The sequence below is a fragment of the Channa argus genome, chromosome 7 (assembly GCF_033026475.1).
Source record: "Channa argus isolate prfri chromosome 7, Channa argus male v1.0, whole genome shotgun sequence".
Classification (NCBI taxonomy): domain Eukaryota; kingdom Metazoa; phylum Chordata; class Actinopteri; order Anabantiformes; family Channidae; genus Channa; species Channa argus.
In genome coordinates this window covers 24,021,071-24,309,428 of record NC_090203.1, presented here as the reverse complement: position 1 = coordinate 24,309,428, position 288,358 = coordinate 24,021,071, and the positions used below count along the sequence as shown (strand labels likewise).

Here is a 288,358-nt window from a genome sequence, read left to right as displayed (position 1 = left end):
AATGTTTTTTATTCAAAAACCAATTTGCAAATGAGAGACTAACACTGGCTCTGGCAGACTTACTAACTCAGCCTATGTGGACTTCTACCAGGCTTTAGAAATGTTTGCGTACAGTGTATTTACTGTATTTCATTTATCGCAGTAATCCCACATTTGCATGTGTGCAGCTTTTTATGATCCATACCCTGAGACCCCTCAGGAGATCTCCTGAGGCTTTCTAACATTAAGCATTATGCAGTGTTACTTTGTGTTTCTCCTGATGTGGAAAAAAAATGTTTGTAATAGCTAGAAGTGTATTATTATTAAGATAGGATAGTTTACATCCTCGACATGTCATTACACTGAATGTCAGTGAGCTCATTCATCCTTTCGCACCTTTAGAGACTGTGTGCACAGGGACATTTTCTGGTGGTATAACTGGCTGCTTGGACACTGTCACATTCCATCTGGCTGTATCCTGACTCGATGAATTTGTGGTCACTAATGGAAACAGACAAGGTTTTGACTGCATGGACACACATGGCATTGAAGCCAGTAGTCCTGCTCTGCCCCGTCCACATGTGTCAGAGTACAGCACCACATGCTCAGTGCCTGAAAGACAGGACAGATACTGAAATATGCATGAGATGATTTCTTATGAGCCATGACCCTTTCACCTTTATGCCACGTGGAACAGTGTGCTTCTCAAATGCCTAACTCAAAGATTAATGTTAGATAGCCTTTTTTCCCTTTTGTCCTGGTAAATGATTTATTTTTCAATTATCAACGTTGCCCTTTTTCGCACACCTTACACTTATCAGGGTCTCTCTTTTCCTTCCTTTTGGCTGGATCTCACAAGTGCTCTCTACAGTGCACACTGACTCGTCCTTTAGGATTCCGGTGCATTTTTTGTTTCTTCATTTGTTCCCGGTTTTGCTTCCGTGTATCATCTGTGTCCTGATCCTGCTACCCTGCATTTTCTGTATCCTGTCTCCAGTCACTCCCACTGCTAGTGATAGACTGTCCATCCTCTGCGTTCTCTCTATTGCAGCTGAACAGTAACTTAGGGACTACATTTAAAAACTAGAGTATTACAAAGTGTTATCTGTTAGCAACTTAATGCATTTCCTTTATCTAAAGTGGTTCACTTGTTCTTCATAATGACGATGATGATGATGATCGAGAAGCACTCCAATCACAGCAGGTCTATTGTACAACAGCAGAACCAGAAATATTCCAGCCTACACCATGCATGTCTCTTCAGTACCTGAGCTCACATCAACAAAGGAGGATAGATACAGATAGAGGTGGCTGGTGAAGCATCTTTCTCTGAAAGCAAACTAATAAACGAAAAAAAGTACAAAACAAGCTGGAACAAAGAACATAAATGATTTGGTGGTAAGTCTCATTAGATAAGCAACTGTGTGTAATCAGCTTATTGTACTATCAGGTCTATTTTAGCAAGATGTAGATATAGAACTATAGTCAACATTGTTTATTAAGCATGACCTTATGGTTGACGTCCATTAAAGGGCTACAGAAACCTCAAGTTTCAGAATCATGTACACTACAAAAAGACCTGACCCTGACCTTAGCATATGAAGTCTGTCCATCATTCAGAGAATGATGGACCACAGTACAGCCCATTTGCAGTCAAGCGTTCCTGATATCAGGAACCGGCCATATCTGTAATCAAAGTGTGACTCCCTGCAGCCATTTTAAGAAGGGCACATAGGATGTAATTCCATTTTGAAAAGCTCTGAATTACTGTACGTATACCGCAGTTTACAAAGTGTAGCTACAGTTTTAAATTCCAACCTCTTACAAATGAATGCATTATTAATTGTTGGAGCATTCACATATGAAATATGGCTTGAAAATAGTGCTAGCGTTCTTTTAGTCGTGACAGTGCCTCTTTTAACAGAACACATAATTATGTGGGTTTCATTTCTAGTGCATCGAATTTGGCAGCTCGCCAGCTCATTGTTAGGAGGGTGTTCGTCAGTCTCTCATGTCGATGAGGTGGAATTTAAAACTTTTTAAAATCTACCTCTGGGCTGGGTGATAAGGACAAGGAGAGGCACGAGTGCTATTTGTCTATTATGAAGGTTGTAAATTGCATTCGTGACATCCCAGTATGGAAGGTGCTACATGTATTTGAAGAATAACTAATAGGCAGATTCAATATATTTGCTAAACACACTTTTACTGTTCTCTTTTCTACAGTCAAACATCTGTAACTTACTTTTTGTTGGTAATGTTTTTTTCCTATCTTGCCAGTATTTACTGTTTCTGTGAAACACGTTAAGCAATTGTGACTCAGATTCCTAACGTGGTGGTAGAACCTCCCTGATGATGTGCTGACTGCAATAATACCTGACAGCACAGATCTGTACCTGTTTGTTTCCACTGCCCTCACAGTCACACTGAAGCTTATGTGACAATCACAGTGTGACAGCGATGGCAATTTTTTTTCTGTCGTCAGTGCCGACTCGTTCACTGTGCCATTGAATGCAGTGAACCACAGGACACCACACAAAGCAATGTACACAAACCACACACAACGGAGTACAAAACAAAAAGTTACACCACAGACACACACACTGAATACTATTACTAACCATTTTAAACCACCCAAACAGCTAAACAACCTACTTAAATGCCTAATACTTGTATCCGAAATTGAAGATACTTTAAGTTTCAGTCTTCATAGTCTCAAATCAAGGCTGAGTTCCAGTCAGAAAGGAGGAACACCTTTTCTTTCTGTCCTCTTTTGTGGCAAACATGGGATACGTTGTTTTGTCAGCCACATGGGAAGGTATTAAATTTCCCGTTTGTCCGTCTTCCTCTCATGGACCATTTCAGAGAATCTCCTCAAATTAGTCACAAAAACGCACTTTAATTCAAGGATGAACTGATTAGATTTCTTTTGTCAAAGGCCAAGGACGCTACCATACATCTATCTGTCCATCCTCAGAGACGTGACTTAAGGGAATTTCTTCAAACTTGGCACAAACATCCACATGGATCTGAAGATGACCTGATTAAATTTTTACCGTCAATGATCTGGGGCTGTCCCATCCTCGTCAACACACAATCTCAGAATGTCTGGAAAGGAATTGCGCTACATCAGGCACAAATGTCTACTGGAACTCAAGAACTCAAGAATGAACTTATTAGATTTTGGTGGACAAGCATTGATAAGGATATAAATCTTGGTTGCTAGGGATTTACTTAGTCAACATTTTGTTGAAGAGCGGAGCTTCATGTGAGAACGTACCTTTACCAACTGTCCCTGCCAACAGTTTTTAAATCCCAGTTATCAAATGGATGGATTTACACAGATTATACTGCAATTAAATGATGCACAAGTGTGGGTTCTGTTACATACAAACTCATATAGCGCTTTTCTACCTATTGGCACTCAAAGCGCCGGAGGAGCCAGGGATTGAACCAACACTCATTTCAGCCCCACTGAAATACTTGTTCAGTGTTACGCAAATATTATAGAGCAATTAATCGGGGTATCAAGAGTGCTTTCAAAAGTTATTGGCAATTAATCTTTCTAGTTGTCCTTGCCTCACTGAAGCGACCAGTCATAATGGGCTCATAATTACAGCCTAATAATACTAATATTAGTAAAAGTAATAGCAAATATTGGCACAAAGCCTCATCCACTGACATGTTTAGGACAAGATTTCAGTATCTGGATTAGTCTTGCAATCCTCTCATCAGTTTACGTCCTCACTACAGTGCAGCAGGACATGCTTGCTCAGTTTTTTCATGGCAGCCCCAAAAACAATTCAGGGGTGACCTTTACTGCTGCTTCTCTCCTCAGCACCAAAACACCCCCAGCCCATCCCAACCGTTCCAGCACTGGGCAGCTCTGCTCATTAGAGGTGCTTTTTACCTCTCAAACACCTGCCACCATTCACAGGGAAGCAACAACAACAACAACAAAAAAAACCCTCGGCTTCAACCTCCACACCTCTGTCAATACACTTCCTGCTCGCCTGACACACAGCCCCACTCACACACACACACACACACACAAACACACAGCAGTAATGCTAGTATTTTTACTGCCGTGTGTGCTTGCATGTTTGTGTGGAGAAGGTGAGAATGACAGCTCCATTTGGTTGCATATTACGAATGCATTACTCAGTGAATAGACAGATGGTCAGTGGGGGAAGAAAGGTGGGGCTGTGCTGGGGTTGTAGAGGAGGAGGATGTATGATGGAGGTTTTCTGTTGTCGGTAATTAAACAGGAAAGCTGCCCTTTGGTCTCTAAGCCCTATCACAGATGCTGATAAGCCACATTGCGATCAGAAAATCATCATGTTTGGCGTTACATCTCGTCACATGGACACCTTAAAGTCATGGACTAAAGTCATTCTCTCGGAGAATGGCTCTTTATTCTGCTCAAATACAAAGCATAGCTGCGTGTATGACACACTGGGATTGGTGCGCTTATGCAACACAACATCTGACAGTAATTATAGCTATACATTAGCATAAAACATACAAAAAAAATCTGCAATTAGTTAGAGTACAAAAAGTCAGTGGGTGCTTCTCTGCTCTTTTTCTCTTAGCATCTGACACGGACTGAATAACTGTCTCCTAAAGTTTCTGTTTGGGTACAAATCATTTCAATGAGACAATATGTTTTGTTAGAAACAGGCTTGTTAGAAAACCGTTCCTCTTCACTTTTTTTGCAGACTTTATTGTGTTATAAGTTTGCAAAATTGCAATTTTTATTCTATTTCTTTCTCCATCAGCTGCTTAGTCCGGGCAGCATTGAAAACACTAACATTACACCAAACACGGCAGTTTGTGTCAGGATTAGTTTTCTGCAAAATATTAACATCGCTGCTCCTTCCTTATACTCCGTTTTCTACATACATTGATGTATGTAACGAATCACTTATGTGTGCAGTCTTTGTGCTGCAACATGGATAATGACTCTATGATGGTGGTGATGACTGATTCAAGTTTTTAGTGACTCTCAGTGTCTTTGCAAACAGCAACAATAAAATGATGGCACGATGCACATGACAATATATGACTAATATGTGCAAACAATTATACTTATTTAGAGTTATATAAAAGAATCCTGAAAAGTTACACAATGAGTAACTTTGTCTTAAAAACAGTGTATTTTTAAGGAAAATATATTCAGAGATTGTTTAATTGTACATGACTGTTCATCGGAGTAATTATTTGGGGGAAGACACTGTTTATGTGTTTGCTGCCTGGTGGTTCAGCGGGTATAACATCAGGTTGGGATCTAGAACCCTCCTGGTACAAATCTCCACCTCACCAGGGGGCTTTGACTGAGACACAGCACTAGGGCCCCGGGCACCACCTGTGGCTGTCCATAGGGGAATGTGTTAAATGGAGAGAATGAATTTCATTGCTACATGTATATGTATTCAATGACTATAAAAGGAGCTGCTTCTTTGCTTGGCGTGGCCTTTATATATTTTTGTTGGTGTTTAAAATGATATGATCTTCAAATCTGCTTTACCCTAATGAGCTCAAACATGATGTTCTGGGGCACAGGACACAAACTTGAAACTCTTGTGTAAACGTGCCAGGTCATCTCGAGCCCACACGATTGGCACTGGGCTGTGAAGACATTTTGCGATACTGCAACTTGTATGTTGTTGGGCCTGTAGAGCATTTTTCTCTGGGATTCCCTCCATTGCAAACGAAGCAGCTATGAAATGATGAAAGCATTTTTCACTGAGCATCATACACTCTGTTAAATAGGTGTTTTTATAAGTTGAATTTAATCCACTTGGTCCACTAATTGTCAGTAATGCACATCATGTTCTACGGGCATAAAAGCACACAAGTGTTGGGATCATCCGGGTCATTTTTTTTAGGAAGAAAGATTTTCTATCCCCCTATTATGCAAAACTAATAACATTCATGGAACTAAATTGCTGCTATTGTCATAATACATGAATGGGCCCACTTCTCTGTGACCTTGGTATAGTTTAAGAGCAATGTAGCACCTGTCTCACATGTCCTGTCTCACAGCTAACAGCAACCCATGCAACTTGAAGAGCACTTTATATCCTGCCAAATCTGGCTTAAATAAAAGTTGACAGCTTATCTGATGGCTGTATTTCCAAATGGTAAAAGTATGTGGAAAATGCAGTGCTCACTACTACACTGCTCAGTGTATATATAGTGTGCAATATCTGTCGAGCTCAGTGTTCTCGTTATCAGCTCAGCTCAAGGTGAGTGTGTTCTTGGTTGTCCATATGTAAGAGGCATAATTAGGTATCCCACATGCTGTTTAACAGCACACATCAGCCTCATGAAGCTACAGCATTACTTCTAGAATACCAATGGCCATCTGCATTAACACCCAGCACCTGTTTTCAGAGGACTATAGTAGTTGGCTGTAATAATTCTAAATTGCGTCAGTGTCTTTTTAATAGCTACAAACCACATCACAGATGGATTGAGACCAAGATAAGATAAATATCCTTTGTGTGACATAGTCAAACCTGTGTCTTCTAATCTCAAAATGTGAGCTAATGCAAGAACTTGAATAAAAACTTAAAACAGAATGAGAGATGGAAAAAGTACTGTATAATAGATGCATCACTGGCCCCACTGTCTCTCGTGGTTGTTTCTCTCAGTCCCATTAGATCCTGTTAAATTCATTTTTGTCTGGCCACACACTGTGTCTACCTGCCCTGAGGCCTAGATGGAACCCATTTTGCATATCATTCAGTACCTATGAGCTACGTCTACAGAGTGCACACAGGCCACTCATTACAGCCCTTTGTATTACAGGGCACAACCTCTGGCAGACTGTCACAGCAATCGGACCAGTACCGCCATAAATCAACTCCGGCTATGCCCCCGCCATTAGCTTCTATCAATGAGAAAAGATGAGACTATAATATAACTACACCTTTAATGCACATCAGATTCATTAGCGATGGGAGGCCAAATGGTGGGGGCGGTGGTCGACTGGATCCCAGACTCTGTTGCTCTCAGCCCAGAGATAATTGACTTAATATGCATTATTCTTTCTTATTTCCATCAGCTTTCTCACCCTTGTCAGTTTGGCCTAGTTCAACTGCAGCAGCAACATTGTTAACCTCTCCATCCCTGTCCATTCCTTCCACTGTGTTGGACCTCGGGGCTACAGAAATAGGTCAAGCAGTTCATTCTGTATCAAATTGAAGAAAGATGAGGCTGAAGTATCACAGTACTGGGTACAATCACTCCAGCATCCTTCAAAGAGGTATTTATGGCAGAGCCCTGTTTACAGAGTGAACCATTTTTAGACTATTGTGCCTTTGCCAAGGCACAGCTATATTTTCTTTTAGTCATTGCTTTTGTTGCTCCAGGCTAGTCCAACTTTCTTGGCTTTCTGTTGGAATGGCACTGCTGAGTGGTTGATTAATGACATGTCATCTCTTATCTTTATGGTTCAGTCACATCCGGGCGACGCAAAATCCGAAAACATCTTCTCGAATTAGCTGCATGCAACTAACACTAAAAGTCGTCGTTAGGGGCCACAGCCCATCCAGTCAGCATCGACCGGCATCATTGGTCATCGCCGTGTTGCATCACTGGAACTCATCCAAGCAGGTGTCAGGCCGGCCTATAGGGGAACTCCATTCACGGTCCAGCAGTGCCGATCCATCTGCTGCAAATTGACAGGCCATCAGAGTTATGTTTGGGTGTCTGCATAAATCCCTATTAGGCTTGGATGCTACCTGTCCGTCTTATTGACCCCTTATTAAGAGCTGGCTCCCAAACAGTATCAATCTAATTTGGGATTATGAGGACTAATATTCACTGCAAGTTTCTAAATATGCCAGTGCCATCTGCATCTAGGAGGCCCAGCTTTCTGATATCGAATGCTCCCCTGTGTCATTAGTAGTTGGAGAGTTTCTCTGTTATACACCAAGCTGCCAGAGAGGAACTGAATCTATTTCAGCCACCATCTATCCACTTATTACACTCATTACTATAAGTAGTACCCACTCCATTTCTAAAGCTCTGAAATAACACTTACTACAAGCAAATTACAGATTAACAAAACGTTATGGCCAATTAGTCTCCCATTACATTGAACATAACCTTATTTTTAGGAGTTGGCAAGAGTCAGTAAGTATTGATGGGGAAACCTGTATAGTTCGGTTTAATATAACTTTCTATATCCATTATTTTCCTTCTTTGAATACTCTCTGATGTCTTTATGTGCTCTCCTGTATCTCTTTTGCATATACCACAGCCATTGTGAAATCACAATATAAAGAGTTAATAAAAAGTGCAAGTCAAGATTATAAACTTTCTGGACTTAAAACTCCAATATCGCTGCCTATCCAACAAAAACAATGGCCCTCTCTCATTGGTTGGGTGCAACCCTTGTTAAATTTAGAAGTAAATATCCCCACACTACTGCCAGTACTGTTCAGTCACTGTGGGTCTAAGGAGGCCAATTAAAATTGTGTACATTAGGTCTGATTAAGATTAATATCATACTAATAATTGGGTTTCATATAAAATTATTTCAAATAGAAAAGGTCCTTTTGTGTTCAGCTGAAATGTAACATTTTTGCGTCTGGCTTTTCAAAATGACAGTATCACAATTTAGATGAACAGAAGTGGGTTCTCTGAACAACATAGATATTTAATTTGTTTTCTATTCCCTTTTTTATTAGGGTCTACTCAAAACTAAGTTTAGTAATATAAGAACTAAAATTGATCTGGTGAAAATGAATGTTGCACAATGTACAATTACGGAGTTGGTTGTTTCCTTAAAAGTTTTTAAATTTGCCAGTTATTTGCAGAAAGCCTGGAGAAGAGCAAAAAAGCTTTTTATTATAAGAATCTGTCAATAAATAGTATGTAGAATGTGGTATTTTATCTTTCTTGTTTTATTTACATATTCTCTGTTCTGTTGTGGGTGATTCAGAAGCTGCTTCACTTATATATTGTTTAGTATATCGTTCACTGGGTCCAGTTTGAGAGGCAAAGATAAATTGTTTGATAACAAAAAAAAATAAATATATATTTTATCTTACCTTTTCATGTTTGCGTGCTGCTACATTTTCATAGCAATTTCATTTTTAAACTCAATAACATCAGGTGACTGAAAATTCCTGAATGTAAGAGGCTTCACATTAACTCTGGTGCAACAGGCAACAAGTGGCTAAATACACCTTTGAACCAGAGATGTTGTGGGAGGTGGAGGAAACAGTTTGTGTTTCCACAAATGCTGCGAAGAGACTTCAATCAATCAATCAAAACACTTGCAAAGATTAATGCAATTCAAAGTGGTTTACAGATGATTGACAGTTGATAAAAAGATGTACTAAACAAAGACAATAAAATATAAAAATAGTCAAACTGTGACAATAACGCCCACCAAGCAAGAATATTAAAAATAAAAATTGAATTCATAAAACAGAGAGTATAATATAATAATAATAATAATAAGTTGACAACAAAGCATAAAAGTGTGAGACTATGGAACAGTGAGACCAATGCAAACAAATACATGATTAAGGAAAAAAATAAATACAAATTATAATGAATGAAAAATTACCAACTATAAAATACATTTAGATACCAATATTGATAAAAGTATTTAATAAATGACATTAAAAGAGAGTAAAAGAGAAAATGAATTATATTTAAATGAATGGAGTAAATGAATAGCACTTGAGATATATTGATGAAAACCAGCCTAAAAAGGTGGGTTTTAAAGTTGCTTTATAATATTCATACCAAAAGACAAAACAGCCATCAAGAAAATGTAAACCTGTGTAATACGAAAATACTTCTAAGCTCTTTAAACAAAGATTTTGAACTGAATTGGGACACACTAAAACTTTAAGCCAATTAAGAAAAATTGACAGAAATTGTTGAGGTGTTGTAATGGGTAGGGCTCTCCAGTTTGTTAGTGGGCCTGTGAAATGTCAGATACTGACATTCAAAGGTCATCTGAGCATGTCAGCACATTTGATTTGAGATTAAGATACTGCACAGTCTCTGGTTGATGTGGAGCTAGAGCTGGATAACACCATCAATCAAACATCTGCTCTAATGGCTGTTTGTCTAAGACACTAATCTAATAATGCTCCTCGTATATGGAACCTGAAGTGAGGAGCGTAAGAAGAGAGAGAAGAGCATACTTTTCTTTCGTACCCAGTATATTTGATTGATGGAAAGGAATATGGAGTCAAGCTGTGTGGGAATGCAAAGTCCCTGTGGTGCTGAGTTTGAGCAGCTTTCTGCGGCAGATTTGCCTGAGCTTCTTGAACACTATCCCGCCTCACCGGGGAGTGTCGGCCTTCCCTACAGGAGTTACTGGCTTTCAAATGCGATGCCAGAATCATCACCTTAGTCCAGCACAAATATTAAAAGTAGAGCACTCATATGTTTTGGGAATTTCCCAATGGGATGAATAAAAAGAAATCGGTGATCACCTTTATATCAATTTCAGTGAATTTCACCATGCTGTATATTCCAAGTCTTCACTATCCAGGTGTATGATGAAACACACAGATTTGCACCAAAACAAATTAATGATTCCTATTGACTTTTATTTGTTGATGTTGAAAATCTGTTTCGAGCTCACTCATTTAAAATGGACTTTTGCTCTCCACATGCACACTTGGATTTTTTACTACAACCTAGCCGAGACAGATTAGTTCCATAAAATGCTCTAAGTCAGGTGTGTCTGCACTCAATTACTGTACATGTGCAGAGCACAACTCCCGTCCTATGCTGAGCATATAATTGGATACTGGAAACTTGCATTATACGGCATGAGAAACAAGCTTTTAAAACAGAACTGGGTGAAGTAACCAGAAAAGCTTGTATGTGTCTAGAGTTGGGATCTTAGCGAGAAAAAAGAGCCTCGGAGTGCTTGGCTGGAAAATATGGCCCTCAGCATCTGCCTGGAAGTTTCCCTCGACAAACCTATACAACACAAATAAAATATCCAATAATATCTAAAAATGATTATGTATTACTGTGGATAAACTACTTGACTATAAATCTCTATAGTTAAAACAGATCATTGGCATATTTTTCTTATAAATAACTAAAGGTTTTCTTTGTTATAATATTCAGAATTGAAAGTTTCTGGACTAGATTTGTACATTGATGCCTTAATTGAAATGTAAAAGTTTAAACTAAAGCTCCCATAATTAACTCTGTCTATAATTTTTGACACAGATAAACAAGCTGAAAGTTTGAAAGTAGCAGTTCATGTCATCACACATGTGAGTTTAATCATATTATATTAGATACAAGCTACTGCTGCTGTTGTCATGTACAACTGTCTCCCCATCACCGGGGCCAGGGAGGGACACCCACATGTCCTCGGTAATGGGTTAACGTTAGACAAGCTTTCAGACATGGTTCATCCCTTTACTTCAGTAGTTTCCTTCATATCCTTCAACTTTATGCAGAGTTGATTTCCCAGTGTTGGGATCCTTTCAAATAAAATGCAGCTACATTTTAGCCCATTTAGTTTCAAGTATTTTAATAGTATAACTTCTACCTAGCAGCCATCTGATCAAGTTAATGCTAATTAGCACTAGCATGTGACATGCAGTGATGAATCTGTTTCAGCGCACAACAATCTGTGGTCACAGCTGATGCTGTAGTGTGATACTGACTGTGTTGGCACCGGTGCCATGTTTGCACTGGGTTTCAGTTCTCATCCCCACCTGTATGCGGATGGAAAATGTTAGCAAAAACCTACCCAACTTTGTTTGCCCCCTGGATGAAGATCATTAATCAAGAGAGAAACGGGTGCAGCAACACTCAGAAATAATGCACTCAATAATAAACCCACAGTTGTGAAATATTAGGTTACATTTCTGAAGAAAATGCCTGAAGAAAGTGTAGAATCTCGCCAGTAGCTCTCGAAGCAAATTTGTGTGCCGGACAGATCGTTTCTACTGCTAAAAATCCTGCATAAAATGACTGCATTGTCATTCACAGTAAAATTATATTTACTGTATAATTCCCCCACCAACACAATTTGACCATGATGCATTGCAGATTGACAGCAAAATGCTGTATACAGGTTCTACAGTAAGCATTCGGTCATAATAACGCTGCAAGATGCGTACGTGTCAAAATGCTCGTCAGAGAGCCTCCAAACTAATGGATTTCTACAGAAAGTAGAGAAATGCAATAAGTGAAAACGGCGGAAATAAAATAAAACCAACTTCTCCTACATTTGTGCTACAACTGAACAGAGCCTACAATATTTTTAGAGAGAGTTTGTGTGTGTTCAGCGTTTTTAAACGTCTTCCACAATCAAGCAGATAGAAAGAAAATTATAACATATGTATTTTTAACAGTATTGTTGGGGTTTTGAACAGTAGTTTTCTCCTATCCAGTGTATTGCTGTAGATTCCACCGTACTCTTCTCTATGTAAACAAAAACGCTTCTCGAACGCTTGTTCGAACCAGTGAACACAAAAAAAACTGTCAGACCACGGCTCCATTCATCTTACCCAACGCCCTAAGTTGCGTATTGTAGCTTTAATTGGACAAACCCTAATTTTTGGTGGCTCCTTGGCTCAAATATTTCAGGTTCTGGAAAACAACTATTACATTTTAAGCTTATCGTGATAATGGAAAAAGAAAACCGACTTTTAAAGTACAGATGTATGACTCTGTATGTATGTGTGAATTCAGCAATCAGGTCTTACGAGGAACCATCTTCTCTTCGTCTCTGTACAGAATAGGTACATTAAGTTACACAGAGAATTTTAATGTTAGCGACAGCTGAAAAGACCTGCCATTATCAACATTTATCATTTTAACCAGTAAATGCAGAGGTCAGCACTGAAAACGAGAAGCTTTTAGCTGCACGCTGATTTTTTTTTTTCCCCCAATCCTAATAGGGGGAGAGGTTAACACTTTTTACCCATCTCAATGTGCCCAAATTAGATTTGCTTTTCAAAAACTCTAAATCTCACTCTACTGTGCAGCAGAATACTATGTCTATAGTCACATAACCATTCACACATTTCCACACGTTCATACCTGGACCTTCACTGGAGCCAAGGGACCTTTCTCAAAGGTGGTGCCTTTGAGATGAATGGCCACGGATTGCTTTATCACATGCATCAACCATCCAAACCAGCTTTCCTCTTAAATGATTACACAGTTTATGCATTTTTCTAGAAACAAATTTGAGCACAATGAGACAAACAGCGGGTGGCAAACTGATGCAATTAAAATTGTTCCAGACAAATGGTGGAACATAAATGGAAACATGAAATTTTTGTTTTAGTGGTTTAATGTGATGAAGTTTAAAATATCTCCTTTAAAATATCAAGCCTTAGTTGATCTTCTTGTGTGTTTTTTTAGTGTATTTTTAGCCTCTTCAGTGAAGTGAAAGCTTTAGTGGGCGTTTAAGTCACATGCTTCATGTGTGTCATGTATTTGACATTACAGTTGGTAGTTATCTAATAAAGTCTTCAAATTGAAGTCTGAAGACCTGATTTTGTTTACTTCTGACAGAAGACATTCATCAAAAACTGAATATTTCCTGTGACCGAGCAGCGTAGCAGCTGAGTGCCAAATGTCATCTCCAGAATTATTAGTGTTTCGAGTTATTGGGTGTGAGCCTTTGAACGTGTGTCGCTGTTGTGTGGTAACCTTTGCTACCAGTTTGCCTGAGCGGGCTGCAAGAAGAACTACAGCCACAGCATTGAAAGAATCAATTATCACATGGCAATCTGCACACTAAATTACATTATGAGATGTCTATGGTATGAATGAGAGCATAAAGCTGCTGGTGGTACTAAGAGAAAAGCCAAATGACCAAATTAACCACCTGACGAACTTGATTATTCACATCCATTTCATGGATATCATGGTTTCGAGGAAACAAGATATCGAATAAATCGATTTGATGGAAAATGGGTCCAATAAAAATGTTCAGCTGCTCTGTGGATTCCTAAGTGCTGCAAATTAACTTGTACGTAAGTGCAATACTTATTCAAATACTTACTTAAGTTAAGTTTTGAAGTATTTCTACTTTACTTAATGTTTGGATTTATTGCTACTTTGTACTTCAATTTTACTACATTTCAGAGTAAAAATGGTACTTTTACTACAAAATTTCAGTGATGAGTGTCTAAATGTTTGGAATCTGATAAATATAACCAAAAACAAAAACAAAAAAAAACGAATATAATGATTTACAATGTTAACTTCCTACGCTACCCAGAAATACAAGTGATTCTAACTTTAGATTAGATTCAAAAAATATGATCAAAACAGCATACAAGGATGCTTTTTGTACTTTTTAGCTCCAACTTTTGTACTTTTACCAAAGTAACACTTTGTATGCAGGACGTGTAACACAGTGTTTCTCCAGGGTGGTATTTCTACTTTTACTTAAGTGAATGATCAAAGTGCTTTTCAACCTGGTTTGCCAATTCAATTTTTCAATGGCATCAGAATATTCACAATATCCTAAAACCCCGAGGACATGACAGCAAAGTTATCTGAACGGTTTTTCATTTGGTACATCCATTGTTTATACACAGGCATCTTAAATCTCAAATCTCAAATCTCTAATCAGCTTAACTGTTACTCCTGAAAACAGGCAGATTGTAAATTTGTATAACATGAAAACATCCTGGAAGTGGTGGGAACACTTTTAAAGACTCTTGGAAAATAGAGTAGAACAACTTAAACATGTGGAATAGTGATAATTAGTAAAACTGCTGAGGATGATCTTGTGGTTACTGCAGCTTTCAGGCAGAGCACTAACTTAGGTCCACGGTGATTCTTAAGAGGTTGCAAACAGCAGATTGCACATTTAAAGCAGTAATAAACCAACACCTACATGCGTTGAGCCTCTTTAAAATCTTCCATTTGTGACAAAAGACATGATTTTATAAGGGCGAGCTTTACTGAAACAATTAATTTGGAGGTCACAATAAAGCCACACTGTCAGTTGGCGATTAACTCATCTGCAGACCATTTGAGGTAAACAGCAGAAATAGAGGATGTAAAACCTTTCTTGGGCTTGATTTATGCTTCTCTGTCTCTCCCTGGGAACTGATATGTAGGATTATATAAGATTTCCACGTACAAAGCACCACTGCTAAACTATAAACTATAGGTAAAAAAAAAAAAATATGGTGATATTCAGCCCCCCTTCACTAGTCCTGGAAGCATCGAGTCCACCTAAGCCTGACATCTAAATGATTTCTGGTCCCGATTTCAGGCCAGAAAGTGTCAACTGTTGGCTCTTCCAATACAAACTAAGAGTGTGTAATGGCTCCAAACAGCCTGTGAGGCCCCATGACCACTGTGAAGTCGGATGGCTGTAGCCTGTAAAAGACAGAAATGACTGCTTTTAGAGCCAGTCATTATCCTTCAGACAAAGACAGTCTTTATCTCAACCACACACACCTCACTGAAGAGAATCTATAGTTATCGTTTGTCTCAGCATCCCATGGCTTCTATTATCATTACATGCACATATTAATTGTTTAGCCTGAAATCAATATTATCAATTTAACCTGGAGTGAGTGTTTGGACTGCAGATTATCTTTTACAGACTGATGTGTGTTACTGTAACAACTTTATACAAACCTGGAAGAAAAAAAAAGAAAGAAAAAGTTTGGCTGCTTTGCAAAATGTAATTAAAAAATTTTTTCAAAGACGACATATCAAATGAGAAATTTGATTATGTTTGTTTTGTTTTTTTTAATCTGCTCAAAAAATACTAGCAAAATGTCTCAAAAACATTGGGACAGGAACATGTTTACTATTCTCTTCAATCCCCTATTTTTACTGTAACTGTAAAACAAAAGAAAAAAATATTTTGACTGCAAAACCTTTTCCCATTCTTGCTTGATATACAGTAGGATTAAAGCCGCTCAACATCATGGGGGCTCCTCCTTGAATTTCTATACCCAATACATCAAAAGTTTTCAGTAAGGTAAAAGCTCTGGATTGGAGGTAGCTCAGTTAAGCACCTGGACTCTTTTACTGCTGAGCCATGCTGTTGTAATAAGTGCAATATATGTTTAATATATGTGCAGAAATACACAAGGCCTCCCATGTATTTATCATTCAGCATTAATAGTAAATGGTAAATGGTAAATGGTCTGCACTTATATAGCGCTTTTCTACCTATTGGCACTCAAAGCGCTTTACACTGCTTCTTATTTACCCATTCACACTCACAATCACACACATTCATACACCGATGGGGGAGCTGCTATGCAGCTGGCCAACACTCACCGGGAGCAACTAAGTTGGGGTTCAGTGTCTTGCTCAAGGACACTTCGACATGTGACTGGAGGAGCCGGGGATTGAACCAACAACTGTGAGATTGGTGGACAACCACTCTACCTTCCTGCGCCACAGTCGCGTAGTGTATACACAGATTTGCAAGTTGCTCATGCTGGGTTCACCCAACAACAAGTCAGATGCTCCCTCTCTCTACTCTCCACTTTAGCATGGATGATGTGGCATCCATGATTTCCAAAAAGGAATTTTGGTTTTTAGGTGTCTTATGCTTCTCTGTCTTTCACTACAGAATCATGTCACACGATGTTTTCAATGCAGTGCTGTCTGTGGGATCTGAAGTGTTGCTTTCTGGTCTTGTCCATTCCATATACAGATTTCTTAAACCCCCATTCCCAACAATGATACCGACTTATTGAAATGTATAACTAGGTATGCGTGTGTGTAAATGTTTATCGTTATTTTTATTAGAACTGCTGCTCATTCTGATTAAAAACTTTACAGTAGTTTGAAAAAAACTCACATTTTTGTATATAGAACATATGATTGATTTGTATCAGTTTACATTTTGACTTCCCATAGTGCAGATACTACAGATGTGGCATTATTTGTCTTATTAATACACCAGCAAAGCAGCTCGGTGACAGAACTCAGAGCACAGTCATCACCCATCAGCTCTGTTGTGAAGAAGTAAGGATGTTAAAATATAAGAAACATTTACAGCACATGACACGACTGACAGTGTTATTGCTCACGTTCTATTTGTGCTGCATGTTCATGCACATTCCCTTTATCTCCTGGCGGCTTCCATCCATTAACACCTATGCAAGTGCTCAGCAGCTCAATGCTGTGTGCCAATAAAGTGTGCAGTTCCTTTAAGCATTTATGTGATCTTTTATATCGGTCCATTTGTCCCCCACAGCTTCTGATACGAGCCCTGTTGTTTTGAAACGACCCCAAGGTCCTCTCTGTAAATGAATGTACCAATAGGTTTGATTGGAACTATTGATTGGATTCTTATTGTTGCATGAGGTTGTAATGGTGCTGCATCCAGCGGGGCCAGAATGGCAGTAATGTGGCAGCCTTATCGGCCTGAACAGAAGTCAAGCTGCTGCAAAATCCATAAGCAGATCTTCTGAACAAGTGCGGAAAATGAGTAAGCAACATTTATATTCAGATTGATTTTGATTCAGTGTTGATCTTCTCATCTCTCTCAGGTGTTTGTCTTTGTCAGTTTCTCAGGCCAGTGAAGAAATTTTCCATCCAGTGGAAGCAGCTGATGAAGCTGATTCAGGACTAAAGATTCAATGCAGATTGAATGTAAGTGGACTGTCTCATTGATTGAGAAATCCGATGAGGGACACACCCAATTTGGACAATTCAGTGGCTCAGAATTGCTGCGCCCAGTAAGTTTTCAGCTGCCTCTTCTCCTGTTGCCCACTAAGGACTGTCGAAATTTCCCTCGAAGCATGTCCAGATCAGCAAGCATCTGATTAGGAAGTCACCAGTTTGTTCCATTTATTGCTATGATAACTACTTATGTAGTTTTACAATTACATAACCAAAACCAACATGTGGATTGTTAACTTGAGTGTGATAACAGCTGTGCTGGGGCCACTAGTAGATTTCCAGGTTGCAATCCATATTTATTTCTAGGTCTCTTTAATGAGATACAAGAGGAAAATACAGTAAATCTGTACACGCTTTGCAATCATCACATGTTCAATTATTTTAGGGGGGACTATCTTGATTTTATTAACTGATCTTCTCATATGAAATACCAGTTTTCCTTCAGACCTTGTCCAAGTGATCCAAAACCACCTCTGTGATATTCAACCCTGGACTCTGTGGAGGCCAGTTCCTGATCGCCAGGGTATTTTACTGCATTCTTGGGATCTTTGTCATGCCGGAAAAAAGAAAACTGCTTATATTCAGATGCTTTTCAACAGTATCATCAGCACCACTTGCAGAAATGCAGCCCCAAACCCATCGTCCTTCACTGAAGGCTGCAAACACTTGCTGTTCCACCTCTCTCCAACACATATTGTAGGTGATTAAACCCAAATATTTCAAACTTGAATTCATCACTCCATAATCTTCATGAGCCCAGACTTTTCGCCTAGTTCCGTTCTGAAAAAGAGTCATTCCTGATCAAGCTTCTGCAGGGGGAGGTCACAGTAAATACTCTTCACTTTAGCCTATAGAATCTGATTTCTCTTAACATTTTTTGTGCTATTAATACTGTGAAACTGTAAAACTAAAGATGCCAAAAGTGCTAGAGATATTAATTCAATAATTTATTAATATTAAAGCTATGTTTTTTGTTTGCTTTGCTTGTTTTTTGACGATGACTGAATCCAGTAGCACTCGCTGCTCCTCTGTATTAACCCTTTCTGCATTTTGTACCTAAATATCTTAATACAGTGACATTTTGCTGAAACTAACACGACACAGAAAGAAATGCTGCTGTAAGAAGCAGCCTGGATTATCTTGTCTGTGCCATAGACCTTTGTTTTTGTCCAAAAACTATTAAAAGCATATCAGTCAGACACAGTGCTCCAGTGGGTGACATTTCCCTTCATTCCAAAAGGCTCACTCAAGGAAATGTAACAAATGTTGCCTGAAATGCTCCAAATCACCATAACTTTGTTCAGAAATCTGAAGTAAAAAACAGATGTTTCAGCTTAGAAATATTTACATTTTTTTCAACAATTCCTCACCTTAACAAACCAAATTTTATGACTTTTTTTTTTATTTTCATTTTACTTCTTTGACTTATTTTTTGAACGTTTTTCAAATATGTGGAGGAGAAACTGGTGGTTTCAAAAAGAGGACGACTCCTCTGGGAGAGTGAGGCGAATTAACTAACACCACCTGTTAAAACACAAATTACAATGAAAAGCAAAAAGCTCAATACTTAAAGCCTGTTTTCTCGTTTCATAACATTTTTAGGGAAACAGTAAATTAGGAGACAGGCTCCTTTGAACCTTTTTCATTTTTATACATTTTTTTTAACACGACCCCAAAAGGAAAAGCGAAAATTAAATGCTATATAAATCCAGGATAAGAAGAACAATTAAGATTTTTATGCTGCTCTGCCAAAAAACCGGAGAAGACGGCAGAAGACACCACTAGCCTCTGTTCTACTACACTGATGCAGCCAGACTCACATTATAGTTTCTCATAGCCTATTTTATAGCCACTCAAACATCAAAATATCAGTTCAAAAGTTGCTGTGCAACAAGCTATCAAACCTCCATTGGGTCTCACTGTGCAGTCAGCTATAGTCCATGGTTATACAGCTAAATTCACTATAATTGATTGAGTGTCAGACATCAGTGTGATGAAGCAATACACAGACATGCTGTACAGATTTGTCCTTAGCATCCTGTTGGTAACAAGAAGTAAGTTTACTCGATGATGAAATGTACAGTCTAAGTCGGCATGAATACATGTTCCATGTCACATAGTAGGTCAAATTAAATGCCACAGCTGTTATACTCGGAAACCAGCAGCCGTGTAAAAAGAAAATGTCTATTGAGGGGATTTAGTGTTGATATTCATAAAGAATTGTCATCATATTAGTGGTATACTAGGATCCCTGTGTGAAAATGCCTATAGTCTGTGGTGTTAGCTTTATAGAGCAATAATTTAATCGCAGTTCTACTGATATGGTTGCTGGATGACTGATGCTTCAAAGTGGTTCGGTGTGTACCTAAAAAATGTGGTGCAGTAATGAAGAGAGCTGGAAACCATAAGGTCCACAGTGCTCCGTGTGGATGTTATGACAGATTACTGTGCCTCGTTTTGGTGCCACCCTGGAGCTGTTGATTTGAAGTCTTTTCTCTCTGGCGCTCTAAAAAGCACACAACAGGCAACAGAAGCATCACTGTGCTAGTGCAATGTGAGTGTCCCTGGTACCGGTGGTAGGGAGGCAGTTGTGGATGAGTACAGCAGTTTTCCTCAGGTTGATAATGTTGGTTTATAAAGTAGCTTGTGTCAAGTATATTGGGATGAAAAACAAACATGTTTGACATCAGCTCCTATGTCCACACATGGACCTTGTGTGTCATTCTGTGTCAAGGAGCTTTAGGTTAAACTTTTAAGTTTAATTTAAAGTTAGAATTTTGGCACAAACGTACAAGTCCAGTCCAGAAACAACAAAAGTGTCAAATATTGTAAAAGAAAAGTTGGAGTAACTAATAACTGTGGATCAAGATGTTTGCATCGCAACAGCATTGTTCAATATACAGGTTAAATTTACCTGCAAATGAAAAATCGTTCAGCAGGCTGACCGCAGTGGGGAAGATGCTTTTCTTGTGGTGTGAGGTCTGGATCCTGATGGACCAAATCCTCTTGCCAGAGGGGAGTGGCTGAAGTTCACGTCAAGCCCGTCTTTGGATTCTGCAGCTGATCACCTTCTCAAGGGAGTGGATGACGCTCTGCAGCTTGGCCTTTTCCCTGGCTGTGGCCGCAGTAAACCAGACTGTGATGGAGGATGTGAGAATGGATTTGATGACGGCAGTGTAGAAGTTCATCAACATCTTCATAGGGAGGTAAAACTACTTTAACAGCCGCAAGAAGTGCAGCCTCTGCCGAGCCTTCTAATATTATTTATATAATAATTATAGCCTTATACAATTGTGTTGAAGGTGGAACTGTAGTCAACAAAGAGCATCCTAACATGATGCCTCTGCTGCTCCAGATGGGCCAGGGCTGTGTTGGGCAATGCTGATGGCGTCCTCTGACCTGTTCGCTCTATTTGCGAACTGGTCGGGGTCAAACATGGGTGGGAGGAGGTCTTTGATGTGAGCCACAAGTCTTTCATTGCACTTAATGCAGAAGCAGCTCAACTTCCTTTATCTTACTGACAATGGATCTGGCATCATTAAGGAATAAACTCAGGGGCTACTGTGGTTGTTTTCTTAGCCTGGCTAGCTTTTCCCGCTGCTTCTGTTTGCCCTTGCAACGCCACCTATGCCTCCTCCTGGACCCCACAACAATCCAGAGGGATCCCGGTGTTTTTGGCATGTCCTCCAGCATGTTGTAAGTCCTCAATATGAGACTGGTGTCTAATTTTTAACAAATCTATCCGATTATAAAGATGTGAGCCTGCTAGTATGGGAAGCAGGTGTTTACTACCTGTATTTATGGTGGTAAGAACACAAAGGCCACTGAATGCTGTAATAACTTGGCATTTTAAATTGGAACGTTTTTTGAGTCTCTTTCTACTCTCCACCCTATGAGGAAACATTTATTTTATTGTACTGAACCCTTTATTACTAAACCCTCATTTACAGTGTGACGTCTCATCTTTTCCACAATTCCATCTACACCGGAGACATGTTTGTCTCTACCATGCATGTTGATCTGCGCTCTCACTCTTCCCGCAGCCATTAGATTAAGCTCTGTGGCATCATTTTCTGCTTGACGAGTAACAATCCTCTGATTGGTTTGAATTAACAGGCAAACTTCTTGTCCCTGTGGAGTTTCTTGTTTCACATCTGGCATCCATGGCACCTACTCTCTCATCCCTGCAGTACATCAGTGCAAGCAATTCAGTCATCCATGGTTTAAAATGTTGCACTTTCTTTACATTGTTGTGAACAATGTACTGTATTTGTCAAAAATTTCTCATGAAATATATATCAACCAATCTGTTTTAACTAACTAAATATAGACACAATTGTCTAAAACACTCACGTACACTGCCTCTATCCTGCTTAATGCTTATGTTACAGACAAAGTGTATTCTATTTCCCATTTTGGTAAATTCCTACACTTAAAGTAACATTTTAAAGGCTTCTGTATCTCTTTTGGCATATTTTAAAATTATTATTTTTAAATATTTTATTAATTGTACTTTTTAATATTTTTTTTTTTTTTTACTATAAGTGTTTTAACAGCTGTTATGCAAATGTACAATCTGTGTGGATGCACCTATCTGAAGCATTATTTTAGTCATCTTTATTGTGAAACAATCAAGTGCAACATATGAAAGTCATATAGTTGACGCAAATAACATAGTCAACTGGACACATATATAACAATCAGAACAGTGTTATTTTTCAAGTGCAATATTCAATTGTAACTTTTCATGCATACATCATGATGAATAACTAATAATAATAACCAAATAAGTTCCATGTCCCCTTTTAAAGCCACGTTTCATCAGCTCTGTGCTGAACAGGAACAAGTTTCCTTCCTGTCTATACTGTGTGCATGGTCCATCACTGAAGAAATGCAGTCTCAGTGGAAGGGTAGGAGACAGGTGCGCCCATATTGCAGGTGGGCCTTTGTCCTTTGATGCTGAAATTGTACCGAAGCACATGTGCTCTGTTGTGGCACCAATAGAAATGTATCACTTTAAATTATTATTGTGTGTAGTAGGGTTTGCTTCTGGTTTCGTGTGAAGTGCATTGCCTGGATTTCTGCAGAATGTTTGCATGAGTAGTTCATAAAGGTCCACATAAAGCAAGCATTCTTGATTAGTCACGCTTCTTTTTAGCTCACGGTAGTGGAGGAACTGGCTTTTGATGTTATATACATGCCGTTTGAAATGTCTCCATTGGCTTTGAAACATCTCCATCAGATCTGACATCACTATGTCCATATTCTTCACAGTGATTTTCGAGGGGACCTTTTCCTTGTTGCCATCCTTGTTTTCTTTTCTCTTCTGACTGTTTCAGTTGACCGTTGAGTGATTTGGACACTTGCCTGCAGGTAACCTTCAGTTGCTATGGCAAACATAGGACACGTGTTGTATATGCAGTTCTTTGAAGTTGGATCCACCCTCCTAATTAACTTGACAGAATGTAACTTTTCAGCCAGAAAGGAAAAGTTCTCATGAAACTTACAAAGGTATGTTTCCCTGCCAGTGTTGGATTAACAAGCCAGAATGGCCCAATCCAACAAAACAAGGAGTAGGAGAGATTGGATTTAGGATGTTCAATGAAACATTTCCTGTGAAGGTTTCTTAGGGTATCACTGACAAACCCCTTCTGTTTTTAATCTTCCCTTCCGTTATTGTTTGGGATTTACCTGCCGTTAACCAGCTGTTCTCATCCCTCGTCAGAAAGGCAATGGCACTGTCCTGCAGTATGAAGCTTAGGTTTATCTACTTCATCTTCCCTTCCCCAGGGCTCTTCCTCCGCTTTCTGGAGAGGTGTAGTGTCCGTGATATTGGACATGAGGACATGGTGAACCAACAATGATCTCCACACGTCGCCAAAACAGGGACTTTTTGGCACTTTTTTTTTTGTTAGGGGGGAATCTGAGACTGCAGGGCTTCCTTTAAGCCTCTGTTGCTCAGTTTTCTTCTAGCTTTTTTTCTGTCTGAAACTCACAATGTACCTGTGTATATGAAAGGAAACTTCTTTGGTACAATCTTTTAAGCCTGCACTTTCTTTCCCTGCTTCTCTGCTGTGGTTTCCTCCAATAGGCGTCATTTTTCTCTCTCTCACTCATCTCTGTCACTGTTTTCACCTTTCCTTGTGCTGTGACCTGTGCCATGCCTCTTTCTGTATCTCCTCTGTTTTTCAACTGTTGACATCAACTTAAAATTATAGCCATACTATAAATGTGTTGATGAGGGGACAAAAAGAACCCTGTATGTTCATTATACTGTATGTGTGAACGTGTGTTTTGACATATGTAAACTGATCTGAGCAAGTGCAGCGGCGACTGCTGACACGGCATTGTCATGTGGTCAAAGAAATATTACAAAATATCATGCCTCGCAAATGGTTTGTCTGAATAGTTCTGGAAAGTTTCAACCTGCAAAAATCTTATATAATTAATAGTTAGTATCACAACATATTTGAAATATCAATTTATCATAATTCCTTATGATTATTTCACATGCACACAATGGTCCCTCAGTAAGTGCACATCGACTATGTTAGGAGTTTGCCGTACTGACTAATTAATTACCCATAACTTAAAAGATGGGCCTTTCCTCACTAGCCAAATGTTATTTTTTTAATAGGTTGACCTCAGAGTTGAACGTAAATTTGAATAGAAATATAATAGCCACTGTAAATCACAAACATGTAAGCAACATTGTTGACCGTCAATCAATATGCTCCTTGACAATGCACTATTTTGGGTAAAATAATTAACTCCTCAGTGTGTTCAAAATGTCTGCCACAGAGGAAAATGGATGATGGTCATATGGCTTTGGGACAAACCATTTTTTTTGTTGCGGGGGGAATCATGTTGGTAACATAATTGACAGAATTTTTGTGGACATGAATGAATTAAGATTTAAATTGTTTATTTAAATTTGAAATGCACCTTGAAAAAACAATATTTTAATTACTATTTAAAATGTAGAACTGTATAAAAAATTAAGTTGTTTACTTTAATAGTATTTATTCCTCATTTTGAAATTCAGAGGCGCTAACCTGAAAAACGAACCCAGCGAAAACTGTCAGTTTAGGAACATCATGGCAATTTCAAGATAAACAAAGCATAATTTGTATGGGATATCATAGCACGCTTTCTGTTGATCTGTAAAATGTGATATTTTTGAAGAAAATAGTTATCTCAAATGTTTCTTACAAGCAGACATGGAACGTACCCTAAAATGACTCAGGTATCTTCAAATACCAGGTCTAATCCTGCACTCGCACGTAAAGTTTTTGATTTGATAAACTGTACATTGCACACTGAATCAACGGCTTGAGCCTTATAAGTTTGATACACATTTTTCTAAGCTTTTAAAATAGCATATTTAGACCTGATGGTGCTGGTTGGACACAGCTCAATTTTCATTGTGCTTTTTGTTTCCATTGGGCAATAGAGGTGAATAGTACCTGCTTTATTTTAGTTTGTTATTTGTCCTTTGGGCTTATCCTGTGAGCTCAGGGTCACCACGGCAGACCACTTCAACATGTGGTCGGGAAGAGCGGAGCGCGAAACCTCCAGCCCAATGGTCGGTAGGTGGCCACTTTACCAACTGAGCCACTGATGCCCAGTGAATAGTACCCGCTATGGTATCACCCTTTTATTGTTTTTTAAGCAGTCTTTGCTCTTACTGCCTTCAGTCTCTTTTGTTCCTTTTTGTCTTCTTGCAAGTCATATAGCCAGACAAAGACAAAACGAACCCCTTGACATAACAGAAAAAGTTGAACATTTTTTGCAAGATTGGTTAAAGCCAATCAGGAGCGCTTTGATTCCAGCAGGAACTGATACGAAGAGTGACATGATTTTTTTAAACGAACAGAGGAAAAGCTGATTATTTATCACTTGTTTTTATGAGATTGTGGACCTTACTAGATCAGAAAACCTGACTGGTAAAACAAATCAACGATTTTGTTAGTGCAACCATCCAGTCAGAGCATAACACACACCCCAGAGCTACAGCTTCACCAAAGCCCCACGATTTGTCATCAGAAGTGCGAATGTGGCATAAGGATCAGCTTGGGACATCTGTTGTGTGCTGTATTTCTACAGAGTCAGCTTGTAAAATCAAAAATGTATTATTTGGGCCTTCATTCCCTCATTATTCAACCGCTTTAAACATGCCAATTTCCTCTGAAAGTCTTCAGTATGATCATGTAGTGATGCAATGCCCCTGCCTCCCGGAGGCAGCACCCAGCAGGTGTGACTTAATTCTTACTGGTGTGTCTACAAATAGGAATGAAATGAATATAGAATTTAGTGTGAAGGTAAAAGTGGGACACTTGTGCAGGTCCTTGTGAAAATCAATTTGTTCACAGTCAGCCCTGTCATAGCCTGCTGATCACTTCAGATTTCCTCCCAGGACCATTAGTGATGAGTGGGTATGGAAGAGATAAAAAAAAATGTCTCTCATTTTGCTCATCTTACTTTCTTTTACACTTTTGATCTATTTCAGTCTTTACAGTTCTACCTTTTACTGAACCGCTACCTCACATTATTGTTAGTAAGCCTGTACACTGTTTCTCCTTTTTAGATCTGAAATTGGTAACTTGCATAGTTAGAGAATAGGTTTTCAATTTTTTTTGTGGAAATCAAGGTTTGCATTGGGTGGGGTGGGGTGGGTGGTGGTGGTGGGGGGAGGGTCGCAGTGACACCATTTATGACACACACCATTAAGCTTGTCAATGAGGCAGAAGATCTCAGGCTTTTGGGATTCTCTCCCCAGACTCATCTCTTTTTCTTCCACACATTCCCCTGACTCCTCAGTCCAGTCTCTTTCTTTGGTTTCCCCCCACAGCGTTGCCATTAAAGCAGGTTTTTGCTGCGTAGTACCTGGCAACACATTCCAGCGTGTCTGTCTCTTCTCCTCTATTGCCGTCTAATTAATCAAACACAGGAGGTGCACATTTCTGGACATCCACATTATCAACCGACAGCCGCTGATCAGCTGTGGGGGAGTAGTATTATGAAATGTCCAACATGATTAAAAACAATAGGAGTGAACATGTTTTTGTTTTTTTTTTAACTCAGCTTGTGTTAAGATGATCTTTCTGCATTTATTCGTATCTTACCTCATCACTGATGTTATGAGATGATACTTTGTTGAAATTATTTTTGTGTGTCAATAATTGTTTCATGTAAGACAATCATGACCTTAGTTGCATTTGTTTTGTAGTAGGACTACAGCTCAGATGATCAAGCTGAACCACTCTGCATATCGATAATGTAAATAGGGGCGATTCAGTGTTGGCCCTTATCTTCAGATAACAAGATGAATAGTTTTAGAAGCTGCAACAGGAGAAAACTGTTTGCTTGCTTTAGACAGCATGGTAATTAACACACAGTCACAACAAGCATCTTTGTTGTCCAGACATAACTTGATAGTTGTGATTTTAAGGTAAGAGGGTACTGCAAGCCCTTTTTTAATAACCTGTTGCTAAAGCATAATTTCAATGATATTCTGAATTAACTTTATTGTACAAAATCCCAAAAGCCAACACCGAATCTCCCCTTTTTACATTATCAATATGGAGCCTGGGACAGCTTGATCATCTGTGCTGTAGTCCTCAGTTGTTGTCCACAAATGCAGCCCGTGTAGAATATGACTAAATGAAAAAAAAAATCCTTTAACCAAATTAACCAAAATTATTCTTTAAGAAATGAAATCTTTATTGCTTCCATTAAAGGCAGGTCAATTTCTATATTATGCATTTTTCAGTCCCACGCAGACACTTTGTTCACTGCACAGCAGCCATTTGGTACCGACACTTATTTGTCATGTTTCCAGTCTATCACGAGACAGAACAGCCAATTTAGAATCACCAACTAACCTAACCTTAAATACCTGGAAGGAAATAGGAAAAAGCTATGGAAACTGACACAGCAATACCTTTCACTCTAAACAAAGACGTGCTTTTATGTAGAGAATGATCAATAAATCAGTATTTGAATTCAAAGAAGGCTAATGTGTTTTGAATGTGTCCTTAGTGGGTCACATAATGTGTATGACTTGGTCTTGGTGGAACCTTTTAGCGATATACCCTGCAAATGTCAAGATCTTTGTCACAAAGGGCTTCAGAACTTTACGCCCCAGCCTTTAAATAATTATCATTGAAAATGAATAATAACAAAAAAAAAAACAAAAAAAACTGGGATTACATGTTGTGAAAAAAAGCTTGACCTTTGCTCTACAGTACCTCTATCAGGCCAGTCAGTGTGATTTTTAAATGCCATATTCTGTATGCCAAATATTTCATCTCCAGTGTCATCTGTGCCAACATGTTTGGCATTCAGAATTTGCCCTTTAAATGTTCCGGAGCCTATGTATCAGTGTAACTAAGTCTGAACTCAGTACACTATCTCACCAATAACTAGGGTAGAGTCAGGTAGCACCAGCAGTATCGCATTTGGCAGACGGCCGTGTGGTTTTATTGTTGCCGATGATCGATGGATACTGTAGTTTCATATAATTTGCTATTAGAGAAGAAAAGAAGGTAACCGTACAGGGACTAATAATGAAGATAAATGACAGTTTTGGAATTGTATTAATTATATTAGATTATACCAGGATATCAGCAGAAGAACTCAAACTTTGCATGGAAGTTTCAGAAAAGAACAGATAACTGATACATTAGGTCCTGTTTTTTTTTTTTTCAGGTTGTACTGATCTGCCTTTAGGTAGATGAGAATAGGTCTTGGTCACTATAATGTCTCTCTTCGTGCTGTCCTCACCAGTCCTTAAGCGTTCAACCGGAGCACAACTATAGTGGACAAATCCACTCCAAAGTTCATCTGAGGCTCATATTGAAACTCCAGCAGTCCCACTAAGATAAACCACGCTCATATCTTTCTTTTACTTATGTTTGGCATTTTGCCTTTATTACAATGTCCATTGCAAAGATATAGATAAAAACATGGAAAGGGAATTCAAATGTCACATGTGCTATAACCACTGAGCAGCCAGTGTATGCACCTGAAGACAACTTTCCCACTGTATTGTAATCTATTATTTTTTTCACTAAGTGTAAGGTACTACATTTCTGGGGAAAGACATTTGGGATACTTTCTAGTATTTGTATAGATGCAAATTTATGTTTAATCATAGTTTATTTCTGTGCTGATTTTTTGTTAACTCATTTGGTTTTTCATAATGATGCTAACTCTGCCTTTTCGCGTATGTATGAGATGCCAAACGTTTTCAGTTGAATGCAATATTTACACAACTTCCAATATTTAACAACTAGGAACTAAAAGGTTATCACATCAAACTAAGCCACGTGGATAACAGGACAAACCAACATTTTTTGATTTCAATATTTCATTGAGCCTGGGACATCATGTTTTGACTCAACCTAACTTGTTTTGCACCTAAATGTAACCCAATTGTCCTTGTGCCTAAACCCAACTAAACAACGATTTTTTTTCACAATTGTAACAAAGCATTATGACTGTTGCCATGACAGTCTGGAGGGTGGGATTCAGACAGAAAATTAGAAATCAACTTTGGGTAGTGTTCAGTAGGCCTGATGGCATTTTGTGCCATTGTATTTATGTTTTCAATAGCTTGGCCTGGACTACTTTAACCAATTATCATACATCTGGAGGACATTTGAGTCAAGCAAAAGGGCTTCAATATTCAAGTCAATTACGTAAAATAGTGAAACAGTCTCAACAAGACACAGTGCAGGAGACCGGGGTTTGACGCTAGTTTGCTATAGTGACAAAGCAGTGTGTCATTGTCACTGTTGGTTGTGTTTTTATGGAATTTTTCTTCTACCAACTTTACCCTAAAGTTTTTGTACCTAACCCTAACTCTTGTTTTTTTCTTAATGCAACAAAGTTGTTTTCCCTAAACCTAATGCAGTTTTGTTGTGTATATAAACTACTGATGCCAAAGTGCACCTGCAGCACCAATACTGGATGCAGTTGTTCCCAGGGCATCAAATAGTGGCGCTTCTGGAGAGTCCAATAGCGGCACCAAAGGGTACTTGTGGCATCAATATGATACGCTAAAGGAAGTAAAACAACACAATTTGATGGATAAGAAGCGTCCTTATCTGACTCTGTGGGATGAGAATGTAGAAAAAACTGTTGTCAGGTAGTTCATGGTTGTCAGGTTTGGCTACTGAAACACAAAAAATACAGTACGCAGCCCGATTGTCACATTGAAAATCTCAGTTCTTACATTACAACGTTTACCAAAGGGGAGGGGGGGGGAGGGGTCTTCTATCACTGCTAGTAATGCATACAATTAAACCATTCATTGTCTTGTACACTGAACATTTCTGAATATGTATTTTAATGAAAGTACAATGTGTAAAAGTCAGCTTTATTTGTCACTAATCTTTTCTCTCAAGATGAATAAAAAGACAACGAGGGGAGACTGGAGGCATTCTGTGTAAAAACAAAGGCTGTTGCCTAATACTAAAATTCCCTCTCACGCAGTCCACACATACAGTACAAATGCAAATCTTCATGTCTATTTTTACTGCATGGTTCAAGTAGTCAAACTGTACGGCACATTCTTCAGTCAGCTTTTGCAGTGTTGTTTTTCCTCCCTCTGTTCTTTTGTCCCTGTCTCCATCTCTGTCCTTTGCTGAGCCAGTCCTTTTGGAAGCGTAAAATCCCTGATAAAGACAGCTGTAAAAAGCCTCGCTTGCTTCTGGTAAGAGCACTAGAAAAAATGTGCTTGCTCCGCTGGGTTTAGCTCCTCAGAGTTCCCTCTCCCGTTTATTACATTGTTAATTTGATCATCTTAGTACAGTTTAAACTGGATATGTACTTTACCAAGCTGTTTTCTTTTATTATTATTTAGCAAAGCGCATTTCTCATTTTACATAATTTAATGGTGTTTTCTGTTTGTCTGATCTCATTCTTTGAATGCGGCCCGGTAGCTCAGTGTGTAGAGCAGCAGGATGACATGCACAAGTCAGGAGGATCATATCCCAGCCCCCCCCCACCAGGTGTGGCTCCCTGACTACACACCAGAGAAAAATGCAGAGAATTTAATTGAATTTCACTGTAACATGCATGTGCAATATGTATATGTGCTCAGTGACAATGAAGGTTGTTCTGTCTGTTCTTCACCCACTGGCCTCATCTCTTCTGCCCCAACGGCTTAGTTAATCAGGGATTCCTGTCTCTTGAACTCTGCCACTTTGACACCTTTTGTCAATCTGTCACCATGCTCTGTGCTTTGCCTCCCCCTCCATCTAATTTATTCTGTGATGGCCGTCTTCCAATGGACCAACATTCAACCTATTCACTTCTGTATGACTCTCTTTCTCTCCAGCTTTCCCATCAAATCAGACAAATGTCCTTAAAACATGTACTTGTTTTCATGCTGAGGGAGGTGGTGCACTCATGCACAGCGTTGCTCAGAGTAAGAGATGGGACATGCTTTTGCTCTTACAACCACATCTGTATGTAGATACACAGACAAAGCCCTTTGTTGCTGTTTTTTTTCCTGCTCCTTCATCTCCTGCCAGCTCATTTAATGCTCCCAAATCTGCAAACAAGAATTGCATTTGTGGGAAGGCAAAGCTCTTTTTTGAAAGACACTGCAGTGAATACTGCAGATGTCTTTACCACACTCTGGGGCCTTTCAGAGGTTTGACTAGATTTAACCTTTATTTACCTCTGCTCTGTCTATCAGATCTACCTCACTTTCCTTAGTGTTTTGCTTACCACTACTATGATTTATACATCAAAGCAACATTGATACTGCTTTTTAACTGATAGAAGATATATAGATAGAGACTTTATTAATCCCCAAAGGGACATTTTTGTGTTGCAGTAGCTGTTGTACACAATAATACAGCATACATGCAAAGTAATATATAAATATTGTTAAAAACAAATACAATAATAAAACTATTATTACACTGTATATTGTTCATTTTAGTGAGGTGAACTGTCCTTAAACGCCCGACATATGTTCCTCTATTGTCTATTGAAAGCGTCTTAGTCCATGCTATAAACTGTTTGTCCTCATGTGCTTATGCAGAAACAGTGGATGTATGTTAAAGTTGTTGTAGTTATGTTGTAAATAAATTCCACACCAGGGACATATTATGTCCTGACATGAACTGAGTTGATTGTGGACTAAAGTCTTCAACCAAATATTTCATTATTGCTATTAGGTTAAGCTAAGCACCATTTTCAAAGTAGTAGACAGCCTGGACTGTCCTAATGAGGTTTTCACTATTGGCACTAAGTCAAGTGAACTTTGTTTTGGCCACTGTGTTGGACAACTCATTGACTGGGCTGCAGTTCTGTGATACCGTACTGCTCAATTATGTGGCCTGTGGTTATTGTCTCCAAATGCATTTCCTGTGGCGTCAGAGAAGCAAAGAAGAAGTCCAATAAGCAAACATGGCTGCTAAGCGGTAGGGTTTTTCTTACCAGTGTCAAAGTCTGTTCCACTGTCTCCTCTTAACATTATGTAGCCGAGAGCCAAGATACCTTTGAGTTTATGGTGTTGCTTGTAATAATAATAATAATCTGGAGAGTGAAATCAGCCGTTTGCAGTACTGGTCCATTTGGGCAAACGTATATGGGTCACCAGTCCCCAACTAACCTATTTCCTGACGTTCTGAAATATGATCTGACAGATTCAGCAGCTTTTCTAAAGCTGATCTAAATTATATTGTAAAATTAATCTCTATACATAAGTCAGGAATTAATATCCTGCTAGAGCCAGTTAAACTGTTCAAACTGCAGAATGTTGGGCTACAGACTGCAATGTTGGGTGTGTCACTAATGTCTGTCTGGTCAGAGCAAATGAAGTGTCATGTGACCCGATGACATCGCATGACAACCTCTGTACAAAAAATATTTTAAACGGGAATTTTGCTTTTATACAATTTATTTATTTTTTTTGTTTTGCTCAATTGAGGAGACAGGATTTGGACTAATTAACCAAGTTTAAATTTTTCTAGAAAAGTTACGAGGCACATCCACAACAAATCTCCACCAGACTTATGAACTGTGTGAAATTCAGTAGTTTAGAATAATTTCTATTTTATTAAATGATCAGCAATTCTACAGAATAAAGCCGGGGTTGTAAACAGAAATTGCCTTAAACATTTAAATTCCACTGAAAAAAAATCTGAAATACAAGACACACAAGACTGTTAGCTCAAACCACAGCATCCCAGTGGTGCTAACATGCTGATAGCAAGAACTTAAAATGCTGCTATGTTTACTATCTTAATGTAGATATAGGTGTGCAGCATGTTTGCAATCAGACAATGTTACAATTGTAAAATCGTATGCAATTATGATACAAATATGTGCAGCTAGTGTAATCATAAAATGCCAATTAACAAGATTTTATATCCTCCAAAAACACTGAGAGTATATTTATTCATTTATTTATTTATTTATATACAGTCATCTTATCATTCAATTTGAAAATATGAAAAATGTACAGACCATATGTTTGCAAGTTGATTTTTCATTTAATGGGCACATGGTGTTTCCTCTACCACCCATGAACATACTTAACAGCCCTAGGCCAACTATGAAAACCACTGAGAAAAAAGACATATTTGTATGATAGATACAATGAATATTATTTAAATGAAGCCATTTCATGGACATTAATGTTATGTTAATGTTAGTTATCAGTCTGAGACCTTGTGGTATTCACAGTATGGTTTTGAGACCTTGATATACCAGAGGACTCTGGAGATAATGCAGAGAGAAAGGTGAATATGCAGCATAATGCAAAAAATATACTATGCAATACAGCTCCCTGATGAGATTTTGGCTTAGCTTGTTTGGCAATGCAAAGCGTTTTTATTGACTCATCAAAGACATATCCTAGGCCCTTTGAAGGCTATTAAGCTGGTCAACAATTGCAGCCTGTACTGAAAGCTGGGGGATGAATAAGAATGAGAGCAAGGCTGTCTGACTGCCAGCTGAAAGGCTGAGAAGCTACAACCTCATTTGGAAAATACAAACTGTTGAATGGCCCGTGGCTGTCAGCATTCACCACTTGTGTGAAGCAGCGTCGACTACTAGCCCATCACAGCCACCAGCCCCTCAACCCCAAAGGCACGGACCTAGTACCAACAGAAAAGATGACTTTGGCCTTTGAGCAAACACACAGCCCTCTGGACACTCAAAGGAATACAATAACCTCCGAAAAGACTTATAGGAGAAGCAGAGATGGAACAGAAGGAAATGGCAGAAAGTGGGGGATTAACAGAATCCGTTCTACTTCAAACATGTAAAACTATAACACAAACTCCAAGTCAAAATCAGGGAAATCAACCAAAAAGGTACAGACAGAATATCATCATAAAAAGCACATACATGTTACTCTCCACCTACAGGTTTAATTTACAAATATACAACACCCAAAATATGAATATACATCACATTAAACATGGTGTTAATGGTGGAATGAACACATAGCCACAGCAAAATACAAAATCAATGGCTTTCAGCTTGACCCTTCAGGGGTCCACACAACAGACCATGTTCCGCACATTGATTTGCCATGAGTTTTTAGGCCAGATGCCCTTCCTGCAGCAAGTAGGTGGCTCCTGGTGGCTGCCAAGGGACTTCTGCGTCCCAGCCACCAGGGCCTCCTGTTACAGCAATATACACCATTTAAAATAGTGTGTGAAGCGTAGTTGATAAAAACGGGCAATTTCTGGTGGAAGTTAAACTACTGCATTTCATAAAAGGCACATAACATACAGTAAAGACAATCCCAGAGAGCATGGGGATGAATTCATTTCTATAAGAGCAGAGGTCCGAGTCCCTGTAGGACACTCTGCTTTACAGAGGCTAGTTCAGTGATTGAGTCAGCTCTGTTCAAGGACACATAGAAGTCAGCATCCAGGTTCCCCACTGCATTTCACCTCCCACTTGGTTTCCTGATGGGACTTAAGAAGTCATTTCAGCGCACAATTCATGTTTGATGACTTTATTGATTTTCCTTTCCCCTCTCCTCTCTGCCTCTCTTTCCATCCCTCTATTTTCATCTCCCTCACCTCCTTTTCTCCTCTCCAGTCTGCCATTCCCTATTGACCCGAGTACACATACAGTTGCACACTCCCTCTACAACCCCTCCCTTTTTGCCCGTTGCTATTGACGACCATATTTCAATGCTGCAAATAAAAGCGTGGAGAATTGGAGACCTTTTCTTTCCATTACTATTTATCACAAAATTGCTGTTTTTATATGACCAGCAAAAAAAAAAAAAAAAGTGCCTCCACAGTGTTGGGGGCAAGGTCATAAAATGCTGTCGGACTTCCACTTAGTTGAAGTCACTGCATCAGTTCATCTTGTGTTCTGCCTGCAGAAAAAGGTTGTGGAACATGACATTATATAACTCAAAATCACGTTCATCTATGCTTAATAGCATTTGTTAAAAAAAAAAAACCCTGTCCTTCAACCTAAATGACCATGCTATATACACACGGTTTGTCTCTATCCTGTCATATGACTCATAGAAGCAATCGTTGAAAGGGCGCCCAATGGCAGAAGGTTGATATTGCACGTTTGTTTTTGTCAGGCACCAAAGTAGCACCTGCCATTTTTTATATCGGCACCAAAATACAATGGCATGTCGTGCATCCAGACCCAGTCTGCTGCTAATGTTACACTCACTTGCCAGCAGTCAAGATACATGCATTGCGTTAATATTTGGAACATACGTTTTTTTTTTCAGTCAGCTTATCCTGACATTTGGCAAAGGTTTTAAATCCAAAATGCTCTTTCTGATGCAACCCTCCGCAATGTTACTGTGTTGGGACCAACACTCACATATATATGGTTTTCTGCCACTTCAACAGCTGGGGTTGGGCAGTTAAGGGGTTCAGTGTCTTGCCCAGAGACACTGCAACATGTGGCCAGGGGGGAGTCAGGACATGGCCATTCTACCGACCAAACCACTGCCACCCAGTGGAACACAATAGAACACAATGCTCTATAACTGAAAACTTTGTCCTTTCAGTATCTTTAGCAACCTAAACATACCCTGTCAATACACAAAAGAAAAACATAACCTAACAAATGTTAGTGCTAACCTAAAATAATTTAATTTGTCTAATAGATTATTTGATCATTTAGTCTTTACAATGTAAAAAAAAACGGAAGTTTCTATTTTCCAGGACTGAAGAGGACTGTTGAAGGTTTACTTTTGTAAATCTGAACTCTGTGGTTGCCTGAAAATTATTGAAGACATGACAAGAGAATTCAAAAAGTGTCTAAGGCTTTGGTGGTGTTTGTAATAAGTTGCTGTACCAAGATACAATTCAGCGAGCAATGTTGTTATGCAATTTATCTTCGAACTTAACATTACTCTAAAGATTTTGTGCCTAAACTCTACCATTGTTGTTTCTTAACTTAACCGGAAGTTGATTTCCGTAACCATAAAGTACTTTTTGTGTGTATATAAATACACACCCCAAAGTATACCTGTAGCATACTTACCGGACATTGTTGTTCCCAGGGAGTCAAATAGTGCTGCTCCTGGAACATCCAATAGTAGCACCAAAGGACACCTGTAGTGTCTATATGATATGATATGAACGGATGTACAAAGCGGCACAAAGTCTCAGGAAGGGTCATTATTTAACGCTGTGGGATGAGAATGTCTACTCACCGCATATGTCATAAATTCAGGTGTTTGTCATCACAATCAGGGAGGGGCCAGAGGATTCACCTGGACTAAAGCGAACTGACAAAAAACTGCTCCCCCCCCAAAAAAATCAGTTATCAATATGAATTTTGCTGGGCAAATTGTATTAATTGTACATGTGATGTGTACAGTGCCAAATAAAACAATTTAAGGTGTGGTGGCATTTTAAGATTCCATTTGTTACAGCGATCATACATTCGCAGGAAAAGCCTCTGTTTAGCTTAATTGAAGTTACCCTGAGTTGGATAACCTGTCTGAAAAACTTTCAAGTAGTATGAAATACTGGAAGTGATGAGCAGACATTTCTAACACAAACCCTGCACTCTGGGCTTCATGTTGTATTAAACCACACGGATAATGAGCTTCCCTGAATCTAATTGCAGTTGTGATACTGTTGTTGAAATATTCTTTGAACAAATCATCTATTTGCATCTGAAAAGAGGTTGCTGAAAGCATGGCGTGCCAAAGTTATGAGTGTGTGTGAATCATGTTTTTTTTTTTTTTTTCCTTTTTTTTCTTCCTTTATCTGAGTGGGACAGAAAAAGCTAGTGCTGATGACAGTGAATGTGTTTTAGTGTGAGTCATACCACCTACCGCTGGTTGATGATGAAGAGACAAAGGAGCAGACAAGTGTCCTGACCCTGGAGAGCCAACAAAAGACTGAAATACACTGAGCTTACACTCTTTGAATTGAAGTCGAGGACACTTTGAACCACAGCCAGAGGCAACCGTTACACCCTGAGCTAGTGATAAGATAAGGACCGACGGACAAAGATCTTCAGTTTGGTGCTTAGAGTTACAATAAGCAGGTGTAAATAACAGGCAAAGTTCGCAAATGATTAGTTTTAGACTCCAACCTGGTGGACACTTTAACAGTTTGTGAGCTTTCCGTTTTCTGTAACCCCTTTTCTGGGTGGTGGTGCAATGGTGACAGTTGTCACCTCACAGCAACAAGGTCTGAACGTCCTTGCGGCATTAACACATTTTCCCTGTGTGGGTTTCTTTTGTGAACTCTAGTGTCCTCCCAGTTTTATTGGTGACTCAAAATTACCAATAGACAACCACTAATGCTCACATTCACACCAAACTATATTTGTCAACCCTATCATGAACTGGTAACCTGTCCACTGTGCTGTGTATCCTACCTGATGCCCAATGTCATTTAATCCAATACATTTTTTGAAGTTCTGCTCGCGCCATTCCCCCCTGACAGTCTGAGGATTTAGGGAACCGGTTTATTTACTGACAATTATAAAGTAAAGACAAACCAATGAATAAGTCTTTTTTTTTTATTAATTATTTTATTGATTTTAGCTAATTAGAATCTAGATGGTACAATCCATCTCGGTTTTTATGGCAGAGGTTAGTGTTTGTGAGTGTGACTTCACAATGAGGAGGAAAGGTGAGGACTTTTTAAGTGGTGATCTCTTACCTAAAGCTTTGATGGTAAAAAGTTAGTAGAAAGCTACAGAGGCTACGTTAATGTTAATGTTACCTACCACATAAGTTAAATAGGTGTGTGATAAGCAGCATGGTCAGTAACAACACAGCAGACTTACTAAACTACAGTTTTGAGTTAGACTACTAGTACTTATTTCATGTTAGATTCACTCCACTACATTTGTGTTACAGTTTTAGTTACGAGTCACCTTTTGTAAATCAAGGATGGCCAACTTCGTTCCACCAAAGCAACAGCCCTGCATGTTTTCCAACTATCCCTGCACAACTGTTATTTTCCAGCCTCTGACTGACTGAAAACACCTGATCCTGGTTATCAGTAGGGTAGAATAGTTAGAAAACAAGCAGAGCAGGGGTCCTTGATGACCAGCATCCATGAAAAAGTATCCTTTACCACTTCTGGAGATGAAAAGTGATTTGGAGGCAATTTTAGCACGGAAATGAATCCAGGTGTGCCTTGAGATTCTAGACCCCAAAACCACTGTGCTATTCAATCCCCTCAAGATTTCATCAACATGATTTTGATTGAAACAGCATTGTTAATACCTTGTGATGCATCCTGCAATGTCATTATGTTTTAAATTTGGGAGGCTTCAAAAAACTTAGCGAGATTGGTTGAATTAATCATTGCAATTCCAACATTACAAATTCCTGGAGGGACTGGGTAATGGATGAAGGGATGGATGCCAAGACCATATCCGCTCCACGAGAGGGAAATGGTTTGCAGATGATTATGAGACAAGACTCAGTGTTTGTACATAATGACATAAGGTTGCATGCTTTTAAAGAGGAACCTCTGGTAATGTGTGTACAATTCAAATGTGTAAATTCAATATAAAATACAAGACTTTACAAACAGTAAAGTTAAATAAATTAGGTAACGGACATCCTCATATTTAACCCCCCTCAAACTGTCTCGGATATCTGTTCTCTAATACTTGAGCCAGAAATCGTTCATCATTTCTAGTAGAATTTGAGCAGCACAAGATTTTACTTTGTACAAACAGTTTTTTTTTTTTTCTGCAGCAAACATTTCTCTCCTGTTGTGCACCAGTCTGCTAATCTGTGGTCAAACAAGGTGGGTCTTACTGCATTGTTACATTACTTGGAATTGGACTGAGCAGTTACTCTGGGAATTTGGAATGGGATTGCTTTCACCTGTCCAACTTCAGCAAACTCAAGAACTAGACAAACAAACCTGTTTCAGAATAAAACAGGCCAAGTCCATAGCAATCTTTGGACGGAATTACTTTAGAATTGTCACTTGAAATACCTCTTACTACGGTACCGTCTATTTTGTCAATGACAGCTTAAACATCGAGTCGAAGCATGTAGCTGATGCATGCTTCAATAAAAAACTCTTGGTCAGTGTCAATCATTTACTGAAAATTTCTTCATGGTAAAAATGCACAGTACATAAGCACATTCAGAATGAATTTGCTCTCTAGGTTCCAAAGCTCTAAAAATAGATCAGCTTGTCCCATCAGGGTGGTGCCACAGCAGAACATGTTTGACCCATCCCATCCCAGTTTATCCAGGATTGGAACCAGCACCAGGGTGGCCCTTGGTGGCTGGGAGGGGCCACAACAGCCTTCTGCATCCCAACACAATGCTTTACCCCCTGCTTCATAGCTCAAAAAATAAAAGACAAAATTAACTTGACAGGCCCAAGCCACTTGTTAACATTTTCAGCCAATGAGAGGCCAGAGCTGGTCAGCATCCAACATGACATTGATGAGCTTCATTTGATGAGCTTAAAGTCGAACACAGCACAGAAAAGCAAAGATCACAAGAATTTATCTATCCTCCTGTATAACTGGCTCCACGGCCCTTTAGGAAGCTGTGCTTATCAAATTACAATAAATAAAAGTGCTGCAAAACTTATTAATCAAGATAAAATCATTCCTCCTCTCTAACTGGTGAGAAGTTTGCGCCTCGATCAAACACTTTAAGAAGTGTTTATCTAAATACTATTCAGTGATCCTGTGTCACAGGAGTCTTCAGCTGCACTGCTCCACGGTAAGATAATGTTGGACCAGGTTTCAGCAAACACATATATTCAAGAGACAAAATGTTAATTAAATCTTTTATCAGATTCTCTTAGTGTTGCGTCACGTGTAAAATACAATGGGCATAGGAAACACTGCAGAGATACTGTGTACAGTACATTCTCTGTAGGCAGAAGGAAAAGTCATAAAATGCTGAGACACGGAATAGTACAATTTTGGTTTTGGCCTCTTCTTTGTTAACAGGAACATTCAGATATGTTACCTGGACAGATCATCCATCTGAGAACATTGTCAGAGTGCAGCTTTTTACTTCTACTGTACTGACATTGTGAGTCTCTTGCTAAGAGTAGTATTGTTTAAAGGCAAATCTCTGCTCAATCTGGTTGAAATGTAGTACAGACATGGGTATTTAATTATGAGGCATTCGAAACACATGTCACATTCATCTTTCCAGACCACATGTACTGCGCTGTAGCAAAATCCAGCTATTTCCAGCGTCTCTGTGGGAGTGTAAAGGTTTAACTTTTATCATCTTCTTTTCTCTCTGTCGCTGTGTTCATGTTCTTTGATGCATGCAGGCCTTTTTTTTTCTTCTTCTTCCCATTCGAGCTTCATCCTCAGCTTAGAGAAACAAGCAGGCTGTCGAGAGTGGAATCTTCACCCCTAATACATGTGATCAAAGCAGCGTGTGCTTTAGGGAGCTGAGATCAGGCAGTCAGAGGTTTAGGCAGACAGACAGGTACGTCACACATACAGACAGCAGAGCAGTGTCATCAGGAAGGAGAGCAGGGAACAGATTATGATGCTTACAGGTGCATGCAAACCACTGCAAAGTATGCTTCATACTTTTTACTTTTATACCAAGAGGGTGGCAAAAAGATATACTGTTCCTCCTGTAGAGTATTGTCGTATTAAACTAATAAGAGGGCTTTGCTGCTGTGGGAACAAGTTGCTGTTCTGTGGGGTTTTTTTTTTATAGTTTCTAATTATATCAGTTAGCAAGGAAAAAAGAGCGAGATAAAACAAAAATGAATGTTCTGATAAATTCTGATATGTCACTATATTTAGTTTTGGTTTTATATGTCAATGCTTTGACATCTGGCTCAGTGTTTGTGCTGCAAACATGTAGCACAAACAGACAATCAACACACTTTCTTATCATTAGGTACACATGTACAATCTAATGCTAATTAATACAGCAGCTCTGCCGTGAATTCTTATTTTTATCGGCCATAATTCTACAATGTGTTTATCATGGAGGTCAGAGTGGGTAAGGGAGTCACACTGGAGTGCATCAAATTGATCGGCCATTCTTAACCAGCCTTTTCTGTGAACGTCTTCCTGCCAGGGAAGAAGTTAGAACTGTAGCACATAAGTCAAACTGTGGGACGTGTCAAATTTATCACAATACAACACAGACTGCAGTTATTGCCTACTTAAAATGTAGAGCTCAGACATTTATCAGTGTAAAGTAACTGCAGTGCTTCACACTGTGTGCTCCTCAAACCACTAGAGAAAAATGTTTTGTCTTGCTTTTGTTGAGTACTTTAGTAATAAAACCATTTAAACTGCTGAAAGTTGAATTCTTATAATGTAATGCAACTTTTATTAAGATGTAACTAAAACGGAAGAAAACACATAAAGGTAAAGCAACAATTTCTTCATGAAACACATTGTGCAGTAGAGGTGAAACCACATACAACTGCATAATACAACGTAGGTCATTTTCACGCCTGCCTTGTTTAGTCTCTGTCAATATAACTCTAGTTTGTTTTGGGCCTTGGTACATTTCACTTTGGCGGGTTTTTGAACGCAGAAATCACCCAGGTGTGGACTAAAACAGTGGAAACTTTACAGGATACAGTCAGTCTGGTTTCCAAGCAAACTCTGTGGTGGTTCATTTGTGGTGAGAATGTGACGCGACCTTGATCTGTCCCAGAACAGCAGATTTTTGGCTAAATGGCTGTGGCCGTCCTCTTTGCAAAGTGTGAAGCAGAGTTGTATTTCGAGGCTTTGTCGAAGTGGATTCAGCTTCTGCTAAGATTTTCTTGGTGTATTGCCCAGAGAAATTACCACAGCTTTGAACTAAAGCCAATTGAGAAGTTATTCCATGTTGCATTGCAATTTCCTCACATGGGGATGTTCACAAGCTTAAATTTCATTTGGTGATCTCACTTGGCTGCTTTAGCATTTTGGGCCCATTGAGCATGTGTACTAGCGACTGTACCTCTTGGGTCCCCCCGCACCCTAAATGCAGATACATTACATTAATTCTACAGCTCTTCTAAATGTTTCAAATGATATTGAATTAAATTAAACTGGTAATAAAGATTCAATTCGTTAAGTTTGCAAAGGACATTTTTTTTTCATCATTTTATAGCCACTCCTTGTATAATGTGTGCTAATGGAAAAGTGTTTCAGGGCCAGGGTTTCTTGTAATCAACATGGAAAGTGCAATACTTTTATGGGCCACTACACAAACGTTGCTCCACTGCCACATCGCTGATTATGGAGGATTTTGCACAATGGGATCATCTTCCTGTTCTTTCGTGTTCCTACACCAGATCCATTTAACCAATGAAGGGACTTTTGGTCCACTTTTTTACTTTTAAATGTTTAAAAGAAAACCAGACCAAATAAATAAAATAAAACTTAGTATTCATAGCCTCCTTTTGTGTGAACAGCTTTCTGCCTCACCAGTAAACAGAACTGAATCCAAAAGGTCTGACATATTGCTCCCAAATGTGCCAATGACTTAAGACAGGTGTTGTGGTAAATGGTAAGGATTTTGTAATTCCAGGTTATGTAATCACTGCAGACCAGCATGTAGTCTACAATACGTCTTTACACTCGTTCTGCAAACAGGAAACAGTCACTTACAGGGAGGCAGCCCTCTCTGTTTAATGCCTCTGTAGGATGAACGCTGCAGTTTCTCTGTAGTAGCAGCACACTGACAACTGGTGTCAGTCATGTGCTTCTGGAGCTGTGTGAGCAGGCTCGTTTAATATGCAACAATAAAGCCTCCTACAGCTGTACATAGACTTATATACATGCACATACATTCAGGGAATCCTACACTCATACACACATAAACACACATGCATACATACATATGCATATACCAATGCACACGCCCACATACAGCGACTGAGCTGAAGTGAGATTGAGACTCTAATACAGTTCGTCCTGTGGAATAGTTGCGTCTTATTAACCCTTTCCTGGTCCTTGTCTCTGCCAAATCCTCCGCCTTTCCAGCTGGCTTCCTCCAAGCCGCCATTACACTGCAAAAGCAATGGACACAAGGCTCATTGAAGGAGGAAGATTGATTCCAACTGGAAGGAGGAGGAGATCTGAGGTATCCTTTCTAAAGCCCCCACGTTCCAATTTCAACCCTGCAAACACTTGAACGGTCCGTTCAAGTGTTTGCAAGTGTTTACCAAAAGAAATCCTCAAAATCTGCTTTTGCCATTGTTTCTTTATGTCCTGTCTGCTCCTGTAGAGAAAATATGTGTTAATGTCTCACAAACAGCTGTAAAAAAATGGAAATGTCAATATGCAGGATAATGAAGACGTGAAGGGCAGACGCATCTCTATATTGGCAGTGTTTACCCTGTTTATAGGCAGAGATAATTCTTCAACATTTTACAACAGGTCCTTTGTATCTATTATATTAGGATCTATTTATCCCCAGAAGAACTGCCCCTGGAATTCAATCATTTACAGTAGATCACCCGATTGAAAGGCAGCTCTTAAATCGTATGTGCTACTGGTCCTTAGGGGATTCGTGCCCCCTGTGACTGAGTTTTTGAAAATTCTCCTGTTCCCCCTGCAATTAAAATTAAAAATAGATTGTTTCAAATCAGCAAAATTACACACATGTTGTTATTTTATTCAAGTTTCCTCTAATCAGAAACCGATAGCTGGTGGTGCTTGCTGACCACGAACAGTCCGGATTCTGCCAGTTTCATATTCTCAGTATTTGATTCACTGGCTCTTTGTTCCTCCTGACCTGTCCTCTTGTTTCAGACCTTGCCCCTTCCTCCCTGTTGTGCCTGTGCCGCCCCCTGACTCTGCTCCACTCATCTGCTCCCCTGTTTCCCATAATGCCCATCATGCCTCATAGTATATACACAGGTCCTCTCACCTTCATTCTTCACTACATCATCTGTTGTACTTTTGATTTCCACAACTGTCAAGCCTTTTTTTTTCTCTGTCTGTCTTTTAATCCCCTGCTCTGACTTTGTAAAATTTTGCTCTGTCCTCTTCACATCTCTTCTTTAGTTGCTAGTTGGCCTGCTTGTATTTGAACAGTTTTTCCTTATCCTCACCTGTACAAGATTACAAACACTGCAAGAAAATGTCAATTGCGTTTGAACTGTATCTGATTCTTCACAGTGAAGCCCAATATCAAATAAGAAAACAATAATGCCCCAAGAGTGAGTTTTTTTTTAATTCAGTTATAGTCGTGACACAAGACCATAAAGTTTTCTGAATTGTGACCTTTTTTGCACAAACGTGCAGTCTGTTAAATCAATGAGTTCACTGTTGAGGAGTCTGGTGGACCTGGCACCGGGTGTGGGGCACTGTTTCACAATCCTCATCAGAATCCTACAGAGTCAAAATTGCTGTAAATACTTGCTTTTATTTGCTGGTCTGTTTGACAGAGTACAAATCAGTGTTCCATTCACTTACTAGTAAAATTACAAACGGAACCCAAACAACATCCTTCTTAAACTTTTCACCTACAGTCAGATGCATTGTAGGTTACATATCAGATAGTCATGACGTTTGTTAGGATCCTTTTCAATTACCATCTCAAATGATGGCAGCATGGTGTTAAGGTGGGTAATGCTGCTGCCTCACATGTAGACAATCCCTGATTCAAATCCCCTGGTCAGATGTGTCCTTTCTGTGTAGAGTTTGGACTATAGGAGGAAAACTGGACTATCTCACACAAGCAAGGGGAAAACATGCAAAGATGTGCATGTTCGGTTAATTGGTGACTGTAAAATGCCTGTAGAGTGTGAATGGTTGTCTGTGCTTTCTCAAGCAATTGGGCAACAGTGTTTACATGCACTTAACGCATCACAGGAACTGTCTGAATATAACACATCTGTGGGGAAAGTGAATTATTTAGCCTTCTACAGGGCACTTTGTGTTAGTTTTACTTTCTGTGGGACTTTGTTTTGAAAATCCCCCCGTTGATGATCTCTCCTTTCTTTCAACCATTCACTCAGTTGCGTGTTCCTGTCTGCGGCCTCATGTTAAACACATGCGCGGATGGAGAAAGCTGATTAGAATCCTGGTTACAAATGGATAAAAACTTGTCATTCTCCAAAAGAAATCGACCTTGGGAAGACAGACTAGAGATCTATTCAACGTGTACCCTGGCTCTCACCCAATGACAGCTGGAAAAAGTTTCAGCCCCCTGCAACCCTGAACAGAATAAGCAGGTACAGATGGATGGGCAACAAATGATACATTCAAATCACTAAACCTTTTTTAAAAAGTAAACGTACTAATAGCCATGTGATGGGGAAATAATTCGATTTTGGAAATATAAAATAAATTAGACAACACTGGTTCTTTGCATATCAGGTGGGAGTAAACCAAGATAATCTTTCAAATGTAATTACAATGAGGTTTCCAGGGATAAAACACCAAAAAAGACAGAATACAACGGAAATATTAAGACATTCTAAAACATAAAACCAAGCTTCCATGTTTCTTATCTAGATACAGTCTTGCCTCACTTTTTTAACCTTTCTGTTCAAATCATACACATGTAGAATCAATCATCAATCCAGGAGGGGAAGGAATGTTAGCACACTGCATGCAGTAGTTAAGTTAAAAAACAATGGTTCATACTCCTGCATGGTTCAGTGTTTAGACCTCCACACTTCCACATACATAATGGATTAAGATTAATTATAGATTAAAGATTATCTGTTAAAATAATCTTAAAATCTCATAAGGTTTTCTTGCCTAACCATCACAGGCAAGAAAGCTCACTCCTTGGTGGAACTTTATTATTATTACTATTAATATTGACTTGAAAGTGATTATTTAATATATGGTGCTTATTTTATCTGAATACATTCACTAGAAATATGTCAAATGGGAAAAAGAAAGTAATGTTTACATACTAAAAACTTTTACGTCAAGTTAATTTCTGAACCTACTGTATGTTTTTGGTGTACATTGGATTTACTGAATGACGTGTTTTCCCCCACTTCATAAGTGTCATCTCCTGCTATGACCTGTGAGCTCAGAGTCAATATTCACATCATCAAACATAAGATTAATGTGTTGTTATTCAAATGTTCCCAGCTACCTGACGTTGAGTTGCTATGTGGGTGGAGTTATTTTGGCATCCATGACATTTTCTCCAAAGACGCTGTAATGTAGCAGATGGAGCTTGTCAACGCTTGGATAGAACAGTTGAATCATCGGTACAAAAGAAAAACAAGGAGAGTGTCTCCGCTGTAAACGTCCTGGTACTTTCTTTTCTAGAAACAAGAGGTAAAAGTCCACAGCAGGGCCAATGCACCAGGAACATTAAGCAAATTAGTCTCCGGATGTATCAACAATGTAAAGGTCTGTGGCTTTTTCCATACCTGAAAGTACTTCAACAAATAAACAAAGGAAACATCTCCCGTGTGCGGTGGGTTTTCATGGTTGGCAGGTTTGTAAAATTCTGCCTGGTGTTTAACCAAACCAACAAAGATCATCACTGCCCAGAAAGTTCCTCGACCTTCAGAAAGCACTACCCTGACCAAGGACTTTTTGGTGGGAGTAGAATTACAGCTCTACACCATGGTTCCTCATTTAGAAACACTTAGTACCTCTTGATGTTCCTGGTCCCCATGAAAGGGTCCTGCAGTGAAAACTGGCATTTTAAAGGAAACTTTTTTAGCCTATATACTATATATATATATATATATATATATATATATATATATATATATATATATATATATATATATATATAAAAAACATTTGCCTTTAGACATGTTTGGCTGCTACGTGACTGGAATTACTGTGTCAAAAACCCAACAGCATTATTTGTAACTTTTGTAACTTTATTGCTGATAGTGATTATCTCTTATCTGTGAATGTGGCTGAAAGGATCCACATTATGCCACATAACCATTGAAAAAACAGTTTGCAACAAGCTGGTCTCCAGCAACAGTGGCCAGACTTATGGAGAGTTTAGGAACCAAAAGACAGAGAAATCGCTCCAATTTAAGCTTTGTTACAGCACGACACTGCCTTAAAAGCCTCTTGGCCTCCTTATTTAAAGTCTCCACTCACCACTAAGGTGCCCACTTCCCACTGCGTATATGCCACTAATGTATGTATAAATGATCATCAAAGTCAAGACAAGGTAGCGGGCAACAGAGATTTCATTTCATATTTCTGAGCTGTGGGCATGTTCGAGTGCTAATCCACAGTCGGGGTAATGCTGAATAACCATGTCTCTCTTTTATCTCACAAGATTAGAGGTTTTATAGTCATATATATATTGAACTACATGCTTAAAGTAAAATTTGAAGGTCCAAGTTTACCAAAGCTAAAAGAAATCATTAGAAGAATCCATGAGTTGGGGGCTGTTTGTATTGCCAAAAGTCTGTGAGGTGTGAAACAGCTGAAGGACTGCGCTGGACTGCAATGTCCATATGCTGGTTTTATGGACATTGTGCTCACATCACAAAGTGAAGATGTTTTTACATTTCCTCAGTAAGATGTTAGTCTACATGTTAGAGTGACTAGATAATTATTTTTATTGCTTTATCGACTGTGCTGTTTTACGGTGAAACATCTTAGCCACTCTGTAGGTACCTTTGGGACGGCGTGTGTTTAGTTGTATAATGACATGTTTCTTATGCCTCCAGTAGCTGTTACATGAAGAACATGACGAACTGCCTTCATCAGATCTAATTACCGGCCAAGGACAATACCAGAGAAAGTTATTACTTTCTCTGATATCGAGGGCACGGGGGGACAGTTGGTGCAAACCCTTAGGCTGCCAGTGTGCTGCAGCATGAAAAGGAACAGGGAATCATATTGCTGTGCAGTTGCTATTGATCAGGTCAGCAATAAATATGCAGTATGACAAAAAAAAATAAGCCAAAGTCTACAAACTGGCTCTTTCCAGAGCTCCTTACTGTGACATTTTTCACTTTCATCGAACAGTTTTACATTAGGCCAGCAACTCTGTATTTATTCATATGTGTTCCTGAAACGCTCTCCAGTCACTCATTTGTAGTAGCTACTTCGAGGGAGATTAAATGTTGATGCTGCTCTTTTAGCTAAATTAGCCCTTAATCAGAAAAAAAAACAAAAAACTTTTCTTTTGATGGAGGCTGAGAACTTTACTTCACCGCTTGTTGATCCTGATGCAGAAACGTTTACTGTCCTAGGTTAATACGTCAGAAATCAATTTCAGGGCTGGTGGATTTATTTAATAATAGGAATTTAAAAATGGCAAACCACTGAATTACTTGTTTCTTGAATTTATTCGATTAACCTTGTTAACACTAGGTCCAGTCCTTTTTTTTATGCTGAAAATATCCACTCCACTGCAGTCCCTGTGATGTGTCCATGCCCTGTCCATGTTGGCCCCCTGTGCCACAAAATGTCACCACAGCACATAATGTTGCATTTATGAGGCACAATTGCTAAAGAATTTAAAACACCACCAAAAACTCTTTCTAAGGAGGAAATGGTGTTTTACTTTTGCTGTCCATGGACCACAGGGTCAGTGGTTCTATCTCTGGGCAAGACACTGAACCCCTAACAGTGCTTTCCCATCCCCAGCCATGCAGTGCCGGTCCAAACCCAGTATGAATTGGGGAGGGTTGCGTCAGGAAGGGGATCCGGCATAAAAACTGTGCCAAATCCACATGCGGACCCACTTAACAATGATCCGCTGTGGCGACCCTAAAGTCACAGGATATTCCAAAAGAAAAAAAAATAAAATAAAATCTACCTTATATTAAGAAAGGTGGGGTACACCCCGGACAGGTCTCTACTCTAATTTTTTATTTATGTTTTTTGTCCGTTCGGCTTATCCCGTGAGCTCGGGGTCGCCACAGCAGATCATTGTCCACATGTTGATTTGGCACAGTTTTTACGCCGGATGCCCTTCCTGATGCAACCCTCCCCAATTTCTACCAGGCTTGGACCAGCACTGCACAGCTGGGGAGGGGAATGGGCTGTTAGGGGTTCAGTGTCTTGCCCAGGGACACTTCAACATATAGCCAGGGCCGGGGATCGAACCACTCACCTTGTGGTCCGTGGACAATTGCCCTTACCAACTGAGCAACTACAGCTGCCCCTACAGGTCTCCACTCTTATTATTTTGCTAAAACTGGGTTTTTTCAATCACAGTAAATTCTCCTTTACATATAAAAAATACTCCTTTTTATTATATAGTAGAGAAGCAAAAAGAACCCATTTTGATGATGTAGCTTCAATTTGTGGCTGTCTTGAGTGCAATATGTGCATTTCTATGCATTTTGTTTCCTAATCTTTACCAGTTTTATGAAAAGACCAAAACCAGTGCGTTACTTTCTGACTTCTTATACCTGCGTGTGCATTTGTTAGGGAACTATTTGCAGATTAATCCACAATTAGTGCACTAGTAAGTATCATTGGTTTCTTCTTATGAAGGCTGAAACATTAGTGTTTGCAACATGAAAGAAGTTTTTGATGTGTTGGGAAATGTTAGCAATGCTGCCAGATGGATTGGTATAGTATGTAGTCTCTTTCAAACCACAATGGCTTCATGTACATCAACGCTCAAACAAACTGCTTACATTTGTACAAACAAGCAGTCCCCCCTCTGGCCCTAAATCCTATTATGAAGAAAGGAAGTGAGAAGGGGGCGTTGAATATGGAGGATTGTTAGGTGGGAGCAGCTGTTTGCTTCCCTGCTCAAGAAGACTTGGAGACAGAAGGGGGAGAGAAAGATCAAGTGCGACACAGAGAGTCAGACAAAGGAGGGACGTTGTGGGGGATGAAGGGGAGAAGGTTACATGGGTGGGAGACGATTAGCATATTGCTACAGGGACTGAGATGCTTTCCTTGCCGTGGTTAGACTTTTTAAAGATCATGTATGCTTTGTTATTCATAAGTTTTGTTCTGGGAAACACACTTTTATGTGAAGTTTTAAAAACTAAATATATAAATATGACACAGTACGGTCAGGGTAATGTGCTCACGGTTATGTTCTGCATGAAAAAGGCTTTTAGAAAACACCAGCAGTCCGGGGCCCACAGTTTAAATCAGTTAATGCGCTCAACTCTAGGACATGGTTTTATTGATGAAAATCAATATTTCTTGCAGCTTATTTATACCGGGATCAGCCACAACCTTAGTAACACCAGATGGTTTCAGCATCGTGGGGTAAAGGGTGAGCCCATGCCGACCCACGTCCACCACAACCCACCACAAATTCCCAGAGTGGTGTTAATGCTGTGGCTGACGGATTGATTGTTATAACCAGTGTGGGTTAGAGCACATCATGAATAAACAATGTACACAAAGGCAAAACTGGAGATACTGTTAAACCCCGTTTTGAAGTGCAGAAGTGCAAGTGCAGGCATTTTAATTGTCTGGTAACAGTGACGTGTAATTTTTTTTTTGTTTGTTTTGTTTTTTTGAGCTGATAAAAAACGAGACGTGCAGCAGCGTTTTGGATCATCCAGAGCATCATCCGTGTGCATGCTTAACAGCATAGGATCCCCCAATCCAGTTATGTTTGAAGTGTAAAAATATGCCATGGGCTGTGGACCCACGCATAAAGTGTAAGTAACAAAGCGTGGCAGCACACAGGCTGTGTTGTCACCTGGAGAGATTACTATCGGACACAAGTGAGATGGACAACAGAAAGACACACTGCTGAAATCCGCTCTGTGTAGACACAACATAGTGTGAGACTTGCCACACTACCAGCTGTGTGGTGTTTAAAGGCCATGACACACCAAGCCAACAAAGAACTAGCGCCCACAAAGACCAACTGCTGCGTCTGTTCAATCACCTTTGTCTGGGCTGAAAAGTGGTACTCGAACACAGCGCAAAGACGAATGTGGACGGGCCTGTAGTGCTGCACAGTCTGTGCTTGTGTGAGAGGCAGTGAAAGTGGAAAACCTGGAGCTGCGTATGTGCAAACAGTAAACAAACCAGTGTTAGCGTACTGTACCATTTCCACGCCGCTCTCGCTCACCACAGATGGTTTATAATTACTTCCAATTAAGGACGTGTCGGAAAATAAGTTTTGCTAAGCTGAACAATCCTAAAGCCAGTCCAGCACGTTCTCATCCCAAAGTGGCAGATAATGACGCTTCCCGAGGCTTCGAACTGCGCCACTTTTTGTTGTATGTTCTTTCACACCAACTGGCCGATGCAGACCAATGGCAGCTTAACACGACGGGGGGGTCTTGCCCAGCACATATACTGGGGGACACCCCACAAATTCTAGGCAGGCGGAGGTCCTCATCAGCTGACTATTGGCTTGGTGTTTCACAGCCTACTGGAGGTGTACATGGGAATAATGGTGCATTGAGGCAATGACATGCTCGCAGTTTAATCGCTACAAACTCTGAGGAAGGACAGAAAGCAATCAGCATCGCTCTAACAATAAAGCTGTTTGATAATCTGCAATTGTTGCTGGTGGTGTGATCTTTGGCATAAATAGCATGATCATTTTTAAAAGATGTTTACTGTGTTTCGTGTGAATCACTAATGTTTGGTAAGTAACAATGGACACTAACATCTTACTGTAATATTAGTTCCTGTCTCCAGAGCCTGTGTTCATGGCCATTTGTGGGGAAACCTTGTTCACATCCCTTCTGGTTCTTAAAGAAACTCATTGTGTTTTTATCGTGTTGATGGTAGAAGACACAGAGCAGTGATCGGCTTTAGCTGAGATTCCAACACGGCAAGAAACGATTCACTCATGTGGAGAAATACAGCAATCCCACTGATTTCATTTCAACAAAAGCAGATCACATTTTGGTGGGAAAATGGATATTCCCTGTTGCCTGGTGCTCTTGCATAATGTGCTCCTCGTCTTGTTCGGTGTGAGAGGGAGCCTTTAGACAAACCCTGTTGCCGAACGAGCCGCTGGAGATCATTTTCCCCAGCTAATACCAGCACTGCTCTATCACGTTTTCAGGCCACAGTTGACTGACCGCATTTGTCAATATGTGCACAGAAGGACGATGCGGTGTTTCTCGAATGACATTTTGATAGACTAGTGTTATTCGCTCGCCAAGCCCTTTTGATCAGCAGTGACTCACCTCCTCCAGCAGCTGATCCCTTCAGCTACCGTTGGGTCAAGGGTCAAAGAGAACAGCGCTATTATCAGTCTGTATGATGTAGTTGCTCACAGTTGATAGGAGACTGCTATTAAGTGTAAATGGTGTGTGTGTGTGTGTGTGTCCGTGCGTATGTGTGCTTGAGGTCTTTGCTGGCTGTCATGCTTCTGTCTGTGATTGGCAGTTTAATAAACTTTTTATATGCTTCTCTCTACACAAAAGGATGTAACAGAGGGAGATGTTATTGACACAACTAAATGAAGACTTCCTGAACCTGTTTTTCTTTAATGTACAAATGTGAGGCCATGATGATTAAGTGTCAGCATTTAACTTCAGTGCTGAGCTGTGGGTTTTGCAGCTGATTACAATCAATGTTCTATCATCTAAATTTTATGATGGTTTTAAAAATATAAATGCAGGACATTACTTAGTTATAGTAATTTTCTACGGCTACAAGCAGTAGAGTAGGGATGTCCTTATACAATACCGGTATCTGGTATTGGCTCCAGTGCTGGTGTACTTGTAGGTCCAGTTACTAACGTTCATTCTCTTACAGCTTTACCTGAACTTTTTTACCTGAAGTGATTTTATCTCCATATTCCTCTACAGACTGAACAGTATGTGTTGTCTGCTTTTCGCAATCCAGGATCCACCCACCGTAAATCTGTGCTTTGCTCATCTTTTCTTTTTGTTCTTTAGAAAGTCGGTCTGTTCATGAAATGTTGGTCAGTGCCACGTCTTTTGTAACAGAAAAACACATGAGAATTTATGAAATCCCTTTGTGGGGTTGTCCACCTCAGAACGTCCAGTCAACAGGTTTGTGCTCCTTCCAGAATGTGAGAAACAAGGAATCTGTCTAAAATTCTTACTAGAAGCACAACGGTTTAGTGCTGGGTACTAAACTGTACTCGGTACTTGGTATTGGTGAGTACTCAAATGTAAGTACTTCTACACTGTCTGTGTACACCCCTACAGTAGACCAAACCCGATGATCAATGAATTGCACCTAAATCTGGATGAACATTTATTAAAAAGGTTATTATTGTGACAAAAGACAATGTCTTATTGAAAAACTCCTAACTAAAGCTTTTTTAACCACATGCATACTAATACATGCATACAAATTAAAATTAAAAATTAAAATTAAATAGTTATAGTTCCCTCTCCTATAATACCAACTCTTATCAACCAGAATTCCAGCAGAAGGAAAAAGACATTTCAGAGATCTTGATTTCAACATGCGATCCAGGACTTGAGAACAAGCTCAATTTTATTGCACAGTTAAAAAAATGTATCTATCTATCTGAGAAGCTGAATAATTGAATCAATGATTATTTCCACTATCAGAAAACATGCTCCAACCCCATCCATGCAGTTTGTCACCCACTTATAACTTTAATTCCTAATAAATAAATAAAAAAACATGTAGATGTTTAAACATCTGAACATAAGAGTTTACGACTCTGGAGCTGATATAAGACTGTGTGTGTGAGTTAAAGGTGCAGACAGGTTCAGTCAGGCTGTCATACACCTGCAGTTAACTGGCATCTTTTTTAATAAATGTTTAGACCACTTGGGATTGCATTTCTCACTCTTTCCAGAATTACTACACACCTATCATTTGATTAATGGAAAAATTAATTCCATAATAACAAAAATTATAGTTGCATTTGGATAAAAAAAATGGGAGGCTCCACCTTAGCCAAGTACAACAGTACAATCCTTGTTTTACATGAATGCACAAGTAAAAATAATCTAAAAAATATAATAACAATGTCCACTGTAGGAGACATTTTTCTCCATTGAGTACTTTTAGTTTATGTAGTTTGTTATGATACTTTTGTGACATTTGTACATGGTAAAACAGGTAATTCAGAACTTTTTTTTTTTATTATTGTCAAAAACAACTAATCAATGGTGATACTTTGTTTGTGATGATAATGCAGTAGATACTGTGTTCTGAGCAGTTCGGATGGCAGCAAATGAGAGACAACTCGTAACAACATGAGAGGCTTGACTTGGACTTGGAAATAGTCGGAGAGAAGCTAGTGAACATAGCTGAGCTTTTAGCAGCTGAAGAGACAGAGTCAGACTGTGTGGTGTCAGCAGGAGGTTATTTCGGAGGAGGAGGGCACAATAGGTAAAGGCCCCGCCGCCAGCTGACTTCTATTTAACTCTGTTGCAAACAGTAGCCCTGCATACTGAGCTGCTCACAGCCGAGAGAGGAGAACACAGGGTTGCAGACTGAAGTTTAAGGAGATCAGACACGTCTGCTCTTACACTTCTGACAAAAGAAGTATCAACTGAGTTGGCAGACATTGGTATGTTTTATCAAAGTAAAACATTTACACTCCCACACTTCCTGTCTGAGCTCCACCCACAGAATTAACATTCAATAAAAATGTGATGCCGTGACACTTCTATCAGCAGACCCCAGTTTTAATTGCATGACAACCAACAATCCCGTGCTTCGTTTTGAACACAGAGTACAATCAGTTCCCTTTTTATTTCAAGTTGAGGGTTAAGATTATAAGTGAAGCCAAAAGCCTGAATTTTTTCCCTTCTTTGCCGCTAACCTCATAGACATTGGTAATAACAGTGCTCATTCTTTAGTCAAAGACTCTGGCCAAGATCAATATGTCTTAGCATCATCATGAAATTACTTTACCTTATCAAGAATGAGAGACAGAGAGAGAGAGAGAAGAAAAATATCTGTAATTAAACTCCACTGGCTCTTAATTAAATATTGTGTGGTTTAATTAGGAAAATTCTCACTGAGGCTTAATCCATCTTCACAGATGCTCCTTCAGTGGCTTTGTGGAGGGTGGGCATTAACGGAGGGGGCTGTAGGGAGAAAAGGAAGGGCAGGGTGGTCATCCTTTGGCCTTGACAATGGGAAGAAATTACATACGAGCAGTCATTTTCACTGGGGACAATTGAAAATATCAGGCAATTATTGGAGTGACTGTTATTTAGGTTAGGGTGTAACATAAGGTGAGTGACATTAGGACGGTAAATAGGAAGGTAGGACCCCTGACCGTGGATAATTCATAATCAATCATTATCAATCAAATGGCAACAGGACAAAAACACAAGGGGACATGACAGACTGTCAATCTGCTGGTTTGTGTCCACTCAACCCTTTGTTTTGGGTAAATATTCTGCATGTGAATATGACAGCCAGATATCCAGGAAAATGCAGTATTGCAGTAGCGGAAAGTAGTGAATACACTTTACACATCATAAACCGCTTTTTCCATTTTTTTTATCAGAACTAATCACTAGGGGAGACAGACACAGTGTGAGTTTTAAAAGGTTATTTGACATATTAGTAGCACTCAAAGGAAGCTGGTATGTTGGTAAGAAAAAAAGCAGTAGATCATTCAACTCATAATTTAAGTCTATTACCATTTTCCCCCAAACACGAAGCTTGATGCCATATTTCCCAGGTTTACTTGGCATGTATTACTTTAATGGGCAGCAACTCTTTAAACCCTTGTCCTCTTCTTTCCTTGAGAGTTAATAGATCAAAGATCTCCTCAATAGCCAAAGACTTACGCTCTTACTTTCCATTTCTATTGGTGAGTCATAATGAACAAAGTGGTAAAAAGTATTAATTTTGTTTTCATCTACAACCCCAAACAGTCGAGGTGGATGGCCACCCACTCTGGGCCTGGTTCTTTGGGAGGTTTCTCCGTCAAAAGTCTGTTAAAGCTTTTCCTCTCCACCAGTTCCCAGATCTCAAAGGGGGGGTTTGTTGACTTTTCTCCATAAACCTTACGGTAAAAAGTGCTTTGATGTGATTTTTTTGTTGTGAATTAAAGTTATATTTTTAGCCAAAGCTCAGACAGAAAGAAGCAAATAAGAATGAAAAACAGAAATGACTAAATAAACTGTAAAGAGATGTTCATAACTCATCTTTGGCAATGAAAGAGCACCCTTCATTGTTATTATTATTATTATTATTATTATATTTTATCATCTATGACTAGAAAGACAACATCTGTGCACATCAGAGAGGTTTATTATTCCTCACAGATTCTTCTTTTGTTTTGTTTTTGTTTAGTTTTTTTCCAGCTGCGCTTTGTTAAATTATGTTTATTGCTCTATCTTTGGCTTATGTTGGGTAACCTCCACATAACATCATGGCCAAGTATCACCCCTCATATACCAGGAAGCTCCCATCTCTGTTTCATGATGTTCCTAGCACTGGTTCACAGCAAACATACTGAATATTTCCCATGTCCTTTTAGAAAAGCGTCATTTTGCAGTTTAGCTCTATATGGAAGTTTTCTTCTTTGGATGCTGTTATGCAAAGTCCTTCACACTCTATAAGTCAGAAGCACTTACTTGTCATTTTTTGAGGATGGCTACTGCACACAGGTTGACTTTAATTGCACTGATCACTGGTGTCTTGTTTTGGCTGTTACAGACCCTAAAGTAAAAATACCCAACATCAAAATGACAATCGTTTCAGATGATTTTGAATAATTTTGAATAATTTAACATTCTAGTAATTACATAGGGAATATATTTCCCGTTTTGTTTTACTCTGTACATCAAATTTGACAATTATACAAGTGGAGAGCAAAGCTAGCCCACTAACAATACCTCAGTGATATCATTCTATACATTATGATACCACTGCACTGTATGGTTTTAGAATTGACTAATGCCGCTATATGAGACTCAAAATAAATCTTCTACTCTCTACCAATTCCTCCATTTCTCAGCTTTTCTGATGCTGCACTCCACCATGCTCTGTGCAGCCTCTCAGGAATTAATCATTATCAAATTGAAATAAACAGGACTTCTGCACAACTTCATAATCAAGCAGAAATGTGAAATAGCAATTCAGATTGGTTTCAGAAGTTCAGAGTGTTCTATTCAGAACCTTCTGAACTTCTGAAAAAAAAATTATTAAAAAAATTCACCAAAGTTACATTTTTTGTTATGAAAGTGGTGGCAACAATCTTGTGACCAGAAAGCCGTCGGTTCAATCTCCAGACCGGCAGGACTAAATTTGGCACTGCGGTGCCCTTGAGTAAGGCTCTTAATGCCAACGGCAACAGTGGAGCTGCGCCGTTGCAACCGGGCCGACTGTGCGGCTTGTGTGACTATGTAAAATGTGATCTGCAAAGGAGAGAGGTGATACTTCCTCAAAAAAAATCAAAAATTACAATAACAATTTACAATAATGTGAACAATAAATGATTTAGAGCTTTCAATCAGTAGAGGGCACAACGTCAGTTTGTAAATGCATTGATGGCAACCTAGTTTTCCATTTTCACAGCAGCTAGAGAGTTGAATTATCATTTGAATTGTTTTTGTGACAGTCTGTTGAACATAAGTCAAATATTAACTCTTGTAACTCGATCAACAAACTGGAAGTATTTGAGTCTTCAGTTGTTGAATGTTCCCCTATGTTCACTAGCAAGTCTCTACCTGTGTTTGTCTGCTGCTGAGATGGTTGTGCATAAAATGGCCAGCATCAGAGAGAGGAGGCAATCAAAATACGGGATGTGCTATTCAACAGGGTACAATTGCTGGTGTGTTGCATCAACTAACACTTATATAAAGCACAAATAGTGTTTGCACCAACACAGGAAACTGTGGGTGTGAGTGTTTTGACATCGGCAATATGCCGCTCGTGTGTGTTGCTCTTTAATTTCAAGTGCACATGTGCAGAAGTAAGTAAGTAGACTGAGCTCAGCCTTTGTGTGTATAGCTACGTATTAAAGTGCCATTTCACAGTGCAACACAGTCAGTGGGTTGGGGTTATGTTTTATTAACAGACCCTGACCCATTATCTATTCCTCATCAAATAGTAAATTGACGGGAGCTAATTCAGCCCTAAATCAACCTGTCAGCTGTTACTTTGAAATAATTACATCACAGATATTCTGTCATCGCAGATACGTCATTTACATTCTCTGCTCTGACACTGTCATTGTCAGTCTGAGCAGTAATGCTGCTGATTCTGTGGCTCCATAGGTGTATGTGGTTTTTAGCTATGTATCAGGCTTTTACTTTAAACTACATGCTGGTTATAATTTTTTTCTAAATGTTTTTTTTTTTTTTGTATCTGTGCATGTCTGCTAATAACAAATGATTACCAGTAAAAAAAAAACCAGTATTTGATATATATTTGCTCATTTTGAATTTGAAGCCAGCAACATGTTAACCACTGTGCTGCATCACCACTTTGTTTAAGAACAGCCTATGAACGTTATATAGTTTAGTTTAATTACGTTTAATAAGAGTTATACTATGTTTAGTCAACTTCATATTATCCTTGTCCCTCTTTTTCGTTTTTTAAAGTTTCTTACAACTTGGTATTTTATCGTAAGCCCTTAGCTTGTGCCTATCATACATACATTAGCATCACAGAGCTGCCTTTCTAGATACCCCTTGCAGGGGTAGTCAGTTATGATTTAAGGAGGTCCAGATAGAAAAATGTCCTCGTACAGATCTGCAGCATCATTGTGTTTATGATAATTTATAATTTAGTTATACATTACAATTAATTTATGTATATTTTAGCATATAAGTAGTGAGTGTCAGTGAATCAACACCTGTGATTTTGTGATTTGTTTTGTAATGGCGTTTCACATTCCCACTTCTAACCAATGACACCTTCCCAGAGCAGATGGGAAGGATGAACATGTACGCCAGTCAATTCCAGATCAGGAGCCAATTTTTCTTGCTCAACTTTCGCCATTTAGCACAAGCCTTTAAACACTGACTTACAATTTTGCTGCTTTTCTTTCACTTGTCTTCCCACTTGTCACTGGCGCTGCTTTCACTCGGAGTGCAAGTTTTCCACGCCTCTATTCAGTGAAGGCCCACCCTACTCTGCCTTCGATTGCCTGGCAATCTCAGTCCTCATGCCTAAACAGGTGGCAACGAGTACTGACAAACCAGATGCAGGTCCCTGCTGCAGAGTAGCAGTGTAAAAATGACAAAAAAGAGTTGCCGGTGTTATGCTGAGCTTTGCATGTTTCCATTGACTTAACCTTGGGTTCTTGTAGTGCCCTCCCCTGGGTTAGGGCAAGGTCGGCTTTAGGTTAAGGTGAGGGGATATGCATGTAGGCATGCAGAGTAAGAGGGGAGATAAATAATAAAAGCATTTATTTAACAAAAAGCAAACAAACAAAAACACACACAAACACACACAGAGAGACTAACTAGCGAACACTAACACATGGAGAACAAATACTAAACAAGTTGGCCATGCTTAAGACCCGCAGCAATGACTGAACCCCTCCGGAGTGGAACAAACTGTAGGCCTGACTGGAGGCCAGCGGCTGCAGCTGAACACCTCTGGGGGCAAAACTGGGGGCTGAACTGGAGGCCCAGAATGGAAACCTCAGAGCCGGCTCAAGGGCAAAAGCGGTGTCGGCCGGACCAGGAACTGGCCAAGTGCCGGCCAACCGTGGGACACAAAGAGATACAGGAACTGGAAGAACAGGAACTGGCCGAGCGGCAGCCGACCTCTGCACCGGAACAGCCTGGCGCACCAACAAGAACAGGAACTGGAACCGGGTGGGCGTCGGCCGACCCAAGCATACAAACACCAACAGGAAATAAATGAGGAGTAGGGGTACTCAGAGCAGGGTCCCCAGTGGTGGCGTCAACCTGGGTGGGCCAGGTAATTTAATACTAAGCAAAAAAAATAACCGCGAAGGGAGGACAAGAACACACACACACACACTAACCAGAGGGAAAAACAAACTAACATTGAACTAACTTACTTTTATTTTGTTAGAAACAAAAACAGACAAAAATCCGGGATCATCACCACAAGATCTTGGAGAGTGAGAAGATGCCCGAGGACTGGAGGAGAAGTGTACTGGTGCCCATTTATAAGAACAAAGGAGATGTGCAGAGCTGTGGCAACTACAGAGAAACAAAGCAGATGAGCAAAACAATGAAGTTGTGGGAAAGCGTAGTGGAAGCTCGGCTAAGGGCAGAGGTGAACATTTGTGAGCAGCAATACGGTTTCATGCCTAGAAAGAGTCCAACAGATGCAGTATTTGCTGTGAGGATGCTGATGGAGAAGTACAGAGAAGGTCAGAGGGAGTTGCATTGTGTCTTCGTAGATTTATAGAAAGCGTATGACAGGGTGCAGAGAGAGGAGCTGTGGTATATATGATCCTATTGAAGAGGATGCAGAGGATAGGGTTTGACTGAGGCATATGATTTAGTGAAAGTGAACAGTTGAAAGGAAAAGAAGAAGATTATACTTTTACATTTTAAAAATTACCTCATAACAATAACTTTCCATAGGATGGTGAATTGGCAAGGGGTCTATTATAACACTAAGTGAGGTTGTTAGGACACAGAGTCATTATTAGATTTATTATGGATGTAAAACCTTGAAGCTCTCTCTTTCTCTCTCTCAGGTTTCTGTAACTGGCACACAAATATTTACCATCAGATTCCTTTTCCACATTAAACACAGTTGTTTTGTGTCTCATTTCGTTAGTTGGCTTCACATATTTTCAAGCACTATGGTATTGGTGAAAACAATACACATACTTCTTCTGTTAACACGGCATCTTTAATGTGTACTCAAAGAAAGTAAGATGAGCTTGACAAATTTTACTGAAGCATGTTCATAAAGACACTCATATTGTCTGATTTTGGAACATAAGCACTGCTGGGGGAAAAAAAAACAATAGCATAAGAGGATCTGCAGGTGAAAGAGCAACACAGGAAAAAAAAAACTGAAGCTGAACAATCAGACATTAGCAACTGGGGCATTTATAAAAATCTTTTACTTCTCATTCATAGGACCAATTCTTATTCACTAGGCAGCATTCACTAGTTTTAGTAATCACAATTCATGGTTATATTCGATCATGTTGCATCTCAGCGTATTCACATGACCACACAAAGTCGGTCTTGTAAGTTGAGTATTTAAAAGGGAAAAAGAAATAACTTATTCTAACACCAGCACACAAAGATCCGGTGTGAACCTTTAAAGTAGGTTTTATGGGCAAGTTGAGCCACCTCACTGACCAATCAGATGCAAGATAAGATATGTGATCTAATCCTTTGAAGTAACTTTTGCATCAACAGAAAATTAATCACATCCTGATTCACCATTTTCTAGCTTTTTTTTAAATCTAAAACTCTATAAAAAAAAACTGAAAAAGTCTAAAGTTTTAGTCCGTTTCATTGTCTAGACTTTCAACGGTGAGATAAATTAACGATTGTCCTTTGCATGAAGTCAAAATGACAACTTCATCTCTTGCTGTTCTCTCTTTGTATCAGCAGTAGAAAATGTATCCTGGCAACTCTAAACCTGTGCAACAAAAGGTCAGGCTGGGCACAGCAGTGACTCACTCTCAGGAAGTATAAATAAATCCTCCTCACATTATTCTACAGACTTACAGGATGCAGTAGACATTAGCTACCGGGCTCCATGTCATCTTAAACATATAGACTCAATAGCCACTTTATTAGGTACACCTGTGCAACCTATGGAATCCAACACAGAAGCTGAAGGTGTGACGGCCCTCTGGCCTGTTGAGTTGTTGTCTGTTCTACTTGCAGGTAGCTGAAGGCGGAGACAATTACGGTGGTAGAGGACACCTGAGCCCAGTGTCCGACTTCCTATAAAACCCTGGCCTCCCTTGGAGACAAGCGGCTGGTCTTTGTCGCTCAACTTTTGCTTGCGTTGTAGTTGTCTTGTTTTGTTACGTTACTTTATGTGCACTCATCCGTGCACGCACACATCACTGATGGAACCGACACGCACACACCACTGATGGGACTGATGAAGTTAGTTTAGGTTGTTTAGCCTTGTTTTTGCTGTAATAAATGTCCTATTTTGGCCTTTACATTGCAAGACAAAGGTTCAAATGTCTCTGTTTTTAAGTTGAAACTTTCAGAAAGGTGATACTTCTACTATGGGGTTTATTACTGAGGCCACAGTGGGTGAGGGAGTTTACCTAACAGAGCAGTGTACAAATTGTATTCTGTTAATTAGGACAACTTAGACAAGGTAGTTGGAGTAAAGAAGGAATCTGCTGGTCCCCTCTTTTTACATTAGCTGATGTGCAGTGAATGTCTCTAATCCTTGGGTGTATATGGCTGGTGTAGGGATTTAACAGTGGAAATAGAACACTTGTTATTTGAATGAAAATAGAAGCAAATTAATTCATTTCTTTAAGTAACTGCACGAAGATAGAAACTTCATATCAACCCCTATTATTAAAATTATCCATAGGAGCACGTTTTGTTATTCAAATTAAAAACATATTGTGAAAATACAGTCAGCATATACATGGTAAATTACTTTTTGATTGTCCAAGACAAATCCCTCAACAAATGGCCTCCTTTTTTGTACTTCCAAATTTTGAATAGTGAAGGTGCTCATTTATATTCTGATTGGGTGAAGGTTTGCTGCCCATCCTACACATGATGAGCAGTGTGAAGCAAATTGCAATGGATTCAATCTGCCTACTTTTATAGGCTGTAAATGTATGCAAATGAGATAATTATGGTCTAAAAGTTTTTGTAAAATGCTGCGAGAGCTCTGAGCAGTCTGATAAAGTACGCAGACACACCTGAATCAACGTAACCAACAATAAAAAGACATGTCGTCCGCTGTCCACAGTGTATTACACCATCATATAAATTTTATTAGAGGGATCTGTGAAAACTCATTTCAGCTTGAAACTGTTGTTCCCTTTTCAGCGTATTTATGAGGTGAAACATGTCCTGTTAAATAAAATGCCGTATATTACCCCCCACACACACTCCTGACTGAGATACACTACCCTGTGTTTGCTCTTAGTGCCTTCGCTTTCTGCAGCCCACCTGGAGTTCAACCACAGCAATCCTGATCATTTTAACAATGTGTGTCTAGACGCTGCGCTGTTCATCATCATGAAAGCCTCCGGACTGCGTGTCAATCGTAGTCTTTTCTTATCTAGGTGGAGATGGGGGGGCTGGCTTTGCTCACTGCAGTGCATCTGAAATCCCAATAGGTTGCCTCAGACAAGCTGACCCACCATGGATTTTCCTCAGTCCCCTGTTGGTAGCTTAAAAGCCACTCTTTCTCTTCCTCGCCATCAAAGATGAATCGCTGAGGAGAGGACAAAAGCCACGGCCGTCCTAACCTACCGTTCTCTCGCACAAAAATGGGTCTAACCTTACAAAATTTGCGATTTGTTTTCTCTATGACCGACATGACCTCTCAGGTTTCTCAGAGGTTTTGGTGAATGTTCTGTGCTCAAATTAATCAACAGGAGGGAACCAAGAACAGTGTGTGCAAACAGAAATGCTGATTAGCACAATTTCTACACCCCAGGCTTTTGATAGAAAACTGTGGTGTTGTCTGTAATTACTTTTTAATGATGTCATCTTCATTTGAATAGAAAAGTAAAAATTGGAGTTATTCCCACAGTTAACAGTGAAAATATCAAAATCAACACTAGCAACCTGTAAACATACCCCAATATGGCACAACCCAGACTTTCAATTCTACACTACCCCCATTCACTCTCCAGCATGGGGGCACAAAGGAATCACTCACCTTCACCACCCATTTGAGAACAACCAATTTCTATCATTTAAGACATTAGCGGGAAAGTTATTATTAAATCATAATTAAACTCGCAATTAAATCAAGAACGAATATAACTAGCAACCCACTACAGCCCCCTACACTAACTGACAAGATAATAAAAACCACTAAGTCAAAGAAACCGTTGTCTAAACTCTACATTCCCAATAGAAAAGGGGGAAAAAAGATCTTACTCTCTCCCCCAAATATGACTTTTGGATAGAAATCTGTAACAACACCTTCTCCATGACTAGCAACACAAATTTAGAACCGTTACAATACAAGACCATTCACAGAATCCACCTCAGTCAAAGCAAAATGTTTAAAATGGGCTTAACCAACACAGATACCTGCTCACAATGCACCTTAGGTAGCACAGACGATTACTTCCACGACACCTGGGCCTGCAACCCCGTGCTTTCTTTCTGGGTAGGGGTGACAGAGACACTGTCTGCTATCCTAAGCTGCAGAATCCCTATATCTCCGTCCCTCTGTTTACTTGGAAACATCTCAGAAGTTGATCATCTCCAAGTTAAATATAAAAACCCAGAACTCATGTCCTTAACAATCACCAAGGAAATTATTTTTCAAAACTGGAAACCTAATGCCTCACTTCATATCAGTCACTGGACAAATCTTCTCACAGAAAACATAACCATAGAGAAAACATCAGCTACATACAAAAACAACACAGCAAACTTCAATGAAGCTTGGAACCCATTTATAGAACATTTCAACTCAAACAAAATGCCTGGGACTGAAGCCACGCACATGTCCACACACACACACCCCCGCCACAAACAGCAAAATATTAGACCAGTCATGATCCTATTTTTATTTTTATTATTATTATTATTATTATTATTTATTTATCTATTTTTGAATAAATGAAACCATTCTTGGTAATATTTATCATTATTATTATTATTAGCAGTACTAATTGATTATGATCATAGTTATTATTATTATTATTATCAATATCATTCGTCTTCTTATTATTATTAAGTGGTAGTAGTAGCTTTCCTTTCCCCCAACCCCTATTTGTTGTGTGTGTTTATCATTATATCATCATCATCATTATTATTACTACTATTATCGTTAACATTATTAAGGACATATATTATTGTTTGCTATATATATTTTTATGTGTGGGTATGTGTGTGTATTTTTATTTATTTATTATCTCCCAGTTCTGTTTTAGCTAATTTATAGCTAAAAACTAGCTCAGTTTTCTCATTAATAAGTATTATACAATACATATGCTTAGAACATGTTTATATCCTTAATATGTTTACCCCTACCCTGTACTTTCCCATTTATCCCATTATGATTATACCCTTTCTGCTCATCCTCACTACCCCTCCTCACTTCTCCGACCCCGAAGCACATTCACAAGCAAACATACACTGTACATAGGTAACACGTCTTGTCTTTTTGCCGCATCCCACACTTTTGTTATGACGTTTTGTTTTGTATTGTGTGATTTGCACTGTTTGTTTGCTTGCTTTTTGGTAAATAAAAAAAAACAACTAAACAGTGCAAACATCAGAGAACATGACTGAAAACAACATAAACAGCATTGATCAGTCCAGGATATACAATCACCGATCACTATATTAGCTACACCTGCATCGTTAATATAAATATTTAATCAGCCAATGATATGGCAGCAATCCATTAGATAGACATTGTCAAGATAATCTGTTGAAGTTCAAAGTACTTGTAATCCCAGTCCCTGGCTTCACTTCCTGTTCCTGGCTTTTATTTTGTCGTCCCTTTACCTAATTTCCTGTTCCATAGTTCATTCCGGCAACTTCACAACTCATCACCCCTCCTGGTTGTTTTCTCCTGTTCCTCTGCCTATTTATACCCAGCTCTCACCACAGTGCTCTGCCAGATTGTCTCTCTGTGTGACCTCAGTGAGTTTCCAGCCATGAGCCACATGGTGTTTGGCTCTTTGTCTTTGTACTATCACCTGCCTGAAGCCTGTTGCTGTGTTTGTCTGCCTCTCACCTACCTGTTTAAATGGCTAACCTGCCTGCTACCTGTGTGATCTCTATATCTCCGTATCTCTAGACTCCACCCGGATTCCATCTCCATGCGTTCTGTGTCATAACTCCCCACTGTCATAAAGCCCCTGACGCAATTAATTGGAGATACCCAATGTCTTTGATGAAATTAAAATTGTATGACTCACTGCAACTTTTATTCAGGCTCATCTCAATAACCCTTTTGACTTTATACACTAAAATGTGAACTATTTACAAAAGCAGAATCAACAAACTAAAAGCCTTTTTTCACCACTCAGTAGAAAATGTTGCTGTTTAAGGACCAAAAAAAACTGTTCAACCATGGCACAGGTACGGATTCATTTTAGTTTATTTGGTCCAAAGTTCATCTGCATTTAAATCCCGTATCCCTTCTTGACTAGATTGTACTCAGTTAGGCTCTTTTATGATTCTCTTTAACAAGTAAGTCACATGTCCTCAAGTCGTCACTGAGCTTATTCTACTAATTTACTCCATTAATTGAAATATATCTCTTTTTAGCATTTGTTCTCTTGTATTTTTCGTCTCTCATTGTGAACAGCTTTTGAATGTTTTACTGTTAACAATGCTGTACACAATTTGTAGGTATGTTGAGTTTTTTTAATTCAAAAATGTTAGAGCAATTAACTTATTAAATAATTTCTTAGTTGGTGTCAGATAATCTGCCATAATAACTATTCTTGCAGCTGTCTCTTCCCTAAATCTCCAGATGCTGATGTACCAGTGAACAATACAATGTATGTAAACTGAGTCTGATCTAACAAATCCTTTACTACTATTAGAACTTTTGACATTCTTCACTTGATTTGAGTAATATGATTTTTCCCATTAAATTTATATTTAGTAATTCCCAAAAATGCATTTTCAACAGTGTTTAATTTTTTCGTGTCATTTACTATATGTCCACTATGCAAATCTTCTTTTCCTTTCAGCTGTTCCCTTTCAGTGGTCACCACAGCGAATCATGTGCCTCCATCTAACCCTGTCTTCTGCATCCTCTTCACTCAAACCAACTAACTTCATGTCCTATCTGACTACATCCATAAATCTCCTCTTTGGTCTTCATCTAGACCTCCTGCCTGGCAGCTCCAACCTCAGCATCCTTCTACCAGTATATTCACAGTTTCTTCTCTAAACATGTCCAAACCACCTCAATCTGGCCTCTCTGACTTTATCTCCAAAACATCTAACATGAGCTGTCCCTCTGATGTCCTCATTCCTGATCCTGTCCTGTCCTGTCCTCCTTACTCCCAAAGAGAACCTCAACATCTTAAGCTCTGCTACCTCCAGCTCTGCCTCCTGTCTTTTCTTCAGTGCCACTGTGTCTGAGCCGAACAACATCTCTGGTCTCACCACCGTCTTGAACACCTTTCCTTTCATTCTCGCTGATGCTCTTTTATCACACAACACACCTGACACTTTTCTCCACCCGTTCCAACCTGCCTGCACTCGCCTCTTCACCTCTTTTCCACAATCTCTGTTGCTCTGAACCGTTGACCCTAAGTACTTAAAGTCCTGCACCTTCTTCACCTCTGCTCCCTGTAACCTCACCGTTCCACCTGGGTCCCTCTCATTCATACACATGTATTCTGTCTTGCTGCGGCTAAGCTTCATTCCTCTGTTTTCCAGAGCAGACCTCCACCTCTACTAATCACAATGTCATCTGCAAACATCATAGTCCATGGAGATTCCTGTCTAACCTCATCTGTCAGCCTGCACATGACCAGAGCAAACAAGAAGGGGCTCAGAGCCGATGCTTGATGCAGACCCACCTCCACCTTGAACTCCTCTGTCACACCCACCGCATAATAATTGGTGTTCTGACTAAGTTTCATCAGGAGCCTGTGGCAATAGTGGCTGATGTGGAGGCTATGTTCCACCAGGTAAAGGTCTCGACAAATGACGCTGACGTACCTAAATTCTTATGGTGGCCAGATGGTGACGCTAGTCAGCCTATGGCAGAATACAGGATGGAGGTGCATCTGTTTGGAGCCACTTCATCGCCCAGTTGTGCTAGCTATGCACTCAGGTGATGCGCACAAGACAACACACATCTGTTTGATTCCCGCACAGTAAATACTGTGCTACAAAATGTTTATGTAGACGACTGTCTTAAAACGGTTGTGATTAATGAAAAGGCTGTGTTTGGTGCATTCAGTCAGATCAATTCAAGTTCAGGGTCGTTATACAAAGTAAGCCCCCCACCAGAGGGATTCCATGTATGATCCATTGGGAATGCTTGCACCTGGGAATTTATATGCTAGGAAAATAATGCAGGAGCTTTGCAGGATGAGAATAGGATGGGATGAGACAGTGCCTGAACACCTTGCCCAGATGTGGTCCCATTGGGTGCGAAGGCTACAGCAGCTAAACAACTTTGGAATTGAGAGATGTTTCAAACCAAAAAGCTTTGGTCAGACCGTGTCTGCTCGTGTGCATTTTTTTGCAGACGCTAGCGGGGATGGCTATGGGACAGTAACATACTTAGTCCCCCCCAAAGCCCATGACTATCCCTCGTTTGGAGCTTACTGCAGCAACCTTTCCACCTGGTCTCCTGGACACACAGTATGTCCACCTTCCTTCTCTGCATGATGTCAATCAACTCTCCAGCCTTCCATGTCATAGTACAAACATTCAAAGTCCCTATTGTCAGTCCTACATTCTTAGCCTTCCTGTTCTCCCTATGGATACGCCTTCCTCGTCTTCCTCCTTTGACCAACAGTAGCCCATTTTCCACCTGTGCCCTGTAGCTCAACAGCACCAGTGGCGTTCGCTGTCATGGTGTCTGCAAGTCATGGTCACCGTGACTTTGTGTCTGCTTATTTTTACGAATTTGATGTCAAATTGAATTAATTCAAATTGGGAACTTTAAGTATCTATCACGTTCAGTGCTTGAAGTGGACCAGTACACAATACTGGCACTTCTCAAATTTACAGCGTAGCGTACCCAGACTTTTTCTTGTTTATTGGTACTTCTCAAGGGCTGCCACCACCAAGTTAGATCTAGTTGTCTACATTCATCATGCAGGAGCACACAAAACTGTGGCAAAAATCCCCCCCAAAAATGAGTTACTTTCAACATACACCTGTTGGTTAAGGGTTTGTTTTTGTACATGACACTAAACTTCACATGTAATGTGAAGTGTAAACACTTTTGCTGTACAGCACGTCATCATGCTATTAACAGGTCCAAAGGAGAACAATACAAGGGCTATTTTATTATTTAGCATAAGTGCCAATATCAAACTTGAAGTGGTGTTTACTGTGTTTTTGGTTATTTTGCCATCGGCATATTTTCAGTGTGCAGCAATGAGAATCATGTTAGTTCATAATGCAAGTGTTTAACCTTTGTAAAAAAGGTAGCAATGTCCTATGCTGAATATAACCTAACCTTTAAAAGCTATTTCACTATCAGCTTTCTTTCACCTCAAGTTTCATCAACCATCACTATGACATTTTCAAGGAATAACTATGGTAATAATATGCTTTTGTATGTATTCCAAACTTGCAGCCCCTACTCGACACATTTCTCATTTTAGTTTTAGTGGCTCCATATTTTATTTATTTATTTTGCGTCAAGAGCTTTACAATTCATATTGTGTTTTTTCTTATGTATTACTTTGAAATGAATTGTGATTGCCGGTGGGGAAATGTTCCTGTCCCTGCGAGTTGCTTCCTGCATCTAGATCTCATTATTTCTCTTGGCTGCTTTTTCAGACGTGACGTACATGCATACTACTACTACTACTACTACTACTACTACTACTACTAACATAGGACTACTAATAACATAGAACCATAAGTAATAATTTCTTGCTTTCCCACGTTGTTTTTACATAAGTAACAACGCTTGGTAAATGTAGAGCAGTTGCAACCCACTGGAATTTGGCCATTAATGTCCAGTATGAGGATGCTTTCAGGAGCCATGTCGGGGGCCTCTAAGATAGTACACGGTGTCTTAACAGGTGGTGTAAAAGATTGGTACTTACAGCCTTTATAAAACAAATGGCTTCTGTCAGTGTTTAGTGAAAGCATAGTGGGGCCTCTGAGACAGCTGAGAGCTGTGCCTCTGCTGTCATGTTGCCAACTGACCTCCACCAGAGTGAACTCAACATAATACCAAGCTGGTGTAGGTGATGATTATGCTCTATTCTACTGCTCACATGTGTCTAGTGGCCACAGTGCTGCAGAAACCTGGAATTATATGGTTATTGTTAATTACTATAGATTAAAACAGCCATTTGGAAAGATGTAGTCTAAGCTAACCAACTATCTCAGTAAATCTGGTACAATGTTAAATTATGAATACAAATTTGCTATTGTTACAAGAAGCCCCAAAGAGTCTCTGCAATAGTAAAGATAAGGGAATTAAATGTAGAAACGTATTAGGTTTATTAGCTTCCATGATTGCAAGAGCTTCACATTTTTTATATATATACATTTACATAATATGTGCAAGGGGTGAGAAGAAAAAATGCTGATGTTCTGTTGTTTACAAAATGCATGTTTTTAGGTGGTGTTTGGGAGTAGCCAGATACTGTAATATTGAGGAAATATATATGTAAATGAATCGCTGTTACTAATTAAAATGGCATTCATCTGAAAAAAATATTTTTTGCAATATAATATTTAAAATGTAGCTTTGCATCTTTTCACCATCCTGAGAGGATTTTCTTTTAGTCTTTTGACATATTTCCAGTTTTGATTTCTTGTCTTGGTTAACTTAACTACCCGTTGTCTTGCAGTAAAATCGATTTAACCATGTCAAGGTAGGTGGCCAGGGCACTGTAGAATGTGGCCACGATTAGCTACAGTATGTCCATAGACACTGTTGGCTGTGACCACACACAGTGCAGGTGGCCATAGCTGTAAGCTATGGTATTTGGCCGTGGCTATTGTTGGAGCTTGGTCATATTATCCCAAGATTAAATTAATAACATGATTCTTTGAATGACTCCCAGTATACTTCAGACTACTGGGTAATAACACCTCCGTGGGTCATGTAACTTCACCATTGTTTGCAGTCCCCCCCACAGGGTCCTTGTGGTAGTACCCACTCTAGAAGCACAAGGTGGCCAATCAGAAAAGTGTGAATAGGTGGGGGACTTTAAAGAGACGGAAGACAAATGGTTTTAGACAGAACCAAGACTCAAATAAAGCAATTCTGGAATTGTAAATTACAAACAAACCATCCAATGGAGCCCCAGAAAAAAAAAAAAAAAACTAAGCAGCCCAAAATGGGACTAACAGGGCCTCGTTAGGTATTTTATCACTCCACAAGTGAGGAAACAACTGGTTTCACTCAGCCACTTCCTACACTGCTGAGTTTAATGATTGCCCCTACTCATTTTCTTTAGGTGTTTCTTTTGTAAATTAATTTCTTAATTGATTAGTATACCTGGATGTCTTCTGTTTGGTTCCAGTTTATGAGCTGGGCTTTGACAATCCCAATTACCTACAAGCATAACAGCAGCTATACTTCCTTTATGTAGTTACAAAACTGCTAGCAGAAATCAGTATATTGACTTTTTCAGATGGTGCCATATGATGTCATAACATTGCCTACACATTTCATTAGCATCGCGTCTGCAATGTCCAGGAAAAAAATTTGGTCAATGTCTGACACTTAAAAAATGTTAATGATGTCAGCCTTATTGTATTGTATTCTACATTAGCTGATATATGAGGAAAATTAATAAAACAATTTGATACATTATTTCAGTTTATTCAGAGACTTACTGCTGCTTTACTTACATAAATCCACAATGGCTCCCTACTGGACATTATGTGACAAAACTGTGTTTTTAGCTTAAATGTACATTAAACGCCTAATCTTTGCTCTACCAACTGAGATATTGATCAAACAAATAATGAAATCACCGGTGTGCAAGCTGCCTAGAGCAGGTCATCCTCAAAAACTGAGTGACTCTACAAGAAAGAAAGGAGCAAAGGAAGGGCCCCAAGACACTAGGATTCCTCTAAACAAATTACAAGCTTCAGTGGCTGAGATGGGGAAGAAGAGAAAGAAAATATTAAATATCAGTTTGTCTGAAGCCATAAGGGAAGCTCTAAACTAGAAGCAGTTTTTTTTTTTAGTTTGATGAGACTAAAAAACTGGAAGCAGTTTTTTGTCTGACTAGACCAAAATTTTCCTTTTTGGCCATGAGACCAGACTCCAGACGTAAACCAAGTACATACATCATCACAAACACACCACTGTGAAGCCTGGTGGTGGCAGAATCATGTGGTTGAGCTGCTTCTCTGCACCAGTATCTGTAAGACCTGTAAAAAAAGAGGGTAAAACCTGATGCAGTCTGGAAGAGAACTGCCACTTGGAGAAATGGTTTAAAAAACAAAGGCTTAATTGTTCTTAAATATCTGTAAGACTAGGAAGCTCACTTAAGAATGTATGGCTGTTTTCTCACTATCCATGTCCAAACTGACAGAGCTTTAGCATGTTCGAAAAGGAGAATGGTGGAAGAACTGCAGTGTTCAGATGCCTGTAGTTGATTGAGACCTTTTTACACGGGCTTTATGTTGGGACTGCTGCCAAAGATGCATCTATTAAATACTGACTTGAAGGGGGTAAATAGAGACAGAACTTAGTTCTAAAACCTGGAAATCAGTTAACATTTTTGCACCTCTGGTTCCCTTTTCCTGAACTTTGTGGGTTTTTGATTAAAATCCTGAAATAATGTCTCTGGTAACAAATAAAGTCTGACTCTTATTCTTCAAGCTTTTGTAGAAAACTCACTAAAATGTAGTGAACATCAGCTGTGATGAGGACACAGACTTACTGCTCTGTGGCTCAATGCTGCAGTCTCTACAACAATGAGCTCATTATATTTCTGCTCATGCCATGTGACAGCACTATATTTTCCTCTGCCCTTTACAGCATTGAGGAGAACGGAATTATTCTATGCACATGAATACAATTAGTTTAATTAGTTCACCCACATTTAACATTGCACTGCATCCCATTGTAGAAATCCCATTACAACTCTTGAATGCAGCATTCCTTTTTTTTTTTTTTTTAATCTTTCATTTTAGATGAGTCACTCTGATAATCACTAGGTGATAAAGAAGACACTGAGAGAAAAGAATAATATATACACAAGTGACACAAAAATGGAGCTTTGCCAGATAGGTGGCTCAGAGTGCTTCTTGTGCTGACAATTGAGTTGACACAAAATACACACGATAATAAATCTGTTAAGTGTGTTTTCAAATCGAACAAATGATATATTCAGTCTGATTTCTTGTGAGAAGTGGCTGGTGAATTAAATTACTATAACGGTTGAATTACTATTGTGAAAGATGTTCTTACTGTAAAATCTAATGAATATAATATTTATATCCTCAATTACAACATTATATTTCTTAGTAGATTTAGTTTGCTGGTTCTCATTCTTGTTAGGATGTTTGATCACAGTTCCGATGAAATTCTGTTCACATTGCTGATCTTGGATCATTTATGGTCTGTGGGAGTTAAATGGGAAATGTCCTCTTACGTTATGCAGCTCTTTACTATCTTATTAGTGCCCAAAGCACTTTACATTGAGTAGGTTTACATGTGGTATGTACGGACGTAGCAGCAGTACTCAGAATAATTGTCTTTCTTGGGTGTTTAACATTCACTGGTAATTAGGAATTTATTTGATTAAAAAGTTATCAGCCCTTCGCTCGTGCACGGATTGGCTAAACAGAACAGCCAATTACCCTGGTCCCTATCACATGCAACTGTGGGACACACTACAAAAAGTAAGCCAAAGGACGGTCATTGATGGCCTGACATCTGCTCCTCCTTCTCTATTAGACAGTTTGCTGCAATGTTACTTCTATATTTCGTTGTACATTTACACTTATGGTAATTTTTGAGTAGCTTTTATCCAAAGTGACTTATAAGTGAGATACAAAGCAAGCAAAAGACATTAAAGCAAGGTCCCTGAGAAGAAATGTTTAAGTTTCAGGAGATGCAAATGCAACATCCATTGTGTAGGGTAGATAAAGAAAAAAGTATTATTGTTGTTAATTATTATAGTTTAAGTGCATAGGAAATTGTGGACGAGCTCAGTCTCCAACAACCTTTGGAACATTTGTTGTGATAATGCTGAACATAGACTTGAGTAGTTGGAGATTCTAGAGGTTGTTCCTACCAACCTCTTCTTTTTATATTTCTCATATAATTTGCTGTAAAGCGGTAGGAGTCACCTAGTTATACATCTTATTTATGACCGCTGGATGACCCAGTTGACTGGGTGTTTACATGGCATGTGTGGGACAGTTTATCTCATCAAGCCTTGTTTTATTAATCTGCTAATATTTTGAGCTTGACTTCAAAATGAAGACCAATTTAACTGCCAACCTGTCAAAAATCTGTAGAATTAAATGAATATTTTGTTTTCTGTTATCATGGGAAACGTTCCCTCAACATTTCTCAGAGCCAGTGAGGAGAGAAATAGGTGCTTTGTGGTGCCCAAGCACAGCCTGCCATGCTCAAACAGGAGGTTAAAGGGTTTCCAAACAGCTCATCTGTGCTGTTCTTTTGACAATTCATTTGGCTTCATCTGACTCTCCTTGACTCATGCAGATGTTCTTCCCAACCTTTTAATCTGTGGTAATTAGTCAGGAAGAGGGGCTGTGCTAGGTGAAGTGGCTGCTAGGAAACCTCAATATTATACGAGGCTTTGTTCAGACGTAGATATGGAGAAATGGCAAGAGGACATGATTAAACAAGATTCTTTTTTTCCCATGATGCCAACATACTGGTGAAGTAGTTTGTGGACAGTATGTGTGTATGTATGTATGTATGGGTTACGTTGGATGGTGGGTGGTACAAATGCCACGTCTTTCCCACCACAGACTCCTGTAGCTCAGGAATGGCTTGTGAAAGATGAGAAGACAATTGAAAAGTGTTTTGTCCAGCAAGGCAGTTCAATACAATTGTGGTTCGTTTAAAGGTTAATAAACATGTTGGGTCTAAAGTCACGAATATGTTTTCTCTCTTTAACCAGACCACAATCTTTTCTTACCATTAACCAAGTGCTATTAGAGTCTAAACAATAGGAGAGTTTAGTAAAGCTGTAGTTACATCACACTGTGTGAGATCAGATAGTTTGATAGAAAAGAAATGTTGTGTTCAGTGCTGCCATTTATGTTAATTATCCACAGATCCTACAACTCATCCCCACTATGGTAATAGAATATGTAATCTGGTTGCACTTACGTCCTCAGCAAAACATGTTTGTGGTTGCATTTGACTTGCATACAAATGTCACTTTTATTAGACAGGGCCGTATTACAGCTAGTGATATTTTATGAATCATAGCTGTAACTTTCACATCACACATCAATATAGACATCAGTGTACTTGTGTTGTGTTTGTACTTGTCGTTCCTTTAGCCCTTCAGATGTTTACTGTTAGGCAGTGAACATAGTTACCCTCTGTGATTTGCATAAAATAAGTGAAGTCAACCTTATCGCCAATGCCGCACACGTTTCATTTGGTTCGCGTGAATCCAGACACCTTAAAGTTTAATTGGGAATTTTATGTCACCTGCAGGTGACAGGAGACATATTATCCCCCTCCAACACCTGTCGTCCACCAAGGTCATCCTCAATAAGGCCTTGCACATAGAACAAGAAGGCTGCCTGATTTGCATGCATAATACAGGATTTCTATGCTAAATGCCTTGTCAAAAAGAAACGCTTTCTTCAGGAAAAAAATGACTTCAGTTTCAATGTGCAGTGTACTGTAGTAGTATGCTAAGAGGTTTTTCACAGAGCGGCACCACCTGGTTTGTGTTTTTACTGTAGCACTAGCACTGACAACCTTTTTTCCCTGCAGTAAGGGATGGCTAGAAGCTGGAGTGTGAATATTAATGAAGTGCTAAGCTTTGAACAATATACTTCAGTTATTAAAAGTCCAATGTTCCAAGTATTAAATTGAAAGAGTTGGTTGCTCCAGGCAGCATATTTTCAGAAGGGAAATGAAGTTTGGTCACTGTGGTGGAGTAGTGCAGGGAATGAAATGCCATTTTAGCCCATTGAATGTGACATTTTTTCTTCCTCTACCTCCCTGTACCTCTCAGATAGGAAGTCAGAAGCATGACCTTTTCTAGTTTCCTTGAGGCTTTCCTCGAACAAAATGCCCTTCGATACTTTCCTGCGCATCTGAGCTAATTGAATCTAAAAGATTGCATGTGAACCCAGAGCTGTGGTAATGAGAGCAGAGCTGCCTGCACACAAAAGGTCTGTAAATTGATAGAAAAGGTGGGCGATCCCTCTAACAATTTGCCTCAGACAGTGCCTCCAAAGAGCAATCTCCCACCCCGACTGATCCTCTGCAGGAGCCAAAAGGGCACTGAGGGGGAAGAGTGAGTTATAGCCCCTAACCTAGCTGTCCGGCCATCTACTTCATGTGTCAGACATCATTCTGATGCTCAATAGCTCGCTCGCTAAAGTTGAAAGTACCGTTGAGTAGCAACCACAATTAAATTAAGGTATAATGTCAAATTACTGCTTTACTTTTTCAATGTTTTACAACAGTTTTGCTGGGTCAGTGTAAATGTGGTCATTGCATTTCCTTTCATTTTGGCAACTTGTGTTGATTAAATTTTAGTGCTGGACTGATTAAAGTAGACTAATGGGTAAAATGTCACTGAAAGTAATAACTATCTTTTTAATGGTTATGTCTTCTAAGCATTTTGAGGCAACAGCTGCCACCAAATCTGCTGTGTACAGCACAGTTGTCACAGAGGTGATCAAACTGAGGCCAGCAGTCAGAATTTAGCTTTGGGCTATTATTGTAAAAGAGCCTTGAGAACTATTTTACGGTGACATTAGTGCGGCTATGGTTTGGGAAGGAATAAGTCTCCTACACAAGAAATCCCATTTTGGAAACTTTTGTAAAGCAGGTTTATCACTGAGAGTAGAGGGAAGGGGCATCATGAACCTGTCATACATGGGCACGTATGGGGCACTTCCCACTACATCATTTATTAGGGTCTATCTGCGGAAATTGTTTCCTGTCTGCCATCATTAAAGAAGTCCCTTATTTCTGTTTGGAGAAGCAAGGAACCATAAGACTGCCTGAAGGAACCATGAATGAGGAAGCAAAGCACCAACCTTTGCAGAAGGCCTTTACCAGACTGTCACACCCCTTTATTGGAGATCTGTTGGTGGCTGGACTGTGAAGCTGATCGCTCTGCTGTCACACTGCAGTTTTGTACCGTGAACAATCCCATATTCATCTCAGCTATAATATCCAGCCATCCATCATCTTCAATTGCTTATCCTGCGTAGGGTCGCAGTGGGGCTGGAGGCTGTCCCAGCTGTCAATGGGTGAGAGGTGAGGTACACCCTGGACAGGCTTGCCAGTCTATCTCAGGGCCAACACGAAGAGACATACGCAGACCATCCGCACCTACGGACAATTTAAAATCCCCAATTAACCTAACGTGCATGTCTTTGGACAGCGGTAGGAAACCAGACTACCAGGAGGAAACCCACCCAAGCACAGGGAGAGGATGCACACCACGATCAGCCGGTGATGCAAACAAACAATCTTCAAGCTGTAAGGCGGCAGCACTGACCACTCCACCACTGTGCTGTAACATTCATAGTAATTTCCCCACCAGTGCTGGAAAATTATTTGCGTGATTCCCTGTTGGATTCATTTTGACCTAAGCTAAAATGTTTTCGATCCGAGAGAAATTAGTATTTGTCAGTTTTTAAGTCCATTTATCCATTAACCACTTGTTGTGGTCAAGGTCACGGGAAGCTGGATCGTATCCCAGCTTTTCTTTCTTTCCTTCCTTTCTTCTTTCCTCTCACTCTGTGGAATTTACCACAGTTTCCTCCAATATGGTATAATAACCTGTAAAACTGACCTCAATGAACTAGTCTGCCACAATAGACCGTTACCCAGCGCTGCTGATACTTTGCCTCAACTATTAAACTCCACTTTGACATTGAGATGACATACAGTTTTAAACACAAACTACAACAATTTTCCCCAAACTGTTTTTAATGGCAGAGAAGACAAGGTTATGATAGTGTATGGGAGAACATCTGTCCCTCTGGTAAAGTTGATGAGTAATAACAAACTGACTTTAGAGAAATACAGCCCACTCCTGAATAAAGACATAAAAATCCTATTAACAGCAGACTGCAAGCACATACAGTACAATAAGGCTTGTAATCAGGCAGAGGATCATTGACCTTCAGCTGACCTCCATCTACACGAACTAACTCCCTTATTCCTCTGCTGGGCCTTTACTGCGCACACTTCTTCATACAGTATACAAATCTATACTAATAAAGATGTAAACAACACTGAACAGAGATTTTCAACCCAAAGAAATATTATAAAGCCTTAAATTCAGAGGCTTGTTACCAGTTATCAACATGCTTTCTGAATCCGGATTATCTCATCACTGGCCTTTCTATTTAAAATTGATATTCAAAAGAATATCAATTGTTTTCTCCTTATGCAATCACAATGCAAGTAAAGTATGTCCCAGGTCAAGAAAAACAATGCTGCAATGCTTTTGTTTGTCGCCCTTTAACCAGGAAGTTGTCTTTAGCTTTTAGACAGGCTCAAAAGAGCAAAAATAGGCATATAAGTGAGCCCCTAAAGCCCCTTTCAGACATGCACTGCTTTCCATTAATGTGACATCATCTGAATGTGTCAACCATGTCTGAACGAGCACCCTGGTCACTCTCGGTAAAAGTTGTGACGGTAATGTTATTAGAGTAGGTCAGACCTAACAGTACACCACAGACACTGAAAGACGATAACAGAAAGGAAGAAAATGGAAAACTAAAATTAAATCTAGGTTCGACTGCATTGTCTGTTTGTCTCTCAAACTTTTCAAAATCGACAATTACCGTGGACCAAAATAGAAATCAAAGGAAAAAACTAATTCTAAAGTTCATTTTTAAAGCCAACGTCTAAGGAAACACCTAATGGACAGACATGCAGGGTAAAGTAGAAAGAAAGAAAATGTCAGCATCCAGAAGCAGAAAATCCTAATACCCTGAAAAGATTAGATGACCAGCTCCAGTTTAAAAAAAAACAATAAAAATGAAATGTAGAACACACATATCTACTCTGATAATGGTACAGTATGTTACCCAAGTTTTGTGAGTCTTAAAGGACGTAGTCACTGATTTTGAGTTTGTTTATTTGCTTCTAGTTTGCATAGTATATGTACATAAATGCCATTAAACTTCCCTCTGTCTACAATATATCAAAATCTCTCTTTACTTCTAGCTAAAAAAACCCACCTCCATGTGACATAACGTGGAGGAGCCTTAAGGTCAGAATATGTCATCTTGTTGCTCATATTGTAGAGTATATAATCATGGTCAACCTGCTTTTCCAGAGCTAATTATGAAAAATTCCTCCGGTTGATGTCATCTGGAGGACTTTTTCAGCTAGAAACAAATAAATATTTTATTATAGGGAATTCAGAGGGACGTTTAAAAGCATTAATGTACATTTACACACTAACCTAAAAACACAGAGAGCAAGTTGAAAATTGGTGACGTCACCCTTTAAGCTTTCAATGGATTTAATGCTGCATTAGATTTGAAATTTCAAACTCGTGGCTGCTCGCATTAGATTTTTATTGTGCTGTAAATGAAAACTTCTCACTAATTCCCTCTAGGATGTTTTTGTGGTTGTTGCAGCCTAAAATGCAGAATTCACAAGGGATTGGTTGAATATGTTTTTGTTATTGTAACGTCAAGAATTTCTGGGGGAATGACTCGGAGCATGAGCGTGTTATTAAAAAGCATTATTAACCCGTAATATTGTTGTCTGTACATAAATCAGTGGTTTAAATATTTAATTGCTTTCTTTTACAGTGTATATATAGTGCGGCTTTGTCTTAGACAAATGTATAGTTATTCATGAAGAAAACAATTATAGTGAAATTGTGAATCTTTATGATCAGCTGGTTATTTTTTTAAATCACATTTGTCCTTGCGGACGTTTTTGTTTTCCTAAACTAAGATTTTTAAAACTGAAACTAAAATAATGTCAGGCACAGAAATTACATCAATGAGATTATGGTTCTCACATAGTCACGAAGAAGCAAAATCCACTGCCCTTGGAAAATGGCAACATAGATATTATCATTGCCGAAAAAAACCTTTCTGATATTTACACTTTTAACCAAAAAGTGTACGCACTAAAACAAAGGAGCGGATGGTTCAGTATTTTCCCCGACTTATCTGGGTCTGGATAATGCTGAGAGCAAGCAAAGCAAAGTAGCCCATTAGCCCTTATCCTGAGCTACAGTATGTCCTCCAGCGATTCCTGGGGGAACCCCAAGTGATTTCTAACTGGACAAGATATGTTAGCCTTCCAGAATGTGATCCCATGCTTCCCAAGGGCATAGACATCCAAATCTGATAAGAGAGAGCAATGGTTCTACTTCAGTATTTTAAGTGATTTTAGAACTTCTCACTATAGGTCTAAGTCATCAATCTGAGTTTTATCAAGCTTTTGAATATACTGTATGTTATCAGTTGTTATTGTGTTTTTGAGAAAAGCTAATACCTACCAGTTGACTAGCAGGAAGTAATCATCAATAGTGGTAATGAGGAGAGATATGGAGGTCCTAGTAAATTTGAATGACATTTAAATGACATATTTGGGGTGAATGTGGTGTAAGAAGGTAGAGCAGCCGTCCACCAATCCCGCAGTTGTTGGTTCGATCCCCGGGTTTTTCCTGTCACACGTCGAAGTGTCGTTGAGCAAGACACTGAACCCCAACTTACTTGTTCCCGTTGAATGTTGGCCAGCTGCAGAGCAGCTCCCCCATTGGTGTGTAGAACTGTGCTATATAGGCACAGACCATTTACCATTTACCTCTAAGCTGCATCACCAACTGGTGTTTTTCTCAGGTGCTAATCACCCTCATCTATGGTAAATGGTAAATGGTCTGCACTTATATAGCGCTTTTCTACCTATTGGCACTCAAAGCGCTTTAAACTGCTTCTTATTTACCCATTCACACTCACAATCACACACACACTCATACACCGATGGGGGAGCTGCTATGCAGCTGGCCAACACTCACCGGGAGCAACTAAGTTGGGGTTCAGTGTCTTGCTCAAGGACACTTCGACATGTGACCGGAGGAGCCGGGGATTGAACCAACAACGCCTTACTGCGCCTTACTGTAGGTTTTAAATGACAAACTCCCAAGTGTTGTAACTTTATTTTTACCAAAGCTTCCTACACTTCATAAACCTAGCTGCATTGTTCAGACCAGAAAAAAAAACAGAAATTTGTTTGTTGTTGTTCTCTCAAAAGAACCTAGCAGGTGGAGTAGAGACCTACCAGAATAAATTAATATCCTGAAAATCACAATTTCGTGGACCTACTGTATCATTTGCCCTTGTGCACAGGTTTTGTTTTACGAAAATACATTTAATTTCAGTTTTCCTTCAAGTTTGTGAGCTGCCATCCAATTCGAATGCGAGCCAAACAACATCAGAGGAGGTCTGGCAGATCTGGTCATATCCTCTTTGCAACAGATTGCATGTTAATGGAATCATACTTCTTTTCTTTGAGGGATTTTTTTTTTTTCATGAGTGACAGTTAATTTGAAGCTGCATTGACTATAAATTCTAATCTTATAATAATTGATGCAATTAATGTATTCTTGGAAATGTTGCTACAAATCATGTCCACTTCACTGACATATAATAAATTTTCATACCACAGAGGAATAGCTGCCTGGTAGGACAATATGGGTGGCAGTGAGTCATTTAATTTAAATGGGCCAAAAAAAAATTGCTAAACAAAGATTCTTTATCCCTCTTTTCAATGCATACCTGCAACTGGCTCTGACAAGACAGAACTTCCTCACTTCACCCACACAGATGCAGCTGAGCACCCTGGAACAATAAAGGCAAACTGCTGTGGTCCCGCTGCTGTCTGGACCATCCCAGAGAAAGACATTTCAGGGCTACTCAGGGCTCATAACAGGGAGCTATGTGAGCAGGAAGCAGTGATTAAAATGACATCAGCACCATGGAAACAGTGCATCGTGCCATTCCCTGAAGGAAAATCACAGGCCTATTTCCAGCTGTATTTCACTCCAGATAATTCAGTATGAATTTTACTGCCATAATTAAGACCTGAAATGTGTTCTCCATAAGAGCAAAGGAGAGGGAAACTGTCCAGCTTTGAGAAAAAAAAGTTTCACGGAATAGGAAATGACCATCTTTAGTCTGCTTTAGTCATCATGATAAGTACCAAATAGAAAACCATAAGTAAAGTAACAACAAATAAAAAAAGGCATCAAAGGTGGCAGAATAATGGGGTCTTTTGTTGCATGTTATACCTTATGTCTTACCATGTTTAATGTCAAGTATGCAGAAATGGGCCACCTGAGTATCACTGACCAGCTGGCTTTCTAACTATCCCCACCCTACCTACTGCTGAGTACCAGGATCAACTGTGTTCAATCAGAAGGTAGAACATAGAACAGAGTTGAGCCTAGGATGCAGAGATCCAGTCCTACACGCCTCTCTGCAGTGTCCTTACAACCGTTACCCCCCCACAACTCCCACATACCTATAGAGACTGTGTCTGTTCCCCGACCTAAATTACATAAAGTAAATATGACAACAAGAGGAGTTAATCATAATAACCTAATAAAAGTTAAGACTACTCCTCTTACAGAACAAAACCCCAAAACTATTAAATGTGGATTATTAAATATCAGATCTCTCTCTTCTAAATCTCTGTTAGTAAATGACTTAATAAGCGATCATCAATTCGATTTATTTTGTCTCACTGAAACTTGGTTGCAGCAGGAAGAATATGTCAGTCTAAATGAGTCAACCCCCCCAAGTCATATTAATTATCATGTTCCTAGAAGCACAGGCCGAGGTGGAGGAGTTGCAGCAATCTTCCATTGTAGCTTATCAATAAACCCTAGACTTAAACAGAGTTATAACTCATTTGAGAGCCTTACTCTTAGCCTTTCACACCCAAACTGGAAAACTCAAAAACCGCTATTATTTGTTATCGTGTACCGTCCTCCAGTCCCTTATTCAGAGTTTTTGATTGAATTTTCTGATTTTCTAGCTGATTTAGTGCTTAGTACAGATAAAGTCATTATAGTGGGTGACTTTAACATTCATGTAGATGCTGACAGTAACTGCCTGAGCACTGCGTTTAATTCATTATTAGATTCAATTGGTTTTTCCCAAAATGTAAATAAACCCACTCACTGTTTTAGTCACACGTTAGACCTTGTCCTTACGTATGGAATTGAAACGGATAATTTAACAATATGTCCTCACAACTCTCTTCTGTCTGACCATTTTTTAATAACATTTGAATTTACAATAACGGACTATATAGCAGTTAGGGAAAAATTCCACTATAGCAGATGCTTAAGTGAAAAAGCTGTCAACAAATTTAAAGAAATTATTTCTTCATCATTTGCTTCACCATATGTTAATACAATGGGAAGTAGTCTCCTTAATGTTACTCCTGCACAAGTAGATTATCTTGTTGACAATTCTGCAGCCTCACTACGTACAATACTCGATAGTGTTGCCCCTCTAAAAAAGAAGGCAGTAAATCAGCAGAGGCGATCTCCATGGTATAGTTCACAAACACGCACCTTAAAACAGGAAACACGAAAGTTAGAAAGGAAGTGGCGTTCCAGAAAGTTAGAAGAATCTCATTTAGCCTGGAAAAATAGTTTAAAAACGTACAAAAAAGCTCTCAGTGATGCCAGAACAGCATATTATTCATCATTAATAGAAGAAAACAAGAACAACCCCCGGTTTCTGTTCAGCACTGTAGCCAGGCTGACTAAGAGCCATAGTTCTGTTGAGCCTACTATTCCCTTAATTTTGAGCAGCAATGACTTCATGACCTTCTTTATGAATAAAATTGTAGCTATTAGAGAAAGTATTCACCAGATCCTCCCCCCAAAAATTACAGATAGATCTTCATGTACAGCAGTGCTAGAATCATGGATAAGGCCCCACTCCCTGTTAGACTGCTTTTTACCCATAGATCTCTCTGAGCTAACTTCAATTATTACCTCGTCTAAACCAACAACCTGTCTGCTAGACCCTATTCCAACTAAGCTGCTCAAGGAAGCTTTACCCTTAATAGATACGTTCATATTAGATATCATCAATCTATTTTTAGAAACAGGCTATGTACCACAGGCCTATAAGGTAGCTGTAATTAAACCATTACTTAAAAAACCCTGTCTTGACCCAGGTGTTTTAGCCAATTACAGACCAATATCTAATCTCCCCTTTATTTCTAAAATAATTGAAAAAGTAGTCGCAAAACAATTATGTGATCACCTCCATAGGAATAATTTGTATGAAGAGTTTCAGTCAGGATTTAGAGTTCATCATAGTACAGAAACAGCACTGGTAAAAGTCACCAACGATCTTCTCATGGCCTCAGATAATGGACTCATCTCTATACTTGTTCTGTTAGATCTTAGTGCTGCATTTGATACCATTGATCATAACATTTTATTACAGAGACTGGAACATGAAATTGGAATTACAGGAACTGCACTAGGTTGGTTTAAATCCTATCTGTCTGATAGATTTCAATTTGTTCATGTTAATGATGAATCCTCCATGCACACAAAGGTTAGCTATGGAGTTCCACAAGGCTCTGTGTTAGGACCAATACTTTTTACTTTATATATGTCTCCTTTAGGCAACATTATTAGAAAACACTCCATAAATTTCCACTGTTATGCTGATGATACCCAGCTATATTTATCTATGGAACCAGATGAAAATAATCAGTTAATAAAGCTTCAAGCATGCCTACAAGACATAAAGGCCTGGATGTCCCACAATTTTTTACTTTTAAACTCAGACAAAACTGAAGTCATAGTATTTGGGCCCAAAAATATCAGAGATATGATGTCCAACCATATTGTTACCCTAGATGGCATAAGTCTGGCCTCCAGTACTACTGCAAGGAACCTTGGAGTTATTTTTGATCAGGATCTGTCCTTTATCTCACATATAAAACAAATCTCTAGAACAGCCTTCTTCCACCTACGGAACATTGCCAAAATTAGGAGCATACTGTCTCAAAGTGATGCCGAAAAACTGGTCCATGCATTTGTTACTTCTAGGTTGGACTACTGTAATTCCCTACTTTCAGGATGCCCCAGTAATTCCCTAAAGAGCCTGCAATTAATCCAAAATGCTGCAGCAAGAGTGCTGACTGGAACTAGCAAGAGAGATCATATTTCACCTTCACTAGCTTCTCTCCATTGGCTTCCCATTAAATTTAGAATAGAATTTAAAACCCTGCTTCTTACATATAAAGCTCTGAATGGTCAGGCTCCATCATATATAGAAGACCTCATAGCACCATATCATCCCAGTAGACCACTTCGCTCTCAGAATGCAGGCCTACTTGTGGTTCCCAGAATTTCCAAAAGTAGAATGGGAGGTAGAGCCTTTAGCTATCAAGCTCCTCTCTTGTGGAACCAGCTCCCAGTTCAGATTCGGGAAGCAGACACCCTCTCTACTTTTAAGTCTAAGCTTAAAACCTTCCTCTTTAATAAAGCATATAGTTAGTTATAGTTATGCTGACATAGGCTTAGACTGCTGGGGGACCCACCCCCCAATGCACTGAGCTCCTTTCCTCCTCTTGACCATCTCTCCTCTCCTCTCACCCCGCAATTCTCACCACTGTATGTCATTAACTCTGTGTGTTCTCTCCCGTAGTTGTCTTTGTCCTCCTCTGTCCCCCTCTCTCTGTCCCTTTCTGCAGGTGTCCCCCGGCTTTGAAGCTGTGTGTCTTCCAGCGTGCAGCTACTGGTCCTACCAATCTGCCCGATGTTTTGTTATTGCTTTTTGTTGCTCTGTTCTTTTCTCTCTCCCCTTTCCACTCACCCCAACCGGTCGAGGCAGATGGCCGTCCACCCTGAGCCTGGTTCTGCTGGAGGTTTCTTCCGTTAAAGGGAGTTTTTCCTCTCCACTGTTGCCTATGGCTTGCTCCAGGGGGAATTGTTGGGTTCTCTTTATATATCTTTATAATCTTGACTTTATTCTGTAAAGTGCCCTGAGATGACTTTGTTGTGAATTGGCGCTATATAAATAAAGTTGAATTGAATTGAATTGAACATACCACTTAGTTTGGTCCTGGTAGAAGTCAGGGGGGTATACGAAGCTGAGTGACTGTACAAGAAGGAGACGGGTGGAGAAGGCCACCAAGACACCTATGACTCCTGAGAGATTGACCCATCTCACCTGCTGAAGCTTGTGTACATCTGTACATTTACATTTAGTGTGTATCTGTTTACCATACCTGCTATCACAGGTGCATTTACTAAATACAATATGAAAATGACTTGAAGGGCTAAAAACAACATAATCACTTGTTTCACATTGTGTTTTTATGTTGATTCACTAATCAAAGGTTAAATTAAACTTAGAGCATAATCACTTTTGTGAGGAAAAAAGCTTTTTATTAGATTTAATACAAATGTTTTGTCCATTTATCTCTGTAAGGGCATTTAGTTTAAAATGCAACAAAGGATAACTCATAAAAAGACAATGTAGGAGATGTACTGTAACCCTGTATCTGTGCTTGAAGGAGTGTTCAACAAATGGTCATCACCAGGTGCCCACCCAGGCTTTACACCCCTTGTTTACTGTAGGGTCACTCTTCCTTTTAGCCTATTCCACAGCAAGTGAAATGCATGTTCATTCGAATTCATATCAAGTGATTAACTCATCCAATCAACGATATTCCAGCTCTTAACCCTAAAAATTCCTTAGCTTTTAGATTGTTTTCCTGCTGCCTGATGCAGTAAATATGCAGAACATTTTGATGCATTTGTCTGAATCTGAGACCACAGAATGCACCTGTATACCTTTGCATTTATTTTGATGTTTCCATTAGCAATACGATCAATAATTGTCAGTGTGTTATTTCCATTGATACATGTCCGAGCTAGAGGAGAACCACCACTAAGCACAAAACGAGGCGGTATGCTTCATCATTTTGACAGAGGTTGACATTTGTTTTATCCATCCATGAAGCCAGTTACTTTTTAATGGTTTTTGTTTGTGAAATAAGACTTGACCTTTTTGTTTGTAGGACTTATTATAGGTTTGTAGCTTCTTGTAAATCACCTAAAGGCAGTGGCAAACTCAGACTTTAAGGGGATCTAAACAATGAAGCCCACAGCTGGTACAACTGATACTTTTCAACCGTTGACTCTGACAATTTTTCTACACCGCTACTCAGCAACAGGGACATTCTACCTGTCTCTGATTGGCCAGAACTTGTTTTTTTTTTATATATATAAAAAAAATTGCCTACAAAATTTTTATTTCACATGTTAAAAGTTTGTGTTATTATTATTTATTTATTTATATCATCATCAACATTATCATCATCAAAGTATCAATTTATGATTATCAGTTGAATGTAAAAATTGCTCATTGCTCATGTTTATTTATTATTGTATTTATCATAAATTATTGTTGACAACAAATAGTGTTTCTTGTCAATAGGCTTCATTGTAAAGATTGTTGACAACAAAACCTGTACACCTACATCCTTCACACTTGCTGTGGGGTGAAACACTCAGGGGGCTGTTCCTTTATATTGAATTATGATCTATAATTATAGTCTATAATCAGAATCAGAAATATCAGAATCAGAAATACTTTATTGATCCTGAAATTGCTTTCGTCCCAGATGCTCCATGCCAGAGTAGGAAATTGTGCATAAGAACATAACATATAAACATTGAAAGAGAATAAAATAAAAATAATATAAAGTTAAAAATCAGAGTATCTGACCTCAGAAGGAGGAGTTCTAAAGATTGATGGCCACAGTTTTGTGGCAGTATTCCACTTCTGTAGTGTGACTCTTGCACTAAAGATGCTCCTATGCTTCACCAGTGTTTCATGCAGAGGATGGGAGCCATTCTCCAATATCCCTTGCAGCTTGGACATTGTCTTTCTGCTTGACACTGCTGTTAAAGTGTCCAGCTCCATCCCTATTATGTCAAGGGCCCTTATGATCAGTTTATTGAGTCTGTTGGTGTCTGCAGCTCTCAGTCCACTGCCCCAGCACACAACAGAATCACATCGGCAACCACAGGCTCATAAAACATCCTCAGCAGGGTTTGACAGATGTTAAAGGACCTGAACCTCCTCAAAAAATAGAGGCGGCTCTGGCCATTCTCGCAGAGACGTCTTTAGTCTTCTTACCCCAGTCCAGTTTGTGGTCAATAAACAGTATTTATAGTCATCCACAAGTTCCACACTGTGAGCCTGAATAGAAACTGGAGCCACTAGTGCCTTAGCCCTCCTTGGTGTTTCTCCATGGCGGAACGTGTTCAAGGCATAGCCTTTACTATACTATCATGTAATAAGGGTTAGTGGAGACGAAGCATGAAGTTCGATGACATATGTTACTGTGAGAGCAGCTAAAAAACAACCCCTTGTTTTTTCTTGAGAATCTCTCCCTCTTACACTGGAGAATTTATAACATGATTCAGTCCTGAACAAAGTTCTCATGTGTACGTGTACAACATATCTGTGATTAAAGTCAGATTTGGATTTGTTTGAGTGCTGTGTTTGAGAGAGAAGTTTCGGTTTGGTCAGTTTAACATAACGTAGACCAACTTATTGTTGTGTTTTACTCAACATGCACTTTCCTGTTTGAGCCTGAATCAAGCTGTGGCTTAACCATCATTATTAGTTAGAAAGCAATCAAAAGTGCATGTTATATGCATGTACTTCCCAGGTCTACATTTAAGTATCGGCAGACTGATGTTTGCATGTTGTGTGTCACACTGAAGTCTTTGTACAACAGTAGCAGTTTCACCAGGTTTTTAACTCACTTAGTCTGCAAAGAATATCTTGTTGACACTGAAAGTTCCACTGAATTAAAGTCAAATCTCTTGTGAAAACCCTACAGTGTACTCACTCAAGTTCAGAGGCAGTCAGGGATAAAAGTGAAATGAGGCCTCTTTTGAAGACAGGTTACAATATCACAGTTGGCGCCTCTTTCAGGCCACTGATGTCTTTGCGCTGACTTTACAGTATATGCTTTCATGCTGCTTCTCAAATTTGCCGCATATTCAGTCTGAACACAATTTGCGAGCTCACCCTAGCATTGTGTCTGTTTTAAGGCCAATGTAACTCACTGCATATTGTGAAGCATCCAAGGAGAATCTGTCCTCAGGGGAACATATGGCATAGAGCTGTGGCTTTATCTTTCCTCTGAGGAAGACAGTGCTGTAGCCTCAGACTGACCAGGAGGCAGACAGACTCGTTGCCTTTTACGGTCCATCACAACACAGACAGTCCCAATGATGTTAATGTGCCAGACACATGAGCCTAGAAAGGGACACAGGTAAGTTGTTTCGTAAAAACTAGATTATAGCTGTCAGATTTTGTTTTGTATGGTGGTTCAATATCTATGTAGAAATGGTAATTACATTCACAGTTTGGGCACCTCATCACGGTGCAATTACAGACACTTCACCAAAGCTGTTACGAAAATAACACTGACCAGAGAGTAAAATGTGTTTAGCAGTTGTGTCACTGGCTGGATTGCTGTCTGATCTGCTGTGGCTGTTTGAAAAGCAGGGTGATTATTTTGGAGGAGAGAGGCATGAAAGTCAGACAAATACCAATTTGAAGGTCGCAACCTTTCGTTGATCTAAGCAGATGGACTGGTTTGTGATGTGAACCTTTTAGTTGGAGGGTCGATGCTGCCCTGGACACATGCAAGCGCATTCAAAGACACGAAATGTTCCTAATATGCACAAAATCAAATTATGCTATTACACAATATTTTAGTATTGGATATGTTTACAATGGCTGCTAGTGAGTTGTTAGATGTTTCATGTTGCTTCAACATGATTAAAATTAAGTATTTATCTATTGATAATATAATGTGTACCATGAATTAGTCTGGCACATAAAACAACATAGAGGATAAGGAGGACATGCAAATGTGTCTTCTGGTCTGTCCTGGATATCTGACCCCTGAAAAAAAATTGTAAAATAGTGTCAGTAGTGTTTCTCCACACAACTTACCCTTGCAAAGAGAGCTACAGTAAGTCAGGAGGTACAGAACGATGACTGATGCGAAAAGTATATTTCTGCACAAACAAATAATAAAAACATTATAAATGAATTGATTCTACAATAAGATAAAATACACAAGCAATAATGCATATGTACTAAATAGATAAAATCTACAAAACTACAACAAAAGAGTAAAATGCACCTTAATCAATAATATATTTTTGTTGAAGGGCACCAGAGAATTTCTAAGAGATAATAATTAATTAACCAGAACAAAAAAATAGTATTTTTCCAGGACTTTAACCACATGTTAAGGAAGTCACAGGGAAATACATTGTTGGTAGGATTCACCCCATTCACCCTTCTGCAGCAATATATGTGGGAGTTGAGCACATTTTGCATACTGCAGCTGTAAAAAACAAATTTAAATCAGTTGTCCACCCTTTGAGGTTTTTATGTCCTCCTTTACTCCTGCACTGACCGGTTCTATCTGTGCATCAGCTGAGAAAAAAGCCAGTCTGCAAGCAGACACTGGCTGAAATGCATTCGGCCAACACGTCTTTTTTCCCTATAATTTTTTTTCTCCCGCCAAGACCTCTTATTTGCTTTATGGAGCATTCATTATAGATGACCTCACGTGTCAATCGAGGACTGGGGATCGTTTGAAATCAACTGCACTTCCCATAAAAAAGTTGACGAAACGAGGTGTTCATAGCCAGGGGTGCTGTTTATTATATGAATAGACTTCGTTTGATCCGACAGGAAAACCTGCACATTTTCAGCTTCTTTGATAATTAACAGCATTGTTAACAGTATGAACCTTGATGGTGAAACATCAAATCATGTATCCTGTTAAGGATTGCGGGGGTCCTGAAGCCTATCCCAGCTGTTATTAGTAGTGCAGCAGGGTAAGATCTGTCTGTCTGTGTCAGCCATGAGAATCTCCACTTTGTTATGGAGTGTGGGAGCAAACCGGAGTAACTGGAGGAAACCCACACATGATCAGGAAGACCATGAAAAACTTTTTGAAAAGTTCAACAGTTAAACCAACCAGACAGATGTTTCCTATCAGGCCCTGAAAACTTCCAAACTGTGTTAGCATTCCGTCACATTAATAAGCTGTGATGGATTAAAGTCATCAGCTAATAATTTCAACAGATACTGTTTGTTCTGCTTATGGCGATCTGACTCATATGAGCACTCCTCCTGCTTTTTAACGTCGTTGTTTAGAGACAAAGTCACATTCAAGGTTGCAGTAGATAAAGGTCAGTAAACAGGGCAACAAAATGAAGCCAATAAAATCTTAAAACTGTCCCTCTTCACTGATGGAGTCAACCCAGTGTATCTCATTCCAGTTTCCGTACCATTACATGCTGTGACAGCGTTGATAACACTTTTAATTGCATCCCTCTGAGCCTTCCTCTGACGACTGAGACAAATTGACTTTGGGCTAAAAAGTCAGATGGTATCAGATTTTTACTGCAGTCTCCAGCAAATAATCCTTTGTAAATTTGATCTGCACCCCACAAATAGCAAGTGGCACACAGATTTACACTCCCAGCCACCAGCAGCACTTTATTTATACCTATTTATATGGTAGTGAGAGTGCTCAAAGCGCTCCAAAAAAAAATAAAAGATACATCACGCTTAGAAGATAGGTGCAAATAAATGAATGAAGCAAATTAGGGAAAAAACACTCAGCAAGTTGAAACAAATGCTTTTTAGAAATGTGTGGCGCAGGTAAAGAGAAAACACACTCCAAGTTGAACAAAACAAAAGGGAGCTATTCAAGATTAATGGGCATTCGAGTAATGAAAATATAATTTCCTGGAGATCAGTGATGTTGGTAAGTGAGTTAAGGAGCTGGGGATTGAACCAACAACTGTGGGATTGATTGACGACAGCTCAACCTCAACCTAAGATTGGTATTGCACAATTTGAATGGCTATGGTTATGGCTATTTACACCTAATGCATGAAGCTTTTACGAGTCACTTCTTATTTTGCTTTCAAAATATTTTTTAATCACTAGAGCTGTCTCTGCCATTTGAGCTGGGATCACACCTGACTCCGAGTCTGGGCATTTTGGGGTTTCGGCCAATGCCTCCCTACATCCTGTGTTCATGAACCCGCTCTTGGGTCAACCGCTATGGTCAACCTGCCTCCTGCCCCCCAGCTTCATTTGTTCTGTTCCCCTTTTGATGCCCCACCTACTGCAGTGCCTTCTCTGATCAGTGCCCGTTCCTGAGTGAAGTGCAGCATCTGCCCTGGTACAGTTTTTGAGACATTCCCGCATCTCCAGGTCTAAAAGCTGCTCTTGGGTTGGCTTTCCCAACTGTTTTCTGATGTGCTTGAGGGTCTGTGGTCCATTCAAGCACCTCCTGGTTGTCCTAATGTTACTGATTACACATTACACATAATGTCTTACATTAATGTCAAGGAATTCTGTACCTTTTCTTTCATCTCATAGTGGAAGAAAATGTAAAAACAAGCTTTGCAATTGTTTTACTCAGTTAACATATAATTCAGTTACAGACTTAAAAGCTCTTCATCGGCTCTGATCGTGTCACTTCACACCAAAGTCAGAACAGCAGTGAGCTTAAGGCACAGAATTTAGCAAGCAGTCAGGACATTCAGCTGTTACAGCTGCAGTAGGTTCCAAAAGTCTGAAGTCACATTGATAATCTGTGATATTTTTCTGTAAACCAAATCATAGTTACTGAGTTCAAGACAAATCCAAACTAATGGGGCAGTGGTGGAATCTGGCTCAGATGTAGCATGATCAGGGAGAACAAGTTTGCGCACCGTCAGAAGATCAATACATCAACCTTTGCTCAGACACAGAATTTGTTAAGTAAATGAGACTCTAATCAGCAAAAGTACTGTCCAAGGAAAGCTGTCTAATGGTGGTCTCCGAGATTTAAAAACCCACCAAGCATTTGACCTTGTGTCATCTGAATATGTGCTGTCATGCCTGTAGTTTTATTATGAGCGGGACATGTGTGAAATTGGTGCAGGAATGTTCATTAAAGCAGCTACATGTCATTGGAATTGGCATTTGGTGAGGTCGTTTAGAGTCAACAAAGGGCAAAAAGGACACCAAGGACTCCTTCGATAACATTAAGCGATGTTACTTTATCCCTTAACCCTCTTGTTGTAGCCCCTAAACCTGTGTACCTTGTGTATATTCTGACCTCTTTCTAAAAACAGATCTGTGTACAACACTGACCATAACACCAGGGGTAGTATATCCCAAATAGTATATTTGATGATTCAATGAACTTGATTCAGCTGCAAATGTCACAGGAGTATTGTTGCAAAACGTGATTATGAAACAAGGGCTGTTCCATTCCAGTTGTATGGAAATTCTGAATCTCAGAATTTTAAATAGGCTTATATTTAGCATAAAATATTAATTAATAAAAATGGGAAAAGAACTTGTTTCAATCTTTAGGCAAGGAAGTCAATGCACCCCCCTCCTCAGGTCCAAGCTGAGTTAGTGAGCTCTTATCACGACCCACTCCCCTTTCAGTAACTTTTATATTTGCAGCCTGAACGTATCTGCACTTTAAGGCTAAATACAGTAATGACGCTACTGCTCTTAGCACATTTTTTCCTATACAAGCATCATGAATCATGTGTAAAAATAGGTTATTAGTGTATGAATCATCACTAATTCACTAGTATGTAATTCACTAGTAAGATACTAGTATGAACCGTGGCACCGTGCAATCAACAGAAGGATTTGCATGAATTCCACACAGGATTAATGATCACTGATTTAAAGAGTGGGTCTCTCTCTCCTCCTTCTCACTGATGTCCACACCTCTATAGTGTTAATACCTGCATTCTTAAGAAGTCTTATATAAAATCATGAATGGTTTTAAATTTTTGCAGACTAATGACAAATTCAGTTGATTTAATGTTACATAATAAATGGGAACCCTGTTGATCTTTGTTGTGGCGGACTTTTATTTTTCTGTCCCCAGCTGTTTTCACAATTTCCATTAAAACAGGATAATTAAGCAATAATGCTAAGAGAAAGACAACAGCGGGAGTTTTTAAAGAATAAGCCATGTTGTACTTGTTTGATATTGGCTACAATATCATATGAATAGTACGACTCCGTTCTTTCACTGTAGTCCGTGGTGGTTAAATGTGGCACACGGCTGAGGAGCACGGCAGAGGCTGTGTTGATGCTAAATTAAATATATATATATATATATAAGAAATGTATTTATGTACCTTAATATAAAAATTCGAAGAAATGAAGGGAAAAACTTTGACTTGATGTAAAACTCTTATTCAAGGACACTCACACATAATAAATGGAATGTATGGGCTGATACTCTGAGCTCTCAATCAATTCAATTTAATCATGTAACATAATTGTGGAAACCATTGGAAACACTTTTGCTCTTGCAATTAATGGTGTAAGTGACTCCTTTTAGTCATGCAGCAAGGTCAAGGTTCATTTTGTTGTATCAGGGGCTTACTGCACCACCCTCATCACTAATAATCAGGATCACATGTACTGTACACAGGCCTCCAAAGGAAGCTTAAGGTGGTATTAAGACACTGTTTGGATTTTCTGGTGGTGTGAAACTTTCTAAGGCTACAATCTCAACTCAATTGGTGTTTAGTCATTTGTCTTTGCACATATCTTAAAGGTTTAGTGATGATCTAATATTACAAAGACATCTGAGAAGCACTTGGGTGAGTGGTGGAGCAGTGAATTTTAATCATAGATGGATCATATTGTTTCTGCAAAATTCACCGTACCCAGTTAAAAATAGAGCGATGTTCTAATTCCAAAGTGTCTGACAAGCTGTTGTGACAGTTTATGTCAAACTATGCTCTCAAATTACCACGTAGCATTGAACAAAGCTGTTCAATTAATCACTGAGCCGAGTGACTGTCATTAAACTGCCCCTAAATAGCGAGAGTCTGCTTTTTTTTTTGAATGCACACTGCTTATGTGAATATGAAATCTGACAACGTCACAGCTGAAACATTACTTAGCCATCTGTTTTTTATTAACTGTAAACTTGTGTACTTTAATTGTGATGTAACCATAATGGCACATTGTTTACATAATGCCATCCATCATGCATTCTGCAGAATTATAAAGACAGTCAGCTGCGGAGTTGTTGCTGGTTGTTTAATGTTAGGGTAGAGTAGGTGTTGGTTGGTAGAAGTGTGTTTCAGTCCTGAAAAATGCTCATATGTACTACGCCGCTTATTTTAATACACATGTAAAGTATTTATTTAAATATGTCAGTGCTGTGTATTCTCCTGTCAACACGTGAGATCCTGTCCGTGAGATGCAGAGGAGGGTTATTGGAGTAATAAGCTTCTCCTTTCATCTGCATCTTCTAATGTTTAACGGGGTAAAATACCTTTTTCTAAAGTGTTAATTTTGGAAAATAAAGTTCCCGTGATGAATAAACTTGCATGAATAAAGTTAGCACACTTCATAAATGCATGTATTAACCATAAAGTGGTGTCTGTGATTTACAAAACATTACATGGCCTTGCACTTCAAGACGTAAATGATTTAATCTATATGATACTTAGAACACACTCCATTTTAACAAGGAGGACGAATTCTGGGTTCAGAAAAAACAGCTTCCTGTCAGTGGAAATCACAAACCAACTGCTATGATTCTGCGTTAGAAATGCATTAGACAAATAATATATGACCACACTGCTAATGTAATATTTAGTAAAGCCGTTTGTGTTGTTTGCAGATTTATAGTTAGATTAAATTCTACACTGTACACACTGAAGGTAACTATAACTCCAACTTTGCGACTCACACCTGCCCCACACTTGCCAAGCATGATACTGGAGCTGACCCCTTATCCCCAACGTATACCCCTAAGTTAAACTGTCACTAAAAAAAGGAGGAAAACCAGAGTGTGCTTATGAAACCTGCACGTGCACTGAGTGAACATGCAAACTGGGAATTGTCACTCAATACACTATTGAGTGGAGTTGTCACGGCTGCTTTGCTGATGAACACAGATTGTTATGTGTTGGAGGTTACGTGGAAATTGTCTGCTGATGAGACTCATGTGGACGGTGGCAGTAATATGGGGAAAAACACATCATCCATCCTTTATCTGTAAACACATGTTTAGGTTCCCAGAGGGGCTGGTGCCCAACTGTTATAGGGCGAGAGGCAGGGTCCACCCTGGACAGGTCGCCAGTCCATCTCACAGCCAACACAGAGACACATACACAGACAGACAACCTTTCACACAATTTTGAATCGCCATTTCCTCTAACATGCATGTCTTTGCATGTTCTCCCTGTATTTGCATGAGTTTCCTCTCACATTCCGAACCCCATACAGCGTACAGATTTACATCAGCTTTTGCATGAATTTAACTATAATAACAATTTGATACTAGAAACAATTTATTTCGTTTTCTTGTTTTTTCAGAATTCCAACTGTGTCAGCAGTTCTGTGATGGAAAAAGAGGAAAAGAGCAAAAATATTTCAGAACCTAAATACAAATTTTACAGTGAATCTTGTCTATTACTGCAAACTAGAAAAAAACATAAGGAATCACAACAACCAGAAAAATAATTTGGATTAGAATAGATATGGGAAACGCTTTTCAATAACAATTTCCATGCATCTCCATTTTTCATTAAGAGGTGACCTTTACACCCTTTGCCCTTTCTGCCGATTTGCTCACAGTTCTGAGTCTGTCTTTCCATGTGAGATGGCAACGGGTTTAAAACAATATTAGGAATAACTCAAAGTAAATTGCCTGCTGTGCACTAAGATCAGTATCTCCTCCTCCAGCTGTTTGCTTCACAGATTGCATAGGTTCTGTTCTGTGTCCCTGATAACACAAATTGTTTCCTCTCTTCACATCCTGTGATCAGTGGCAATTTTGTGTCCTGGTCTCCGCACAGGCCCATTCCACTTTTACTGATACAACCCGTGTCTTTTACTACTCAGAGGCACAAGTAAACACTTAAATCCTGCATTCGCTTGCATTTTCAGTTGAGTGATTTTTTTTTTTTTTTTTGTCGTTTTCTTGAGCAATGTAAACTGACAGGGCTGAGGAGTTTGACTTTTAAAGATGCAACAAACTGCCACGCATGTGTAACTCATCCTAGTCACTCTCGCGAGCAGAGACGCTCCACTTTGTACTCCACATACTGCCGATGTATTATTCAGGAGTTCACAGTGAGTGGCTGCTCTCTGAATGGCACTGAGAGGTCACTGGCTCATGGAGCCCCATTAGCATCTTAACCCAGGACTGACTGTGTGTGCATATGTGAAATGGAGAGAGATGGCACAGACAAATGTAAACATTTTCCAGGCACTCCACTGGGAGATTTGTTCAATTCTTCAATTTCACCTTTATCTATAGAGGGACTTACTAGGGGACATATCCTTCCACACATGCACAAGTAAACACTAGACACAAGATACAGAAGAAATCCTTTAGTCTGCACAAATAGAAGGGTAACAAGAACCACTGGAGTCTGCAAAATTTGATGATGCATCTGTCCTGCACATTGAAATATTTTGAGTACGGGTTGATTATTTATGTATTTATAGCTTTTTTCTTGTGCTCCTTCCTTGTTCATATGTGGCTATAGTGACCCAGCTAGTGACCTCAGTAGACAAACTAAAACTGACTGCTGCTTTGTCTGCTGTTAGTGTGACTGTCTAAGCCACTGCTTCCCAACCTTAGGTTCTTACCCTCCACTACAGGTCCTCATAAGGCCTTCTTGATTTTCAGGGGTGTAAGAAAGCTTTATGAAACAGACAGCATGGCTATATTTTAGCATTTCCTTTATTTCCATAAAAATGAAAAAAAAAAGTTTAGAAATGTTATTTCGACGACTGTGGCGCAGGAAGGTGGAGCGGTTGTCCACCAATCTCACAGTTGTTGGTTCAATCCCCGGCTCCTGCGGTCACATGTCGAAGTGTCCTTGAGCAAGACACTGAACCCCAACTTAGTTGCTCCCGGTGAGTGTTGGCCAGCTGCATAGCAGCTCCCCCATCGGTGTATGAATGTGTGTGTGATTGTGAGTGTGAATGGGTGAATAAGAAGCAGTGTAAAGCGCCTTGAGTGCCAATAGGTAGAAAAGCGCTATATAAGTCCAGAACATTTACCATTTATTTTTAAAGTTCAGATTACTAATTAAGACAAACTGAGAAAACAATATCTCACAGAATAGGGGTATAGTGAGGACCTGAACACAAGCTATATTCACAGAGCTTTCACTCACTTATTAAACAGCCTCATCCAGCATTCAAAAGGTTCAAAAAGTACACGGTGCTAATGAGCGAAAACAACAATGGTCAAGTCTCAAGGAGTAGAAAACTGTAAATTTGTCAAAAAAGCCTTTTTCTTTCTTTTTTGTTTCCTTTTTCCTTTTTTCTATGCTCTATAACTTATCTGAGTGTAATATTAATAATAGAGATGGGCTGTTAAGGTTTCCAGCGACAGACTGAACAGACTCAGAACCAAAAGCACTGGCTGCGGTGCAGAAATTTTGTTTCTAAAGCTTTGTAAAGTTCAGCTTTGTACCAGAGAAGGTAAAATCCTTTGTGTGGCATGTTGATGTATCTATGAGACGCCACAGGCTTTGACACAGCATCAGCATATGACAGTGATCTCACTTCTTATACTGCAGCTAGGTTGATTCCTAAAGTTTGCATATTGTAGCTTTCAGCATGTTAATAGGACAGACTGTAAAATACTTTACTCGGACTGTAAAGTAAATTACTTGTCTACAGCTAAGTGCCTCTCAGTTGGGGTAAATAGGAAATGTTCACTTATATAGCACTTTTATCCAGATCGCTGTACAGTGTTGCTTCTCATTCACCCCCCCACACACACACACTCTGATCGCACTGGCTGCCATGCAAGGTGTCCAACTTGGGGTACAGTGTGTTGTCCAAGGACACTTCGACATGTAGCTGAGACTTGGGATCAAACCACTGACCCTGCGGTCTGTAGACAACTGCCTTACCAAGTGAGCCTCACTCACTGTGTGAGATAACTACAGTCAATAACACTACATGACTGTTATTGTCACATATCCATTAAATATGTTGCTTAATCAGAGGCCCCTTAAGGAAAAACGCTGGAAGCCAGAGAAGCCTCTCCATGTTACTAATGTTTAAATCTTTTTATGATAAAACCATTATTTTAAATCATTAATCACTGCATGGGTCCTTTGTCTGCCACTGTTCTGATTTGTCAGTCAAACCTGCGAGGCCTGGTGAGGCTGCCGGGCAGGTGTTCACAGAACTGGACCTTGCATTTGTGTTGCACTAGTCCAAAATAAAATGTCCAGTTTAATCACCAAGGAAAAAATAAAATACTGGACAATACCATAAAAAAAAATATTTTATTGTAACAGAACTTCGTCATGAAAGTTGAAGTTTTACATTAACATAAGTTTTAATCTTGGCAAACTAAGGTCCTAATGGAAGCTGGAGCCAAAACGAAGTCTCCATTTGTTTTATTGACAAAAAGGATTTTGGCTTCCCATCATGAACGAATCCTGTGCAGAGCAGAATTTATTCAAATGTGGCTACAGTAACTACAAGGACATGGATAAAGAGGAACAACTGAAAATGTCAAATGCTGAATCTGTGTTAAATTTTCAAATTCCGCTTTGAGCCTGCTAGCTACTGTAAACATGCTGCTCCAGCTCGTGCTTTGTCAGTAAATAGACATCATCTAACCAAGCAGAGCAGCTTAGATTTCGTTATATAAAAATTGGGATTCTCTAGCTTTAAAAGCTGAACATTTGGTGAGGAGGAGGTGTGAGCACATTTCTACACCTGAACACACAAGTACTACTGCAGATATACACCTAATGCTGGATCTAATGAATGTTGATCACCTCGTCTCCATCACCCAGACACAAGCTGCAGTATCACAGCCATGAGGAAAAACAACAGAGAAGCTTCTCAGTAACTATACAGCTACCCTGTAACTGACTGACTGAATCCCAACAGCCACTTACTGCACAAGCACATACACATAGAAACACGATGTGGGGAAAAGCGTGAGATTATCCTCTACCAACCAACCACATCGGTATTGACCCCCACAGATTTCCTGAGGCAGGGTTCTGCCACAGTTGTCATTGATCTTCCAACACACATTCTATGGGTTTGATGGTTGGGTCAGGGGAGGGAAGTCACGATCAATACAGTACAGTTATCTGCAGCGCACTGATATCAGAGGTAATAAGGTTTTGGGAATCACCAGAGTCAGGTTGAATTGTTTCAAGGTCTACAGAGCTACTGTGAAATCCAAATCTCACATGCACCATTCGAAATACTGCTGCCTAAAGTGGTTTCAACACGTTCTCATCCCACAGCATCAGATAATGAGGTTTCCGAGGCGTCAAATTGTGCAGCTTTTTAAGGCCTTTGACGTATTATATTGACGCCTCAGGTACACTTTGCCTTTACTACTGGATGCTCCATTAGCACCACTTTTTCACACCATATTGATGCTCCAGAAGACGCCACCAATTGACACCACGGGATACGTATACACACACAAGAACTGCGTAACGGTTAGGTGAAATAACTTTAGGGTGAGATTACGTTAAGAGACAACACCACTTAGGGTTAGGCACAAAAACTTGGGGTAATTCTAATAAAACCAAATGCTACGAACAGTGAGCTTTCAGTGTAGTTTATTAGAAACCTTGGTGCTTTAATATTTGACGCCTACATCAATGACATAAAATATGAAGAGAAAAAGTCTCTTAAGAAGATGAATGGGGTTCGACTCTAGTACGACATGTTTTGCACTTTATTGTTGATTGTTTTAGAATGTGACGTATGTGGTTACTGTAGTAAGAGGTATGTGTTTGCCGTCAATGTTTGTAGTGTTGTGTTTTAATGTAATTTTTATTCTAACTTAACCTCTTCCTGAAGTTTTTGTGCCAAACCCTAATCGAATGTAGTTTTCTTGTGGAGGCAAAAGGTGCTGCTCCTGGAGCGTCCAACAGTAACGCTAAAGGTTACCTGTGGCATCAGTATGATAAGCCAAACGATGTACACAGTTCGATGCCTTGGGAAGTGTCAATATCCGACGCTGTTGGATGAGAACATGTTGAAAAAGTCCTGTGTCTCGTACCATCCACGATTGCACTACACTGAAAGCTCCGAGCATCAACCACCGGCGCAAAGGGGTACCCTAAACGTCAGCATGTAGCGCAGTTCTCTTTGTAATGAGAACTGGCTGGTGGTCTAGGTCGGATCAAGCCCCCATCAGTCTTTGCGTTTTCTTCAGTCTAATTCCTTGTCTTTCAAGAGGTACCCTTGTATAAGCCTGTGCGGCTATTGATACAGTTAAACCCAGTCTGTCACCTTAACTGTCAATGTAAAGTAAACTTTAAATAAATACACCATGAAAAGTGTTTTGTTGATGTTGTCTCTACCATTTACATCTCTACATGTACGTGTCATGATTCATGTTTACTTCCTTATTCCTCACTGTGTTGCCTCTTTCTCATTACTGGCCCTGCACCTCCTCACCTTCATGTCTTTGTTTTTTTTTCCCCACCTTCAACACCCACTTTGCACACACTCATCTGTTTCCCATTTGCACCATTATCCAATCAGCAACCAGAACTCTTTTGCAACCAAGAAATCTCATTTGCCTGTTAGTTGCTCGCTCCATGTGGTTGACTTGTTTACGTTGCTTGTGCAGGATCATAAACTTGGGGACGCTGTCCAAATACCACCTCTTAACGTTTATTCGCCTCAGCTGCTCTAATCCAGTTACTTACATGAAAGTGCTGAAATCCTTGTTTGAAACTTGCTGATTGTCCTCTGTTCTATCTGGGAAGATTTGCCAGTACAAGTTTTGTGTGTACTGTTGCCATTAAAGCTTATTTTATTTTCATGATGTCATATTGTCTTTGTGTTATAAATACTGTTTATACTGGGTTTTTTTAAGCGTCAAAGGACTTGAATGTTCATTGAATGTCCCTACATTCTGAACTGTCATCCTACCTTAAATGTAAAGATGGTTTACAGTGTGTCAAGGTCAAGCACTTGCACTTGAGTTTTGTTCTGGCTTAATTCAAAGCTAGGTGTACTACAGCAAACGTGGGAGGATGACCACTGTTTCAAAGCATTAAACCAGCTTAAAAAAAATGTGTGGGAAAATGTAATGGGCACCACCTGTTCCTTCTACTACTGTCAAGGTGCCTTTGAACAACACATTGAACAACCTAATGCATGAATTATAGCTTTACTTCAAAATAAGAAGAACTCTATACTATGGGATGCAAGTAGGACCCCACTGAAAATGAAATGGTACATCTGAAAGGATTTATCCTGACATACAGTACAATAAATTACCTACAGTACCAATGTGTATATGTGAAACACCACCATGTTAAGAATGAAGTAAACACAGATGCAAAATTCTGAATTCTAATTTGAACTGCGTAAACAGTTTTATGTCCCGACAACACGAGTAATATAAGCAGGCCTCCTCTTTGTGTAACCTCCAAAGCTAGTGGACGGCAATTAAGACCTATGACTTTAATATGTCTCGGTTCAGGCCACATTTCTCATTTAGACATCTCTCCATCTGTCATATTTAGGTAAATATAAGCAATTAATATGATGGGGTTTTTCATAATTAATTTATATCAGCACTGAAAATTACCTTTCAGTTATTACATACAGACTAGTTCTTAGAACCTCCTGAGACTCATGAAGTCATTCAAGAGCATAAGGAGATTAAAAAGAGAAAAGGATGCAATTGAGGCATTATCATCCGTGTATCTTCCTCTGTCTTTTTTGGTTTGTATAACAAAATTACCATTTTCAAACCTCCTAGCAGACTTTCCAAGCATCAAATTCTCAACAATTAAATAAGACAAGACAAGTTCCATATTGATAACTAACATGTTGAGAAATGAAACTGATGAATAAATGTGACCAATAAATGTGGTTGCTATTGGTAACGTAACAATAAAAGATGGTGTTTTATTATTTGAACATTATCATCTTTATCAAGCCAAAATTAGTATTGCAGGAAAATTGAATTTGAATCCATATGTTGAGCTTGGTGCACTTAAATGGCCAATTAAGCATAAATTGCAGTAAATTTCCTACATTATCCGTAAATGTATTTCTAAGCAGCTAAACCACAACTCTAGTAAAAAAACATAATTACAACTGTATAATGTTCCCAGACTACATCAAAATATCTGATCTTTTTTTTTACTACAGTTTTTATGGCTGGGTTTAGCCACTCATTGCACTAGGTTAACGTTAAAGAAAAATATGAAACCAGCTTAATAAAAGACTTCACAGACAACTTGTTTATTAATTAAACTAAATAATAAAAAGGTGGTTGGACAGTCCTTTGCCTTGTATGCCCACCATTCACATGAACTACCTCTTTGTGACTCATTTTGCATCAATAAATGTAGTAATATGCAAACCATTGGAAAATTATTGCCCAAAACATATCATATTTGCAGTTTAGTTATGTTGTAATTTAATTAGTAGGAGACAGGGTTGGTGGATCTGATCTTCAACAGTTTGCCTGTCTTGTGGTGTTTCGATCCGACAAATGGTTAGACTGTAGACAGGAAATGATATATTTTTAAAAGCTCTGATGGATGAAAGAAAATGGAAAGATGAAAAGCATCATTACAGCCATGTTCCACATTACATAGCATTGGTAGAAACAACGCAGGTGAGAGAAGAGTAGAGCTCCACTCTGCCATTTGTTTCACATTATTAATTCATACGTACATGTACCGTGTGCGTGTGGCACAATTTCTAATTGCATTGTTGTAGGTAGGAGAAGAAGCTAAAAACATCACTGAAACATGAAATATGCTGCCATCATGAACTTGTTAGGGACAACTGGCTGGCAAACACCTCCCTGTTTTCACATCTCACAGACATAAAGCAACAATAGCGTAACTTTGAATAACTTTTGTTTCCACCTGGCCAATCAAATTGTTCACTCTCCTCTTAGATCTGTTCGGTGGGTTTGACTGTTACTGTTACCATGTTATTATCATGCCTATAACTATGGTTCAGTACAGCTCCTACTACCTATCAATAGACGGATACTGTGGGTTTAGTGTCATCAATATGTGTGGTATTTGGCAAAATGTAGCACCCACAGTACAAATGATAACAATAGGAGTTGTTTGTGTGATTTAATTGTGATAATGCCAATGTAAAGAGGTCAGGGTGGATGGATAGGAGGCAAAACACAGGTCTTTAAACATAAAGGCAACAGTTTTCAATCAAACAGTCAGTGTTTTAACTTTAGTCAATGTTACTTCACTTAATACTTAAAATGAACCTTCTGTCTAGTCACAGCAGTCAGGGCCTCTATTCAGTACTGCATAGCAGTGCTTCTCACACCTGGATTTGAGCAGTTTATCCTTTTTTCCCTGACAGATCCTCTCCGAGCTCCATCAGATTAGATGATATGGGTCTGAATACTTTTTGAAGCCACTCTATCTGCAGCTACTGGGAGAACAACACTGTCCATATCTCACAGACAGTGTGGACTGTTTTCCCTTCAGAAGTTTTTACTATTGCCACATTGAAGCTATAAAATATTTGTCAGACTGTGTACAATTTGTAATGCTGTATTTAAATACTGTGTGATATATATTGTGATTTCTGTAATAATGTTTCAGTGTGTAATATAAAAATGTCTTGTTTCAATTATTTATTAGTAGTGGGAAAAAGTTACTAGCGTAACACCATTTCATATTTTTACACCCAGGATCTTAATGAAGCATTTTGTTTGGCAAGATATGAGGATTTTTCATTTCCTGTTTAACAGTGTGGTGAAATTAAAATTTTATATAGTTCTATTTAAAGCTACATAAAATCTGCTATGCGACAGAACATAACATATTTCTCTAACGTTGTATTCTGCCTGTTGCTTACATGAAGCATGACGCTCGCCTGGTGATGGCTTCCTCCTCCTCCTCTTATCAGTCCGATTAGCTTTTAGGCGAACTTGTCAACCCAGGTTCTCAAGACCCCCTGCCCTGCTTATTTTCCACTATCCTCACTCTATTAATCAGAATATTGTTCCCCCACAGACTAATTACAGCTACACCCTCATCTAAGATGGTATCTTCCAGCTTCTGATTGAACACACATGATCCAGGTAATCAGCAGTGGGGATGGCAGGGATGGTTGGAAATCAAGCAGGGCAGGGAACCTTAAGGACACGGATTAAGAATGATGAGAATCATCTTCAGTATTTGTGGCGATGCAGTACCAGTATTACTTTACCAAACAATATTAGGCAGAAAACAAGATGATTTCAGATTCTACACCTCCCCCCAACTGCATGCCACACCTGTCTTTGTTCGCTTTGATGCCATTTGCTCCTGGCCACTCCTTTACACACCTGCTTCCAGTTGACTGCTGCCAAACAATCAGTCAAAATGCATGGGAACACGGGAGAAAACTAACATAAGACATAGTGTACCAGCTCGACCGTGTCATCTCAAACAACAACATTAAGAGCTTGAATGTTGTTAAACCTTGTTCTCATCTGGGCATCTACTCTTTGCTATGACCCAACATTGCATGTGTTGAATTGGGCTCCTGAGTCCGGCTCCGGAGTCCTGTGTCTGGTTAGGTTCAGACAAGAAAACCAAAGAGTTTATGGTTAGAGTAAGATGTGGATGTGTTCAAAAGTGATAGAACACGTTTTGGATCATTTAGATTTTCCTCTCTTAAACCAGCACGTGACAGCTGCTGTACCTGCCTAATCACAAACATAAAATGCTTTATTAACACTGTAGTCAAACAAACTGGACATTGTACTGTGGGATCACGTATTATGGCAGAATAGACAAATATCGAATATTTTGCAAACAGAAATATGTTGTCTGGTAACATTTCGTTGATATGTTCAGTATCAACGTATTTGCAACTCAACATTTTCGTTACATGACAACATATTGTCATGAAATCGTAATCTCGTTTGCATTTTTAGGAGGCAGGTTACATATCAAGCATGCTGCCGGAGCCACTGGACATTTTCCGACCTTGGTGAGCATTTCTTTTGGTTTTTTCCCCAACTTTGGATTTAGTCAGTCTGAAGTGTGGACCCTCCCCATTCCATTCTTCTAATAACCCAGCTATGTTAGACACATCCTGATTCCCAACTCTAAACCTGAAGCACAGGCATAAACTCACAACATAAACCACGTCTTGTATCATCGCACTTGAAATAAAGACATGCACTGTGTATTATATGTCTGTTACATAAAACAGTAATAGAGAGCAAACAATGCATGTTTTTAAACCATCCATTGATATGAAAAAAATCATAGTATTTCATAAACACAATGAACTTCAAAAGCTTGTAATCACAAATGTGAGACCTCAGACTGAGAAGAGCACAGTGCACTGGGAATAGCCAGGGGTCGTTTGGATCTCATTATGAGGAACAAGAGTCATCTTCACTCAGCCAGCACAGAAGCCCAGTGAATCATATCATTTCTGTGATTTCTAATCAGCATTATTACTATGAAAGCTTTTCTGGCACAGCTCATTCTCCAAGGCGAAACCCTCTTTTAAACTTCCCCTGGTGAAGACGCACATCAGTATGCGACACATCCAATATTGGCGTAGTGGACAGGTAATTAGTGAAAGGGTTTACATCTTGTTTTAAATGTGAGCCACTTGAGTGGCAATCTTCTGCCCTCTATAAAAAGCAATGACCGAAAAGCGAGTTTGAACGAATTCTAATTCATCTTTGATCGAAGCAATTGCAAACCAATTTGTGCAGGTTAAGGAAAACCAATGGTGGCTCGGAGTGCTTCTCAGGACGGGTAGTACAGTGTGGTCTGAATGCCAGCGCTTTAATGTAATTTCCTGAACATTCCCCACTGAAGACAGCTGCTCATTAGTCATGACTGTGACATGTGTTTTTTTTTTTTTTCTTGGTTAATTTTATGAGGAGGTTAGGTAAACTTTTCTATTTCTCTGCAGCCATCACGTCTTGAATGAACAGGCAGCTGACGGCTGAGCTATTATGACTGTAGAGCTAAGCACTATTGTTGATTTATTTTTAATGAGTTTTCCAATTATGCAAGCAATAATACCCATTAGAAGTTCTCCAAGAGAACCGGCTGTGGAGCAGGCCTGTGCTGTGCAACTTCTGCCTCAGCTGCAGCCTAGTGAGGCTCTTGGGCTGCACTGTGAAAAAAAAAAACGATTAAAAGAAGAAAGAAAAAACATGAGTTAGGGTGTGCGGACGACCATTTCGTTCTGCTATTAGCATATGTTTTCTTAGTTTTTTATTAAAAGACAAAGGGCCTGTTTTGCTCCCAGGGATGCAAGCAGTGATTTTACTATTTGGAAGGAAAGTTGTGGTTGAGTGTATGTTTGTGTGTATTTGTTTGTGTAAGTTGATTCCTGACAGGAACATTAATCATTGACTGTGGGCAGACACAGATCAATGTGGAAAGGTTTGCGTCCAGGCCCTGCTGGGAACATTTCTCAGTCAGAGCGCTGGAGTGACAGGTTGTAAATCAGAGTTTGTTTGTCGGATCAGTGGCAGGTTTTAGCAGCTGTTGGAGGCAGCTAACGTCAGAAACACTTTAATGTTTGGGGGAAAAAATACCCAAAACACCATTCCTCTCACAGCTGTCTTTTACTGCCACTAGTGTGCAGGGAACGTACAGAATGCTGGAAATCTTTAGGCCATTTTATATGCTCTATGCACTATGATAGTATTAGAATATTAATACATATTATATTAGCATCATATTATAATAGACATGTTGCTAAATGTCCTATTATTGCAAATAATGCCACGCGTTCCATTAGATTTGACTGCGTAAAGAAAGTATTCATGTTTCTAAAAAACAAATGAAAAAATAATATTTTTGAAAAAAACCTTCCACAACACTTTTAATTTAATGTATTTAACTTCAGACTGCTATTACGCTGTATCCAGAACAAACGGCACTTGATTCACAGAGCAATTAAAATACAAAATAAACGACCGCTTATGTTTGCTTATGTGCAGAACGATCTCAAAATATTGCCACTGCTGATTTTTACAGATTCCTGTCCTAGGAGCAGTGTCATTAAAAGATCAATATCCAAGCTCAAAACTAATGTGGGGTTAATGTGTATGTTATCAACAGTAAGTTAAATTCGGTCTCTGTCAACACGTCACCCACTGAGACCAGTGTTGACATTCTCCTCAAACACCTGAGTCTCCGTATCAATACAGAATGTGATAATGTTATGAAGCAACAGTCACAAGAGGTGGAGGAGGAAGAAAGATGCTGCTAAGGTGAGACAAACATTCATCAGTGAGTTGTTTGTGTACCTGGATAATGCTGCCACTTGCAAGTGTGTTGCTATGGTGACCCTTATTACTAACAACGGGAAAGGGATTCACATCCCCTTATGCTTAAATTTTCAAACAGGAGTCCCCCCCCACTTCTTACAGACCACACAAATATCATTTAAAATGACATAAATAAATATGCAAGCCATAAGCAATAAGCAACCCTGATGTGCGAGACCAAACACTTTTGGCCTCTGCCTGCCCCAAAAATGTATTTAAACATGGATGAACTAAATAAATAAGACTAAATGGGTGGAGTGGTTAGCGCTGCTGCCTCACACCTAGAAGGCTGCGGGCTCACGCCCTCGGTGACAGTGGCCTTTCTGTGTGGAGTTTGCATGGTCGTCCGTGTAATCCGCTTTTTTCCCACAGTCTAAAGACGTTAATTGGTGACTTCCCCATAGGTGTGTCTGTCTGTGTAAGTCTCTAAGTGTTGATTCTCTGATATAGACTAGTGACCTGTCCAGAGTGTACCCCACCTCTTGCCAAATGACAGCTGGGATAGGCTCCAGCCCCCCACAACCCCAATGGGATAAGCGGTTACAATGGATGGACAAAATTAAATGTGTGCCATCGTTGTGTAGCACAGACTACTGGTGTAACGTGATAGTCCACTATTGTAACATACAATATGATATTCAAATGTCTGGGGATTTAATCAGACATCAGACTGTGTGGCTGACTGTTAACAGCTTGTTAAAAAAAAATTCTAATTGTATTCTTATACTGTCTGTTGGAAAATAGAGCTATGCGGTAAGTTCGGGTTTCTGTCATAACCTTATCACTAGGTGCTGTCGACCACAGTGCCATTCGATTCATTAAGGTGGGCAAACACTGCAAACTTATCATTCTTGTCTGATGTGTTAAGTCACGCTGCACATTTTAATCAGACTTCCCTCTCGGCCAGAATCTCCAACTTCACTTTTCACACTAATCAGACAGTCACCCACAGTGAGGAGCTCACACTGAACTGCTCCCAGGTTTTGTGCAGTGACAATTAATATAATGTTTTATTCAAAAACAAAATGGCTGCATCAAAACGGTTGACATAAAGAGGGAAACATGGCTTTACTTCTGTATGACTCTTAAAAAAACGAACAACAAAAAGCCGAGGTGCCTGGAAGATTCACACATTATGCATCTGTTCTCCAGGGAAGTTCTGGAAATCACAGCCGTGTGTGTGGTCAGCCACACAGCCACCACATGATTTAGCCATAACTTGGAAAATATTAATGTTAATCTAATAATCTCACTCCCATTTATAACCTATTTAGTTAGAAGCCACGTGGGAAATCGGGCCATGAAACTGCGCACACGGCAAGACAGCCAACCAAAACATCTGACTACCCATAAATCCAACCGATCGATCCAGTCATTCAGATGATTAATCAGCATCAGGACCCTGATCCTACAGTGTCTCCCCAGCTTTACACACGACTGTCATCACAGTCCCCACTGTGTGTCACTGTGTGTTTTATGAAAAAGGTGTCATCACTGGCATCAGGAAAATGACCTCAGCATTGTGATGTTCTTATTTTGTATGCATGGTATAGACTGAATGAAAGGTGTTTTCAGTCAGGATCTCTGCCCTGCATTTATCTTTATGTCAGTGTTACGTTTTTACCCAAAATAATTGATTTAATTTATCTTGTGTCACACACGTGGTCATTTTTGGCTACCTGGATAGCACAATTCCAGAAACGTTTAAAAAGCTCACAGGAGTAAAATCTTCTATCCAGATGTATGAAAAAGTCTTGGGGGGCTTGTAGAATACCTTTTAGAATATTGGGAGAATACTGGAAGTACAGCAAGAAACTAGTTTTATGTGAATGACAAAGTCGTTTTAAACTTCGTGAAACACAGGGTTGTGCTATGCGAGTATTGCAGTTCCTCGATCTGTTCGACAGTGTTAAGGCCTTTGGGTTAACTGGAGACTGCAAGATGAGACACTGTTGAATCGAAAGCGAAAGGAACGATCCTACAGAGGTGAGTGGTGAGCTGGAGCTCCCAGTCCACGTTAGAACAACGAGGCAAAGACAAAGATGAATAAAGTAAATTCAATAAAGAACTGACTGCATTGTATATTCCACACTTCTAGTGGCATTTGTGGCTTTGACTATGTTTCAGTATCTATTACATGGACCACCGAGATATTTGGCTCAAACCTTCACGTCTCCCTCAGGATCAATTTTAACAACTTTAGTGACGCACTGACTTCATCCACAGCTACCAACAAGACTTTCATACATTTTGATATTCAAACCAATTATCTGCAAAACCAGTGGCATTATCATTAGCGTCATTAGCTTCACAGTGCCTCAGTGCATTGTCACAGAGATGGATCCCACAAACATTGGCAGGAAATTTTGAAGAAAGCTGAACTTTATATAAACATTCTGTGACAGAGTTCAGTGAAAACCAGATTATATCCAATGTGAATAGTCGTGGTTCCATTGGAAACCAAATCAGAGTGAGTTTACTGCCTCACATGAATGAATTGTACATGAAACAGTGTGCTGGTGGCGAAAAGGTTGAAAAAACAACTGTCCAATCGTATTATACCATTTAATTAAATGGTGGCAGAGGGGTTAGCACTGTCATCTCACAGCTAAAAGGTCACACGATAGAATTTTGGCCAGCCAGCGGGGGCTTCTCTGTGTGGACTTGGTATGTTTTTTCTGTGCTTCCCGTTAATTGGCGACTCTAGGGATGTGTGAATGTGCAATGTTGTCTGTCCCTCTGTGTCTTTCTGTGTCAGCCCTGAGACAGGTTGGCAACCTGTCCGTGGGCTGTTCCCTGCTGTTCGTCCAATTAGAGCTGGGATTGGCTCCAGCACCCCGTGTCCCTCAACCCCTTACAGTAAATACACGTCCTGGAAGAGGCAAGAGAGTGATCAAACATTTACCCGACTTTAGGTCCAGACATCAATAATATGACGAGGCTTTCAACATCCATCCTAAGTGAAAACGTTGACTGATCCTCTGAATCCTTCTTTGCATTTTTAGCACATTTAATTAATGTGAACTATTTTAACTGTTTGTTCTATCTATGTAATTTAAGAAATTAAAGTGATGGACAACTAGCAGAATTTGAGACTAGTGTGTCACTTTTAATAAACAGTTTGTTTCAAATCTGTTGTTCAACTAATGCACTGCAGCTCAAACACTCAACAAAACTCTAAACTGAACCGACTAACCTTTATAAATTTCAGTGTCAGAAACCGTAGAAACCGTACAGAGCTCACCCACGCAGCCTCTAATGCACTAGTGGAAATGGTCCTCAGGGCACCTGAGAAGACAAAATGTCCACCGCACAAAGAAAGGTAAATGTTCATGGTCACTCGCACGGAACAGTTTGACCAGACCACATCCATATCATTAACACGAACACTTGGACTCCTTCCATGATCGCTGCTGTAAACCATGTGCTCACTGTGTAAGACTGGACGAAGCTACAGATGTGGATGAGATACAGATGCAGCATCTGTATCTCATTAGCAGATACAGCTTCCCTATGTGATGCCTATTTAACAGCTCCACCCATGGCTCCACTCCCTACTTCCCATCCTCAATCTAAAACAACAGGGACCTATTGGGAAAGAGGGAAGATATTTAGAATTAGTTTTGATTTTTGATTTTTTTTTATATTCGGTCTGAACACACATGAAGGTCCTGCACAGGATTCTGCCTGAACAGATGATATATAGGAAGAAACAGAGCGAGAGATGAATGCATATGTACATGTCCATATATGTCAAACAGCATGGTACAAACACCGAGCCTTTATTTACCATGTAAATGGATATTAGGCTTCTCCTGCAGATGAGCTTTACAGTAATTAGTTTTCTCATGTGGAGTGAACACAGGCAGTGCCTCAGCATCACATTATTTAGCTTGCCCCTTATTAACAGTGCTGAACAAAAAGGAGAATCACAACTTACTCATCAACTCACATTCATCACACCACAACACTGCTTAGTATTACCAGGAAGAAGAGAGTCACAGCACGGTTATGAATATGGTGCGTTTAGGGACCAAGTGAAGTGTTGCAGTATTAACCTTGTGCCCACCCCCACTACATTATCTCCTCTGCTATGATGGACATGCATAACAATGTGTCAATATACTGTACGTGTGTGTGTGTGTGTGTGTGTGTGTGTGTGTGTGTGTGTGTGTGTGTGTGTGTGTGTGTGTGTGTGTGTGTGTGTGTGTGTGTGTGTGTGTGTGTGTGTGTGTGATCTCCATTGGACTGAAGCTGGATAACTTTAAACCTGTCTCCTAAAAGCTACATTTCTCTGTTATGAACGTGTAAGCGGTGAGTGGATTATGTTCCTAATCAACATCTTTTAAATGTGGTTGGGTTGGATGGTGGCTGTACAAAGTGCTTGGCCGTCATGCTAGACATCGGATATTGAAAGCACTTTGGTTTATGGTTTGCAACACTTTTCAAATATATATTTTGTCACAGAAATATAATCCCTAACTTATCTTAATGTGGAGAGGTGCTGTCAAAGCCTCCAGAGACAGACTGGCAGTAGTACAGAGACATTCAACTCAAGAAGTGTTGGAGTGAAGAGCCTCCTTTTTCTGACAAAGGAAGAGCAACAATTCCTGTTTGATTAGTAGGTTTTGCAGCTTCATATCTACTTTATATGACATTTACTGAAGGGCTGTGCAGAGTGTGGTGGAGTGTAAATAGAAAAAACAAAGCTGTTTTAACAGAAGTTAAAGTTCATCTTTCCCCAACTTACGTAATCGTGACCCACACTATGGGCTAATTCCTTACTACCATTGATTGTAAGGGCATTTCCAAAAAATCCTGATGGATTTTACAGACATGATCAACTTGAGTATAAATACAGTGCAAATTGATTGAGAGTCAATAGTATTATTTTTCCCTCATGAATATTTATTGTCAGTACAAAGTGCAAAGCAGAAAATCTGAATTAAAAGAATAAATAACAAAATACATGCAACATATTTTTTTTCCCACAATGTCATTCACAACTTGTGTTTTGCAGCCACGCCTTCAAAAGTAGCTGGCTCATTCTGAAATTTTTTTTTTCCTCCTACATCCCGTCGAGGCACCTTAATGCAGCCAACAAGTGCTGGACAAAAATTGTGTCAACGTCCCGCAGTGCAGGCTCAGTGCACTGTGCACTTAGGACAGATGCAGCTTTCACTTTCCCAACGAGAAAACGTTACTTGCTGTTGTCGGGACATCAACTGTTTTTTTACTGCCCCCTCAGTGTTTTCCACTGCTGTAGTCATTGTGCTTCGGATAAGGAAACAATCAAGCAGAGAGATGGTCATGCAAAAAGCGACATTTTCAACATGGGTGTCATGTTAATCTATAAGCATCACTCACACACACTGTTTTTAGAACAGTAGCTTAACAGAGCTGTGTTCTTTAATAATATCTGTGCAGCACGGAGTCACTCAGTGTATTTTCCAACAGCCACACTACGACGGCAGCAGTGACATTCAGGGAGGTGAAAGGACATATATTTGCAAATTAATTAATTTTATAGCTTATTTTATATTAACCAGGATAAAAAAAATGTGATCTTTGTCTTGCTTTTTCTTGTTTTATTTTCATGTAGTTTCCAAAGCAAACATTCAACCATTCACACACCGATGACAGCGGCTGCCATGCCAGGTGCTCACCTGACAGCAACTTAAGGTTCAATGTCTTTGCCCAAGGACACTCCGACATGTACCCGGGAAGGACCGGGACTCAAACTACTGACTAACCTGTGGTCTGTTGATGACTCACCAACTGAGCTACGGCTGCTCCTGGCTGCCTGCTTTTGAACTTCATCACACAGCTGGGCATCTGCCGCACCTGTATTTCACAGCGGGTGGCTTTTCTATTGACAAATAACGGGCGCCTCTCTCTGTAGCTATATGTGTGAACCCAGAGTCTCCCCAGTCTCTAATCCTGTGAAAAAATATGGAATATTGAACAGTAATTTACAGTAGGCAATGCGAACAAGCTGACAGGAAGGTGTCACCAGCCAGATGTTGCACCGGCCTCGTTATAGACTAATAATAACTTTATTTCCAACTGACTTTCACGTCATGCTGTAAAATGTATAAGCCATGCTGAATTATTCCTCACAGCCATCAGTCTATTTTTCTTGTGATGATGAGGATGAAGATGATCCGCCTCTGTGTTTGTTTTGCCCTGAAGTCCTGTTTGATCACGTGAGTTTCAGCGAGATGCCAAGTCCCTGGAATTGCCACCGTGTGTGAAGTGTGTAGCCCTGAATCTTGCCATGTTTTTAAAATTGGATATGATTTGAATATCCTCTAGTGTGCACCAAGCATTAGCCAAAGGCCGTGAGTGCCTAACCATAACCATTAGAACGTTTCATGCTGATATGTACAGTGTTAACATCAGAGGGGTCAAAAGAATACACTTGGTGGTTATGCTGCTTAAATAAATGGGAGAATTTGGAAATAATGGTGGGATTAGGTTTGGTGCACTGCACATACTCACGCATCTTGATTTTTATTGATTTTTTATAAATTCATCTAATTTAAAATGGTATCATCTTCGGGACCTATTCTTGATGCTTTGTGATGCTCTGGCAGAATCTGAATGTCGTTGCTTGTTAGAAAGATGCGTGTGGATTGTCGATGATGTCACTAATTCCAGCACAGGAGGCTTTTTGAAACTACTGTTTGACTGGTCGTGAAAAAGGCCAGTTATTGGCCATATTGATAAAAGCTTAGTGGGCATTTTTCTGTATTAAAATTTGAACACTTTCATGCCCTAAGTGGCAAATAAGTCGATTTTTTTTTTTTTTTTTTTTTTCAAGCTGTGACAACTACTCACGTGCCCCCCTCTCACACCTGCACTGGTGACCACGTCAGCAGACCCCAGCCTTACCTGTCGGACCTCTGGGACTCATCCGTCACCACTGAAATCTTCACTCACCCTCACATTCCGTCCTGTCGGCCTGATCGTCCTTCCTAACCTGTGCTTTCTGTACGTTTTCGAGATGGGGCTTCCCCACCGGCACAGAGATTCCCCTCGACCATTCCCTTCAGTCACCTCCGCACCTTCTCTAACTTCCTTTTGTAATAAAGTCCAGCCCCCACAGGGAATCATAGAATTCACTTTTTCCTTTAAATTCCTGCCAACTCAGGGTGTTCCAGCAAAAAAGGCTTTTGCTGCAATGCAATCTGAAGCCCTACAATCCTGATAGACTATTTGATTGGAGTATTTCCATTGTTTACCCCAAGATCACTGTAATGAAAGCTGAAACAGCAGAGTAAAGCTTTCTGTGCTTTTTATTCAATTTTTTATTTGTTAAAGGCAGGGCTGCTTTCAGCCGTGTTTTTAATTCTTTCTGTAACCCTCTTCATCTGTATCACCACCCTAAAGACTAATTTCTACTCTTTAGTCCCACTACTGGTAGAGTTGCAGTAACAGTGCAGCCATTAGTATGTTGTTCCTTGTACATTTTAATTAGTAGCTGAATGTGACAGCCTTGAGGGAACACAAGCTGGGCTTAAACTTAAGTTTTGCAATTTATAGTAACAGGGCAACATGTGCCAGCATGTGTCTGTGCTTTGTTGTGTTTGTGCTTGGAAGCTCCGATGGAAGCGGAGGAAAACTGTCTAATCAGTTTGCAGCTGGAGTCGCTCATAACTGCTGAACACGGAAGTCATAAAATGGAAGCTGCAAAAACAGATGTCCTTATGAATTAGTGAGGCACCCATAAAAAATTAACAGATGACCTAGGACATAAAGCCAGGGGGTTTATGCTCATTTAAGTCATCCTTCAACATGCAATAAACTGCCTCCAGTCATTGTTTTCACTGTCTGCCCCCCCCCCCCCCCCCCCCCCCAACGCTCAGCTGTAGTGAGCCTGTTTTTAGATGTGGCAAATTAATAGTGATGGAAATGTGCCTGGCAAATAAATAACAACACAGGCACTTTGGGTAACTCAGGTGGGAAAGGCATTCGTCCATGGACCACAGGGTCAGTGGTTCGATCCCAGGCCCTGGCTATATGTTGAAGTGTCTCTGAGCAAGACACTAAACCCCTAACAGCCCGTTCCCCTCCCCAGCTGTGCAGTGCCGGTCCAAGCCCGGTAGAAATTGGGGAGGGTTGCGTCAGGAAGGGCATCCGGCGTAATAACTGTGCCAAATCAACATGCGGACAATGTTCCACTGTGGCGACCCTGAACTCACGGGATAAGCCGAAAGGACAAAAAAAGGCACTTTGGGATAACTGGCTCCCTCATACTACATGGCCGAATGGGTTTTACAGATTTAGCGACATGATGTGTAAATTCCGTGACCTTGTGAGCTCCAGAAATGCCCCAACAGGTTACAGGTTATCTAGAGCAGAGCTTCTTGATTCAAGTACAAACCCACATTTCCAGAGAGATGCTGTTCTGTAAAATTCATCTAGGTAGATCTTTTGTACAAGCAGGGACTAAAACCCAGCATAAACCTATTTCTGTGAACAAAACAAGTACCTCCAACTGTACTATTTAGACACAGATGTTTGTTAGGAGAAGGCTGAGGTGGATGGTTGGTTCAAACAAAGTAGAAAGGAGAGTGAAGTTAAAAGATAACTAAGATCATTTTTAAATAATCATATTGTTTAAAATCACCACAGAGGTGCTGAAGCCATCATTAAATACTTTGATAGTTGTCAGCCTGCTGCCAAAAAACACCTGCCATACACAAGACACCACAAGCTGTGTTTCTACATTACAATATAAAACACTACGGTTGTGTGGGTGTGTGTGTGTGTCTGTATGTGTGTTGGTATTATTTCAAGGTTTAGATGAAAATATATAAGGTATATACATAACCATATATATATGGTTTCAGACTTGTGGAATTAGGATATGGAGGCAGAACTGGCCCCTGGCATAGACAAAATATGTGGCTGTCTCGAGCGATGTCAAGTAATAGTATTAATGTTGTTCTGGATTTTTTTTTTTTTTTTTCCATCCTGGATTCCTTTTAACAGCTGTACTACCTGTTAGATGGTCGTGATTGAAATATTAGAAAAAAAAAAATCAGTAAACATTTGAAAGCCCTTTTATGTGGCTGATGCACTTTCCCCTCAAGCTCCGGAGTTCACACTTTACAATACTAAGTCAAGAACCAAATTACGCTTGGTGTTTAAAGTTTCACAGTGGTGAGTTGAGGTAACTGGAATCTCATGGAAATTTAGGTGAGGAATCATGACTTCAAATAGAAAGAAAATTTAGAAGTGACCTGGTCAACTAGCGTGTCAACAAGTAGTGTGTGTGTGTGTCTGTGTGTGTGTGTGTGTGCTGTTTTTGTACTGAGAAACAAAAGCTGGGGGAAAAAAAACTGAGAATGAAGAAAAAACAGAATTAGAATTACTTATATTTTGCAGGGTGAGCTGTTGAGGAGTTTGAAGTAAAGTTTTAATGTTAGTCTAAATCTGCAGCTAGTTACAGCTACATGTAAACAACATCTGTTGGGTGACGCTTCTCAATCAGCCTTTTCTAATTAGCTATTACAGGTTCTGTAGCTGTTACTTTACTGTAACTGTTACTATAAAAGTCAAAAGTTTAATTAATGATTTGAGATCAGGGAAAGTCTGAGCCTGTCCAAAGCATTAAGATGATGTCTGTGACCCCCTCACACTACAGGGTCATTTAGGGGCAAAGAAGTAGCTTGAAATATATTTACTTTTTGCTGTTGTTGCGCCAAGTTGATCATTTCATGGAGTTTTGATGTTTTTGCTACTTACTGCACATACATGCAACAAAATTTACAGTGAGGCCATTTCTGGAAGCTTAAAGCTCATCTGAAGCCCTAATAGTACATCAATAAAACCATAAGGCACCAGATAGTGGGTATAGTAATGAAAATACTAGTTGTGGAGCACAAATGTGTTTTAATCGATTAAAAACAAATTGTCTTCCATTGGCAGTTTGTTTTTGTCTTCAGCCAAAAGGTAATTTCACCCAATTCACCAATAAATAAGTAAATAAATAAATGTCCATGTTTCTCTTTAGTGGTTTACTGTATGGCCACTTTTTAATACGTCTGTTTTTGAATCATGATATAACAGAAGCAAATGGGATTTGCCTTAAAATCAGTTTAGAAAACCACCAGCAGCTGCACTGGGTGATAACATAATGCAATATTTATTCATGGGCAGCATGGTGGAGGAGTGGTTGGTCCTGCAGCCTCACAGCTACTAGGTCTCCAGTTTGAATCCCTAGCTGGTCGTTCTGTGTGGAGTTTGCATGCTCTACCTCTGCTTGTGTGCGTTTCCCCCCACAGTCCAAAGACATGCGTGTTAGGTTAATTGGTGACTCTAAATTGTAGGTGTGACCGTGAGTGTGAATGCAGCCCCAGAAAGGCTAGGACTAGGAGGAACCGTATGGGTTGATGAAGACAAAGAGCATGTAATGACCCTTTGAACACCTCATTTGGCAGTGAGATGGTGGCAGCCTGTGCTGGAAGACTGTGCAGCTGTTGCTTGGTCATTAGCATCTTGCTTTTCCTCCTCCACAGCAGCAGAAACACAACGACCAGTTGAAGAGATCAGAGACGAGTGTCAGAAAATGTCATGAGTGTCTGGGCATTAATGGTCAGTGTCAGGCCTTTTGTAGGATGAGGCACAAGTGGAGGCTAATGCCTGTTGATGGTCTAATTAATGACGTGAGGTTAATGTGTCTGGACAGATACTAATGATGTTACAGGCCTCTCTTTCCTTGTGCTACATCGACACACTATTCAAGGCTGTGCAGACATAAAATGAGCCTCTGAAGTGATAAAAATCCACTGAAGTCATTGCAGTTCAACCAGTTATTACACCATGAGTCAGAAGTTCATGAGTGGTAAGAGGATACGGGGGTGTGTTTGACACCGCCGTGGTGACAGGCGTTACTATTCCAAACAAAGTGCTGCGAAATCTCCAAAGGTCAAACTGCCTTAATTTCCCAGCAGAGTTTCCCATGAATAGATGGTGATATGATGATTTAGAAGAAGTGTCAAATAAAAAAGTCCAGATGACATCATTAGTCATCCACAGCCACTTTTATGTCATTGATTTTCTGAAAGCTGCATGGGAGTGTTTTTCTAACATGGAGCTGTCTTAATTACATAATTGTGCATCATGGTACACAATTAAGCGCATTCAGAAGATCTGTCTCCACAATACTGCGTTGGACAAAAACACCTTGATAGGAACTGTTAATACTGATGGTTCTGCTGCTTCCTATTTTCAGAATTGGGTGATTGATAGTCATGCACACATATAGAAATAAGTTAAAAGGAATGGATATATAAGTAAAATAATGATAAAACGTTCTTTTGCCATTGCAATTATTACATTACTTCAGCCCACAAGTCCCCAAGTCATAATGGTGACATGAAACATCATCATCACCACTCTCATAGAAATCCTAACTCCTTATAATTGATTACCAGCTATTAGAATAATTACAACAGTCAAGACCTGCACTGACCACATGAGCCCATAGCTGTGTCCTAAAGACCAATTGGCCTTTTTGAATAGGACCGCCTTCAAATGCAGTCGAGAAATTAAGCCTATTTGCCGCGGAGAGGCAAGGAATTCTCCAACCAAGTCAAGCAAAGCTATTCTGGTGTAGTGACCAATGGCTCACCGGACTCAGTGGCCACATCCTTAATGCCAACCGGAAATGAGACACATTTCAGTCAAAAGTTTACTTTTATGATTTGCTAACACCTTTTAACAATATTGAAGCTATTACATGGTTTTGTGCCTAATTTATGCTTGTGCAGTGTTGCTCAGTCCAAACTGTGGCTCATTGCCACACAAACAAACACCATGTGTCAATAACACATTGCCAATAATGATTTAAACAGCCATACACTGTTAGCGGACTTCTACCGTGCTGCTGTCCAATTGGTTTTCAGCTGAGGGACATAAGTCATTCTCAGGACATTAGAAGCACACAATACAACTGTGTCCATGCAGTAAGGACAGGGCTTTAGCACGTTTGAAAGCTATTCAAATGTTGATTTATACGTAATTCACAACAATCAATGCAAAATGTCAAACTGGCCAATTATTGCAAACCAGCTGTATTTCAGCTGCAGTGTTACACCACAGGAGAAGCTCTGTGTGCTCTCCATCATATGGACAACTGACAACAAGCTCAATGTGTGTTGGGATGAGAGAGAGAGAGAGAGAGAGAGAGAGAGACATTTGAAATGAGCCATACCTTTTGCAAGATTTTCTCCAGCATAACATAGGACAACAGAAAAATAAATTGGTGACGCAGGAGAACAGAGTTCCAAAAAGCAACAACCAGATACAAACTGCCCCTGAAGACTCTGCTAGGGAATTGGTGGGGGGGAAAAAAAGAATTGGTTACAAACTAAACTTGTCACGTGTCACCCTCATCGGGTCAGCTAGTGCAAAAATTACCACCCAGTGGTCTCATAGAAGCAAACTGTGTTATGACTTTCTAATTTGGCCATTTTTGTATTGCAGTAATTTATCAATTTATCTTTTACCTTTAACCTTTACAACGTTACAATATGTGCTTGAAGCACTTAACTGAAAGTGCGGGATGATGGCACTACACATAAATGCATAATTGTAGGGTTTGGTACGAATGTCTCGGTATAAACTCAAGTGCTTCCCAGTGGGTCCTTTCAATAAATGTGTAACACAACATAATACATCATAAAAGAGCGAGACGATATAAATTTCAGTCCGTACTGAAGGAGAAAAAAAAATGTTCTACAAATGTTCCGAAATGTAGCTTTGTGGGGAGAGACTCACTACACTGGCAGCCGTGCAGAGATATTCCAAGAGAAGGTCAATTTGAAATGATTGATTAGTAAGTTTTGGAGCATAATATTAATTGCAATATGAAAAAGGATGATACAGGAAGGGCTGTACCAACTACATGTCGGTGTATTTTGTACAATTGTACATTAAGTAAAAAGTACTTGTGAGGAAAGACGAGGACTGGTGTTTTCTTATATAGATATGCTTTTATTAGAAAGAAGACACATTCATTTTGTGCTCTGAAAACTGTACATTAACAAAGAGGCGACCCCAGTAAAATAAAAAGGGGAGTGAGGGAAGATGGCAGGGAGGTGTGCAGACTAGGGGGTCAGAGGTTTGAGGTGAGTGGTTGGCGGTTAAGGTTTTGACAAATACAGATTTGAGGGAGTGACTGGTGGTGATATCAAAACACACACTGTTACATTGCGATACAGAACACTCGTATAGTCCAGTACCCTGATAGGACAGGGGGGTGGAATGGGAGGATCAGTATCAGAATAACCATGTTCATATTTATAATAATGATAACAACTATCCCCAAGCACAGTAAGAAAGATATTTAGAGGCTAAAATCCATTCTGTAGAACTCTGAAATAATTACAATGCTGTACATCAGGACTCCAAATGAGCCTTGTGCTTTCTGTGTGCATCCACCGTTCCTCACACTAACTCTGCCTTGAGTATATCACATCACCTTTAAATATATCAACCTTAATCTTATATTTAATCCTTGTATCATATAAATTTAAAGATCTAGTCATTTACTCATCTTCCATTTCTACTCAACACACATACGTATAGACACAAGTACCTTTTCCCATCATGTTTTGCATTGACTGTACTGTACCAAGCCTGCCCAAGCATCGAGGAAACTGACTCAAACATCGTGTGTTTGTTGAACGTGGCTCCTTCCGGACGCCTGATGTCCATGTTGTTTCCGTTTGTGCACGGCATTGAGGTTGAGGGGCCGATTTGGAGTGCAAAGCCCAACGGCCCGTTGTTGTATGTCTCTAAGTTGTCCATCGATGAGAAAGCAACCCGACATTTTGGCTCAGGGTGAGGGTTTTTTTTTTTAACCCCCCACCCCCACCCCCCCACTGACCTTGCTCCACTCGGATCAAGGAGGATAAATAGATGTGGGCAATTGCGGGTCAGTTGTGAGGGTAGACAACAGCATTGAGGGGGCTCGGGAGGTGCGTGTTTGTTTCGCAGTCTGCCTCCTCAAACATCTGTTGTTTCTTTCGAGATGTTGATAAAGAAAATAAATCCAGAAGCATCTCAACAGCATCAGCGTTTATCATGAGAAAGAGAGAGCGGAAGCAGCCCTACTTTCAGTGAAATAATAAAAAAAAAAAGACAGAATAATGATCATTACATTGTAACCATTTAATACAGGGGTAAATGTTGTATGATTACCTTTTGCTATGCTGTTTGTTAAACGATGCACATATAGTAGTTGATTCAGCTACCATGGCAACCTGTTTCTCATGGGAGACCATATACAACATGACCAGAAGTTTGCTGACAAAAAACACAGTCCAAACAGCAAATAAAACAACATAGAAAGACACCGTGTTCCCATTCTCTCTTTAATTGGTTATATTGATTTTCTGGTACTGTGACACTTCCTCGCCCTCCTTCTCACAGTGGGCTCCATCCAGTCTTTCAGTAGAAGCACATAGCAGGGCAGTGTGTGCGTGTGTGTGTGTGTGTGCGTGTGTGTCTGTAATGTGTCTACTTGTTTGTCTGGGAGAAAAAAAAAAAGCGCTGTGGATGTGAGGTCAGACAGACTCTAGATTACACTTCCGTCTGGAGGTCCATGATCTCCTGGCCTACCAGGGGGATAGTCGCACTGGTCTTCTCCCAGTCCACTGTCTGCAGCTCCAGAGGAGAGGCCGCTACTGTCTCCAGGTCCTTCCTCACCCAAGACGGTGGAGAGTGGGTCTTCCTGATGCCTTCCCATGCCCTCTTACTTGGGGTCTGCAGTTTGTCCTGGTTGGTAGGAGACAGAATGAAAAAGACTTGTTTGTCTGAAAAATAAAACATAAAATCTGAGACGTACTTCAATCTTGTCAGGTGGATCCTCTTTACCTCACTCTGCATTTTCATTTTCTTTAATGAATCATGCAACGTGCAAAAAAACAAAACCCTTACTTGGGGAAACCCTCTTTTGTGTTGTAGCTGAAGCTTAGCTTAGCATAAACAACAGGACTCAGTGAGGTGTGGTTCAGTTCCAAACACTTTAAAACAAATACCTCTACCAACACCTTGAAAGCTGATTTACAATTTCTATTTGAGTTTCATTTGTACACAAATAGAAATGTATAAACTAGAATTATTTCTTGGCAAACAAGCTGTGGTTTTAATGTTCTTCTCATCCAGCCTATATGGTAACCTATGATAAATGAACACATTCATACAGACATTAAAGCTCTTCAACAGAATGTCAACTTGTTGATTGAGTTTAAAGTATAGCACAGTATAAGCACGATGATCTAACTCTTTATACTAATAAAGATTGGGATGCAAGTATGATTGTGGCTGAGGCACATCCTCAAAACACATCTTGTACCCACAGTGGATAAAGTTGATCTCTCTGCCTCTTCCATTTGTATGTTCAATATATGTTCTTTACTCTGGATACAAGCTAATGCTGAGTGACTCTCACAAACTCTGCATCGAATTACAGTGTTGGGTTAAGTTAGGCCTAAGCCAGAGAAGCGCTCACTCCAAAGCTGTGAAACAAATGGAGCTCAGGGGGGGTTTTGTAACCAAAGGAAATGGGAATCAACTGCTGCCATTAAATGAGTGCAGCTACAAAGCCAACATGCAAATCCCTATTGTACCTTGTTTAGTCCCCAGCCAAGTGCCTTTCCAAGCTATATACAGTATGTATCTATAAGTATGAACGATCCTCCGGGTTGTATTCCAGGCATAAGATCACCCAGTCCGTTCCCATTTCTGAGGTGTCAAAAAGCGCCGCTTTGTCCAGTCCCTTCTGCGTTACATGCTGATGCAGTTTGACACTCTGTGATTGGGGCTCAGAGCTTTCAGTGTGGTACAATTGAATGAATAAAACCCCGACACTTCTATATTTGAAAGACACAGGCCTGGGGTTCGACTCTAGTGCTAGACATGATGGGCTTCATTGATGATCGTGACACATTGTGGCGCACATGTTTATTATAGTAAGGACGTATGTGTGTGACGTCTTTCTGTTCCTAACCCTAACCGTGTACCGGCAGCGTCAAAACCAGACGCTGTTCTTCCCAGGGCATCAAATAGTGACCCTCCTGCAGCATCCAATAGAAACACCAAAGGGTACCTATGGCATCACTATGAAACACAAAAGGATGTACAAAGCGGCAACAAATTTGAAGCTGTGGGATGAGGACATGTTGGATCACCTCATTCATAATGCCACTGAGTTAACAATCCAGCTTTGCAATGCAGGACTTTCCAAGTTTGATTTATGAGCCACTTGATTTTGTTTACATCAGTGGTTCTCACTCCTGGTGTGCAGGGTTAGTTAGAAAACAAGCAGATCAGAGCCCACTGAGGACTAAGAAACCCAGGAGGAAGCACTTGGTCTGTCACAAGAAGGCTAACCTAGACATAAGGTAATGAGTACAATTTAGCTGCACTTCAGCCATTGCTGACTGTTTATTTATATATACATGTATATACATATGTATATACATGTATATATTTTATAATTGAACAGGCAACTACATTCAAGGAGGCTGATTTGAACTTATTAAGGGGAGAAGGAGAACAACATTAGATATCAGGGGGGGGGGGGGCAGAACATAATAAAGTTAAACTCTTTACACTCATATTGGTCTTGTCGCTGCTGGCAGAGGACACACTCCATCTTTTGGCAGCTTTGGCGTCAACAGGTGGAGATTCTCTATCCTTGTCTGCACTGTGAATCTTCCTGTTCAGGTCCTGAAACATGTCCTGGTGGCGTTTCCGGGTGTGCATTATCTTCTACACAGGAACATTTACGTTACGTACAAGGTAAACAGCACAGGCTACCATCAATCCTACTTAACCCCCTTAATCTTGCTAGTTTCAACACTAATGTATGCAAACATCCAGAGATCTAAATAGCTAAAAGACATACCATCGATTTGCTTAAAAGCTCAGTAGGAATCAAAGAGACTAAAATTACCTCAAAGTCAAGTTCTGCATAGCGTGATTTTCGTCTCTGGGGGGGAGATGAGACAGAGAGATTAAAGATGTGTCTTGATATTCTGTGCCTTATGAGCAGACAAATGCCCGAGTGTTTCGTTGCGTTTCTCCACCATCTTCAGCCAGTCAAGAGTGTGTGTTTTTCTGAGAGTCATAGCTTCCAATGGGAAACAACTTTTTTTTTGTGCTGGTCATTCTGACCCTGTTGGCACAAGTTTGCAGTTAACAGCTTGTGACCGATTGACCTTTTAAGTCCTCCATTCCAGAGTGGTGAAGGAAAACCTGACCTTCAGGCTGTTCTGTGGCTGTGGCAGCTGCCGCCTCATACGCCATTATGGAAGTATGTTTTGCCCTGAAGTGAAAAGTGCGCAGGCAGATGTCCAGGCCGCTGTGTGCTAATCACTATGTCGTCTTAGCTCCTTATGCAGACAGCAGCGGTAGTATGATGGAAAACAAAACTTTTTTAAAGGCGCTGTCCCTACAAAGGGTATGAAAAGGCTGGGTTAATTCCTGTGAAGATGTCTCTATGATTGACATAAGGGAGCTTGTGTCCTTTTTGTTTAACATCAGAGAGGATATGACCTCACAGTACAAAAAAATGTAGGACAATGCTGCCCTGCGGAGGCCTCATTAATGGTCCTTTTTATTATTTTTAAGAATTGATATTCAGTTTATTGATGTATAGCTCCCGAGTTGATCGTCTCTGTTAATTATTTCTGTACCTAAGGATAATTCGCTGATGCTGAGCTGGTCAAACATATCTTGTGGCACAACACTTGCCACATAGTCACAATCTAAAACAATGCGATTTTTCTTAATATAGTTTACTACAGTGTGTGAGTGGCTGCTGTGCATGCAAAGGGATAGATGAACAGAAAAGATAATGGCCCTGTATTGAGAAAGTGATAATAAAGAGGAGATGAGAAGAAAGTGATGTTTACCACAATGATACTACCGTAAATTCTCCAACAAAACTCTCTGACAATGGGAGTGTTAATAACTCAAATAAACCATTTCTCATGAAGTAAATGTAACATAATTTACATTCTCCGTGCAAACTGTTTACTCTTGTGTTCTCAACAGATCTACTTTTTCCTAAGTTCCTGTCTTTTTGACCATTGCTCAGTTATTTGAAACACATTTCTTACATAGAAAACCTTCCGAAAAAGAACGATTGTTCCTTTTAACTAAACTTAGCTGAAGGGATCTAGGAAAGAAAAGCTAAATTATTTGATGCTAGAAGTGAATAAAAATGGTTATGTTTAAAAAAGGTTGTGAAAGTTATGCTTAAAAAGCTAGAGGCTGTGGCTTGATAGTTGTTTGACTAATGGGATTGGTGCTGTGAACAACAAGTAAATATGGTTAAATTGACCAAATAAAAAGTGGAGCAGCTGTCTTATTAAAATACACATATAAAACATGGGAAATGACATATTCCGAGTGTATATTTAAATAAAGGCCTTATACCTTCTGCAGATGACGTAAAAAAAAAAGTTTGTGAGAATTTATGGTGAGCAGCAGCAGTACAAAACACTTTACATGCATGTCTTAATTTAAATATGAGGCATGAGGTTAACAGTGTGCTAGTAAGACAGAAATGTGCTAATTGGTTCAGCAGTCTTACCTCCAGTGAGCTCATGGACAGAGTGGAGACAGTTTCACTCTTGGACATCACACCGGAGTTTCCGGAGTCTCCGCCGTCACACATGCTGTTAACCACCTGGGAGTCTCTGGGCATGTTCTGCAGATTGTGTGCAGGTGAGTCTCTGTCAGAGCATGACACACTGACCTGCTCAGCAGGCAGGGTTTTCAGCCCAAAGCCAGGCACCGGCTCTCCGCTAGCAGGGTTAGCCAGGTGGATGAGCCTTGTCTGAGGCAGCTGCTCAATGTTGATGTTGTACTTGGCTGTCTGCTCGTCTTTCCCTTTGGCTGGCTTCAGGGTGCCTGTGCTGTTGGCTGGTAAAATTACGTACCCGGGGCCTTTGCCAGCGCCCTCAGAGCTGCTACCCTCGCCGTTCCCTCGAGGCAGCTCTCCGTCCAGCTGCTTGAAGAGCTCGCCCTCGCAGATGTAAATGGATTTGGCACCTGGTAGCTCAGTGCTGATTCCCTTAGTGGCACCTTTCTCCCTGCGCAGTGTCAGAGTGTGACTGCTGTAATCAGCCACGTTCTGGAGGTGTACTTTAGCCATGCTAGCCGGCATAGTGTTAAAGTTAGAACCCTTCTGGAGGGTGATGGTCCCAGAGGAGGCCTTTTCTTCCCCTTGGAGAGAGGAGCGCTTCATAGTGCCTGGAGGCAAAAGAAGAACACAGAACCCATATGAGGTGAACAGTTGAGATGTGGTTGAATGACAGGGGCCCTGGGGCAAAAACAAACTGTGGGTCCCTATTGACGCCATTCTGTATGTGCCTTTAAAACATATAGTGTGGTGTTCAGTAAAGCCAATGTGTTACTTACACTATGTAAAGCTAAAGTTTGAATATTTATATATATAATATGAATAAAATTATTTTAGAAAATGTATTTTAGTTTATACAAATAATTTTGTGGTGCATATTTTCAAGCCAACTGACCCACCAAGAAGCTTTGTTTGCCCATCTAGGGAAGAGGGGAGCGCCAAGATTTGCCATATCAATAACCGTAAATAAACATATTCATTTAGTTCACTTAGTTCATATGTGTACTAATAAAAATTACAAATTTTCTGCTTTTAATGTTAAATCCTGAAAATGCCATATTTGTATAAAACAGTTGTGTTTCTGCTCCTATTCGAATGCTTGTTTCTACCAAACAAGAATGAAGGTGTTTGCCATCAACTGTTGTTTCTCTTTACAGCTCCCACAATGCTCCTGTAATCAGTTGTTGTTTATTTCCTTAGCCGACCTTTTCTTTGTAACTTATGTTGCTCAGTACATCAGTGGTTTCTTTTTTTGGGGGGGGGTAATCAAAATGTCTTCCTTTTCTTCCACAGACAAATCTCCTTTTGTGTTTGTTGGAAAAAAGATTTCTCAACATGAAAACCAGTTTTCACAGGTGAAACCCAATGTTAAAGCAAGAGTGCTAATTAACTGTTAAACAATAAATAGCTCTTATTCGCACAGGGAACATGGGTCACAGGAAACACCCGTCAGTCAATACTAAAATTATGGGACATCTGACTGACAAGGTTCTATCTAGGATGTATTTGGGTGTAAATACCATTCAATATAAACACAAATTCTAAACTTTCATTTGGTATCCATCTTTTGATTCTAAACCCAAATGTCTGTCAAAAATGAGTTGTATTGTACTGCATTGGCTTAATGTAAGGCTCCAAATGCAACTTTAAAGGCTGAATATGCTTGTGTATGTACACTGTTGGCAGAAAATATCAGCTGTGACTGACATTTAACCGCAGATCTTACTGAGGAAAGAAAGTGAATGATTTTGCTTTTGTAAAGCATAGTAACTGAAAGTACGATGCCACCATCATGCCTGACTTGACCTTGTGACCCAACCTCATTTCACTACAACAAATGTCAGCTTATGGCAGCATGCATGTCCCAGACCACTTCCAGACTGATAGCCAACATCAGACAATGTACTATCCACAATGCTGAAAATCATACTTTATCATACAGTCGATGCCTGTGCTTCTCTGGTTTTTCGTGAAGCCTGTCTGTGTCTCAATAGCTTTTCTGCTCCAGATGCCTTTGCTTGATATCCGGACTCAAGAGATAATCAGATTTTCACTCCCAGCAGATATCAGAGCAGAACCAGTATCTGATGTGGCTCTGTTGGGAGGGACTTAATTATACAGCGACAGTGTAGGAGAGAATCCGACAGGCCTATTTATCTGCATATAACTGCTCAACACACGTTCATCGCAATCCCATCAGCCTAAACAGCCTTATGCAGCGGTAATGTGCTGTATCTCTTGTCAAAACAGCTTCTCGGTAAAGGGAGGCTGCTTTGTGATGTTGACTGTAAGACACAACTGCAGAACTGAGAAGGACTGTGCCTCACATCGGTTGTCTCCGACAAAGCTGAGGAATTTGAAGCAGTCAAACTACAGAGGCGCTAACACACACCGGTAGCTTTTTGAACAGCAGTCTCCCAATGTCAAATGAAATGCACAAGCACACAAGGAGCTTACCTGATCGGCAAGCCATATCAACGTCTTTTTCAAAGTCAGTCTGAGGGCAGAAAGCAATAAATATTGGAAAAATGTGCTAATAAAATGTAAAAATATATCTTAAGAAGTTGAAAGCAACATCAAATGTGTATTCATACCATGAGCTGAGCATGGCCATTCTGGAAAGACCCTCCCGAATCTCCGTTACCGTCCTCCTGCCTGTCGACCACACGACACTTCACTGCCTCTTGGACCTGAAGCAAACAAACAGGTTGGACATAGACATACTGTACACCAGTTTGGCCCTTTATAAACCCCAATAAAAGCCAGGTAGCTCTTGTAGTTAACCTAACAACTAAAGCCTAAAATTTCTCGTGATGGGTCATGGGAGCGTTTAATATAAATGTTATGGCCGGATTAATCCCTCTATACCACAGCTAAGACAATATTGCAAGTGGAACTTAGCAGCTTTTATTGTGACAATTTTTGCTGGAGTTTTAAGGACAGTAAACACCTCGATTTCTATATATTTTTTGTACTGTCAATACTCTGGCCTAATGTGAATATGCCCTTAGTCTATGATTTGTTAACTAGTGTGAGGATTTTTTTAACACCTTGTTTTGTGCTCAGGCGCAGTTCAGCATACTGTACCATGGCCTGCTCTGCTTAAAAGAGCGAGCTTGGGCACAGTACAGTTGGACTTGACACACATCTGGTGTGTTTGCTATTCATACCTGTCCTCAGAGCTCCAGCACTAGGTCAATGTGAGAGAACTTCACTTTGACACAAAGTAGCACATTGCGGTAAAGGTAAAAAACTTTGGGTCTGGTTCACGAGTAATATAACACTATGTTTGACCTAAAACCAACAATTTGGTTCTTCTCACATTAATGTCTTTAATTTAGAAACTGATCCTTCTGTGCCAAAGACAACATGGACCATGGGGGTCATCAAAATCTACTCTATTTAAAATAATTTTCACATCAATGTGGCCACTATGTATCATATTATCTCGCTCAGTAAAGCGTTGATTAATGGGTAGATAGACTTGTTAACAGAGCATAGCTTTTCATATGCTGCGAGAAAAAAAAAGGGTTGCAAATGTCCAACGCTGCACTAGTTTTATGGAAAAATCCTTAACTGACTTGTATGTTATTGTATAAAACCATATTAACCTTGTCAAACAAAGGGACTATATATAAAAACTGGTCACTCAAAGTACCTCCCTACGCAGGATGCAGTGCACCATGACAATGACAAAGCCTTCCAGTGAATCGAAAACAGCAAAGAGGATCTGGAAGAGTGCAGAGCGCCGGTCAGTGATGGCAAGAACAGCCGACATCCACGTGAGGGCCAGGAGGGGCAAAACTACGCAGGAGCTCCACAGTGATGCCCTGCAGGATGGAAGGGGAACCACAGTCAAGGAGAGCATGAGGAAACAGGAGGCACAATGTTTTAAGACAATTATGCTTTAGGACATTTCATATTTCCCATTAGCTAAGATCTATTTTCAAGAGGTAAAACTAAAATACTTGTCATCTGTGTTGAATATTGCATTCACTAACTTTATTCAATATCACAATATTTGTCTCGTTACCCTCGATAACTGCACACACTGTTAGCACAGTGTTATCACCCTTTAACTCTAACCATGCATAGCATCCAAACAAATAATTATGTTACTATCACAAACAAAAACATACATCCATTATCTGCAGATATATATGTTCATAATTCACATATATTACATGCATGTATGTTTAAGATGGTTCAGTCAAACCATAGAGGATCTAGTGCCACAGGAAAGAGAGGGGAGAAGCGAGGGGGAGCAGTGAGGAAAAACGAGTGTAATGAAGCTTGAAACAGAATGCAAAGACAAACAGAAGAGGCAGAACAGAGAAGGACAGACAGAGAGAGAGAGAGAGAGAGAGAATCTGGAGAATATGATTCCCCGATCAGTGTTGTTGCTCCTACTTTGCTGTACGTGTTTTTTGTATTCATTCAAATATGCACATCAGAAATTAAAAAAAAGAAAAAAAAAAGAACAATAACTACTCTCAGTGTGAGTTTGACTAAGATTCACTCACTTTGCCTTAAAATAGCTGTTAACACATTCTGAATACATTGGCTGAGACTATTCCAGAGGTGGATAAAGTACTTAATTTAACTTGAGTTCTTATGAGGTACATAGAGCAATACTCCATTACAAACAAGACTGCTGCATTGGAAATTATCATGTTAAGCAGAAAACAATCTCTTTGAGACCATTTGAGACCACAATCTAAAAAAATGTATAAAATTATTACATTATTTGTCTCTTGATAAGTAGTTATAATTACCAAATCTCATAAAATGAGTAGACAGTAGATTTTTGCTTATGCTGGTTTCATGTCACATGAAAACACAATCTGACAGTTTGCATTAACACCCAAACACCAATCATAACTAATGTGTGACAATGTAACAGATGTATGCAAAGCATTGCCAATAAAACACTGTTCACACAGTAACTACAAACTGTGCACTAATAGACATTTAATGAGAGTCAAATAACAATTATCCTATTTTGATCTCAAGACAATATTGATGCTAACAAGACAGTTTATCACATTTTTTTAAAGCAAATATTCTAGTTTGCATTTAATGGCTTATTCTGGAAAGTAAAAATGTGGAAAAATGTTTAGATGGAAGTAAAACAACATATTTGCCTCCAAGTCCAAGTATTAAAGAATTTGTGCTATTTAAATTTAGGTACTTACTCCACCTCTGGTGTTAAATTGGGCTAAAAAAAATGCCCCCAGTTTATTGGCTTGCTAATGACGGCCAATATTTACCTTGACCTCATTTTAAATTCAACATATCCCATTATATAAATCCTTTGTTAGAGGCTTTTTTTTTAACCTTGCTCTTAGTAACACTCCCAGGACATACTCAGTGATAGTTTAAACACGAACCTTGCCACAGTTAAAGATGCTGAAAACTGGTAGAACTTATTAGCACTGTATATAAAGGGCAATTTTAGTTATTTTCAATGTGGACCTTGTTTTCATATTATTGTCACCATAATTAACTGACAGTAAACCTACAGACCTCTGCATCAGCAGAGTGCTGTTTTCCACAACAATCAAATCCAAAACATAAAGTTAAAGCCAAATCAGTAACCTCTATAGTAGTACTGTAAATCTAATCTGACTAATCATGTTTATGTCCATGTTCTACTTTTAGTAAATTCAAACAGCAGACTTTGTCACCGTGTTATTAATTCCTTTTGACTAGTGAAACATGTCAACACAACCATGGAGGAGTTGTAGGTGATGCATTGATGTTGGCCAGGCCAGGCAGAAAACAATCGATACAATACTAATTAAAACTTGTGTGTACAGTAGAGCCTGACATGTGATTGTGAAACGTGTGGAGCATGATGGGACCAGAAACAACAACAACAACAAAAAAGTCCCTCAAAAGTGTGACAGTAAAGTGAGTAATACGTGTAATAGAAATATAGGGGTTATGCTTGAAATAGGAAATGGTTAGGGATCATAACTAATTGGTACTGTAAAGACAGTGGCACATTTTGAAATAAACCACCTTCAGGTTTTACTGCTTTTATGTGTTTATATTATCAATAGCTTATTATTTTTTTTTAGATAAACATTTATTTTTATTTTTTGAGGTAAGCCTAAAAAAAATCAGTGTCTGCAAGTATTTTACTAAATGATAGAAACTATTTTGATTTTGGACCTCCTGGCAACCAAAGAATTTTTTTTTGGGGGGGGGGGGGGGGGGGGTTGTATATAATTTTTTGTTTTGTTTGGAGATTGTATTTGGGGATTGTTGCAGAAAGCAGCAGTCATTGCTGAAAGAGGAAAAGAGATAACATCCCAATTGGCATCACGATCAGATTCTATTCACACAGTATATATATATATATATATATATATATATATATATATATATATATATATATATATATGTAGACCCAGGTGGAAAATAATGGAAACGATCCATCTAGGCACACACACACACACACACAGTAAAAGTACATTGATGTTCTTTCTGCATACACTGTTATAGTCTTCTCAATATCTGTCCTACTGATTTGTGACTCTGTGCTTGTTCATAAAGAAATCAAACACTCATATGCATAATATACACGTATACATTTAACACACAGTTTGTATTCAGGAGCAGCACATAAGCTTCAGGAGCCTTTCATATTGAATGAAATCCTCCCTGTCAGGGCATCAGAAAGAAGAAAAAATGAAGGAATAACGGAAAGAGAACCAATCAATAGAGGGAGAAGAAGGGAGGCGTACAGTAGAGGTGAGAAGAGAGGTAAGAAGAGTTAAGGAAAAATAATTAGCGGGACTAACATGGCGTTACTGGTAGCTGTTGTGGAAACGTCAGCCGAAGAGATAACTCCGCACTTGGCACATTTGAGCGTCATATTGTACAGTGGCACTGTCATCTGACTGCAAAGTCAAATTAACACGCTGTAACATACACAAACAGATACAAATGCACCTGCACACAGACTCGCACAGATGCGGGTGTGCACACAAGCACGCACAAACAGTCACACATACAGTGAGGTACAGTGTTCTCGCACAATCTCTCTCTCAGGGCTACAGTCCAGCTCGGAGTTTGGTGTGTGCACGCTTTGGGGTTTACCTGCATGTGACTCACGGGACAGGGAGGATGGGGCCAAGGCATCATTATTTTGTTGGAGTTTTGATGGAGTCCTATTTAACAATGTCTGCTTGTAACACAAAGCTATACACCTAATTCCATGTATTTCATATGCCTCAGGAGGATTTCTATCTCTGCTGCTCTGATTGTGATGATGTGCTGGGTGCGCTTCACCCCTAGCCATCTCTATCTGTGCTAACCGCATATTACAAACGGTGCCAAACTCTAATGCAAAGATTTGCACACACACCCGACCATAATGCAGTAGCACACAGAAGATCTAAGAGATCAAGGAAAATGAGTGGTCTGATGATTAGATAGAAAGTACGAAAGTATAGTGTGTTTTCCAAATGACAGTCCTGTGTTTATTTGACTGAGTATCACTGGTAAGTGCTTCTAATAGTAGTAATCTTCTTAAAACTAAAACCACTATGATGATGAACTGAATTTTTTTATCCGGGTCAAAAGTCAGCTCTGTAACATGCATTTGTAGTTAAAATGCCCAGTGTGACACCAAAGAATTTAGAATTTTCAAACTTATAGCTCTTTTGCTCTGGTCTGAACCCGTGGACCATTTTGTAAATTTGGTCCGTTTTACTCTCACACATAATGTAGGAAAAATCTAAGCAAACCAAAATGGATCCCTACGAGTTAAATAGATCTTGAGCGGGAATAAAAAAGTAAACACAAGAAGTGGATCCTCTTCTGTACAAGTGAACATATCTTTGCGTGCACAATTAGCACCTGTTGATAATCCTGTGAGTTCAGGGTCGCCACATCGGATCAGATGTCTGAATGTTGAGTTGACACAGTTTTATACGCCGGATGCAACCCCCCCAATTTTTCCCGGGCTTGGGTCTGGCGCTGAGCAAATGGGGATGGGTTGTTGGGTGTTCTGTGTTTTACCCAGGGACGCTTCGACATGTGGCCTGGAGGAGCGGGGCACGAACCTCCGACCCTGTGGTCAGTAGGTGGCCACTCTACCCACTGATCCACTGCCGCCCCATGTAAAAAAGGCACCTTCAAAATCCAACACTGCCACACACTTTAGAAAAAAGACATGCTACGAACCAGCAGTTCAGGAAAAGTCTGCTGCTTTGGGGAGGATTGAGGTCAGATCAGGTTCTGACAACAAACTAACTGCAACGTTTCTTTGGGACCAGTCTGAGACCACATCAACTAAAGAGTCTTGGTGCAGCCTTTGGACTATCATAGGTATGTGTGATTAGCAAGGAGGACCTTACATTAGAATGAAGCAGAACATTACATTACAATGTCCGTAGTGTCATACTTGTGCCACTATAGGTTTATCTTAATTTACCCTCTGTCTCCTATATTTCAGTCTCAAATAAGAGGCACCAAAACCTGATGTTTACTATTGATTTTTAATTGTGAAGCATTTCCCGTTTCCCAATTTACTTATAGCGACTGTACAATAAATATCTCATTTTGATGCAGCATCGTCTGGCCTTGCTGATTCTAAACTGCAAAATAGCCCCAACAATGATCCAGTAAGAAAGCAGTAGATTATTTTCAGATAAGAGTAAGTTCCAAAGCTTCCACAACTCAAGAAAGCATACGGATTTGATTCCTAATGGTAAATCTCCAGACTGTTGACTTGACAAAGACTGTATTGACAAGCAATAAGCTGATCTTTTACGATATGCCCTCCTGCTAAACAACAATTAAAGCTGAAAAGCTGAGGGAATCAATTTTTGTAGCCTGAGGACGCCTGGATTAAAAATCACACATTGAAAGAAATTCAATTTAAAGTAAAAGGGCAATACAGCTGCTAAAACCGTGCTGTATTAAGCCGTGATATTAAAAAGCAATCAGCATCTTCTGAAGTACAACACCGTTTCCCTGAACTTATGGACTGAGAGGCAAAGGGTGGCTAGGGTGAAATGCATCAAGGTAAACAAATAAATGCCCAATATGAACAGACATAAATTAGTACTTTTCCTTTTTCTACTGCTTCTGTTTAGAACCTTTGCATCAAAATAAAAGATACCGAATTGGTTAAGCTCATCAAAAAGCTTAAAGGACAGGTTCACAATTTTTCAAGACTGTATTCAAACAATAATCAGGTTCCACCAAGGACACAGAAACAGGATTTTGCTTTTGCTGTCATCAGTCCACCTGTCCATACGGGACTTTAAGAGATTCCTCCAAAGGATGTTTCCTATGTGATGGGGGTCAAAATCCATAGTCCAAACACTTCTTCAAAAGTCAATATAAGGTGATAACCTATAAGTGGATATCTTGCATCTTGTTTCTCTTATACCACTGCAACTCGACAAGAAAGCAGCACCAGAAATTTAACACTAGACTCCAAGACTGGAAGGGACATAGCTGATTGCTAAGGCCTCATATTAAGCTCCAGATTCTTCCAGAACAATGACATTATGCCACACAAACAGGTGGATTGGCTACAGCATGAGCAACCTCTTTCAGTGTTCATTCGGGCACCTGACTGCTGATTAAAGACACACTTGAAAATTTGCAAACCTAAATCTTAATGTTTGATTAACCCACTATTACAATCTGTAAATACTCAGGCTTGAGGATTGAACTCATATAAGAGTTTATTACAAACTCCAGCACTGCCTGGAATTGGACTAGACCTTTCCTGTCTACTTTAATTTACTCTGTGAATTGGCCTTTAATTTTCGGGGCGGGGGAAGTAGACTCAGCAGTGAGGCATGTCTCCGAGGTGTGAGCTGACCTGCCTGGTGCAGATGCTACTGCACACTTAATTAGCTGCTGCACAAATTAATTAGCTTCATTAAACATGTTTTGCATTTGAACCTAGAGAAACACATTCAAAAGAGCTGGTAGTGAGGAGGGTCATTCAAAGGGACATGACTTTCTTTCCATTTTTGTCCACCACAGAGACAACTACAAACACATCCAATCATCTGCAAGGTCAGAATGAACAATACTGTTTTAGTGCTTCCGAATAGGATCACATTTACCAACCAACAAGCCTGAGCAACGTTAATTTGTCACATTTGCAATATGGATTCGGACCATGACCTGTAAAAGAGGCTAAAAGATATTGTAACTTACTGGTGGTTGCAGTTGACCGATGGAAAGTTAAGAACCTAGTGAAAGTGGTTCTTACAGAAATAAAATAATGAAAAGGCCGATTTAAAAAAGAGCTCATGAACTGATGAATATTATGTTTTAACGTATTTTGATAGACACTTTTGATCAAAACCAAGAGTTGAAGGCTTAAAGTAACATTATTGTACGTGCAATTTATCCTTACAATTTACGCTTTAATACATTTATCTCTATCACCCAAAATTTAAATTCCAACCAAACTGCATCAGCAAAAATATATGTTTTGTAGGAGTCAGTGGTGTAAAATAAAAAAAAAAAAAAAGCATGTTGGTTAAGGTTAGGAAAAGGTAATGGTTGTGTTTAAATGTATGTTTATGGTTATACTGGAAACCTATAATTAAAAGTTTAATAACTGGATGTTGTACTGCAACCATGAATTTTCAATTTTTGGGCTGAAAAATAATTTTTAACTATTTGCCATTTATGTAAAATAACAACTTATCCTCATCAAGGTAATAGAAAATGTTTTTCAGTTGCAACTGCATTCACATATATTTGCAGTTCTGAATTTAGTTTTTTAAGAAACATAATTTTTAGGGGACATGGTTGATTGAGGTCACATCAGGTATTGGAATGGTGGAGTTTGCAGCCTGCTTGCAAGTTTAAGGCTACCAGCTCATGTTCGCTAGAAGCTAACAGTGTAAAACACATGAATCTCTGAACCTCTAACTGTTCCTTCCCTTTTTATACTGTGTCTTCGTGTTAGGAGTAATGCTGACTAAGCCCCATGGAATATTATCATTACCATACTATTTAAGAAGAATCATAGAGGCTTTGGCATTGACCTTAGTTTCCTTTGGGAGACTGACCTGGTACATGCCAATGAATGCATCTATATATTATCTGAAAGGCGGCTGGAATACAACAGTTGCTCTGTTATGCAGGAGAAACAAAATCAAACAACAACAACAACAAAAACAAAAAAAACTTGCCGTTTGGTTTGGCATCTGAGGGGATCCAAGCAAGCAGTGACTGGGAGAAGACCCAGGAGGATAACTTAAAAATGCACTCAGAGATTTAGATCCTGTTTGGCCTCTACATTGGTAAACTGGTATTGTCCTGGAACATAACATGGTAGATGAAAAAGGATATTTAGGCTACTCTTAGTGTAAGTGGAGAAACATTTCACATGGCAATTTATGAACCATGAATCCTGTCCAGTACAGTTTTCTCGTTTATGCTTAGAAAATGGACACGATGGCTGGGCCCACTGGTGAGCAAGTCATTTTGCTTCAACGATATGATAGCAACTGTAAGTAATGAGATGGACATGAGTGATCTTGTCTTCCAAAGCTAATTCAGCTTTAGCATACATTGAGCTGGTTTTGGTTGCACTAGCTTCAATAGGCTGCATTGTCCCAAAGACTGGTTGCATATATATTTAATGAGCATAGGACGGTGATACAGTTAAGATTTGAAAAGGTTGACAGCACATAGAATAGAATAAAAGGTCACACATGGCCTTTTTTGATCCAGAGGTCAACTATGTACAGTAAAGATGACAGATGACTATGATTTTGTTCACCAAGGTCATTTTAAAACAAACATCTAACTGAGACGATGTGTAGGTTACCTTCTAATTAACCCCACCTATTACCCCATAGGGAACATATTGTGATAGTGATGGCACTTGGCACTTAAGTGCCATGAATGAAAAGTGACATTCACTCGTAACACATATCATCTTTAAGGTCAAAAACACTATTTTACACTGCAACTGTTTAGGTTGAAATTTAAGCGCGATGATGACCTTATTAATATTGAATGGTTCAGACGAATGGTATCTGAGCTTGGGCCAGGAAACATGCCGAACTTATTGTCAGATTTCCTTTTTTAAAATTCATATTTCAAAGTCAAAAGAGGGGCTATTAAACTCCATCATTTCACCAGTGCTTTCTGTCAGACTGTCTATGTCGCTATGAGTTACTCCATCAGTCACAGAGTACACACACAGATGCAATCATGACTACATAATAGATCTAAAGACACACACACACACGCACACACACACACGGAAAATATTAATAGTAGTGCACTGCAGCTACCATTTGTTATTGTAAGATTTTCTCTAAAAGCATTGTAAAAATGGTCAGAACCTGAAGCTAATGTGTTATGTTCTATAGAGCTAATTTGAAATAGCATAAATAACAAGGTCAATAGCGACAAAATGAGGTAAATAGGCAGGAATTAATAGTAAGCCAATCAGAGGTGCTTGGTAGAGGATTCAGCAGGTCAGGTAGGGCTGATAGCCACACATTAAGAAGAGGGTGGAATGGGCAGGTAGTTTTACCCAATCACTGACGACATGGGAGGGGGCTTCTGACACTCATGTGTTCCTGTTTGGAGAGCCCTGAGTGAGAGAGAGGGGATTCTGTGCAAAACTCAAACATGACATTTCAGACAGCAAAAACAAGTACAGTTGAATAGAGAGCTCATTGAGGAAAGCAAACATTTGTTTTTTAAATTAGTGAAAAAGAAAGAAAGTAACATTTGAATGCACCAACAATGCCACTGGTGACAAACAGCCTGTGGGGTAAAAGGGAAGCAGGGTGGACGTGTGGTGTGATTTCATCATTTTGGAAAGCTGAAGCAAACAGTCAGACTCAAATTCCCAAGCAGCTAGTGGTGTTTCCATGTGTTTAAAGGAGAACTCTAAAATTTTGGCAAACATGCTTGTTTGCACCCAAACGTACAGCCAGATGAGATGAGGTGAAAATCAATTTTTGTTTTACACCACATGAGGTCTAAAACTGTAGAAAGCCATCAAAAATAGGGTAAATCTAAGGTCAAGCCATTACGCACACTCTCTCAATGGCCCTTTCCGCCACCTTTAGCCCGACTGGCCTGCCTGTCCCCAAGCAGGTCTATAGCTCTAGGTCTAGTAGTACAACTGTTTTTATTCTTTACCTACCTCCATTTGTTCTATTAGTTATGATAGCTTTGTATTTATGAAAGTAAGTATTCCACTACCTCAGTAGTTATTTGTTTCTGTAACCAACGGAACCGATGGCCAGCATTGTTAAAGTCAAACCAACAAAGTTCTTATTCATATGAGTGAGGTCCTGCCCTGCTTCCCTTTGCCAGAAATAACTAAAAGAGGAGGGGAAAAAAAAAAAAAAGAGATGGATTTACAGAATTTTACATTAATAGCAACACCTGCAAACAAAAAGCAGCTGAAGGAACATGTGACACATTTGAAACAAATAAGAAAGCAATGGGATGAGTCATCATCGTTCTCAGTCTGTGCAGGACCAATAACCAGACAGCCTTCCCCACATCTTCCTTGTCCCTTTCAGTTCTTTCTGACTTTCCATTTAGCTCTAATACAAAGCACTCATCATAATGTCAGCTTCTGTGGATGACTGAGCACACTGCCTTTTGGACTGTTTGTTTTAATGTGAACCAAAGAAATGTGACAGAAATGGTCACAAATAAAGGATAATCTTCAGCCAGTTGGTCTATGATGGTGACGCAGGACAATTTCAGGCAAAGTGCCAATATCCTCGCTAGTCTCTCCCCATGTCTAAGCCATCAGACTGGTTATAGGTCACTGTGTAAAATGGATGTGTGATATAAGGCATACCCCGCCCTCTCCTTTAGTTTCATATCAGTAATGCCGTCTTTGGACACCAGTTTGTTAAAAACGAGAATCCCAATAACCATGTTAACCTGTCAAAGAGAAGAGGCACAGGATTAAAGCAGAGCAAAGGCAGTGTCATTACGTCAGAGCATGCAGCACTACTTTGATGATGGATGGTAATTATGATGTCATCTTGACAAAATGGACATGGCAACATGCATATAAAGTCATCACACACACATGAGCTGTTCTTACTGTAAGTTCTGCACTGTAGAGTACAGTACTTTACTGTACTTTAGGCTGCTAAACTACTAGACTATCAACCACCCAATGAAGGATGATGAGTCAAAATTGTGGAAATTCCTCACATGTATATTATTTTTTAAATGTGTGTTTACTTAACAAAAGAATTACTCGTGAAATATGAATTGTTTACAAACAAAGGTGTGTGTGGGGCGCTTAGGGGGTGTGTTTCACTGTGGTAATTTGCACATTGTAAGCGCTTTGAGGATTGACTACCTCTAAAAATCTCTTACGATTTGTACAAGACACTCTGATCCCTTTTCACTGCGGCTACCGGTTTGAGCAGACGGCTGTTTACTTATAACGGAGGAATAAGCACCGCGAAATGAATCACTGCGGCTCATGGATTTGTTAGAAACACACTATGCGTCACTGTTTGTGTCCGTGATTCACCTAGGATGTGGACCGAGCATGACAAGAGTTGTGACAGTTACGCGCGTGCATGCAAAGGTTGGCAAATAACATATTATGTTGTTTTAGGCAAAAAAGGATATGGAAGCCCTGCAGCAAAATGAGACTGTTCTTGTTCTAACTTAATAAAAAAGATAGTATGCAATCTAATAAAGACATTAGGTAAAAGTTAACACATGTACAACCCAGCCCTAACATGCTCATGTATAAATATGGACTGCTACAGAGTTCCTTTACTTTTGAAATGGTACAACTTGGCAGTTCATTATTTAACTTTAACACTTGAGTGGCAAAGTTATCCTACAGTTACTATTAGTGTAGCTCAAATTGTGGTTTTAAAAGTGATCCAAATGAACCCGTGATCTTAACAAAATGATAACAGTTGTCAATAGAAAATGCAGCACATTACATGACTTATTTTTAACTACTATCTTTAAGAGAAAGATATAATCGGGGGCCTGGTGGCTCAGAATTGGGTTGGAATGCAGGTTCGTTTGTGGCCCCACCCAGCAACCAAGGGCGACCTTGGTGCTGTTCCCGGGCCCAGATAAAATACAGCAGAGAGGGCATCCGGGAAAAAAAAAAAAAACTCACGGCGAGTCAACATGCGGAACACGTTCCGCTGTGGCGACCCCTGAAGGGACAAGCCAAAAGTGGTTGATCTTTTTTGATCTTCAAGATGTCTGTTTCAGCTCGACATAATGTCCACCCAGGACATTATGTCGCCCCACCCCACCTTACCATGCCCAGTAACAGTAGTAAGAAGCCAAAGTTCAGTAATGGCCAAGCTTCAAAGTCACAGACATGAGCCAGCTATCCTGTACATATTAAACCTTCCTTGTCTAAATTTAGTGGAATCTGCACTTGTACTACACTCAGACTAACTCCTAAGTATTAGATCCATTCATTTATATTTAATATCCTTGACAGCAACCACTATCTGAACCTTATTTTACTATGTGAAATTGTGTCTACTAGACTATGTTAGTATGATCGTAATCTATGGACTTCATCATTTACTTTGACAATACCACAAGCTCAGAACTAAAATGATTTGTTAGCCTGTTGGTCTAATTGGAGCCTAAACAGCGTGGTACTATTTTTCTCCAAAAATATCGGCCATAACGGCATTATTAGATGTTGCGATCTTTGATCAGCTGTGCGTTTGCTTTATTCTACAGTAACAAGCACAAACATGCATAGAGATTGATGTGACTGCATGTGTATCGGTGTATATAAAACGCTCACACTGCCCACTCTGTCTTTATGTGATGTTATGATAGATCATCTTCCTATTATCATTTCTAATCGGGTTGCTTACATCAGAAACAAAATTACAGGCAAATACCTGTGTGGTCTAACCTCTAAAATGTGGGCTACAAGTGAACTAAGCATTTAGCCCAAAATACTACAAATCTTAAATCTGAGTAAGTTCTAGTCGACTTTGTTCGTCAGCAGCCCACACTCCTAGACCCACCCCTCCCTCTACCTGGAGTAAATACCTGCTCAGCAGAGACTCACATGACAGAGAGAATCAAAGAGTCACAGTGACTCCATTTTTCATTTTTTAAAAACCTCACTGTCAGAGTTTAAAACCTTGATGTCAGAGCTATTTTGATTTAGATTTTATGATTAAATAAACTGAATCTGTTCAGGTACAAGTACGTGTAGCCAGCTAATTGTGTGTATTTAATGATTTGAAAATACAATAAAGCAGTTTTTTTAGACATTATTGTTACTGCTTTAAAAAAGAAAATAAAAAATAATAATAATTCTTGTATGGTTTTTGATTTATTTAGTTTACTCTATGAAATTTTTTTTGTTTTCAACTATTAATATTTAAAATAATATACCTTTTCAATATTGATCAGGCACTTTAAGTTGGAAATATTTGTCTCCTAATTGCTGTTAATATAAAAAAAGAAAAAGGAAAAAAGCATATCGGCATTATAAATTGTCCATCAGCCTCCATCAGCCAAAATCGTGCACTGAAAAACTCTAAATTGGTTGACCACGATTCAGTATCAGCATATTTGCAATTCAACGTTAAAGATACATGTCCTCAATATGTTCATACAAAACATAATCTGGTTGTAATTACGGTCCTGGGAAAAATGTATTTGCATTTCTTGTGCAGAAATGTGATTTTCAGGAAACTACAGGATCTACAGTGAGCAGGTCAAGAACCTTTCTAATGCTGTTCATTCTAATGCTGACCTAAATTCTGAAATACCTTTCAGTGACATAGCAAGGACGGCTTTCTGTCACTTTACAGTATGTATCCAGTTGTTAGATTCATATCCCCACCAGACTGCAACAAACTGGCCCATGAATTCACTTCCATAAGATTGGACTTTGTAATGACTGGACCAGACCTGTCTATCTTAAGGCTTCTCATTCAGGGTGCAGCAGTCAAAGTCCTTTAATAATCAAACAAATACGGACATACTCCTGTTCTTAAATCTCATCACTGGCTACCAGTACAAGACACCCAGCTCGGCGTCTTAATGGTTTGGCTCCCTGGTGTATTACTGACCCGCTTACTGACCATTATTCAGCCAGACTCCTCAGGTCATCAGACAGTCAATAACTGGACCCAAACTAAAGTGTTGGTCTTCAGAGGAAGCTTTTAGTTACCTTGGTCCTTCTTTCTAGAATAAAATACCAGATGATCCCAGAGCAACCACTAATATTTCTGAATTTACACGAAAAATTAAAACGTTTCTGGTCTCCCATGCATTTGACCGATTTTGTTTATATACAGTATATGTGAGTTTAAGGTGGTGCAGTTTTCACTTTTCCATTTTGTATAATAATGGATGAAAAGCCAGATGATACATAAAGTGTTTTCTTTATATGTGTGATTTGAGGATCTAAGAACAGAAGCCTTTGTTGTTATTTAAATGTGATATGATTTTATGTTATTGATCAATTAGTTTTTATGCTGATGTGAAGCACTTTGAATTGCCACTTAATGAAAAGTGCTATATAAATAAAATGTACTTGACTGTGTTGTTAGTGAAAACATAGTTTAACATAATAACCAACATTACTGAGGACATTAGGATTGTTAGTTATAACAAATAATACTCCATGCAACACAACAGACTTAAAAAGACTTAAAGGGGAAATACCAAGACAACGGCTGCAGCAGGTCCAACAAATGCATAAAGAAGACCTCCTTCCAGAGACAGCCAGCAGCTACAAGAGAGGAGCAGGAAAATGCAAGCAGTCAGAGACATGATTAGAAATGAAAAGATGGAAGAAAGTGGCAGAGGTGAAGAAATGTGAAGGATTATTAAGTGGAAGAAACAGAACAAGGCAAAAGGTAGAAGAACAAATGCATAGATGATGATCGTGGCATAAGAAAAGAAGAGAGAGAGGTAATTATGCTGCAGTTGTAAAGTGTGTATCCTGGCATTAACTGTTTTAGAGAAGGAGTCATACAATGGAAAGAGGAAAGCATACTTACTAGCTCGGTGTTCCGTACCCCTTCGCTTTGGTGAATCCCACAGAGATTGCCACTACTAACGCAGGGAGACCTGTGAAGAAAAATAAGAGGAAACGTTAACATATAGGATAAATGAGCGTATGATTGACATGATGAGCAGCAGACGGAAAGCTCACCCCATCCAAGACACAGGAAACGCTTGCGTATGATGCGGTTCCTGAGGCGGCCTGTCACTGCCATGTACGACTGCCACGCCTCCGTAAGAACCCAGCAGAACGAGGACAGGAAGAAGAAGTGAAGAAATGCAGCAATCAGGGTACATAAGACCTGCAATAAAAGGAAAACAAAAGAGAAGACAAGTCAAATATGACGGTGCATCACTATTATCATACATCTGAAAATGTGATTGATCCTCACCTTATTCCGTGTCTGTGTCTGTCCAATGAGAATAAGGGCATTGGAAGAGATGATGGAAAGGCAGAAGTTAATGAGGATGACTGAACGCTCAGATCGGATGTACCTGGAAGAAAGTGAAAAAAATAGATAGAGATAATGCTGCAGAGTACAGAGCTGCAGTAAATATCAGGGCTTTAGTTTTAAACCTTTCACCACATTATATCAACAATGTGATAGTTAGTATCACTTCATTCACCCTGGTGAGTCGCTCGGGTCATTTCACAAACTTAGTTTGGCAAAATCTGCCAAATTCTGACACTATTTATTATCAGCTAAGCATTAGCAAACCCTCAGCTAGCAAACAGCACTTCTGTAAAATTGAAAATAAACTAAGTGTTTGTGTTTCTCGAGAAAACCCAGCGGAGTGCTACAGTACATCTTCATAGGATCCCTTTTTATTAATCATATTCTGCCAGTCAGCAATAGTTTCAGGACCCCCAGTATTTGTTCAGTGTAGACTGCTGCTTTATTTCAATGTGTTAATTACATATTTAATGGAACATTACTGTATGTAAATAAATATTGGATCAGACTTCTCAGAGGTATCAGTAGATATCTAATGCCAAAGGACTTGAACTTTTTCAGCTAGATGTAGAGTGATATTTTTATAAATAGAAGGCAGAGGGACACTGAATACCACTGATGTACTACTCACTGTACATGTAAGTTGAACTATAGTACAGGATGCAAGTTGTAAATTGTTGAAGTTGTCCTTTAATGTGAATGCAAAAAAACAACAAGAAAATATTCTGAGAAACAGTTGAGTTCATTTCAGTCTGTCAGTAATGATTCATGTTTGAGTTGGGAACGAATCCAACTCAGTCCAATTCAAGGGCCTGAGACAGAATTAATTATCGAGGCCAAATGGATGCAGTTTTAGTCACATGGAGTCTGATAATTATTCCTATAATACAAGTGTTATGTGATACAGCACAGATACTAAAACTTTCACTAGTACTTTGTCTTTTCAGGTGGGGAAATGAGCAGCCAATGAACACAACAGCAGACATCAATCGCTGAATTAATTGGTGTGGAAACAGCTTTGATTAACAAAGTGTACTGGATATCAGCATGAGAGTAACTGGCGTAGTGCGGCGAACTTTTATTCCCTTATAAAAGCTCATTTAAAATGGAGAAGCTTTAAATTTGTTTGGACAAATTAAGATATATTTCTGCTCCCAGTGTTGTTGTTTTTTTTTTTTTATTTGTCCGAAAGCTGCGTGCACTCATTAAAGATTTCTGTGGCCTTCCAACATTAAGACAGCAGTGCCTTCAAACAAAGTGGTGTTTACGTGAAGAATCCAGATGAATGTCTCACTGTTGGTGCATTCGCAAATTTAATTAACTCTTTTAACCTTTTTTTGTTCAGAATTGTAAAAGTAAACAAAATCATTAATCGTTACTGAAAAGAGAACACTGTGGTGTCTACTACTAAAAGTTTGTTCTCGCGGGGGGAACAATCAAAGCTGATGCTTAAACAGCAGTGCATTGTGTACATGAGTTCCAAACATCAAATAATGGCTCCATTATCTTTGTTTTCGTATTGAAACTTTCAATACTTTCACTGCGTCCTTCGGCTTCACTAATAGTACACAGTTTGTAAGTTAGACTTCTGCCCCAGTGCTTTTATTAACACTATTATCTCACCTCCAGACTGACACATAGATGATGATGAGCAGCAATAATGTCAGCGAAGACACTCCACAGCCCACAATCAGCGTCACAGATGGGAGCTGTGACTTATCCATATTCTGAGAAGTGAACACAGAGGAAAAGTGTGAAAAGAGTGTTGGTGAGTTAAGTCTCCACTCACAATTCATCAAATCTTATACACACAAGCATCACATCTCCAAATCAACAGTATGACTAATAGAGCTACTGTAGTGAAAACCATCACTGAGAGAAACTTTGGCATGGCCTTGGAGATCGGTGATGTGTACAGACTTTGACAGGAGCTGTCAGCACATACAAAAGCTGAAAAATCCTCTGTTGGCTCGATTTGCTGAGGGCTCACCTCCTAACTGGGTCATTCATGGTTCAAATGCAGCGGACTACATTTTCCGTAACATCACTTTGGTCTCTGCCTGTATTCTAAAGTTCCCAAAACACTGTAGCTCAAGTGTTTTACGCAGGTTTATACAGTGCATCCAGAAAGTATTCGAAGCCCTTAACGTTTTCCACATTTTGTTATGTTACAGCCTTATTTCAAAATGGATCACATTCATTATTTTCTTCAAAATCCTACAAACAATAGCCCATAATGACAATGTGAAAGAAGAGTTAAGTTCATGTCAACGCACAACCCAAGCCAAAAAGTTCAAGGAATTGTGTGTAGACCTCTGAGACAGGATTGTGTCGAGGCACAGATCTAGAGAAGGGTACAGAAAGATTTCTGCAGCAATGAAGGTCCCGGTGAGCACAGTGGCCTCCATCACCGGTAAATGGAAGACATTTGGAACCACCAGGACTCTCCCTAGATTGGGCCGGCCGGGCAAACTAAGCGATCCATAGAGAAGGGTCAGGGAGGTAACCAAGGATCTGGCAAACTGCAAAAGCTCCAGTGTTTCTCTGTGGAAAGCGGGGAATCTTCCAGAAGAACAACCATTTCTGCAGGACTCCACCAATTAGGCCTGTGTGGTAGTGTGGCCAGATGGAAACCATTCCTAAGTAAAAGGCACATGACAGCCCACCTGAAGGACTCTCAGACCAAGAGAAACAAAGGTCTCTGGTCTGATGATAAAAAGCTTGAACTCTTTGGCCTGAATGCCAAGTGTCATATCTGGAGGAAACCAGGCACCGCTCACCACCTGACCAATACCATCCCTACAGTAAAGCATGGTGGTGGCAGCATCATGCTGTGGAGATGTTTTCAGCGGCTGGAAGCCAAGATAACAAATGAGTGGGTACGGGACAACTCTGTGAATGTCCTCGAGTGGCTCTGCCAGAGCCCAGACTTAAACCCGATTGAACATCTCTGGAGAGATCTCAAAATGGCTGTGCACTGACCCTCCCCATCCAACCTGATGGAGCTTGAGAGGTTCTGCAAAGAAGAAATGGGAGAAACTGCCCAAAAATAGTTGTGTCAAGCTTGTAGCATCATACTCAATTCTTTTAATTGTTTTTTTATTTTTGATATATTTGCAAAGATTTCAAACACACTTTGTTCACATTATGGGGTATTGTTTTCAGAATTTTGAAGAAAATAATGAATTTGATCCATTTTGGAATAAGGCTGTAACATAACAAAATGTGGAAAAAGCTAAGCGCTGGGAAAACTTTCCCGATGGTGTCCGTGTGTGTGTGAGAGAGAGACATTCCTACCACCCTGTTACTTAATGGCTGCCCATTTTCACAAAAATAAAACTAGTTAATTTTTTCACCTCGGGGTGACACTCAAAATCCACTCCCCATGTGGAAACGGGTTTAGCAGGTTAATCAGGCAGTTCGATATCCAATTTCCATCTGGTATTAACGTCCAACCCTCTACCTAAATATCTTAATTGGATCAAGAAAAAGACAGTGACGATGCAGGGTTTCCTGCAGTGTTTTTCATTGTAATGGACATTATCTGAAAGCAGAGTTTTCAATAAATCTGGAGAAATATATATATATATAAGAAATACATTAGACTTATTAAACTTAAAGGAAAATGAACAGTGATGCTGCATCAGACAGATGTTCTGACAGAAACCTTTAGGTGTGAATTCACTTTTCAACAATGTTCGCTGGTCCATGTCTTCAGAACTACACTATTACACTAGTTTACTACTATATGTAATGTAGATACAGTAATAGTGCTTTACCACCGCAATTTGACTCTACATGCTCTTTTTGGTTTTCCATTGGGCAACAGTTGTGGATAGTTCCTGGCACTTTTTTGATATCCCCTCTATCTAGGTTCCAAGAGAGCTGAAGCGATACCGAATAGTTGACGTGAAATCACTGCAGACTACTCAGTGGTCAGAGAGAAGTGTCACTACTGCTGCACCGTCTTTGAGCAGCCACAGTTGTCTCCAGTTTTCCCCATACTCCCCTGACATTTTTTCAGTGGCCTTTGGTCCTGCTGCCTTTAGGCTCTTCGAAAAACAGCAGTTATCTCTTTGGTGTCACAAACGGCAACATACTGGGAATCAAGAAGAACATTCCTTCACTACCCCCCATTGATTCTGTGTAGCTCATGCTGAAAATGACATCATAGCAGTTTGGTGGTTATATCTATGGCAACAAATAACTAATAAAGTACCTGGTACCAAATGGGAGTAGGATATAGTTTAGCCGAGCTGGTGCTATGAGGTAGAAAAACGTCTCATTTTGATGCTGCACACTGCCACCTTCACTTAGAAAAGAAACAATAAATATGTAGTTGAAAGGTTTACATTTGAGATTTGAATCTAGTAGTAAACCCTTGATATTTACTGTGGCTTGGTCTTATGTTGATTGTTGGCACAGATACACCTTCATCCTGAGGTTGTTTTGCTATCCCTGAGCTCACTGTTATAAAGAAGTAAAATGGCTGAATCCATCCCCTGATATGATCAAAACTGAACATGCACTTCAGTTGCTGAAGACACAACTAAAGGCAAACACCCCTGAAACCACCAGGAACAGAATCAGAAACATGAAAGATCACCAGCCTCTGATGATGTCTGCCTGAGAGGTTAGACTGAAAGCAAGACGGGAGCAATGTGTAAGCACCACTAAGGCGACATGCCATTCAATACACCGCAACTCCAAGCTTGGATCAGAATCAATGTTGTCTTAATAACAGTCCAGCCTCTGTCTCTTTGTCCTGCCTGACTGACTGAGAGCCTACATATATACGTTCAGTTGATTTCTGTTACGTTTTTAGGTCTTATGTTCTTAGGACTTTAATTATATATTACAATATATCATAACAGAAACTGTTACGAAGTTTGCAAAAAGATTTGAACAGATGTTTGTTAAATGTGCCAGGGAGAGAAACAAACGGGGCAGCTGTAGCTCATTTGGCGAGGCAGTTGTCCATGGCTCCCAGGGTGTTAGTGGTTCGATTCTCAGTTTCTCCTAGCAACATGATGAAGTGTCTGTCGACAAGACACTAAAATCCCCAAACTAGTGCTATCTCACCTGTAATGATGGACCTTTGTTTGTTTGCATTTCTTACGTCCTGTCTTGGTTATTTATTTTCGTAGTACTTCAGCCCCTGTTCTCGTTAGTCTTTTTGGTTCCTTTACTCATCTCATTAGTTTTGATTGTTTCCACCTGTTACGCTGTTTATTTAAACTCAGTTCTCTCCACAGTTTTTTGCCAGTTTGTCCGGTTTTGCTCACCTTGTTTGTCTGTTATCATTCATCTCTGTTCATGGACATTTAGCCTTTTGAAATCTGTTTATTGGACTTTGGTTTCCCCTGCTTGGTCCGAGGTTTCATCCTTCACTTGTGTCTGTTTGTTTCTCCTCTTTCTCCTCTATTGATCTGTTTCTGTTTAGGCATGAGTTTTAGTTTGTCCCTGTTTGTTTCTGGTTAAACACATTTAACTTTTATTTTTCACTGTCTGTTATATCCCTGTCTGATGGTCTTTACGTTTTTTGGTTTGGTTATTGATTTATCCCTGTTTGGCCTCAGCCCGGTTGGTTGTTTAGGTTCGCACCCCGTTTGGTTCATTTTTATCCTGTTTACCTAGTCTGTTCTCTCTGAGCCTGTGCGTTTTCCTTTCCTCCCTTAATAAAACCCTTTTTTGTATTGCTCTTCTTGCCGTCACCTGTCCTTGGTCCTTTCCTGGGTCCTTACATCCATTGGTGCTAGAGTGAATTTAGACATTTGATAAAATGGAATTCTACCTGCTCTGTGAGACATGCAAATGACAATTGTATAAACTGTGACTTTTTTGCAACTATTTTATTTCATATCCACGGTGTGGGTGTACAGGTTAGATCTTGTCAGACATGTGACCAAGCAGTGATGTCACGGTTTACTGCTATGCATTGCAGTTTAGTACAACAGGGTGAGGAGTTAATCCACAGCTAAGTACAAAATACAGTATTGGTAAATATTTACCGAGAGCAATCCTCACACTTTATATAATTAAACAGCCACTGAGCTTTTTAAGTGATGTCAACTTCAGTTTTTACCATGTGCATTTGTGTGGACAACAACATACTGGCTATCTGACAATTCATCTTGGATGACTTATGATTTGGCTCACAAATGATTGGAGTCAATAAAATTAAGCATGTAGTACCAGTTGGCTGGCTGAACAGAAACGTGTTTATGGAGTGAAAGGCTGGCAGGGAGACTCCACACACACCAGAAGAAAACTTGGTGTGTGTGCGCCTCTCTATGGAAAACTTGTGTGGTTTTCTATATAGGGGCATTTCTATTCTAATGAGAAAATGTGCGGAATAGACACACACACACACACACACACACACACACACACACACACACACACACACACACACACACACACACACACACACACACACACACACACACACACACACACACACACAAACGTTTAGAGATTGGCTGGTTGGTTTTTGGACTCTTGATCTGTTCCACAGCAAGGTGACTTCAAGGTGATTCATGAATAAACCACGAGACAAAACCAACAGATAAACAGAACACACACACACACACACACACACACACACACACACACACACACACACACACACACACACACACACAGCACACACATAGAGATAAAGCATGGAAAGTCAACCTCACATGAGGAACATGTGCATAATAACCATATGCATGGTCCTCTCCTATTTAAAAGTGACCACTAAACATCATCCCCATGTTACAGTACAGCAGACGTTGGCTCCGTTGCCATGGTGATGCTGTATCATGGCAGCAGCAGCTGCAGCAGCAGGAGGGTGGGTGTTGTATAAGGCTGTGTGTTTATGCCTGTGCTGCTTCAGATATTTCAGTTATTTAACACTACTGTCTAAATATAGACAAAATAATTGAAATTTTATTGTACTTTTCAAACTAAAGTTATAGCAAGATACACATTTAAAAGTTCAGATTCTTTTTTTATATAGTTCATGCTTTACAGGGAAACTAAAACACTTTTTCACTAATCTCATTTTTAAACAATGAATCAAGGCATGCACGGAATGCTGCAAAAATACAACCAAGCATAAAACCTAACCTACATTATCTGCCATCGCTAACTTTAGAACCTTAGATGTTGAGAATCAACATTAGGCATCACAACTCTGCCGTCCATGCTTTCATCATGCCCATACTACTGCAATTGCATTCTTCCTGGTACATCAGCCAGAGTCCTCAGCAAACTCCAGCACATCCAAAACCCTGAGGTTTCCCTGTCCACTCACTTTTGCTTCTTTGACCGCAGCACCCCTGACCTCATCGCCAAGCCAATTCACCCTCCGTAACCAGTCCCCCACCAACTGTAACTCTCTGACCCTGTCCACCACCACACTCTACACCACTTATCCCCAACATCCAACGCCAGCCACCAGACCTGGAATGACAGGCCACACATTTGTGATTCTACATATGTTCCCACAACAATTTTTAATGCATGATTCCCTGCGGCTACTCAATGTAAAGACCTTCAAAAGGAACAAGTGTATGCTATCACACACAAGCTACTGTAGCTAATAAATGATATGCATATTATTCATCTTACTACAACTTAATCAAAAGGCTCTATGTTTGATTAGAATCCAATGCGTCAGCAACATTTGTGCAGCAACATTTGTAGAAGAGCTAAGCTGTTACAGCTAAGCAAGGACAGAGACAGTTTTCATCTCAGATGACGGCAGCAAATCACTCGTCTGCCCATGCACAGCATAGCTAAAAATCAACAGAAGTTTTGCCTCAGCTTTTCTCTTAGTCTCTACTATCATTCTAACCACCTCCTTCCAAAGCAGATAGGGAACCTAATTCCATCTGTTTGGCAACGAAATTAAATTAAAGGATAGGTTCACAATTTTTTAAGTGTGTCTTAAAACAACAATCAGGTGCCCATATGATAATTAAAATGGTTCAGCTTTATTATTTTAAGAGCATTGGTATTAATGTTGTGGCTGATGGGTGTATCATGCAAAAATAAAACAAACAAGCTAAATGCACATGAGAAGGTGTTTGCCATGGGTCAGCCTGAAACTTAATTTCTGCATAGTAGGAGGATGTTTAGAGGTAATTATGCCAACTGTAATAGGCCAATTTATTGTAAGCATTGCTCAAGTTACCTGTTGAAGCAGGCTAAAAGCAGGAACAGGTATTGAGTAAAAAAAAAAAAAAAAAAGAAAAATATGGATAAACTGAACATTTTTGAAAGCCATGTATCATTTTCCTTTCACTTCAAAATTCTGTAACCACCTTTTGTTGATCTACCACATAAAATCCCAATAAAATACATCACATTTTTGGTTGTAACATGAGACATGTGGAAGATTTCAAGGGGTGTGAATGCAAGGCACTGTATACCCAGTCATGTTACTGACTTGTTGCCAGTTAACCTAATCAGTTTTCAAATGCTCCTCCATCTCGCCACCTCTCCACCACTTAGTATTACGTTGCTAATAAACACATAGTACAATTGTCATCTTTCAGCCATTTTTAACTTGATAACTGATACAGGGCTATTAGGGGTGGCAGTGGCTCAGTTGGTAAAGTGGCTACCTACCAACCATAGGCCCATCCACAGCCGTGCAGTGCCAGTCCCAAGCCCGGTAGAAAGTGGTGAGGATTCGCTGTGGTGACCCCTTAACTCGCAGGATATGCCCAGTAGACAAAAAAAAAAAAAAAAACTGACACAGGGCTTTTAGATTGGATGAGATTCTACAGGTGTACAATCTCATTGATTGTAATGTATTAAGGCACTTTTGATGGACGTTTTAAGGTACAAAATGCCCAGTCCTTGTTTGTGCATCACGTTTTTAAAAACTTTACCTGAACTTATTTGGAGTTCTCTATAGTCAAGAGTTATTTAAGTCTCTCTTTGTGTTTCCCAGGACTTAGTAATTGACATCATGTGTACAATATTGACAAAAGAAAAGCATATATAGAAAGGATGATATCCTTTAACATAATGTAAACACAATAAAGAACAACACTAAGAACAGCTTTTCAACAATATCAAAAAAAAGTAACGCCTACCCAAAGTAATTCAATATTGCTATAACACTTTCAATAAAGAGATATCCTACACTCTGTACTGTCCTTCCAGCAGCCCTTAACAGGTGGCTAACACAGATGTTACCTTCTTAATGTGAAGCACAAAGGCAAGGGAGAAGGAGAGGAGGTGGCCATTTCTATATCACTGAAGTAATACGGCTTTGTCCAGTGTTAGCTCATTAAACATTAGCTAATTGGCAAATATGAGTAAGAGCTGGCAGTGGCGCTAGATAAAAAGTGACACAACATTAATAATACAAAATGTTAAGCTCAAGGGGAGTAAAAGTAAAGTCAGGAGGTTCATCATCTGATTTTCAAGAATGTGGCACAAGTGAGGAGTAATGACAAGTAATGACAGGAGTGACAGATCAACAATGCCATTACTTTTTTTTCCTTTAGAGGAAAAATAAAAGCCCAGTGATCCTCAGCTTAATTATCACATAAACTCGAGCATGCGGGAGGAACTATTGTACACAGACCCATGGAGTGTGGTGTTGTAGGCAGGTGAAGAGAGTTAAGTTGAGGTAAGGGGACAGTTTAATGAAATAAGCTTTGCAGTTGGTAGAGGTGGAAGTTAGGTGGTCATGAGTGCACCAAGACATGAAGGACTTTCACCCCCTCCCCCCTAACGCCCCTCTAGCAGGAGATAATTGGCTGAGTTTATAGCCTGTCTTGTCTCTAGGTTGGATGTGTGTGCCGGGGCCAAGTTAATTAAATCCCTCTGATTAATCTGCACTGCAGTGAGTTCCTTCTCTAAAAGCAAAGGAGGAAGAAAAAAAAAAAAAAAAAGATTATGAGTGCAGTGGAATGGAAAGGCGTCTGCTGAGACAGACAAACTTTTTACTTCCTCCTCAGCCAGTGACAGAGCTCGACGGGAAGTTTCACACAGTGTACAAACGAGAGAACTACCATTCGAAAATAAAGTGACCAGACTGCATTATTCCACATGAGCAGAGACAGAGTTGCTCCAGCTACCACTGCTGAGGAGCTGCACGGGATGTCATTTCCTCCAGAAATCTATCCCAGGGCATTTCCAACATTAACAGTGAACAAATGTGATTGCTTAAACAAGCTGCACTAGTATCAGTTATAGAGAATGGTCATGACATAGGATTTGTTGGATGATACTGTTCAAAGAAAATGTAATTATGTTTGTCACTAGGACGTTTAAATCCAATCTGTCACGAAATAAATGTATCATTGTACCAGTATTTGCTCAATTAAGCAAAAAAAAAAATAAATAACTCAAGCAATACAAAATACCCCTTTACTACTTTCATAGGAGGTGCTGCTAATCAACAAGCCCCTTGATTAATTTATCATCAGCAGTCGTGCAAATGTCTATAAAAGTGGACGTTTTAGCCGTTTGCTGGTTTGGAGCCTTCAGGTGTGTGTTAACACAAGAGGGAAAGACATAAGCAACGGCCTTAGAGAAGCAATTTTTGCAGCACATCAATCCGGAAAGGCTAATAAAACCATTTCCAAACAATTTGGGTTCAATGTTCTACAGTGAGAAGGATCATTCACAAGTGGAAAACATTCGAGAGACTTGTTAATTATGCCAGGTGTGGACATCCCAGTACATTCACCCACATCTTACCAAACATAAATGTGCATCCTATTCATAAATTATTTTGCTACAGACACAAACGGGTTCTTCATTGTTTCTCAATGCATCTAAGGAGTCTTTCCCACTATATGAGATATGTTGATGTGACTATCCCAACTCTGATCCTGCATTTGACTGGGATATCACTACAGAACACATAATTAATTCTCTACTAATTCAGAGCAGACCAGAAGACTAATTTCAGTAATTACAGAACCATATTAACCTCACAAGCTGAACCTTATGGATACATTGGATCCCCTACGGACCTTTCAGACACAAACATTTTTGTGATTACTTATTGAAGTCAATTAACCTCCTATGGCACAACCTACCCCCTGACTTAGACCAACTTGCCCATAACCAGGTGCAAACAAAGGCACAGGAATATTTTTTTTTGTTTTTTAGAGAGGTCGTGATTTATTTTGTCAGGTTGGAGACAACCTAAAATATCATAATAGATACTTTTTCTTCTCTCTCATTTTTCCTCACGTAAAAGGTCCGTAAAGTAAAAACTGGCTCATCTTACACCCACTGTCCCCTACTGCAACATAACAAAGATCTCTCTTTTAAAAATGTTTTTTTTGCATTTAAAATTTAAATTTTCTTAGAAACATACAAACTAAACTATCACAAATACCTGACTAAGTAGGACTTAGTACCTCTTAAAGATAAAACACAAATGTAGACATCCTGAACTCTGAGTATGCTGACAAGCCAGTGGCTTAAAGCCCAGTGGATCTCAGTTCATCTCATTTACTTAATTGTTGGTCAGTGTGGGCTAAGTGGCCAAAAAGGCCTGTCACTCCATCTCCAAGTTCCTGACAGCACATTGAAATGAGGGAAAAAAGCTTATGTGGGCTTACAACATCTAGAGTGATACAAGTGCGCACGCATGCACGAACGCACACACACACACACACACACGTCTAGCAGTGGCAGTAAAATGGGCTCTAGTTTTAGTGGGTTTTGCCTTTTGACTGCAGAGCATTTTCCTCTCTGGTTTTTCCTTCTGAAAGCCTGCAGCAAAGTTGGACTGAACAAAATAGACACGAGGTGGGAGCAAGAGAGTAAATGATGTAGTAAGCAGAAGGAGAGAGGGAGAGCTTAAATATAATGCAGCATCAGAACATGAAAAATAGTGGGATAAAATGACTAAGGGGTAGAGAAGAGGGAGACAGAAAGAAGAGGGGAGTGAGGGGGGGACGATGGACAGGATGGATGGGGGAAAAAAAGGTTGGGGTGTTTGTCATGCCGAGGATGTAGGAGGCTAGCTGCAGACAGAGGGGCTGGGCCATTGAGATGCTACTGTGTGTTGCAGTAGGAATAATTAGCATGGTAGCCATGACAGTCTCACAAAATAATAGAATGTGGGGGAAGGGACGGCAACACGAGGAAGGAGAGGAGTTGCCTTTTCCTCCATTTCTGGCAAAAGGCGCTGAGGAAAGCTAATTGTGGAGTAACAGTCTGCAAAAGAGCTGTGAAACAGGCTGTCGTCTGCACGGGTGGAGACAGGTTGCAGGGAGGAGTGCAAGCTGAGAAAGCCCCATTATTGGATCACTTACAATTATTTGCTGATATTCCCGTTTCACAGGTGTATGTGGACAAGACAAACAGCTGTGTGGTTTAAGCGAAGTGCTCAAATGTGAGCAATGCAATATGCTCACAGCGCTGACAAGGTGATATGTTTAACAGGAATAGTGTTACTAGTGTTCATGCTCTCACTTTAGCATGTTAGCATGCTAGCATCAGATAAGCGAAACACTCATCAGATCATAATGCTAGAGAATGAGCTAAGGGATCAGTAATTCATCCTCTGAGCATCACATATGAATATTGAATTTAATGGCAATTCAATCGACAGTCAAAATCAAAGGTTCTCTGGTAATGGTTAGAGTTGGATTGGAAGAGGGTCAGGTTAAGCATCATAAGACATGAATGGTTGGGTTACCGCTACTTGCCTTCGATCAACTGCTTTGCACATATTGATTTTGCATAAGAAAACAACCACAGGGGCTAGTTTTATGAAGGGAATTTAATAAAACTTCACTCTTTCGCGCCAACCCACAACACCACTTTCCCCTTATGCAGAACCCCTTTTCAGCACCTCTCATGGGGGAATAAGGGACTGTCAATTATTTCTTTAAAAAACACTGAAGTTAAGGGGTTTTGTTGTTTCTATTACCTCTACAACTGCTGCTGCCAGTGATGTTGGTGAATGTGGTCAGTGTGTCAGCTTGCAGCTTGTCAAGGCGCACGTGACCCACAGCTTCCCACCCAGCCTCAGCCTCAGCTAAAGCCTTGACCAGATAACTGAACTGAATATATAAACTGTCACTGAGGCCTCAAAGTCACTAAAAACTTTCATTTTTTACAATTATTTGATTAATCACTAAACCTACATATTGTCACAGATCTGCCATCCATTAGACATTCAGTAGGGACTAGAATGTATTCAGTATGAAGCAGTTAACCAACTGGAGTCATCATTTACATGAATTTCTGATATCACAAATGTTCTCATTCACTTAATTTCAAGACTGAAATTAAAAGATTCACATCAAATGTCATGCTTGTTTGAAGCTGGAAACAGGAAGTGGTTAGTGCAGTACAAACACTGAAGGGAATGGCAAACAACCAGCTTGATTCTATCAGAAATGAGAACAAAAAGCGTCATTCTTGGTAGCAACTGCAGCCAACACATCTACAGCTCAAACAGAATCAGCAGGAACTAATGGAAACTCTTGACAAACAACAGTCAGGCCCAGAGACCTTGTGCTGCCTTACAGGGAGGTTGCAAGAAGTGGGTTAGCATCAGGCATGTACATGATTTAAAACCTTTTCTCACCAGCCATTTTTGGAGTTACACAGTAGATGGAGATGCTGCACACCAACTGTACCCCATCAACCAATTAACTGACAAAGGATACACAAAATATTCCAAAAGGCACACACACAAAAAAAACAAAGCTACGTGTGCAACAACCAAAAGCTGTTATAAAAATTACTAAAATGATACATGTGATGAGCAAAATAGAAAGAGAAAAGGAAATCCCAAAAAAAAAGGACACCCACATTACCACAGCTGATGACACAAAAGAATTTAAAAAGAAACTAATCACAAATTGTTGAAAAATGAACAATTACTCACACAAAGACCAAAAGTAGACACGCGCACACACACACAAAACAATCACAACAGAGATAATAATAATAATAATAATAATAATAATAATAATAAACACCCCATTTACCAAAACGTTTAATACTAGCTAATGAACAAATGATTCCCAAGGGACAGAAATGACCAAAGATATGCCCAAAAAGAGGCACCTGATGACCAAAGGAGGACACTAATTTTGATCGTTTTTAGTCTCTTTGGAAAAATATTCAGTTAAAATGACTGCAAAAACATAAATTTAATTAGTCTCTTTTACTCAGATGGGTGGGGGCATAATAATAATAATAATAATAATAATAATAATAATAATAATAATAATAATCTGGATCAAGCTACTAATTTCTTCCAGCATAAAGACTGACATTCCTGACACTGTTCAGCCTTACAGCCTCTTCACACTCACACAGCTGTCTGACTTTATCGAACACACAACTCTGTAGGACAAAAAGAATCATACATGCTCTTCTAGAAGCACTAAAATCCATTTTAGCAGTGTACCCCACACTTTGTCCTGGCCTATAGCTTCGCTTCCAGGTCGTGCAGGCAGCAGGAAGAACAGTATGCCGCTTCCTATGACTTTAAGAAAACCATTGGCGGCACCCATGCTGTTACCAGGGTAACTAGTGAACAAACTGCTTCCGAGGCAATTTCCAGTCTAATAATATCTAATCTCACTGAATGAAAATTCCTCACAATGACACTGCCCCTTTTCCCCTTAAAGAAACTGAGACACATTTGGGTCACTGGGATCCGGCTGTGATTTTTAAAGACATTGCGATTGTGTCTCTTACACACACACACACACACACACACACACACACACACACACACACAGACAAACACACACATGCAAGCACACAAATACACCGCTGTCTCACTGTGTCCAGCTGCAGCCAAAACGCAAGGGAAGTGTTTTCTTTAACATACTGTAGCTGCAAGTCTTGTCAAAATCTTCTTTTTGTTGTGCACATTATTGAATTGCTATGCAGCACCTTCTCCACAAGGCCTGGTAACCATGGAGACACCAATGACTAATCTAATGGCCTTTGTTAAAATATGCTATTGTGAGTGTTCACGTTAAATAGGAAGAGTGAAGGTGAAGGGTGATGGTGGTGATGGTGATGCTGAGGGGGGGTTGCATGCAGGTGACCATCGCTGTGAAATGATGATAAATAGATATCAGCTGATAGCTTGATGCACAGGTTAGCACAGTGCTGCCCTTCCTGGGTGCAATTTCATCCAGTCTGCTTCTAGGTGCAGCATGAATTAAGATGCCCCACTGGCAAATCCTTTGCCTTGGCATTCCTATAATAACCTTTTTTCTGCAGCATGGCTTTGGCATGTCGAGACAGAGAGAGGGAAGGAGGAGGGAAAGAGGGAGAGAGGGAGGATCTGTTGATATGTAATGACAATGACGCCCTTTGGGAAGGAAAAAAAAAAAAAGAAAAACAGCTGATGCATTCACATAAAACCCCACAAAAACACACCGTCTCTGACACCTTTTAAGCACAGCGAAGTCAAGGGAGGTTGTTGGACTTACCATTTCGGGATTTAGCCGTGCTAAAATGGCGAAGGTGGACAGTCTGTCACACACGCATTTGGTTCGGTATGAGTCGACTAGCACGGCTTTGCAGCCCCTGGCAGACCAGGATCCCAGCAGAGACGAGCTGCACGGGAGAAAACACACACACACGCCCGCGCGCGCGCACACACACACACACACACACACACAAAACGCACAGAGATGCACACACAGACACACAAGAAGCGGTGCAGTGAATATAAAGACAGCCCCGGCAAAATGACAAAAAAAAAAAAAAAAAAAAGAAGAAGAAAGCGGTTAAAATCCCACTGCGTTACACCGGCTATTTAGTCCACTTTACGTCTCCGCCGTAGCAGGCGAAGGCGCAGAGAGCGAAGTGAGCGCGGTGGTGAGGAGGCTGTGAGGCGGCGTGCTGCAGGTCTCCGGCTGGATACATTACACCAGCGCACTGCATACACCGAGAGCAGCAGCATCTTACTACAACAACTACTACTACTATTATTATTATTATTATTATTATTATTATTATTATTGTTATTATTATTATTATGCAAAAGTTAAATTCGGGAGTTGACGATATTTAACATATGGAATAGAACTACAACTACAACTAATTTATAATTACTTCTTATTATTATAATTAGTAGTAGTAGTAATAGTAGTAGTATTTATTATTAGTGTTACTACAAGTGGTATTTTACCCTAATTTGAACGTAATACTACCCTTTCAACAAAGTGAAGAGCTACAGATTGTGATTAGACACTGCTGACTGTTGGGAACCGCTTCCTGCTAAATGCACTGATTTAGAGCACTGTTACTAATTTGTGTGTGTATATTGATATTATGGGCCAATTTGAACAGTTACCAAAGCCAAAGCTTGCTAACCCCCACTCCGCATGCCTACAGTAGTTTCCATGGTATCTATCAATCAATCACACCTGGATGCAGCTTTGCAGCAGATGAAAACCCTGTGTTTCTGCAGCAATTTTAAAGTCATTAATTACACCTAATAATGGCTTTGTTTCATTTAGTTTCAGGCTCTGGTAATGTGGCTTCATAATTATTATTCATTACCATTGTGATTTGCTGTGGCAGCAAAAGTAATGCTGAAAAATAAATACATAACACAGAAATCTTAATTTGGAATACAATTCTGTGGAGCATCTGTGACTGGAAAGACGTTTTAGAAATTTCCACAAGCCCTTAGAAATACTGTAATGTCTGCTTGTGCTACTATAAATTGTTATGAGAAATCTGTTGTGATTGTGATTCCATGGGAGCTCATGACTCCTAAAAATAGTGATTTTTAAAGGTTAAGGTTCAAAATTGTAATTATTGTCAACAAATCACACAAAGACCAAAACCAAGCATGTATTGGTTCAACTCACTGTAAGTCTGTAAATCCAGAACCAGGTTATAACTTGCTCTATGCTGCAAATGTCCATTGTTGTTCAAAAAGTGTTTGAAACACACTGAGTCACACTGTGGCACTGCACACACTGTTTTTTCTTTCCCCTAACTGAACTCAGATTGAAAAGTTTGTTCAACGTTTCATGAGTTTTGAAAAAGTAAAACTCTGTTAACTGAACTGAGAACATTTAGTCATTTTATTACAGTCTGATTTGCTTCAATTTCTTAGTTTAAACAATCAGTTCTTTGTGTGACAGGAAGAACATCCAGATGGTGAAGTCACTTTGTACTTTTAGAATGTAATATTGAAATAAAGACATGCAGCTTCCATCATGAATGGGTTCTTTAGACTACAAAGAAGATGATTCTGAAGAGTTGTGGGAAGTCTGGTTATTTTTTTAAAAAAAATTATAAAAAGTTGAATTTACTCAACTTCCACTTAAAGCTTTAATACGCAACTTAAGGCAAAATTATGCTTCTCTGTCAATACGCAAACATCAATACAGACCTAAATAGAAAAGGGAATTATTGGTAACCGTAGTTCAACACATTGTGCGGACATGCATTTGTAGTAGGGAGGTGGGATTGAAAACTAAAGGAAACAAAAACAAAGGCAGTTCTTCTTGTCTCCATTAAACAAGTTAGCGTGGTAATTTGTTTATGCTGGGGTCATTTTACTTTCCACCCTCTGTTTAATTCTAAATCTTCAGTATAGACTGGTTTGCAAGGTGCAACACTGCGACAAATGCAGCTAATGTGCAACGGAACCACATATGTGAATGTCTCAGGACGAAACCCATATTGTGTACGTGCAGAAGTATAATTTCAGGCCTGAAGCTAGTGCTAAATTTCGTTTCTCTCTGCTCCACCCAGCTCTCCCTCTCCCTGCTCTGCAACGCTCTGCTACCCTTCAACATGCACAGCCCTTCAGGTAGTTGTCATTATGAAATTACAGTAAAGCAGCCACTGGTTTGACAGCATCCATCTCCCTCATTACGAAAACATTTGGAACATGTTCCTGGTAAACAATTAGTTTGATTCAGCCATACCATTTTCTGAAAAGAAAATAATAATACAAAATAAAATTAAATAAAAAAATAGTCAGTCATTTGCTATGTTCCACTTTGGACACAGAAAATTATAGTTTGACATATAGTTTGTAGCTGCAGGGTTGAGCAATTTGACACCTCTGCCAATTAGACAGCAAAACTCAATTTGTTTGAACTGCTGACAGACTGGCCCTTAACAACTCTGTCTCAGTGCAAAGAACATTTCAGCCAAGAATCTCAAACTGATAGAAAAGCAACCATGAGTTATGAATTAACAACCTGCAGCAACAGGTGACAGGCTCCAGTTTTCCTCACAAAATTGTACAGTCATTTGATTGACTTGAATGTACATCGACATGATTGAGCAGCATGCAGGTTTTGACTCTAACTTGTACTTTGACCATGGATTCCAAATTAATTTGTCAGGCACTGACAATAGCGGGCATTTAAAATGTCAATCATGATGGTGCTTTTTAGTTGGAAAGAAGCTATAAAGTGAATCACTCTGACATCAAATACATAAATAAAACAGAAGCAACGAGCCAATTATTTATGCAAATCTTTGTGCTGTGTAGGTTTGGATAACAGAACCTCATATTTTGATGCATTTGTGATCTGAAATTACACTGAAGCCAGAAGGAGCGAGAAGATCAGGGTCCTGTAGTGCAGAGCTTTTTGCATAGATTGGTATTCTATGATTGCTGTGATCACTTGTTTAACTCTTAGTTTAAGTGATTTTGAGTGATGGTAAATGTCAAAATATTACCTGACAATTCAACCCATTGAAATTATTCTTTAACACAAAGTGTGCAAAAAGTAAAAATCAGGTGAATTTACATCATCATATCCAGATTATCTCTGCGTCTTACTTAAGGCTTTATACTCACAGCATATTAGGACTTAAAACTAAAGACTAAAGATCATCTTCTTTATATTTCCTTAAAAGCATCATTACTGAAGACAATCTTGGAAAACAAATTAAATAATTTTTTTAACTGGTAAAGAAAGTTTATAGAGGGTTTTGTTTCTTAAAAGCAACCTTCACAAAGAGCACAAATTATGAGGAGTAAGATTAAATCTTTCATTTGAAAAATTCATTTACACATGCACTGTCAGTGGACCGGACCCACTGAAAGCAATTGGGGATTCTGTATCTTGCCAAAGGGTTTTTCAGCATGTAACCAGGATAAACTAGGAGTCAAACCAGTACAACTACCAACTGAGCCACTGTATGCATTCAACAATAATAGTATTTTTATACCTGTCTTAATAAAAAACTGTAATTAAAGCTTTTTTTGATAAAAATTGTTTTATTTTTTAATAAAAATAAAACTTTAATAACATGTATATTTTTATTTCCTCGTATGATACTTAATGCCCTTCAAATGAGACTGAAAGGGAGTAGGCTGAAGCCAAAAGCTTATTTATATACTTGCCCCTTTATGTGAAAAGGTGCTGGTAAAAGTACTCGTAGCAAGTTTTGCATGAATTCTCATTTACTGTAATTTCATATATACAAATACCACAGCACAGTAAGCAGTAAGTAGCAACTGTAATACCTGAACACTAAAACCTTTAGCAGACTGTACTTGCACACCGCTCTTCGTTGACCATGCGCGAAGTGTCCCTGGGAAAGACAGTGACTCCCCAACAGTCCATTACCATGCCCATCCCTGGCTGTGCAGCGCCAGTCTGAAGAAATTGGGGAGGGTTGCGTCAGGAAGGGCATCCGCCAAAAACTGTGCCAAATCAACATGCGGACAAATGATCTGCTGTTGCGACCCTGAACTCGCAGGATAAGACAAAAGGGCAAAAAACTATAACAGAGGAGGGTACACCGATTTCATTTGGCATGCTAGTTCTGGCTAGCGATGCATATTGTACTGTAGCATCATTGTTTTCCGAATTTCCGCAAAGCTCTCCTCTATATAATGTTCCAAACATGTTTCATGTTATAGAGAATGTGAAGACACGAGAAGCATAAAAAAAGATTGATATTGGTTATGAGTGTGGTACTGTAACTGTGTAATGTAATGTAATGTAGTTAGGAGTAATTACTTTCAATGCTTTGCAATAAGTAATAAAATCTCTTATTTTTGAGAAGTAAATAAACAATTTAACATCTATGAAGAACAAAGTGTAATGAATTATTATCAAGTGTTGATCTAATTACTGTCAAATCAAACCCTTATTTCCAGGAAGGTCTCTGGGCAATAATTATGATTTAACAGCCCCATTATTGAATATGAGCAAAAAATCCCAAAGTGCTATTTTGGTCATTTGCTTGAGTTGCTTATAGACAAAGTAGCATCTATGGGACTGGGATGACTGAGAATCAGTTCTGCTAATCTTTATCATACTGAAATAAAGAAACAAAAGACAGCAAACAAAATCCAAACCAAATGCACCGAACATGTGATATTTCCCTCCAAACCTGAAGTATTGTTTCATTAGGAATCTCAAAAGAAAACATAGGTGGACGGCTTGGCAGAGATCTGCTGGAGGCTGCAAAGGCCACAGCCTGATCTAAATCAAATTCATAGTCATCAAACCGTTCACTAAACAGCAAGACGTGTGAAGACTCAGAAATGTGTGTTTTTAATGTGTGAGTGTGTCTGTATGTATGACCAGCAGGTGACTCAGTGTTGACACTAGCACATCGCCTTAAGAGAAATCCAATATATTATGACAGGTCAGTTTCTCTGTATGACTCGATGGAGCCAGTCTGTTAGCCACACAGTGGACTGCCTGCAGACAGTCCTGCCCCACCGTATAATTGGCTAATTTAGGTGCTGGTGCAGCAGCCCTGCACGGATGAATGTTTTCTGCCAAGAACAGGCCACGTGCATGAAAAGCAGTCTACCAGCACAGAGGAAATGTATTAACATGGACTCAGAGAGCTTCAGAGAGGAGGATTTCAGGATGATGTGCACTGATCCAGTTACATGATCATGAATAATTACAAGGTTTACAAAGGACAAAGCTGTGTCTTTGTTTTTTTTCAGTTTAGATGGTAGAACATTCAGAAGAGTTGCGTTTGTGGACAAGTACAGATATGTGGGGTTAATAAAGTCGGAGATTTCATTCAGGGTCAGCCCGTCTGTTCTTGTTTATTGGAACTTGTTAAAATCCTGGCAGCTGCATTTTGTACTAACTGTAGATTAACAATAGGTTTATTGGAAGAGGCAGAAAAAATGAGTAGCAGTACAGAATGCAGAATGGGAAATCTGTCAAGTTGCATCATGGAAATGTTAAGATCCAGGGTTTTGGAAAATTGATGCATATATTAAAGATTTAAAGTACATGTCAGCTGTTGTTTTGATTTTCATGGTTCCTTTTAAAATCTGTCGCAGATCCCCAATTTTGTGGACGTACTAAACATTTTAACAAGTGGGCGATATCTCCCTAGATCTTAAAGGAGACCTTCACTGATATTTAACTTTCTTTATTTGGTGCTAGTGGGTATAACATGTAAATAAATGTTCCTCTGTTTTCCCTATATCAAAATACCTATCAACTTCTAGCTGAAATATGCCTCCAGATAAAAAAACTTAGACGAACATTCACTTCAGATTATGACATCTCGTCGCTCCTACTATGGAGTTTTTCAAAATAAATTCAGATTAAGTCATCTGGAAAAGTCCTGGAAAAACAGTTTGAGCATGATTACCAACTGCTTCAGGTGATGTCATCTGGAGTTTTAAAATATGTTTTATATAGGGAAATCAGAACAAAGTTTATAGCATTAACGTACATTCACACTCTAAAAGTTGTTGAAGTTTCCATTTAAAAGATCATCTTATTTATTTGGTTTGTCAGTTTGCAGCTAATTTTATACTGTCTCTTGGACTGATTTGGGTTATGAAGCTATTAGACCATTACTTAATATCAGCTTATGCATTACCAACTGTAAGAGCCAACCAAGGGTTTCCTCAGTTTTAGTTTTAGTTTTATGTAATATGTATTGTGTATTGTGAACTGATGATGTTATTAGTGACATCATATAGCTTTGATAGTTGCCTTTGTAGTTTACCTTTTAAGTTTGTTGTCCGGTTCTCAAGGAAACAACGGATAGCGTTGATTTTGTTACAAGAGGGTTCAGTTCAGATCAGCTACTGAAGGGTGCAGACGTGACATGGTAGCTGGAGCAGAGGTGGTGGCTACAAGGTGGTGTGGACCACAACAAGGTAGAAGAAAAAGGTTCAGTGTGTAGCTGTGGAGGCACACAGTTTCTTACAGAGTTCTGTGAGTTCAGCCATGAGTTCGCCTGTTTGAGAAATGTGCTGGTGAGATTACTGTACTTAAACTTGTATGTAAATTTTTTTCATCATTAGCTAAGTTGAGAAGCAAGTACAATAAATGTTCAATGTTCTTCATACAACGATCTCCGTAGTGAAGTATTTGCTGGAGCATCAGATTCGAGTAAGACCACCTCTACAGTAGTAAGAAACCTTCTCTACACGGGCTAAACACTACTCAGCAAATAATGGAGGGAGAAGTTGATCCAGATAGCGTGGAGAAACTACAGGCAAAGCCAAGTCTCAAGGCCATGGAGAATGCTTTGCTAAATCTGATGGACAAAAGGAAGGCAAACTTGGACCAGCTGGCGAAACAAAAGACCAAGATACGCTGTTTCATGGCCGAGGACTGCTACGAGGTGGTGGAAACCAAACTGTTGCCAGAGTTCTAGCAACTTTTGGCGAGTTTTGTATCATAAATACCTCACTCAAACAAGCATACGATGAGCTTAAGCTCGAAGAGGAAATGACTACCGATCAGCAAGGCTGGTAACTAGCCAAAGTTAAATACACTCAGAAGACTTGGTGATGTTGCACGTTGGTTAACAGCGGCACATCAACGTCTTGAGGAAGCACATAAGGCAAATGAAACTGTTGATCCTGAGGACAGTGTGTCTGTGGCATCCTCAAAGAGATCTAGGATCTCCAGAACAGGTTCTGTAGCATCTTCAGCTTCAAAGGCGTGCCTTGAGGTGGAACTAGAAAGAGCTAATCTACTAACGAGGACGAAAGCAATAAGGCAAAAACCCTCTCTAGAGCAGCAAGAACCTAAGCTCAAGGCAGAGAGGGAGCAGCAAGAAGTGAGGATTAGAACAGAGAAAGAAGAATTGGAAATGAACGCTGCTCTTGCAGCTGCTAACGCCCGAAGCCAGGTCTAAAGGAAACACGCAGGCCTGGAAACCAAGACATATGAGTAAGTGCTGTCAGGAGGAGGTAAACTGTCAGTTCTGCTCAGGGACACACCCTACTTCGGCAGTCCCTGGATGGTGATGGACCGGCAGTGTTCAACGGTTTTGTGAACAGCAGACGTAATCAAAACTTGGATGACAGGTCTGAGAGAACCTAGGGCATCTTTGCCATAATTCCCATCAACAAAGTAATTACAGACATATGACTGTTGATTGGAACTAATATTGCCAAGGCGATGGAACCAGAGGAAGTAATTCCTAGTGTCAACAATGGGCCTTATGCAGTCAGAACCATACTGGGTTAAACAGTCAATGGGCCACTGAAAGAGAGTGGTTGCAACAAAACCAGGAATTAAATAACGCAAGTTGCATAAAATTGTATATCAGTTGCCAAGCTGAAGGACCTGTGGAGGAGGAGTATGAGATGTCTAAGGCAGATCTTCTGTCACAAAATCCTCATTGCTATCTGCGGTTCGGACCACGCTACGCTTTTGACCTGACTGCCTGCTGCCTTGGTTTTGTGAGTAACGACTAAGGATTATGAGAATTGTTGTCGACCCATGAAGAATCCAGATAATCACGAACTCTTGCAACCACGTCTTTTAGAAGAGGAGGATATACCACGTTATGTCTGTGCTCTGATTATGCCACGCACACATTTGTTTTACAAAGTCATGTAATTATCTGTCTACCACTTTTCAAGCAGCCCAGTGCTAAGAGGTTTTGGAGTATTTTTGGGATTGTATTACTTTTGCTGTTATTTCACTAACAAGGAATTTGGAGTTCTTTTTACGTTAGGGATTGGAGATTCACCACAGCTACATAGGAGACCGATGAACTCACTCACCACCATGCCTGCCTCTGTGTTACAGACCCAGACCACTATATTTTCCCCCAGTGGCCATCATCCACCTACCTTTTCTTCAAGTTGCTCATCCTCACTGCATCTCAAGTACATCTACTCTACCAGGACCATACTCCACTCTTCCTCATAAGCACCCTTGCTTCTCCTCTAGACTCAGCTCGTCTCCCCACTCACTCTAGTAAGGGTTGGTTTTGTGTTCAGATAGCATCTATGCTCAAACAACTCACTAATCAGTCTGCTCTAGTTACTCAACCCACAGCACCTCCACAGACTTCTGCCATAGCTCCCCCAATAGCTACTGCCTCTAACTTTGAGAGGGAACCCAATATTCCACCTCCTGAACATAGCTATGGCGGGGAGCCCAGAACCTGTCGGGCCTTCCTTACGCAGTGTGAGATCTTTTTCCGCCTACAACCTTCATCCTTCCCGTCAGAACAGCCAAAAGTGGCTTATGTCCTGGCTCTACTCACAGGCCGTGCCCAACTCTGGGGAACAGCTGCGTGAGCTCAACAAGAAGCTTGTTGCTCATCCTTCAAGTCTTTTGGAGCGGAACTCTCACGCATGTTTGATCCTGATAGTCCAGAGCTGGAGGCCGCACTCAGCCTGTCCAGCCTGGCTCAGGACACGAACCCAATCATTGACTTTCGCATCTTGGCCGCAGACAGTGAGTGAAACGATGCTGCGCTTTATGACACCTACAGAGATATGACAGATCGGCTTAAAGGCACATTACCACAGCAGCCCAAACCCAGGTCCCTCCAGGACCTCATTGAAGCAGCTACCCGCCTTGATAACCGTCATAGGGAACGCTTCCTGGAGAAGGCCCATGTTCATCACCATGCTTCTCGTGCCTCTCAGTTCAAAACCCCAGCGTTGTACACCCCTCAGCTTATACTTCAGGACATCCATGAGCGGATAGGCAATAGTGGTCGCAACCATGTCTTGTCTACCTTGCTTCAGAGGTACTAGATACCAAATGCAATCTCAGCAATCAGAAAGTTTCTATCCAGGTGCGAACCTGTCGAAGATTACATGGAGCAACCGGGTGGCAACAAATGGCTCCTCCCACATAGTAAAGTCTTACCTGATAAGCCACCATTTACTAGAGCAGGTGTCGATTGCTTTGGTCCCTTTAATATTAAACTGGGAAGAACAACTCAAAAAGATATGGTGTCATATTCATATGCATGGTTGCCAGAGCTGTTCACATAGAGGTGGCAGCATCATTGGACAGGGATTCATTCATTAATGCACTTCAGCGCTTTATTGCAATAGGTCAGGTTTTAGAAATACGCTCAGATAATTGAACACACTTTGTTAGTGTCTGAGGGAGAGCTCAAAAGGTCTGTAATGGAATGTGTCCAATTAGAAAATACGCTGATTCAGCAGGTGGATGTTTAATCCCCCATCTGCTTCTCATTATGGAGGGGTATGGGAGCGTTTAATACCATCCATTAGAAAGGTACTCGGAACTACACTGAAAGATCAACATTTGGATGAAAAAGGTCTGCAGACTGCTCTGTGAGGTGGAAGACATTTTAAATGCTCGGCCAATAACTACACCTTCCGAAGATCCAAATGACTTGAAGACTTTGACACCAAATCCCGTACATGAAAATAAGTCCAGTATATGGCAGGTCTCTTTTGGAAATTATGGTCTAAAGAGTACCTGACTGCAAAGGCAGCAAAAATGGACACGTGCAAACCGCAATTTTGCTCCTGGGGACATTGTATCGATTGTTGATGAGTCAGCACCTCGTAACTCCTGGGTGATTGGTAGGATCATCCACACAATAAAGGATGAGTGAGGTCTAGTGCTTCAGGTTCATATCAAGAGATGGACCACAGAGTTCGATAGACCCATAACCAAGGTCTTTCTTCTCCAGGAATCAGAGTGAGACAGTGGTAAAGACTGATCTCCTACGGTGTGTTAAGTGCTGGTAACCTCTGGCACCAGAAGATAGTCATATGATGTTTGTGGGTTATTGTGGGTTGTGGGTAATTTAGTAATTGTTTCCAACATTAAATGTTTTTAATATTGGAGCACAATTAGGACCCGGGTATGTATGAGCCAACCAAGGGTTTCCTCAGTTTTAGTTTTTGTTTTATGTAGTGTGTATTGTGAACTGTACTGTATTATTCGTTGTGTTATGTTTCTGAAAACGGATGATGTTATTAGTGATATCATATAGCTTTGATGGTTGCCTTTGTAGTTTACCTTTTAGGTTTGTTGTCCAGTTCTCAAGGAAACAATGGATTTTGTTACAAGAGGGTTCATTTCAGCTCAGCTACTTAAGGGTGCAGACCCGACATGGTAGCTGGAGCAGAGGAACTGAGTACAAGGTGGTGTGGACCGCAACAAGGTAGAAGAAAAGGGTTTAGTGTGTAGCTGTGGAGGCACACGATTTCTTCACGGTGAGTTCAGTAAGTTCAGCCATACTTTGAGAAACTTGTTTAATGAAGTCATGTTTGTGAGATTACTGTACTTCGATGTAAAGTTGATCCGTCATCAGCAAAGTTGAGAAGCAAGTACAATAAATATTCAATGTTCGTCATACAACGTTCTCCAGAGTGAATTATTTGCTGGAGCGTCAGATTCGAGTAAGACCACCTCTACACCACCTCTACCTGCCAGTAGGGACAGCACAGTGGTTGGTTTGCACATTGTCTTGCACATTGTTATGAGCTACAACTCTTTTACATTTGTTGAACTACCTGTACTAGAAAAATACTATATCACTTTTAAATATTATCACCAACCGCCACACTAGCTAGCTATCATATTTACTACGGCCACTACATGTCACCAAGTTACAAAATGTATTGAGACTAAACCTATATGCCTACTGGTAGACAGTGTATGGTCTATCGAACCATAGCTATAGACATGATAAAAACTCATAGGACAACATGATAAGTTTAATCAACTGGTCTCACCTATTATACACTACCTACTACTACCAACAACGACCTACAGCCTGGTACAAATAGCGAGTAGAGCAGAGTTGAGTTTAGTTAGTACCACAAAAAAACACTCTAAAAGTTTTTTCCTTGACCAGTTACAGAGATGAGTTAACAGCTCATTTTAGTCATTACCACAAGCTTTTACCCACAGCAATTAACAGTAAGTAAGAAAAAGCACACATAAAAAAAAACACTTATCATTTAGTGTCTTGCCCATAGAAACTTTGACATGTAGCTAGGAGGAGCTGGGGTTTAAAACTACTGACCCTACAGGTTGGTACCTGACTGCTCTACTAACAGAGCCTTAGACACTGTTCACACCTTAACTGAACTAAAAGTAGATGGAGGCTTAAGCTTTGATACATCAGAGGATACATCACTAGGTACAAGCTAATACACCTGAATTGAGGTGGAAAACATACAGAAATGGGAATTATTACACAGTTCCATGCATCGATTAAGTTCGGTCTAATACGGAGTCATGTTTGATTAAACAGCTGGTAGTTTGGCTCGGTTACTATATTAAGGAAGTACACGTGTGATAATGTTGGTTGCGTGTAGTTTTTATGTAATTTATCTTGTACCTTAACATTTACCTAAAGTTGTTTTCCCTAAACCAACGCTGTATTTGTATGTATATGAAGTTGGACCTACGGCATCAAACGGCGATGACAAAAGGTACCTGTAGCATCAATATAATACACCAAAGGACGTAAAAAAAATGACGCTGTGGGATGACAACGTGTTGTCACAGTGGACTGTTTGCAGTTTGCTTCCTGTAATCTGGCAGTTTCTATTCACACAAACTTGTAAACAAACATGCCCCCTTACCTTCTGAACTTCACCCCCTCTGCTCTAATTGTAGTCTAGTAATTGATGGAAACTCAAGTCCAGTATGGTCAGCTCCAGCATCTCTAATGAAATGAGGCAGCTCCATAACATCAGCACCGACTGTGTAAACTAACTAAGACAGCAAGGCTGATTTGTATGATCAAAAGCAAGGCTGTTTAGTGGTTGTAATTGCACGCCGCCTGTAGTGACAGTTCAAAGTAGTAGTGGTAAGTAGTATTTGTTTTCCATACGTACACACAACCACAGCAAAACTACATGTATGAAGTACAGCCACACATCTGCAAAACATCATTTGTGTGAAGTTCCTGGGACAGGGTTGGTTTAATCACATACTCTTTTACACTGAACTGTCACCAAGCAGACTGGTGTCAAACCTCATTAACTCCAAGTATTTATAGTGCATCAGGTAAGAAGACATAGTGTAAACAAAACACAGCAGTAATGTCAATGTGAGTGTAACACGCAACAAGCTGCTGATGGCCTTATTGATTTCAGAAGATTGAAGCAAGTGAAGGCTTTGGCTGCTTCATAGTTCTTATCAACATGACAAGGACGCCTCCTCACAGTCCAATTTCTCTCCCTAATATTAACTCATTAATCATAGCTCCTGTCCAAGATGGATTTAATTTTGCATATGACATGTTTCCCGACAGCCACCCACCCCATTCCACTACACCTAAGCCCCGTGAGATTAGATTCTTTGTCCTCCTTGTTTCTGTCATTGTCGACCCTACTATGTTGTCTCTCATGGTAGTTGGTGGGCGATGTAGTCTGGGAGGTAACAAACAGCATGCTATATCCAACAGCTTTTACTATATGTGCTTGTGACAATCATTTTAATTAAACCTGCTTTAAACACAGTTTGTTCTGTTACCAAATGCCACCTACAAAGTAGTATGTAAATTACTGTGTGACTAAGACTTGAATTACATGGCACCAAAAATACTGTGATGTCGGGCAGATAATATTATCAGGGTGAAAACCACCAGGAGTAAAATTGCATGAACTACGTTTAATTTCATCAGTACAAGTCTCAAGCCTCACTCGTCATTCTGCTGCTCCAAATTCGTTTTTAATAGTAATACTGTAATACTTTATATTCACTAATGAATTTTAATCACTTCTAGTTTTTCACATCTATTATGTATCTTCTTTTATTATACCCTGTGTAGATTTAAAAAAGTTAAAGATGAATTGTCCCTAATTTATCAGCCTGTGTAGAAAAGGTAAATCTGTTATAAAAGAACTATGGAGCAACAATGACTATCAGTTTAGGAAACTACTATTACTACTTTGTGTTTTTGTCCTTTCGGATTATCTCGTGAGTTCAGGGTCGCCACAGCGGATCATTGTCCGCATGTTGATTTGGCACAGTTTTTACGCCGGATGCCCTTCCTGACACAACCCTCCCATATTTCTACCGGGCTTGGACCGGCACTGCACAGTTGGGGATGGGAAAGGGCAGCTGGGGGTTCAGTGTCTTGCCCAGAGACACTTTGAGATATATAGCTGGGACTGGGGATCGAACCACTGACCCTGTGGTCCTTGGACGACTGTGGCCGCCCCTACTACTACTACTACTACTACTACTACTACTAGTGCAACATTGTGAACAAATGGAACTGGGAATTGAACCACCAACCCCGTGATGAGTGAACAACCTGCTCTACCGTTTGAGCCACAACCACCTGTGTTTTAGGTTAAAATTAGTTGATTTCTGAAATCATATCTAGAGTATAACAAATAAAGAAACCAAAAGGGCAACAAGCTTGACATAGTAGTTTAATATATAGAAATGTTTTTTTGTTATTTAATATGATTCTTTCTGATATTTTTAATGTATGTTTAAATTTTTGCTTTTTAAAAGTGACATGTTTGTCTATTGTATTTTTTTGTCCCAATATGGGAGAATCAGTCAGTGTTAACTAGCTGTTCTCTGATTGGTCCAGTCTAAGAGTAGATTGACTCCAATCAAGCAGATCACATCCACCTGAATGATGAGTGTGTTTGTGTCTCTATATTGTTGCCTGTTATACATTGTGTTGCTCAGTTACTTGGTGAAGATCTGCTAGTTCCAAATGTTTTCTTGTTACATGTGCTGATGTCAGTGCAGCGTGAGGAGCTTCAGGTCACATTACATACATTATTATGTTAGGTTAATTGGAGACTGAGCATATGTATAATTATTTTTTTTTTCTTTTCATTCAACAAAGAGTAGTGTGTCGTGGCTGGACGACATCTTGAAAGTTGACCAACTGTGTGACGCTGTAAGCAAGGATTTTGAAGAAAAAAAAATTGTAAGATGAAAGTTAGTAAAAATAAAACTGCGTTATTTATCAGTTGCTTCATTTGAGAAATGCACCAAAATTTCAAACGAGTGTAAAAAACAAAACAAACAAAAAATAATAATTAACTGATAAATAATTTAGACAATTTATGTATGTTTTTATGGCTGTGTGGACTAGATGGTGCATACCTGAAGTGAACCCTGATGGGATCCACCGGTATCTATAGTTTTGAATCAGGATCATACACAAATTTAGAAGTAATATTTGGGTTTGGTGGGGGGGAGAACTGTTGGCACATGAGCCGTATTAGAGTAACGCAGCACGAACTCAACTATGTCAGGCTCGGCAACAGGAAGCTGATCCACACTCTCCTGTAAATATTGTTGAAAGTTTCTCTTTTATATTTTGAAGGCAGAGCCTCATTTCTTCAGTTTCTCAATATTTACTTTTTTATCAATGTCTTTTCCCCAAACCATTTGTCTCTGCTTCACTCTATCTTGCTCCAGGTCTATGTGTGCTAAGCCAAACTTCTTTTACGCTTTAAATCAGGCAATGAATGTTCTGCTCTTTGTCTCTGTAACAGTGTGTGTGCACCCATCTAAATGCAAATGTCTGAAGCTGCGTTGCAATAAGGCTGCATGTGTTTGCCTCTTTCTGATGCTCTCTCTCCTCGCTTTATGCTCACGTTGTTCAACATGCCTGCACTATGTTCTTGTCTTCAACAAATAAGGCACTAAAGAGAAAGGAACAATATAGTTGTGCATTGGATCTGGCCAGAGAAGCAGTCAAATTGAATTGATGTAAATGTACTTTAAACTGTTTCTTTTATCCTTTTCATTGTCCTTGCATAGTACTAACAGTCTCTGTCTTTCTGACTCTTTACTCCACTCTGGTGTACGTGTTGATATGCGTGGGCTGGGAGGGGGAGGAAAGCTGTGAGCGACACTTTTAATTTTCCACATGCTGCATCAGTGTTGTAGCAATGATAGCACCGGGTTGCATCGCCCCAGACAAGAGCTGCTGAGCTGTCCAACACATCCGGCATCTTTCACTGGGGAGCGACACACTGACTTTGTCAAGATTAAAAACACTGTGCCCAGCCTTGAAATGTTCAGAGGGAATATGGTGTTTCTAAAATGCTCACTTGAAGTTCAGGGACCTCTCATGTGTGACTGTACATTCAGGTTTGCACGTGTTGGTGCCTTTTGTAACTAGAATAAGTGAAAACCACTTAGTGTCAGCTAAGCTTGATAGAATGATACAAATTGTTTGCTAGTCTGAGGAAAATTGTGTGATATACTGAAATGATGATGGGCAGCAGGGTGGGAGAGTTGTTAGGACTGCCGCCTCACAGCTAGAAGGTCCCTGGTTTGAATTCACTTGCTGGGTATGGCCTCCGGTTTCCTTTCACAGTGCAAAGACATGCATGTTAGGTTAACTGGAGACCCGTCCTGGGTGTACACCACCTATCACCCAATGAGCCCTGGGATAGGCTCCGGCATGGTATAAGTGGTTATAAGATAATGGATGATACTAAGAGTGACCACTGCCCATTTTAGCTTAGGAAATGACTTTTTGGTACGGCACTGGCAAAGAACGCACTAGGAGCTAAAGTTATCAAAGTTACCAAGTTATATCAAATAAACATGCTCAAACAATTTCTTTTTTCTTGTGCATCAGTCCATCACCTATTCAATAAAATAGCCTTTATAAAACTCACATTACCTTGACAAAGCTGAACAACACATCTCTTCTGCAAGCAATGTAAGAGCATGTATTTCCAGTTCCAATGTCCTGTTAGGGGGTTTAGCAGTTTTAAACCATTGCAGAAGAAGAGGGCACAACGAGAGAAGGGTCCACACAAATCTGATGTTTCAAAACTCTTTTTGTTCGGTGTAAAATTGATTCGTTTTATTAGGCTCCTGAATGGTTCTTATTGCATCTCGAGTATGCTGGAGGGGTGATGCTCTTTGTAGGCTAACCTGGAAGTTAGAATCTTACTGTTTCCCTGGAGAAAAGGGACATGGGAGTTTTACGTTGACATTTGAAATTTTATGTCTTCTACAATAAACCTCCCCCCGATGACATTTGGTGTCCTCGACAACCGCTGTAGTCTCATTTAGCCACTTGTTGCCCACAGTCTTGTTTAAGTCATGTAAAAGCTACAATAGTGTGAGTAGGATATTAAGAAAAAAAAAAAAAAAACGTGGTAACTACAAACCTTAGTTCCAGCTTTTAACCAAAAACCCATGGTGATATGGTGCTACAGAGGTGGATCAACTTTTAAAGTGCAATGTCAGGCATTTTCTGTTATTTTCTATTGCATGAACCTGGACTAAATCAACAGTGTAAGCAATCTTACCTGTCACTCTCATCCCACGATATACAGGTCTGGTTAGTGGTGCCCTAATGGATGGAGAAAAACCACATGATCACTGTGAGCACAGAGCCAATAAAATAAAATCATGTCATAATAGCTTGATATCTGGGATGCTTTAAAGCAAAAGTTAACTCGACACTCACGTTGTAAAGGTGAGAGAACTCTACTACAACTGGAGCAGAGAGGGAGGCGGGGGTGGGCTTTATTGTCAGAGACAAAACCTTAGAGTTGAGGACTGTGCTGTTCCTAAAGGATAAAGGGGGAAAAAAAAGTTTAGTTCTGTAGAATCTTACAAGACAAAGGGTCTATTTTTGAGGAAACAGAACCACCAAATGTGATCCACCCAGTGCACTGGAGCCCTGTCAAGCACACTTTGGCATTTCACCAGCAAGTCATCAGATTTTCAGTTTGTACTGCTGTGCTGTTCTGCTATACAATGATCTACAGCATAACCATCTGCAGTGTAATGCAACAATGTTGTGGACTTGAAGGTGTGTTTGGATTGATTCCCATTTAGGTATAAAACTACTAACAAGGTTTTGTTGAGTATTGGAAACAATGATTCATGTCAATATAATTGATACCAAAAACACAGGAGTCACTGGCTGGTATGATAATGCTACCAAATAATTAGACAAAATATTTTATATTTTGCCTAATTTACTTCAAAACACTAACCTGCTATAACATAACTGACAAATGTACTGATATATGGTGAGATATCAAACACAAAGCAAACAAAAAAGTAATATTTGAAGATCCTTTAAGTTTTACCGAACATTTATTTAAGCATATGGTTTTAGCATTTTTGAAAATAGTTTTTAATCATGGCATGTTCATCTCCCTTAATGTTGCAGTTCTAATTTTGGACAGGGACAATTATTATTGGATAAAGGCCAGATTTTGCGGTATTGTCCTAAAAGTGCAGCAGTGTTTTTTTCAGGATTTGTCTTTGTATTAATTCAGTGCCCGTTATTTGAAAACATGACTGCTGCTGACAATCTGCTCTCTGTTCTGTTGGCCAGATTTAATTAATGGCAGCATGCTTCATCTTTGTTTACCCAGTTTTGGAAAGTCCCAAAGGAGTTAGCAGTAAAAAATGTGTACAAAGTACAGTAACGTATAATTATGACATGACAGTGCACATCACTTCATATAGACTGAAGATAAAACCGATAAAATACCTTCTTCCATCAAAGTGGCTGTAAAGAAAGGCTCACATTTATTACAGAGCTGATGAGAAAAAGTCATAATGTTTTTGTCTGCATGATCACATGCAAGACTGACTCATTTTGGGCACCAAGATAGCAGTGTGGCCCTAGATTTGCATCAGCACCAGCAGCTCTCCTTCCACTGTGGTGCACAATGAGTCACCTGCAATACAAAATTGAGGGAGTTGAGACTAGAAAAAAAAAACTCAGTCTGCTACAAGGGGGAAAAAAATAAAAAAAATTAAAAAAAGAGTTCACTGCATCATGGATATTTGATCACATCAAAATTGAGCCCTAAAGATCCACAGTCATGTTGGCAGCTCTGTAGTAACCTATACAGTTAAAAGTATCAACGTCTAGCTCATAATGAAAATGCAAAGTCTTCACTTGATGATGGCACCAATTGATTATTAGACTGACTGTAGTGCCAGTTAACAGAGGTTTCACTGAACACATCAATGACTGCTGGAATCATCACAGTAATTATTATTGCTCTGGAGATCTTGATAGTCTCAATACTGTATTTAAATATGCATCCAATTATTATATCAACTTAAAGGTAGCAAGATGAAAGGTCAGAGGCTCAAAAAGTTTACAGCATTTTGTACAAATTAATATTATGTTTCAAGATTTTACTGAGCGCGTGACTGTATCAGAATTTCATCTATCTAATAGAAGTTGAGTTTGATTTTGGTCAGGGAAGGAATGAACAAAAACTCATGCCAATTAATTTTTTTTAGTTTTAGTTTGAGTTTAGTTTGGGTTCGGATGGAAATTTAGAAATTCATACTTAGATTTGGATTTGGACTCGGTTGAGCTTTAAACAGTGACCATGAGATCAGGATGACATAAACCATAATTGCCCAATCACTAACATCTGACAGACAATCACAGCAAACAAAGTTTAATCTTTCCTGCTAAACCAAAGGATTTTTTTCTAGCATTTCAAGCAATCAACATTGTTTTGTATTTTTTTTTTCCTCTCCAATAGCTTATCTTATAACATTTTGCAGCATTTTACTTTACGTTCTCCCTGCCTGCTTAGTATGCATTGCAATTTCTGTTTTTCATAGGTACTATCAATCATATGGAATAGGACAATCAGAAAAAAGTGAATTGCTACAGGAAGTTCTAACATTGAAAGCTTTCAGTTTGCCTAACATGTTCAACAGCCCATGCTTCGCTTTGCGGTTCTTACATCATCACTGTATCCTCTCTGCACAATCACACGCTCACCATTTGTAAAGACAATCAGTCAACTTAAACGTTTGTGTCATCTAGTCTCTTGCCTCAAACTCAACTCATTTCTTCCTCCAAAGGGAATGGGATGCAAAAAAAAGGAGAGGAGAAAAGGTTGAAAAGAAAAACAAGTGAAAAGGAGATGAGTAACAAAGCAAAGAGTCTGAAAATATTTGGAAAGACTGGAGAGACTGACGATCTGTGTTTCGTTTCCCTGTTTGTCATCAATTCATTATGTGCTCTTACCACATTATCATAATGAGAGCTCCCAGCTGTAGATAACAGGCTCACAAAAGTGTGCACACAATTCCTATATAGTGTGCACACAAACACACATGTTGGTGAACATTCTCAGTCATCCAGGTTTGCTTATAAGAAGATTGAATCATTTCAAGTGGACATCTTTCTTCTTGGTAGAAACATTTCAATAATTATCAAAGCAGCTTCTTCAGTCTGAATAAAAGTGGCTAGGGAACCCAGTTATATCCTACAGAGAAGGCCTTTGTTCCACCCTGGCTTGAATAGGCTCAACAAGGTGGATGGTGGGGGATCAACTACTCTGAACGATAAAACAGGGAACCAAGTATTAAGTCTGTTTTCTTATATAAGGTAGTTTTTATACCGAGCCCAGTAACCCAGATGTTGAGGTGAACCGTAAAATTCAGTTTGTTACATTCATGTACATTAAATTATCAAATTCATTGGCTTCCCTGCCTAAAACCCAGATCTTTAAATTCCCCCAATACTGATGGAGCTTCATGAGCTTCACAGAAGAAGGCTGTGTTAACAACCAACAAGGCTACAGTTGCAGTTAAGAAGGCAGTTGGAAGTCTTACCTCTGCAGAGCCAGAATGCTGCCCAGGTTTCTGTACAGAACAATGCCAGTTACAAATGTTGAGGAGTCGTCAGAATCTGTGGAGATGAAGAGAGGCGCACACACACAAGTCAGAGTGTTTGTAAAGACTGAATGGTTCTGTCTCTGTAGTACAAAGACCTGCTACCGAGGAAAATGCATGTCGGCCATGCTGCCTCTACTCCTCCAGCCCCCAAGAGCTCATTACAATGAGGCTGGCCTACATGACCAGTCATCTATGAACACTTACAGTCGCTTTACAGTCTCTCTCTGACACACACACTAACAGTTTTCCTGAAAACTGATATTATTTTGCCTTTTCTAAAGGAACCACAACATGTTCTTTATTTCTTTTTGAATCGGCCTGTACACATTTTTATTTATGAGAAGAATTGAGAATCTCTGGGCTGACAAGTGGTTTGAACTAGATTTTTTTAAGCCAGTATTGATTGATTGATGTATCGACAGTTTATAGGAGTATGTACAATGTACAGTTAAGAGTGGACGTTTACAGTGTGTATAGAAAGGAAACTCAATAAGTGATTTAATCTTGCTTTTTTAATTTACAAAAATATTACAAAAACCACCATTTCATACAAAGTAAAACACTAATCTAAATTAATCTAAAATATAAAACTGAGAATAAGTGATTGCACAAAGGTTAACCCCCTTTAAGGTAACTCACTTTAATCATCAGTGGTGCAGTGAATGTGTAGTATGAATGCACCTGGATCAGGAAAGTCCAATTTATGGTAAATCAGTTTCCTGGCCAAAGCTACACCATAAAGACAAAAGAGCATCCCAGCTTTTCAATATCCAGGGATGGATACAAGAACATTTCCTAATCATTGCATATTTCTTGGAGTCCAGTTAAATCCATTATTAGGAAATGGAAGAAATATAGCACATGCATAAATCCGAGTGACTGCGTAAGAAGGAGCCTTCTGAAGGTGTTACACTGTATCAACTAGCCACGATCACAGGTCTAATATTTTAGGCGTGTAAAATGTGCGGGTAAGCTCCCCATGTTACAGCTGGAGGACAACAAAGTAGTGCCAGCAGGGGAAGAAATTTGTCTGAACTTCGCTCCTGGACCACACAAAGGCACAGACAGGTCTGAAGTGAGGAGATGTCTTTTTTTTCCAGCTACAGTATCAAAGTCAGAGAAGAGAAAAAAAACAAAACAAATAAACAAACAAACAAAGAAAATATTCCATCTGTCAGGCCATTTGAGGACATCCAGCTCTTCTGGTCCAGCACACTATATGGCAGCCTGACAACAGGCAGCAGCATGCCAGGCAGCACGCAGAGGCAACAGCTGAGCTCCCATGGGCATCAAGGGGGAACCAAGCAAGGTGTGTGTGTGTGTGTGTGTGTGTGTGTAAGTGGGAAGAAGTTAGTACTATGTGCCCTCGTCATCCACTCTTTGGCTGGCCCATTCAATATGCTCAGCCAGATTGTCTGAGCCCAACGAGAGGTAGCCTGGAGGGAATGTATCCAGTGATTTAGGAAATTCTGTGTTTGTGTGGGAGAACTAAAACAATTTATAGCCAAGTATCTGTCCATATAAATCTGTTGGTCTGATGTATGTGCTGCATATTTGTTAGCATATATCAGAGTGTGAATTTGCACATGAATGTGGTCTTACAGGGGCTTCTACACTCACATGGCCTCACATATGAAACAAACAGACAAAGCTAAACTTCATTAACTCTGAAAGATAGAATATGGTTCAGTCTAATTCCCACTTCTGCCCCCTGCACTCGACCCACACTGTCTCCATGTGGAGGGCTCTTCTCAGCCAGTTAGTGCTGAGGGGAAGTGGACTAGAAAACCATGTAACAGTGAGTGCACTTGTGCTTACCTAATATACTCCATTACCTCTTTACAGAAGCACACATGCCAAGAATGGACTAAACATCATACAAATTTAACTGCTCTCTCTGCTTTGTCAGAGATTCTTCTGAATCTGAACACATAAACCTTTTTCAGTATGCTGCTCACCCTGACTCTTAATGTGAGCAACAACAACAGGAGGATGTGATGTGAGGTTAAAACACTAAAAATCTCCCTCTGTAAATCCATTTGACTTGTATCTCATTACATATGCATGTACAATGTTTTTTTTTTAAGGAACATTCATTATTATGCACTGTATGTTTCCTTGTGCTTACAATGGATGATGCAATGTGTTTCCACAGTTAATCTGATACCTTATCTGACCAAGGAAGTTCTGTTAGTCTCCTGCATATTGATGCTGGTGGTGCATTCAGGGACAGTAGGTAGCAGTTGTTGCATGGGAAAGTAGTGATCCAGAAAGTTAGAAGGATCTCGTTTAGGCTGTTTAAAATTGTACAAAAAAGCCCTTTGTGATACCAGAACAACATATTATTCATCATTAATAGAGGAAAATCAAGAACAGCCCCCAGTTTCTGTTCAGCACTGTAGCCAGGCTGACTAAGAGCCATAGTTCTGTTGAGCCTAGTTTTCCCTTAACTCTAAGCAGCAATGACTTCATGACTTTCTTTATGAATAAAATTGTAGCTATTAGAGAAAGAATTCACCACATATTCCCCCTAAATATTACAGATAGATCTTTATGTACAACACTGCTAGAGTCATCGATAAGGCCCCAAACCCTCTTAGACTGCTTTTTACCCAGAGATCTCTCTGAGTTAACTTTAATTATTACCTCATTAGAACCAACAACCTGTCTGATAGACCCTATTCCAACTAAGCTGCTCAAGGAAGCTTTACCCTTAATAGATACATTCATATTAGATATCATAAATCTATCTTTATAAACAGGCTATGTACTTACTATGTAATTAAACCACTACTTAAAAAACCCTTTCTTGACCCAGATGTTTTAGCCAATTACAGACCAATATGTAATTTCCCTTTTATTTCTAACATCCTTGAAAAACTAATTGCAAAGCAACTATGTGACCACTTTATAGGAATAATTTGTATGAAGACTTTCAGTCAGGATTTAGAGTTCATCATAGTACAGAAACAGCTCTGCTAAAAGTCACCAACGATCTTCTCATGGCCTCAGATAATGTACTTGTTCTGTTAGATCTTAGTGCTGCATTTAATACCATTGATCACAACATTTTATTACCGAGACTGGAACATGGAATTGGGATTAAAGGAGCTGCACTAGGTTGGTTTAAATCTTATCTATCTGATAGATTTCAATTTGTTCATGTTAATGATGAATCCTCCATGCACACAAAGGTTAGCTATGGAGTTCCACAAGGCTCTGTGTTTGGACCAATAATCTAACTTCTAAAAATCGTAGATATGTAAAAATCAGTGTGTTATACATTAAATGAAAATGTATCTGCAGGCTCACTGTGTGACCACTAAATGGCAAGGAAACTTACTGAGTTATATTCTTTAAGAAAATTAGGGCAAAACCCAAATTAAAATAACAAATCCAAAAATCTAAATCTAATAACTTGTGCAACATATTTCTGCTATAAAAATAGAAAAATGTAATTACCCTTATGGCCCTTATATAATGAATAAAACTGAGGGCCATGTAAGGCCTTGCAGCAAGTAGGAAATTACCAGCATGATATTATTTGTCTGAACTTAATCATTTTTTTCTTATAGTTTCCCTTAAAAAAAAAAAAAAAAAAAATCAAAATTCCAACTAACACATTCATATAAACGTGATTAAGTTCCTTTCCTTCAGTATTGTAGGTGGTTATAAGAAAGAGCAACATCAAACTCTGCCTTTGGCACCTCAACACATTTCATGTTCAGAAAACACACTTCTCTGTTCTTTTGTAGCCTACAGAGTCAGTCTTTAATGTTTTTCACATCAAGAAAAAGGGCTTCTATGAGAACATTTGAAAAGGTGTGAGAGGGGACCAATCGTTTAGCGTAAACAAGTCATCAGAGAGATGTTTTAATCCATGTAAGCAGGTCCAAGCTGTATGCATGAAAAGGGCTGACTGCTGGTGTGACATTGGCACCGTGGAGACACATCTCCCAGCTGGGGAGGAAATTGTCTCTAATTGCTCCTGATTGGCTCCTGTTGACTCCTGATTAGGAGTGACGGCCTCATTAGCATGCTAGCAGTACAGAGCTGTCTTTAAGAGTCCAAAACACCTCGGCTGAAAAATACCCTACTGCCGCTGGAAAGCGTGTACAAAGCACCTGTCTGCAGACAAAGTTCAAGCTCAGCTGGGGCTGTTCACAACTTGTGATGCACAAGTCTGCCTCCCCACTCATTGAACGAATAAGTGAATGAAAATGAATACTTATATAGTCTGGACCTGAAAACACCTGAATAGCAGTGGCAGCTCTAAAAAATGCTTTATTGGGGTTTGCCAGACTGGGGCACACAGTCAAAATAGGGTGGCACAGTTGGAAAACCTTTTTTTAAACAATTTTAACTTAAATGTAAAAATCTTTCTGAAAATAATAAACTGCATAATAATATATAAACAGTGTTTTAACCAATGTCAGTGTCAAATAAGTAACTTTTCTACCATTTGTTTAAGACCAAGTAGTCATGAAAAAGGTTGGGGAGAAGTCCATCCTTTGCAGGGATAATCTGCCTGGCTGCTAGAAAAAATATATAGTGACAAAATACGTGAAACCACCTTAAATATACATAATAAAAATGTTCCTATCATCTTGTCTCTCTGACAGTGGTTTGCACCATTCAGATTTTGGTGGGTGGCCAGTGCCAGCCTTCCTGCTCCACCCCTGCTTCTAGGTCTCAGGTTTTCACATCTGGACAGTGCAAATATTTTTATTTATTCTATTCTTTTTCACAAAACACCTTAAGTTCTGTCTTGTTCCACAGGGATCATGAGTGAACGGCCACAAACTCTCAGTTGGTTGGAGATCTGGGCTTTGACACTCTAGAATATTTACATTAACAGTAACACTTTTCAGTTTAAAACGATGCGTTATTTTTAATTTCCAATTTAAATTTTTTTTCCTGGGAATAAATATAGCCTGTTGGCGTTTTTTTTAATTTTTTTAATCTTCATCAGGCTGAAGTTATTTTGCTAATGCAGTAAATATTCAGCTGGATGAGAGTGGGTGGAGTCAGGAAATGTTTTCTGGCCCATGGGAAAAAGTGTATGCTCCTGTGTACATACAGGAGAATGGACTTATCGACTCCTCAGCTACAAAGAGCAGCTGCTGTAACAAACACGTGAGGTGGAGGAGGTTTCTACTTTGAGCTGATTCTAGTTAACACAATGATTATTGTCTCTTACAAGCAGAAAACCTGCTTCTTGTCCAAATTTTAAAACGGATTTTCACTTTTAGTAACTCTCTCTGTAGTGTAGTTGTGAGTTTGCGGCACAATAACAAAGCAGCGCGGAAAAATTTAATCGCAGTGTTGTTTCAATAACAACAATAAAATCGCTGACACACAGGATTGGTGACAGGGGACTAAGGTTCAAGTCCAGTCAGCAATCCAGCAGCCCAACTTGCCTCCTGGGAAAATCCAGAGGCCCTATATACTACATTGTCACATTAACTACTGCCTGTAGATGTCGCCAAGTACCAAGACATATTTTTAAAATGATTTCTTTACGAATAGAATAGTCCGACATAGTTTCACAGGGGAAAAAAATCTTAAACACACACATATATAATATATAGAATCAAATCCCTACGTGACTAGTGTATGCCCAAAGTAAATAGATATTATGTCTGATGTTAGGATTTGCCGCTTTGCCGCAACTATTTGTTAATTAAATAACTCAGGATCAAATTTTCATTCTCACACACACATTAACTGGGCGTTCGATTACCATTATATTAAACTTATTCTGGCCCTATTGAAGACAATGTGCCTTTTTTGTTGTGAAGCTGCTGAACATAGGGCGACGTAGAATAATTTTGTTATTCTGCTGCGTGTTTTATTTGCAACATTAAATACAACCATCTCTGCATGTGTCTGAGCGAGGCGCTTTGCTTTGCAGATTGATGGCAGCGAAGACTGTTTTATAAATCAACTGCTGCTCCCTGTTTGTGCATTTCTGTCTTTAATCCAGCCACACACACACAAACACACCCACACACAGACACACACACTTGAACAGAAGGCAAACAGGCCTGCAATATTCAGTGTTTTGGGGAACATGTTTTTTTTTTTTTTTAAAGACTCTCTCTCGAAAAAAAAGAGTTTACATCCCAGCCTAGTGTGTGTGACAGAACTCACCTGGTTTGCCAGTAGACAGGATGTTTTTCGGGATGATGACTCTGTCCTCTGAGCTGCGGGCCCAGTCCACCATGCCTCTCCAGCCCTTCATAGGGAAGCTAATGTCTGCATGACCCACCACTGGTCGCTTGTGGATGCTCAAAACTGTAACATTTAAACATTGAAAAGACACTTTTAAGTCTCTCAGGTAACTTTGCTTTCTTTCTTGCGGTTAATCTAATATTCAATAGATTTTTCTCTATCCCCTGGTTCCTGCAATGGAAACATCGAACACCAAATAGTGTCTGGTCTAAAGTTCATGGTTGAGGGGTAGTACTGCTAAAACGTAGTTTTAGGAAATGCACCCTTAGAAGTCATGGATTTAGCTGTGTTGAGGTGTGTGACACACTGCTGGTGTGATAGCTTTCTTTTCTATTTCATGCCAATGAAGTAGTGGTTTACCTTGACAGGGAAGTAAAAAAAAAAAAAATATTTATTCACTCTGTTTTTTCATTGTCCCATGAAAGGGTTCAATGTATTTAACCTCATATCAGGATTTTAATTAATGACTCTTTAAAATTTCATGTTGACATTGAATTTAATTTTAAAAAGGAAAACAACGTGTGTTCCTAAAGAAAAAAAATCAGCTATCACTGGTAAAAATGTAGCAGAGATTTATATATTTATAAAATATTGCAGTATTGAAAGTTCTTTTTCGAGAGTTTACCAGCATGTTTTAAAAAATGCAGTGAATGTGTTCTAAAACAACACCCACTGATATTGTAGGTACAGCAACAGTATTAGGATCAAATTTGGAAGAAAAAATGAGAGAGATTTCCTTGACTCAAAATATTTGATTTAATTGTCAAAATGCAGATTTCTCTAAAAATTAAACTATTTTGAGAAACCTAGAAAACAATTTTATATTGCATGATATAAGCAATATAAGCATGGTGCAAACTACTAGGAATTTATAGCTTGTTATTGTGGTAAAATGATGATGTCATAGGTCAGATTAGATTTGTTCCGGGTCACTGAGTTACAGGCAAGGCTGATGTGTACTGTAACTGTACTGTAACTTGCTACAGGGCTTCATTTCTAGTGGTCTTTATTGTCTCAAAACAATAAAATAAATAAAAACAACACAACAGATATTATCAGTCATCATCTCCATAAGTATGTGTCAGTAGTGGCCCACTGCACTGCAATAGACCAGAGGGTGCAAATCATCGATACCGTAATGACGCTGCTTTAACAAAAGCTATACTGTCGATTATATTATAAGCGAGCTCAGTCTCCAGACATCCACAACTCTTTATGCACTCACACACATTTGCTATTAGACACTGTCTCAAACTCACCAAACAAATGTAGAGTGCAACTCCTTCATTTTGGCATGATTATAGCAGCAGGATTGATATGTGTCTCGAAACTAAAAGGGCTCAGCAGGATAGAAGAAGCCACAAAAACCTGATAGAACACTGCATTAATGCCAACTCAAACACCTAACGGCAGCAGGACGTGTTGATAAATCTACGGCCTGATGTACCGAACATATGCATTTTAATGCAGCTTTTCACAGAACCAGGACTATGTATTTTGGCCCTGATGGCCAGAATCAACTGGAGGAATCATTGCGGCAAAAAAAGACTTTGTTAATATTCATATAGACATTTTTTTAAATGCTCCCATTGCCTTTCGGTTGCATTTAAAGAGTTGTTTTGATAATTCCTCTAGCCAGTCCCTTCAGGATTTTGAAGGGACTGGCTAGGGGGGGCTAAAGTGTCTGATTGTGCCACAGTTTTTTCTGAAACAATTGTGATGCATGTTGCAATGCTTTTATTTAAATTGATTGTGGAAAATTCCCAAGGGATTGGTTGAAATAATAATCCAATTATAATTGACTGCAACATTGAAAATTCCCGTAGGGACTAACTAGTGACTTCCTTAGGTTGGTGAGTAAAATAATTAGGATTCAGTAAAACATGTTCTGTTTTGTCCTCTAACTATGCTGATGATGCTGCTGTCCTGACCATAACACTCTTAAAAATTAGTCTCTGGCAAATTTAAAACAACCTGTACTGAAATAGAAGAACACCTAACTTGTCAAAACCAAAGCCCAAAATAAGAGCAACAAACAAAGAAAACTATTAACTTAGTAGTTAGTTGAAGTTCAAGTCTGGTGAATTCCCACATCCTACACAAATGATGAGTTTGTGAGAAGAAACTCTGGTTTAAATATATATGTCGGCGGATGAACAAGTGTTCCTGTGCGTGGCTTTGCTTATGTTTGAGGTGTAGGAGGATAGAGGAGGGCAGCTGCCCCAGAGGAGGTACAGTATGCTGCTGGTGTGGGCGGCTATTTGGCTCCAGACAGCGAGGTGGCACCGATATAAACAGGACCTCTCATCTGGCCTCAATTCCCACATACTCTCCCTTGACTCAACTCAAACTCTGCCTCGTTTTTATCTGGAGGTCACAAAGAGCAGCAGAGCCTCTCTGATGAATGCAATACATTTCTTTCCGTCTATTTGAGAAAAAAAATGTAACTTTCACAGTCGTTGAACAATAAGAGGCAGCAGGTGGTTGTGAATGTGGTTGTAGAATCCCATGAGATGCATCTAAAGACTGGCTGCCCTGTGCAAATATCTATCTCAGGTGCGTCTATTGATGGAGACACAAGATAGAATTTAAATGGAAAATAAAAAAGACAGTTACCATATTTTCAAAATTAATTAAAACCGTCATTAACAACATTAGTTGTATTTGGAGGTTGGAAATTGCTAATCATCCAAAGGTCACAGTATGATCCAAGTCCTGAGTCAGACCTCAACTCCAGCTCCAGTTTAGCTTGACAAATTTGAAGGGAATCAAGTGATGACCGGTTGCTATGGATACCATACTCTTGTGAGGGGGCTACACAAACCAATAATTGCAAGACTTTCTTTAGTCCCTGCAGACATTCAGAATGTGGTGATCAGAGCAATTAAGATAAATTCAACCAATCCCCATGAATTCTGTTTTCATGTTTTATGTATTGTGAGTGGCATTGTTTTTGTACGTCCCCGTCATGCCTATCTATCATAAGCGCAGATACAGGCATGAGCTTCTGCTCAATGTTGGCAGAACCACATTTAGAGATAAGTTAAACTCTGTGTAGGCTGAAGAGCTACAGGACTGCTGTTTGCTCCGAAGGTCTACACCAGGGGTTGGGAAACTATGGCTCGCGAGCCAGATGTGGCTCTTTCGATGACTGAATCTGGCTCACAGATAAATCCTTACATTTCTTAACACGGCAAGTAATGAATATTTCCTCTGACATTTTAAAGTAAAACAGTACAGAAGTCACAGTGTTAAAAATAACATTCAAAATAAAAAAAAACCAACATTTTCATGAATTTTAATCCATACATCCCTTTTTCTACCGCACCTGTTCAGGGTTGCGGGTGGCTGGAGCCAATTCCAGCTGTCCTTCGGGGTACGGGAGGGTCCTACACCAAAGCTCTATTTTTGTTGGATAATGCGGTAGCCTGCATGTCACTATATAATAGTTAGCTGACTAATCAAATAGTCAGCTAGCTATTTTATGCAGAGCAAACCCTTTTGACGAAGAAGATGTTAGAAAGAAAAAAAAAAGATGAGGAGTAACGTACACTTCAGCATGAATGGACAGAGGAATTCGCGTTTGTGGAGAGAGCACGTTCTGTGGTCTGTCTAATATCCACTGATAAAACTGACCATGTTTGGCTCTATGTATGCATGTGAGCAGTCGTTCTCACATCTAAAAAAACCTCAAGAGCAACCTACGATCACTTTTAACGAATGAAAGCCTCAACGCCTGCAAGAAGCTTGACCTCACCCCAGATTAACCAGATTACAAAGCCATCAGCAAAACCATGCAGCACCGTAAGTCACATTAATGGTAACAAGTATTTTATTTATGATTAGTTAGCTTCAATATAACAATGCTATTAAAAAGAATAAATTCAGACTTATTATACTCTAAAATTGTTGGTCTTACTTAAAGATTCATTTAGTTCTATTCAGTGTTAAAAATAATATTGTATGGCTCTCACGGAAATACATTTTAAAATATGTGGCTTTCATGGCTCTCTCTGCCAAAAAGTTTCCCGACCCCTGGTCTACACCATCACTGACCCCCACCCCTGCATGCCATTCACAGCGAAGGCACCATAAGCAGCATGAAAGGAAGTAGTTGAGGTGTAAGCGGCGGGGGTATTTTGGCTAAGTTAGTGGCTAACCCACATCAGCCGGCTATCCCCACCTTCGTACTGTCCAACATACCATACGCTCTTTGGATAATAACCAAGGGAGTGTTCACGGAAACACGGCTTAACAATGTTTCAGACCGCACTACTCATCTTGACCTGCTAACATTCTACCAGGCAGACAGAGCTTTCATCAAGGGAGGCCAGATATGACATTTTGAGGCACACAACAGCATCCCCCCCACACAGAAGACCCCAGCCCCTCCTGGTGATCAGGTGTTGACGCTGTCTCTGGACAGCGTGAGGAGATCTCTTAGCACGATCAACGCAAGCAAAGCTCTGAGTCCTGACAACATACCTGGTCGTGCACTGAGAGACTTTGCGGAGGAACTCCCACATGTCTTCACAGACGTATTCGGCACCTTGCTGAGGTAGGATGTTGTCCTCACATGCATCAAAGCCACCACCAGTCCAGTCGAACTTACTCCTATCCTCATGAAGTGCTTTGAGCGGCTAGCCATGGGTCATACCAAGTCTACCCTACCCCCCTCCCTGTACCCCTTTCAATTTGCCTACCAGTCAAACCGCTTGACCGCCACTGCCATCCACAGAGCCCTTACTCACCTGGACACAAAAGACTCATGTTAGAATGCTGCTTGTAGACTTTAGCTCAGCAATCAAAACTATCATCCCATGCAGCTCATTCACGAACTGGACCAGCTAGGGCTCAACACCTCACTTTGCAACTAGCTGTTGGACATCCTGACAGAGAGACCACAGGCAGTACGGCTTGGCAGTGACACTTGCAGCACCGTTACTCACAATATAGGGCCCCCTCAAGGATGTGTGCTGAGCCTCTTCACCCTTCTGACCTAGACTGCACACTAATGCACAGCACTTCATTAAGTTCGCGGATGATACGAGTATGGTGGGTCTCATCAGCAATGAAGATAAGACACACTACAGATGCGAGGTGAGCCACCTGGCCATGTGGTCCAGAGACAACAATCTCTCTCGTTTGTATATGACACGGGTTTGGATGACAACTTCAATCTGTGATCTCTAATATTTGACAATAATCAGTTATGTACCTTATTTTAAAAATCAAAATAAAAACTCTAACATATATTACAATTTAGAAATGTTGCAATGCTGCTGCAAAATTATGCTCCAGCAATCCGTGTGTGTGTTTTTTGTAAGTTGGTGCAAATAGATATTTGTATAATTATGGCATGAATGTATGTTTTATTATTTTATGTATGTAAAACATGTTTTAATGTATTGTTGTTATTTTGTCTGTGAGAACAAAATTACAAATATCAAAGGGGCATGTTTTGTCCTCAGAGGAGAAAATCAGCCAGTGCTAACCAGCTCTGTGATTGGCCCAGTCTGAGTGTAGATTGACTCCAATCAAACAGATCCCGACCAGCTGAGTGAAGAGTGTGTTTGTGTCTTTTTTATTGCTGCCTGTTCTGCTTCCTGGTGCTCAGTTACCGAATGAGCACTTCTGCTGTCACTACATTCTAATTTCTTCCAGAATCTTTTGATGTGACTCACGTATTTGTTTACTGCATTCAACAGAAAACAAGGTGATGCAACTTAATTGGTTTTCTTAAGTTTTGTGATATATTAAATTTAAAGTTTTATGATTCATTCATTTTATGATGCCTGTTTTATTTTTTTTTGCCAAAGTGAGGTCATTCTGGACCCTCTATCATACACTCAAAAAGCAACATCAAGTGCAACGCTGCACTATTGTGTCTTCGTCTTACTCTAGTTAAATGTCCTGGGAGGTGGGTTGTCAGAGGAACAACTGCTTAAAGATGGGACTTTTTTTTGCCTTTACCAACACTTCTCTCATCCTCTGATTTAAGAACAGTTTTCCAAATGAGACACATGGTTCAAAAGTTTAAAATGCAAAGGTCATGAAGAATCCATGGGGGATCGGTTAAAATAACTGTCATTATTCTGACATTGCAAATTCCTGGAGAGGCTGTTTCCTCTTCAGGCTGAATGATATGTAACATTGATGCACACATACTAACTATGACTACACTTACTGGCCACCTTATTAGGTTCATCTGTACAATCAAATGCCATCCAATACAGCAGCTCCGACCTCGTTCAATTTAAATAGAAGAGGTGTTTTTAAAGAGTTGGTGGCCCTAAGATACACTCTAGTACTACTCCATTACCCACCACCTTGATGATAATCACATAGTAGAATTATCATCTTTCTGCCAGTTTCAACTTAAAAACTAAGAAATTCTAACCTGGTAAAAGTATAATTCATGGCAGAACTGCTACAAGTAATTGACACTAAATTTTTATAGCTAGCATGGAAAGTAACATTCCACTTATTGAATTCCACGCGTACAAATATATTTGAAGGCATTTGCAGAGATATTTTTGAAATAAGCAAGAACTGTATGGAGCTTAGTGCATAATTGTACTAAACCAAAAAGTTTTATTGCCCTTAACAAGTTCCCCAACTTTATTCTTCTCACTGTTTATAATCTCTTTAGTGTCTGCTATGGGCCAAAGCATTTGGTAAAATATATTTTTTTAATAGTCTGAAAATAAAATACCTTCCTGGCACTAGAGACTAGAGAAACAGTTATCAAATGTCATGATCCGCTGTGGTGACCCTGAACTCACGAGATAAGATGAAAGGACAAAAAAATAATAATAATAATAAAAAAAATAAGGCGAGACTACTACTCTTGAGTAGTAGTTGTTGACACTATTTCCAAATCACCTCAAACATATATTTTAATATTTAGTCATTTTTAATTTACAGTTATCAATCAGCTGCTACACATAGATATATTGACTCAAATCAACCAATAATGTGAATGAGAATCAGCTAAAAGAACCTACAGAACTGTTACTAATTGTAATGTTGAGTTCACCCAAATGTGACAGCTGCCCACAATTGTCAATGAAGAGCCAGCTTCACCACTGTGTACCTCCCATAGAGCACTACAGATTCAACAGGAAATTAGCTAAAAGACAGGAGAAGATTGAGAAATGTTAAACTTTATCCAAATATTTTATGGCTCTCACCTGGCTTTAGCTGAATTGTGTCATTCAAGTCAGGCAACAATGTACAGTATATCCGGAAAGTATTCACAGGCTTGATTCCAAAATTGATCAATATCATTATTTTCCTGAAAATCGTACAATAAAATCACATGTACAGAAGTGATTAATTTCTAGTACATTCTGTTTCCACTGACTATCCTTGAGATATTTCTACAACTTGACTGGAGACTTCCTGTGGGAAATTCAGTTGATTTGGAAAATCATACACCTGTCTATTGAATGTCCCCACAGTTAACAGTGTGTGTCAGAGTACAAACTAAGTCATGAAGTCCAAGGAATGTCTGTAGATCTCTGAGACAGGATTGCATCGAGGCACAGATCAGGGGAAGAGTACTGAAAAACTTCTGCAGCTTTAAAAGTCCCAATGAGCACGGTGGCCTCCATCATTTATAAATGGATGAAGTTTGGAGCCACCAGTACTCTTCCTAGAGCGGGCCAGCAGGCCAAACTGAGTGAGTGAGAAAAAAGGGCCTTAGTTAGGGAGGTGATCAAGAACCCGATGGTCACTCTGGCGGAATGCTGCAGAGATGGTTGTTCTTCTGGAAGGTTCTTCTCTCTCCACAGAGAAACGCTTCAAGTGGCCAGATGGAAACCACTCCACGGTAAAAGGCACACGACAGCCCACCTGAACGACTCTCAGACTATGAGAAACAAAATTCTCTGGTCTGATGAAACAAAGCTTCAACTCTTTGGCCTGAATGCCAAGTGTCATATCTGGAGGAAACCAGGCACCGACCTGGACAATACAATCCCTACAGTAAAGCATGGTGGTGGCAGCATCATGCTGTGGAGATGTTTTTCAGAGGAACTGGGAGATTAGTCAGCATCGAGGGAAAGATGAACATCCTTGATTAAAACCTGTTCCTGAATGCTCTGGACCTCAGACTGGGCCGACAGTTCATCTTTCAACAGGAGAACGACCTGACGACAACAAAGGAGTGGCTACTGGACAACTCTGTGAATGTCCTTGAGGGGTCAGGCCAGAGCCCAGACTAATGGAGCCTAAGAGATACAGCACAGACGAATGAGAGAAACTGCCCAAAAATCTTCGTGTCAAGCTTGAAGCATCATACTCAGTAAGACTTGAGGCTGTAATTGGTGCTAAAGGTGCTTCAACAAGATATTAAGCAGAGGTTGTGAATACTTATATACATGTGAATTTTGTATTTGTTTTTCATAAATTTGCAAAGGTTTCAAAAAAACGTCTTTCACGTTGTGATTTTGGGCTATTTTTTGCAGAATTTTGAATTTTATCCATTTTGGAATAAGGCTGTAACATAGCAAAATGTGAAAAGCTACGCGCTGTGAATACTTTCCGGATGCATGTAAATTACCCCAAACAGCTCTTAGGACTAAAGATTCATCAGAAACTTTCTACTTTCAAATACTTTATCTATGTATGTGAATTTTTTTAACCATCAGATTGTCCATCCTCCCCTCTCTTTTATGTATTACTATTGTAGTTATGAAGATGACTCTTCAAAGAAAGAAAAGCTGTGATAAGAGAATTTATTGATAAGCAGAGATAGCTGAGGAGATCTCCTAGATGGAGATAAGGCTGACCTAGGTTATCTGTGACTTCATACATGTCTTGAAAGTCTTTCATCCTCAGGCCGATGACATCCACAAAGTCCTCCACCAGACGGAACAGCTCTTTGATGTTTGGCCCTAGCTGAGAAAACAGACACATGAAAGTAGAATGAATGAAAAGGGATTATGGATTGGAGGTGAATATATTTTGAACTACTGCTGAAACATTTGCCATGCAAAAAGACTGAAAGCGGTGCTGTGTTGGTGGCAAACATGGTCATTTGGCTCACTACTACCATATCTCATACAGCACGTGGCTATGACCAACGTTAACATAACACATTTACATTTGATGCATCGTGGCAGTGTTTGAAATGAACTCAACTCATTTTCAAATGGCAATACACTCTGAATACTTCATTTCTCCACTGTGTATGTTGCTTGTTTCTAAATTTCAAAGTATTAACGCAATAAAGGAACAGATATAAAACTCAAAGCAGTGTAATCATAAATAATGAAACAAGAAGAGAAGCCTTTGTTTGCAATGATGTTTCCTGAATAAAGATCTACTAATCTCCTGCAGTGCTTTAAAGATTTTTGTCCATTCTTTTAAGCAGTTTCCACATTTTGAAAATTCCAGGAAACCAGCTTGTGAATCGATCACATTTCCATCCACAAATGTTGTATCTGGTTTAAGTAAATACCACCACCAAACCTAATAGAACATTGGGCTCAAGTAGAGTGACTGACTGGCCAATTCAAACACCTTTTATTATCGTCTTTTACTAGAACCTAGTGACTCTTATTTGTAGTATGTTTGGAAGGTCCACAGACATCTCATTCTCATTGTCCTATAGGATACAACACAGATCCTGATTGAAATAATTTAAATTTGCTGGTGCCATGAGAGTCTTTCACCTCTGAATGTCACTGTAGCTATCCTATCTTTTATGGTCCCAGTCAAATTAATTTCTGCTCTGAATAAGGTGTTTAGTTATCTTATCCAAATATACCAAACTGTTCTTGTAATCTACCAACCCTCTCAATTACGTTTCTAAACAGCTAAACTTCAAACGCGATTACGTTTTTGAAGCAAGCATAATTATTATGTTTCGATGCAACATGTTTTTTTGAGTGAATGAAACTGTACTTTTGTTAAGGGAAAGGGAGCTGCCAGGAGGTGACTGGTAGGTGTATAATGCTTGAGGGTCCCTCAAGCCAACGACCCGGGTTTGGTTCCTGAGTCCTGTGTATGGTTAGGATTAAATCGTTATCGTGATCGCAGTTTAATGGTTGTGTAGTAAATTCAAATTCAAATTTTTTTATCTCTTCTTGAGTCTTACTGGTCCATGGAGATTAGGTAATTCTTCACTTGTTTTCTCTGTGACAACCTGTTTCTTCTAAAACCTTTCTGAAGGTCTTTGAATATCCCTTGAATCCTGAGCTACTCCAGACTTCATTTTTCTTATCGCCCAGTCAGAAATATGGTTCATGGTCTGTTAATAATGAAGTCACGCTTTCGACCCTTGCAGAGCAGTAACCCAAACCTTATCATGGGAACACTTTCAAGTTGAGAACTAGTTTCATTCCATATAATTCTCCGCAATATTGTTGAGGAGATCTTGGGAGTGGTTGTTGCCTCTATCATGTGAATGTTTTGAATATTGAATTTCGGGCACTATGACGCCATCTGTGGTACGTAATCATGGCAGAATTGAACTAAAACTGAGGACTCCCTAACATTGAGTTTCTAATTTAAATAATTTAACTTTAAATTTGGTTAAGAAGAACATGTTTACCAAAATATATTTCAAATAAAATAAAGCAAATCATTACACATTCACATTAAAGTTTAACTACTAACCACAAATATGTGGATTAACCGGTAGGGAAGCTGAGGCCCCTTATCTTTGACTCTCTCTGCACTATGTAAGCACAATTTTATTGAGCAAAATGGCACCAATTAAGCACAATATAAAAGGAAGATTAAGAGTACATTTTACCATGAATCAGGGCTTATATAGAAATTGGTGCCTCAAGACAAAATGCAGTTAAGGTGTTTCCTTTGGGCCTCTTATCGTTATAATGTGCAGTAATGGTAATCCATCTTTGGCCCTGATGTCTAAACGTCAAAAGTTTGATAAAATACTGCACTTTTTCAAACTTGACATAAAAAGCAGGCGTGATACGGACTGTGATAAATCCCCTAACCAAACTATCAGGTCACTGCAAGTGGCTATTGATTTTACCATAGAGAAACTCTGAAACCTGGGACCTGCTTTGAGCTCGATCTGTGTTTTACATCAATCACGTTGATTTTGGTCATGGTTAATTAAGAAAAACTGAAAATAAAGTGCTTGTGCTATAGTAAGCTAAGACACCACAGTTTAGGGCAACAATAAAAAAATGAAATAAAAAATGCAACAATATTAACAATATTGTTCCCCCACTATCAATTGTTTATTCTTAGTAGTTGTGCAAAAAGAGTGTTATTAGCATTTTAGGATAAAGTGCTCATTTAGAGGAGACCGGGGTGGGTGTATTTAACATCGCACTGGTTTTCTGGTTCCAACCAGCCGTTCATTCTGTTCTTAGGAGCGTCACCATGCAAAGACAGCGCAGCAGATGGATGAGTGGGTGTTTGCGTTGACTTGGTTACTCATTAGCTATAGTTATTTCTGTCCAACAGACACTCTCCTCTTCATCTACCTGTGTCACTCTGAAAAGATACAGGTGGGTTGTTTTTTCCACCTGCGTCTTTGTCACAGTGTCTAACTCATCAATTGTACAGCTTGAGGCTTGTTATTATTACTGTGCACAAAGTTCAACAAAAGATGTAATTACAGACGAGGTGACAGTGTGAGTCCTGTCACAGAAAGAGAGCATGATACTAACCAGTTGCGCTTCCTCCCATCTCTCCCTGTTCTCCTCCATCAACAGATTGCTGACTGACTGGACGAAGTTCTGTAAAGCACAGAGAAAATGCTTGCTATTAAGTAGTGTGCACGTGTGTGTGTGTGTTCATATTTATGAGTGTTTATGTGTGTCTAAGGTTTGTTTAAATGTGCTCCAGAGTTGCTTTGGGACGTTTCCCATTATAGTTTTAGACCAAAGAGTTGAGTTTATTCTTATTTTGTGTTACACTTAAACAGCAGTTCACTGCTAGTAAACCCATATATCAATTCACCCTCATGTCTGCACTGCTGGGACTGTAGTATGCCCTCCTGAAGATCTCGGTCATGTTCTTCAGCACATCCACGATGGCCAGCAGGTCACCACTGTAGCTGGTCCCATCACTGGACGTAACTCTTAGCTTGGTCATCACCTCTGAAACACCATCTCCAACCAGGCCACGCTGCGCTTTGGACAAATGTTCCCGCGTCTGAAAGCAAAAGTTATTACCTTACCATTTATATAAACAGGGTTGGGCAGTATCTTTTTTTTAAACCTGCATTTAAACTTCTTTAGGTTGCAGGTCTTCACAGGCCTTTGCACTATATTGTATAATTTTAAAATCCAATAAAATACTTTCGATTAGGGCTTTTCAAATGTCTTAAGGGACATTTTGGATATGTAAAGGTTGCCAAGCATCTTCCTGCTCACCAAAGTTTGTATGCTGCGATAGTCATTAGAAATGCATTTCATATAGGTAGGATTTTCCCAGTAAGCGATGCCCTCTTCATCCAGGGTGCAGCGGCGTAGGATAAGCCCTATATGGAGAAACATGCAACAAGGGTTGTATATTAGCAAAGTGTGTTATTAATGTAAATTTGAAAAATGCACCTATTGGGTTAAGAGGGGGGGCTGCATTAAATCCTGTCTGACACTGAGTATGAGGCTGAGTAAGGCTAAGGATAAGGCTGGTTAGAGTCACTAATTTAAACTGCATGTCTTTGTGTGAAGTTTGGACAGAGGGAGGAAAAACAAGTATTCTACACAAGCATAGCGACAACATACAAAGGCCTCAGCCAGTCAGCTTGTTCAAACCCAGAACCTTCTTGGTGAGAGTAGTGGCAAATCACTGCACTACCAAACATTGCCAACTCTAAAAAATAGCGGTGAGCAATTGAGTCTTACACAAAATGTAAACATATCCATATTGTCAACTCACCCATGGCATTGGGAGGACAACGTACTGCTGCTGTATCCCCAGCTGGAGTCATCTTCCAGACGACATTGGAGAAGTTGTCCTCAGCACATATTTCATGAGGTTCTGTTCACAGAGAAGTGTGAATAAATTTCATAGAGCCAGATCATGTAAATGTGTAAGTAAGGGTCAAAGCCAGAACACTAATGGAAAGTTGCTGATAAAGCAACTTCTGTCTCTGTGCACTGACCTGGGCATCTCTTTTCATTACAGCGCCGGAGCTCTTCTCGTTCTCCAGGACAAAGTTGCCCTCCAAAAAAGGGGCCATAACAAATCCTGTTTCTCTGCTGGCTCCCACCTCCGCAGGTTTTGGAACAGCCTGACCACAGTGACCACGGCTGCCACTTGCCATCCACTTACAGAGTAAATACAGCATGACATTATTAGGGAACTCTCCATAATACATAATGGAACACATACATATAGACCTTAACAGTCTTTTGACATATTTTAGTCTATTCAGCACAAGCCATAATTACTTGCATTATTGTTCTTTATTGTGCATTATTATTCAAATTATTAGTAAAACTTTCAGAACCAGGGGAAAATTACATGGACGAGAATTTAAAACAGTCTTTGCCAAAGTAAAAGAAAAGTTTTCCTCTTGAAAAAGCTGGTCTGTAAGGATGGGTATTTTAAATATATAGTTAGACTAGTTTTCAATGCCGACAGCATCATAAACAGCCAACATGTTTGTATGTTTGGCTAACAACCCAAACATACAGCCAGACTGAAACAGAACTATTTTTAGAAAGAACCCCTAATGAAACAACCATCTGCGGAAATGTGCCTTGGTCACGAATATTTGCTATACTTCGTATGTAAATAGAAATAAAAAGTAATTTTTCATTTTACTGCATTTTTTTTACAGCTTAAAATCCTGCAACTATGAAATTGTCTTGGACCATGCTGGATTTACTTTTATTCTGTGAAGAAGAGTTTGCAGCTCATCTGTTGTCTCTTCTTGATTTATGCTTCATACAGTGAACAAAGTCAGGAAATTGTATTTATTTAGTATCTAATACAATTTACACTCATAAAAATTTTAAAGTATGAATGGCTGTAATAGGACTTGGATATGTTCCTCCTGAAGATTTCCACCTTGTATCTGACTAGCTCAGTGTGTAGTACAGTGACACCTGCTGATTTTAATATTATCTAAACCAGTTGATGAAAAACTTGATGTGTTATTTTTATTTTATTTTAGTTTTTATCACAACCTTTTCAAATATGAAATTAACCTCTCTAAATGTCCTGTGACTGAATTAAAACATGACTCCGCTTCCTTGAATTTCGGTATTGTGCATGCTTCGTCAGAAAGGCCAGCAGGGATAAGTGTCACACTGCTCTTTAAAACCCATCTGACCCGGCATTGGATGGCATGTCCCCACAACACTGGATAAATCATGGACAAAATACTGGTAAAGTCACCAATAGAAGACAAATGTAACCCAACACTCATATCAGTATGGTGTCCAAAAAGGAGTGTATTTTCATAGCAAATTATTTTTCCATGTAGAACTGAGGATCCATATTATGTAACACAATATCAAATGTGCTTTTTAAAAAATTGTAAAATTGACTTCTGTTCCATAAATCAATTGTTAAAAAGCAAGAAATAGTTTGTATTTATTTATTTATTTGGAGCGTACTAAATGTTTTGTGCAATGATCTTGTCTGCTTTGTACCTGGGCACTCCCCAAGGAAGCAGCGGACAGTCTCCAGCCATTGTCCTTTGCACTCGGAACCTCCATACGAAGGGCCATTACACTCCCTGATTCTCTGCATTGTCCCATTGGAGCATGAAGCAGAGCAGGAGCTCCAGCTGGACCAATCATTCCACACTCCATCCACTAAGGATGGCCAGGGTCATTGGGTAAAACAGGAAACAGTAAAGGAAAGTAAAAAGAATACACACTGTGTAAACATTCTGTATATGTAGGGTTCAGTATGCTTCAAACCAGCTGGTCCATATGAAATCCTATGATGTGTTTATAACCCTTCATCACAGAGGCAACAGAAGTAACAGAATCAATGTTCTCCAAAGTTTTCCTGGTGTTTACATGATTGTATGCATAATACAAAGGCACAATTCCAGTTTATTCTATGCTGGGCGCAAACACAGACATGTTTAATCATATGTGTTGGGACATATGGTCTTGCACAGCCCCCACATTTGGCTAATCATTTATGAAGTGGGCGTGATTGTCACTTTGTGGGTTTTGTTACTGTTACTGTTGGACGCAGCCCCAACAGTAGCAATGTGTTAGGGTATTTATTTTGCCATTAGGGTGATTCTTTGTGAACATTGTATGCCTCACCTGGACAGACAGCTATATTGCAGAATTTTGTCTGTTTCTCTGGGCCATCGCAGGGAGTTCCCCCAAACTGAGGGGGGGTGCAGCTTCGTGTTCTAATCCTGTAACCTCTGCCACAGGTAGATGAACACAAACTCCATGGTGACCACTCCTCCCAAGATCCATGCACTGCAATCAGAACAACTATGGTTTGACTCTCAGATAAACACACATCCTATTGACCCACCAGAAGCAGCACCATAGAACTTCATGTATTAACAATTACCGGTTCCACTTTTGTTTTACTGGTTCCACTGAAATCATTTAAACTAATCCATTGTTTCCCTACCTGTTTGCATGTAGGAGAGCCTAATGACACCACTAATCTGTTATTGAACTGGAACTAAACTTTCTATAAGGTGAGGGTAGAAAGCATCCAAGAGGACACAGGTTCTTAACCAAGGAAAGGAGTCAGCCGAGTCTTGTATAGGTGGCCGAGAAGAGGGCTGGGAGAGCGCAGGATAGGTGGCACAAGAGGGGGAATGGGGGGCTTACCTGGACACACAGCAGAGTTGTTGCAAGGTCTCTGCTCTCGCAATGCCCCACTACACTGGGTGCTGTAGGAGGAGGACACACAGAAACGAGTGCGACTCTGCCAGCCCTCCCCACATGTGGTAGAACAATCACTCCACGCTGACCATTCCTCACCTGAAGTTGAGTCTACTGAGGAGGAAGGGGTGGGTAAAGGATAGGCGGATAGAGGGAGAAAGAGGAGGAAAAGGAAAGGAGAGGGCCAAGACTAATTATCATGCAGGACGCAGCCTCTGTGGCCAAAAAAGAGGAAGGGCTGTGGTGTGATAAAGGGTAGATTTTAGCTGTGTCCTGGATTTTAGGGGCCACCTCCTTCAAAGGCGTAGTATTTCTTAATAGATGGATGAGGCTGTCCCATTCCAAAGTTTAGTCCAATTGTGGCTAATGAAGCTTTCTTTTTCTGGTGATCCTCGATGGCCCCCTGTGTTCCAGACCACTGCTGTCGTGTGCCTTTTAAAAGACAATAAATAAACTTGGGAAAGGTTTCTAAATTCTCTGGGAACCATCTAATTTTGAGAGGCGACACAGGTGTCAGAGATTCTAATGTTTTATTCGACTACAAACACTGTAAATGATGTCCATCAAAGGAGGCGGCACATCAAATGGACGCCAGCTTGTGTTTAACTTGTCGTTCTCTATCTTTGAGGTTCTGATGTCATATCCCTTACATTGACTTCCAAGGGAAGTGAATGCCACTGGCTTAGGATATGTCAGTCATCTGTTCAATGCTGATTCACTGGGCTTGTTGACCAAAAAGGGAAAATTCAGGAGTCACAGCTGGGGAAGCAGGGAGGTCAACTAAACGGGATGTGGGAAATCATTTGGCATATTAAGTTAATGCTTCACCCAAATTCTTATCTTGTTATGTCAAACCTTCACCCTCTGTAGGCTTGAAAAGTCGGTAGTTGTTTCTGAAGGGCAATTCTAATCAAGCTTAGATTCATATCAGTATAGTGGGAAGGTTTTGTAATGGGAAAAGAACATATCTATAGTAACTACGAGATGATCTCAACCTCCCATGTCTGTCAAGAAGCTAATCACAATGGTTTTAAAACCACCTTAGAAAGTAATAGTACAACATATTGGGGAATACATTTTGTCAAATTCTTTACAAGAGTTTCATACCATTCTTTTATGCTTATCTGCTGTGCATGGCCGAAGGCGAGAGATCAACCTAGAATGGCATAATCTGTTTCTTGGTTTTATTAACACATGCACATACCAAACGCATCTTGTTAGGAAGGAGCATGAACTTTAAAAACAGCTGTCAAAGGCTATAATTAGTTCTGATTAAATTGTTTCTAGTCATTGTGCTAAATTGAGCTAAAATCATCCTGATTGTACCTCCACACCTGAACACAGAGTAAACTGAATGCAACACACTTTACGACTGTCAGAAAGTACTGGAAGTCCTGGAGCTCGACATCGTTCGAGATCCCGTAGCAAAACAAATATGGTGGCTACTTTTTAACTTCATAGTTCAGTATACTGTCATTAAGTGTATGTTAGCCATAACCAGACGAACCTGAGACTGGTTTCTAACCTTTGGGAAAATAAACAATGGAGTTTGAGCCTACAGAGGGTTGAGTGCTTGCTACTGATTTTGGGTGGAGGATTACTTTAACAGAGGGGGAGGACTCCATTTGATATAGTATATTACAGACAGGGCACAGTGTCCTGCTATGACCTCACATAAAATACAATTTCACTATGTTCAGTCAGGGTCCATGTTGGAATTAGTCCATTGCGGACGAGGCACTGCTTCTGGAGATTTTGATAGATGTGCTCATTAGACGTGAGTGAAAAGTGGTCGTTTGTGGTCGTCATATTATGTGTTGTGGAAAGTGGTCACCCAAGCTGCCACAGTGACTGATGCATGGGATCCCTCTGCGTCCCGTTGTCTTACCTGTCTGAGGGCTCTGCTGTCCACTGCGGGGCTTGTCTACGTCATCCCGCTTGCGGCTGTCCACTGAGCGAAGCGATTGGCTGCGAGAGACATGGCGACCTTTGCCTAAAGGGGGGTGAGGCAAGGCCAGGGGGGAGGAGGGAGCGGGGTTAGCAACCAGAGCTCCTTCATCAGTGGCTTATATTTGGGACACAACCGTGACGTGATTGGTCACCCAGAACAGCATCAGCCAAACTTGGGACTTTTGTTGTGCTGTGGGTGTTAATGTGCTGTAAATGTGTGCAGTTCTTATTTTGATGTATTCAGCTGTCATATAATAATGTAATAAAAACTATAAACTAGTAATAAAAGAAAACACACATACATCTACACTTCAACCTGCTGTTTGAGCTAATTCCCAGACAGAAATGTAGGATACTGGTAGTTCTTTGCAAAACAAAACTTTACCCCTGTGAAACAATTTAATGAAGGAACTAAATGGCCTCTAATAACAAAACCTGGGTGTTGATTTTCTGTGTCCCTTTAGTCCCTTTTTAAATGAAATGACACTAACATATTTTGCATAGTCTTAAATGGTTGACCATGTCATTTTTCATCGATCAAAGTCCCCTTTCCAACATGCACTCCTTAAGTCAAAAGACTGACTTAGAGATGAAACAAGCAGATGATCAACATTTGAAAAAGGAAAAGCATGAAAAAAAAAAAAAAAAAAACACAGATAGCTGTAAACACACACCGCATGCTCATATTTAACGTAACAATGCTTAAAAAGGACACTCGCGGACAGAGAATGCAGACAAACACACACATGGAATAAGCAGCTCACCGGTGCAGGGCTGTGAGTTGCACGGCCGGCCCTCCTCCACCACTCCCTCACACAGGTACGACTCCTCTGGAGGAGACTGACAGGTCCTGGTCCGTGTTTGAATCCCACCCCCGCACTCGCTGCTGCACTGCGCCCATTGACCCCACACACTCCAGCCACCTAAAGAACATATGCACAAGCTTTTAGAACACACTGCATTGTTTCTGTCCCTTTCTTATGAACCATATCTTTTAAAGTGTCTCAGCAGGTCATGCAACCAGAAAAGCCAGGTGAACGACTAAATGTATTTTTCAGAGCAACTTTAAGCAACAGGGGCGACTGTGGAGTAGGAAGGTAGAGCGGTTGTTCACCACTCTCCAGTTGTTGGTTCAATCCCCTGCTTCTCTGGTCACACGTCGAAGTGTCCTTGAGCAAGACACTGAACCCCAACTTAGTTGTTTCCCAGTCATACACCCATTGGTGTATGAGTGTGTGTGTGAATGGGTGAATAAGAAGCAGTGTAAAGTGCTTTGAGTGCCCATAGTTAGAAAAGCGCTATATAAGTGCAGACCATTTACTTTAAGAATAATTGCTGAGTAAAATATTTTTTTTTAACAATTCAAGCACTATATACTGGTTTAATACAGTTAAAGTTGTATTAAAGTTAGTTGTGCATTAAATATTATGTTGATGGAAAAATAATCTTTATTATGAAATTACAAAAACAGTAAAAAAGGATGCAAACTTCCGCATCTGACTGTAGCAGTTATAATTCAACATCTACTATAGATGTCCATTTTCCATCATGTTTGACTCATGTCGTTATCTTTTTAATGCACGTTTACTAGCAACAGACTCAGATCACTTATGTAAGACAAAGTAATATCCGTTATTATTCTGTGCATACACTTTAGCACACAATTAAAAAAAAGTCAGTTTTTTACTCTATCCCACCGTCTTGTGTATACTAATGTTTACAATGTGTTGACCCCTAAAAACAAAACAAATCAATATCTATGTTTGAACCTTCAACAGTGGTTATGGCCTTATTGTGGACTTGATTTGGTCATGTAAACATCTTGGTGGCTCTAGAGAAGAACCTTGGGACCAGGTTTCAGCCCACAGCTTGGGAATCACCTATGACTGTTGTTGAACCTGTTAATTTATCAAAATTTTAACATAATAAGTAGCATATTGTCTAGGAGTGTAAATTATATATAACCTCCATTTAAAATGACCCAATAAACTATTGATCCATTCTCAGGTGGTTGGTTGTCAAATTAAATGTATTTAATTAGAGCCGGTGTGTTATAGGTCCATAGCTATGGCTCGGTAGGTCCCTGCTCTACCTGCCAGTAGGCACATTAAGGTGCTTATTATGCATCATTGGGCATTTCATTTCATAATTACATTACAAAACAAGGAGCTACAGCTTATTATGCATCATTGGGCATTTCATTTCATAATTACATTACAAAACAAGGAGCTACCGCTTTATTAACTTGCTGACCCTAAACAGGGTGTTGCCTCTGTCTCCTACAGTAGAAGATGCCCAATTACCACATTTACTTATAACCGCCTTACTAACTCCTTAGTAGTAGCTGCCTCACTAAATCATAACTATAGACCATAATAATGATTATCATGAATACCATGGAAAGGTTGCTACTGATTAGCGAGTCACTGCTAGAAGGTCCTAACTTTGAACCAATCTGACGGCCTACGTTTACATGTTCTCTCTATGATTGTGTGGGTTTCCATCAGATGCTGTGGTTCACTCCCACAATGAAAACACTCAGCTAATTGGCGACTCTCAAATGCATGTAGGCATCAACCATAGAGATAGAAACCTCCTCACACACATTCACACTACAGGCCTTAAAACTGAATTCCAATTACAAAAGCAGCCACAGCATAATTTGTGCAACAGTCAAATTGTGTGGTTTCAATATGTTCCTTCTGGTGTGTGTGAGTGATACCAGCCCTTATGATGGCAGGCAATGTGTGCATGTGCACAGAGGTAATAAAAAAAAACAAAAACAAACATAAATGACCAATTCTGACAGTGGTTAAGGAGTCGGATCAGATTTTTTTCATGAAGGTTGTGAACGCACTTACAAAAGTAGCCCAGATCTGACTTGAAATAAAATCAGAGTAGCTTGGGGGTTAAAAGATTTAGTCCACTTCTGCATACAATGTAAATGTAGCCTATGTGCAGTCCAGAGATTTGCCATCTGTCCATAGTGTGCATAGCCTAGTGCATAGTGCGCAATGACAGCTCAGATCCTCTCCAGCAGTGTCCAAATCATAGGGTAAATGGTGACGGTAATGGACGGATGGGGAAGACTGATGACAGTCAAATTGGCTGTCGCATTATAACAAGACAACATTGCCCAGTGCAATTTTGACCCGTTTCCAATCATTTGATACACATACTATGATGGTATCCAAAAATAAATCTATACAAGAGCTGCAGGAGATACAAACATCTCCACCATGTGACAACAATGCTAAACACACAAGAGAAATGTCAATAAAGTGCACACACACACACACACACACACACATACAATATCTGTAGACCTACTGTAGGTAGGTTGAGTCCACTAAAAAGAAGTAACCTAAAACACAGCTCTTGCATTGAACAACAAGCTGATGGTATCTAACAGTGAATGAGGATCTGAGGGGAAATTGTTCCTTTAAAACAAAGGTGTGATGAATGCCACTGTCACTGTGAAATTCCCTGTTTGGGCATTCTGATTTAATGCACTCCATTAAGATGTGAGCTGATACAAGGAGAAGGGAGGTAAAGAGCTGCCGTGTGTGTGTGTGTGTGTGTGTGTGTGTGTACTGCGCACATAAATGTTTAATGGCACAGACAGATGCCTTTCAGCCCCCACAGGCAACAACAAATATGTATTAATCTGCATGAATAGAACATGAAGTTGGCCAACAGCCAGACACACTTTTTTTTTTTTTTTAATTACTCCCTAATCAATTTCCTTTGGGGGTGAGGCTCGGGGTGAGGGAGGGTACTGTGGAGACCACGGTAGTTGGTGTCAAGACAAACACACACAGCTGAGTGTAATCTGACCATGTCGGCATGATGACTCAAACTGTATGGATTGAAATGGACTGAATCCTGTAAGAAATGAAGTTAGCAGGCCTCAGTGATCATGGGCAATATGTATTTGTCATCAGCAGTGTGAGCGAGTGTGGCGTAAGTGTTTACTTATGAGTGTGGAAATGGATTTGCTCATGTTTCTGTGACCACACTCATTTAGTGCACAAGTAGTCCAGTACCGGAGGAAAGTGACCAGATTATCTCCTGAAAGAGAGAGAGCATCCACGGAGCAACACAACATGGTGACACGCTTATACAACGTTGATCCCTTTGCTTAGTAGTGACAAATATTTTACATGTTGGTTCTGGGGATACCAAGGATATTCATTTATTGAATATGGCTGGTATCATATTAGATGAATCTAAAACCATTTAAACTACACTAGTGTACCTCTGAGGCCATCCAAGTCAAATGCTATCAACCTTTTTAATGGCTTGTTCTCTGTCCTTATCAGCCCATGCATTTGTACTAAACAGTGCGAAGAAATTCAATAATTTGCAATCTTAAATTGGTAATTTGTGAATTAGCTTAATTATTTAAATTAATTAATTTAAATAATACATTTATTATATGTTTGTAGTGTCACCGTCAAACGGCTGCTCTCCCTTTGTTGCAGCTCAAACAAAATCACTTTTTAAAGAAACAAAAATCACTCAAAGCATTGTTTTCTCCTTTCTGGTCACTTCCATGTTCTATACAATACTGACTTGTTCTGCATATGGAAAATGTTGTGGTTTGAATCAACATATAGTAGCTATAATGATTGTTGGCTTGAAGCAGGACACTGGCAACTTTCATTTCAAAGTCTTGTGTTTTGTCCTTCATCCATCCACCCTGACTTTGCAGACTTTTCCTTTAAATCATGTCACCAACTGCCATTTTTACTTTTGTATTATTTACTACAGCCACTAGATGTCACCAGATTAGCACAGATTTCAAAGCACATAACAAACCTACTGGGCTACTGGTAGGTAGTAGATTTCAAGTGAATCATAACTATGGGCATGATAATGACTGATATCTGACGTATTAGAAATCAGTTCAGGTTTGATAATAAAATGGAACGTGCAGGTAATATTCTGCAAACCAGCAGAGGCTGATGCCACAGCCGTTGAATTTTACACACGTTTTATTTTATTTCACAAACTTGTATTTATAACATTTGGACTATGTCATACATACAGTATGTCGGGATAATATGTCCAAAAAAGTGAAACTCTGTTATGCTTCGTATAATATGCCAACCTTCCTATTGTCAATCAATAATTTATTTTGAATAGCACGATACAAAAAGTGCCTGTTAAGCAAATGTTTAAAAAATTAAATGTGAAGCTTTTGAAAAACTGAACTGAACACAACATCTCCACATTTAGTGGAAACTAAACTAAATAACCATTTAAAGTGGAAATAAACTTAAAGTTGGAATTTAAATAATGGTCATAGGCTGGTTGATGTTTCTGTAGTGAAGTTTCAAGAGCTCTGATGCTAATTAAATTAGTTAGCCCATACATTAATTAGCCCATGCCATGCAAATCTGGACTGTGTAGTGTGAGGGAAGAAAGTGAATTTAGTCATATGGTTAGAAAATTAGCAAACAATCAACCAAGATGAGCTATTGAAGAGGTCACAAAGAGGACAAGAGATCATAAGATGGGTCGTGTTTGGAGGAATGTTTGAGATCACAGCAGGCACCTTGTTTTTACAAGGCCCAAGCAATGTAGCAGATAGTGAGTCCTGGGGTCGCAAGATCTAAAAGAGGGTAATAAAAGGGTTTTATTGACTTTGTTACTGATATCTTCAGATAATCTAGAAAGGGACAAGAGTGATGACTGTCAACTGCATGCACCTGGTTTCTTCACTTATGTTTTGTGAGGGTGGTTCCTTTCTTGGGTTTAAGTATAAATAGAAGGGGTTTGAGAGATACAAGTCAGAAACAACACTCAACATCCATGTGTTCTTCTCCATGCCGGCATGTATTAAACTGAGATGGTTCATCACGCTGATTTCTGTCTACAATTCTTCCAAGAGGAAAAAATTCTATTACAGTAGTCTACAACTATTTGATTCTCAACTGTGATTGTGTTTGGATGAAGAAAAAAAAGCCACACTCAGATAATTATGATATTTTTATACAGACACCAAAAAACATCATAAATAAAGTAGCAGTAACATGATGAGCCAAGCCCAGTGTTGTGCGGGAGAACAGATCTAATTTGCGCTGTGTGAATATGTTTTCACCACACATTTGACATGATCTATGGTCATTACTGTGGAGAAGCAGGTATGAGAACTTACAACTTTATTGTAACAGGACCTTTTAAATTTATGGTTATACTATAGGGCTCAGCCGTGTTCGTTCTGAAAAACAAAAAGTCAATACATCCATATTTCAAACTACTAAAAACATTAGAGATAAATTTAAAAATAAAAGCTTTTTTTCCGAGATAATATTTAAATAGAAACACCGTTGTATGTCACGTGACATCAAGACGCAGTGGTTTTTGAGCTGAACCACTATGTTTGCACAGTGAGGGTGAAAAATGGTGTTACATCAGGTGTCATTTTGGTGGTGCCTGGCACCAAGAGGGATGCAATTTCGACAGTCTGTTGAAAGAGCGAGAAAGGCAGCAAACACGTCTGCAGGTCGTATGAGAGGTTGGGACATGCTATGACAACTGTATCAGTTAATGTTGGAAGGATTGTGCATTTTGATGCAAGAATTTCAGTCATCTGCAACCATGTCTGCTTACAGGAGACACTTAAAGCAACCTTGAGTAAGCGACCTTGATATTTCACAGTCCAAATGACAAACTGCAATACTATTAATTAAGCACATTCACCCATTCATGCTTCAATGTGTGACAAACTCTTTTGATTTCAATATCCTTTGATGTCACACTCAAAGTTTATCATTTGTCATTGATCAGTTCAACGCCTCCCTATGGTGAGACGCTCTAGAATAAACAGTAGGGGGCTTCAACAATAGGCATAATGGCATTATCATGGCAACAAGTTGTTGAAATCATTCAGTGACATGCAAACTTTATCACTAATGCCTGAAGGTTTTTGCAAAAAGAATTTCGAGAGCAGATAATGTAAAGAGGAAGGGACAGAGAGCCTTCAACCTGTGTGCTCATACCGTTGTGCTTGTGCAGTTTTAGTTAAAGGATGACTCAGATGACATTGCTGCTTTCTTACTGTCAAGAAATGTCATTAAATAAGCAAAACCAGCAATCACTGTGTCCTATTAAAACACAGTTATGTCTATATTTGTGTATATCTGTGCAATAGAATTTGGTTATGTCGGTAAACAACAACTCAATGCGCCACACTGTTGCACTGTCTGACATTAACACAAACACATCCACTGTAGTTTATTTGGACTCAATCCCAGACTTAGACACAATCCCAAATACACCATCCTGCTGCCTGCAAAGCACCAAATGTGGATTAATTCACTGCTGTCCCAGTAGTCAGCGCAGCACATCTCCTCCTATTTGATTAATGTTTGCAAAAAAGTGGCCAGCTGTTGTAGAAAAACAGTCAACAATTAATTAAAACATTTCCATCTTAAAAATAGTCAATAGTCAAAACCATATACAGCCCTGTTTCCAAAAAACGTTGGACACTGTCACATTTAAATGAGAGCACAATAATTGAGACACATTATTGATGGTAAACATTACAAAGACAACATCAGATGCTGAAACTGAGAAATGTAATAGTTTTTTGCTTTTTTTTAATAGTTTACATTTTAATAATTTTCATCATTTTGAATTTGATGCCAGCAACATGTCTTAAGAAAGTTGAGACAGGGGTGATAAAGCCTGTGCTGCATCGTCACTTATTTCAACAATGCTCTCTAAGTGTGAGGAGAACAATTACTTTGGAACAAAATATATTTTGATTCTTGCTTGACACAGGATTCAAGCTTCGGCAGTTCAGATGTACTTCTTAGCCTGAAGATTCAGGTATTAGTGATTTACAAAGGGAATTTAAATTTATGTCCATATTGGACAGAGGTTCTGACCTTCTATTTAACATTTAAACCTATTCCACTCAATGTACTCCTGACTAGTTGTTTGACTGTTACTGGACCAGCCACTGTTTGCTCTCTTTGTACCAGACGTGGCAAAAGTACCCACATTCTAAACTTAAGTATAATTACAGATTTAGTGTAAAAAGAATCTAGTAAAAGCAGATGTACTAATTTAGAGGAGCCGCCTCAGAAATGTAACTAAAGAACAAAAGTACATTTCTACCAGCTGATTGTGTGCAAAGCCAATTTAAAGACTAACAGGGAAATTAGGGGGGTTATAAGTAATTATGTAAAGAGCCTACTGTACCTAGTGGGGATAGCTACTCTAATATTAGAGCTGGACTGTCTTTGTTAACATACTGTACTAATGTTACTCAATATCGAGTGTTCCTGCAGCTCCACAATGATGCAAAATAAAAATAATCGATATTTCCCTCAAATGCGTAAAAAAAAAAGTAACAAGACTGTTTGAACATTTTAAGGAGTGGAAAGTACACATATTTGTGATAGGATTTAAAGACAAAATGTAAGAAATTTGTTGAAATGTTTGTTATATACACTCCGCTGGAACAGTGAGGGCACTTCCTTTAATATTCCTATAAACTGAAACCATTTGGGTTTGACATCAAAAAGTGAATATGAGACAAGACATTAACATTTCAGCTTTTATTTCCAGACTCAGGAGTCTGCAGAAACATCTTTTCTGCCAATTTAAAGACAGACTTCTATGGAGATCCTTCATCATGCAGCGAGATAATGACCCAAAACAAACTGTCGAAAACACGAAGGAGTTCCTCTGGGGCAAGAAGTGGAAGTTTTAGACTGGCCAAGTCAATCTCCGGACTTCAACCCTGGAGCATGCATTTTACCTGCTAAAGTGGAGAGTGAAGGGAGTAACCCCCCCAAAACAAACAACAACCTGGAAAAGCATCACAAAGTGTGGTGATGTCAATTGGTCACACGCTTGATGCAGTTATTGCAGTTATTAAGTCTATCGGTTCCAATACTGTTGCTCACAAGAACAATGACAGGGATCAAACTCAAGGTGGTATCTTCTACATTTCAGCTTTGATTTCCAGGTATTTACATCTGGATCTGACACACAACTTCGGTTACACAAGAGCGGTTGTCTAATAATCATCTTTTGATTTCAAACTAAATATTTTTAGTCTACAGCAAAAATGAATACTTTTGCAGGGGAGTCTATGCCATATACACCAATCAGCCACAACATTAATACCACCTGGTGGTTTTAATATAAAAATCTTCTACCACCTCTGCACACAATGATTGAATGGGAAACCAGATTTGAGCTACTATGTAGAGCAGTCGTTCCAGTGTGAACCAAATTAGCCTTTTTTTCTCCAATGCCTCTGTTTTGGGGACTGAAGTCGGTCTGATGCAGCTAAATAACCTTCAGTCCCAATTCTGAATCACTCACAGTTTATAGTGAACAAATATGCTTTATGAATACAGAGGAAGATTAACTGCGGTTTGGAGCAAAGGACAGAAGCTCCTTTTGTCAAATGAAGGTTTTGGCGAGAGGCGAGAGAAAAAGACGGGGGTTGGTCCATTTACAGATAAGATTCATTCTTCTGCAGGAAAAAAAATGGGAAATGACAAGAGTATGACTTTTTTTTCTATTCTGCCCAATAATCAGACTCAGAGAGGGGGAAAAAGTGGGAGGAGAAAAATGCAGTGTCTTTCTCGCTCTTCAAGGACATTGCATTATATTGTCAATAATTCAGAGGGGGTCTTTTGTGAAAACACCCCTGGTAGCTGGAGAGGTGGCATGTAGTCTAAGTCAGTCTCAGCAATCCTCAATTTCCCCCTCTTTTTTTAACATTCCATAACCCTGCTCCACTATGACCTTCAGTTTTTTCCAACACGCACGCACGCACACACACAAACACACGCACACACACGCAGGGCGTTGACAGATAGGGTTACTGCAGATTTATTGATTGAGAAGTGGTGTGTGTATGCGCATGTGTTGCTGCACTTGTATGGCTATCGTGATGAGAACTAGTTTAACACTTTGGGAGAGAGAACACTTTTGGAAAGTATTGGAAAGGAACAACATTGTGGCCAGTCCTCACTTGCTGACACATCTTCCAAGGTGTTCAACAATCAGGACTTGACAGGCTGTAGCTCAATACCATCACTCTGAGCTATTTTGACAACTTCTATTTTTTTGTGAAGACATTTTGGAAGGTTCTACAACTACAAACAGCTTTTGAAGGTTAGAATTATTAGGGTAAGATTTAGAATTAGGTACTAAGCTGTATTGGTCAAGATTTGGGTAAGTGGTTATAGATTGCATTACGTCAGTGAGTATCATCTGAAGTTTAGTTGCACACAACCGTAGGTGTGTATGTCAGAAAGAGAGCGAGCGAGAGAGGATGGCTGAAATATGATGTTAAAGTTGACAATTACTGTGGCAACAAGCAGACAGCCTGCGGAAGGGGGAGGAGGGGAGAATGAAGAAAATGTTAAAAGACATAGCAGACAAGAGGAAATAAAAAAAATAAATCCTCATGAAACATGAAATGCAGGCAGAAAAGGGACGGTCGGTTCACACACAGCTGTATAGCTGAATGAAGGATAAGGCAAGTGCTGACACCCAGAGGACAGAAGCAGTCAACTGCATGGTGGAGATAACAGGCGGTGAAAGGAGAGCGAGTCTGGGAGGGGCCGAGGGGGCAGAGGGAGATGAGGGGAGACAGGAACAGAAAAAGCGAAAGAATGTTAGGACAGATTAGAGGAGAGGGGCAAAATGAAAGGAAGGAAAAAAGGTAGGTTTATGCCAAAGTGAATACACTGTTAGAATTTCACATGGATAAAAATGTTCACATATTCCTCCTAAAAGATAATGTTTACTATCAGATTTTGTCCTTGGAGAAAATCTGCTGCTGGAATCATCAAAGTGATATTTTGCTCTGACTGGCAAAAAAAAAGGGAAAAAAATGGAAATGCAACTTACACATTATAAATATAAATAAAATGTGCATTAGTATCTAAATTAAGCTATAATAATAGAGTGAAATAACCAATAATCATGTTAACTGGGGTATAGAGTTAATGATGTGTTCCCTGGATCTTCTATTCTTTATCATAGATTCAAAAATATAAACAAATAAAAAGAGTGCATCCCACTGATCAGTTCCTTCCTGAGAGCTCAACCCATGGGTGAACCCACCACAAAGTACCCAGCACCCAATCAGCTCCCCTGCCAGGTCGTCTGTGACATTATGAAAGCAGCCGGTAACATAATGTGCCAGCATTCTGCCTCTGGATGTACCTCTATTATACCTGCTTCTTTTCTTTCAGCTTTCAATTGAATAATTAAATATTTAAACAGTATTTAAAAAGGCAGCAGCCTCATTTACAAGCAAAATAATGTAAAACTAATAAGCGTTTATTTTACAGTTCATCTGCTCGTTAGCATACATCATAGAAAACCTAAAATTAACAACGTCTTAGAGCTCAGAGTTACAAAGAGGGGTGAAATGTGAGCACATAGATGGGTTAGTACTGGAGATGCAAATAGTAAAAACATCTAAAAAAAAATAGAGTTTATTTTCTAAAAGAGAGTCAGTAATTTCCGACAAAAGCTGGTTACTGTAATGTTTTGCAAATAAACCACCTAGTTTGGATGTTATCCGGCTATTCAGTTGCTTATTTTCTACTCAGCACACACATACAGGCAATGATAGGTCCCTCATCCACCTCTCAGTAGACATAGTAAGGTGGTTTTCATGTGCTGGACCTTTGTTGCCCATCCATTCATCCCGTCCATGTATTGCCAGCCTCTTACCCAAAGTTGGATTATGGTGGGAGAAGGTTCAGTAAGGCGAACCAGACATCCCTCTCCCCAGCCACTTTCTCCAGCCGCTTCTGGGGGATCCCAAGGTGTCCGCAGGCAGAAATGAGCTATATATTCTTCTCAGCGTATTCTGGGTCTGCCTCAGGGTCTCCTCCTAGTTGGATGTACCCATAAAACCATCAATGGGAGGAGCCCAGGGGGTATCCTGATAAGATGGCTGAACACCTCCACTGGCTCCTTTTCAAAGTGAAGGAGCAATGTCTCTAATTAAAGCTTCCTTTAGATGTCCAAACTCTGCACCCCCTCACTAACGCTGAGCTCAGCCACCCTACAAAGGAAGCTCATTTGAGCCACTTTTGTGACCATACTTGTAGATGAGGGCTGGAACATAGACTGACTGACTGTATCGAGAGCTGCATACTGGTTCAGCTTTCTCCTCATCTCCATGGTATGAAAGCTACAAGATTAGGGTTAGGAATTGTTTAGGTTTTGGGAAAATATTGGGGCTCTTGATTATAACAAAGTAAAAACATTAACTTAATGGGAAATCGCATCACTGTCACTCCTGATCCTGTCATATCTACTACTGCCAAAACCTACTGACCACCTCGTAGGTAGCTGGTGGCCGACTGAACCATAACTACTAAACCATAAGCACGGAGGTGATAAGGATAAGGCAACGGATGAACGGCAGGGAATCACACTGTTTACGAGATCGAACCAGAATAGACTTGGAACAGCTTTTATTTGTGTATTTTTTGAATAATTTCTAAACAACAATTGAAGTGTACAGCAGATAAGAGTGAGATATATCAGACTTTGGTCAAACATATTGAAAGACATTTCTAGTGGGTTTTCCAGGTTTATTTCATTCAACCTACATGTAAACAAGTAAGTGCAGAGGAGTGGCAATGAACTGAGATGGCAATGACAAGAAACGAGGAGCTAAATGATCTGACAGGTTGCAAGAAACCAACAGTATATCTAGATAATCTAAACTACTTTATTTAAAGGTAAAACACTAATGTGAGGGCAACTGAAATGACTTGCAATGACTATGAATGAGAGATGTGCTTTACCACACAGCCTGAGTTACATGTCTTTCCTAAATCTGTCTAACAAGTGGGAAATGCTCCACAAAACACTTACAAAGACAGCAACTTCTCACCCTGTTTCCTTCACTATTTTATTCTTGTCAGGAAGACAATACTTGTGAAACAGTTTCAGAGCATCGTAGGAAAGTAAATCCCTGCACTGAAAGCTGAAGTTCTTACAGGCATGTTAAGAATTTCAGTGCAGGTTGTACAGTTTTTTTTTTCTTTCTTTTTTATTTGGTTAATGGTCTGATCTATGTGACATAAGAAAACAGCACAAATACCCATCACACCATTCCACTGGTTGTTAACTTTTATCAGCCCATAATTATGCTTCAGTAGCCATCCAACTACCTCCCATTACGTTGGCTACCTTAGTGCTTTTCTCGCCTAAAGCTGACTACACATGGGACTTTGGAGGCAAACTGGCACCTATGATGTGACAATCGTATGCTTGAAAAAGCCACAATCCACCCCAACAACCTCCTAGTGACTTCATTCTTGTTAATAAATGCAGCACTTCATTCATTTAAAATATGCATAATTACATGAATATGAGATTACCATGTGAAACTGCCAGCACATTTCTATGATGTGTGTCAGAAAGTTGGCTTTACTATAAAACCCATGCATCACCCACGTATTTCATGCTGTTAAAATATATCCAAAGGCACACACAACACACACAATGCTCACAACTGTAATCCACTCACAAACCAATCTGAGTCTTACTCCATCACACGCCAGCAGATCCTTGAATCAGCGTAATGCTGTTCCATCTCTTTAACCTTATCAGCCAAAGAGCACAAACCATTACACCCCTCACCTTCCAAAGCAGCACCATCTCTGAAACTCTCTGCCCAAGCCCATTGTCTATAAATACATATCATGTGGGCCGTTCCTTGGTTTCAGGTGCGGGTCAGCCAACCAGACATTTCAATTCTGAAGATGGATGCCCCATTTCAGAGGGAACGATAAGAAAAAGGCTCAAAAGGTCTTTCACCACAGGGATCAGATGGTTTTCTGACTTTTTCTGTGGCCTGACTGAAGGCTCAACAGAAGTTTTGTTGGATTTTTGGATGTGTGTCAAACACATCTATCTTTGGCTGAGACAACTGCTAAAAGTCTGCATGCTCAGACAGTAATTATGTGTTCGGCTGCACAGCAACACATGCTTGTTTGTTAGTCAAACAACTTAACGCAATTATTTTGGACTGTGCTGCAAATTCAGCCTTGTTTTTGTGTTTGTGTTGGTGGGTGTGTTGATTTCCACAGAGCTTCTAAGAGCAGCTGAGAATTACTTTGACTTCAGCTGGATGCTGTTTACAGGTTGTCTTCCTCTCAGCACACCTGATGTGGCTTAAATGTTCCTAAGGGAGCTACCAGGGCCTCTGTGTCTATTTCCTATCTGGACTTGAGTAGATTCCCCATCCCCTCAACCTTCCCCCGCACAGCTATTAAGGCTAAAAATCGCCCCCGCTGTGCTCTGGTGTGTCCTTAGCTCTCTGCAGCTTCTTCATTCACTCCACAGCTGATGAATGCGTCATTGTTTTTCTTCTCAGAGTTTCTTCAAGTTACTTTGGGAGCACATTTAACCGCTCCGATTAAAAACCATACACCATGCTACAGTATATGAAATATATTTAACGGCGTCCAGGGATCACTAACCTGTAAGCCTTGAAACCACTGGCACGCATACAAACAGATGCAAGCATGCAAACGCACACACACAAAACACACACATGCTCAAAGATCTCTGAGCAATGCGGTTTACTCTTCCCACGCTTTATAGCACTCTCATACATCAGAAGCCCTTGTCTCCCCACACAGTGTGGGATGGTGACTGCATTGTGACTCAGAGAAAGAGACACAGAATGGGAGAAACAGAAAGAGAGAGAGAGAAAAGTGAGGAGGTGGCAGGGGAGCTGGTGGGGGTTCATCCTGGTGGGCTAGGAAGGAAGGCTCTTACAGGTCACTGTGGGTGATGTATATACAGCTGTAGACGTATGCAGATGGATGTTCTCAGCTCCCACAACCTCTCTAGTAGGCACATGTGTTATAATACTCAAGACAAAGTCGATGTGGTGAAGTTACTTATTATCTAATCTTTCCATTAGTTTTGCAATTTTTAGATTTTCAAATTTCTAGATTAAGCAAATTCTCCAAATAGCAAATAAATCCATGTAGAATCGTGTTACAACTTGATGAATACCCACCTGTTCATGCACAGGGAGATTTGATTTTTCGCAATTCATGATTCCAAACTACTGCACAAAGCTATCAGATTCTCTCCATTTGTAGGAAATTTTCATTAGAAAATAAAGAAGAAGAAAATACAAAATAAGACCACTCGGCCTTGATATCTGCAATCGGCAGACAACGGCCAAGATTTATTTGGCCTTGTCAGTCATTCAAACAAACGTAAAATATCACTGTAGCTCTCAACACTGTGTATTTGTTTCCTCTTTTTTTTGTCAATCACCAAACTGGATGACAATCATGGAAAAGTACAACAGATAACATTCTATTACAGATGATATTTACTGTATAATGGAAAAGCTTCTCCTGACCACTGAGTCGCAGAAAGACCTTGACAGGCTGCTGGAGTGCTACAACTGCCCTGCCATTATGTACTGTATCATTTTCTATGTGTACATTACTCATAGAACACACCCTGCTATGAGTAAGGGGGGCACTGATACTCTAGACAACAGTGTTCTGTATACTTTGAGCCAGTTTGGTGAAGTCTGTAATCTGTTTCAGTAAGCCAGTGCCCCCATGTATAACACCAGTTCTATACATTATTTGTCCCTGCCTTGTCCTATGACCCACAGAACGCGGGCGCTCCAATAGCAGCCCCTGCCATTTTGTTACCATTGTTTGAAACGGCAAGTAGCATAACACACAATATTTCATCCTACAACGTCAAAAACCTTTGGATTAAAATTTTAATTGTATTTGGGTTTAAAAAAAAAATAATGTTTTTTTTTTTTTTTAAATGTTAATGTTTTTGTCAAAATCGCTTCTTCCACTATATAAGTCACGTTTTCATGATTACAGTACAACAATAACATGTTGTTTTTATTGTTTCCGCACTCGGCTCTCCTGTGGGGAGGCCCTCTGTTTTGTTGACCCACCTGCCCATCTCAACCTCTATATTAAAATTTGAGTCTAAATACTATGTGACTACAGCAACTAGAACTGAAATTAAACTATCCTCAAAAACCCTTCGCCTAATCTACAACACCAAATGTGAGGCAGGCCTCCTCAGCCAGCACCTAGCCAGTCACTAATGCTCTTGAGTGGTTGAGCAGTGGCACATTCCTGCAGCCAAAATCCTGGAACCTTAGGAGTGGAGGGTGTTAAAGCACCAATAAAACTACAATAACAATGTATGTGCTCTTAAGGAAGGAACGCTTTAAATCTTAAAACCACAAGTGTTTAATGAAAATAAAAAAATAACAGTCTCCTTTACACCAAAGTTGCATAAACAAAAAGTTGGACACATTTCATCTACAGTGCATTTGTGTGAATCTTTAATCGTTGGCAAGTGAGTTGTGTGTGTGTGTGAAGGTAAAAAAAAAGTGAAATCAGTGCACATTATGTTCAATTCGTACTTTAATATCAGCTCACTTCACTAGTAATGAACATAAGGTATGATATGGTTAGGGATTAAATAAATCCTTCAGAAACACACAATGTTCTAAATGCTGACTGACCTGTTATAAATCAAAGGTTTCTGGAGGCATCAGTTCTATGCAGAAGCACCTCTGTGAGCGGCATCTGACAGATGGGCAGCTGTGAGCTGAATGGTTTCCATGTGTTGCAGTGTGTCGTAGTATTATTCTGCTAACAGCAGCAGGAGCAGCCAGGCCTTTTCCTTTTATTAAAGAGCATTTAAAACAGATGAACAGCAGTGCTGTCCTCTGTTAAGACTCTAGTGGCGCATAGGGGACCATAAAATGTTAAGCTCAAGGAAACCGCAGGATGGAAATTAATTTCCACATGAGTTGGGAAGTTTTTGTTTGAGGGAAACTACATGACGGTGTCCTGCAACAATAGATGTTCTGCGTGAAGAGTGACAGCTCAAAAACCAAATGCAAAAGACTAGAAGACTGAACAGTAAAATCTAAAATGAGTGTTTTTGTTGGATTTTTAGGTTTCACTCTTTAAATAAGTCTGTTCTTGTTTGTAGATGAAATAAAATGCTATAAAATAGAAAAGGAGAACTGAACACATCATTTGCTCTGCTGGTTTTATGGCAGGAAATCAACACTTTAGATTTTACCATCAGACAGTTGAAGAGAACCATAAGAAAGGCAAATGTGTTGTATTGATTTTCAATACTTATGACAAAGGCAGTGAAGTCACATTGAATACTTATTTAGTTAACCCCAAACTTTAAAATGTAATTTGCTCTACTGCAAAATGAAAAGAGAAAAAACGTTAGTGGAATGGTGACGATGACAATTACAACCGAGATAATATCAGAATGTATGCAGACCTACTGCAAAGAGCTTAATCAGACGATAGTCTTCCAGTCACTCTAGACAAGATTTGGTGCACTTTGCATGTACAGTAAAGTGAGGGCCCTGCCCTGTTTATGCAAAAATGAAATTAAAGACAGAACTGGGTGATCTTTTCTTAAATGCAATAAAAACGGAAAACTGAGTTTGTAAATTTCCTGAAGCGGAAGAGGCATTGCATCAGGACCAGGCAGATTTTTGGGATTTAGAGAGAGTGGCCCCTGATGGCCACTCATTTTGGCACTTTTGGCAATTACACTTATAAAGCCCCTTAAACCTCCCACAAAGGCACCAGTGCACCAACTGTGCCCCAAAACCCTCCTTTTAGAAGGGGGGTCTTGATGGGCCATTTTGTCTCTGGTCCCTCCACAGTAGAATCCCCAACTATATTTTGTAAACATAAGGAAAGTCAAGTTTTTATGGCAGCAACACTCTCCAAAAAAATCCTCCTACTGTATGTGCCATGAATTTAGGATAGTGTAATTTTCATCATCGTGTTACTGTGTACAAGTTGTCCCACACCAAACTGGGGAAAAAAGAAAAAAAAAATTATGAAGCAGTCTTTGTGTTTCCCTGTTGAAACAAGAAGGGGTCAAATTTAAACTGCTGACAAGAAAATTATAAGCATTATCACATTTTCGTTTATTTAAACCAATTGTACAAATGTGAATTGCTCCTCTTCACCGAATGTAAAAGGATTTCATTTCGGGTGGTGCTTGTTTGATGTCTTCATCTTATAATGTACCCTCCTTTTTATTGACCTTCTCCACGGAGTTGAACTCAGCACTGATGATGGATGTTGGCTGATGTCAGCAACCACAGAGCTGCGTCCAAGAATAGTTTTTAACCTTCAGCGAGCAAACTATCAAAACATTAAAACCAAATTTATCTCCTAAATAGAAAGCAGAAAGCACAACACGACATTGCTAACACCACAGATAAAGGGAATGCATCGGGGAGCCTTCTGCCACACGGTGCTGAGACAAGAGAAGGGCTGCAATCTAGAGGGCAGAGAGAATTTGATTGAGCCAAATCAGACTGAAAAGATTTACTCAGTTGAGCCTTTGGGCATCCGAGCTGCAATAACAGGATGTGTTTTTCGGAATGCCCCCAAAATAATTAATTGTAATTTTCGTTTGAGATTAGATTGGGCAATATAATTTTTTAGCAGATACGAAAGAACTGAGGAGATAAAAAGTCTATCAAGCAGGCAAATGAGAAACTGAAAAGGAAACACCCTAATCTGTTTTTGTTGTTGTGGCGCTTTGATGAGAAATAAATGAGAATAAATAAATCAACCTCAAGTGAGAAGTTGATTATAAATGCATTCAGAAAGAGCTGAGAAACAGACATCACATTTATAACGATTATGTTATGCTGTTGTTTGTAATCAAGTTTGACTGGTATTACAGGGCTTCCAGTGGCCAAGTGATTAAGACGTGTACCACATAAGAATCCACGTTTGAGTCTGTGCAGAGACCTCTGATGCCATTACGCTCTTTTTTTTCTTTGTGGATCAAGATACCTTTTATACCTTCACACCTGAAGACGAGGTAAGACTTTCAAAGACTGGACGGCTCACACATGAAGACTGTTTTCACTAAATTGGACATCATTGCGTGAGGACCATCTGGGTTACAAACCTACGTCAAAAATGTTCACACAATCTGCTGTGCTGACACCTAACAGAATAAGCTGAACGGTGGTGAAATGGGCATATAGGTGTCCATTATTATTAAAGTCCATCACGGATAGTTTTGTGATGGATTTATTTAATTTTATTTGCCAATCTAACTTAGTAACCCATTATGACAACTACATGTTTGCAAAAACCGTCTGCAAAACACGAGTTTTGTCATTTGTAATGGAACCTGCAAAACGAAAAAGGGAAGCGGTCTGAATAATTTCTGAAGCACCTGTAGAAATATTTTATGCATTAGCAGTGTCCATTCCTGTGTCTACAGCCTGAAATTGGTACTTCAAATATGTTCTGGGTGTGCTAATTTGCAGCCGGTCAACCAGCATTCAATACTTATATTAAAGTAAAGAAAGAAAACAAATAAATATTCAAAACCACATCAAGCATTTCATTTGATTCCCATCTCTGAGTTCGTTGTCTGTTTAACACTGTGAATACAAATGAATACCAAGCTCATAGCCTCATGCTGCATAACAATGACAAAAGACTAAATGCTCAACTCATGTACAAAGGAGAAAAGTGAAATAATGTAACTGTAAAAGATAATCCCACATTCTTGTACGGGATTTATTCAGAATTAAAATACACACAGACACAAACACAAAATACAGAGAATTTGGATGTACGTGGAAAAATACAGTGACTCTTGTGCACAAGACATGCAGACACATCTGTAGACAAATTAGGCAGAAAGTTTTCTGCATTCTCCCAAATTCCAGATTTATAAATTACCTAGATGATCCTCAAACATATAGACCATGTGCATAAGCAACTTCCTCCAGTCATGCCTCTCAGGACCCCACATAAATAAGAATAAAAAAACATAATACTACAGGTCTTCTCAACTTTCTAAATAATAATGGGGGAATTGATCAAATTCTGAAAGTCACTCACTAAATAAAATCGGGAATTATATATATAATGTTGGTCTATAAGAAAATTCTTTTTTAGGCCAGAGTGAATTATGTGCTCAGCAGAGAAGTCTGTAGTTTTTCCACTAAGCCAATTTTTGCATTTATCAGGTATTGTTGTTCCACCTTGTATTCATTCTTTTCAATATGTTCACATTATCATCACTGTTAAACACTAGACCAGGTAATAGGATTGCACTGCTATGTTGTGATATTGGTGCATGATTAGTGAGGTTCTCCTGAAAGGTCTTTTCAGCAATTTCAGAAGAGTGAAACTGTAAAAAGCAGGTTTGATTGCATCAATTATTTAAGAACCATGAGTTCTGCAGTTGCCGTTTAATAGAACTGCACATTTTTTAGTACAGCTTTGGGTTTAGGACGTGTCGTTCTGACAACTCGCTCCGCAGAGCCATCAAAAGCTGACCACAGGCAGAGACAAACAGCACAGATACACACACACACACACACACACACACAGTCACAGTGTGCTTTACTAGCTACAACTAGCATCTGTACTGTCATTTGACAAGAAGTTTGAGGCTGATAAACACAGGTTTCAAAAAGAGGTAAAGAAATTGCACAAATAAATCTTGACCCGCGAAAACCAAACCGTCAACTGACGATGCTTTGTGGGCAGCAAAATCTAATTAAACTCCATTGTGGCTATGTAAGAAATGCAAAGGGTGATGTTTCAGCGACCATGATTGGCCAGAGATGACAGCCAAAGACAGCAGCAGCTAATTTGAACACAGCATTAATGGGATTAGGGTGGATTCAGCTTTTAACAGCGATGCATTCATGTATAGACTAGAAACAACTTGATGGGTGTGTGTGTATGTGTGGGAGTCGGTCTGTGCATTTCCAGCTTGTGTGTAAGGGAGTGTGTTGTTAGAGGAGCGCAGGGAACATGTCTGCACTAATGAGTTCTTTTCTTGGACCTGGCAAGCTTTGGCCAGGATACGCTCAGCTTATTGTTTGTGTGTATCAGTGTGTCCTATGTCTTGTGTGTGTGTGTGTGTGTGTGTTCTGACAGTGTGTCACCTCTGGGTGTCATTCCAGGTGATACCACCAAGGAGAGAAGCCTTTACAGCCATCCCGCAGAGCCATCGCCTGCTCTTAACAAGGACACAGAGACACGCAGGTGCAACAATGTGCATGTACACACACACACACACACAAACACACACACACACTTCATCTAGCTCTGAACAGAAGCACTGAACTTGTACACTGCAGTGAGATCTAAAGTAATTCATCGTCATTGTCCAACTCATCAAATCTGAAGAGTGACAGTGAGACAGTCACACTGGCATTAAATGTCCTCACAGCCAAGGAGACTGGCAACACAAATGTGCGCTCTAATTCCCTATTTTCTCCCTCGCGCACGCAATTTCATCCTCTGAGCACTTTTCTGAGGGTGGGGAGAAATGGGGTTTCAAATCCCCTAGACTCCACTAGGTTCCAAAAAAGGGTGTGATGAAGTGTAAAATAGAGAAAAGATAAGCAAGAAACAGCAGCACTGAACAGGTGAACGGTGACATGCCGCCTGTCAGAAAACAGAGGGATCCCTATCGCGCCCTAATATTATCCGCAGACCGTTCTCCCGCAGTCACACATGGCTGATGAGGGACGGAGAAAAAAAAGTTCAACTTGTCTTTTCTCTAATCCTCACACTCTTCTTTACCGCAGGAAATTAATGGGTTCTCACAACTGTTTTTTCTCTCTCACACACACACACACACACGCGCCCGCACACGCGCACACACACGCAGGCACATGCATACTTGTCTGTGCGTCATGCTCATCCTGGAGCAGTACTTTTATCATCAACCGGTAAGTAGCAGCGGTAAAATTGCTTAATTAAAGCATGAATGTTTAATAAACCCTCAGGCTGCATGAGGAGGGACCCGAGATAGGCCGTCCATTGACAGGCAACTCGAGGAAAAAGACAGACCATTCCTTAAGTCGCTTCATGACAGGGAACAGGTGGAGCTGGTGCAGGTCAGAAACTTCATGAGGTCACTGCCTTGAACTTTGATAAAATGCTAAGTTGTTCAGTTTTGCACAGGCCGGGAGTGTCAGCGTCTGAGCCAATACTGCAACCTTAAGCCCAGGCTCGTTTAGCTTGATTTTCACTGCCTTTAAAATACAGGCTTAGTCACTGCATGTCTTAGCTCGGCACACCATCTGTTGTTATTCTCAGCATAGGTTACTGTAGGCTAAATGCCATCAACTTACATGTTAATTACCAGAACCAAAGTAAGCATAATAATCAATCATTAGTTGATATTGCCATCCCGATATCCTTCAGGGCCAGTGTTGCACCGAGACATGATGCTAGGCCAACTTTTAAATACTTTTTACATTAGATTTAAGGAATGCATGCTCACTCAAGCTGTGCATGCATCTGAATTTTGCCACATCTTAAATCTGGAGTTTTCAAAAGCCTTCACTTGACCAACGCCACACGTGCTGGTGTTTTAGAATAAAATATGAAACTAAAAAATGAATGTAGCAGTGTGATAAACACCTTATTGAGACATCTCATGGTCTACAATTGCATAATTATCAAAAGGACACAGCAGTGTTTTGTGACATCTTGAGAATGAACCCAAGTACAATAAAAACAAATGATTGACACAAAAAGTAATAACCTAGTATATACAAGCCAGCTTAGAGAGGTGGTCAGGTGGAAGGTACACATCCACCTGACCACTGAAGTCTCACACAGCAGTGTGGGCCAGTGTGAGACATTGTGCCCTATAATGATGATTGTTCCACCACAATACAATAAAGGTTATTATTAGAACTCTGAACATCGGCCTGCCTTCTTTAGGCCATTCTTATGTTCTCCGTAGTTTTTTTTTTCCTTGTATGTTATTTATCATTTTATTATTTTACATTTTACATACTACTATCATTTACTTCTTGAACATGTTCTTGAGAGCAACCGATGATCTTTATGCTACATTTTTAGCATTTTCACTGCATGAATTTTCTCTTAACGTAACATCATCCTGAATTGTTGTTGCTGAACCATAACCTAGTTGGGCTTGTGCATAAAGTCAGCCAAACCCTGATGATCCATAATTGTAACGGAGCATCAAATGACAAGAGCTCTGACAGGCAGGAACCACTGTTCCTGTGGAGTCCAATATTGTGACATCAAAACTTACTGTACCTGTAGCCTCCATATGAGACCCCAAAAGGACATAATAAAAGTCTCACTACTGATGCTGTAGGATATATACAGTGATCAGCCAGAACAATAAACGGACTGCTGGTTTAATTGTAGTAGTGGGCAGACACCTGCTGATCACAGCCAGCATAACATAATCACAACAGGCAATGTTAACAGTACAGAACTGAAAACATTATTTAAAACTTCTGCATCCAGGAAACCTAAAAGGCTTTAAGGGAATAGGGGAACAGTTTTCATAAGCTTTGACTGAGCTCTATATGCTACTCCTGATCTTTCTGCCATCTGAGCATCACTGATATGACAGGCTGAAAGACACAACTACAGCCTCTACACAGTACTTTTCTACCCAGCTGTGTCCTATCATTAACTTCTAGTCTTTTTCATTCTCACAACAACTCTCTTCTTCTCCTGTATAACAAGTCCAGCAGCAGTATGTGCCGATCAAGCAGTTCCTTTAACAGAAAGCGCGGCAGTAAGGCAGTAATAATTCCAAATGCTCAGCCTGCTCAGGTTAATCATTTTAAAAGTGCACCTGTGGTGCAGTGCTGGAATTTTATATTACACATGTCAGAATAGTTCTCCCACTTTCTTCCATTCTCTCATTGTTTCACACTTTTAAATACACGTAACTGGCAGTTTCATTTATTTGACTGGGAAAGATAACAGTCCTCCGCCATTCTTCACTAATTACACAGATTATGAACGAGGCAAACATGTCATGACTCTGTTAAAATTGCACATGTGTGCCAGTTCTTTTTCCCTGCCTCCATCCCTCCCCCCAAAGAAAAAGCTCCATATGAAAACTTTCCAAACAGGCTGCGAGTCTCCCTGCAGGCAGAACGCCCTCTACACCAGCACACAGAGATTCTCACTGCCATCTCCTTTCAGTTTATTCCTGCCCACATGGCGCCTCCTGTGGTTAACACCACACCTTGCTCACACACACATACGCACAAGATCAGCTTTATTCTCTCCCTCAGTCAGCCACCCACACTCAGTCACGAGGGACCAGTGCGTGGTTGCACCAGTGTGCGTGCCATTTTCTGGTGCGACATTTCACCATTGCCGTGCACAAGTGCTGCATTCATTGTGTATGTGTGTGCACACATGCTGTATGACTGTAAAGAGGAGAAAATGCATTAGCCTTGCTGTAGGATTCCTCAGTGCTCTTTGTGGGGGCGGGTTGGAAATCCCTTAGTTTAGCAACAATGTGATCCAGCCGTGCAGAGGCTTGCAAATAGAAAAGCAGTGCTCACATTCATCTTCCTCATCTGTAGCCAGCTGCCACCAACTGAAGAAAAAAAACTGCAAGTCAGGAGGGTTTTTGAGTATTTCTTCTTTCCACTTGCTGTCACTTTTTTGGACTGGTCATTTTATATTTCCTTACACTTACACCACAATCACTGTGTTAGACAGCACTCCCTAAACTGAGGTCTAAGCTGTGAAATAATGTATCTCTACACTTCCCTGGCATTCCCAGAACTGACTCTGTGTGTCTATGGGCAGCAGTGGCACAGTTGGTAGAGCAGTTGTACACTAATGGCAGGGTCAGTGGTTAGAATCACAGGTCCTCCTGCCCACATATCAAAGTGTCCTTGGCCAAGATGCTGAACTTTGTTGCATGTTTCTTTCCTACAAAGTCATAAAAGCATTTGCTAAATGACTAATTGTAACTGACTGGCTCAGTGGATGCACCACAGGTAAAACCCAAAAGCCAGCTGGCTAGAACCCAACTCCCATCAAAGTTTCTGCCGCTCTGCCTTCTCCTGTTGCCTGATAGGGCATATCTATATTCCACAGTAAACATTCAAGAGAAATTTCCCTTGCTATCAGTTCAAACCTATCCCTATCCCACCTATCCCTGTTTCACTGCCTTCAGGACCATTAACAAAATGGTGGTCCAGCTGGTCAATCAATATTGTCCAAAGCAGAGGAATTTGGAGCTGCATCAACACCTTTGGCATATATATTTAAACATCCCTTTCCATCATCTGTGTTGTTATCTAAGGGAAAAGGACATTGGGAATATGAATAAATGACCATTTAACCCCCTCTATGCACTTTTGTTTAGAATTGATAGTGTTTTTTTGTTCATAACACTTTAAGTACATTACATTACATCAGGTTTGCCATTGTCCTACGCAAAGGGTTGGGTTTACCACTGACTGATGATCAGGTGAACAGAAATATCTGGTAAATAGTCATGTAGGAGTCTGTCCTTCTGTAAAACACAGCTGTATGAGTTGTTCTTACCAGCAGCACAACTAACGCAAACGTACAGTTTTACATTTGAGCAGTATCTCTCGCCTATAGTGAACATGACACGGTCCAACCTTATGTGGACTTTTGCAGGGAGGTCAGGGTTCATGGTTATACATGTAAACCAAAGGACTTTCCCAAAAAACGCTGAAGATGAATTCCAGTGTAAAACTACTTTCTGCTATTGTTGACCATGGAGACCTTATATATCTGACATGAAATTACAGTGTTTGTGTAGGTCTTATTAAAAACTGTCCAGTCCACAATACATTTTAGGGGGGTAAAGGATGTAGTGGATATACCTATATACAATGCAGATTCATATTTATTCCACATAACAATGTGTAAAGAACATAAAAATGACACAGGAAACCTCATACCAGAGTCTATTTCATGCCCAGGACATTTTTAGCTGGGAGATAATCCTGCCGACGGCTAAGCTGCCACTCTGTGTCTTGGTACAGAGTGCTTTCGGTCTGTGACACTGCGTCCTTGTTTGGTTTATTTCTAAGCTTTATGTCCTTTATTAAATGTTTCACAGTTGAAATAACTGCAAAGCTAAAGGGAGAGGGCATAATATGCAACGAAAGTCATGGCCCAGATGATGTTGTGGCATTATGGATAGTTTGGAGCCGTCCTCCTCTGCCTTGACTTTACTTTGTTGGTCATTTCCTGTGCTTGCTCCAAGTTTTCAGAGTAGTGTTTTTGTTTTGGTTCAGATTGAGTCATAAGCCTTCTCACTGGCTAGCATCTTTCTGAACTACCCTTTAATCACTCACTGCCTCCCTGGCTGTCCACAGAGGGCTACTGATTCAATCACAAGTCGTGACACAAATCACCCCACATCCACACACACACACACACACACGTACAACCACTCAGTGACAACACAGGCATAGTGTTCACACAGTGAGCTGTGGTCGTGTCAAACATGGTCTCCTACTCATTTACTATAATTACTGTATTAAGGCACGGTTATAATTTCAAAATAACAATAAATAATTTGAAGGAGTTCATTGGAAATATTTGCAGGTATGTTCTAATGAATTCATTATCTGGGATGTGGCCTTTATGTCTCCCACAATTCCCACTATTCTGGGATATTGAGACTACAAAATTAAACCACAGTGGTATTGATAAAATTGCTTCCATCCTTTCATCATTCAAAAAATGACCAAAAGGTCACTGAAATCGATTGCAGGTTAAGAGCTTCATATTCGTGAGCTTTTTGACATAGGATGATGAAACTGTACCATCTGTGAGAGAATGAAACTCACTGATAAGTCACATTTTATGCTGTTAATTAGAGTAATATTGACCCTTATTGATTTGTAAGTCAATATATTAATCTAACCATGCACCCAATAGAGACACATAGAGTAGCTACCTCTGCTCTTCTGGTGTGGAATCTATTGATAAATTTGATCAATACAAGTACAGATAGGAAAAATACTACATAGGCAATACAAAAACTACTAAACTGGATGAAACAGTTTTAATAAACTCTTAACTTACCTTTGAAAAGAAGCCATATTTCTTTGAACATAAAGTGTATCATAAAGTGTACCTCAATTGTGTTTTAAATACTCCCCTCCAAAAGTATTGGAACAGAGGACAATTCCTTTATTTCTGCTGTGAACTGAAAACATTTGGGTCATAATCATCTTTTAATGTCAAACCCAACAGATCAACATTTCAGCTTTTATTTCCAGGTATTTACGTCTGGATCTCATACACAACTTAGAAGAGAGCACGTTTTGATTTAACCTGCCCATTTTTCCATGTGAGCAAAAGCATGGGACATGCGACTGACAGGTGTGTTTTGTTGCCCAGGTGCATGGTTAGATTCAAACAATAAATCGCACTGAATGTCAACGCTCAGTTTCCGATTTGGGTTTTGCATGTTCAGACTGCATTTATAGGTAAGAGGTTTAACCAACATTCAAATTACTCTTACTACCACTGTAACAGCTTGTTTATGAAGTGAAGATGTAATTGAGGATTGATAAATCCTTTGCATTGCACTTGTCAAGGTGCCAAAAGAACACTATTCTCAAATGGTCACTGCCAGATATGGGTGCTTATCTTTGGTGATTCTGCAAAACCCTGGATTACGTTCCACCGTAACAATAGATAAGTTTTCTGTATAAAAACAAAATGCATAATGCATTATTGAAGCTGCTTCTAAGTGGCTTTGTAGATGTGCAGTATTCTCTTTTCAACACTGTTTCCCTATTAACCTCTACACTTTGGATACAGAAGGCTGAACAATTTTGGGAGAGGCTGCACACAAGGCAAAGCTCCCACAGCTCATACAGTAAGGAGCCAAACTTCTCATCTAACCCTCATCAGCCGGACATGTGCAGAACTTGAGTGCTGACAGCGGGTCTCAGCCCTCCATCTGCTGCTAGGTGGGACCCTCGGTCCCTCTGCAGAGAGGGAGTGGAAAAGGCTGGAAGACAGACTGTGATCTATGAAGTCCTTTTACTGAAGGTGCTGAGACCAAACAGGTTCAGCGGCATAATACCTGACCCAAGCAGCAACTATCCATCCTCATCAAATCCACATCAGACACCTCCCCCCCTTTAGGCTTGTGTCAGCCTCCTCCCTCTCCATTATTATCCTCTGCCAATCTTTCCCTCTCATCTCTGCATCTGTTGTCTTTTTTCATTCATCACCCACAACTATTACCCCTTTATCCCTCTGTCTTTGCTGCACAGTGGGCCATAACCACTCAGCTCCCTGACCTCTTTCTGCACAGAACCCATTGCATCCCCCAGCCTCTCTTTATCTTCATAATTCAATTCAATCCATTCAGTCACCCATGAGCCAAATATTCCCACACTGCTTCCCTCTTCCCTCATCATGGGGTTCAACATCCACTTGCTTATTTCGAACCTGAGATTGTCATCGTAGAGACACTTTGCCTCTGTGGTATGTAGCACCCAGAGAAAGGGGAAAAGCTCTATTGCATTCTTCTATTTCTGCACCAGCATAAGCCACAACATTTGTGGTGGACAGGGGTCAGTATGGGCAATCTGACCAGTCTATGGCTCTGTCGATCATGGCTGGCATTTAATTTTATTTTGACGCCGACACCTGTCTACATATCAGAAACGCACTGATCAGCGTATATCTTTTTTTTTTAACACCTTAAGGCACAAACAACCCACACCCCGCTGTCGAGCACCATAAGCAGGATTACATAAGTGCAATAACTAGTGGAGAGGAGGCTGGGGCAGCGAGGGGATATTAACTGCTCTAGAGACTGGAGGAGGATAAAGTAGAAGATACCCAACACACTATCTTCTCTGCTTGGTTGGCTTCCCACGACTGGCTCAGTATCAGCCCACTATCACCCTGAGGAGGGAAAGATGGGGAGGCAGTGATGGAGGCTTAAAAAAGAAGGAGGTGGATGAAGAGGAGGAGGAAGACCAAGAGAATAGGACCACAGGCTGATAAGGGGAAGTAACTAAGAAAAGTAGGGAGAGAGACATGAATGGTGGAAAGGTTAGGGGCAGAAAGGGTAGCTGAGAGATGTTCCATCCCTCTGGCCATAGTCCTGATGAAGCCAGGATAGAGATGTCAGGCCACATCCTGTCTGCTGAAGGAAGTGGAGGGGAGCCAGGATCAAGCAGCAGACAATTAGACTTCAAGCCACAGACCCTTATCCCATTGCATTTCTGCCTCTCTCCTTCTAGCTTCTTCTTTTGTATCTCCTTACAACAACACCCCCTCCCCTGCTCTGAGCATCCCCGAAGCTATCCAATATCAGCACTTGATTCTCCTCTGTTTCCACGGGCCGATTGAGTGTCCCTCCCTGGACCGCAGAGAGACGGAATACGGTACAAACCTTGCAAGGTCACAGAGCTGGCTTCCATTAAATGAAACTCTAAACCTTCCATTTGCCTTTTGTACCTCTTCTCTCCCTACTTCAGTCAAAGCAGTCCACATTGTTCCAATGTCACAGAATTATCCTGACGTTTCTTAAATCATACACATTTTCACCAGCTTGATTGCTAGTAAAGAGAATTTTTTTTTGTAGCGTGCGCTCACTAAAATGATGAACTCCAATGCTGACCTTTCAACAACATCAACAACAATAAATCTATTATACCCAATGAAAGCGTGGCTTGTTTTTATCCATTGTTTTACAGAGAATCATAGATAATTGCTAGTCTTAGCACTTAAGTGCTGCTGGAAATTGGGCAGTTGATGTATGAACAGTGATGTAATCCCCTTAATTACAATTCATTTTCTTTTTAACAACTGCAAAATAGTTTCTACTCACCATTAATTGCAGCATCTTTTCCACTCTCCTTCACGCTAGGCAAACAGTTTTCCAGGTAAACTCCATTGTGATAACAACCATCTCCCTCACTGAGCTGTGGTGGTGGCTCCCAGCACAAACATGGTGTCTGCATGATGCCACAGGGCCTGTTAGATGTACTGGAGGCCAGGCAATCCTCAAGCCACTGGCACAGCATCTGACAGGCTGCCATGCTCGGGTTGCGTTTCCCAACCACCAGGTATTCTGTTTTGAAATCCCCACTGCCATCTGTGATGGCCGTGCCAATCCGGGGATGTCCTTTCCGCATTTGAAGAAACTGCTTTCCAGCCTCTAGGAAGGCCACTGGGACCGAGGTATCACAGAGCTTTACCACCTCATCAAAGCTCTCCATACCCAGGTAGGTGCGTGTGGTTTCTAGGAAGGAGTCGTACTGGAAGGTGCGCAGCTGTGACGGCACACAACTGTCTGTGGGTTTGGACACTTTGATGAAAATGGTGTAGCGCCGTGGATCAGGGTTTTGGAGGGTCCAAGAACAAGGCACTGTGGGAAACACTGACGATGACAAGAAGAAACCAAAGAAGCGGCTCTGGACTAAGGTGGAGCAAGAGTCCGACTCTGGGCCTGAGGTTGCTGCTTGACAACAACTCTCCATTAGCAATAAAGGGGCAAAATACAAGAGTAGCACTGGGAGAGGCCACCTTGCTTGGCCAGGAATCTGAGATACAATGCTTGTCATGGTTTGCAGATAAAGAAAAGGAGAAGGTATCATAGGGCGATGACTAGTCTGGAGGACTCAACTTAGCTAAACAGAGCTGCAAAGGAAGTAGAGATGGAGGAGGAGAAGGAAGAGGAACAGCATGTAGTGGAGAAGGAGGGGGAGGAAGATTGCGCTCAAAGATCCAGCGATTGGCCCATGGCTGCATCAGTCAACCCAGAGATTCGGGAGAACCTGTGAAATGGAAGAGACAAGATATGAATTAGACTTCCTATCTGATTAGACAACAGAATGGGATTACACTAATTCTGTTTATCCCTGCAATGAGAAATCTCTCTCAGCTGTTACAGTTGTCTGTTTGCACTGTACACTGAGAGCAACTGCAGTGACTCGGGCTCTGGAGAACAGAAAGTCGAAAAGCAGCAGAGGGAGGGAGGGAGCCAGTGATTTAGTTAAGTTTTTCTTCATTACACAAGTTCAGATTGGTCTCTTCCTGAGAGACTAAACTGCTTTCCTCACATGTCTGCTCCCATATTTCATCTGCCAGCTCATTAATTTGTCCAATTATAAGACTATTAATTACAAAAAAGCAACACCTGCAGTCATTCATTATTCCAATTTATCAGGGATGAGCCACAGACAGCAATGCTATGATCAATAGCCCTTTTTTGAGTGCTCTTTAGGAAAAGATGTTGCACATTGTTCAAGTTATTGTATGAAAAACAAAAATGTGCTCAATCTGCAGCACTGGAGAATATTTACAAGGACATCTGTCACCACAATGTTTACTTCAGGTTGCATTGACAAACAAAAAAAAAGTTGTGAGAAGCTGGCAGTCACATTACTTTCAATTACAGCAGACAAACAAGCTGAACTAACAACGGCTTTAGTAAAGTCATACATATGAGATACAGAATTTGCAAATACATAAACAGGTAACAATAAATTGCTGTGCATTTATTTTATTTCAAGATGTACTTGAATAGTAGTTGCATAATAGGCTATTACACTGAAGGAAACTAAAGAGTTGCTGTTACTCATGAGCCTACAATGATCTAAAAACAACAGCAACAGTAGGCTACCTACTATCTCACAGTAAGTGAAGTAGGTTGTTATCATGCATGATGGTATGCTTGACCATTTCTGTTATAATTATTACAATAAGTATGGAGCTACAAGCTTCTTAGGTTTAGGCACAAAACATCTGGGTTATGTTTAAGGAAAGATTGTGATTTTCTATTAAAATACTGAATTACAAGCATCTGCTATCACTCCAAAGTGGAAGATAAGCAACTGTCTCACACTTCGAAGACCTCTACCCTGTCTCTCACCAATCAACGCTAACCTGCACTGTAAATTCTAATTAGTTAACCTTACTTTGTAAAGCGGAGTAGGAATTTTAATTTCTACTTCTGAATGCCTATTTATACTCATTTTGTTTGCATCCTAATAAGTACGGTTAATAATTAGAATTTACAGCGTGTATGTGGACTTTCCCTCTAAACTGCGACTATCTGTCACACCTGCTCTTGTCATTTTTAGTACATCCACTACATGTTGCCTTAGCATCTGGAAGGCCTAGGGTCACCTACTGAACCATAATCAAATCAAATGTTTGTTTTTTGGGGGGTTTACAGTCCAAATCTTTACAGGCTGACTCTTAGTTCACCTTATCTTTTTCAAAGCCATGTCAGGTAGTATTAAACAGAAAGGGGCAAAAAAGAAGCCATTATCCTGGTGTTTTTTTACAGACTCCCTGGCACACTTTCCTCAGGACTATACGCTCGCTGCTGACAGCGTTCGGTGCTACAAACCTGGTCAGACTCGACTCAGCTGAAAACGATCCCTGCTCTCATAGACACTTGCTGTCCTTGTCACTTCCCGTACATACTGAAATGCTGCCTGTATGCCAAAAAAATGCTGGAGAAACTGTCCATGAATAATTCTGGTGCACCCTGAAGCAACCAATAACCTATTTGTGGTTGCCTGTGAAGTTTGGTAAGATTCACTCCAATTTAGATAAATTCTGTGCTTGTCAGTGTAATGTCTCATTTCATACGACAGCTTAATTTTACTATACACTGCATTTATTCATTCAGCATTAAGGTTTAACACACATACATTGAGTATGTTAGGTGTGTTTCCCAGTTTAAGATTGCATTTTATAGAATGTAGCCAGGATTTTCATTTCAGGTAGCGTACACTGGAACAAGCAAACACTGTATTAGCACAATAGTCTGGCACTACTGAATGACAGATTTCAGTCTAATTGACTGGGGCACTTTTCATTATTCTTGTGAATAACTGAAAGTCTCAAATGTTTTTAACATTTAGAGGTATGTGCTTCTACATATCAGGCTTAAAACAACAACAACAACAAAAACACTCAACTTTCCAACTGCTTTTCGGTGAATAGGCTCTCTCAAACCTCAATAGAATTCTAATGCTGGCATTGCACCTGCAGGAAATTAGAGCAAACCCTCTTTTTTTTTTTATTAAAAATCTTCCTCAGGGACAAGTCAGTTTTCTTGCATTTGTGCATGTTAGACAATTTCCTGACATGGAATCAAACAAACATGTTTGTGCTGAGGTAGTAAAAGCCACACATGCTTAGACTGTGTATACTGATCCATCCACATAGGTATAATCTAGTGACCTGGACTGGACCTGGAGAAATGTCAATACTTCTGGTCTGTGTGATAATTGCTGCCCACACATACTTGTAGGATGTCCAGTCTGAGTAGCTGATGAGACACCTGTATTCATCACAGCAGTCTCTGATTTGACAAATGGTCTGTGCAGCATTTTACACACGGATGGAAAAAGAGCAATGTACTTTTTGTCATTATTATTAAAATGAATTAGGAGTGACTTATATGCAAAGAGGAATATCCATATAATTAGCAAAAGCAGTGAACAACAGGATGTATTATATCTAAAACATTTTGCATCTCATTCAGTGAAACCGGTTTTGAAACCTTTAGGGTGTGGTGGTCAAAGGTCAAAGTGACTCTGGCCTGTTTATCCATCACCCTTTACAGGTATGTGGCTTTATGTGATGAAAGCTACAGTTTATCAGTTGATCAATTTTCTTAAAATCACAAAGCTTTCAACTTTAATTACCCTGTGTGGTTTTGTTTGTCAGACTTGTCCAGAGTCTACTCTGCCTCTGCCACCCATAGATGGATTAATAGATGGGTTAACTCATCAGCAGAATATGGAAAGGCTTCCCCGGGAAGCACTGTTACACAGACACACACACAAACACAGACAATGCAACATTCTGTTATTTATCTGGTTGCCTTTCTCTCCTCTCCTGTTATGTCCTGTCATTGCACACCCTGGACACTCCCTCCTGCCTGACTTGCTGTTCAGATTCTTTTAGCAAAAAAATCTCAGCCAACTGTCTTTTGGTTTTTTTTGCTGACCTTAGCCTGTTACTCACCCGTGAAGGTGAACAGTGGTTGCTTTTCTACTTGTTTCTAAGTTGTGTATTTGAGTTCATATCTGTGAGCATTGGACATGCTTCATTTTTTCACAAAAAATATAAAGAAAGTGCTTAATGTGGAATTACATTGAGTTGCTGATCAGTATCAGATCAGTAGTCAATGCACACTGAAGCAAATCAGAGTCAAGTGTAGGTGGATCTTAGAGTTAAGTATTAGACTTTATCTTAGTGGTACAAATAAGCTTGAAGTAAACCTCAGAATTAGTTCCACCTGGCCACAAATTCAAATGACAAGAAGGCAAATGTGGCACCATTGGATCCTTCTCCAAATCCTCGATATAGATTTCAGATGGAGACAACCTGACGGCCACTGTGTGCAGTGTGGCTGAAGACACCAGCACAGTGAGGGCTCAAACTGATTGATCATAATGATCCGCACGCCTGACAGAAAGAGAGACTATAATAACATTTGTGTGTATGTGAGAGACAGAGAGATTTTATGGGGGTGGGATGGGATAAAAGATTGCCAGAAACCAATAAAGAAAAGTCTTCAGAACCAATAAAACACAATCTAAACAAAAATCTCCCAAAGTAAGCCTTTAGGGGAACGTGTACTGTATCATTGCTGCAGAATTAAGTTTCCTTTCCAAACAAACTTTAATTAAACTGTGCATCTGGTCTCGTCAACAAGAATTTTTTTTTTTTTCTTTAACGATCTTAGCCCACCGCATGTCTCACTCTGCCTTGTTCTGCTTCAGCCTGGCAGCTCTTCTCCAAAAAGTGTCCAGGGAAGACTACCTAGGCCTCTTTCACCAGACAAGCCTGACAGTAATGAAATGAACAGAGCTTTTACAGAGGATAAAGAGCTGCTCTTTATTGACAGCTCCGCCTCATCTATCTCCAGACCGCCCACACACCCAACGCGCCCCAGCCCCCTCCTCCCAACCTGCAGCAAGGGAGTCCGATCGCCCAGCTTGCAGTGCTCTATTGGAGCTTCCTGTTCATGTCAAGGCTCTCCTCATTATTAACACCAAGCACACACACACACACACACACACACACACACACACACACACACACAGACACTCCCCACCCCCCCACCGTCCTTGATCTATTTTTGTGTTTGAGAAGCTAACAGATAGGGAGCAGCTATTAACACACTTTCATCTACTCTGCAGCAGAGGAGAATAGGATATGGCAGTGAAAGCAGAGATCTGAGCCAGAGCTGGAGAGCAGCAAGAACGCTGAATGAAATCTGACCTGAAGATTAAAACATGATGTTCTTTGTCAATTAATCAATGCCACTCTTTGATTCACTGCTGTTATATGTTGTATCGCACTTGAAGAAAGGCTATCAGGACCGGAGGCCTGCAGGTAATATTGGGCTTTTCTGCACTGATGAGTCACAACAATAATACCACCTAGTGGCTTTTACACTGGCATACTGACCGTATACAGCCCCATACCCAGCCAGCTGTGATGGTCTGTGTGTTCTGACACCAACTGATCATAGTCAGCATTAAACTGTGTATGTGTTCTTCTGGCAGTTTTGGTTTGTAGAAAAATTAGGTAATTCAGTGACAACGGGATTTTGTGCTGCTTCAGCTCATTCTTTCACTGGCTGGCTGAGAATTAAAGGGTTCTTTAAGTCAAGTTAAATTCCACAACCTTAAGTCAAAAATCCCACATTTGCATCAGGTGGCTTTAAAAACTGTATAGCCCACAACAATTCCCCAAAACATCTAATTTGGATGCTATCAATTTATTCAGTTGCCTACTCTCTGGTGTTTATCATTCAACTTCAACAAAAGTGGGAGACTTACAAAAATAATAACAAAAAAAATTGTGTTTCACACATGCAACACATAGCGGGATACTGCAAGAAGCATCACAGGAAAGCTTGATTTCAGTGAGGGGTCAGTACAAGAGGCACAGCATGATATAAACATTAGGCTGTGAAAAACAGGGTTTTGTTTGCAAGACATCAGAGCCCTGCATCTAAAGAAAATTAAATAAAAGAAATAAAGAAAGGAATATGTTTCCTGAAACGACATAAAAATGCCCATTTGCTCACTTCACATCCTCTCAACAGTTTGTGAGCCAATGCATGGAGCATGCTGCTCTGTCCCAAACAAAATCCAGACTTTGTATTAGGTGGCTCTTTGAATAAACTCCTAATCTCGGGAGCATCTCACTTGGACATTTGCATTCTCACATACACCGCCTCCAGAAAAAGTCCCGCGAATTTCATGATTTCAGTGTGAAAGATGCTTAAGAACGATCAAAAATTGGTGCAGCGGAAGTTAAGACATCCTTTTGTATTTCTAATAGGGGATGAGTTCCCAAAAGAAATGGACCGTACCTGTTACATGATTTCAAGGACTACTGTCCTACCCACTGAGTGAATGCCTACGTCTCCTTTTTTTCTCTCAGACTGATCTACAAAAAGACAGTTGACTTTATAAGGTGTTAAAAGGTAAGATGCTATGGTTTTAGTAGTTGCTACGGTCCTAAATGGCAAACATGAATGCAGCTTTAAGGGATCTTTGGGATTATTAACAGTAGTTTGAGTAAAAAAAGAAAAGATATCTATCATATATATCTATTATCTATTTTACTTTGACCAAATTTGACCTGTGAATAATTATTTAATTTAGTGTGACAGCTGCCAATTCTCTTAGTGATAATACTGTGTCTTTACTGAAGAACAATAATTTATTTTTATTTTTATTTTTACAGAGCACGTTGATTTATTTATACAAATAAACGTGGCCAAAACTGGAGTCACAGGATGTCGTCTTGATTGCGGTGCCTGTATAGGTAGTTGCTGTCCACATACCAAGTGTCTGGGCACATTTCATATTCAGAGTGAGATGTTCTTTGCTGGGTGGAAATTTTAGTATTCTGTAGCTGTGGAATTATTCATTCCTTTCAGCCTCTGGCTGGAACAGCAAGCAATTAAAAGAACAAAGGTGTTGCATTAGCCAGCAGCCTAGAAGCATGAATCTATGTAAACATGCCCAACAGGCTGACTCTGTGAGCGAGTCAGAACAATGGTCCAATCACAGGGAAGCAACAGTCCCTTAGATAGAGATGTAGCGGGATAGAGAGATAGAGGCAGAGACAAAGAGAGCACTGATGAGAAAATGATAGAGTCGCATGGAGCATCACTTCTCACATCAGCGGCACAGGGATTACAGGCTGATTAGCAGAGTAACACAGGGACCTGCTGCCACACTCTGCCGTATAAAGTACAAGGCAAAAAAAGGGGGCCTCAAGATGCAGAGCGATTTACTCGTGTCTGAAGTACAGATTGTGTAAAATTGCTCCTGTGTGTCATCACATTCTTTCACATGTAAAGTCATTTGGCATCATAGATCATCATTGATCATAGAGGCTAAACTGTAAGGCTAGAATAATAGACGGCTGAATTTACATTTTAGTTTTAATGGCACACTGAAGATGCAGCAATATCTTATAGAATCAGACACCTTTTTTGATCCAAATACTAAAGGCAGTTTATTTTGCAGCAGTTTAACAAAGAGCCCCTTCTCTCACAAATACTCCCTGTAAAACACCAAGTACCATTTGGCAACATCTAGCAGCTATAGTGACTATAAACCAATCACATAGCATTTACATGTGAAACTACTGCTGTTTCTGTTGTTTTTGAGGCTGTGCTTCTGTGAAATCTTGGGAGTCTTTAGGCTGAAAAGTGTTACACCAGCTTACATTTTAGTGCCATTGTAAGAGATGACATCCACCATTTTGGTGCCACAAAATTGAATGTTAACAGACTTCTGCCCCCTACGTGGGGCTGCTCTTTTACCAAAAAATCCTGTTGGTCATATGAGAAAGTACAGACAGACGATCTCTGGGGACATAAAAGATGAGGGACTAGCTACAAACAAATACCACCTACAGAGACAATAGTGACCATGACATAAGCTTCTGCCTGCAACCGGTAAATGCAGGGTTAGGAGCTGCTAAAAATTACAACTTGTTGGTGGAATATTTTGCACACTGCCATTTGTGCGTGTTAATGTTCGCCACATCTTGTCTGCATCAGTTTCTAAACTTAGATACTGAGCAGATAGAGCAGTTTGAGATGGACAAATCATTAAGAAAAAGATCTGAATCAGCTAAAATAACGCGAATAGAATCTGATCCATCTAAAGAGCTCTACAATTTGTTCCTAATGCAGCTGCTGTGTCACTTCTCTTGCCAACTTTGAAAGGTAAAGAGAGAATCCGCTTGTTTTTGTCTTTAACCTTTAAGCTGCTAATTCACTTCTTCACTTGCTGTTACAGACATTAACCCTATATGCCAAGGTGAACGTTTCAGATCAATATACATTGTGTAATAAAATAACTGCATAGATCTGTAGAAGTTGTTAATGTGAAAGTCTTCATTCTGGGCTGTTCTGTGCTGGGAGGGCTAAAGGACAGGCGAGCGGAGGGAAACATGGCAGGGGCTTTTCTTGACAAAACGCTGGTGTTTCTGTACAGCTGCACCCTGATGACTCCAACAACAAAACCTGCGACGTCTTGTGAGGCTCCAAAATTAAATAGATAATCATCTGTCACTGCTGATTAATGTGTTTACTGTGGTAAATGCCAAAGCCTTTCTAATAAGCAGAGGGAAGACACACACACACACACACGCTCGTACACGCTCGCACACCCACACACACACACGCGCGCACACTCGCACACCCACACACACACACACACACACCCACACAAACATGCTCACTAACATTCAGAGACATGTTTCATTACAGCTCCCACAGAGCTCAACGGGAAGTCTTACAGTGAATGTGGGGAATGTTTAATTGATGAGAACTGACTTAGAATTAAGTAAAACACAGTGTTGGATAATAAAATATGAAAAAAAATTAAGACATGCAGAGTTCAGAGTAGACATTTTGGATTACACCAAAGAGCACCTATATACCCTGTCCTCAATGTTAGGACTATGGAAATAGGGTCCATTACATTTTAAAGTGTTTGAAATATGGATGAAGATTGTGTCATTTGAAATGCAGCAGTGAGACATAAGGGATCGTTTTTCTCAAACAGCTGTACTCCTTTAAAATACAAGTCCATACAGCGTGAGCTCCAACAAATTATTATGAAGAACTGTAACATTTGTGCTGTAGTAAGGAGACCTTTAGTGACCACAATAATTATCACACAAGCAAAGTAGAAAATGAGTGTTGTAATGAAGTGAGAAAGTCAGTGTTGGGAAGAGGTTGTGTGGATGAGTGACCGAAAACAACTCATTTTCCTTCAGGAGATGGATGCTGGAATGCCGTTTGGAGCCATAACTCTTTATTTTTGGAATCTTGAAGAACAAAGTACTTATTTTAACCCAAACTATGATTGTATTATTAACATACCCATGTCGTTTTTGTGAATAAACATAGTTTTTTTTTTGCCTCAGTGTCTAACATTATAACTGGCTGTTTGTGATCGTCCATGACAAGGAAGCGTTGGGCACACCTGCCACAGATTGTGTCACTGTTTTGCTCATTATTATCATAAAAGTTTGATTCATTTTCTAAATGAATTATATTGTCCACAGTCACCATACAGGCAACTACAGGCCCGAGATCCCTAATTATCACACAAATTGATGATGTGCACCTATTAGCCTACTAGTAGTTAGTAGGTGACCTACTGATGTATAATTATGGGCATGATAACAACTGATTGCTAACATTCAATGGCCTGATCCCATTCAAATTGTCCTTAATAGATCAGTATAAGCTGATGTAGGCCACACAAGGCTGCAGTCATGTCCAAAGTAACAAACTGACCTTCAACCTGTCACCTAGAGGACACCTAGAGGAAAGCTTAAAATTCACTTCCTCTGGTACTATGGAGTATGCATGTTCTCCCCATGCTGGCATGGGTTTGATCCAGATTAATCCCGCTCGCTCCCACAGTCCAGAGACATGCATGGTAGGTTTATTGGTGACTCTAAATTCCCTGTAGGTGTGAATGTGAGTGTGAATGCTTGTCTGTCTGTGTATGTCTCTCTGTGTTGGCCCTGAGATAGACTGGACACCTGTATAGATTGTACCCTGCCCCGCGCTGTATGACAGCTGGGATAGGTTCCAGTCTCTTGTGACCTTGACGGGTCAATGAGCCATACTATTGGAGAACTGATTTTACAGACTGGATAATTACCACAATGTCTTTTAGCATACAGGTGCCATACCATAAGTAACATTTGTGTAAATATAACAATTGGATTGGACTCTGGCAGATATCCAGTGTTAAAGGAGTCAGATCAGGATTAGAGCCAAAAATACTTGATCAGGACATCCCCATTTAAAAATGACTGCAAATGTTTAATAAGCTGGAAAGGAAGGAAATGCAATTAATAGCACTAGCAAATGTGGGTCTTTAAGCAGTGGTCTAAAAATACGCTCAGCAATTTTAGCAATTTACTCTTTTTTTCTTTTTTTTTTGACTGTTAAAAATGGCACTGTTTCTTTCTCTTGGGAGCAAATTAGTTTCAGGGCCCAGCAGATTATTTTTGTATTGATCTGATAATGATGCAACATAAATGATCAAAGTGTCACCAAAGAGTCTTCATCTGGGGAGCCCTATTATCCCCAGTAAACCTCATGACAATCTGTGCAGCAGTCTGTTTTGAAGATATCCTTTTCCAGACTGAAGTGTTGGACAGACAGAAACTGACAGACTGACACTCTCATCCTCATGCTGGGCTGCTAGTGGAGCAGAAAATTTGCAATGATGTCAGTCTGTATCATTTAATGCCCAGAGTGTGGTGGGGTTGCAGACAGCAAACAGGCATCAGCATTGTTTACACCACTGTAACACTTAAGCCGCTAAGGCTCCATGAGTGTAATTGAACATGTGTATTATTAGGTTTACTGTACAGCCTGTGTATAGTTTAGGAAGTGAGCAACTGCAGCTGCATGTCATTCTGTCCTTGATAGAGAAAGGAAAATCAAAAACAGAGACAAAGACAGCAATTATTCCATATACGTGGAGCGATGGCTGTGCTGAAGTGGATCCAGAGTTAAATACAGCCTTAATTGGATTTCACCGAGATGAGAATTCATGACGTGTAACCCCAGATTACTGTCTTGCCACATGCGGAGCAAACAGTGCAAGTGGTTTTACAAACACATTAATGGAGCGATAATGACAAACAGATCCTTAGCCTTGTCGGATCCTCACTTCTAACACTCATGGCTGCAAACGCAGCGGTGCTCTGCCCACAGCCAGAAGAAAAAGTCATGATGCATGTGCCTGTGTGTGTGTGTGTGTGTGTGTGTGCATGCATGCATGCGTATGTTATCTCCCCCTCGTAATACCCATAGCTCTCAGTGGGGACGGTACTGATGGCAACGTGATTGCCCTTTTTTTCACTAACGCCATAAGTCTCTGTATAATGGCTGCTTTGTTCTACAACGTAATCGCATTAATATGAAAGGCAATTGCTCTGGACGGCAAATCAAATCAAGGCCAGATCACATTCAGATGAAAACGAGTTAATCAGAAAAGCTGTGTGTTTGCACAAAAGGAGGGGGATTAAGACTGAAAGCGGACATCAAATGCAACTGAGTGGTTTCGAATGTAATTCCATGTCTGTTCCAGCCAACTGTAAAATATATTTTAAACAAACCTTTGGAAGTCTACAAAATGTGAATTGAATGTGCTTGCATCAGCTGGAATAAAGACAGTTTCTTTATTTCTTCTTCTATGTTAAAAATGTGCATCCACCAGGGAGGCTGAAATAATATTTGAAGAATTTGTTAGGATTGATTTGTATTAGAGCTCTGCAAAGATCTGTTTTCCTAAGCAGCCTGCTCCCACAGTCCATTACAGAGCTCACCAAAAGATGAATTAGTTTTTAATATAAATCTCAATGAAAGATGCTCAAATTGTTTACTGATTCGTACACCTGCATCTTCCATTGGAGTTTTCCGCCAAGCCAGTTTGAGGGTCAGTTTGGAAATTGGAACCAATTTCAGATCATTTGTCAGCGACATAACTGGCTCTTGACTGGTTTTGCACCGAGTCCTTGGGGTCTAGTGTGTTAGTATTGTGTAAATTTCTACTCCATAAACTTTGTTAAAATATGGTGTTACTTTGCGACAAATGGCTAAATGTCGTTGATGCAGTTTAATTAGTTGCTGTAAATGTATTTGAGTCTCCAAAACAACTGCTGTGTTAACCGCTGCTCCTAGCAACCACTACTGCGGCTTCCTTATTGACTGATAACAACACCAGTGAGATAAATATATCACTTACTATTGATTGGTCTGTTCGAAAACAAAACAAAATGACCCTTGCTGACCCCTCATCACCAACAGAAATTGCTTAAATGAACACAATGTAAGTTTAGATAATGAGATGAAATGTAAAGTTAATCACATTCCCAGGCTGACGTTACTCGTTTTTCTTTGTTTTCTGTAACAAACGACTGCACAACACTGGCTAAATTGATCCATAATTGATTTATATTGCAAATTTGGGTTGTGTTCCAATAATTTAATTTTAGTGTAGCAAATCTCTTGATGCAGTGGATCATTGTTTGAATAAATGATTCAATCATGGAAATTTCATGCCCATCTAATTGTTGGAAATACTCCAACAGACAGTCACCTAAAATTCTCAATGGGAGAAATGAACAATAGCTCTGCTGACTAGTACAACCCATTCATCTACTACGTTAAAATCAGAATTTCATGATATCTCACACCAATACAATCCCTAGTCTCTGTCCTAAGTAATCCGTCTCATTCATGGCTTCACATCAATTGAGAGCAGATCGCTGATCAGCTGCAGGTTAAGTGCTGTCGAGAGAGGGAGCAGCATGAAAATGATTCTATCCATAACACCATCATTAACGATGTATGGGAGCTGAATTACATGATGAGCCTGTTGGTGCCAAACACAGATTAATAATCACTTCCCAATCCAAACATATGCACAATTGTACACATACGCCAACACATACAAATGTTCATGTCCAAAGCTATGTTATCAAACACGTATGCAGTACAAAGGGCAGCGATGACTGTATAGTAGTCATTTGTGAGAACAACCCTAGGGGACGACACATCATCCTCGCATGACCGTCGCATACAAATGCATCTATAATCGTACAATAACACATTAACTCCAAACTGGTGCTGTGTTTGGTACTGAATCCACTGTAAAGTATTACATGGGTAATGGCCACAGTCTATTTTTCCTACACCGTTTTCCATTACAGTAATTTGGTATTAAGCATTGTAGCGCTCAATCAATTTGATCTGAATGTGTTGATGAACCTTAAAACAGGGCACATGTTCCACAGGAGCCACATGCTTTTACTTTTTTGTGCTATTGTGTGACAACAGATGTGTCAATGAAAACAGCTATATTGTGAATGTGGCTGTATAAAAACAGACAGGTTTATTGAATTTACACTGGCCTCTCTCTTCTAATTAAATTTTGTACATCATACATATATATATTTAAAACTCAAATGTGTAATATACACTGTTGTGTGACAAATTTACCATCTTTGCACATTAGAGGATTTACAGTAAGTGTGGGTGCATGTTTTGCAGGGGCTGGACACTCCTGATACCTATTAGGATTGCACTGGAGGACCATTAGTGGAATAATGGGATACGCCTTTAGAGTTTACAGACATTATTGCTGCTTTGTCCACACAGTGTGAACCAACTACATCTACCAAAAAAAAAAGGCTTCCTATGTGTCCAAACAACATCTAGAAATTTTTGTAAAGATACTCCCACGCCACTGACTGAAACATCTATTAAATCTCTGTGTTATAATTAAGTCTGACAAAGGACAGTTGTGTGTGTGTGTGTGTGTGTGTGTGTGTGTGGTCACAAGCATACGAAAAATAATAATCCATCATGAGCATACGAGCTCATATCAGAGGGAAGATGGTTTCATCTCTGGGTCAAGTAGAGGAGGGATCACTGTGACCATACACCAAATAAATCTGCACAGTAAATGGTAAATGGTAAATGGTCTGCACTTTTCTACCTATTGGCACTCAAAGCGCTTTACACTGCTTCTTATTTACCCATTCACACTCACAATCACACGCACACTCATACACCGATGGGGGAGCTGCTATGCAGCTGGCCAACACTCACCGGGAGCAACTAAGTTGGGGTTCAGTGTCTTGCTCAAGGACACTTCGACATGTGACCGGAGGAGCCGGGGATTGAACCAACAACTGTGAGATTGGTGGACAACCGCTTTATCTTCCTGCGCACAGTAAAGTACCAACAATAAGTAACAAACATGTTACCAGACCAAATCAATCTAAAAGTGTACAGGAATCTTACATTGTAAGAATATTAAAACATTTTATGAATTTGGGTTCTCTTTTCTTTTTTTTTTCTCTACATGGAATAAAACAAACAGTAATAATAACAATACGATGCACTAAAATAAATGAAATGAGTGACTGATTAATATTTTGCAGTTGTAACGTTGAAATTAATGAAATGTTTTGAAATATTTCAAATAATGGTCAAACCTTGTTAACACCATTATTCTTCTGTCGTTCCAAACACATTGTTACCTACAATCTGTTGGTCTGTGCACAGACCAACAGATTGTAAGGGTTAGGAACAGTTAATAGTGGAATTAGGCTGTGTGTGTGTGTGTGTGTGTGTTCAAATTGTGGATTTGCACCATTGTGAGAACTAAACTGTTCAGCAAGCAGACACTCTGGGTAAATTCCTCCTCTGACTATTTCAGGCAATGAAATCTGATTTCACAAGTTGGGTTTTTTTAACACTTCTGTTTATTTTGGGTTGGAGGGATGTGGGGGATGTCACTTTAATTCACTAATAGAGGAAACCTGTCACACACAATCAGCTCGTAAATTGGCTGAGAATTAAGTTTTGTGACTGCACTTGTTCAGACACAGTGTCTACAAACAACGCACAAACTGCTTTGTCTTGGTGCAGTTTTGTCCGCAACTTGTCCAATAAGCCAACAGTCACCCATTGGCGTGTGTCCACCCTATCAGCCTAGTTTTTGTGGTTTCCCGCATGCTTGGCACTAGTCAGACCCCTGTCAACATGTTGAATCAGCATCAGTCGATGGGTCTGACACCGGGGGGTCTGATGGGAGAGGATGTTCAGCTTAGTGACTCATTGCACAAGAAGACATCACAGCATTAACAAACCCCAGTTCAATTTGTTACCTCTCCTCCACATTTGTAACGCTGTAGCATCTCACCCCCTGCCTTGTAATTGCCCATGTCTGTTCTGCTACTGAAACTGACAAAACATCACCACTGTTTCACTAAAGATTAAAGTGAATATGAAGCAACGCATCATAACTTTAGCTGAACAAAAAGTAACTGGACCTTCGCACGACTACAGTTATACTATGTTATAATCCTTCAATACTTTAAATGCATTTGGAGTATATACCGCTGGCTTAGCCTTAACTGCAGTCTATTTGAATTCAAACCTCTAAGATTTCGGATATATCAGGAAACCTTGTAATCTCAGTCACAATGGCACAGGCACTTTACTGGTCCCTTTTTGAAGCCTATGTGAAGTGGATCTCTCTCACTTTCACATACCACAGTTCCTACAGTGAACACTGTGGAGCATCTGAGTGCGAGTTCAGAGAGGAACAACACTAACCTGTTCTGCACGAGCACAGCGATAAGGACTTTGAATCCAGGCTATTACTGTAAGACCAAACACAGAAAACCAACCAAACAATAAAGTCTGTGTAGTGGAGCTTTAGAAAAGAGCTCTATTGATCATCACTGATGTGGCGCTGAGACTCGTAGTGGCCTGGTGAAGCCTGCCGTACCTAGAACAAAAAACAAAGCTGGAAAAAAAACTTTATTGAACTAGAACTGTGAAACTTTTCATAGAGCACTACGTCCGGTAATTAACTGTTAAAGGAACATTTAGCAGTTTTCTTTGCAGCTTGTCAGTTCAGATAAAAAAGCACTGTTTTCAGCAGTTGTCTGGAAAACAAGCAATCTGCTGTGCAAAGCACCAAGAAAATGCCTGTTTTGCTACCAGCATGCATAGCACATGACATCCCCTTACGCATCAGTGTGTTGGTGTACAGTAGCTACTCCAACTACAGTATGTTCACTCTCTGCTTGCAACTACTGGTTACGCTGGCAGGGAAAAGATCTAACTCAGCCTTTTCTGTGCTCCAGGTTATACAGAGGCAATAGTGTACACATAAGATTTTGCTCAGTTGTTTTAAAAGGAAAGGCTGCACACTGTTCTACATGACCCCGAGGCTCATAATGTGCATGTTTTTTATCTGCTGTTCACATTTAGAGTGCATAAAGATACTATAGGCTGTGTGTTGCTGGAGGAAGGAAAATATAATTCTCAATAGGGAGCTGAGGAATGATGCACAGTCCTCTCTCATCAACACCAGAATTTACTTCTTGAGAAAGTTTTGCATGGCTAAATGCTTAATTTAATGCTGGTAATGTTGAAGTCATTGCAGAAATACGAAAAGGGGTAATTTGTTCTGTTTGATCCTGTTTAGAGGTGTTTGACAAACATTAACTGTTAGTACCAGAGTATTCGGACCTTTCTTCACACACTGATAAACTGATGCCACAGTCCATGTGTGGATGTGGACCCACCTAGCCACCATGTGAACTCCTGTCTCTAGGGCTTAATGTTTTACGGCGCTGCTTAATGGCAGATTTACATACATACATCCGTCTTCTCATGGCTAAATATAGCAAACATGCCAAGAAGCTGATGAAGTGAGGACAAGAAAAAGAGAGATAAAACATGATCTGTATAAAATGCTGTGAAATTCAGTCCCTCCAGGATTTCACAGACATTTTGTGACTGAATATTACTACTGACATTAGCGTGTCAAAGAACATCATTGTTTGGCTTCTGATGGTTTTTTTTTTACCAGTTCAGTATCTGCTTTATCTTGTAAATAAATGCATACGTAGTGCTGTTCATGAGAAGGGCTCAGTTGTGCAACTGTCGGGAAGCAAAATCGCAGAAGTACCAAATGCAGCTTATTAACACGTTAAAAGACTTTGTGTGTTTAGTGATGACTGATGAACCAAATGAACAAAACTGACCTCAGAACTGGCTAATTAGATATAATAACAACCAGTCCTCATTTGCTTTTGCCACACTGTCACTTTTGTAACATCATTAGACTGACACAGATGTGACTTGTCAGATGCTCACAAGAATATTGTGAATGGGAAGAGTAACGCCCCAAAATTCTGACTGACCACCCCAGGTGCCACCCCCTTCAAGAGGAAGAAGGCAGTAGGTTGCTGCACTGGAACAGCAAAAGGAGAACTGTACAAATCCAAGGCTGTATAAATAAATAAATAAAATTAACATTCAATTATTATGTAGGGTAAAGGCAGTCGTCCACGGACCACAGGGTCAGTAGTTCAATCCCCGGTCTAAGTCAAATAAGTCATAAGTCTAATAAGTCAGTGTCAAGACACCGAAACCCTACCATCCCATCCCCAGCTGTGCAGAGCCGGTCCAAGCCTGGTAGAAATTGGGGAGGGTTGCGTCAGGAAAAAAAAAACAGCAGACTACAGAAAAAAACTAAATTACATATTAAACTGAATACATTTCATATAAATACAAATGCTTTTCCAACATTTGTTTTCCAGTAAAAAAAACAAACAAAAAAAAAACAAACATTTAATAGCAATTAATGTGTCCACAGCTATATGTGAGGCAATGTGTGAAAGGTCCCTGTGAGTGCAATGCTCATATTGCCTGTCAGGAGTTTTAGAAAAAAACTAAAGTAAAGTTCAAGTCCAGCTTGGAACCAACAGCAACACTTAAAAAAAGTGAAAAGATTTCCTTTTCTGTGCTGACTGTATTCTATCATATGGTGCTGTCAAGGCTATGGGCTTTAAGTCATGTATGACATATGCATGTGTCGGTTGTTTGGGTTAGAGTATGAAATGAAATGAGTCAATTTAAAGAGATGTAGAAAAAAAATACTGAAGGTTATAACAGAACAGAGTAAAATATTTATATATTTTTTTAATGTTTATTCATAAGTTGATATAACATTGATCTATTATCAAGCAGCCTGGTAGCTTGTGTGGAGCATCTGCAGAATCAAATCCCAGCCTACCCACCAGGTGTGTCCTTGAGCAAAAGACTAAGCACTGGCTCCTTGGCAGCCCACAGCCCCCCCTCAGGGGGATGTGTTGAATACTGAGAGTGAAGTTCATTGTACTTTGTATGCGAATAATGTATATGTGCTCACTGATGACCAATAAAGATTCTTATTATTCGTATCTTTAATAGTTATTTATTTATTTATTTAATATAATAACAACAACTTGTCTGTGTTTAGATGTTTTACTTTTTATTTATGTACACACTGATATGAGTGGCCACTGGGGGAACCTTTTCCCCAACTTTTTGGGGGGACCTCAAACATTTGCCTTGTTTGCCTCTCCTAAGTATTCAGTACCTCCAGATGCCAGAAATTAAAGGATTCCTATCAGGACTGGGATAAAAAATAATACACTTATTTTCCTACTTCTATGAATGTATTTGTAATTTTTTGCTGGCTAAACTGAAAATACAGGACATGCATGAATGACAAAACTGAAAGGCCATGATGCAACAGGTGCAACAGCCTCTCACAAAACCTAAATTGAAAACATTTCAATACCTTCCTAATTCTATTGAAATAAAATGGAAATATCAATAACATTTCCTGTTAATAAGTCAACTCAACACAAAGGTGCATATTCCTTCTTCTTCTGATGAGGAGCTGCAGTGTAGTGCGTCTGTGGGAATAAAGAGAAGAGCCAGTGAGGGAGCACAGACCCGCACTGTCCTGTGGCTGTAACTCAGCTGGTGTGTGTGTGTGCTGAGGTTTCCCAGGGATGGCTGAAGGGCTCCATTGAGACAGGTTCTCCTCCTTTCCTCTCATTGCCATGCAAAGGGGACCAGCTGCCCACACTCGGCCGTGACGGCTGAAATATTTACCACTCTGTTTACCAGGGACGCCCTGACTGACAGGCCCAGCCTCCTGCCCCCCTGTAAGCACCTCCTTCTCTTTCCCTGAAGCTTCATCCCTCCCTTTCTCTTCCTCTGTGAGTTTCCTTTCAGGACTGGCTCCGAGCATCCTACATTGGTTTTGTCGATAATAGACCCTTTGAGTGACAGATTTTAATCCTGTCCCATTCTAATGATATTTGCTCTTCCCCCAGTGTGTCACCCACTATCAAAATGTCACAGGCAGATTTACAAGTGCATGAGCCGCCAAACAAAGCTTATTTTAGTCTAGGGCTTTAGGGTGGGTGGAAATCCATATAAACTACAAATCAATGGGGGAAATTTACGGCTAGCACCTGTGGACTCAAGATTGCGAATGGCTTGCATACGCACAAAAGAGTAAATGAATTGGATGGATTTGATCTCTGTGTGTGTTTTCTCTATGTGTGCACACAAGATTGCAGATTGCAGTAGCTACACACAGAGGTCCGTTTGGGAACCAAAGTCTACACAGTGGAAGGTGAACTTAAGGAGCATAGCATCTCAAAAGAAATTTGGTTTCAAATTCAAAAGGTAAGAGTTTTGCAATATTTGAAAGAAATTTCAGGAGAGAAAGCTGCAAGGCACTCTGTCACTGACCCGAAGAGAATCAGGTAGTGGTAGAAAAAAATCAAGGAGCCTGAGCTGCTGTAACAGTAGCTGACAAGAGAATAGCACGAAAAGTGGTAAAAAGAAAGTTTGCTTGAAGCCGAAATAAAGAGTTTTAGAATGGGCTCAGTAGCAAGACTATTTGGCTTCTTTCACTTATGTACTGGAATCCTGATATTCTCCACACTTTACCCAGAGTGCAAATGTCCAAGTAAGACTTTCTGGAGATTACCCGGATTTTATCCTCCAAGCCCCCTGGTACAAAGTCTAGATTTTGTGCAGGAGCTGGTGTGCTGAGCATGCTGCTTTATCCCGACATGTTGGGACAGAGCAGTGTTTTTCTTTTATTTGAAGAATGGCTTAATTGTGCTGTGCGTTACATGAAACGGAAACTCTGGACCGTGTCCAGAGCTGATTCTCACCCATAGCCAGGAGGGACCAAGAGTCTAACAGGTGACCCTGTGATCTGTGGATGACTGCATTACCAACTTAGATACATGATGGATTGCTGGTAGCTAGCGTTTACCTGTGTTGAAGCAGACATAAGTACAGTAGATGATGTGTTGTGCGCCTGATTATGCCAGGTAATGACAGATTAGCATTTTATCAAAATATGTATTTGTAAGAGTGAATCATCACTGGCATTTTTACACATGTATATGAGATTAGAGAGCTACACTTGTATTGTAAATAGTAAAATGGTTCTGCACTTATATAGCACTTTTCTACCTATTGGCACTCAAACCGCTTTACACTGCTTCTTATTGACCCATTCACACTCACACACCGATGGGGGAGCTGCTATGCAGCTGGCCAACACTCACTGGGAGCAACTAAGTTGGGGTTCAGTGTCTTGCTCAAGGACATTTTGACATGTGACTGGAGGAGCTGGGGATTGAACCAACAACTGTGAGATTGGTGGACAACCGCTCTACCTTCCTGCACCACAGTCGCCCCTCTTGTTTATCGGTCTTATCTAAACCTGAAGCCTAAGATCTTTCAACTCAAATCAGGTTTTGATATACAGTTCGAAATCACACTTTTGCTTTAAGGAGCTTAACAGTCTGTACAAGGCACATTCTCGGCTCATAGACTCTTTTCCTCTTAGGTGTTGTGCTAAGCCCTGAATGTTTATCTGGCCACACCCCTCCTGCTCTCTTCACTCACCTTATCATCCAAAACCACAGATCTCCAACTACTGGTTCACAGCTCCTCCTCCCGCAGCTGCAGCTGCCTATCTCATCCATCCATGTATTTGAGCACACCACTCACCTCCACAAACCTTTTTCTCCTCATTCTCTCACTGTTTTTGAGTCTTTCATGTTTCATGCTTTTAATTATCACCTTTTTTTATTTGATGCCACCTCATGAACTTTACTTTCTGTCCTTTTTCATGCTGACCGTGTTCGCTTCGGCTTTTTGGGTTATTGATGTTTTGCTTTTCCTCATTCTCAACTTTTCATTCATTGCGGTTTTATTTTAATTTATTTTTTATTTTTCCCCTTTTGCCCCTCCCAATCAAATGCATTTTACGTTAACCCTCACCACAAACAAACAAATCAGGCTTCAACTATAAACCTTACATTCCCTTGGTTTTCAAGAAGTGTATTAACTGCAAATGTTCTGCAATTGTTAAAAAAATATGATTGTGCTAACTCAAACACTTAATTTGAAATGAATATATAAAAATTCTGAATTTGGGAAAAAAAAACTGAGTTAAGCTTGAAACTTGAAATTAATGCCTGCTTTTAATTAATGATGGTCCCAAATAAAAGCTTAGTATCATGATTTTTGTTTCTGAGGAGGAAAGCAGTTTTGTACAGGCCTAACAAATCACCAGACAGGACAGTCTGAGGCAGAAAAAAAAAAAGTTAAAGGGAACCAAGATGAGCGATTCATCAACTCTGATGACTCATATCTGGCTTGTGACGGTTGGACAGTTCCTGCTCACCGGGCTTTTAGTACTTAAACTCTAAAACTCTGAATAAAGTTCAAGGGGTTAAAATTGGAATTGGGAAAATGGCAGGGAACATGCCCCCTTAGCCTCGGAAAATGACCCCCTTTAACTGTGTTACCACAGATTACACTGGCAAAAAGCTGGCATCAGAGCTCAAAAGTCTCCACTTGTTTTACATGTAATTGCCACTAGGAGGCTGAGGTGAACATTTATTCTCATTTCACAGATCACTTTCCCTGTAAATCTGACATAACACAGGAATCTCCGTATCTCTTTCTTTTCTGTTGTGGCTCGAGCTTCTCTTCATCCCTCTATCTTCTCTCAGTTGCTGCCTCTGCCGCAGTCATTTTAAATGCCTGTGGGGTGTTGGTGTGATTCCTCAGCGCAAAAGTGGAAAACCGTGACGTGCCTTTGGGGCACAATTACCCAGCCAGCCACTATTGCTGTGGTTCCTCTACGATCATTCCCCGAGGAAAGGGGCCACAAAGCCCCCCCAATCCCCCTAAGTAATGGATTTATGATATCCTTGTCTCCATATGGAGCCATCAGCTATATATACATAAACAACTCACACACACCCTGTGAGCATTTCACTTGCAAAGCCATATGCTCATAACTCTGACTTATTCAATCAAACCTGTCCAGAAGCATATATGCATTTTTCTACAAAGGGTCATGCACATCGTTTGCTTTACAGTTCAGCAGGTATTCAGACTGACAAAGGTGAATCATCTCTATGGTGGTGAACAAAGACAAAACATCATGCATCAGTGTTCGTGCCTTCATACATTCCACTGTTTATTTATTACCTTCAGTAACGTGGAATGTAAATTTCCATAAAATCCAACAAGAAGAATAACATTTAATCTTAACGTGTGGTTATTTCTTGCTTTTGAACATGTGTCTATTCGATTGTCTCTTCCTTAAAAGGGCTATAATATGCTTTTTTTTTTGCTAATGTGTGTCCATATTAAACTAATTTCAGACTTCCAATATATCAAATAAATGCATGTAGAAGAAATCATAAAAAAAACAAAATCCGGTGTGTCTGTCTGCTCAGGTGAGTATGTCGGGAGACTTTCCCTTGAGGCGACAAGAGCTAATGATTACAAATCATCTAAAACTATTTCAGTACAGCCCCGGAATAAAAATATAAACTAGAAGTGGCCTCTTTAAAAATACTACATTTGACACAATGTAAGCATAACATAATACACAACATATTTTTACTTGGCCTGGAGGACCACACTGCTTACCATTCCGTTGGTTATTTTGTATATTAACTGTTTCATTAAAACCTCAGAGTGAATAAGCTACGTTTTTTATCTGAAAGGAATTCTAACTATCAAACCCTTAACCCAAACACATTTACTTAAGAATGCTACTGTATAAAACAAACCAATCCTCACATTTAAAAAGCTGCAAAATGCAGTGTTGCCTTGGACACTGGTCACACATGAAATAATATAGTATACTGCCTTTTCCCGACAAATAGGGAGTTGTAGATAAAATGCACACCTGAATGTGTCTGTATTGTTTGGGCTCCAGTATTTTTGGGCTGAAAATGACCACAATCTAATTAAAACAATTCATGACTGCATGTGTGCATGTGTTGTAGATGGTGTGCTAAAAAGTGTTTACACACACGTAACTTAATGAGTTCTTGAAAGATTATTGAGAGAAGAAGAGGTTTTAGAATTTTTCAGAGATAGAACAAATGTTTGCCCTTGGCCACACTAACAGTCGGCCACAACATTACAACCATCTGGTAATTTAAACCTTGATATTGATGGGTGTCTATGGCTGATTACGCACCCATTCATGTGCCTGCTTCAGCCCTGTAAACTGGACCAATGGCAGCTACCTGCTCCCCTCCTCTAGTCACATACAGATAGAACAAAAGAAAACTATATTGCCTCTTTCAAACTTCCTCTTCTGTGATCTTACAAAGGAGATGTTTTCATCCACATTCTATTTTCCCTGTGTAATCCTACATTAAATTAATGGACTGTGGCATTTTCATTTGAAATAATGTCTGTTTTGCTGCTCTCAGTGATGAGAATAAAGTTTAGCTGGTTCAAAATGTAACATTTGATGTTCTGAAAACAACTCTTGTGAGCTCTTTACTGAGGAAAAATCACTTACTGCACAGCAAGTGAGGCATGTTGTGTTTCCCATTTCTCTGGCAGAAATGGAAGACTTGGGTAGTTTGCATGAGCAGTGGCTCAACAAAAAACCGTGCCAGCTGCAGAAATTCAAACTTCATCACCATTGACTGAAATCTAATCTGTTCTTCCAGCACGGCCAAAGATAACGCTTTCAGAGGTTCCAGAAAGGGCAGATGGTGGAGATGGTGAATGAAAGGCTAAAAACAAAAAATACTTCCAACACGTTTAGCTTCTTTATTTAGATATCACAAATGAGCAGAGGTGGGACACGACATGCTTGATTTAGTATTTGCGTTTTATCTTTGTCCACTGCTCTAATTTTGACCTGTAGCCACGACAAAACAATGGCCCTGTATCAAGCAGACTTCCATTTGGGAACTTGATAGTCTGCAATACAGAAAGTCAGAGCATCTAAACTTGTTTCTCTGCTGCCTGAGGAGCTGACAGACCTAACGTTAGCCAAGGTTAACAGCAAGCTGACATGGTGTGTGTTATTCTAACCTTCTAAACCTTCAGTGTCACTCAAAAAAACAATCATTCCGACAATTCAGCTGGTATTTTGTTCTCGGTAAACTCATGTTGCTTTATCCGGCCACATAGTATAGCCGATGAGACTGTTGAAGCAGCCTTACATACTAGGTCATCAGTGGTCATGCTAAAATGTCTTTACCACTGTCATTTGAAAACTGCAGGGAAAAAATATGTTGAAAAATATGACAATTGTCATCATAAGGTGTTGTGCCACCATGTGCTGCCCGAAAAGCTTTAATGCACCATGGCATTGATTCTCCACATCTCTAGAACTCTGAAGGACGAATTATACAATATTCTTCCAAACAATATTTCCTTCATTGGGTGTTTTGATAATGGTGGTGGAGGGGGCCCTCTCATATGATTTAAAATCTTCCAACTGGGCTGAAATCTGATGACTGTGGATGGCACTGTTCGTAGTTCTTAGAACTGTTGTTTGTAGTGTGCCATTATTGGCATATTGTTGTACGTTATATGTTATAAGTATTTGTTTTTATAAGTATTTTATATGTATTTGTGATAAGCTCCTTTTTCTGGCTAAAACGGGAATATGTTGACTAGGGCTGGGCTGCTGTAGCAGTCATTGGGGAAAATCTGAGTGAGGTTCAGAGCTGTTACAATTGTCATCCTAGGACTGGTATTATGCCACTTTATTGAGCTTTCTTTACTTATTTATTTGTTATTTAAAAAGTACCGATTTGAATTCGTACAATATGATTAGTTTATTCAAATAAAGTCTATTTGGTGATTGTGAGCCATTCTGCCAGGTCAGACAGTGGTCATCCCAGTAACATTCCAACCAACATTCTCCTTACAGGATGAAATGTATTGCTGCTATATTAAATATAATAAAATACAAGCTGTTATTACACTTGGAATAAGACGTTACTGCCTATTCACCTGAATGGAAAATTCGAACTGACCACAGATTATTGTAAGAATCTCTGCACTGTTTTTTTTTTTTTTTTTTTCAATATATCAAATGATTCAGTGACCAATTGTGCCTTATGGATAAGGGCATTGTCATCTTGGAAAAGAAGGGCGAGTCAAGCAGTCAGATCTTCTCATTTGTCAGACATCTTCATATTGACACTCCAAAAAATAAAAACAAATTTTAAAAATTCCTTAACACTTTTCAGCTCACTGTCTAGATTTTTAAGTCCATTCTCAGCACACCCATCACCAGTCAGTTGCTTTTGACGAAAAGCTTCTAATAACCATAGTCTGCACTACCTGACCATCTATGAAGAGCAGTCAAATTGAGCTTTCATATTAGGCTGTTTTTTGTTTTTTTATCAAACAATATCCATCCACACTAAAACTAGAGCAGCATTATTAATTGTATTTTCAACACATTTAAAAAATCTATTTCATCATTTGTCTGTGACACTCTCACTTATCCTGCTGGCTGGCAAACATGAAAACATCTGGCTTCACCCCAGCTTCAGGCAAGATGCTGAGGCAAAGTCAATGTGACCTTTTTGCTCCATTACTGACAGTGACTGCACTTTGAAATTACTCACATACTGTTCTGTGGTTTGTACGATACAGCTAGTGTAGATTAACAGGTCAACCTATCTACGTTATATCTGTTTCATAACTGCTTTTTCTCTGTCTTAGAAAGTTTTTTTTGTTGTTTAAAGTTACAGATGCCTTTGCAAATATCCCCAATGTTGTCAGGCTAAAATACATGAAACTGGCTCAACTTTAAAGTAACTGGCCAATTAAATTTCTAATATGCTCATTTATGAATAGTGAAAAAATCTTAACTTGAATGTTTACTTGAGTTTCCAACAAACCTCAAATTAAAATGTTATGTTTCTTAGAATGAGTTCCAACATTTGACTTGAACCCTTGCTGTGCCAGCTCCTTGTATATTCTACTCTGATTGCTGAATTATTCACAGTAATGATATCTTAATAATAACAATAATAACAATAATAATAATAGTTATTATTGTTAACAACAATAATAATAACCACAATAATAATAATAATAATATGATTTCCGTACATTAAATACTTTCAGCAGAAGACACTGTTCAAACTTTAAAGCTTATAAAAGGTCATTATTGCTTGTATATGGCTTTTTAATATATTTTATAGTTAAGATTTTTATATTAAAACCAATAATCTTATTGATTATCATTAATGACATCACATACTTGCCTTTAAAGTTTTTAGAGCTAACTGGATTTGAAGTTTGCCTAAGCAGTATATAAGGAAGCCACATTTCTGTTTAGCTATTTCAGCAAAAAAAAGTTTCATCCCCAAAGTATTCAGTGCATTTTCTTTTTGGAAATGCTTTTTCTACTTTATTAATGATCAATTTTATCTGTGAACATATTAATACAACTAGCAATTCTAGATTGTGTTATACCCTCTCACTGTCTGTGCAATCAAACAAACTCTGATTCAGGTTCAACACCTGATCACAGGGTGTGGCATCTAATTTATCCATTTGTAGGATGGTATGATTTTTAATACATTTCGGTTTTAGTTGAGTTTTCTGACAGATTTGAGCCGTTGAGTCGTTATCATGCCAATGGTTTTGGCCCAGTAGGTCACCTACTTCCTACCACCATTATCATTGAGATGTGTGGTAAAATGTCATCATCTAGAGGCTGTGAATATGACAAGAGCAAGACTGGCAGTCTGGACAGATCAGTGGGTAATTAAATACAGGGCTTGGAGAACAATCTGTCTTGTTTTAGTTTTACCCCAAACCCTAACCCTAACCCCCTTGTTTTGTTCCCAAATCTAATCATAAGCACGTAAAGGCAGTTGGTCACGGACCACAGGGTCAGTGGTTCGATCCCCTCTGGGCAAGACACTGACACACATAATACCACATAATAACATACTGGGCCTGCTACCTAAGCTTCACCAAAACAAAGGTTGAAGCTAAAGCATTTTACAACCACACTCATGAATGTAATTTTGTTTTACTCTTGGTCATTTCCTTCGTATTTAAACACATTTACTTTTCAATGGTACAAAATTATTATTACCAATACATTTATGCCACTTCAAGAAACACATCAGTAAAGATTTGAGAAGTCCTGCCATGGCCCTGCATCTATTGTATTATGTTGTCATTGTGGTTTTACCAAATTTTTATTTGATTCATGCATCCATCCACCTGTTCTTATCAACTGTTCAGAAATAGAAATTCTTGCAACAAGCAACCAAAAGTGAGTCAATTATATTGCCAATGGGTGCATCCTGCATCAGTATTAAGCCTCCTGTTGCTTCAGGAGCCAGAAGAACAAAATCTCTTCTCCGCTTTACTGCAGACTTGAATCAATGACCTGAGAAGACTGCCGATAAAGTCGGGGAGGGGCGAGCGGGGGGATAACACTAACAGCCACAGACTGTGAACAGTGACAGAGGCTATCACTGTCAGAGACCACACACAGACCCACACCATCTATCACAGGAGCAGAGAGGGGAGAAGAGGAGAGCTGGAAGATGATGAAAGGGCAGAAGTGGACAGGAGAGAAGAGTTAAAATGGTGGAGCACAGGAGACAAAATTTGAGAAATGATCACGAGAGGATGAAGGGAGAGATGATGAAAGAGAGGGAGAGCCTGCTCGAAGAGAATAGATCAGAGAGGAAACCAGGAGACACAGGGAAATGAAGGACAAGCAGGTAGAACAGAGACAATGGAGAATGGAGAGAAGAGAGGAGGAGAGAGAAAGGTAAAATGAAATTTTTGTGTAACGAGAGGTTGCAAATTTTATTTTTTATAAAAGTCGATGCAGAAAGAATAAAATAAGAGGAAAAAGGTCAAATATATTTAAAATTAAATGGGAAAAAATGACATCAGCATGGTGGTGCAGTGGTTTACACTGTCAAGTTCATTGGGCTGGGGCTTTTCTGACTGGTGTTTGCATGTTCTCTGCAGAGTTTTCCTCTGGGCACTCTGGTCTTCTTCCACAATCCAAAAACATGCAGGTTAACCGGTGACTCTAAATCATGAACTATTGTCCGTCTCTCTTTAATCAGTTCAGTGAGTTTAGCTAATGTGCGGATGCATGAATGGATAAAAATGTGAAATACAAATCCTCAGGTATTTGGTAGAGGAGAGCAGAAAATGAAGGTCTTGTTTGTTTTCTTAATTTTCTTGCTTTGTCCACCATTAGCTCCACATGATGGAGCATAACAGCAAATTAACAAGTGCTCAAGTAGACAAAATATGCCAAGCTCAGTATCCAGCTGCAATGTCCTCTAAGTGGAGAAAACAACATTGTAGATGTAATGAGGTGGAACATGGAGGGGTCACAAATAAATGCTTCACTTCAGCAGAGTTGTTGTACAACGCAGCTGACAACAGCAGATTAGACAGTCAGCATTTCAGGACCACATGTTTCACTGTTTTGGGGACACACGAAAACTTTACGGAGACAGATATCGAAAGGAAGACAAATTGCCAGCAGATGCATTCTTGATTTGTGGAACTCTATTAGGAGAAATCCCAGGCTTTTTTTTTTTTATGACAGTGAAGGTGACAGCTATGCACTGGCAAACATCTTTTTGGGCCCAGATTCACAATAAGGGAAGCACAATTAACATTATAGTAGATCAGCGCTACAGATCACAAAGTTAATATCTCCACCACAGGCCCTGAGTTGTGAATGTAGTTAAAGCTTTACTAACATACAGTTACTATACCAAACGCCCATTTCTGAGTAAGAGCAGTGGATCTGAGTTTTGAAGTAAAGTTTGTGACTCAAGACATGGACCTCAAAACACCCAAAGTAAGATTTACCTCTTAAGAGACACACTTTTCCTAGGGGATGTTTCCTTTGAGTATCTCGCGACATGACAGTCTTTATACATGACTAAAACATTCTGTTACCTTAGACTTAGAAATACACAATCGGCATAGTTGACGCTTGACTAAAACCTTAACAGCAGACTTAACAATGTCCGAAGAGATTCACAGTTGGCATTGAAGAGTACCTCTGGTTAAACCATGACCTGACTAGCCTGGCGTTGTCAAAATATTTTGACAATTTTATTCAAAAAGTCTTTAAGAACCTTGAGTGACTCCAGTTATCACTGAGCACTAAAGAACGTCAAAGTATGTTTCAAGTCATGTTATAATACTTTGGTTTGTTAGAACAGCTCAAGTTTAAGTCTGTCACATAGGCTTGAACTGGAATTGGAGATTTACGTTCACCATCATAAGACTGAACATGGTCATCGCTACAATGACGGTCACTTTTGCATCTGGTGAACATTATTGTGTGCATGACTCTTCATTTGCACTTCTGTCTCATTAGTGTCCGATTAAATGTTTTTACTACAGCCTTCAGCTTGTTAATGTTCAAAGCAGCCGTCTTGGATTTTGATTTTGTTCATCTAATCGGACCACACGGTGTGTTCCCGTCGAATTTTTTTCTTCCGAACTTAGAAAATTTCAAAGTTAAATAGAACAAAACATTATTTTCTTACTTGCTTTAGAGATCATGTGTGGGGTTACTGGTTAATGAAGGCAGGGTGAGTAGGGGTGGGGCATTGCAAGGTGGGCTACAAATTAATGGTACACAAAGATTCCGATAATTTAATAAAAAAATTAAATCACAGGGTGCGGATTTAGTTGTTAAAGGTTAACTAGAGCATGAAAATATTGATATTTCTCTTCTGAAATCACCGGATATGAATTCTTCAAGAAACGACCGAGATTAGTGAATAAGAAAATAAATTTGTGAAGCAGCTTCTTCTCTCTGAGTCTGAGCGAGGGTGGAGTTCAGCCAGATACTCCTTAACTCAACCGAATCGGTTTGGGTACTGGCTCAAAAACACTCCACAATTTACTGATCTGTAAGAGTAAATAATCCAAACACTCATTAAATGATTATAAACATCTACAAAAACATTAATTTCAGCTGTGCCCAAAGTTAACCATCCACTATCGTGTGTTCACCACAACAAGCTTGTAGATTATTTGCTAACTGCTACAAACACATTAACTTACATCCACCTAAAGCTTGAAGATATAAAAAAGCTGTATATGCTGCACTTAATGCAGTTCAACCTGTTCAACCTAATGTGCCACGGGTTGTGGTGGACACTGACAGCTGCTACCGGGTCCTGTCTGGTTTGGGACTGTGACTGTCTCAGAGTCCCCATCAGCAACAGACAGTGGAGGACAGGGATCAGTGATAGGGACTGATTTTATGTTCATTCTTTTATTCTGTTACAGTATTTAAATTAAAGTAAACTGAACTGTTTACTGAGGAAATGTAGATTGCACAACATTCCTTTAACTTGAATGGAACAAACTCTTGGTTTAATTATGGAGATACTTCATGTTACTCTGTAAAACACCAGTTTAGATTACCAGTTAAGACTTGCCTACTTTGGTGGGAAGGAACAATGCCCTGGAGTGCATACTTTGCAATATTATATTGAACTATAAATGACTGAATTTAATAACTTAATTTAGTAAATTGAATTGTTATGTCATGCTATTATATTATGTTGAAAAATCAGAGCTTAATCGGAAAATCAATCGATTAATCGACAAAAAAAAAAAAAATTATCCATTAGGTGCAACCTTAAGGATGAAGAAGGCTTACTACAGTAAAAAATTACACCACCATAAGTTCTGATGATGACAACAAAAAGGCAGCAAGCACTGCTTTAAGAACATATTTGAAGTTGTCTACCTTTACATTGAATAAAATTCCAATTTCAGCCCCATGCATCAGTAAACAGATATATGTCTTTAGACTATGCAACAATAGCTGCAGTGAGGCTGGTCCCACATGTGGAGAAGTGTGCCGTTCAGTGGGAAGAGTGGTAATAACCCTGATTAGTTCCAGTGTTGATGGCTTCTTATGGAGCTTCCAGGGGAGAGTTGAATAGAGATGGAAATCAGAGCTCAGCTACGGATGATTATCTAGCCACTCCAGATCAAAGAGTTCCCTCGGTCTCATCATAGAGGATAAAGAAGATCATCCACCCTGCACTATGGAACTACCTGTGTCTGTTTTATTGAGGCAGACACAGCGACAAGAGCAGCAGTCCGCATTCAAACAAACAGGCAGATGCACGTTGCCTCTATTGGATGCCTATGGGCAGATTGATGTACCTATGGTGGGTTATGGTTACATTTTAAATGTGGTTACACAAGTTAAACTGCAGATGATTTATGAAATAAAATGCTTCTGAAAATGCTCATCAGACTATGCGTGAGCTATGATTATTTAATAATTAATGATGTGCCAGGAGTTTAAAAAGTGCAAGAAATTACAGCATAATGTGTTAATAAGAACTCATATTTTCAGCCAAACAGAGGGTCACGACACCGCTGAGAAAGCTGTGGAGGAAGCAGGGAGGGAACCATCTGTGATTTCCCAAGCAAGGTGTCTATGTACAGTATGTGCGTGGGGGGAAATGCCATGAAAATGCCTACGTGCATGTGACTAATTTCTGTGGCATTTCTTCAACTTGCGCAGTATGTCAGCTGAGAGAGCATGGTTGTGAAGTGAAGTTGGGCTTTATTTGAGGCTTTAGTTTTTCAGCATGAGGACAGGAAATATTGGTTGCCCTTGCTCAGCAGCAGTTTCTGTGATTTTTGCTGTTTCCTCTGACACGATGAGGAGAAACTTTATTTGAACACAATTCCGGCTACAGGTTTGTCATTTATAAAATGTTTGGCAGTAAAGATACTTTGAGTTGTGTGATCTGCCAGAGCACAAATGCAGAGAGACACAAATGCATTTACTGTAACTCATAACTGCGTGATAGCAAAGATGAGGTTTATGGTATTTGCTGGTTATCATCTCACTTTGTTTCACAATTTCCCAATGTAGGCAGCAGCCTGTGAATACATTCCCAACTCCTTTTTCAGGTGTGACCAGTGAAAATGCTGTTAGATATATATTTTCAGAGTTTCAGATGCAGTGCTGGGAAATGCAAATTTGGTGTATGGGGCCAATACTGTAGATATAAATGTTTGTAAATGTGTGCTCAGATGTGACAAAGTGTTCAGCTATTTCAAAACTTGTAACTTGTGACCCCAATGAAGCATGAGGGTCATCAACCGGTTTGATGATCAAAGTGGTTCCAGTTTGGTAGGGTATGCTACCATCTTTCCCAGATGCTAAGCTTCTTGTTTTGGTGCCCAAACATAAGCAGAAGCATGCTTTTTTTTTTTTCTTTCTTTGAAGCAAATATACTGCTGTTCATAATATCTCATGAGGCTGCAACCATGCAGAGTACATTACAGCTACTGAATGGGGTGAAAAACATCTAAAGCAGTTGGGGTCATAGAAATCCCTCTTTTCTACATATGTATCATTTTATGAGATTTAATTAGTAGTTTTGCTGCTGACAATGTTCAATACAACAAACAGTAAAGATATTATTACATTATAGAGACAGACATTATAGGAAAGCTGTATTGGAAGCAATGGGAGGCGTTTTACATTTTTCATTTTACTAGAAAACCATTTTACTGCACATGTATATAAACATGGATCATGTGGCTTAATCCATTGGCTGCTGTGTTTTTGTCATTAGAGGCTTCCAGAGGAGAAGACTGAGGTGTGAAGGTGTTTCCTCTGCTTCTCTCCCACACTTGCTAACATAAAGATAAAAATAGCAAAGAGGCAAGTGAATCCTGCTAATTGAAGACCTTGACTTTAAGCAATGCAGCTTAGATCTCCACGAGGGTTCCACCAATATTTCTTTGCTGATAAAATGTACTGTTAAATCAGTTTTATGCCAAGCGTCAAATTAATGCAAATTTGATAATGTAGCACATAGGGCTTTTAACAAAAGACTACTGCAGTTGCAATTGGTCTGAGTCTACTATCAAAGCGACAAACAGACTTAAGGGCGCCTGTATTTATAAGCAGCATGTATTTCAGTCCAGAGATAGTGAAAGTCACCTGAAGGCTTTGCCTCATTGGAGAGTGAGTTTAATTTCCGAACTAGTTAAATATTTAAACAGAGACAGACCTGCCAAAGACAGAAACATAAGCCTGCCGAACAAAACAGCACAATATGCAGCATCACACAATAAAACAGAATTGGGTGAAAAGTCACCAAGACCGTTTCTCACTTTTCACTCAGTGTTATTGTTAAATTCAACCTGAGTTCTTCTGTTCTTTGGGTCTTAAGTCTTTTGTGAGTCACTGCAGGCAGCATCATACATGAATGCATTTAAACCTGAGCTTGAATGGAAAGGGGGAAAAAAAGAGCCTTTCCACCTTAAACCATAATCCTTAAGGACTCATAAGTAAGATGGAGACAACCTCAGGATGGCCTTGTAAATACATGTCAGCCAATGACGATCTCTGCATATAAAAAGATTCCCATCCAACCACAGGATACAAATCACAGTTATGCCTGCGTCAAATCTCATCTGTGTAGATGGGGAAAGAAAATGAGGAGAGTAAAACGAGGCACAAATAGTATAAAGATTATCTGCATATAATATGAAATGAGAACTTATTCAGTAAAGTAACCAACTTCAATTCTTCCTGTTATGCTGGAGTATGTCTCAGAGGAGCCTTATTTTCTTTAGTCTTAGAGAACAGAAGTCCATTGTAAACGCTTTAAGCTCTGTTTTGAGGCTCCACCAAATTCATAGAAAAATATCTCTGCAACATTCCCCTGGTAAAACCCATTGTATACTACCAGTGTTTAAAGTTTATGGCTGTTGATGGAAACAATGTTTATATGGGTGTCAAAAGTGAACAGTTACGTAGGAGGCTATGAAACTATTTTCCAAAAAGAGACAAAAATGCTCAGAGCAATTGTAAACTGCAGTATGGAGAAAGAATTCTCTCTGGGTTTATCAACATAAGTAACAACACTTGGGGTTGGATAGTTTGCAGTGTAGACCATTTGAGCACCACGGCATTTCAGAGACTCTAGAAATTAGCGGTGCAGTCCATGTTGCTGTTGCACAGTGTCGTGTAATGTCAAGGACTCTTATGGAGTGTGATTGGATAGTTTGTTGCCAGGGTGAAAATTGACACTTGCCAGGAAGTGAGAAAACACTGATTCTAAACAGTTAAAATTATACAGTTTACTTCTGTTTATTTCTCTGCTCAGTCATGAATGAAATGACAGCAGTCTTGTGGGAGCATGGAAGGAACTGTGTGATCAGTTAATCATTCCTGTTGCTAAGCTATAAAGGCTAGGCAAGGTGCTACATGGTTCCTTTTGTCTGGAGACAATTGTCAAAAGAAAACAGTCAAGCATGAACTGGGCTTACTGCTGGCTGGTTGAAAAACATATTTGCAAGCTTTCATATATAAATCCTGTGTAGATTTGAACACTCAACATCAGCCTTTATACACTGTATGCACCAGCTTCAGTGTACAGGTAGAATTACACACACTGTAAAATTTACACAGTTGTTTTATGAAGTGAGGGATTTGTGTATGTGTGTGTGTGTAAGTGAATGTATTTCGATATAAATATGTAACAGAATGAAGAGACTATAAAAATCCCAAATGAATTTGTTGCACTACGAGAATTGAGCTGACATATATAACAACTGATGCCCCCTTAGAAAACTCCTTGCACAGGCCAAAATGTGGAGTTAACAAATAGTGAGAAGAAAACCGCACGGTACAATTAGTGTAGATTAAAGGTGGTGAGTGCTATAATTAAGTCTCCAGTTGGGAAACCATGTTGTCCAGCACTGGCACCTATTGATTTATCTAAAGCATTTAAAGCTGTGGACTCTTCTAAACTAAGAGGGGCCTCAAAGTATCGAGTCACCTAAACAAGCACCAAGATGATTTGACCACCACTTTGCTGGTGGATTTCAGGGTTGTTGAAGGAGATTAAGGTAATTTGAGGTGTCAGCCCCATGTTCAGACAATACTGCGGCCTGATCCCAATTTCCCTCCTTGGCCTTCCTACTTTTTTTTTCTACTTTTCTCTTTTGTGCTTATATTGTAGTGATATAGGTCTCTTCCCTTTAGGGGTAGGGCACAGTGACGTGATATAGTGCTACATAGCCCTCCAGTTTTCAGAAGCAGACTCAAAACCAAGGGGTATGCAAAAATATGAGAATTACCCGCACTAATTGGCATGTAGCCAAGTGGCAATATTATGAAGAATGTACGCATTTCTATTTTTATTCTTCCACTTTATTAAAATAGTTTTGATTTTACCGATTTACAATTCTAGAAACTTGTTAGGAAATTGTTCTCAAAATGGACATCCATTATATCTTGCTTCTTTAAGTTACCCCATCCCACCCAAGTCCCAGCTGTTCTGATTGGCGAGTTCAACTGTGCACACTGTTGGTGTGCAGACCCAAACCGAGCTCCAATTATAGGTTACAGTCCTCCATTTATACATTGTCAATGTTTTTAGAAGGTCCAGATAGAATCCACATAGCAACCATTATCTTCTGTGTTGAACAGAGGCTTTTTACTCCATTCAACTCTGAACCTCCTTGTTATTGAGTTTTGAGGTTGTATACATGTTATTAAATTGATCTCGATAGGCACAAGCTTAAAATCACACAGCTGCTATAGACATAAATAGAACATAGGTGGTTTCCTTGTTCATGCTCGGACTCAAAATTGTCCACTTTAGAATGAGGAAAGGAGACAGTATCAGTAGAAAACAAGAGAATGAACACTAACCATTAACCCTGACCTTCATCACCTCAGACTGGCATCAGACACAAGCTACACCTTCCGTATGAATAATCATTCAAAGCAATCACAACTGAACAGCTATTCAGAACTGCATGAGAGCTGAGGTGTGAATGTAGCCATTGAGTCTCCCTGTGGTACAGCTTTTGTGCCTGTTACATGCTTGTCAGCCTTAGTTCCTGTCTCCCTGTGCATATTGGACAAGCCTCATTAATCAACCTTCCCAAGCTCATCATTTAGTTCCTAATTAGGGAAGCCAATGGTTTTCACAGGGTCTGGTCAAACTCCAAGTTGCTCCAAGCAAAGAGATTCTCCCTACAGTAATGTTAAGAAGTCATTAGGAACTTTTAGGACAGGGGTTACTTGCAATGCTTCACCTTTTAAAGTGCCTTGGTTTTAAAAGTGTAAGTGTGTGTGTGTGTGTGTGTGCGTGTGTGTGTGTGACTGGCCTTTCTGTGCTGACTGATTGCTGTGTATTTAGTCCAAAGCATGAAGGGTGTCACACACAGAGTGATCTGTGCAGCTCAGAGACAACAGAATAGCACTGTCTGTCTATGTCACACAGCCCTATGTCTACAGTCCTTCTCTATCTTCCCTTTAATCCATCTTCTATCCTCCTGCTGACTGTCTCCTCGTCACCCATCTATTCATCTCCCTTCTTTCAATGACTGCCTCTGTCCCCCACCACTACCACAACCTTCTACCCCTCCTCTCACTGATCCTCACTCTCTCTCTGATGTCACATATTAAGATATGTGGTTCTCTGGTTTGCACACAGCTTTGGACACAGTGGCCTTGTTTTGGATAGGGAGCGATCAGAGGATGAGAAGATGGAGGGAAGGCACGGGTATTTTCCGAAACAGTGGGAGGATGTAAGATGTAGAAACAAAGGAGGACATCTAGGTTAGGAAAATCATGCATGAATGCCTCTGAAAAGGCCTGTGTTGTGTTGCTGGCTTGTCTCATCCCTGTGACTCTGAGCCAGCCGTGCCTGTCAGGGCTCTACTGTTGTGGCTATTTCTGTTATCTGCTCTCTTTCTTATGGATAAAACAGTCGACTGCTAATATCCACACCTGGGGGGGGGGGGGGGGTGTAGGGCTTCCCAGACCCTGAACCTGGCACTGTCCCAGAAAGGCATGTGCTGTCACAGAAGCAGACAAGTTCACTACATTTGACTCTGAAAAGGCTTCTTGCAGGCCTTACATGGACGTTAGTAGCATTGTGACACACTTTAACACAACACCATCAGCAACTTTATTGTCTTTAAGGTTTTACACATTCAGTGTTACGCACATAATGTTGCAGGGTCTTGCTTTTAACATTTTAATAGTCATGAGAAAACAACGGATCTTAGGGGAATGCAAACACCTGTTTACAGGCATCATGAGCTGTAGTGACTTACCGTAAGCCAAAGGTATCTTACATGTTATCTCATGTGTTTTACAATATGCCCCTTCGTGGAAGTTTCAGCAGTGGAGAAGATATTAAATGGAACTTATGAGTAAGGGGGACACTAAACATGGCAAGGGCATATTTGATGTCAATTGACTTTTAAAGGCCTAATGTTTGCCTACCTCTGAAGTAATATGCAGCTCTAGGCTGATTTAAAGAGCTGCTAACCCCAAACAATCTCATTCATCTCAGTTCCAGTAAACTGTGTTATTGTGGTCTAATTAATTTTTTTCTTTCTGTAAATTTACTGCACTTCGCAAACAGTACCAACTATTGATTTCTGTCTATAAATACTGGCATTGACCCTCCAATAACATAAGCCAAACTTGCAACTTTGCTTTTCCGTTATGGGTAAACTTGCAGTTTAACCATAAATTGTACTTGCATCAAAACAGCTATGACAATGCAAGTTTCTGCAAGAGTTTTAAGATGTCAACGTAGCATCTTCTTCACCTTTTGAGAATTACAGTTTCAGAAAATATACAGTGTGACGCTACATTTTTAGCACCATCCTAAAGGCAAAAAATAAATCCTGAGTTTAGCACATTAACTAATGTAACCTGTCTCATCCAATGAACAGGCATATATGTTTTTATAGTGCCCCCACTTGTATGATCTAGGAATTTAAAAAATATTTCTGCTTGAGCTCTTGATATCCAAAAACGAGACAATGAAAATACACACAGAAACAGAATGTTGCTCTCAAGCCCCGATAAGCTGAAAATCCACAAAATCAAAAAAGTGTTTCCAAAAGTTTCTCAAAATCAACACCCTGCTCTTTTTCTATCATTTTGATCTTGTGTAACGCACATGCTGCATGGCACAGATAGGGTACTAGTGAGTCTTACTGCAGCACAAGGAGAGTTGAGGGAGGCTCCTTGCGCCAGAAGGGGACAGTGAATGACAACCCATTTTTGTGGTGAATGCGACTACTGGCCATCACTGAGTGAAAGTGCGCCACAGCAATAGGCTCAAAGCATTCAACTGCCTACTCCACTGCGAAGAAATCAGCTGCGTGCCTCTGGTTTCTCCCCTAAGCATCACTGGGAATGATTTCACTGTCCTATCATCATGGCTTGCCAAGGCATTCTTTGTGCATTTGAGCAGGCTAAAATCCATACAGGCTTTGAGTTTGTTCAGGGTAACAATTACAGGCTGTATGTAACAGCTACACCTTTGTCTTTCTTCAGACTTTAAAAATCATCAGCTCAACCTGTTAGGAATTCGCTAGAAAAAAAGTAGCCCATCTAAAAACATTTGAGACTTTACTTCACAACAATGTCACCGTGAAGTAAATACACCAGGTTTACCTGGATTTTCCTGACTGGAGAATCCCCCAAACCTCCAACTCTGGACTAAACATTGTGCGTTTAAATGCAACCTTGCTTGCTGGTGGAGATTTCCACTGCTTTGGGGACATTCTGCGACGCTCAAAATCAACGGTGGCTGTAATGACAACTTCAGCAAAGGGTATGTGGATCCCGTTAATAAAGTTAAAATGTACGTTTTTCTAACACAAATCGTGCTAGGTGCGTTCAACCACTACATGCCGTTTTAAAGAGTTGAGTTTACGCATTCGCTGGATAACTACAGTGACGTTCTAGCTGGTAGTTTGCCTTTTTAAAATGAGCTAAATGGGAATAAAATACACGATTTATGAATGGAGTTGGGTGACGAGTCCCCCAGACAAACGTGCCTCCTCCGACCCCTCTGAGGCTCGGTAACCCAGGCGGTGACTGTCCACCAGCGGTGCGGCTCCCTGAGCACAAACCAGCTGGATCTGTGAGACTCGAATATGCGTCTTCTACAGCAGAACACGTTATAGAAGGGCGACAAAAAAAATAAAATAAAACTCACTTGAAATTGCTCGGTTCTTAGCTAATTCAGCCCCAGAGCGTGCAGTGACTACATCGACGCGTATCTCTCCCAAACCAAACGCAAAGGAAACACAAGCTGGGTTGATGACATGTGAGCGCAGTTAACCCGGAGGTGAGCAGCGGTGTCACCAAAGGGTCAATAACAGTGAATAGTGTTGACATTTTTAAAATTCAGAATTTACCTTGAGTAAGTTACGAGTCCTCGTGATGCATAATGTTAGTGGCCAGAGCTCAGTGCGTTCACAGTTCCCAATTCCAAAAAGCCTGGGGAAATAAGTCCTAGGGTAAGTCCACAACGCGCATTGTTCTGAAATGAAAACGCGTTTATTGCTGAACAAAATAAATGGAAGGTTATGGGGAGAAGAAACTCTGAGTTCTGAATGTCCGTTAGTTCCGACTGCGCTTCCAGTGCGTAAAATGGGTTCAGAAAATCCCCCCAGCGAATTCACCGACTGCTGCTTTCTTACATAGTTCCACAATCAAACGTCCTTCGCTCTTCTTTAATTTACAAAAGGGAAATCCCGTTTTTCAGTAGTTTAGTTCCTTATTCCGCAAATGTTGATTTATGTCTCATAAAGTTCCTCTCCAAATCTAAAATCCTCCTCGTCTTCAGGCTCCAACAGTCTTCCAGGTGAATGTGAGGGCTTAATGGAGCGGCAAATCAAAGAGGGATAGCGCGCGTGTCGGGAGCTGCTGTCCCCAGCTCGCGGCTCTGGAGCGTCCTTGTCTGTCTGTGTGTCCGCGCGCAGCAACAGCCGGATTCCTTATTTGGAAGCCCGGGGCTCGCGCTACTGTCAATAGAGTCAAATTATACCAAAAAGATTTCCAGCCAAATCTTTCAAAATAAATTTTGGAACGCGCTGAAGTAGTTATACAGAGACCTCGTGATTAAAGGAGCCTTTTTTTTTATTTTAACCCTAAATTAAAAATATATATATATCTAGAAAAACAAATGTAGCACTTAAATGAAAAATAAATATAATTAGATTTCGAAATGTATGTTAAAAATGTCCAAAAACCTAAAAGGTTCAAAGTAAATTTGAAGATTTATATATTCATACAGCCTGAAACACAGACACTAATATGCATATTTCAGGCAGTTCATGCATCAGTTCAGTAGCAATAATTCAAAAATGCCCAATTTGTTTCAGTTTGTGTTTTATAAAATGCACGTAATTAATTACTTTGTTTTGTGTTTTTTCTACAATCGCACAGACCAGATTTCTCTTGTGCACCGGTACTGAAAACCAATTAAACAGCCATCCCATGGGAATGCTTTTATTTTGAAGGCAAACACTCCTAATTTCCTGCCACATTCTGTCCTCACTGTGTTCAAAGCTTAGGGGTTACTCTCAAATGAAAATTCACCCATCAGCCCCCTCTTCTGGAGTCAAACAGCTTCAATTGAATGTTGTGTCAAATCTGAGGCACCACCTACATTCAACACACAATGAGAAAATGTTAAGAAGTAATATTGACAAGGTATAAAATCAGTCAAATGTGTGCAGGGGCATAATTTCTACTAGACACCTGTGTTAATATAATAGTACTATGTAACCCTAAATTACACATAGTGGTTTTTAGAGGCATATTTTTACATTAAATACATTGTTTGGTATCATTTGATCTCAGAAACAAATAGAATCAAGTAGCATTTTTATTACATAAAAATAATTGCAGTATTACACCCAGGGGCATGGAGACAGCTTTATTTACTTTATTTTTTTGCAGATACGCCCAGTACCTCAGTATCTTAATGATGGCACAATGATAATACATTTGTTAAATATAAGACAGAACCTTATGATTGGAGAAGCCCACAAAATATAACAATAATAAACATTGAAATATATATTTTAGTGATTATTATAAGATGTACAATGTATTTTAACGCAGACAAAAACATTAAGTCTACCAACACTTGAAGATTAACAATAGCAAAGCAGAACCTCATAGGACATTTGTAGTCTGGGGCCCCATAAACACTAAAATGAACCATTACTATTATGACAGGTATTTCTATTGTGAACACAGTTGATGTAAAATAAGTTAACTCTCTAATTCTTTGTCACTGTTACTGTTTCAGGCAGTACAGCAAACTTTAGATAATATCATTGATGGCTATACCCTTATAGAGGGTTAGAGTAGTTGTGCGTGTCTCTCAAAGACACTGTGTTGACCTACATGAGATAATTACTATGAGGTCTGACCAATGCAGTTTTAGGGCCTTGAGCAGAATTTGAACCTAGGCCACAATTGAAATCTACACTGACAACTGTACCCATGCATAAACTGAAAAGCAAACTGGAAAGCACTGATAAATAACACTTCTGCAGCATGATTAAATTCACCAAGAGATTATACAGACATACCTTGAAAAATGTAAATATGCACACTGGCAGATTTTCCGATGTTTGAGCATAAATGTGACCTGAAAACTTGATCAATGTACAGGAAAACACAGAGCAGGCTGTATTTTCTAAGGAGACTTAGGTCCTTCAACATCTGCAGCCCCATGCTGTGTTAGCCGGTTCCATTTTCTATGCTGTGGTTTGCTGGGGCAGCAATATGAAGGTGGCAGACAGTAACTGACTGGACAAACTAAGAATGTTGTCCAAACTCCTGTCAATCCTGAACAATCCCTCCCATCCACTCCCCTGCGTGCTTGCTGCACTTTCAGCCAGAGACTGATCACAGTCAAGTGCTCCACAGAGCCTTTCTCCCAAAGGCCATTAAACTGTTAAACTCATCCGCCTTCTGTAATAAGAAGGGGGGCTAAGTGGTCAAAATAGACAAATAGTACTGTTTTTATTTCAATTATTATTTTTATTTCACTTATGTTTACTCCTCTAGCTGTTTTTTGTATTTTTTCTCACTCGTTGATTATTAGTTTTTACTTGTACTTGACTTGGTTTAGTGGAAGTTTTGTCTTATTTTTTCTACTTTTCACGTGGAGAGCATCTGTAACAAGGCAACACAATTTCCCTATGACATCAATAAAGTTGTTTGAATCTTGAATCAGATTTTCATGTAAGTTCTTAGGCAAAGGCAAACTTAAATTACAATTATTTATTTACTGTGGAAAATTATCCAGTTCTTAATAATTTTTTGTGTGACAAAAGTATGTGAAACTCCAGGATATTCAATTCATTTATAGAGGAAATTAGAGGCAGGTGGTTCACTCAATAGGATGAGAATTAGGGGTGTGTTAAAAGAAGAGATCTTGATGTGACCAGGCTAGAAAGGCTTACAAAGGAATTTGTAAAAGACATTGACCAACACAGATCACACAAAGAACAAGATGTGAAAGGGTGTGATAGGCTACATGAATCTCAGGGTTAATTAAAGGCCTCTCTTTCAGTGATGTGCATGGCAGAGGTTGAAGCAAGAAGCCACTACTTTCCAAAAAGACCATTACTGCCCATCTACAGTTTACTTAGGGCAATGTGGATACACCAGAATGCTACTGAAAGAAGGGTGTCATTGTGTATGGTTCTGAAAAGTTCAAGAGGATTTCTAACAAACATCCATGCACAGGGCAAGGCTCATCTGTATTTGAAAGACCAGGGCTGCTCCTTTAAGGATGACGATGTCCACATTCTGGACAGAGAAGAGCAAAGGTTTGAAAAAGAAGTAGAGGGCCATCAAAGATGATGTTCTCCAAGCAGACGATGTTGGCCTAAAACACCACCTGTCGCCCAGTTATGATGCTATTTCATCACTCCTGACATATTTTTACAGTCGTCTACAAACACATGTGAATGCCAGGTGGAACAAGAACCCATGGGTGACCATCAAAACTCCAGAGTTCGGATGCCTGCCACCTCTGTCCAGTCAGTTATACCTAGTCATTTGTCTATCAAAAATGAGTTGGCTCTATAATGCTCCTCTTTTACATAAATGATATGACCCAGCTCACATTGCTCAGCCCTGCAACCCATCACACTGTGATGACAGACAAGGGTCATATTATCAAGATAAAAGGGGAAAGGGCTGCTCTGTTTTTTAGATATATTATTTCAATAATTTTTAAAATTAATTTAGTAAACCAAGATGAAATTAGACATCACAGTAGCATTAGAATTGTAAAAGACAATTTACAATGTTCAATATAAATATAGCGTTCAATTCACCTGTAATGTTGCATTTACATTTTTATGTTACATTTATGCTAAATATAATTGAATAATTAAAAGCTTTAGTATAAATACAAAGAAGAATTTAATTGATAAAGGTGCATACATACAAATTGTAGGTCAAACCAGTGATAAAGTTGGCTGAATTATAAAAGCCAGAAGTTGTACTAAATGAAGAGTGGTTTGGGAGGCAGAAGAGTCGGCTCTTATTGCTGAGCTCAGCCAAATGATCTGGCCGGCTACAAAGAGCTGGAATTCCCGTCATTAGTTAGAAGTGATGGAGCTTTTCAGATGAGAAGAAACATCTTCAAGAGCCTGGAGTCAGTCCAGTTGCCACTGATCAGCACCTTTGAGCTTTTGGAAGAATTTCCTAGGGGCAGATGAGACCAAAGTAGAACTTTTTGGCTTGAATGAAAAGTGTGGTGTTTGGCAATCACCAAACCCTGGATTCCAGCATGGGAACTGTGAAATACATCTGTGCTAATTATTATGTCCTCAAAGGAGCATGTTTTAAAAGAACAGTTCATTTGTGTGTGATTTAAAAAAAAATGCACAAATTGGAATCAGATTTCTTTAAGATTTTTTTAATATTCACTTTTTCATAATTTTTTTTACATTAATAACTGTTCATTAGCTGGATACAGTCACCTCCTCCTAACAGTTCTTTCACAGAGCCAGAAAGACACAGGATAAAATATAATATCCTGGAAAACATGGTGAGGCAGCATGTACAATGTCTCTGAAATAATTACAAAAGAACAAGTAAAGTTATTGATGAGGCATCACTTTACAGTACATTTCCTGATGCGGTAACCATCCTTCTGATGCAGCTCTACAGTTACTGAACTAAGGACCACAGGGTCAGGACCATGGACAGCTCCGCAGTGTGCAGCACTGTCTCATTCAGCACTTTAAGTTACCTTCATCATCTTTATTATATTTTTGGTTTATTTGTGACATGCTTTGTATTACTGCACAAAGATATCACTAGACAAATAGTATATAAGAAGAATTGTTACCGTCAACTATTCATATACAAGAACAATAACAAAATGTTATAGGAGGTAAGGTTTTAAATAACCTATAACAACTCAAACCCATATTTTCCCCTCCTTGCTTTAATCGAGGCGATTGGTACAGTATGGGCTCAGTAGAAAAAATTTAAGGTTGACCATAATCCAATCTTTTGTTTGGAAGTTGAAAGGTAAGTGAAAACATTAGCAAACTAATTCAGGATGTGGGCGAGGCCATCACGCCCAGCTAAGGAGATCTTTGGTAAGAGATTTGTTAAGGACTATCAGGATTTAGAAGTAACGAGTGCGCATTTTAAATACGTGATTGACCAATACTTTAGCTGTTTCTTTAGCGGATGGCAGTGTGGGAAGGGGAATAAAATGCACCATTTTAGAAAATCTGTCAACGTCTGTAAAAATGACTGTGTTGGCCTGGGACGGGTAACAAAATCGACTGATACATGAGACCTGCGGCGTCTGGGGATGGAGAGGGGATGTAGGTGCCCATCCAGAGGGCGGCGACTAGATTTGGACTGAGCACAAATCGGGCAGGCTAACACAAATTCCCGGACATCTGTAGCGAGCTGAGGTCTAGTCTAGTAAACACTTTGGCGACCTGCAGAAGTTGGAGGAGATCAGTGGAAGGGGATAGCAGTTGCGGACAGTTATCTGGTTTAACCAACAATAGTCTACACACAGGTGGAGCCCACCATCCTTGCACCAGCAGGAGAAGATGAGGAGCGGATGAGACCAGCTGCTAATGACTAGTTGATTTATTTTTCCATGGTGTCCCATTCAGGACTGGAGAGTGAATATTATCTGCCCCGGGTGGCATTGTGCAAGGTAACAATTCAATGGAGCAGTCATAAGGGCGATGCGGGGGAAGAGAGGTGGCCTTGATGAGTGGTTGTCGAGGGGACCAGATGATATGAAAGGATACCTTCTCGCGGTGGTTTTCTATGGTTAATGTGAATTGCCTGTAGGTCGGACTCTAATACTGGGAAATTGGTGGAGCCCGGGGAACGCGGTTGAGAGCTCTAGGGCGCCTGTCTCGCATACGGTGGTCAACACGCGAGCACAATGGGTAGGTGGTGAGTGATGCCCCACAAGTGAAGTTCCCGCAGTCCATGGGAAGAATAAACAACAACAGTCACTTACTCAAAAGGGTTTGCAGGCGGGCGAAGCAGGGCGGAACAGAAACTCCCGGGGACACACAGAACCTCGGCCACCATATAAAGGAAACTTCACAAATGGCCAACCTCTGTTTCTAAAGTTAAGAACAAACATGTGTCACAGTTCTTTGCCTTCTTTCCGTTCGGAGCAAACCTCCACTATCATTTGTGCTGTCAACCAACCTCCATACAAACCTTCAACACTTTAAGGACGGATTCACCGAACCATCCTTAGCAAAGAGTAGTAGATATACAAGCATTGATTCTCCTTGATCCCAAGCCAGATATTATAATGTTCCTTACAAGTCATACTATTCCAGCACCCCCACTCCCACCCCATGCCTGATAGTTGGTGCTTGCTATAGACCTCAGCTTTCATATTAAATTTCTGTTCATTGGCCTGTGTCCTTGCCAGCCTTTGACCTCAGCTAAACTTGAGCTTTTATCTCATTACTCTATCTGCGAATCAAATTTTTAATTTCCAAACCTTTTTAATTTCTATGGAAAAACACTGAAAGTGCTTTAAATACATTCATGACAGCTACCAAAGTCACATATCAACAAATCTATGCCATCAAAGCTGGGAGAACTTCATTTAATGGCTAAACAGAAAATACAACATTTTATCTACATAAAAACAGTTCAAATGTTTGCCCCATTTTAATAACAAGCATGTGTATATATTTTGCTTACCTCCTGACACATTTGATTCCGAGGTAAATGTGCTGTAGACACACATTATTTGTTGGAAATTATTGCCTTTTCCAGCATTTTAACATTTCTAACATTTAGCCTGAATGTCCTTAATGAGAGTGCTGCTAAACCGAGTAATCAAACACAAATTAATAAAATTATTTTAACAAGGCTTTTCCTTGAATAAAAGCTTAAAAAGACAAAATCTCTGCATTTCTTCCAACAGTATTCAATGAATTTGGATCACAAGTGGCTTCAATAGCGATTCTCTGAAATCAGATAAGAATAGAATATGTTTCTACTAAAAAAAAGTAAAAAAAGTTAAATACTCAATCCATTAACCTTTAGTTTGGTCAATGACTGGCTAGTAGCTAATGGACAAACATTTCCAAAGGAAAATTTTTATCTGATGAAGAGACTAGACCATCACGCCAAAGCAGCAAGACACTCATTGAATGGCTCCCAGTGAGAGTTTTTCTTGGAATACAGTGGATATTTAGCTGTGGCTCTTAGTCCAAGTGCATCACGTCAGAAGTTCGTGCAGTAGTAATCATGCCCAGCGATGCTCGCTGCTGAATCCTCACGCACAGCCAATGAAAATCAGTCTGCATGGATTCCCTCCCTGGATGATAATTGTACTCAGGCACTACCCTTCCTCCACACAAACACACATCCAACATACATAATGTACAGTCCATGTATCATTTACTGTTGTCTCTGGGTTTTACAGCAGCTGGGAACCCCAGAGAGATCTGAGGGGCTTCTACAGGCGAGAGCTCAAACAAAAGACACATTCCCTCCTTCGCTTTCCTTGTCTCTGCTTCAATCAAAAACAAACAGGCATGTAAAAGTGCACATAAAGACACGTGCATGCAGAAATCCACCTCTAGACCGTTTAGCAAACAGAGCAGTCAGGGGTATAGGAACAAGCGTTTTCACATATGCATATTTCATGGTAGTGTTGAACTGAATGATTGAAGCATTGATGGTTTTAAACCTTTTCTTTAGTACTAGTACCTCTGATTATGTTTGCAAACATAATTAAGGTAATTTTCACTTCAAGCTGCAGAATACACAACTATGTATCCTAAAATGCTTGCCAACAGGCTTTTTTTTTTTTTTTTTTTTTTTTGCTGCACCCATGAAGCAATCAAATTCTTGGCACAATCGAAGTCTTATGGAGCCTCGTCATTAATTGCATTTACAAGGGGCTGAGAATGCATTTTCTGAAGCCTTTTATGTTGGAATTATGTTCAGCCAGAGTCCAAGAGCACAGAGAGAGAGCGCACAGGGATGAGTGTGAGAGGAAAGCAGCTGTGTTAGCAGCTGAACTAATAAAAGAGCATTTAAAAGAAACACCCCATCTCTTAATGCTTCACCCTGACACAGAGGAAATAACCTTATTCATAAATGATTATAATGAATGAATGTTGCTATGACATCATTTAAAAATAGTACAAAAGCTGGAATGTAAATGTTTCCCATCTGGCTATTTTTGCAGTAAAAACAAATTTGTAATTTTAGGCACATTGGGTTTAATTAGCAACATGTTTTATGATGTGACATGATTTTATGACCTCACTGTGGTGATCCAGTGATGTTTCCGCTACTCTAGACAGATGTGATCCTGCGTTTCGTAGGCTGTGTTTATGCCATGGCTGGAAGTGTGCAAGCTATATTTTCAAATCCCTGTGAACCAGACTGGATTAGCACCCAAGACACCAGAGGCCACAAAGCACCAGGTTGAGTACATGATTTTAATGACATGGATGATTTTTTATTTTTTTTGGTAATTTATTTTTTGAAGGTGGATTGTCAACAAAACCTATATTCAAATGTTTTTCACAGGTAACTTGTTTTCTTTCGGAATTTGCAAAACTAAATTTGGATAAATTAGATGTCAGTGAATGATAAGTAGAGAAAGCTATTTATTAACAGATGCTTTGTACATTACATCCACCTCGACTCTAGTTACTAGAAGGCAGCTGTCTGACTGATGGAAACTGCAAACAAACCCAAAGTCCAAAGTGGACATTCCTCACGCTTACCCTATGAGGGTATGTTGTAGATTTTTAATTTATATATGATGGGGCATGTTTGTCTAGTAGGCACTTTCAACCACACTAGACTCGTCCCTTGAGTAGCTTTGCTGTATTTAAGTGCTACGTATTTGAGGCGCTTTTAAAGTAGCTTCTCCAGCCAGCTGATTGGAACTCTTTATGCCATTGAATGGTGAGTTATCAGTCGTGGTTATGATTTGGTAAGTCACCTGTTGGAAGAGGTGTGTGGGAAATTGGCAAGATCTGACCGTTATAGAAAATATTAAAGGCACCAGAGTAGGGTTTGTTCAAGTATTTCAAATTCTCTACGTAGGAAGATGTTGTGGTGCATGGGTGGGTGACAAAACAAAGTATTTACAACAGGAAGTAAGATGGCTAATTTGAAGCCTAATAGGCTTTTTCTACATTTTAACCCATGAGTATAGACCTGATACAACAAGTAGTGGCCACTGAATGGTGATAACGAGTTCCAAGAATGTTAAAATAAAGAGTACAAACTCCTAGTGCAGGAACTGAGCATCCAGTTTACTTCTTTGGTTCACATGCAGTCAGCTTAGATGGTCTGCACCGACCCAGATTTTTGGCTAGCATGCATATGTATGTAACGTTAACCCAGACCATGGCAGACTTGGGCAGGTGATAAAAAGTTACGCCATCATACCCTGGAGGAAATATCAACGTGGAAAGCATGAATTAGCCTTCTGTCTGGCCATGTCATGAGCCGCACAAATCACTGTCCACCTCAGGACCAGGGTGGATTCATAGCACACAAACATACATCTGCTCTCTTGCAGGTGCCACCGCGACATCGTGCATTTTAAATGCCCAGATATCGGACAAAGACTCGAAATAAGCTTAGGATACAAATCTGCAGTGCTGATTGTAAAATCGGATATATGCATCTGTAGATCACCACACTGAGATCTCAGTGTTAAAAACAAATGAAGAATTGTTTAGATGCCAGGTTGGAAACGTAATCTTCCCATCAAGAATCCTAATCCTTTGTCTGCTCACTCACACAGACATGTTCTTTAACTCTCTCTTTTGCACAGTGACTCACACACATAAATAATAAATCTTTTATCATGTGTACCCTGTGTCTGTTATGCTGTGGGGTTGATGCTTTTAGTGTAATAACTCATTTTATTATGATGATGAAGGGCAGTAATTGTTGCAATATTATCTGAAGCCACTTTGCAACAGGTACTCAAAATGGGTTAATTACATTATTGTAATAAAATGTCAACCTTTAATTACCGGTTTGTTATAAATATACCTTTTTATTTTAATGTTCAAAAATTATTTCATTATTTTTTTTAGACTAATCTAGAAACCTGGATTTCAAAAACACTCTGATAGCTGATACGTTTAAGGGAAACATGACTAAATGAGTGCAAAGCCCTTATAGTACCTCCAATAAAAATTAAAATGAAGGCACGTGCCACAATACCCTTCACAGACACCAAGTCTGGGACCTAGGGGACGTTTTGAAGTGGAAAATCTGACAGTGTCCGCCGCCGCCATCATCAAAAAACTCAACTAATACTAAAAGGCCAAAAGCTGTAGTGCAAAGATTCACACTAAGATAATCTATGAAACAAGAAGATTGCAGCTGCTCTGGAGGTTTGAAGTAGAACAAATCCTACCAGTAACACTTTATGTAGCTTTGTCTTTTCATTTCTCACCTGTCTGTATGTCCAGAAGCAAGAAGAAACTGTCTGCCAAGCTTTGTGGAAAAATTCCAAATGTTTACTACATGTTGTGTCTTGTCTAGGAGTAGTTTCACTAGTGTAGCGTGTGTGTGTTATATTTTAACAGCATTCTCTGCAGCAATTGGCCATCACCAGGCATAACTTTATATTATACAGTTCTCTATGTATAATAATACATTTTCTGGAACTTATATTTTTATAACATACAGTATCTCACACACCCTTTGGTTGTATTGAGTTGGTCGTCTCTGGTCATGTTGCGTGCATTGAAGGACATTTGGTGCCAGTTTTTGGATGTTTAGTGTCTGTAAAAACAAACTCAACATTTCCAGACGCAATTTTGTGTCCCTTTTTAGACCTCTTTGTCATTACCGGGCCTGTGCCCAGTTAGGCCCGTTTAGTAATCCACCCATGTACGGTAAACAAATCAGTCCACAATTTCTTGCTGCAAAATAATACATAAATATTCTATAACACAGTGTCAACATAAAGATACTACATTTATTTTTAAACCCTCTAGAACAGAACGGACTGAACAGGCTTCTATAATGTTATGTAAGAAAGAACCAAAGGATTTAGCCACAAATACGACCTGTTAATCAAATGCATAGCAGTCATTGTCTAAATCCCCAGGAAAAGCCTCTTCTGTTTTAGTAAAGAGTCTAAATTTCTTCTAAACTTCTTATTCACCCATTCACACACACTCACACACCGATTGGGGAGCTGCTATGCAGGAGCAACTAAGTTGGAGTTCAGTGTCTTGCTTAAGGACACTCCGTGAGCCGGGGATCGAACCAACAACTGTGAGATTGGTGGACGACCGCTCTACCTACCTGCTACTGTCTCTTTTGTATCCTTTAGATTGCAGCCTAGCTTTGGCTGCATCCAAATTATACACACAGCACGTAGGCTGCCATGTGTGTTATTAGGCACAGTCCAGTTTAAGACCAGATGGCATTTTATGACCAGCTAATGGAGGAAGCCACATGATTAGAAAGGGTTCACTTGAATTCTTGCCATGAACATTGAAAAACTCCACCAAAGGCCATTCTTATATGTTGGTATGTGCTACCAATCTTAACGTGAAATATTACATGTTACAAATTTCTTTAAAGCATTTCAACATCTTGGCTTATGGTGCATCAAAGAAGTGTCACATGAGAGTTCGGGCATAAAAGGTCCCATACTGTATCAAAATTGTGCAGAGAGAAGTTTAGTCTTTGTGACTGACCCCACCACTATTTTACAAAGCAGCTCTTGGAAATGGTACATACATAAAAACAGGTCAAAAATACAGGAGCATGTTCTTTTTTACGTTTGCTTTACTAGCAAGTTCCCTTGTGTACATGTGCAAACAGCATAAGTTGCTGATCATGGCATCACATGAAACTCCAGGTTTTCATTGGATGCAGTGTGTGAAAAAGCAGTGTCCTTTGAAAGAAACCTAATGTTCACATGCTATAATCTCTGGACAATTATGAACAGTTTCTTTCCTTCCCCAAAATCTTTTGTCCATACTTATCTGATACAAAGTTAAGTCGGTCTCATTCGTTCGGTGGATGTTATGAGGTTTTTTCACCAGGAAACTATTTCTCCAGTCATATCTTGCAGTTATTTCTCATTGTCTTCCAGTCTTTTGACATTGTTGATGAGTTCACCAGTGTGTTAAGAGAAAATAATATACACCTTTCTGTAGAACACCTGATGAGGCAACTGTCCAAAGATTTATCATCCACCAAAAATGGGGATCATAAAATATTTTTGGCCAAAGCCTTAAATTAAAGCTGACAGTTTACACCATATGTACATCGGGATGTTTTATCCACTGTGGTGAAGTACACCTGTCCAAACCTGACATTGTTTGGCGAACACTTCATCCGCTTGCCCCTCAACACTGGGATCACAGCAAGCTTGTCAAGTTGACACCGGTTAACTTGAGTGTCTACTGTCAAGACACCAGACTGCATGCCATTAACTGGAAGTGGATTCTCTTTACGAACTGCATAAACCAGACAGGATAACAGACCTACTTATACTTGGATGCCTGTCCAATCTACCTCTTTCCAGTTCCCATTTCTGAATGTCTGTCTCCCCTCCAAGTTTAGATTAGCTCTGTCAGGAACAGTTCAAAGCAGTAATTGGTGTCACCATTTAGGGATATGACAAACCTTGTTGGATCTGTGGTGATCCTGGTAACATTCTCAGGTGACTATGTGCCTCGTCTCTCAGATAGGGATGAAGACAAGGACAAATACTTTTTCGTTTCTTTTTTTTTTTGACAGGGACTTTACCTTAGAAGGACTCTCCTTATCGTTAGCTGGCTGTTCCTCAGCAGTTGTCTCATTGTATGGAGCATTGTCTGTGCAGTTGTCTGCCAGTGTTTCAATACATCTTAACTCTTTCTTTCTGTCCTCTCTTCTGCTCTATGGTGTGAGAAAACATCTCACCAATGGCTCACACTGACTTTTGGTTCACCCTCAGCTATTTAATGACTTGTTATCTGTACTTATCAGCTCATTCGTGTGACTTAGGCCCTATAAGACAGAACGCCGATTTAATCCACAAATGTGAGGTGCACTACGCTACCTGTTTGTGTTGAAACTGAGATAATAAAAAAAGTGTCTTGCTGCATCTTTTTTCATTTTGACTTAGCAACGACAGAATCATTGGCCTTAGAAAATAAAGGTCATTAGTGAGCTCAACATCTCTAAATGCTAATAAGCATTCATCATTTCTCTAAACATCTCTTTAGAGAACATCAATGGTCAAATGGAGGTTTTCTGCTGTTGGTCTGGTTGACATTAAAAGGCTGGACACAGAAACATGGACCCATGTGGGTACAGAGAGAACAGTAGTTGCTATAAAAAAAAAGAGTGGCTGTAGCACAGTTGATCAACCAGCTGGAGTCATTCACGAAGGGTTAGCAGTTAGACATCTAGTCACGAGGCACAGGAGTCAAAATGTCCCTGGGCAAGACACTGAACCCCAAAGTTTTACGTAGTTTCTCCAAGGTGTCCGCTCTAGAGAAGGCCTGTGTCTTTTTACCCATCACACTCTGATCAGTGGAGATCATGGAAGTACCACATGTATTGATGATAATAAACCTACTGGCCTACATGTAAGGTGATAGGTGGCTTACTAGGGGCATTGAACATCATGATTAAAGTCAAATCAGTTGCTTGGTCTCACGTTCAATCATGGTGGTGCCACAGAA

At 39.7% G+C, this 288,358-nt stretch overlaps 1 protein-coding gene across 11 annotated transcripts; it reads right to left on the bottom strand.

Annotated features, from left to right (window-relative positions):
• Positions 1-121,209: 121,209 nt before the first annotated feature.
• On the bottom strand, positions 121,210-275,120 carry adgrb1a (adhesion G protein-coupled receptor B1a). Of its 11 annotated transcripts, none has more exons than XM_067511017.1 (33): positions 274,541-275,119; positions 234,890-235,838; positions 205,939-206,097; positions 205,113-205,217; positions 203,171-203,338; positions 202,640-202,804; positions 202,007-202,171; positions 200,509-200,673; positions 200,283-200,384; positions 199,775-199,881; positions 199,359-199,553; positions 199,067-199,135; positions 196,205-196,313; positions 187,329-187,472; positions 181,113-181,188; positions 177,970-178,072; positions 177,809-177,852; positions 160,809-160,935; positions 146,992-147,095; positions 145,306-145,408; positions 145,065-145,215; positions 144,910-144,979; positions 144,572-144,638; positions 140,727-140,812; positions 139,434-139,493; positions 133,702-133,800; positions 130,551-130,722; positions 129,487-129,582; positions 129,350-129,389; positions 126,842-127,503; positions 125,198-125,233; positions 124,855-125,013; positions 121,210-123,015 (listed from the first exon to the last, which is right to left on the bottom strand). In XM_067511017.1, exons 2-33 carry the CDS (start codon positions 235,656-235,658, stop codon positions 122,821-122,823), a joined length of 4,872 nt encoding a protein of 1,623 aa, XP_067367118.1. In that variant the 5' UTR covers positions 235,659-235,838; positions 274,541-275,119; the 3' UTR covers positions 121,210-122,820. The 11 variants fall into 11 exon arrangements, with proteins under 11 accessions (XP_067367118.1, XP_067367120.1, XP_067367125.1 ...); XM_067511019.1 differs by having other exon boundaries at positions 203,171-203,335; XM_067511024.1 differs by lacking the exon at positions 124,855-125,013 and having other exon boundaries at positions 274,541-275,120.
• Between the last annotated feature and the right edge of the window lie 13,238 nt (positions 275,121-288,358).

Bases quoted from the DNA above. Each gene is read 5' to 3' on its own strand.
- adgrb1a (XM_067511017.1), bottom strand. From the start codon at position 235,658: ATGATACCTTCTCCTTTTCTTTATCTGCAAACCATGACAAGCATTGTA. The intron at 181,189-187,328 runs GTGAGTTCTGTC...TCATCTCCACAG, and splicing joins CCTGTCTACTGGCAAACCAG to ATTCTGACGACTCCTCAACA. The intron at 147,096-160,808 runs GTAAGTCCAACA...TTCACTTCTCAG, and splicing joins CACGGCTAAATCCCGAAATG to AATATGGATAAGTCACAGCT.